Genomic DNA, 274100 nt, shown 5'->3' on the forward strand with positions numbered 1-274100 from the left:
TAGTCACCTTTGACTGGACTTAACTGTCCAGGGGCCCTTTACCTTTTAACCTTTTATGGTACCTAAAACAGGCTTCCTCAACCTCGGCCCTCCAGATGTTTTTGGCCTACAACTCCCATGATCCCTAGCTAGCAGGACCAGTGGTCAGGGATGATGGGAATTGTAGTCTCAAAACATCTGGAGGGCAGAGGTTGAGGAAACCTGACCTAAAACATCTATTTTAGCTGAACACACAATTAAATCTTGCTGTGTAAATTCTACGGGAATAATCTCTTCTTCCCCTTTTACACATAATTTATATTAACATGCATTTTTAAAATTAGTATGTTCTCTCCTTTTTCAGCAGAACAGTTGTCCACCCAAACACCTTTCAGATTACCTAAACAGCCACTTAAAAGGTACCCATCCACCCACCCACTTGTCTGCATTCAGATGTCACCTCCTGCTGACTTTCAAAGGTTCCTTTAACTTCAATAGAAGCTGCTGTCTAGAATCAGTCAGCATTTATTTTGTGGCACCTCTGGAGCACGTTCCATTTTAAAAAGTCATTGCATATGTGAGTTGCCCTACTATACGACAGATAGTGGCAGAGCTGGCTTGCATATTGCAATCTTTTGCATTTTCAGCCAAATCCTCCATGCAGTGACATTACAGGGGATGGTCAATTTGCATAATGGTGTTCAGTATTTAGTAATCAAAATCACACACCCATCCAGATACTTTTCGGGGGGGGGCAGGGCAGGGCGGTGAGGATTCAGGAATTAGTTCACACATTCAGCTGACTACCAGTGTAGCATATTGGTTGGACTGCAACCTGGGAGACCATGATACTCCTTGGGTGAGTTTGGGTCAGTCACTACCTCTCAGCCAAACCCACCTCAAAAGGTTGCCAGGATAAAAAGGGAGGTGCAGAGCTGTGTATGCCACCTTGAATTCTTGGAGGAAAGTGGGACATAAATGTAATAATCATCAAAAATCAATGAGAAGAAAAATACACACACAAACTGGCATGTATTTTACTGTAATGTCGTACTGCCCTGGCTAGATTAGCTTAGTTCTTCCTATGCCTACTGCAAGGGTTGTTATCTACGTGTAGGTGCTCTTCCTGACAACACCCTTAGCCAGGCCCTTATCTAAGAGTACACAAATAAAATGAATTTTAGACCAATGCAGACATAGTGGCTTCTAGATACCAAACCTGTTTTTTCTTACTTTGGTCAAATCCAGCCTGATGAAGAATTTGGTGGACTCAAAAAGACACATCCATTCTTTTTGACATGTTGGTTAGATTTAAAATATGAACTGCCAAAATTTTTTTTTAATGAAAATTGGCAGTGCATGTTTACAGAACTTCTATCATGCTCTGCTTAAGTTATTTGGTAGGCTTCTGACAAAAACTTTTGTGTGCAGAGGATTGGCAAATAGCACCCCAGGAGATACCATTGTCTTTGATGTGACATAATGGTGCTTCCCCCCCTCCCATCCCTGCTCCATCACACTATGACTCTTGCAGCAGTTTGTGTTGTAATTGTGGCAACCTACCCTAGGAGTCAGGACGCGGGTGGCGCTGTGGTCTAAACCACTGAACCTAGGGCTTGCTGATCAGAAGGTCGGCGGTTCGAATCCCCGCAACAGGGTGAGCTCCCGTTGCTCGGTCCCAGCTCCTGCCCACCTAGCAGTTCGAAAGCACGTCAAAGTGCAAGTAGATAAATAGGTACCACTCTGGTGGGAAGGTAAACCGAGTTTTCGTGCACTGTTCTGGTTTCACCAGAAGCAACTTAGTCATGCTGGCCACATGACCTGGAAGCTGTCTGCGGACAAACACCAGCTCCCTCGGCCTACAGAGCAAGATGAGCGCCGCAACCCCTGAGTCGTCCGCGACTGGACCTAACAGTCAGGGGTCCCTTTACCTTTACCCTAGGAGTACAGTAATGATGAAAGGCTGGTAAATGGTAACAGCAACCTTCATCACTACCAACAGCAGCTGGTATTTGGCAGCTTGATAGGTTCAGCCCTAGTCGCCTCTCCTCCCCACCCACATGTGCCCAACCAGTGACTTAATGCCAAAAGAAAGGGTCACACAGCACATAACCCTTCCGGGCTTCTCCTGATGCTCAGGCTCTTTGTTTTCAAAGTCTGGGAATTTGACCAAATCCAGCTGATCTTGAGACATTCTCTATTCCTTTGAAGTGCTATTTACCTTAAATCAGTTCCTTGTTCTTTAGCTAGGCAAATATGCATTCTTCATCTGCATTATAGAAGCTGTTAAGGCAGATCTGTGAGTGTTCGCACTAATCCCTTTACATGGGATTGCTTTGGATAATGACTCCTTGAGGCTCTCTCCACTGTTTGGGACCCAATTTTTAAACATTGACTTCTGAAACAATTAGAGCAGCTTTTTGCCAAGCCATATGTTTGTGTGTAATATGTTTAATATATTAATACTACTTTTATATATTATTATTATTATTATTATTATTATTATTATTATTATTATTATTTCATATTTTTCACCTACCCTTCCTCCCAAAGGAAGGCAAACAAAACAATATTCACATACATATATGCATTTAAAAAATCAAAATACAAACCAAATGTCCTCAGAAATAATAAGTTCAAAGTTGCTAGATCAATATGGAACAAACCTGACAGTTGTTGAAAACATTGTGATACAATAGCATCATATACACAATCAAGTGCTCCTCCTGTTACTCAAGGGTCTGCACCATATAATGACCTGCATTGGTACCCCCAGGCTGGGCTCCCAGACTCTTGAGCTTTCTTTAATACAAAAAACACATATCCAGCCCTCGTGGAAAGTTATGAAGCAAAAAGTGCAGGCACCCTGCTAAGCTATTTCTGTGAAATGAGCCAATCTGGAAGACCTTTTCTATTAAGAAACATGTGATCTTTTATTGAAACTTTAAAAACAAAACAAAAACAGAACTATTACCCTTCCCAAACTTATGAAGAGACAAGACAGAAACAAAATTATTATTTAAAGCATCTGGTAGTTATTACAGTAAGATCTCCTCCATTGCCCAGGGCTTGGTATCTCTTAAGAGCCATACTATAAAAGTGAGATGAAGAGAATAACTTCCTGGTATGAAAAACTGCTCACCAGATTGTACCACAGAAGAAGCTGCCCTCATAACTGCTGTCTTGGCAGATCTCACAACTGATGCCATACTTAGTCAACGCAGCCAGCTAACTCTTGCTGGAATGTGGGGCCTTGCTGAATCAGTTGTTCCAGCAACATCTTGCAAGAGCAAGCTCTGCATTACAGGTTTAATGGGAAACATAGAATTGAGATGACGCGTAACAGTCAGCTGAGCACAAGGGTGTGGGCATAATACCGTATCAGTTTCATGATCATTGACATTGGAAAGGACTCTATAGGAAACATAGCTCAAATTGTTTACCTTGCACAATATGTGTGATTTTAGGGGGTGAAACTTAATTTTTGCAAATTTCTTCAGTGAAGGGGGGGTCTTAAAAATATGTTTTGGGGTGTGAGGAACTCAAACCTGCTATTCTTTAGTGACTGGACTTCATTTAGCTTGGTTAAGTCTACATTTGATGAAGCAGCACCATAAACTGTTTTTGGGGAACCAAAGAATTTTACCTTCTGAAAATGTCAGGTAATGTGCTAAATAACAATAATAAATAAAATAATATTAATATATAACTGCAAGTATTTGGTAATAATTTTTAATGATTTCTATTCAATTTTACAGTCATTTTGTTTACCAAGCACAACGAAATTATATCAATTTAGCCTAAATATCTTTTGAATTCCCAAGTCATGTTACAACTTTTCAGCACCCCTCATTTTTTGAATTTGAAAGTTGAAAAATTCAACATGACCTACTTGCACACCTACCATATACCAAAAACATCCTCAATGGCCTCTCTCAAATTAAGAATTTGATATCTATGGAGAACCATTCCATGGTCTCTCTTAGAAAGCCATCTGCTTCACTGAGCTGCACTTGTATGCACCAGGAATTCTTGCTTGATATTTTAACAATGATAAAAGCACATTTCCTTTTCACCCATTTTTAAAAATGTCTCCTCTGCCTTACACCAGAGCAGATTTCAGGTTAATGTATATATAACACAGATAAATCAACACTACAACCACCACATTTAAGATTTAGTAAGCACTAGGAAATCCCCAGTCCAAATGGCACCTAAATTTAAATCATTCCCTAACTCTAACTCCAAAGTTCAGAGGTCCTAATTTGGGGGAATCCCCAGAAACAGCCCAATGGAGGAATGAATGCACTCGATGGTCAAGAATGCTGTTTGTGGGGGAGAAAATAGGACGGATTATCGGGTGGGGGGAACATGGCTGACTGGAAGAGTGAGCAGGAACACTCCACCAGCGTTTTGTGGCCAATCCCACTTGCTATATATATGTGTGTGTGGCCATATTCCTGACCCTCCCAATCCCTTTTTTCTCTAGGTTTTTAAGTATAGCATGCCCAGCATCAGAGGTCTGATCTGTTTTGCTGAAATGTCATGCCATTTTAAAATGATGCTTTTTTCTATTTTAAGGGTGATGTTTATGTTGCTCATTGACTCTCCTGGTTGTACATTGCCTTCATAGGCTTGCCAGCCAAGTGGTCCAAATATCTTTTTAAAATAAATGAATTCTTTTATATGACTAAACAAAACTGTTTTCTACTGAGTTAAGATTAGTCTGTTTAATTTGGTGCTGCTTGCTCTGACTGGCAAAGCTGGTCAGTTTCAGGCAGGGGTCTTTCCCAGCCCCTCACCTTGTATTACCTTTTCAACTGGGGCTGCCTAGAACTGATATGATACCAAGTATATGCCATACTCTCAACATATGCCCTTCTCCCAAATTTCACAATAGGAACATTTTTTTAAGGATCAAGTAGTACAAGACACCCAAGCTTCTCGTGTAAAGGAGTTTGATCCTTTCCCAATGGCCATTTGGATATTTTTCAGAGAACACAAGCTGTATTTCACAGCTATAAAGGCATAGCCTGCCTTCAAAATTGAATATCCATTCCCAATTACAAAAGGTCTCCTTTTTTTATTCTTCTATGGAACACAAGGAAACATTAAAGGGGCTTTCACTGTCTTCCACACAAGCACTAACACCACAGAGACCTGCTTCGTTTCAGCCACGTTAGTACCCGAGTGAGCAGACTTGTATCTGCTTTTGTTTTCTCCAAGAACCTCTGAGATCCACCAGAATGGCCAGAGCCGTTTCCCTGAAGTCCTGAAAGGAAGCAGCAAGTGTTCCCTACTTTGAGGAACTTTTTTTGGTTTAGTATTTGTTTTATGACCTTACAAGAGAGCAAGTGACTGTTAGCCTCTTTCTATAATAATTATGTTTTCCCTTTTGTTTTGCATTTGAGGAAAATGGTGTCTGGATGTGACTCCACATCATTCCCCAAACAAAGAATATATTCCCCCACATCTCAGATAGAACAGAGGTTGTGATGAACTCTGCAAATGAGTAGAAATGAACAGTTCACATTTTCAGAATTGAGCCATGCATTGCAAATATGTTTTGCTGTGCTCAGAGATGCCCTGGTTCATATGAACTCATCATTTTTGTCTATTGGTTGGAATATTTTGTTCTTTTATAATTTGGAGGAAAAAAGTGTTTTGGGTAAATAATAGTTAAAACTGATTTTTTTTTTTTGCGGGGAGGAAAATGTCATGCAACTAGAGGCAGGTTTTCCTCACTTAAAAAAAATGTGTTTAGATTTTTGGCAATGAAATATGTAGGTGAAAATACATGAATTCAAAAACTTATGTGGCATGGTGTCAATCTTAACTGGAAATCATACTTGGGCACTCTTACGTGGAAACTTTTTTCCCTGTGCATAGATGTGCAGAAAATAATTGAGTGTTTTTTTTAAAAGAGAGGAAAACAATGGCACTCTGCACATGTGTAATGGCACACTTTCCTGAATAGGTTCTGTACGAACCTATTCTGATGGAAACAGCAAGGTTAAAAATTGCAGCCCTACAAAGCCAAAATGCTCCCACAGCTGCCACTGGGACAAGCTCCTACAGTAATGGGAGCCTTCTCCCATACTAAACACAGCATCCTAGGATTAGCATCTCTCCAAGTAGATTACAAACCAGGAAGGAAAGAAAGCCTCATAGCTCTTTGCACTAATATGCTTTTGATAAGCCAATGCCTCTTTTCAATAAGGTAAACATTAGACACCTTTAATTCTGATGCACAGTCCCACATCTGAATACAGATTTGCTAACCACAGTACATGTTCAAAGAGAATCCAGCCCAAATGACTGTATCCAATCACTTTCACACAGAATGTCTCAACTCAAACGTTGCATGCCACCAGATTTCTTCTCTAGCCATGAGATATATTTTTAGCATGGGCACTGGAGCTAAGCAAGGTGCTCAACTGAAGCCTGGTTATTTCTGTACTGCTTTTCAGCAAAAACTTGTCAGATTCTTGATCTCACTATCGTTTTCACAACTGCAGAAAGGACCAGGACTTTGCAGGGATGAAATTTTGGTTCAGTCTCTGGCACCTCCACATAAAAGCATCAGGTGACCTTGCCCCGAGACACTGGAAAGCTGTTGTCAGTCAAGAGGCAATTTGTGGTTAGATAAACCAATAGTCACGACTTGGTATAAATGCAGCTTCTTATGTTCCAGATTATGAATGGTGGCTCTCAGTGCTACCCCATCAAATTTCATGGCTAAGAATTCAAAAACCCCTATTTCCACATACACACAAAAACAGCATATTAGCAAGCATGCCCCATTCTTATAAATTAACAGAAAATTATTTCTTTAGGACATCATAAGGTGTAAAGAAATAATTAAACTTACCTGTTGTCACTTTTTAAAAAAAAAAATGTTGCTTAAAATAATTTCATTTGTATGACGTTAACCCAAGCTGAAAGCAAAAGGTTGTCGAAAATGCATCAACAAGAGATGATTCAATCTCAATACAAATGACATATTCTCAATAAAAGTGCAATTGCCTGGCTAGTTTTGGTTTAAAATGTGCATCCAGGTTCAGCTGAAGAGTCTAGCAGCATTAGCTTAAAAATCACACACTTTCTAGGGCTGAACCGAAATTACTAGTGCTCAATGACATTTTTGCTCTTTAACTTGTGACAATTATGCTATTTAAATTCTAATGGAGTTCACGGCTGCAGGCTTGGAAGTGTCGTTTTGAGTTTGTTGGTATTTGTGGTACTGGCTTGAACGTCTGGAACTCTAAAAGAATAGAGAGCGAAGGGCCCCTGAACCAAATTGGAGATTTCTATAGTTCTGCAAACTATTCTTCCTTCAAGCCCAAAACGCAGGCAGCATTTCTTCAGGAGCATCTCATTTCAGATGACTCTTCTGCTATCAGACCAATATCAATTATGAACCTGAAGGCCAGATCAGCTTTATTTTTAGGTGTACAAATGGTGTACATTCTCTTCCCCTGCCAATCTTTTTCCTGGAACTTGGAAACAGAGCAGGAGGGGGGCTATATGTAAGATGAAACTTCCTGCCGACATGACATTATCACAGCCAGGTTGGAAGGGGAGGAGGAGAAGAAAGAAAAAGGCAGATGCTTCCATCACTTTATCATTTTCTACTTTATTACTTCAAATTAACAACCACGATAAAGCTCAAAAAAGTCCAATATTTACACAGGAAAAAAGTACAAAATCCCCCCCAAAGTTCTTCAAGGTTTTTTGTTTTTGTTTTTTTTAAAAGTAATAAAAAGTTTTGTTTTTTTTACTTTAATTAAAAAAAGGAGAGAGAGAGAGAGAAAGGAAGAAAGACACAGTAAGCAGGGTAAATAAATTAGGGGGGGGAAATAAAAAGAGCTGTGTGTTAAATAGAAAGAATAAAAAGAACCAAATACGCCAAGCCCCACCCCCACTTCCAATGGTTCCACACCGTCCAAAGTAAAAAATAAAATTAAGAAAGTGTGCCAAGCAAGAGGCTGCAGGGCATGGTAACGACTGCGGCGATGCACATCCCAGGATGGATCGGTTTTCTTAAGGAAAGCCTAAAGTCTTTATTTAAAAAAAAAATAGTAATGGGGGGTGAATACAGAGGGTGGGAGACACCTTTTCATGAGGAGAGGTTGTGCGTCTTGAGCTGGGGTTGTCCTTTGGGAAACTGGTGGTACACGAGGCCCAACCCCCTGAAGTAAAAGCAGGGACTCTCCCCCCACTGTTATTTTCACATACCTCTCCCCCTTTGTCCTCAACACCCTCCCCGGCTCCTGAGGAAGTACAAAATAATAATTAAAAAAATATAAACTAAACACACGCAAACAGTTTTGTTTCAATTTTTTTAAAAAAAGAAGAGACGCCCACCCACCCCCACTGCCTGCATATGAGGCAGGCAACATTTCCACGTCCTTCACATTTGCTCCTGCCTTGCGCAGCACATGCCTCCACCCCATATGCACACCCTTCGCACGCAACTGCCGCTGTGCCAGTACTGTTCGCCTCGTTGGTCTGCCCGCGGCATCTCCCAACATGCCCGTGAATGCACAGAGGGGCAGTGGTGTCCCCTATGGAAAGAATGCCTGAATGCTTCTTCCACCATTGCTCCACCCCGGCCCCTGCCACCCACAAAGGCAGCGCCTGCTAGAAACCGCAGTTCACATTTAAATGAATGTTAAAGCCAGCTTTTGACACCACTCTGGCCTGGAATTGTAAAAGTCTGCTGCAAACATCCTCCTCTGCCTCCTCCTCCTCCGCCCCCCGACCCTCCCCTCCCCAAAAACCCCCCACAATCCCAACGGAATTTAAAATTATGCTGGAAACAAATTTCATCTTACACAAACCGAACTTTTAAAAAATATGGAAGTCGGGGGGTTGATTTTTTGTGTTGTGTGGGTTTTTTTTCTTTTCCTTTTTCCAATGATACAAACAGATCAAAAAAAAAGGGAGCGAGAAGCTGGGGGTGGCTGGCCACAGCCTGCTGGCGTGAAATGGGGCAAGGCCTACGGAGATGAAACTGCGCGACAGCAGCAGAGGTGTTTCGGCAAGGCTCCTCCTGCGTCTGTGACTTTGTCCAAGGCAAGTTGGGCTCGGGAACGCAGGCAACGATCTCAGAAAAGACATGGACGCCAGCATAGGGCAGCTCCTCTCCTTGTTGCTGGCAGGGGGGAAAAATTGGGGTTTTTTTCTTTTTTTTTTCTTTTTTTAAATTTGTTTTTGTTATTTTGTTTTTTAAAAGAAAAATACAGTGAAGACACTAGAAAAGGAAAAGGGGGAAAAAGAAGAGAGCATTGTTAAAAACGTTTCCCCCCATCCAACAGTGGAGACCCTACGACAAATCTGACTAATAACTACTACTGGTACTACACACAGCAGCAACTCTTGTGAAAATGTGTCAGCCGATTGTGCCACTGACCCTCTTTGGAAAGGACATTTGTGAAACAGTATACATGGTGCTTCCTGTTCCTTCCCTCAGCTTCACAACGTATCTGCAACGTGGGCGTGCACTGCTTTATCCTGGAAGCAGCCCCAAAATTGAAAAGATGCTCGCCTTAGTTAATGCTGGAAGCATCAGACAAGGATAGTTAGCCTCTTCCCACCTCCCAAAGAAAAGTCAAAATTATACACAGCAAGAAAGGCCGGTTAAATCAGAAGGGTGTTGCAATTCCAGGGGCACCCTCCACGGCCCCTCTCCTTCGATCACAACACCATCAACACTCCTGCAGCTTTGCACAGGTTGGGGGCTGAACTTTTGCAATCAGCAGGCTGCTCTGCTCCACAAGAGGCTCCTGGCACAACTGAGAACCCTGATAGATCAGGGTTCTAGTTACAGGTAGGTAGCCGTGTTCATCTGCCATAGTTGAAAGAAAATTTTAAAAAATTCCTTCCAGTAGCACCTTAGCGACCAACTAAGTTTGTCATTGGTATGAGCTTTCGTGTGCATGCACACTTCTTCAGATCAGGGTTCGTAATCGCAGAGCGAGCCTACAGAAGCAGGGCAGGCTTCCTGATTCAGAATTTCAGCCCCTAAGATGTGGAGGGGAGTGATGGGAAAAGCTACAATGATGTAATTTTGGGGGGTGGGGAGGTGAGGCCAGGGAACATATCGGCACTCTCGGCACTAGAGTGTTAGGACCAAGTCCAGTAAGCTACATAAAGGCCTGCTTTTAAAATCAGCAGTGGCTTATTCCTACATCAACATCTGCATGCTTTTGGGAAGAGGACTCAAGTCACTGCTCTTCCCCCTTAATCTGTTGCCTTTCTTCACCCTCTGCAATAAAGGCAAGTAGCAACCTGCCTCATATTCCTTTCCAACCAAGTAAAGAAGTACAGAGAAAGCTGTTTTTGGAAAAGGCAGTCTAACCAACTGATTTCACCAAAGGGGACAAGAAAGCAAGCTATGGTGTGCTAAAGAATTGTGCACATTGCATCTTTCAAGAGTCCCATGTGAGTGAGACTCAAGGTTGAGGTCTACAACTGTTAGGTAGTAGCTCCTAGCAGTTGAGCTGGTAGGGTGAATGCATTCCTCAACAGTATCTTAATATATGCCTAGAGTTACATGTTTCCACAGCAATAAACTATATGGTTTGCTAATCGTGGCATGTTAGCCAAAGTTTAGCCATGCCCTTTAATGTTCAAAAATGGCCTTGTGATACTGGGTAGGCCTGGAACATTTACCAACCAAGAGACACAGAGAGAATGAATGTTTAGATCTCTCTGTCATAGGTTCTAAACAGCTGGGGCTGTTAAAACATCCCACTTGTTCACAGACTGTGCCCTTTCTATAACCATGGGGCATTATGCTGGGGTTACATGCAGAAAGGAAGCCTATTAAGCCATGAAGATCCACTAACCATGTAGACAAAAGAGAAGGGGTTAGGCAGAGACTCACCTAAGCAAACACTGGTCCGGTGGAATCCTCTCTTCACTTCCCCAGGTGATCAAATGGCACACTTGTCTACAAACAAATAGAGAAGTGAGCAGGCTGCAGAAGAGGACTTTAGCAAGGGTGGGTAAAGAGATGTCATCCAAGTTCTTTCTTCCACCCTTGATGCAACAAGACCCCACCCCCTCCTTCCAAGGAATACATTCAACAACCTACAAACACAGGATAATTTTCATCAAAGTACTGGTAGATGGCTTGCCACTGAATGCACTTCAACCTTATTTCCCAGCTGACTTCTTTTTCAGCAGATTCAAGAATCATTTAACTGATGATTAGTTAATAAAGCTAAAACTAAATCCACAAAAAAGGAGGCAATGATGTCTACTGATGGTTCCTAGATTCCAAGGAGACAGTGTCACACATACATATTATAGCTGTCAACGTTTCCCTTTTTTCAAGGGAAATTCCCTTATTCCGAATAGGATTCCTCGCAAGAAAAGGAAAAAGTTGACAGCTATGATACATATCCTTTGGCTGATCCTGTTCCCAGTTTGGGGAAGCAGGCAGGTGCTGCAGCCATGAGTGCTTTTCTACCAGTTCCAGCTAGTCCAAGAATTTTGTCCTTTTTCCGCTGGTTAAAATAATCCATATTTGTTGTTGAATTGAATAAATCACTGCAATGGGGCTGTGTCTTTGAAAAGAATCGGGAAGTTCAACTAGTATGGAACGCAAGAGCCTGCCTCCTATTGACATCAGCAGACAAGAATGCACATAGGCTGCACTGCAACACTGACTCCCAAGCATAATTCAATGTACTATTATTAATCTACAAAATACCCCATGGGTCTGAGCCATATGTATCTTGGCAGGAGAAAAGCAGATTAGCAGCCGTAATGTATTTTTGCTGTACATATTTGGTGGCTCGTGACTATTCTGATAGCACTTCACACAAGAATTCAGACTAAAGATTCTTTTTTTCACTTCAGCGTATGACAAGCCCTGCAACACAGCTAGCTTAGCTGTTCTGCTTCTCACGCTGGGCTGCCAGAATGTTTAAATTCTCAACAGCTGGAAGGTTGGTAATTTCTCCCCTTTCACACAAGGATGTAATTGCCATCGTTTTCAGAGGAGGAGGCCATTTTTAACGCAGTCCCACAAAGAAGCAGAATAAGGATTTGCACCAACTGGGTAGCTACCAGATTAACATGACCTGGTGATACTCTTAACTCTACTATTTTCTTAATTCTAGCCACAGCCCACAAGCAGATGGAAGCAGTTCTGGCCCCACTCGGCCGCCGGCAGGAACCCACCTGTGACGCTGAAATCCGTGACACCTCTTGCCGCCCTGTGAGGTCAGATGAGGAGATGTTTGCAGGGGCTCCTCGGTGTAACCTCATGCTGACCTTCCGCTCCCTGTCCACCCGTGAAATTGCCCTGGGGGACGTGTTTCCTGGCAAGGGGCAAATTACTAACTTGTAAAATCGATGCTTTTTGCAGAGCAATGTAAGAAAAAGAAGGGTGAGGAAGAGTCTGTTCCGCTTGGAGCTCAAACTCTAAATTTTGAACAGGATAAAGGCAGGGCAGAGACGGGGCAAGAGTCCCACAACCACCACTACTGCCGCCGCTAGAGGGGGGAGGGATGGGAAAGGAAAGGGAAAGGCAAGAGCAAGCAGCAGTGAAGAAGGTGAGCAGCTGTAGTTACACATACGGAGGCTTTACTTTACTTAGGAACGAGCCCATGGCTGTGCAATTCATTGCTATGCAGAGAACAGGCTTGCATGTGACCTTCCCTCTACTCACCAGATTGCTGGATGCGGGAGGTGGGTGTGGAGGCCATGGGCTCAGCGACATTGCGGAGGCGGTTAGCTGTGGCTCCGGCAGGAGGTCCAGGGGGCAGTGCCCGCGTAGCTGAACCCCGGAGCTGCCCCATCCGCTCCTCTCGCTCGTGTTCTCGCCTCTCCCGATCCATGTCCTCAGGATTCCGGGCTGCTCCCTGGAATATCAAACACCGCAGAACACATCCAGATTTTAGTTAGAAAAGGGGGGGTGGGTACAAATCACTTTATTCATATGCAGAATTAGCTGCACATGCAACGAGATAAGAGTTCAGGGGAGGGAGGGAAGGAAAACCGTCATGCTGAATCATACAGGACAGCTTTCATATGCTGGTTTATTTTGCTTTCTTTATTTCTTCTAACCATGACAGGGAGTGTGGGCGGGTGGACAGTGAACCCCCTTAGGCTCCTTCCTTGAATGTTCAGTTTTCCTTTTCTTTCTTTTTTTAAAAAGTGGAATGAGTCTCTACCCTTTTCACGCTGAAAAGAAGTAAAAGTTTAGGCAATGTTCTACCGCTGCTGCTCAGTAAACGGTAACTTGTCCTGTCTTCCAGTGTTCTGGACATAGAGTGCAAAGGAGCTTAGATGAGAGACAAATGCTTGGAATTTATGCTGCAACCATAACTCATGGGGGGCAGTGGTGCGGCTTAGTGGAGTGACGCAGCCAGCGCTGCATCCACAGTCCTGCTGATCATGCCGGGGAGGACAGAAGGTGGTGGTAAATGTCCGTTCGCTGTGCCAGCTCCCAGGCTGTTTGGGCAGATGCATGAGGTTGCTCCTCAGCAGAAGGGCTTTCCTGCTGATGGGTGAAGCTTCCTTTGCAGGAGGGGGCCAGGCAAGGCCAGGCGCAGGTATACAACTGCCCCCTCCAACCTGCTAGATCAGGGGCTTGGTTTGTTCTTATACTGTTATCTAATATCTAATCAACTTAGGTTTGAGGACAGAGACTCATTTCACTTAAGAAAAAAGAAGGCTGAACGTTCAGGGAAGGGGAGCGAGAGGGTACACCACCCACCAGCCCATGCTCCCTCTCATGGTTAGCCAAAATTAAGAACACAGCAACGGAATATTTAAGTTTTTCCATCAATTTACAGTGCCACCTCAGCATATCTTTAGGCCCCATCACAACAAGATTTGGCTATGGTCCAACAAGGAACAGTGCAGAACAAGAAGCCCCATCGTGTGTCTTCTGAGACTGTGGTCACATCCAGATCATATGTTTAAAACACATGGCTTCCCCCAAAGAATCCTGGGAAATGTAGTTTATTAAAGGTACTGGGAATTGTGAGGGGCAAGCTACAGTTCCCAGGATTTGCTGGAAGAAGCTACGCACTTTAAATATTATTTAAATGAATCGTGTGGGTGTGATCTTTATGCACTTGCTTCCAAGCTTAGTTCTACAGCCATGCAGGGGTTTTTAACTTGCTTTTTATTTGAAAAACAAACAACAGCAGTTGAGGTCAGGACACAGAACTCTGCTACTAAGAAGAATTACTAGTATAATGTGTGAACACAAGAATCCCTCAATAAAAAAGAGACCCTCAAGCATGGCCATCCCTACCATTCACCCCACTTGCCTCCACTTGCAGCTCACAAGCACACCCAGACTCCAGGTCACAACAAAAAGGCTCAGAACTGGAATTACTCACAAACTTGAGCATGTTCCAGTCGAACACGTAGTCATAGGAGAAACCCTGGCGGTGGAAGAGGTTGCGGAACAGCTGCCTCAAGTAAGAGTAATCTGGTTTGTCATCGAACCGCAGCGAACGGCAGAAGTTGAGGTATGTTGAGAACTCAGCTGGGAGAAAAGCAGGGAGAGATTATTAGTTGCCATCAAGCACAGCAGTCCCCCCAATGAGGCTCTGCTGTTCTCTTCTTTGCCTTCATAAAGTCTTCATGTTATAGATTACTAGAGGGGCCTTTTCAGAGGTGCCACTGCAGTTGTGGAATGCCTTCCCTTGAGACACTCACCCGGCACTAAGTTGTCAACTTTTAGCACCAGGTGAAGCCTTTTTTGTTTCCCCCAGAAATTTCACCAGCCTTAATATCTTTTAATGTATTTTGAATCTTTAGATACATTATCTGCTGTTAATATTACTCTATTACTCTATTAGTTTGTTATTATGTTTTAGTTTTCCTGTTTGTCTTTCTATTTTATGTACGTTTTAAATTTTTTTAAGTATTTAAATAAACAATGAGAAATTCTCCAACTTCAAAGAGCCAGAGCAGCATGAACGTGTTATATGGTTGTGTTCATTTCATATTTTGGCTATTTCTCACACCAACTTTAGGCAGCAATGAAGGGAAAGGAAAACAAGCCTAGCTAGCACTTAAGATTTTCTTTGTCTATCCTCTTGGGGTCATATTATGGACCCAAGAAAAGACCTTTTCAGCTGTGGTGCTTCTTCTGTCATCAAGCCTAAAGCCCACCTGGTGCAAAAGCCCTTTTTATTTCGTCCATTTGCAGAGGTAACAGGTACATGACTATTCCTATCCCTTTTACTCCAGTTTACTCCCACAGAAACCTGCCAAATACTATGCCCCCAAATTCACCCCCCTTTTCCCAAAACCAGAGAGAAATAACCTACGGGCAGGCTTGCATGCCACCCCTCCCACTTTCCTTCCAGATTTTCAGTCCTTCCTCTCACAAATGCAGGTCCGCCCATCGAGACTCAGGACTTGTATATTGGGAGGGCATGCACCTCTGGTATTGGTGCTGTACAGGGAGAGGCCATGCTTTAAGCAGGAAAGACAGACTGCTGTGCATCTGTTCATAGGCAGTGACATTTGTCCATCACATTCTGCGACTTAACATACTTGAATACACACATTTAAGGCTTTCAATTCCCTCTATAAAGGGGATAGCATATAGACTTAATCCTGCTCTGCGTAAGCCCCAGAGGCCTATATTTGGAGACTCTGAAATGAGCTTGCCCAACATATACCCAGCAGACTGCTTCAGGTACAAGCAAGGCTTTAGGAACATAAGCCGCCACCTCATACCAAGTCAGACTGCTGAGCCATCTAGCTCAGAAGAGTCTACACTGACTGGCAGCAGCTCTTCAAAAGTTTCAGACAGCTCTCTTCTAATCTTAACTGGGGATTGAACCTGGGACCTTCTGTATGCAAAACTGATACTGTACCACTCAGCTATGACCCTTTCCCAGGCTTGTCCCTTACCTCGAGGCAGCCCCTGTAGCTACAGTTATTAGACTACTGGGGGCAGAACTCGTTGAAAGACTCAGATTGTTCACCAAATATTTTGCAATCAGAGGAACAACGTTCATCTCGATCCTAAATAGGTAGCAAGGTCACAGAGCACATGCAAACATGGCAACTAGACAAATTTGAGTATGTTTACGGAGGCACGAATCTCTGAGTGTAGGAGGTGCAAGGGCACGTGCAACTTGGGCATGCAAAGGAAGAACTTACAAGGGTAGCCTTTGCAGAGCACCTCGATGGGCGTCGACATCTTCTTCTCACTGATGCGCTCATATTTCTGGCGCTTTGTAGCAGCCTTCAGGCCTTGCCAAGGCAGTGAGCCAAGGTTGAAGTACATCAGCACATAGCCCAAGCTCTCCAAGTCATCACGGCGACTTTGTTCTGGAAACAGATGCACACACATGCATGAAGCAGAGCTATTCCAGCAATAGCTTGCATTGCGTCAGAAAAGTCAAGGTGATGATATAGACAAGCTACAGAACAGAGAATTTGGCTTATCCTGCCAAGAAATGAAGAATTGTTTATATTTATATTTTAAAAAGCAGGCCCACGCTCATCCCCTCTGACGGAGTCCTGCAAGTATGTGGCAAGACTGAGATCCAGGCAGGGCTATGTGTTGCACAAAACCATGGAAGGGAAAAGAGGTACTGAAACTGGTACACAATTCAAGATCTTTGGAGTTTCAGCTATCTTTCTTTTTTCTTTTGAAAAAGTAGGCACTCAAGACTGCAAAGAAGAGATTCTGAGGAAACTGCTGTAGGCAAAGATTTCTTATAATCAAGGCTTCAATGGTTACCTTTCCCCATGACCAACAGAAGCCAAAGTTAATCACCCAAAGTAAATGTATAATCAGGCTTGTATTTAAGCACTTGCCTAGTAGCCATGGGTGACAAGGAATAGCATGCAGACAACGGATCAGGTTGGTGGTGCCCAGCAGAAAACAAACAGGCGGCCAGAAGAAGAAACCCATCTCAACTCCCATCAAAGCAAGGCAACAGCCTGCTGGAGGAGGGGGACAGAGTCATCTCTCCTCTGCTAGCCTTAACAGGCCCATGTGTCTGTGTGTTTGGGGTGTGTGTGTGTGTGTGTGTGTGTGTGTGTGTGTAGAGAAGGCTTGTAACTTTTCTGGGCTTATTTACAAGGCTCTGTACTAACTGATGATACAATTCTAGATGCTTTTTAGAATTCAACTTATCTTTTGTATATGATTTGTCCTTCCTCAGATGCTAAGAAGGATGGCACTCCCACATTTAGCACTGGTTTCAGGGCAGGGGAAACTGTGTGTTATGTTAACGCATGTGGGTTTGGCCTGTCGTTTTGAAATAGCAGCCGCTGTCTAAATGCAAACTCCCTCCTGATGCAAATAGCATCTTCAAGGAAGTGATTTTCATCAAGACCACAGTGTGTTGATAAAGGGATAACTTCTGTCTGTCTGCCCTATTTTTTATATAAATATAAATATATAAAGAGAGAGAGAAACACACATGACCAAAATGTGTTTTGCCTCTTGTGGATCCTTGTGGCACCAGGTGTCTATCCTTCTGCTTTTTCATGTTTCCTGCTACCTAAAGTTTCAGCTGACCCTGCCTTTTTACCCTACCGTATGCCAGAATAGCTGAAAAATTCTCAGAGAGCACTAGTAATGTAAAAAACAAGAACAGAACAGAAACCTTTCATATTTCAGTGTGCAGCTGAGGAGAAGAAAAATAAAATCTAGTACAGAGGTAAGCACCCCTAAGCTCATTGATATCAAATGGGCTTAAGCATGCTTAACTGTGATGGACTGTGGCCCTGACCTTTATTACTTGGCCTCTAGCGTGCATTTGGCCGAAATATCTTTCTACTGTGGCTGGATTTCTGTTCCCTGTATCTGTGCCATTTCCTTGTTTGGAATCGTATCAGGAACGGGGGGGGGGGGGGTGTTACTACAGAAGAAGCTCCGTCTCTGAAAGATTTGTCCATATAGAAAATAGCTTCCTGTCCAAAAGATATATTTAGTATACAGACTGAGCAATATTCATCGCACTGTCAGTATGAAAAATGATACAGTATTCCCTTTTGCTGTTTTCTTATTGTACTAATTTCTCCAGCATTCCCTAATAACAACTCAGCCAGCTTACAAGGGTTCAAGGCAGGTTCCAATGCATCTTGATCCAATTTTATCCTCAGCACCCGTGCTGCGGCTAAGTAGCAGCAACGACCCAAGTGAATTTTTAATCACTGAGAAAGGATTTCATTGTCTCAAAGTGAAGTACTGTACAGCCATTCTGGTTCTAATCCACCCATAGTCACAAAGCTCACTGGGTGATTTTGGACCAGACACTATCAGCCAATCCTACCTCACAGGGTTACTGTGAGGACAACATACACAGGGAGGGGAATTGTGTGCACTCCCCTGAGCTTCCTAAAAGAAAGGCAGGTTACAAATAAGTAATCAAAACCCAATATTCTAAAACAAACGCTACCATACAAAATGCTATAAGCCACCACAAATTAAACTACTGAAGTTTTACAGATACAGGGGGAAATACAGTAGGAGAAAAGCAGCTTGCAGCTTTTTCTTTTTAAAAAAACAGACCACACAAGCCCCAGAGAAGTACCCATATTTTGCATTTTACATCTTTTGGAACTCATTTGCGTTTCATATAAGGCAGGCATGTCTTCTCTATCACCCTGTCAGTACCCACCAAAGACCTTTCTCCCCAACTACTGGGTATTTTTAAAAATCCAATGGACTTGAAACTTCTTCTTATATTTGTTTTTATTGCTGAAGTGCTTTGGGATGCTTCATGAGAAGCAATTCACAAACGAAATGAACAAGCTAACAAACAAGTTTATCACTGTTAGCTGCCTTAAGCACTATTTGGTGGAGAGGCAGAATAAAAAAATTGTAAACAAAGAAGTGAAAAAGTTGTTAGGTGCAAAGGGAACAGAAATGTGAATCTTGAAAAGCGGGGTTGCCCCAGTCATATATAAAGCAGAGGTATGTTTGTGTGTTTCTACCTATCTATATGCATATATATCTTCTATACACCTTCTAACATAACATAATGTTACCTGGACAGTTTACTCTCTCTCTTTCTCTCTCTCTCTCTGTGTACACATAATATAAAGAAAAATACAACGAACATTTAAACCACACCCCAAGAGGTAAACACATAGTCCAGGTTTCATAAGACTTTTTTAAAGGGCTTGGGTGAACACAAAGGCCTTTACTTTTTGCAAAAGGAGACTAGCAGGATAGTGCCTGGGAATGCTGTCCCCTTGCCAGGATGCTATTCCCCCAAAAAAGGTCCTTCTTCATTTGGCAGGGGCACCCTGAGCCTGTGCCTGCCACAGCCTCTCCCCCACTCACCCCAGCGCTTTTCTTCCAGCTGAGCTCACGACTAGCACCAGAGCTCTCCTCAGAGAAAAGCAACAGACTTCAGGGAGGTGCCTCGAGGGGAAGTTCCAGCACCTGCGCACCCTTTGGGCTCCTGGGTGGAGACTTTGTGTTATCCTGTATTCTAAACACAAGCTTGCCTCCTTTGGTTTGTTTTTGCTACAGCAGAGGACCAAAGTCCTGAGGCACATTAAAGGATGCTAATAAATTTGTTGTGGCACAACTCAAGTCATACAGCTCCTTCAGCTGAACAGACGCGTTCAACTGTCTGTGGAATCCTCTCTGTGAGAACAATGTTAAATTAACACATTAACAGGGAGGAGCAGGCCTTTGTTTTTGTTTTTAATGTAACTTCTGAAAGTTTTATGTTTATTCACATTGACTTGGCCTCAGACACTGTAGGTGGTTTCACCATGGCAGCGGAAAAACCGTGAGAAGCAGGCATGAATCTACTTTTTCACTGCTTCCCGCAAGACCAGAAGCTATTTTGAATCATAAATCAGAATGGAGCTTTGGGGTGCTTGGGGCCCGGGCTCATGATTAACCATTTTGCCACTTGGGGCATTAACAGGAAGTGGCGCCCTGCCCTGCCACAGCCACCTGCGCCACCCACACCCCACTGGAGAAGCAGCGGCAGCATCAGGCAACATCTCGCCAATTTGGGGCTTGGTCCTGCCTGCTGCTGACTGGCATTAAAAATCAGAGAAATCAGTAAATTTTGACTCCCTGACCTGGAGTGTGTGGATAATGCTTTACACTTTGGCATGAAATCAACTATAGATGCTAGAAGGGAGGATCGGCAGGAAGGCTCTGGGGCCCAGCTGGAGCAAGGAGAGGGGAGGAATCACCATTCGGATATTTATGCCCTTCTCCTCCAGCTATTTAGACAAGGTCTGTTACAGGCCATCTCCCTGGGCACTTCTGGGTGTCTGTTTCATATATCTCGAGATCTAAAGGGTGCAGGATATGCTGGAAGACATATTTTGAGCATGTGAAAGTTGACTGGAATGCTTGACTCCATGCTGACTAGAGAGCTGCCTTTCCCGAATTGTTCCTCCTGGTACTATTTCCTGCAAGGTCCAGGTGAAGCGCTCGACTCAGTGTTGAATAGATACACACCCAGCATGTCCTCTGGACACTGTAATCACTGCACTGCACATTCAAATTTAGAATACTGTAGCCAAATTAAGTTCAACAGAATGCATTTCCCCCCTCCTTCCTAAAAAGTCAAACACAAGTATACTACAGAATAAGAATGTACTAGGTTCATTCATTAAAATCGCTGCTAAAGCTGGGCAGCCAAAATGAAGTCAACCAGCCACATTTGCCAATTCAGAAGGTGGTATTTTTAAAGCACAAAATTCTAGACTCTGAATAATGGCAAACTTGTCAAACGTCCATTTAAAAGCTTTGCCGGCTCCAATTATAGCTCCTGCCTAGACTCCTCACAAGACTTCAGACAATCCACTAGGCCTTGCGTACAAGTGCCTGAAGCCCATTTTATTTACGAGGTTTCAGTAGTGCAGAGTTTATGTTAACACGGAGGGTCAGCCTGGGGGCGCGACTATTCAGCCCCAGACCGCCAGCAATCTATGACTGGCATGCTGCATTTGGTCTAGGGGCTTCCAAGTTGGTAGGCCTGCCTCAAAATAGATCACAGTACATAGTACTGCACATAATACTGTGTCATAATCTAACATGACATTCTGGTCACTAAACTTGTTTTTCTTTAAATGAAGAACTCTGACTGTAATTGTGCATTTAAAGTAAAACACAATTCCTGCATAGTAAAGTGGCAATAGTGAAGGTGTTTTACACCCTGCCTTTCAGTACCACAATATCCAAACATAAAAGATAATAAAAAATAAAAGATACATTTCCAAAATCTGCATTCTCAATGTAGCTTACGGATTTACAGCTTCCTGGGTTTGAGTTCCCCCACCGCAGATTTTTTTCTTAATTTAGAGCTTCTGATTACTTAGCCTTGCAAGAATTAGACAAGCCACTCATTTAAATGAAAAACAAAAAAGCAGAATTTTCAGCAGGTTACTATTTAAGGTTGAAATATCTAGATCAGTCAGGTTTATACAGTATGGTTGTTTGCCTTTCTAAGAGGAATGTCAAAACATTCATTACAATACGCAAGTCAGACTGCTGAGTCTTAAGGTCCCTCTAATCAACATGCAAACACACACTTTAGCTGCTTATTTGCCAAGTCCAAAAGATCCATTCATGCAAACAGCAGCTGGGACTGATTTATGCATGGCTACTACATACACAGTCTAGCAGTTAGCGTTGCTGAAAGGACCTTGACTAAGGAACCCCTCAGCCATGAAAAAATTCTTACACGAAAAACACCACGCAGGAAGTTGTACACAACCTGCATGACAATTGTAAACTTCTTAATCTTGCTGCATGTACACATGGCCTGCACAACAGGCACAGATAAATATCAACACACATTTTATCAATCCAGACAACTTAAAACAGGCAAATCTTGCTTTGCACTAACCATAGTTTTGTGGGTGGGTGTGGGTGCCCTTCATCCGCAGATCTCAGGGTGGTTCACAACTATGGTTTGGGCTGCTTATCTGATTTCATTTTCCGTCTATTCAGCATCCCCATTTGCAGGCATAAGGACCTCTGGAGGCAGATCAGAGACCTTAACTACGGTTGGCCAAGGGGGACACAGCATGCCAAAAAACAGCATGAGCCACAATTTCAAACCACGGTTTCAGATTCTAGTTTGCTGACTGATCACAAACCATGGTCTGTCAGCTCTTTTCATAAACTACCACAGACCACAACTCAAGATTATTATTTGTATTCTGCTTTTCTACAGAAGGTACCCAAAATGGTTTACAATGAGAAGGGAAAATTCCAATGTGCAAAGCACAGAACATCTACACAATAAATAAGAGAGGAATATATACAAATAGCAACCATATTCTACCAATACCCCTCAATGCTTTTTTACAAGCATATACAGCATCCCAAACAATACTAATCTACCAACTAGTCTCTCACATTCATGCAACTGATTGGATGACTAATTTATTAGGAAAGTTCTTTATCAGATTCCTGTTTGAATCAGTAATAAGCACTAGTCCTCACAATATAGTTGTGTAAGACTCGCCATACCATTTAAAAAATAATAATTTGCTTTTTGTTTCATGCTGTACTGCTATCTAAAAAAGACCATGCCTTTACAGAGCATGTACACGGCGGTAGCCAACATGGTGCCCTTCAGATGTTGCTGGACTACAACTCCCATCAGCCCCAGCCAGTACAGCCAACGGTCAGTGATGATGCAAGTTAAAGTCCAGCAACATATGAGGGCACCATGTTGGCTACCACTGATGAAGCTCATCACTGCACGATTCTTACAGATGCATCTTTATCAAAAGAACACAGCAACCAACCAAATGACACAAAGACAATTTGCCATGATGACAAAAGCAAATACCTAGTTATGAGATTCCACGTTTTAAGTCTCCATGAGCTAGAATTTCATACAAAAAGCCAAAACTAATATTTCTCTTAAGGGACCAGTGATGGGGATGATAATATTATTTTAAAGCTCTACTCCTGGGAACCCCATTGTTCCCTAGGAGCTTATTAGGATTATTTAAAGCTGAAGAACGGATTGTCCCCCATTACCAGTGGACACTGGTACTAAACACATTCTGTCCAGAATTGGGTCAGTTTTGCTCAGCTGGTAAATATGTTAACAAACACTATAAACAACAACAACCACTTATTCAAGGAAGAAAGAGTGAAGCCCACTCCCCACGCTTCCAATCACCAAAAACAGACTCACTAAAGGAAATGAGAGTACCGTATTTTTCGCCCCATAGGGCGCACCGCCCCATAGGACGCACCTAGGTTTTTTGGGGGGGAAAGAAAGAAAAATTATTTTCCCCCCCCAGGCACGGGGCTGGCGCGGGGGAAGCCCGAGCTTCCCCCGACCCCAGCCCCCAGAACAGCCTGCTATCCGCAAGCCTAGTCTCCCCAGGCTTGCGGTGAGGTGCGCGAAGCCCGGGCGCGCTCTTCAGCGCGTCCCAAGCTTTGGAATGCAGGCAGCTCCACGCAGCCATCGAGAGCCCGGCGCAAGTTCGCACCGGGCTCCGGATGACTGCGCGGAGCTGGGCGAAGCCCAGGGCTGCAGGCAGCTCCGCGCAGCCGTCGGGAGCCCGGCGCGACTTCGCGCCGGGCTAGGGATGGCTGCGCAGAGCTTCCTGAAGCCTGGAGAGCAAGAGGGGTCGGTGCGCACTGACCCCTCTCACTCTCCAGGCTTCAGCGAAAGCTTGCATTCGCCCCATAGGACGCACACACATTTCCCCTTCATTTTTGGAGGGGAAAAAGTACGTCCTATAGGGCAAAAAATACAGTAAATGTATCTCAAAACACAAAGCACGTGAAACATTTCCCTCTTATTGATCTCAATGTGATGCAGAACATATTTACAGTACTGGGATCCTCCAATCTTCCACGCAGCAACACTACTGCTTTGTTGTTTTCAACACAATGGGGAGGAAGATATTCTGCAGGTCAACGGCTTTCCTGCAGCTATAAAAAATTATTTGCATGCCTAAAAATTATTTGCACGTTCCAAGTTCCCGGGGGGGTGGGGCAACAGCAAGTCTTTCTCTCTCTTTCTCTCTCTCTCTTTTGGCAAGGCAGCAAAAGGAAGTCATGGTGGCAGATAAATTTTAAGACTGTTTAACATTTGACATTAAATTATGCGCTGACCAGGTCACTGGCCAATTGTCCAGAAGCTTAAGCTGCCAAAGGGCCCAAAAAACATGTTCTACTGTTACTTCAGTTCTGCTATGCATTCCTTTCTTCTTCAGCAGCACAGTTAAAGGCTAGCAGAGGATGGGAATTTCCCACAACAACTTGCCTTTCTGAGCCACGCTACAGATCCAATGTCCAGCAGAATGCCCCTTGTAAGCTTCCAAGCAGAGCATGATGTTAACAGTTATACCTTGTTGGTAGGAAATACCATTCCATTTTTAGCTTTCATAGCCGATTGCCATTCAAAGACTCCACACGTTTGTCTAATCCTCCCCCCCCCCAAAAAAAGCCATCTGAGCAATTAATCCAAAGTTAATTATTCATTGCATGAACATAATTAACCTTAGGTGGATTTTTAGCAACCTGAAGGACCTGAAAGATATAAATTATCAGTACTCTGAAAGATACAAATTATCAGATTCTTTCGAAATGATTCATGATTTTATATCCTCCCTTATGTCCCCTTAGCCATCCTTTCCCCCTAAACTAAAGGTGAAAAAGTTCTCCAATATTCCAAGTCCCTGGTCATTTCAGTTGTGCTCTCCTTTAGCCTTCCCCAGCTCTCTTAATTCCTTTTTTGAGACAGGGTAACCAGTATAGAACAAAATGTTCTGCCTAACCATTGGACACTGTGACTAAGTTCATTGGATGGGCTGCAAACTTTGATTAATGAGCACAATCAACTAAAACATTAGTTTAAATATTTTCCCTGAATAACTGGGTGTGGCTAGTAAGACCTCTAGAACTCTTGAAGGACCAGCCTACATAGAGTACAGAGATCTGCTAGTCCATTTCCCCTGTGCCACTTTTTTGGGGAGGGGGAGGGGGAGGGAGAAAAATGACATTCTTTCCCTGGCTCTGTCCAAACGCAGGAAGGCATTCAAAATAGTTATTTGGCATTTCAGAAAAGACTGCCTCACATGACGTTTCAAAAAAGCGCATTAGAATTCTTTTCACTGTGTAAAATTTGAGTAATCAATTGCTTGAAAAGCTGAATGGTTTACACCATTTGAAGTTTCAAACACAGACCTCATACTGGATACTAATGCCATGGGCTTCCATTGCTAAGTGTTATTAGTTATTAGGTTGCCAGTAGCATCACAAAGGAGTCTGCAAGGAGCGAAGTAAGAGAATGCCCTCGGCCTGCCGTACAAAAAAAGGTGGCTTCATGTGTCTGGCGCAGAGGTTGGCAAGGTTTACCTCACCTGGGCCGGTTCACTCCAGCAGAGATTCCCCCCCCCCCCCCCCGTGATTTCCAGTGTCTGTGCAGATGTGATTTCCGGTGCCATGGAAGCGAGTCCCTGCGCTGTGCTGGTTTAGCGCAGTGCGGGCGGCTTGGTTTGGGGGCAGCTTGTGGGCCGGTTAAATGACCCCTGGTCTGTGCCATGTCAGAACTTCGAAAAAGTACGCAATTGCAGACTGAGAAAGCTCAGCTTAGTGTTGAGTGGAACCCTGCAGTTATTACACAAGTTTGCAAAATTATAACCACTATGAAATGGATTACTGTTTAACACAAAGGTGGAGACCATGTGGATTCAAGGTTCTCATTATGCCTGCCCACTGGCTATGGAGGCTGATGGGAGCCCAGCAACATATAGAAGGCCACAACAACTTTTCTCCACCTAACCATGTTCTCCATAGTAACACAGGAGTGTAAGACAAGCTTACCAATTCCAAGGTGAGTATTTATAGAGGCATAGCGGGCTGTGCCAGTCAGGTTTTTGTTTTCCCGATAGGGGATGTGTTGGTGAGTGCGGGCATCTCGGTACTTCTTGGCCAGGCCGAAGTCGATGATGTACACAAGGTTGCCCTTCTTGCCAAGCCCCATGAGAAAGTTATCTGGCTTCACATCTCGGTGGATGAAATTCTTGGAATGAATGTATTCGATACGGCTGATCTGAAAATGGGTTGGGAAATGGTGCCAGGAAGGAGAATATACACAGAAACTGGTGAAACCAAGGCCACTAATAGCACTGCAAGCTACACAGCAAACCACATACACACAAGAGGGTTAACCTGAAGTCTCCTCTAACTTGCAATGTTTCTCAAAGAGAAATCAGGGAACCTCAAGCTTTCTTTTAATCCCAACTTTCTGTCCTTCGGTAGCAGGAAAGTGAAAACGTGGGCCTAATCACAGGACCTCTGGAGCTTAATAAGTTTTCAAAAGGAACATTTCAAATGCATTTACTTTGGAGCCAGAAGCAGGATTTTTTTGCTGCTGCTGCCGCCAAAGAGGGTGTGGAAACATGGTACTCAGAGCACCCAGGTCTAAGTGCATCACAAACGACCAACTCTAGCAACACACCCCATTGCCCTCAGCATCTTCCGCACTGGCCAATAGCACATACGCTACACAAACCCCATCTCTCCTACATGAGGATTTATGCTTCTCCAGCTCTTGCAGAACAAGACACCCTTTGTGTAAATTTTCTCCATTCCCCACTCAAGCGTAATAATTTAGGATAATTAAATCTTGAACTACTGCTACAAAGAAGGGAACTGAGAAGAAAGGCACACATGAGCATAAAGAACAGATTATAAGAACTCACCATCTGATCTGCCAAGAGCAGAACAGTCTTGAGGCTGAACTTGCGAGAGCAGAAGTTGAAGAGGTCCTCCAGGCTGGGTCCCAGAAGTTCCATCACCATCACATTATAGTCGCCCTCTGCTCCACACCACTTAATGGAAGGGATGCCCACTAAGAGGGAAGAGAAACACACACACCCCTTATGAGACACCAAGAAGCAGGCACCAAGGTTTAATATCCAAACCCCACTGTACCTCATAGCAACTTGTATTTCATTATTCGCTGAATTTACCTCCTCCCTGCATCATCTTGTAAAATTTGCTTTCGATGTGGAGCTGCGGGTGCTTGGTTTTCACACATTCCAACTTAATGGCTACCTCTTCCCCAGTGGCAATATTGGCACCTGCACGAAAACAAAGCGGGGAGGGGATGATTATTTATTTATTACATTTCTATCTCATCCATCCTGGGGAAATAGCGCCAAATGGGTGGGGTATAAATATCATCACCATCATCATTATCATCCAAGGAGCTTAGGGCAGTTCTTTCCCCTCCCCTGTTTTATGCACACAACAGCCCTGTGAGGTAGATTGAGTGGGTGCTACATGACTGGCCCAACGTCACCCATCAAGCTATGGCTGGGAAGCAATTTGAATTCCATGTCTCCTTGGTCCTATAGACACACTTCTTAATCTCACTCCACACTGGATCTCTATTTCACATGACCTGGGTGAAACACTCTTACTTTCACAAAAAAAGTTTATGGTGCTAGCCTTTTTAACATTGGGTAGCAGATCCACCTTAAGAATTTGAGGCAAATCTTTTTGTTTTATAATTAGTCAAGTTAGGAAGAGATTAAGACTCTAAGGCAAAGCAAGCATTTGATTAAAAAACAATTCAAAACCTCAGGTGATGAACTACTCACCGGATGGAGCCTTCCGAATGTGAAAAGTATAAACAAACAGTTGGCTTTTATTAGCTAAATGTTTGTTTGCACTTTTCAGCCTCAAATGGCATGGAAAGCACAGAGGCTGTCTGATGCAGTGAAAGCTTTAGCACATTCATCATAAGCCATGTATCAGCTGCAATAAATATACCACAGCCATAAGAGACATTTAAAGTGTTGGGATACCATCCATGTAAAGAAGCCATTCCTAAAAGGATGCATCAGAGGCCACAAGCAGAGACAACCATATGTCAGGAGTTCTCTGGTGGTGTTTCCTGCTTGGCAGGGGGTTGGACTCGATGGCCCTTGTGGTCTCTTCCAACTCTATGATTCTATGATTCTATGAATACATGTAAGTGGCTCACCAATTTGCCCACAATTACTAAAAAACCCACAGCACAAGGTGCTAAATTTGGTCAAACAGATAATGCATGAACCTAAATAAATAACTAGATTACAATCTCAATTTAGCCAGGAAATCCTAGGCCAGCACTGGGCAAGGAAATTATCTAACCCTAGCTACACGGGGTAAAAAAACCCTGGAACTTCACACATTGCATTTTATAAGTGTGAAAGAGACACATTCATCATGCCGGGACACTTCTCAGGAAGATGCAACTGGTTGCACACCTTACTGCTGAGTGTCTTATTGAGGGCAAAGCTACACTTGCCGTTGTGCAATGCGCAAAATGGCCTTCAGGGATGAGAGCACACACCAAAAAGAGGGCAAGTGTTTTCACATCAGGAGTGTGGATCAGAATGGGCAGCAATAAGGGCCGAGGACAACATACATAAAAGAGCGAGCCAGCAACATCATGGATCAATGACTGACAAGACTGCAGACACACCATGCTGATGTACCCCAGAAATGAATGGAACACCCCATTTTTCCCCACTGGCAGCAAAAGCACAGTAGCTTTGCAAGCACTGTAAACACCAGAATTCTCCTAGCACCGAGGTATCCTTCTGGCGGAGTAGCTCTTGTTCACACACCCTGTATCCTAGGACTCTTGCCACTGCCATCAAAACAATGTGCATATTATTATTTCTGCAGTGAAACCATTTACAAGCAAGCAAACAATCAACTGGCTTCTTTTTGTTAAGTCCCACAATCAGTCCCACCTGCTCCCTCTCTTCAGGTGCCCTCCTCTTCAACGAAGCATGCAATTATACTTTTGGAAAGATTTTTTAAAATCCCATTTGGTTTATCAATTAAGTCATACACTCTGAATGAAGAAAAAAGATTCACTAGCAAATTAAACCACACAGGGACTACGACACACAGGGTACCATTATATTTCTCATTTAATTAAATGTTGACACGGGTGGAGCTAAATGTAGCTGCCACCAAAACAAGAAATTGCTTTAGTGCTGCACACAACCCTATTTTATATTTTAAATAAATCATTTTTGTTTTGTTCTTTTGGTTGCGAGAGAAGAGGGTGGAGCATGCCATTTCCCCCCCTTATGGGAACAGAGAGGTTCCACCAGCCAAAAATTACAACAGCACGATTTGCACTCAGCCTGCCTGCAACGATTACGCCACAATCTCCTTCCCAATCTCAGACTTGTCATATATGTCGTTAAGAGATGGCTTTTATTTCAGGACACTCCGATTCTGTAGGTCAGAAGCTAACAAAAACGAGAGAGTGAGTGTTGTTGGGCCTCATTGTATGAGGCTCCACAGAATACCTGAATACAGTAGCCTCATATCCTTGGAGAAGTTTTGCTACACCATTTCAAGCTCACCCATGTCACTGTGTCCTGTCACCTCCCAATCACATGTAGCCATTCTGGGCAGTGTTAATTCACAAATTAGGCAAGCAAGTGGCTGTCTCCCCTGTTCAAGAGAGGCCAGTAATACCTAACCCTACCAACTCAAGCATTTGTTTCAACACCCTCAGGCCATCAACTCCAAAACCCACTTCCATCTTACTCTCACATAGCCCTCTCAGAGCACATCAACATTTTTCATCTTCATTATTCCTAATCTGCTCAGAGGCCTACCCAAGTCTTAACCAAATCCAAGGGTGTGCTAAAATACCTGCTTCCATGCAAACATTCCCACGGCTGCTGCTGCTGTGGCCCTAATTTGGATAGGTGGCTAAGCTGTCATCAATAAAGAACAGAACCTTACCAGTGGTCGTGCCTTCCCAATGGAATTTTCTTCCCAATGAGGTCTACCAGACTCACTCTGACCAGGCCTTGAGGGCGCTATGCCAGACCTCAATTTTTCTTAAGAAGGCTTTTTATTCTTTTTTTCTTTTCGTTTTTAAGCACTGCTGCAGAGGCACATTTTTAATCAACTGGTTGGATGGCAGGTTTTAGAATAAAGGTAACATTCGACCCTCTATACTTCTGGTGGAATTTGCTGATCTAGATGCTCTAAACACAGAAAGCTTTTTATTTTCTATTTCTTTCTCCCTCCAACTCTCAAAAAAAATTTTTTTTTAATTCATCTCCCATCACTTCTTCTGCCTTTCACATTTTAATTTCACCCTATTCCTTCTCCCTGCTCTTTTTACATCCACTTTTTCCTCCTACAACAGCTTTCCTCTCTTATCACCTGCCTCTCAATGCACTGTTTATTTTATTTTAAACAATAGTAAATATTAACTGTACCTCTTTCAAAATTCCTTCACTGGCTTTCCTGGCCCTTTTTCCTCCAGAGGCTTCTTTTTCTCTCCCTGCCTACCCATCCTTTTCACCTACTTCCTTTCCCCACACTGGCCTGACCACTCTGACTGTTGCCCAGTTCCTGTCTTGCCTTCTCTTCAACTTTGAAGGCTACAGCCTCTCTTGCCTTGATCTCTAACCAATTCTCCTGGCTCCTAGGCGCTCCTGTGCAGTGCTCATGTAAGGAGCCAGGGGCAGCTGAGGGCCAGAACTGAGGCTTACTTGAATCTGGGCCGAGGCTCTCTGCTGCTCTAAAAATAGTTGTTCCAGTGATTTCCTGTGTAACTCCTTACCATTTCCCATCAACAAAATGCAAAATTTGCCCAGGTGGCAGACCTCCTTTTTTCTTGGTGCTATTTATTTTCAGTTTATATACTAAATTATGTCCAACTATTTAAAAATTAAATGTTAGGACCGTGCTAAATTTGCATTCCCAAAAGTTTGAGGCAAAAGCAGAGCTTTTAGAAGGTGAAAAACATTTTATGAACATTCAGAGGTGGAAATCTAACCCAATAAAGTGGCAATCCCCAGCCAACACAAACTTCCAATTGTCTTTCCTTGTGGGCAATCATTGAGCATAAGAAATCCAAGCTAAGAAATAATGGATGGTATTAAACAAGACTGTACTCAAGAGTAGACCCACTGAAATTAATCAAGTCCATTAATTTAAATGGGTCTAATCTGAGCAAAGCTTAGTCGAATGCCGCCCAAATCAAACATACATATGACAAAACATCTATAGCATTTTGGAAGCTGTTGCAGTAATGGTGTGTGCATATAATCTTTTGATTACAATAAATTGATGAAAGTTAATTCTCTAAGTATTTCAGCTTCCCCCTCCCCTTAAACAAAAGGTTAAACACAAAGACCCTAAGACCAGGACATCCTTTTGGCATGTACAGTGGTACCTCGGATAACAAACACCTCAGGTTACAAACACCTTGGGTTACAGACTCCGCTAACATGGAAGTAGTACCTCAGGTTAAGAACTTTACCTCAGGATGAGAACAGAAATCGCGTGCTGGGGGCGGCGCAGCGGCAGCGGGAGGCACCATTAGCTAAAGTGGTACTTCAGGTTAAGAACGGTTTCAGGTTAAGAACAGACCTCCAGAATGAATTAAGTTCATAACCAGAGGTACCACTGTACCAAGACCCCTCACAATCCACTTATTTGGGTGGAGGGAGCCCACCCCATCACGTAACAAGGCAGGTCGGGCCTACCTAAGTCCCTGACTGAAATGCATGTATATAGTATCTTTCTTGGTACTGTTGGCAACAATTCACAGCTCTCAATTTATTCCTCTGCTGTGGTGCCACTGCAGCTGGGTGGGGTAGAGGGCTCTGCTTTCTTCTTCTGAGTAATCCCAACCAGTTAGGAATCATGTGGGGAACATAACATCATGACGCTATGTACCCATGTCTTGGCTCTGTGACATTGAGGGTAGAAGATAGTCAATGCTTTGCGCCCTCAGCACAGGGAGGGAACATGCCAGTTGTCATGGCAACTGCACTATACTAGTAAGGCAGAGCATTGCCCCAGTTGCTTTGGAAACAGGGATGCTTCCCACCTCGCCACACTGTGCTGTAGTGATTTCACTGCAGCATGATGCAGAATATCATCCCATTCATTTTGGCAACAGGCTCATCGTGCTCGTCAGGAAGAGCAAACAGAGAGAAGGCCCCAATGAAAGAGATTCCAAAAGGAATTGATTTGTCACCTTGTGCAAAACTAGCTCAGTTTCAGTTCATCTGTATTTAAACAAGCAAGATTAGTAATTAAAATTAGCACAGGTCATGCAAAATTGAAACGAAGAAGCAGATTTCTCTAGGACAGGCTTCCTCAACCTTGGCCCTCCAGATGTTTTGAGACTACAAGTCCCAGCATCCCTGACCACTGGTCCCACTAGCTAGGGATCATGGGAGTTGTAGACCAAAAACATCTGGAGGGCCGAGGGTGAGGAATCCTGCTTTAGGATGTGTCATTCAGAAGTCATGGGGATGCGTTCCAGCATTCTTGGGAACCTCAGTATCTGCATTGTTTTAAAAATGTTTTAATGGTGTACGCTGTCCTGACATTTTATGATATAGTAGTATAGAAACACTTTTGTAAGATATAAAAAAAATCTAACCCTGATTTACAGAGAAGCTAGGGAAGGAAGAGGAAGTGAGACTCTGGAATACGCTTTTTATGGCCGGGAAACCATTTTCACTCTTTGCAGGCTCCACTCTCAGTTCCCCTACCTACCACTTATAAAAATTATAATTAAATCACGTTTCTTCTCCCCTTCTGGTCCTGCTTTATTCTGTAATCAGTATTGGTTTACCTAGCTTGAGCGGTTTAGTGCCAGTTAAGCTGTTAGCCTGTCTGTGAATGCTGAGGACAGTGTTATGTCAAAGAAATCAGTTATTGCAAGATCAGAAGCACCACTTACCGTATTTTTCGCTCTATAACACGCACCAGACCATAACACGCACGTAGTTTTTAGAGGAGGAAAACAAGAAAAAAAATATTCTAAATGAAACAGTGGGTGTATGATTTTTGTGGTTCATGCTGTGGCCGCAGACATGTGATCTGACAGTGAGTTTGGAGTAGCCCAATGCAAAAATCCTGAGGATCCATGTGGATCCATGCTTTGTAACCACGTTTTTGCACCATTGCAGCCCCAGGCAACAGTGGGTGCGTGATTTTTTTGGTACAGACTGTAGCCATGGACATGTAATGTGATCTGATGGTGAATTTGGGGTGACCCAATGCAAAAATCCTGAGGATCCATGTGGATCCGTGCTTTGTCACCACGTTTTAAATGGGGAGGGAAGGAAAGCAAAAGCCCCCACCCCACCCACCCACCCAAGCCAGACAGGATATACGAAGTATGATTTCTTTTTTATTTACGGTATTTCTTTTTTGGCCACCTCTGTCACTGCAACCTTTGCTCTGTGCTTGCACACTTTTGGGCAATAGGGCATGTAACACACTTTTTTTCATCTGCCAAGATGTAGAAAATCAATTTTAATGTCCCTATATAAAATGCCTAGTGAAGCAGAAGGGTATTACATCAGCCACTGTATTAAGGCTAAACGTCTGAAGAACAGCTCTCTATGGGGGGGGGGAGACTAAATTCCATTTTCAATCAATTGTTATTGTGGCAGCAATTATCAGTGTATAGCGCACAATGAGGAAAAGAACTTTAAAAAATATATATAAAAAACATTCTCACGTTATACTTCTTCAAAGAATAATGAAGGGGAGAGGAGAGATGCTGTAATCCTCCTGGCTCAGGAGATTCTGATTTACCAGCCGCGTGTAGAAAGTATAGATTAAGATATTTGATATACAGCATATAAATCCAGAGATTTCCATGTCTCACTCTGCAATCCAGCCTGCTGTTACTTACGAGCAGGGAAGCAGGGTTTCTCTTCCAAACAAGCATACTGTCTCCCTCCAGCAGTACATTGCTTGGAGAAGCTGTAATTTGGAGGGGGCCTGGGGGCAGGGCTCTCTGCTTTTGGAAAAGAAATGAGAAACCTACCATTGTAAAGCAAAAGTCCCCCCCCCCCCCCAAGCCAGCCCTCTCTCTGTCTCTCTCTCCCACCTGCATGCTTTTGCTTTTCGGCTGCCTGCGAGTCCCTAGAGCACGGAGAGGAGGAAGTGGTGGGCTGGAGCCTGCACGCAGTGTGACTAGGAAAGAATTAGAAGGGAGGACTCGATCCTTTCCTTAACCCTCTGCTTGCCAGGAGGGCAGGGGATTCCCTGCTCTTTGTTGAGTTTGAGCAAACGCAGCAACAGAAGCCGGTGGGCAGTAAGACCCTGAGGCAGAATGCAGGAAAGCTTCCGCCTTCCCCCTTCCCTCCGCCCGCCCGATCTTATTTTTGCTTGATTTTTGCCTATTTTGCCCCTGCGCTCCGGCAAGTGAGCTCCAGGGACCACACATTCGCTCAATAACACGCACAGACATTTCACCTTACTTTTTAGGAGAAAAAATCTGCGTGTTATAGAGCGAAATTTACGGTATTTTGCTTATAACAAGCTTACACAATTAGGGCTTCCGGGGTTGCAAAATCTTAACTTTATAGTCTTGCCACAAATATGTCAGGCTTGTTACACTTAGCAACGCTCAGCGGCTAAAGAATGCCTATACAAAGGAAGTAGCATTCTAGAAGTTGGATATATTATGCATGTTTTGCATATCTTATTCTGCCCCAAATAAGGCAAGTGAAAGGGGAAGAAGTTCTACAGAGGTCTGAAACTTAGGCCCTCAGCCATAGGAAATTATGCACACAGAGCTTCCTAGACCCCTCTGGTGTCCTATAGCTTTTTTTTTTTAAATCACTCTTAGAATACTGGAATTTGCTCCATTTCCAAATCCCATGTTGGACATAGTCACTGAGAATGCACAGCTTTGACTATTACAATCAAAAGTTACATTTAGATATTGCCAAAGCAAGAGGTTGTATGACACCTTGAAGACTATACAGTGGTACCTCGGGTTAAGTACTTAATTCGTTCCGGAGGTCCGTACTTAACCTGAAACTGTTCTTAACCTGAAGCACCATTTTAGCTAATGGGGCCTCCTGCTGCTGCTGCCTTGCCGATTTCTGTTCTCATCCTGAAGCAAAGTTCTTAACCTGAAGCACTATTTCTGGGTTAGCGGAGTCTGTAACCTGAAGCGTATGTAACCCGAGGTACCACTGTAACAGGTTTTATGGATTAGCGTCCACTTTAGATGCATGAAGTGTTATCAACAGTCAGCAGAGATAATTACACACAAACAAACAATTCTGGTGGGGTGGCCTGGAGCACTTTTTTTGGTAAAAGATCATTAAATGAGTTTCAGATCCTGCAGCCTGAGGACTTGGAGAAGGTACATGGTTAGGTTTGTGCAACTACTTGCATTTTGGACCCTTGTCCCTTTCAGCTTACAAAACCTGACTGGGAGGGGGCAGCTGGCTGGGCCAGAGAGGTTATTAATGCCTGGGCCAGCTGAAGAAGGTGGTGGTGGACTACTCCTAAAGAAACCCCTGGATTCAGAAGTTCAAAATAGTTTCAGAACAGCAGCCGAGGTTCCTTTCTGGGGAAGTTCCTCAAGAGGATGGTTGCCAAGCAGATCCAGGCACTCTTTGGAGAAGACTAATTTTCTACATCCATTTCAATCAGGATTCAGGCCCAGTATGGGTACAGAAATCGTCTCAAGTTGCTCTGGGTTATGACCTGTGTTGAGGGGGGTGGAAACACGAGGAGTGTGACCCTTTTGATGCTCTAGTCTCTCAGCGGCTTTCAATACTATCAACTATGGTATCCTTCTGCGATGACTTGCTGGGCCGGAGGCACAACGATGCAGTGCTTCCACTTCTACTTGGATAGTTGGCTCCAGGTGGTGGCGCTTGGAGAATACAGAACACCCCTGTGGGGTCTCCAGTGTGGGGGTCCAACAGGGCTGGTTCTGTCCTCCATGCTATTTAACATATACACAAAAGCAGGACTCGTACGGAGCTCTGAAGCATGCTGTCTCTAGAAATGGCCTCATTTCTAGTTTGCCTTTTCATCTTCTGCAGGTGAGGCAGTGACATGCTGAATTGCTGCCTGGTTGCAATAACCGACTGGATGAGTGTCAAGAAAGTGAAGCTTAAACCTGATGAGGCTGAGATGCTGCTGGTGGGTGGTTCACCTGTTCAGCTGAGTGGTGTGCAGCATACTGGATATGGGGAGCTCTCTTTGAAAGAGCAGGTTCATAGTTTTTGATCCACTGCTGTTACTTGAAGAGGTAGCTTCAGTGGTGTCAAGATCCACCTTCCAGAAGCTTAGGCTGCTGATCAACTACAACCCTATCTGAACAGGTAACCTGGCTGAACTGTGCTTTACATGAGGCTGCTTTGAAAAACTGTTCAGAAACAGCAGATAGTGCAGAATGCAGCTACCCAATTGCAAACAGACTTGAGGCAAAATGATCATATAAAGCTGATATTAGCTCAGCTGCACTGGTTGCCTCTACATTCCAAGGCCAATTCAAAAAGTTGGTTTTGATCTTTAAAGCCATATACAGATCTAGACCCCAGTATTTTTCAGATATGTCCCAACATGACCCTATAGGGGCTCTTAGATCTGTATCAGAGGCCCTTACCTGGGTGCTTCCTCAGAGAGAGATTTGAAGAGTGGTAACAAGGAAGAGGTCCTCTTTGGTTCTGGTTTCCTGTCTGTGCAAGGGGTCTCTCCCCAGTAAGGTCTGCCTGGCCCAGTCATTAATGTCTTTTTGGCACCAGGAAAGAACTTTTGTCCCAGGCATTTGTCTGATTCTGATTATTTTGCTTGATAGGATATTTTGATGCTGAGGTTATATGCTGCTGCTTTACTGGGTCTATTCTACAAGTTTTTGGATTTTTAAAATTGCAATGTATTGTTGTTATGCTATTAAAATGTTGTAAGGTGCTTAGAGACTATGTAGCAAGCGAAAGGCAAGAAAGCTAGGAGCAGGGAAGGCTGCAAAGGGTAAATATATATTGTTTATATTTTTATCAAATTACACATTATGCATGTTTTTATTTTATACACATATGGGTATAAGAAAAATGCTGTAAACAACGGAGCCTGAGGCCATGGAATGCTATCTGGGACATTTCTATGAAAAGCTCAAAAGTGACCTAGACTCTACACTTCACAGTCCAAAGTAGGATACTGAATGTAGTTGAAGCTTGGTACTGTTTCTTTCAAATACAAATTGGAGTGCTTAATAAAGAATGACCCATGCAAAACAGAGGCTTGGCAAATCAACAGGCCACAGGATAAGTGAACAGTGAGAGCAGCAATATTTGATTTAACCTCCCTTCATGAACAGAAAGGTAAGAGGAGGTGCACTGCTCTGAACACAAATTGAGGTTTTTAGGCTTACCATAAACTGGTCAGCTGCCATTCTATATATTGTAGTGTCGCTGCTTCTTGAACTTTCGAAGTCTGAGTGACCTTCTATGGACAGAATCATGATCATGCAAGGGACATGTTGGGGCAAGTTTCCGAGAAAACAAATCTAGTTTGGGGCTTCAGGAGTGATCCACTTTGCCAGTTAGCCACTCACCCTAAGGTGCAGAAACTCCCACTAGACCTACTCAAAGGAGTAGAGCTTAGTAAGCCTTGGGCTCCCTTCACTGCGTATGTGCAGCAGTTCCCACCATTCTTCTCCGGCCTGATCTTTGCCCTTCTACTTTGAGACAAAGCATCATTTGCATTAGAACCACAGTTTTCACTAAACTTGCAAATCAGGATTGAAATTCAGCATTTGATCCCGATTCCAATATTGCAGGGATATAGAACCCATGACCTTCCAGATGCTGCTGGACTACAACTCCCATCACCCCTGAACCTCGGGCCATGCCGGCTGGGGCTCATGAGTGGATTGCTCTCCGTCATGCAACACATGGTTGTAGGGAAAAAACACACTAAGTACCCAGTGGGCAAAACAAGCTATGGGAAGTGCCACACGAGAAGCAGCATGAGATTCCAAGGCTTCTTTAAGTGCTCTTTCATGTCGGAACAAACCATGGTCTGGCATTATGTGTGAACCACCTCAAAGTCATCTCACGACACTTATGTGCACAGGTATGGCAGCACAGAGCAGTTTGGAACAAGGAAAGCCCCTTAACTTGTGTACAGTTCTGGGAAGTTGGTACTGACAATGTAAAGCAATAAAAAGCACCTCTGTGTATGTGCAGAGTGCAACGGCAGCCTGCTCCTATGCATTTGGGAATAGGGAGCAGGATTTCCCAACAGAGTTGAACCCCATTGGCAAGTGACCTAGTAAAAGACTTCTGTCCTTATCTAGGCTGCAGGAATAGCCAACAAGCACATAGTTCTGCAATTGTGGGGGAAATGGCCAAAGCAAAAAACAACAACAGCCCCTATCTTGCTCTATATACATCAGCAACATTCTCTCTCTAGTGGAAATGAAGAACAAGGCACAACAGGCTGGGGATATAGTATGTTCTGATGTACCAGCCAGAGAAAGGAAGATTTCCATTTTCCACAGGAACATGTGTGAAGCAATCATTTGAACAGGTCTTGGGGGGGGGGGGGAGAAGAGAAGCAAACATCCACAGAGACAAAAGTACTGCCACCACCAACCTGTCAGTGAACTTTGTTTGGCAAAGCAGTTGCACTCCATTTTAGTCATAGCCCTGAGGGCAAGGTGTAAATTCAGGGATGTGATCCACCAACTCAGTTCTTGACTTGAATAGGATAGAGGATGGCACTTGCATAACACATATTTCCGCTTTTAAATTCTCAGCCATTATCTTATCATCATGCCCGGCATTACTCATTAGGAAGATACGTTCCCCCTTAGGACCAGAGTTATACAACCTGCGGTGTCTGCCTCTCTCTCTCTCTCTCTCTCTCTCTCTCTTGCATTTCCTTCTCTGTAGGAACTCCTAGTCCTCTCTCCCCCCCCCCCTTCCCATGGGCTTTATTCTCACTCCATCTGCTAAAATGATCAGCAAACCAAAGTTAATGCTGACATTTAAAGAGTGTTGTCACTAGGCTTTAAAGCTACAACCCCAATGAGATTAGCCGGGAGGAGGGAGGCTGTGGGCGCACAGGAGCTGACATCTGAGTCACAGCTTCAGGTCTGTCCTCTGCAGACTCAGGAAAAATGGCATCCATTTATAACATCAGTGGCCACACGCAAGGTATTTTTGTAAGCTGGTCTAGAATCCTACAAGTGTTAAGGCAGTATTGAGAATGCCATGTGAGAAGTTGTACCAAGATGCCTGTCCTTTAGGCTGGAGGCCTCACACACATCTTGAAGGGGGGGGGGTACCTGTTTTTTTCCAAGCAGCCATTCAGAATAGTCCTCTACCTCGAAAGAGTCTGTAAGCAGAATGTAGAAAGCTGCTCTACCAGGCCAGCTAATTGGCCCATTTTGCCCAGCTTTGTCTACTCTGAAATGGCAGGAAGCTCTCTAGAGACTCAGGCTGAGCTATCTTTCCAATCACCTGCTACCCAAACCTCTTTTTTTCCTCCTGGAGATACCAGTGTGAGCAACTGTACCTTTGCACATACAAAGCATAGTGCTCTGTCCTCATGCCATGGGGGCCTTTCCCCAACACGTTGTATGCAAACTGCTTATTTAGCAATCCTCGCCAACATCTTACTACTACTACATAAGCTGCCTACCTTTTCCTAAAAACTGTATTTTAGGCTGTGACTCACTAATTAGATTTCTTTTTTTTTAGGGCAGCAGAGCATACAGGGAGGATAATATGTTGAATCTCTTTAAAAAGCCTCATGTCAAATCCACAACAGGAGGTGGTGTCATTATCTCACTCATACATTCTACGTATCTACGTAGCATTCATTCTTTGGAGTGGTTTTGTCTCTGGACTGCTCAGTCAAGGAGCCCAGAGGTGTGGACAATACAAAAGGCAGCAGGCATGTGCAAAGACCCAACTTTCTGTGATAGCCAAGTCCAAAATCTTCCTGGTCCCATCCAGCTATGCATGACAGAAGCCCCTGCTGCCTACACCAGAGAACAAGGTAAGAAGAAGACTGAATTTAATCCAGCTCAGAGTACAAGAACTCTACCTATTTGGAGTAGTGGTTAATGTGTTGGACAAGAATCTGGGAGGTCTGGGTTCAAATCCTGAACCCAGCCACGAAATTCACTATTACAGTTTCTCAGTGTAATTCTGCCCCACACGGTTGTTGATAAGGTAACATGGAGAGAAGGGGAAACTTTTGTGTGTCACTTTGATCTTCCTTGCAATAAAGGTGGGATATGAATGTAATGATAAATAACCTCTTGCCTGCTAAAAGTCAGAAATGCTTTCAAAAACAAAGACTACATTAAAAATGAAAATAGCATACTTCTCCCCATTTCATATCCAGGTCTTTAATCATACTTATACCTAAGGCTCATTTATAAAACTTATTTCCATTTAGGTTCCTCCTCAAACCCCAGTTCTTCAGCCAGCCTTTTCCTGAACCCCCAACTGTCTTATTTTACCTGCAACTCCCTCCATTGCTCTCCTGCCTTTCCCCAGCCCAGCCCATAATCCCCGCCTCATTGTTCAAACACAGAAGGAAGAGTCAAGTGAACACCAGGCACCGTCCCCATACGAGATAAATCCCCAGGAAACCATATCCAATCATAATCATGCCTTTGCTATTACAAATAAGATTATGAAGCAGCCAAGACAACAAAGGGTAGTTAGGAACAATCCCGTTCCTTTGCCTCATTCCATATAGATACAAATGCTACCAAGACCTTATGCTTCAGTGATCTGAGAAATCTGGAAATCATCAACAATCCTACGCAGCATCCACCCCCTGTCTCATTCAATTGTGTGGGCCGCATACTTCAAAATCCATTTGTTTCAAACTGCTCAAATGTGGGGGGGTGGGGTGGCATGACGGAGAAGGTCTTACAAAAAGATTGATGCCACCAGCCTAAGTGAAAATGACAGTCTTCACGAGGGACCCTTTTGGGAAATTTAGATGCATGGACTTGTTGGGGCACATAAATACACTCAACACACACCCATTGGCATTCAAGAGCAGAACAACATTTTGCCACCACCTTTCCTCCCTGTCATTTTTTGTTACCGAGCGGCAAAAGAAAAGGATGGAATGGAGCAGATGGGTGAAGCCAGGCAGGGAGAGAGAGAGTTAACTAGCTAGGAAACAAAGGGAACGCACCCCCTCCCTCCGAGGGAGGGGCCTGCCATCAGGAACTGTCCAAGCAGACACCACCAGCTACCCAGCATGCCCTGCTTTGCCAAACAGCCTTCCGTGTCTGATGGAGAAAAATCTCTATTCCAACCTGTAGCAACTCCTGCAGATAAAAGTTCTGCCTCTGGATCCAGTGACAATACACTCCCCCAAGCGGCTACTGTATTCAGGATCACCCACCTCTTCCCCCCCAACACACACACCATTGGTTCACCAGTGTTTCTCAGTTGAGCCTCCCAAACCAAACAGTCTTCACAACAGAAAGCAAAGTCTCCACATTCCAGACGTGTGTTTATAAAAGCCATTGAATTACAGAATCATAGAATGCAAAAGAGGCTTATAGGGTGTCTAGTCCAGGACACCCCAGTCTCTCGGCCTGATCTCCAATGCTCTTTTTTCCAATACCAGGCTTGCCAAGCAACAAGCAACCTCCCTCTGGGGTAAGTCACTCCAGTCTGATTTGCACAACTGGGCTGGCATCCTGAGAGCACAATTTCAATAAATCCACACGGTGGTTGGCATGTGCAGAAGCAGCCAGCCAATTTTTGATTTACCTACTTCGCTTTCAGTTATTTTGTGGTGGGGTAGGAAATACAAGTGCTTGCATTTAATGAAATACACTTCACTTGGCACTTATTGGACGGAGGAATAAAAAAGGTGGAAAGACCAAGAGGAAGGATGCAAGTGGAGAGAAAGAACAGTGGGGGCTGAGCCGACTGAGACGTTTTCAAATCCGCTCATGTTGACATTGAGATGAAACTATAGAAGGGCTACTGGATCTTGGGAAGGATCAAATACACCAGCTCATCAGACATCAATTTTTGAAGCTTTCCAAAACTCATGGTTGGCCAGAGAACTGGTGCCCCCCATCACTTGAGCAGCGCCAAAAAATTCAAAATAGGAGGTATGAAAAAACAAGCCGCCATCACTTAAGAGTCTGTTACTTAACAGAAAAACTATAATGAAATACTCCTAATCAAGAATATGCAGCCTTTATCTTATACTGCAAAATTGCAAAAGCTTCAAGCTAGATATATTCCATCTTTGCCTATGCCCATACTTTCACAACTGCAAGAAAAAGGGATGGACAGTTCTGCCATCTTTATTCCTAGAGGGCACCTTGCTTCATCTCTACGTTCAACATGGCAGTGCCCAAAGTATACTTGCTGACCCCCATCTTAGAAGCAATCATGCATTTGCAGTACAAGCACTATATGTGCAGTGTCAGTGACCACCATCTCTTGCTTGAAGCCTGTCAACCCTGTACCAAAGGCTGAACTTAAAATACAGGCAATAAATATTGTAGCTCCCCACCTGTGCGCCAGTTCTGGAATAGCAGAAAAAGCTAAAAAATATGTAGCTGCCAGTGAAGTGCTACCAAATTACCATAATCAATTGATAACTACAAATTACATATTACTGAACACCATAGCAGCAAGTTCCTAGCTGATGCACAACAGACCATGGAAGTACTTTGTAGCAAGGGCTTGCAAACAAAAATATACAACCAATACAGGGCTGGGAATAAAAGGGATGGATGAACATTTCAGAGGAGATGAAGGAAATCAGCAGGCATTCAAGGTGCAAGCAGAATAGGGCCCAACGGCTCTTGCTGAAGTAGCCTGTTAGGTGGGTGGGGGTCTTCTTTCAGGTTTAAGAAAAAGCTAGTCTAGTTGGATGTAGTTGGAAAAACCTATGGCTTGGACCAGAGGGACCTGGGTTCAAAGTTGTGTTTGTTTATTTAAACCAGTGGCGGAGAACCTGTGGCCCTCCAGATGTTGAACTTAAGTCACATCATCCATGACCACTGGGAGTTAGGAACCTGTGGCTCTCCCAACACAGATGGACTCAGCACCCAATTTAAATGTTCATATCCTGCTTCATTCAAAGGTATTCTGAAAGCAATTTGCATCAATTATTAGGCACACAAACATATAGGGTATTATTATTATTATTATTATTATTATTATTATTAGATACTACTATTGTGGGGGGGACCTGCTTTTAAAAGCCATGTCACTTTATGTCACATCCGTTTCCAGAATCTCATTAAAAGAGTAGCTCAGAAAACCCCACTGCAAGTATGGTCCAAACCAAGGGGGCAGACACAAAGAAAGCTGCATCCTTCCTGAGCCACAAAGCTCACCAGGGCTTAGACAAAATCACTTGCAGACTAGACTACTTCACAGGATAAAAAGGAACAGCTTGAGAAAACTACCCTGAGACCTTGGAAGGAGAGAGAAATACAAGTTTAGTTGCTAAATAGGTATGGCAGATATCCAGTTGGAGCAGAGGGCTTCTGACAAGTGGAAACGAGAATCTTGGAAATAAATAGTCAAAGGAAAAGGTGACAAGATGGGGTACAAGTTAACAGCCCTAAGCATAGAAGGATGCAGCCATGACACCATATCCACCACACCCAATACTGTAACAAATTGGGTTTTAAAAATATTGTTTTTTAAACTTTTGATTTGTTTTTGAGTAAAATGAAAAGGATATAAAATTTTAAAATCAGACAGTCCATTTCCATGGTGTCAGAGAGGAACAGGATTTTCCAGTGGGCAAAGAACACAGGCCCAGTATTATGATCCACCCACAGGAGGACTCAAAACACAGCCAGAAGGATGACAACACAGGCTAATTTGTATTGTTTTAATTTAGTTGTATCTTTAATAACTGCATTGTCACCTGCCACTTTGAGGACTCTTTTAGGTGGAAAAGCAACTTATAAAAATCTGAATATATATAAATATATCAATAAAATAAGCAGAAAATGGAAGGTTTACACTGGAAAACTAAGGCAGGGCAGCTCAGAAGAAAACAACCCAAAGCAACCACACTCAAGAGGAGGAATCTGGGAAACAGTGGGGCTGGCAAATCTTGTGGCAATGCCAGAGTGGAAACTGGAGATGGGAGGTTGCAATGTGACACCCTGCTAGAACCTGGGAAAGCCAGCTACATGCTACACAGAAGCTATGCATGCAGAGGCATCACCTTACAGATCACTCAGAGGATAGCCCTTTCGGATGCAGCCCTGGGAAGGGAAGCCGCACCTAGGACTTTTTATTTACCTCTGGGCACACCATTAAGTGAACACACACACACACACACACAAAAACTCGGCCCCTGCTCCTGCCAACCTAGCAGTTCGAAAGCACATCAAAGTGCAAGTAGATAAATAGGTACCGCTCCGGCGGGAAGCTAAACGGCGTTTCCGTGTGCTGCTCTGGTTCGCCAGAAGCGGCTTAGTCATGCTGGCCACATGACCGGAAGCTGTACGCCGGCTCCCTCGGCCAATAAAGCGAGATGAGCGCCGCAACCCCATAGTCGGTCACGACTGGACCTAATGGTCAGGGGTCCCTTTACCTTTACGGTGCTACTGGACAATTTTTTATTTTTTTAATATATTTACACACACACAAAAAGGTAGGGTCATTCAGAACAAGAGATAGTTTGGACTGATTATGAAAAGAGATCCCTGGGTTGTCAAGAGGAAGACATGCTGCCTGGCAGTATAAAAATGAACCAAAGCACTGACAAACGTAATTAAGTCCACCATTCTCAAAAGTAAAAAAAAAAGAAAAAAGGCAAGCACCCAACCCCCCCCCAACCCATAACCTGATGGGTATCCTAAAAGAATCTCCACCTTCCCAATCAGAGAAATACAGGAGTTGAGCATTTGAATTCTTTTCTCTGGCCCTTGCACGCCCTCAGTGATCAGAACTATATGAGACATACAGTGGTACCTCGGTTTACATACGCTTCAGGTTACAGACTCTACTAACCCAGAAATAGTACCCCGGGTTAAGAACTTTGCTTCAGGATGAGAACAGAAATCATGCTCCGGCGGCGCGGCGGCAGCAGGAGGCTCCATTAGCTAAAGTGGTGGTTCAGGTTAAGAACAGTTTCGGGTTAAGAACGGACCTCCGGAACGAATTAAGTACTTAACCCGAGGTACCACTGTATAGGAGGAGGAATCCTTAAGACCCTTTGTCATAACCTTGCAAGCATACTCTACACCAGGGATGTGCAACACAGCAGTGTGACAAAGCACGTTTTGTCACACAAGCCAGTTTTCCCAAGAGCAGCCAGCTTCATAGCCTAGTTGCCACAAGCTAGCAAAAAGGGCTTCCCAATTAGGGAACAAACGTATGCAACATAGCGTAACACCTACAGTCCTGAACTGGGTGCCCCCACCGTCAAAGGGGACAGGTGAGCTGAGACTAAGGGCAGGGCTCATTTTCTGCAGGAAGACCCACATTTGACACTCGGCCTTCTATTTTTTAGGTGTCAAGTCCCAGTATACTCTCACAACTATTCGGCCACTAACATGCCCTTGATGTTTCTTGCCTGCCTATTTTGCTGCTGCCATTTCCATTGTTGTGTGGTGTGTTTGTTAACCGATTGCTTTGGATTATAAGCTGTCCTGAATACCTTGCAGTAGAAAGGTTACGTGGATATAAAGGTTTTTAAAACAAGGTTACCTGAAAACCACCTGCCCATATACACAGACCTGCTAGATTTCTTTATCTGAGGATTCCTTACCAGTAGCACCATGTCTTATGGACCATCATTTGGTAGCGACAGCACTACCCTGGCACTCTTCCTTCTGCCATATGCGTTGCCTTTTCTTTTCTTTTAGACATCTTTTTAAAGACCTATTTCATTTTCCCTAGCTTTGCTAGACATGGCGCTAACAGCAAGGACTCTGATCTAAGTAATCCATCAGGTTGTTGAAAGCTGAAACCTGTACCAACTATTTTGACTTTACCATTATTACGATAATGTGGGGATTAAAGAAAACATTGTTGCTTTTATAGATCATGTTTTATACACTGCTTGAATACTTTTATATTCAGCTGGTTATAAATGTTCATAAAATAACAAACATGTACTTTATATACAAAATCCAAAAAACAGATACAAGATTTTATAGCACCTTTCCCCAACTAGATGTCCTCTAGATGTTGTTGGACAACCTCAATTATCCCCGATCATTGACAACTCTGACTGACTGATGAAAGTTGAAGTCCACAACATCTGGAAAGCACCAGGTTGGGTCAGACTGTTATACAGTGCTGAACATATTGAGGCTTGAGAACTTCTACCACCATCTTTGTTAATGAATACAGGCGGTGACTATTTTAGGTGTGTCCAATTGTCACAATCGCCAATGCATGGTCCTTTTGGACCCAGAAGAGGGGTAAAGGGGGCACATTTATATGCGCTCCACCAACACAAATGAAGGCCAGGAACAGAAGCCCTGTGAGAAATGCTTGCTGCCTTTACAGTAGTACAGAAATCTTACCACACCTCAATTTTTAAAAAGAGTATGAATTCCAGGCGTCAGATAAAAAGAGTATGTACCCCCCCCCCCGGTCTCTGTCTAAATGAGTTGTTTTTCCTCTGGCCCTTAGCCTCCTTAGTTAAGAGAATATAAGAAACACATAAGAACCAACACACACCAGCTCACTATTCCAAAATGTTCTAAGCTATTAGAAGATGCATTCCTACAGTTAGGACAAACTCACCCAAATAAATATCTCCAAAGGATCCACTACCGATTTTTCTTCCCAGCCGATACTTGTTCCCCACTCGAAGCTCCATGATTCAGTTGCTCTGGGAATAAAACAGAGGACATACAGGGTAAGATTAGAAAGATGACCTAAGTCAACACATTCAGCTACCATATGAGGGGCCCAATATTTATGCCTGGTGTGGGGAACTCCCCATCAACCCTGGCCACTGGCTATGCTTGCTATAAGTGATGAGAGTTCAGCAACATCAGGAGGTTCCTACCCCTGGTTTATTTCTTCTTCAATTAAAGTTTTTGGGTCCAGTTTTGCTGCCTAAACCCTTGGGACACTCTCACTGTCACAGTAAAACCTTCAATTTAGTAAACAGTAGTCTGATATTTCTTAACAGGTTTTTTTCCAGGCTGGGGGGCATTCAGAAGATGTGGTGAAGTAACAGTTCAACCAAACCAGTCACCTAAAGTAACCTTGACTGCAAGGCCAACTTTGGCTGCAACATTACCTAGAAAAAAGCCTCAGTGAGACAGATTTGAACATAAAACACACTTGGAACCAGGATGTGGGTCTCTGGCTAAAACAAAATGTATAGCAAAGAACTTTATGGTGGAGAAAGTGAACCCCTCTCAAGGGTAAGCCAGAACCCTACACCTGGCATGCGTTCCAATGAACTGGGATTTGGGGCTCATAACATTTCTACTCTGCTTCGCTTTCCTTCTGGGCAGTAGCATGGTAGTACAGGACAAATTCCTCAATCGCATGGTTCACAACCAGTTACTGGGCCCAAGGTGCACATCTGCATGCCACATTTGACACTAGGCACTCCATATGTTTCCACACATCACGTTCATGAACAGGAGAGATCCATCGAAACCCCAGCACTACCACCTTCACTTCAGCCATGCATGCCAACTTCTTCCTTTAGGCCTGTGCCAAATGTTGTTCTGGAGACTCCCAGCAATATCCTCTCCCAGAAGACCACCATCTTGTGTTTCTCCTGTCTCCTTCTGCCCGCCCCACCACTGTTCCAGTAACGTGGATCTGTTTGAAAGACTGTGGCTCTTTTTAAAGGATGCTGCTGTATGGTTAATTTATGTAATGCATATTTATTAATGTACTGTATGCAGGCTTTGCTCTCCTGGGTGGGTAGACTGCTTGAAAGAACAGGCAAGGATTAAGCAGACAGGGGGTCCTTTCGCTTGATGGAGTCTACAGCTTCCTTTCTGCTGCACCCCAAGGTCTACAATATGCCAGAATAAGCAAAGTAAAGCGGAGTTCTAGTCATATCCAAACTAATCATGTACTGCAAAAAGAGAAGTGGTGGAGCTTAAAGGCACACATTTCACTGTAAGCTTTAACAGGGCATCATGAACCCTAAATACCCAGTTCCAATTACTCAAAGCACAACAGAAGGCAGAGTCTCCTGCTAAAACATGTACCCAAGCATGCAGGATTGTTAATCTGCAAGGACTACAGAGTTATTCTCTTGTCTTAAAATTCAAGCAGAATACACAGCTCAAGTACAGCCCTGGGGAACAAACAGGAATCAAGAGGTTATATTCGAGCAAGAAGATAGGATTGATCCCTTCCACTACCCCAATTAAACTAGGAATGTAACTGCATATATATTTGACTCATACTCTAACTTGCTCTCCATACAAGATAAGTTTTTTTTATTCCTATAAACACTGGTGACACACGAACCGGAAGGAGCCAGTAGTTTTCAGAAGTTACTCTGGAGATGCTTGATCCCTAAAGGTTAGGAGTTTCCTAGGTTTCTCTGCCAGCTCTCTTCAACACATAACCCAAGAGGACAGACAGAAGTAGGGACCGGCATATCAGCAGCTAGTAACCCATCTCACTCAGGACAACACTGGGCTCAAGCAAGCAGGGGCCCAGCTGCTCACTGTGGTTTGCAGTTAGTTGTGACCTTTTAACTTCCTGCAAGAACATTAGGGCTTAATTCGGAAGTACCCCTCACAGCTTTACAGCTGACTGGCCTTCAAACTCATTTTCTAAAAAAGCAGATGTTGTTCAAGGGGGGGGGCGGAGACAAAGAATGAGATCTCCCAATTTCCCTTTCATAAAGATAATAATGAAGCACACACCTAAGTACCTCCAGTTTTATCAGACTTGCTTCCTAGTAAGCATGCATATGATTGAAACATTAATAAGGCAAGCAATGCTTTGGACAGAGGGTTCGGAGAAGGCAGCAAGACCAGTTCATGCCAAGGGCAACAACAAATCAACCAGTCACCTTAAGAATTGCTTCCAGGTGCTGGGGATGGGAACACTTACCCACCCACCCTGCTGCCACATCAGTTTCTCTCCAAACTCTCAGGCCTTCACCTCCTCCATCCAGAGACACAGAAAGGAATTAAGCCAACTCTATGGCCTTCCTCAGACTAGAGCAACAGCCCTAGGCAGTCAAGATGCCAGCCAAGAATTCCCTCTTCATGAAACTAGAAAGACTCCCACACACTCTAATGCATATACTCTGCATGAGTGGATGCTTATACTATATTAATAGCCACTTCTATCTCTCTCCCTTTCTCTCTCTCTCTCACACACACACACACATTCTAGAAAGCTGTATTCGAATCAGCACCACACACAAACCTACTCTACATTATGTAAATGCAATCATATAATAAAACTATGTGTGCAAACACACAGCAGGCCCCACACATCTGGCATTCAGCACTTTACAGTACAGCATAGGCAACCCCCCAAGCAATTATTGTAAACAAGAGGACTTCCATACCAGCTTTACTTGATTTGCTAGAAATCAAGGATGCATCGAGGACCACAGTAGGCCACACTGTGGGAGAGCTGACCAGATATATTATAATGGATGCTTCTGGGTATGAAGAATTGGGGGGGGGGGGAATATTCCATATCAGCTTCAAAGGATTGGGGGGACAGGAGTGTGCACATAAATATAGCAATACTTTTCTAAAAAGGAATGTGCCACAACAGAGATATTTGCTTCCTCCTCTCTTTCCTCTCCATTTCCCTTCAGAGCAGTTACCAAAAAAGAAAAGGAGCTAAAGAAGGCAGATCAACCACACACAACAAATGCAAGCATTAAAAGGAGATAAAAACTGATAAGATCATCTCATCACTCAGCCACAAGTATAACTTAAAATTAAATCACCCTCTTCCAGCGCCAGAAGCATCTTATAAAATAGGGAGGGGGGAGAATAATGCAGCGAGGAATGAGAATTAGGCAGCAGAAATAGCAGCAAAACTTCTATTTACTATACAATCCTCATTACAAATCCCTGAGCTGGTACAAAGAAGCAACATTTCAGAAAAGATGTGGGGGTGGGTGAGATCTTGCCCCCCTCTTCACCCCCTCCCTGCAATACCGAACCTTCCCAGTGCACAAAAGGACATAGTGATTTACAATAACAGCCACTTCCTCCCCCCCCTCCACCTCACAATACCCACCCTATTTGTCAAATATAACCTTTTTAGAAATTCAACAGTGTTTACTATTAGTGTCCCCCCCACCCCACCCCACAAAAACCCCTCACAAACAGCCAAAGGTTGGAGCCAAGGGGGGGAGAGAGGAGAAATGAGAGATACCCGTTACTCACTACCAATTGTTTGTGAAGCCATACACAGATGTTAAGTATAGGAAACGAAAAGGGAGAAGGGGGGGGGGGAGAAGCAGCAGCAATCACCCCCTCCTCTCAAAAACAAACAAACACACACACACTGACTTGGACATTAGGTTGAGCCTAACACTCAGTAAGTAAAATTTAAATATATATATAAAGTCAGTGGAGCCATTTCTGCATGTAGACAGCAAATGGGGGGGGGGAGAGGAACGGGGGGGGGCGACACAGGAGCCCCTCAATGTGTCCTTCCGAAAGTGAAGCTGGGGAAGGGGGGGGGGAGAAAGATGCCTGCATAATCCTTTGTCTCCGTCAAAAATTAAAACACACACACAGAGAGAAAACGAGCCTTTTGTTGTCGTCCCCCCGTTTCGGTTACAGCTTCCTCCTTCGCCTGTCACCAAATTCCACGGGGGGGGCCCCAGCCCTATGCCAGCCCAGCCTTGTGTGCGCCGTGTTGTGTAAGTGTGCCTTGTGTTGTGTATGTGCGCGTTGTGTGCTGTGTGTGAGCGAGCGAGAGCCTCTTCCCCCTCCCCCCCCGCCGCCTTATCCTCCTCTCTCAGCAGAAAAACAAAGGGACGGAGGGGCCGCCTTTCCCCCCGGATTTGCACCCCAAAACCTGCCCGGATCCCCACAATATTCACCCCGCCTGGAAGGAGCCTGTCTGCCGCTTCTGCTCCCGGGGCTGTCAGGGAGGAAAGGCGCCGGGGAAGGAAGGATGACGGAGGATTGGGAAAGGCGGCCGTAGCCAGCTCTGAGCGCCGCCGCCGCCGCCGCCGCCGCTTCCTCCTTCTCTGCGCTCTGCCTGCTCAGCTGCCTCCCTCCTTCCCCTCCAGCCTCCCTCGGTGTGTGTACAGCCGAGGCTCTCGCTCATTGAGTTTCCATTGAGTCTCAGGGCCAAACCCACTGATGTCATCCTACAAAGCCCTGGGCCCTCCCTCGGAGGTTTAAAGGGGCAGCGGCTTGTTTTTGTTGCTTCTTGCTTTGCGAGGGCTTCCTGGTCGCCCACGCTGGCAACCGCTTTTTTTGAGGGGGGGAATAAACGCGCGGGGGACGGGGGTTCTGAAATGACCCGCTACCCATCCCCAAAAAATATGTACCGGCGCAATTTTGTGAAAGTTGTTAGCAGCTGTCTAGCTCACACCTGCACCGCAGTGCATCGCTATCGCGTTGCGCGGAATCCAGAAGAACGGCCGCCAAATGCCTCTCATCTGGGTAAACGAAAAGGCGCCCATTGCTCGGCTCAGGACAAGAGAGGCTGCAAGCTTCTGCACATATTAAGCTGGAGGGGAAGCTGAGCTCATCCTAACTTTCTGGGTAGGCGTCCAAAGCATCCAGCTCTGTTGCACAGCTCAAAGCTTTTTAGCAAATCCATAATCCACAGACAGATAAACACCTCAAGATCAGAAAAGTTATATTTTGCGCACTCTGGACAAAGGGCTGAGATGTGGGAGCTTATAGTCCTAAAGCCTGGCCCAATGTAGTTAGTGCATTAACAGCCAAAACTTCCACACGTTTTCTTTTTGTAAATCCCATTAAGACTTCCTACCAAGCCAAACATGCACAGGATCCAGCTGGAAGTATCCCTCTGACAACAAAGGGCAGTGTTCCGTAGGATAGCATCTGCACTGCATGCAGAAGGTCCCAGGATCAACCCTCAGCATCTCCAGGGGGTAGGGCTGGGAGAGAGAGACCCATGTCTAAAACCCTGGAGAACTGCTGCCTGTCAGCACAGGCCATTGTGCTGAGCTGCAAAGACCAAAGGCCTCTAACACAGTGTAAAGCAGCCTCCTGTGTTTCCTAAAATCTCAAGATTGTGGCTTGCTTTGCATAACATCCAGCCTGTACAGTGGTACCTCAGGATACATACGATTCAGGTTACAGACTCCGCTAACCCAGAAATAGTGCTTCAGGTTGAGAACTTTGCTTCAGGATGAGAACAGAAATCGTGCTCTGGCGGTGCGGCGGCAGCAGGAGGCCCCATTAGCTAAAGTGGTGCTTCAGGTTAAGAACAGTTTCAGGTTAAGTACGGACCTCCGGAACGAATTAAGTACTTAACCTGAGGTACCACTGTATTCTGGAGAATGTGAGATGTTTCTTTCAAGTCTCCACACCAAAATATTTTTAACACTCTAGACTCATTACAACATTTATTTGCTTTTGTTTACTTATTGGACCCTGAGCCATTTGCAAGTGCTTGTTCTCAGACATGTCTGTGCAGCCATCATGTGCTGCCTGAGGCAGTTGCTTCAATCTGCCTCATGGTGCTTGGTGGAACATCCCAAGAAACTCGCTTAGGAATGGGCTGTATGCTTGTCTTCAAAACTCAGCTTAAAGTCAAACACAAAATCCAAACCATAAACATTTCAGGCTGCATTCTGTCATTTGCATTGCCTGTAAAATGGCTGTTCCTCTCCCTCATATCTTCCAGCCAATAGTTTTATCAAACAACATTTACTTGATTAGAACCATCAGTCTTTGGCTCATTCATATACATACCTGTACTGTATATGAATGTTCTGAAATGGTTCAATTTCTCTGGATGCGTTTGATCAAAGGTCACAAGACAAGCAATGACTACTACTTCCTGAATACTGTGGATCCAGTTCTGTGAAATTCCCCACCCAGGTGATATCAGACAGGCCCTCTCCCTGTTGAACTTCCGGCACTTAATTTCAGCAAGCAATTTAAGTTTTCTAATTTTTGTTGTCTTTAACTGATTTTACAGTATCTTTATTGTATCTTTTGTAACCTTACTATACACCACTTGGAGATTACGGTCACATCCATACCATACATTTCCCAAAGACTCCTGGGAACTGTAGTTTGTTAAAGGTGCTGGGAGTTGTAGCTCTGTGAGGGGCAAGTTGCCCCAGGATTCTTTGGGGGAAAACATGTACTTTAAGTGTGCTTTAAATGTATGGTGTTGATGTGACCTCTCCATTAACAAAAGTAGAGCAGATAAAAAGGTTGGTAGCATCTATCATCAAATAATTGCACAATACGGCAATTGTATGCTCTCATACAGCAATTGCCCTGGTTAGGGCCATAAGACATCCTTGTCTTGCTTAACTGGAGGTGCTGCGTAGCTTCCTAGAACACAGCCTCTCTCAGCTTGGTCACTCCAATTCTAGCTTGGCCATCCTTCCAAATCAAGAGGAGTGCGTATGTATGCTCATGTAATTCAGCTGAGGTGCCGATCCCTTGTTCCCTTTCCCTAAGCATCTGGGAGTGGCTGCAGTGGTAGCCAGAGGAAGCCAATGTGGTAGAGTAGTGTCAGACTAGGACCTGGGATTGGGAGGGGAGCCATATACATCACCTTGCACTCCCTAGAGAAAAAGGTAGGATATAAATGCAATCAATCAATGGCCAGAGTAGGATTCCTACAAAAAAACCAACAACCAGTGAAGACACAAAGCTTGGTCTGGATTCAGCAAGCCCTGTTACCTGTGGCTAATATTTTGTCTGGTGACAAAACTCAACCTGGGTCTCTAATGTGTATGTGTGTTAGCACAGTGAGGCTTCCACAATGGTGTCCTTGTAGCTACACAAAAATGAAATTAGTTAGCAAATTTATAAAACTACACTTGAGGTTCAAAGTGGATAGAGGGAAGTTCTTCCTCTGTCAAGGACCCGCTTCATGTGTTATACATGTGAAAATAGCTTCACACAATGGCTGTAAAGCCACCTGTCAGTGATGCTGCTGCATCGCCCTGTGTTGCGGATCCTGCACTAGACAAGAGGCTGGACTTGCTAGGTAACTTCAAAGGCTAGAATCTATGATTCTAGCTGATTGACAGTGGCTACTGGACAGACAAAGGCTTTACTCACACTGTTTCCCAGTGTTTATTTTGTTTCCCAAATTGTTAATTTCCACAGTATATTTGAGCTCTCCCGCAGTGTAAAAACCACTTGGAGAAATATAGTACTGTAGAAGATTTAGCACCCACCCATTTCCTTGTTATTTACATATGTGGTTTTTTTTCTGGAAGCAAATAACATGGCCACAAATATTAAACGTGCACTATATTCTGCTATATTTCCAGTAGTGGCTTTTATGTGGTGTGACAGTTCAGCTATAACACAAAAATTAACTAGTTAGGGGAACATCAGGCAAATGGAATAAACTGTGGTGTGAATGCAGCCAAAAAAAGGGGGGTTGGTTGTTTTTTTACACACAATTCATAATTAATGCCTTGAAGTCACTGTCACAAGGATGTGGTCACGGCCAGTAGCTTTGATGACTTTAAAGGGGATTGACAAATTCATGGAGGATATGTCAAGGCTGATAGTCAAGCTATATATTTAAATTTGAATGCAGCATTTCCATATAAATATATGCTGAAAGTGACTTACAACAGAACAACAAAAATGCAGATAAGGATATCATTACAGTAACAAAATACTAAGATGACATTCACACCAGACATTTCAAACACAGTCGAGACTCAAGACACATCGCTTTCCCTATGGAATCCTGGGAGCTGTAGTCAAACCTCTTGCAGAGCTTCATTTCCCAGCACCTCTAGGAAACTAAGAGTCCCAGGATTCTCTGGGAAAGCTCTGAGCTTTCAATGTGTGAAGTGGATGTGACCCATATCATTTTGTGACATAACATGACAATCCAACAAATAACTCATGTTAAAGACATCATAAAATCAACTATCCACTAGTGGCTAATATGGGGATATTTTGGTTGCCCTGTTATATCTGGAACAATTCCAGACTTCTTCACAGCGCTTTGCATTAGCTTTCTGGGCAACAGAAAACTGAGGTGACAAGTATGTCATGTGTTGACAAAGCTCTAAGAATCCACTTGGATTTCTTTTACTCAGCTTTTTTTATGCTTTTTAAGCAGAGAAAGAAGATTCTTGAGGAATTTGAAGATATCAACAAGCAGGCTCTGCTATCAGCACCCAGAACCCCTCATGGTTTGGCTCGTATGCAAGCTAAGCTGGCCTCAGACAAAATTAATTACGGCCACACCTACAGGGAAGTAATGCTGCAACAATTTACTCTGTCACCTCCCAATGTTCCTAAGCACCTTTTGCCCATGGGAGCATAGCAGCTCACACAAACTCCAGAAACCCATCTGTTATTAATTTGTGCAACACGTTCATCTAACCGGCAGAGTCTACGGAATTGTGTAAATGTGTCAGGGTTGCTCTAGGCAAAGTTTAGGATATATTGACCAGACCTCAACAAGTTTGCTGACAAACGCTAGCCATTGGCATGACTAGACTGAGAAGGCTATGCATTAGAAGATTTTGGCAGGAAGGGAAGGAAAAGTGCATTTCCACCCACCCATAGATTTCCCCACTCTTTTTTACCGTATGGTTTCATTTTACTTCAAACTTGTGATTTTCAGGTACATGCATTCAGTTTTAGGGACTCACACTGTACCCCAAGATTTGTCACTGTGCTCCACTTATACTTAACACAAAGACTTGCAAAGCATTGAACAAAAGAGGCAAAAGTTAGCAGTCTTGGACTGTCCCTCTAATTGCCTGTTGTCTTGTCCTTGGCCCGGAATAAACAGATATTTTTCTTTTATTTTTTAATGGTAAGTTTGGACACTGTTACTTTTGCCTGCAAATTCCTTTCACAAGAAGCTAAATCTGACTCCTGCACCACCCTGTCTTAAGGTTTCGTGCTCCATGCCTTTTACTTTTTAAAAACTGGATCAATTTATTGAGGGACGTGTGGGGGAAAACACTGGGGAAAAGGATGGGATTTAGCTCAGTGGTAGTTCAACCTGTGCATTGCATGCAGGAGATCACAGCTTCAATGCACAGCATATCCAGGTGGGGCTGAGAGAGACCCTGTTTGAAATCCTGCACCGTCTTATGCAGCTATAAAATTATGCCTTTATGCATCCCTAGGCATGTTTACTCAAGAGTAAGTGTCAATATGTTCAATGAGGCTCACTTTCTAGTATGTGGGTTGCAGTGAACTAAGTTCAGAGTAAACCCACTGAAATTCATGGAGCCAAATGAATTGCGGCCATTAATTTTAATGGGTCTGTGAATATAATTCTCCCAGTGTGTTTAGGTTTTCAGTCTAAGGCTACAATGTTGTGTACACTTCCCAGGGAGTAACTCTCATTGAGCTAAATGGGAATCTGCTTCTGAGTAGACATGTATAAAACTGCACAATAACAAGCCCTAACTCAGAATTATGAGAGAAGGAAGCATGAAAAAATATATTCTTGAGGGACAAAATTAACATGAAATTCAACGTGATAAAAGGGCATTTTGGTGCACCCTTAAAATCTGAAACAGAATTGCAGTCTAACATCACTTTGTAAGCCTGACTTGACTTGTGTGAACTTGTTCTTTACAAGCTCAGCCCCCGTGCTTAGAGCTATTTCACTATATTTTGTATCCCAATATTTCTGCCTGTGTTTACTTGCTGCTGCATGGAATAACACATGAATATGGCCTTTGGAGTTTGTAATTATGTGATTTTAAACTGCTGGGGGCGGTCTCTTGATAGAGAGTATGTTTAGCCTTGTGCTTTAGACCTACGGATCCAGCCAATTGTTTTATTATTTACCCCACACAGGTGATCTATATCTATTTCCACCCCACAATTCCAACATGTGGCCTGCACTTCAGGAGTGGCAGACTGGATGCTGCTAATTTATTAAGGGAATAAGGGTATAAGGAAGCATCTTACGCACCTATAAAATTATGTTTTTATTAATGTGTGCGTGTTTTTATAAACAAAAATAACATTGCAGTCCTAGGCATGTTTACTCAAAAGTAAGTGTCAATATATTCAATGACATCACTTTTTGAAAGACACCATTATATCAATGTACAGAATGTGGAACTGAATAAGAGACTTAGAACAGCAGTCAGGGAGAGAAACTTGGAGACACACAGGGAAGGCACAGGTTAAGGGAACAGCTACCGGAAAGTGATTCAGCACAGAAAGTATAAAGAGAGAGAGCAGGATGTTCAGAGAGAGTTAGGAGTTAAAGAAAGCTTGTTTAAATAAAGTTATTTGTTTCATAGAAGACCTTAAAGATAATTAATACCACAATTCTATGATTCTACGACACAAATTTAACAAAGAAATGCTAAAAATGCAATGCCTTTTCTGAAAGGTAAATTAAAAAGTGTTTTAGTGCCAGATTAGAGGGGAACAATTAACATGATGCTAAACTGGCTCATCTATCTAGTTTGTTATTGTGCACATCAAAACCACATTTCTTCAAAAGGATGGAAAAGGAGCATCAAGGTGATCTACACCTGTAGAGATGTTGGACTACTGTTTTTTTAAGATCTAAAAGATAGAAAGAACATTGGGAGAGAGGGGACACACAAGAGGACAACAATGTGATTATGATGTCATGTTGATACCCCATAAAAAGTGACTGAACAAAGGATGCCTCCAAACCCAGTATTTTGTAGAAGAGATTCAAGTGTATACCAGTAAATTTGTGCAACTGAAGCGAATTAAATCATTCTGTTGCCCCTAGAACAGTAAATCCCCTTTAAAAAAATTAAAATTTACTATTTGTAGTTAGGAAAGTGATGGGCAGTGCACTGAAAAGTGTGCAGAATGAACAAATAATGAAGGGCAAATTGAATAAATGCCCCACAAGCAAATCAGAGTGACTATTCATTGTCATATAACCTCTCTGCAAATATATTGGAACAAATGCTCAGTAAAGACCAGATACAATCTGACATTCACAGAAACTCTGTGCAAGCAAATAAGGGTTAATGCTCAAGACACGGGTTGTCTGGAAGAGCACAATTCTAGTGGGTGGGAGTTCCGCTGTAAACATCTAGTGGGGAAGCACCCCAGCCCAGTGAGGACTGCACTAATAGTGCACTATCCTACCTGAGTTGAAATTATTATTATTATTATTAATATCACCATCATCATTTCTATACTGCTTTTACCCTCTGCCTTGAGGGACATCTTTTGTCTTTTGTGACAGACAGATGCCCACAATGTTACTCTATACAGCTTTATATTTGTAAGGGGGGAAATCTCAAAGCTGCTTACAACTTACATAAACGTAAAAGTTCCACCAAACATAAAAGTTAACATTCCATCTCTTTCCACACCGCCTACAGTTGGCTCATGGCCAAGCTGAGTGAGACTCAACTATCTCAGCTACCCAAGACCAATGACTTCTTGTTCTCATAATCTTTCCATTTTTAAACCCGGCTTCTTAGATACCTTTCTCCAGCCTTTTATCTTCTGCAATGAGGGCTTGGGGATTCAGTGTACTCTAGGTAGTCCTCAGAGGCTAGGAGAAAGCCAAGCTGTCAAGCAACCAGCAATGGACAACATTACCTGCCCAAGTCAACATTAAGTGGTGTCATAGAGGCTGAGTTTACTTCATCAGTAGCTTAGGCCTCACTCACCTGACAAAATGGCTCTTCATTTGTGAGGAATCGGTGAGGTGGCCTCATTTCTGAAGATCTGAGCTCTTCCATCATAACAAAGGCCAAGCCGGGACTGGAACATCCCTAGTTCCTTAGTCAGAGCGAAGTTGTCTATTCCAGACTTTTCATATCATGGAGTCTCCCTGAGATAGAGCTCACAGCCCCCCCCCCTCCAGACTCCAAGTCACAATCACAATCCCTATGGCAACTGTCATACTTGGTGAATTTGTAGACATGAAGGTTAGGCAACAGTCAATAGATCTTTGCCTCATGGTTTGTCTGCGAATTAATGGATTTGGCCTCCACCCCATCTTCCTCTTGTCCTAGGCCCCCTCTTGAGAAATTTACTGAATTGTTTTATAGTTCTAGCCTCCAAAATGTCACTGTGGTGAATCCTAGCACTTCAGTCAGCTATGTGGACCACTGTTTATAACCTGGATCATCCCAAACAATGCTTTACCAAAGTGGAGCAACAAATAAATTGTCCTTCCAGCTGACATGGAATTCAAATATCTTTAAGATCTGGTCACATCAAAATCCCATAATACCGAAATCCCAGTTTCAGCATCTTAGCAATTCTCCTCAGGGCCTACCTGCTGGGTTTTGATGGGTCATATGATCTAGAGACATGCACCTTTTGATTCCATAACATCCGATTTCATATGCTGAATGCTCAAGTAAACTTCTCTTCTGAGTACAGTGGTACCTCGGGTTACATACACTTCAGGTTACATACACTTCAGGTTACAGACTCCATTAACCCAGAAATAGTACCTCGGGTTAAGAACTTTGCTTCAGGATGAGAACAGAAATCATGCGGCGGCGGTGCGGCAGCAGCAGGAGGCCCCATTAGCTAAAGTGGTGCTTCAGGTTAAGAACAGTTGCAGGTTAAGAACGGACCTCCGGAATGAATTAAGTATATAACCAGAGGTACCACTGTATGTGGAATATGTTGTCTCAGCATTGCACAGCTGTGAATCATCAGAAAAAGGGAGTATTGCAGGTCAGGCCAACTTGGAGACTCAGAGGCATCCACAGTGACTGGGAAAATAAGGAGCAATTCACCAGTTTTATTCCACTTAAACTTCTTATTGAAGAAGTCCTTGAAGAAGTCCCTTTATGGAAGACCCGTTGTTCTTAAGGGAGCAAGAGTTTCAGCCTCTGGTCACACCAGGAAGTTAGGATCTGAAACAAAATGGAGACGGCAGTAGTGGAACTAGTCATAAAGTGAGCACTCTCTACCAAGTGTTTGTAGGTACCCCAGTGCTTTTCATCAGACTGTGGGGTACCAGCAGAAGTATGCTGAGGTGTGTTACAGGAAAGGACAATAATTCGGAGGCAGAGCTTCTGTTTGTTTGCAGAAAGTTCTACTTTTAGTACTTGGCATCTCTGAAACCCTGGAGCAAAGGTGGGGAACCTCCAGACCATGGGGCAATACTGGGCTCACATTTGGCCCATGAGGTTCTCTTCCCCAAACCATATCCATCTAGCCCCAGATATGTGATGTAATCACAGGCAGAGGCACAGCTGGTAGAGGCACAGCTGACAGTGCAAAATCTGGAACCTTAAAGTGTGCATTGGCAAGGTGGAGCAGGCGTGGGCTCCAGGGCCCATCACCTTCAAAACAGTGCACAAAGCTCTTTGCAAGCCAATCACCAAGTGTCAAATCACCCACATGCCAAATTTGGCCCCTTGGGCTAGGCTCTGCTAAGGATCTGACCCACAAGAGCCAAACGGTTTCCTCGGCTCTGCCATACACAATATTGAGCTGGGTGGGCCAATGATCTTTCTCAGTACAAGACAGCCTCCTATGAGGGCTGTCCAATAAAACAAAATGGCCCCTCTTGGACAAAGGAATTATAGAGGGATCCTGGAACCTGAAGCTGTTGAATTACAATTCATCAAGAGGTTCAGTTCCAATCACTTAAGGGCTGAACTGAGATAAAGTTTTTATAAATCAGTATTCACATGCTAATTAGCTGCCCAGGATGTCTATGTTATCACCAGCCACTGTTTTGTGAATTGCCATTGTTTAGCGCAATTATCATTGTCTGTACTTTCTGTGTTTCATTTCCCTTTGACCTCGCTATTTACAATGCCACCCCACCAACCTGTGTGTGCATATAGATAAGCTTATATGCCATAATAAATGGGTTAGTCTTTAAGGTGCCTTAAGGCTCTCTGTTGCTTTTGCTGCAACAAACTGGCATGGCAACCCCTTTGGAAAATGTTTCTCCTATTCTGAATATAAGAAGAGCCCTCTTGGATCAGACCAGTGCCTGTCTAGTCCAGTATACTGTTCTAACTAGATGCCTATGGGAAGCCTGCAAGCGAGACATCACTAGCTCTCTCTTACACTTTGTTCCCCAGCAACTAGCATCTCAGTCATAGTGCCTCTGATTCTGGAGATACAGTCATCATCCCAGGAGCAGACAGTATAGTGGGGCAATGGCACTTACCTGACCTCCTGACAGCTGAGTCACTGCTGCTTACTAGGAAGGGACAAGACAAACACAAGGCAGTGGGGAGGCTGGCATGGTGTGAACGCATTGGTGGAGCCAACCTGTTGCTCCTGCTGGTGCATTTGCACTGTGCTGATCTTCCCTGCCACCTTGTTCTTCCTCACCCTGGTAAGCAGTAGCAACTCAACCATCAGAAGGTCAGGCAAGTGTTACTGACCCAGCACACAGTCCACTACTGAGTCATCATGAGTGTAGCCACTGATCACCTTATCCCTCCTGAATTTGTCTAATGCCCTTATAAAGCCATGCAAGTAAGTAGTGATTGTCACAACTTCTTGTGGAATTGAGTTCCATTGTTTAACTATACATTGTGTGAAAAAGTACGTCTGTCCTGAATCTCTCAACATTCAGCTTGGTTGGATGACCCCAAGTTCTAGGATTATGGAAGAGAGAAAAACTTATCCCTATAACTTTCTTCATACCATGAATAATTTTATACACCTCTGCCATGTCCCCCTACTTGTTCACAGTCGATCATACGTGCACCCCTGGATTATTTGAGGGCTCTTGCTCCTAGGAACATGTGAATATAATTTCTGCCATCCTCCTAAATCCTTCCTCTAAAAGAAATGCGCGCAAAATTATGTAACTGGGTCATCACGTCCACTGATAAATAAGCACCTTGGCAATTTCAGAGCTGTATCCCATAACAGGGACTCTTGGGACTCTTCTAGTGAATTTTTACACTTCTACCAACTAATATCAAAAAGTTGTGGGGGGAGGGGATACATCTCATGAATCTTCACTTCTGAAATAAGGTCTAGACAAAAATGGGAAGGGGAAACAGTATACACCAGCCATGATGTTAGACCCTTTAGGACTCTGAAGGGTTTTCAGTTTGCTTTATTGTCTTGATTGTGTCTGGGCTTCAAGGATAAGTGCTGGCAGAATGAAGGTTGAGTGCCTGTCAGCAGTAGTACACCTGTAGGATTAATTAACTGTGCTGGCTCCTGTCTATTGGCCTATTTCACCTGGCAGGTGATGTAACATCCCTCACACTATCCCAATAATGGCTTCTGGAACAGGTGTGAGGCATTTAGGATATCAGGCCAGCCAGCATGTAATCACTAAGGGTCTAATGTCTTGTTATAGATTGGGGGCAAACCCTAGAAATTAATAAATGCCAGGGTTTTAATTAATTGGGATATGGATTTAAGTGCACAAGTGTGCCAGACAGGGAATTCCAGGAATTCCTGGGCTGGTTTATGCAAACCAGCCTGCCCAAGCTAGGACCATTAAGGGAACAATAGAAGGCTGTTGATGATCATTGCCAATGGAAGAGAACTTACCCCTGCCCTGAGGTGTGAAGACAGGGGTTTGAAGGGTTGCCAAGGTGATGGGGTGCATTTTTGAGAAAGGGTTTCTGGGAAGAAGTAGGAGGATGAAAGAGCTGAGATCCATCTTAGAGGGGGAAGGTTGTCGTGCTGTAAGAGCTGGACTTCCTACATGCAGAATGAAGGTGTAAATAGGTGAATACACCATATTTCTTAAAGCACAACAGTCTCAGCCGTGTCTTCTGTTCTCCAAAGGGACACAGACCCTGTGTGTGTGCCTGGGACCCCATGGGCTAGTAACAGTATATAACTCTCCCTGATGGGGTCTCTCACATTCAAGATTTGGTGTAGGCCATGACTTCTTGGGTGCCAGCTGGAGTTTCTCCGTTGTCATTCCTTGGAGCTCCTGATAAAAGAATAGGGAAGTATTTTATCGTCCTTATGCTGTGTTATTCTGGTTTCACCGCCTTTTATTCTGTACTGAAGCCTGGTACTTAATAAAAGCACCAACACTCTCCACTACTGTTACTGCCACTGAATCCAAAACAATTACAACATTGCATTTGGCAAAACAATAATGCATAAGGATATATAAATTTTGTATTTTCTCATTATGAAAATATAATGCCACATTTGGAATGTCACTCATGTTACATTTCAGAATGGCCAGAATGTTATAAGCCAGAAGAAGACTCTACTGCCTTTTCAGCAGCTGGGTCCAATTAAGACAGGCATGTTTTCCTCCCATGTCTTCTTAAGTAAACAAAATGAAGACTTGCTTTTAAAAATAATGATAATGGAAGGTGAGAATTTAGGGAAGGGACTTCAAATATCTGCAAAGTCTACTAATTGTAGCATATGTTTGTTTTTTTGTTGACATGGAGAATGTTCCATAATGTCACTGTGTAGACAGTAGAAGAAAGCCCCATTTTATTCCTACAGTCGCGATGCTGTTATGATTTAAGTGAGACAGTAGTGCAAAACTATATGTGCTGAGAGTGTTTGTTTTGTTTTCTTTTTTTGGTCAGGTTTGGCAAATAGTTCTTGTTTGTTACTCTGAGGTATCAGGAATGTAGAAATGGTCCAGTTACAAAAGAATATAATGGTGGTGGGAAGGGATCAAAAGGTAAAGGGGTAAAGAGACCCCTGACCATTAGGTCAGTCGTGGCCGACTCTGGGGTTGCAGCGCTCATCTCGCTTTATTGGCCAAGGGAGCTGGCGTACAGCCTCCGGGTCATGTGGCCAGCATGACTAAGCCGCTTCTGGCGAACCAGAACAGTACACAGAAACACTGTTTACCTTCCCACCGGAGCGGTACCTATTTATCTACTTGCACTTTGACGTGCTTTCGAACTGCTAGGTTGACAGGAGCAGGGATAGAGCAACGGGAGCTCACCCCGTCACAGGGATTCAAACCACCGACCTTCTGATTGGCAAGCCAAAAGGGAATGTTGATTCACCACTGTGCATCCACAGGGTTGTCCAAAGCAGAGGGGTAAGGGCCTGTAAAATCATGAATTCCAGGGACCAAAGTTACCTCCCTGCAGCACTGTGCCAAGTAGACTTGTGCCACTGGGACCGCAGCCACCAATAATACCTGTCTGTGCACCTTTGCTGTTCAAAAGCAGTGCGCTGATGGGTCTTGGGGACAACAATTCCATTTAGTGCTGCTCTGGGGATTCAAGGCTGGCACCAAGTCTCCTCATGAAATCCTCCTGGGGACGGGAGGGGCCTGCAAAGCCCTTGCTCAAGCGCTGCAGCTGAATTCATGCTTGAATGTGGCAAAGCTGTGATATTACCCCACTCTGCTGTCGCTATCAATTCCCTTGGGATTTAAATTTTGGGGTGGGAGAGCTGCTGTTACAAACCAGCCCCCTCATACAGGGGAAAAAACTAAGTGATTTGTCCGAAATTGTGTAAGTTAGTGGGTGGCAGTAGAAATAACAAGGGGGAGGGAAGCGGGAGGGGGTCCCATCACACCAGACATATAATGGTATTGGTTTCTTAGACTGTTAACATAGAAATCTGAGGGCTCCCTTGGACAAAAAACAAGGACACCAGCCAGGAATACCAGAGCAAAACAGCAGCTAGTAGGCTTGGTCTTTATTGAAGACTGTCGCAACAGGACTCCTACCTGCCACAAGGTGGAAAAAGATGGAAACCTTGAACAAAAGAGCCCCCAAACTTTTATTAGCTGCTAATCCCCATGTTACACCTCCAAACTACATCACTAATACATCATGGTTACATCATGAAAGGGGAGGTCTGGTGGCAGTAATCTGAGCATCCTGGACCCTGCCCCATGGTTCTCCTTGCCCTCCACCAAACACCCATCAAGTGTAAGAAAAGAGATATTTACATTTCCCTGTTTCCCAGCCAAGTTAATCACACCCTTTTGTCTTCATCTGGGTTTGTTATTTCTGGAATGGCTACCTGTCTGGCACTCAGGTATCAGGATGCCAGGAATTGTCACTCAGGCAGAGGGGCTGCTGAGTAGCTGAGCTCACATGTCTATATGAATTTCTGAAGTTTTCCCAGTGAGCCAGTACATAGATACATTTATCAGTGAATTGTTAGATTTGGTATGTGTAGCAAAGGCCCTTTGAATAGATAGGAAGAAACTGATGAAGTGTTTTGTGGGGACAAATCACAAAAGTCACAAAAGTGATTGTGCTGATTTTGGTAGTGGGCTGCATGTGCATGATATCTGCTGGAGGGGCAACCCCCCACCCCACCCTATACATAAATTCCTGCAACAATACCACTTTAAGAGCTGTGGGGAATCCTGGAAACTGTTAAGGGTACTTGGAATTGTTGATTGTTGTTAGCCGCCCTGAGCCCGGCTTCGGCTGGGGAGGGCGGGATATAAATAAAATTTATTATTATTATTATTATTACCTACGAGCCCACTATCTTTAATGAACTACAGTTCCCATGATTCTTTTGGGAAGCCATGACTGTTAAAGTGGAACAGGAGTGATTTAAATGTATTGTGTGAGTGTGACACCGGTGTCTTTTGCATGCTGGGCTGTCATTGTTTCCACCACGGCCTTCCTCTTCCCCCACCTCTCCTTTCCCTTTGCCCTCTGTGGGCAAAGATGATTAAGGCACTAACTCCGTCAGTTTAAGCCTTGATCCACCAGGCTGTGTGTGTTAGCGCCGACTAGAAATAGCAACCAGCCCAGCTGTACCAATGAGCTGGGAGATTTCAAGCGTTTTTCGCATACATGGCAAATCCCTTTGGGCATAATAAGGGTGAGAGGATCAAATCTTGCCCCTCAAAGATGCGGCAAGAAGGCCCCAGTTTCTCCAGGTGTGAGGGGCTGCAGTTCATCATCCCTCCCCCATATCCCGGAGGAACCCTCGCCCACCCCGAGCCATTGATGCTTATTACACCAAAAGGGCATTAAACATCCATTAATCTTAATCAAAATACTTTGGCTTCAGAGGATATTGCAGATATTTTAGCTTCCTGTTTAGCAAGCTGCATTTGCAACAAAATGGTGCCATGTAAAGCCCTTCTGTTAAGGATTTATTCCCCTTCCAGGATATTCTGTTCCAACCCCTGCTTTCCTCCTTTACTTCCAAGGAATCCAGGGAACTGTAGTTTATGGGTGCTGGGAATTGCAGCTGTGTGATGGGTAAGGTCGAAGCAAAGAGGCTTGTAACACCAGCTAAAGAGGCTTCTCCCTTCTGGAAGAGGCAACTACTAAGTGATTTTTACTGCCTTCAGGCATACCTTCCCCTTGGCCAGCCGCACTCTACAGATAGCGTTGTGTATGTGCCAAGAATGAGATTCACTATGTTCTGATGTTATTTTGATAAGCACTTTCTCGTTAGTAGCTCCTTTCAACCAATCTCCAAGCTGCTGTTTAAGAGTTTTAAGAAGCAGTCTGGGGAACCAACGCAAGAAACAACAAAGGGGAAATTTGACTAAGTACGGGCATCACCTCCTCACCCCCTACCCCAGGAGCGCTTCTTTATGGACAGCACATGTGCTGTGTGCCAAATGCTCAGAGTGTCAGCAGCCTTTGGGGGAATCAGCTGACAGATAAAGCATCCTGCAATCACACCAGTGAGTCACACTTTATGTGCCTGAGGTTCACACCCAGCTTTCACGATCAAAAGGCTGGTAAATATTATTGCTAATTGTAAAGCAATTCCATTGGCATTCGTTAGCCGTGGCTGTTATTACTATGTGACTAAATGATGCTAGCAGGCTTCCCACAGGTTGGCCACTGTGAGAACAGAATGCTGGACTAGGTGGGCCATTGGCTTCATCCAGCAGGCTCTCCTTACATTCTTACCAACTGTTTCTGAAATATTTCCTTTGCGGCTTTGATATGTTTCATTACTGCTTTTGCTACTTGGACTGGAATGCTATTCGATGCAGCTGCTGCTGCTGCAAGCTGATTTTGTTGCTGCAAGCTGATTTGGGCACAGAGTAGTTGTTTTTTCCTGCCGGAAAAGTGGCATACAAATATTAAAGCAAATCGTATTGGGAGGACTGTGCATAAAGCCCGACACATTTTACTGCTTCAGTTGAAAGGCGATATGGGGCCTCCCACTCTTTTCCATACACAGAAGCTAATTCCATTGGGAACTGACTCTTAAGTCATACTGCCTGATGAAGAGGACAGTGTCCTCATATGAACATAGGAAGCTGACTCATATTGAGTAAGACCATTGGTCTATCTATTATCTGCACTGGCAGGCAATGGCTCTCCAGGGTTTCAGAAAGGGAGTCTCTCCCAGCCCTACTGAAGATGCAGGGGATTGAACCTAGGGAGTTCTGCATGCGGTGCAGATGCTCAACCTCTGAGCTCCATCTCTTATTCCCCTGCTCCTGGGGCAGCAGGCTAACTTAGGGGCTACAGGGCAGACCATGTGGCACACAGCTCTACGCTTTTCATTCCTTGCTGCCACTCACCACCCTTTGTCATCCACCTCAGCCTAATGGTAGGGCCGTGCGCATCATGTGTCCATGTGCTGAATTCAGAGCAAGCCGCTGCAGCTTTGAAAGGAGTATGGGATGCACATGTGATTCACGTGCACAGCACATTTGTGAAGCGGTGAGCAGGGGGGATGCACGTTTTAACAATGAGCATCTGTGCGAGAATACGGATTTACTGACTAGCGAGCGGCAGCAGCACATGTGTGCTGTGCGTGGGCGGGCAGTGATGCGCAAAGCTTCAGGGTGGTGGCTTGTTTGTTTGTTTCTCATCGGTGAGTAGGCCAGGCGCTGAGCTTTGGGGGACTTCCGTGGGCATGGCTGCCCCCATGTGGATTGGATGGGGCAGCACATGCTGTTATGAAACCAGCCAGTTCAGCGAGGAGACAAGCGCACATTCTTCTGCGGGAAGAGCAGCAGCAGCAGCAGTGATACGCATATAGGCGAGAGGAGAGGGAGAAAGGATGGCTTTGAAGTGTGCCTTCCCAGCATGCTCCAGTGGATTAGCCCAGCATCATTCTCAGCCCAGCTTAGATTTAATTCTTATGCAAGGGGTTTCCGCAGAAGGGACAGCTTGTCCTGGCCAGCTAAACAAACTGGCCGGGCTGGGACGAGGCACCAATTAAACAAAGGGCCTCTCTTCACTGTAGTAGCTGATGTACGTAGGATGGGAGAAGGAAGGAAATTGCTTTCTGCAAGTGGTTTATGACGGATCATTTCCCCCCCCCCCTCCAACCTGCCCAATCCAAAATAAGTAAATAATCATTTAGCTGCATGCAGGCTCCCCATGCTGTCCTTTGGGGTCAAGAGGACAGATCTTGGAGCCTTTCCGTTACCTCCAACCTGAGAACACCTAGAAAGGGTCCAGTTTCATCCTGTGCATAATTAAGCCCCTTTTATATACTGAGGGACGCGGGTGGCGCTGTGGGTTAAACCACAGAGCCTGGGACTTGCCGATCAGAACGTTGGCGGTTTGAGTCCCCATGACGGGGTGAGCTCCCGTTGCTTGGTCCCAGCTCCTTCCAACCTAGCAGTTCAAAAGCACGTCAAAGTGCAAGTAGATAAATAGGTACCACTCCGGTGGGAAGGTAAACAGTGTTTCCGTGCGCTGCTCTGGTTCGCCAGAAGCGGCTTAGTCATGCTGGCCACATGACCCGGAAGCTGTACGCCAGCTCCCTCAGCCAATAAAGCGAGATGAGCGCCGCCACCCCAGAGTCGGCCACGACTGGACCTAATGGTCAGGGGTCCCTTTACTTTACCTACCGTATATACTGAGGCTGCAATCTTAAGGCAGGGGCTACTGAAGGAAGTTTGGCTATCTTACCCCATGCGCTGCTGAGTTTTGCAGCCCTCTTATCTGTTTCCAGGCTGTGCAGAGGGTGATCTGAGTCATGGGGAGGGTGGAGAGTGTGTGTATGAATGTAGTCGTGCTCAGTTTACTTTTTTGGTTGCTGTTTTGTTAGTGTTGTTTTATAGATTATAAATGCTGAATTGATTGGTTAATCATATAATATGACTTCTGCTTTAATTGCGACGTTTAGCTTATTTTTTGTTGTTCCTTTGTTAACAGTGTTTCATAGATTGTAGAGGTAAAGGACGCAGGTGGCGCTGTGGTCTAAACCACTGGGCTTGCTGATCAGAAGGTCGGCGGTTCAAATCTCTGCAACGGGTTGGGCTCCCATTGCTCTGTCTCAGCTCCTGCCAACCTAGCAGTTTGACTCGGAAAGTGGGTGGTGGACAAAAACCTCCCATGCTGCAACCCCAGAGTCACCTTTGACTGGACTTAACCATCCAGTGGTCCTTTACCTTTACTTTTTTAAAAATATATTGTAATCGATCCACAGAATATTTGTTAATTATTCTATACAATTTGAGCTGTATTTGTGATGTTCTATTGTGTTGTTGTTTCTTGGTTGTAAGCTGCTTTGGGATTCATTTGGATGAAAAGCGGAAAAGAAAAAAAATAACCAGGTTGGGGAAGTCTGGTTTAATGGGAGGGGGAGGGGAAGTGTTAGTGGTGAGTCCTGCTGGAGAGGCCAGGAATTGATCCTGGGACCTTTTGCACACAAGGCTCAAGCACTGAGTTATTGCCTTCTTTGTTGTATTTTTGTTTTGTAGTTTGTTTTGAATTTTCCTTAAAAATATATTTTAAAAACCCAAACGTTTGTGACAGCCAGCTTAGCAGCTTTTGTGCTGATAGGTGAGATACAGATACAGATTTTGATTTTGATTTTTAAAGAAATCTGCAGTAAACCAGTCTCAGCAATTCTGTCCCAGGAAGGTTTTTTTGGAACCAACACGGCTTGTGGCATCTTGTGCAAAAAGCATGTGTAGATGCAGTACAGGGCAAGGCTGTTGTACCTTTAATAGTTATGCTCTGCCTGTAGAGATTCTCTCCCCATCCCCCCAAAAACTAAACATCCTGGAGCCCTGGCATTGGTTGCAGCCAGTGATCCTTTATAAAGAATTATGGGCTAAAATCCCTTCTGCTTATTCGGTGTCTGCTTTTAATGTGATGGTCATCCTGCCCAAACCATTCTATCAGAACATTACTTTCCATTTCAGAACACCTTTAAAAGTACAGTTCCTCACATATCCCTTCAAAATATATGCCTCTAGCAGCCCCATACATGGCAATGGTTGAGAATTCTAAGAAGCAAAACTAAAAAAAATAGTGCAGTTTTGATTCAAAATGGCATCTAAACATAGATGAAAACATGCTCCCTGAGGAACCATCACAGAAAATTTGGTTATCTTAAGATGTAAGTTAAGACTTTAATATCTGATGCATTTGGACACCTCTTAAGATATAAAGAACAAAAAACTTTCAAAATATATAGTCTATTCTGATCCCCAAATACTAACAAGGAGCATTTGTGTCTCTCATTCCTCTCTCCCTCTCATATCACTTTTCTTTCCCCATGGGGGAAATAATAATCCTGTTCCAAACATGACACCAACCTTTGCCATCCTGGTGCCCTCTATAGGTTTTGGACTACATCTCCCATCAGCCTCATTCTGTCTGGAGCTGAAAGTGAGTCTTAATCCAATACCTATGGGGGGCAAAGGCTGCATTACATCATCTGGAGTGTGTGCCGTTAATTCTCAACTTATATGTGCAATGCCCCTATTGGCCACTAGGTGGTGCACTTGGGACAATCAAGCAGGCCTGCTTTCCTCTTACCCATAAAACATCACTCTTAGTATTTTGTTCCTTGAGTACAAGGCAGGGAAGCAATGTCCAGTTATAAGGATGATTTGCATCTCATCAACCCAGTACTTCAGGTGTTTGACCTGAGTGGGAGTGAAGGGTGGGTGGGAAAGCTGAGCAATCTTCCTGCTGTCAGCTCAAATTAAACAAACGAACCTGCCATCTACTGAGTCAGAGTCCGTCTCTCATCCGTTATTGGTTGCTCTGACTTGCAGTGGCTCTCCAGGGTCTCGGGGGCAGGCCTTCAGCTCAAGATGCCAGAAACTGAATGTGGGACTTCTGCATGACAGAAAAATAGTGCTTTTCTGCTTCAATGTAGAGCACTGTGGACCTATTTTTACATTTTTCCAGGAACTCCTCTTCAGTCTAAGGGCTCCTCCGGATTACCTGTTTATTGAGGGTTTATTCTGATTTGGCTGCACATAGTTCATGTAGAGGGTTAGACTGTACCTGATCTCTATTCAGCTCCATCTGGTACGCAGGATGAGACCCTACCTGCCCATGGACTGTCTCACCAGAGTGGTGCATGCACTAGTTATCTCCCGCTTGGACTACAGCAATGTGCTCTACTTGGGGCTACCTTTGAAGGTGACCCGGAAACTACAACTAATCCAGAATGCGGCAGGTAGACTGGTGACTGGGAGTGGTCGCCGAGACCATAAAACACAGGTCCTGAAACACTGGGAGCCTTCATTGGCTCCCAGCACATTTCTGTGCACATTTCAAAATGTTGGTGCTGACCTTTAAAGCCCTAAACTGCCTTGTCCCGGTATACCTGAAGGAGCGTCTCCACCCCCATTGTTCTGCCCAGACACTGAGGTCCAGCACCGAGGGCCTTCTGGCGGTTCCCTCGCTGTGAGAAGTGAGGTTACAGAGAACCAGGCAGAGGGCCTTCTCAGTAGTGGTGCCTACCGTGTGGAAGGCCCTCCCGTCAGATGTCAAGGAAATAAACAACTATCTGACTTTTAGAAGACACCTGAAGGCAGCCCTGTTTAGGGAAGTTTTTAATGTTTGATCTTTTATTGTGTTTTTAATATTCTGTCGGGAGCCGTCCAGAGTGGCTGCAGAAACCCAGCCAGGTTGGGGTATAAATAAATTTTTATTTTTATTTTTATTTATTAGTTCTGATTTGTTTACAGGGCATTAATATGAGAGTGAGCGTTCACCCTGATTTGCTTGTGAAGTATTTATGACTATTTGCATTTGTTCATCGCTTACTGCACAAAATGTCTCGAAAAGCATACATCTTTTGATTAAGTTCTGTGTTCAATCTGCCCTTTTCAGTGGATTTCCCTGTCGTTTTCCTAACCACAGAGAAACCTGTTTCTTTTCTTTAAAAGTGGATTTGTTGTGCAAGGGCGACAGAATGCTCTAATTCACGTCAATTGCTCAGACCTAAATTTCACACTATGCGCTTGAATCACTCCAGCAAAAACAGTGGCAGTACGGAGACACCCCAAGCCAGGTTTGTGAAGTCTGCGAACACCATATCCCTTCACCACAGAACTCTTGTGCTGCGTTGCTGCCGCTTACCGAGAGGAGGAGCATGGCAGTGGAAGCTTGTTGCAGTGCGCATGCAGCAGCAGGCGCAGCAGATTCGTTCCGCCACCGTGCCCACACCACACTGAGTTTCCACTGCCTTGCCTCTCTCCCTCTTGTTAAGCAGCAACAATGCAGTCAGAGAAGAAAGCAAAGCACCCACACAACCCCACCAGCCACTCCTGGGTATTTATGTTTTCCCATTAATCACTCCACACTTTCCAATGCATTTTCCAGCCACCTTCCTAATCACAAACAAATAAGTTTTTTGTAAGGTGGGTTTGTTGCACTAGGGCCAGAGAGTCCTTTAATCCACTTTAATTGCACCGAACTTCTCAAAGTTGCTGGCCCCTGTTGTGCCGGATTGGTTCCTTGTGTTCTAACTGGTTGTGTAACCAACGGAAAAGGTACATTTTCTACTTGGTAGAGAGGCAGTGTCGTGTAGTGGTTAGAGACTAGGGACCTGGAGACCAGGGTTCAAATCCCCACTGAGCCATGAAGCTTACTAGCTGACCATGGGCCAGTCACGTCCTCTGAGCCTATCCTACCTCACAGAGTTGTTGTGGAGAATAAACGAGGAGGGGGAGAGCCATGTGTGTCACCTTGAGCTCCTTGGAGGAAAGGCAGGATGCAAATGTAACAATAAATGAAGAAATTAAGTGTGTATTTGGAAAGGGGCAGCACCAAAATGCATCGGCGTGTGAGAGATACCAGCCTCATGACTACCCAAATTCATCTGCACTCAGGTGGAGATCTCTTCCTTCGTTGCCCCCCACCTAGGCCTTCCACAGCTGGTTCCAGTGACACAATGTAAGGCCTTCTAAATAAAATTAAAAAAATTGTCCAGTAGCACCTTAGAGACCAACTAAGTTTGTTCTGGGTATAAGCTTTCATGTGCATGCACCCTTCTTCCGATCTGACCCTGTAAGGCCCTATACACCTCCCAGCAAGATTTGAAGCATCCTAGAAAGGCTTGAAATGTACAAGTTAGCCCTACCGGTATGGGAGAGATCATAGAATTGCAGGGCAGTGGCAGTGTTTGGGTGCTGACGCCAAAGGGACCATGAAAGAGAGGATGCAGATCTTTCTGGAGACCATGGATTCCCTAGGATGTTTCTCAGAGCTTTGAAGAGGCTGAGATGGAGTGACCTGCATCACATAGGTCTCCTGCACCCTGCAGCATTCAGGACAGCCATTGCACTGCTCTCCTCCTGCATTTGAATAGCCTGTATATTTCTGCACATCCAGAATTATTCTCCCATCCCAAGGCCTGCACATCTGCATGCCTGAAGCATTGTCCTCCTTTTCCCTTTGTTTGCACGGGAGATCTTCCTCCATCTGTTTGTGGCATGGGAAGATGGTTAGCATAGTCCTTTGGCACATGATGAACCTCTGCAAATCTCATGACCGTGCAGCCAAAACACATTACCTCTGTATGGTACAGTTGGTGCGCACTGTTATGCAGCTTGCACGTGCAAATCCACCAGGCCTCCTATCCTGATGCCCACCTTCCTGAGTCAGGGTGTTTGCGTATATGTGTCTGATGGGGAGTTGGGGGGGAGAGCAGTAATGTGTCCTGGATTCCCGTGTCCTCGTGTACAGAGCCCTTCCTTCTCAGTCCATTAGTTAACTTTCCAGTACAATGCCCCAGAGACGAGTGCCAGCCTCTGAAAGCTATATTAAAAGCCAAGTCAATACTGGCCCTCTCTCATGCCCTAAGAGAAAAGACTTCATTAATTATCACAGGGGAAGGAAAAGGTTGTGAGGGACGGGGTGGGGTGGGGTCTGGCACGCAAATGGAGCAGCATCAGCGCGTGAGGCTGTGTGTGAGACAAGCAACGGGAAATTCAGAGTAGTAGCACCATTCAATCCCTGTGTGGCTTCCACGGCCAATTAGCCGCAATCAATTGTGAGAGGATCGTTGCTGACGTGTTTATGTGGTATGGGGGACCATCTAGGTCAGATGGTGGCCCTGCAGATGGTGTTGAGCTCCACCTCCTGTAGGCTGCAGCCAATGGCCAGGTATGAAGGGAGTCAGAGGATTAGGATTGTCTCAATATCCCTTTACTATCCCTGTTCTGTCTTGGCCATGTGTGCTCACGTGTGAAATATATTGTTGGTGTTCTTTTCCAAGCTGCCCCATGGTTTTCTGTGTTTTGAGGGTTTGGAGATCGGAGGCGCCTGTGTGCCTCTTATCTAGCTATTCTTTGTCCCGGTGAGCCGTTTGGTGGGTCGCTGGGTGAAACACGAAAATTAAATTTTTATTTTTGAAACTCTCTTTAGCAAGAAATCGGAGTAAACATCCCAATCTTGAGAAAACCTGATTGATGTTTTCTCTGATTCGGTAAAAAAAGACTAGGCTTCCTTGGCCGTTGGGCCAAGTCTAGATGAGCCTTTAGTCTTCCTTGCATATTCCTTGGCCATGCTCAAATCACTCCCATCCCCTTTTCCTTTCCCTAGCTGGCAACAGGATGCCAGGGAGTAGAAAAGCAAGATCAGCCCGTTTAGTACGCGTACTTTACAGTGGTACCTTGGGTTACATACGCTTCAGGTTAAGAGCTTTGCTTCAGGATGAGAACAGAAATCGTGCTCCAGCAGTGTGGCGGCAGCAGGAGGCCCCATTAGCTAAAGTGGTGCTTCATGTTAAGAACAGTTTCAGGTTAAGAACGGACTTCCAGAACGAATTAAGTACTTAACCCGAGGTACCACTGTATAACTCATGAGCAGGAGTTTTGTCATTATTAGTAAAAACGGAAGTATTTAACCAGTGCCGAACAAATTAAGAATGCCTTTGTTATCTCTGTGGACCCGTACTGAAGTCTTTCATCTGCGGGGTTCTCACCAATTCCGATAAGAACATAATAACCTTTATCTGCCAGTGAGCTAACGGAAAAGATACATTTGGTTAATGAGGCGAGGAAGGCCAGGTAATTAAGCAGCTGCATCTTACCAACCTTCTGCTGAGTCCATGCAGGGTGTTCAAGTTACTCAAAGCTCTTTATCAAATGTTGCTTCTTTCTCCTCATAGATGTGAAGCCCACAGTTTACCTTGGAAATATCCAGTGCATCACATTAACTGTCTTCAATTCTCATTTTCATTTCTTATGCTTGTCATATATCTGGCCTTTTCATAACCTGTTATTTTCTTTTTATCCACTCCTGGCCTATGGTGTATGTATGAGTATATAACATACTCCTACCCCTCTTTTACCCTAATTTAAACCCATATGTCAGCATGTCTAGGTTGTAAGCTTTGTGGGGCTTGGCATATTGGTTTGCTTGTGCTGGCTAAGGCTGATGGGAATTGGAGTCCAAAAATATCTGGAAAAATCATGTTGGCTACCCCTGCTGTACAGGCATGTCTATACACTATTAACCATTGTTGGATTTATATCAGTTTAACCATTATCGCTCCCCACCACCACCAAAAAAGAGAGGAAATTATAGTTTAAGGAGGATGCAATGAATTCTGTTTAAACTCCCTTATAAAACCATTCCTCATAATTCCTTAGGGATGAGTGGATCTATTAAACCAGTTTAAGTCTGTGGAGTTGATTTGCACATGGGATTGGTCACCATGCAAATGCTAATAATTGCATAATGCACTGAACCTGGGTTCTCCCTTCTCTTTGTTGTCAGGCTTCCCCTGAAACATTATATTTTATTAAAAAATAAATAGTTACAAAGTCAGTTTTTTTCAGGTGAGAACACGGAATGAGTCGGATGGTGAAGGTGGGTTGAGCATATAGATCCCATTGCTTAGAAGAGACCAGTTACTGGTCATTAGATGCTGGTCCAGTTGGGAATCTTTCCTCTTGCAAATTTCTCTCACTTGCCTCCATTGGAAGGGACCAAAATCTCAAAAGGATCAGAGACAAGTTCATTAACTTACTTAGGAAATCATGGATACCAAGAACCAGGATGAGAAGAGCTGAATCGTTAATGCATGAGAGCAGAGGAAGCTAAAGCTATTCTCTCCTGAGGCAACATTTTAAGTATGCAACAAATAATATACATGCAGATTATATCCCCCCACATCGTATCTTCCCCTGTCCCACGAAACACCAGATTCTCCAGTTTATCCCAGCATGGTTGACATTGCAGCTTTTTTTTGTCCCACAGCAATCACGTCAAACACTTTAGTGATCACTGGTCCCAAAGCTGGCAGCTTAACAAACTATCTCCCATATTACCCTACCCCATAGTAGCTATTGCTGTCTTTTCATAGTTTCGAGCCACACGGAAAAGCTGAACTGTGGAAATGAAGTGGGGAAATGATCTCAGTTCTGTTCTGAATCCAGAATGTCTGAAAACATTGTTTTTCCTAACCCTCATAGCAAGATGCCTGAGAGTCTTTACATTCTCAGGTTTTTAAGAGTCAGTAGAAGAAGCAGTACTGAGGGGCTTTTCCAACCAAGCACTGGTACTAAAGGGAGAAGGAAATGGTGGAGAATAAGGATGGGATGGAAAGTTCAGTGTGGAGATTAGATGGCAGATTCCCTGCGGTATGAGAGGGTATCCAGAGGGATGGAGACCTGCAACCGATCAAGGTCCATGTGGCTCCCAAACTCCATCATAGGTATGACTCCTGCATCTTCCGTGGCGCTTACTCCTAAATCTACTCCTACAGCCAAGTCATCCTCCTCCTCGTCTTCATCCTGGCTGACAAGAGCCAGCTCATTCTCATAGCAGAAGGCACTGGGGGGCGGTGGAGGCGAAGGCAAGATGGTGATCTTGCTCTCCTGTAGTTCCCGAGCAGAGCAGCAAGGGGTTCCAGCCACCTCGTAGGTCTTGTGGAAGCGTGAATAGTCCACTTTGTAATGTTTCTTCTCCTCAAAGACAACAGGCTCAAAACGGTGTCCCCAAAGGATCTCGCTGGCCAGGTAGGAGCTGCGAGCCTGTGTGGTCATGGCTGTAGCTTCCACCATGCCCTCAAGGATGACGACAATCTCGAAGTCCTCCCTCTCCAACTGTTCCTTGCCCATCCCATAGAGTGGGCTTTCCTCATCGATCTCATGAACGATAATAATGGGAGACACTAAGAAGATGCGGTCAAGGCCTATGTCATAGCCCACGTTCAGGTCTCGCTGGTCCACCGGAAGGTACTCGCCTTCTGCTGTCATGTAGGGCTTGATAAGCTGGGCCCGAACGTGAGCTTCCACAATATGGCTCCTCCTCAAGTTTCCCACCCGCCACATGAGGCAGAGCTTGCCGTCCCGTAGAGAGATGACAGCATGATGGCTAAAAAGGAGAGTTTGGGCCCTTTTCTTGGGGCGTGCCATCTTAGCCATGATAGTGCCTATCATGAAAGAGTCAATAACACAGCCCACAATGGATTGTACCACTACCACCATGATGGCTAGGGGACATTCCTCAGTCACGTATCGGAAGCCATAACCGATGGTTGTCTGTGTTTCTACTGAAAAGAGGAAAGCTCCCAAGAACCCAGTGACGTGCTTGATGCAGAATTTTGTTGCTGCGGGAGAGCCGCTTCCTGCACTGGGGGCATCTAAGTCACCGTGAAAGAAAGCAATGATCCAGAAGAGAAGGCCAAAAAACAGCCAGGAGACCAAGAAGGCCGCCGAGAAGATCATGAGCATGTATCGCCAGCGAGTGTCCACACATGTTGTGAAAATGTCAGCCATGTAGCGCTGGGATTTGTTGCTCAGGTTGGCAAAATAGACATTGCACTGGCCGTTCTTCTTGACAAAACGGTTGCGGCGTTTCCGTCGCGGGGCGTGGCCTTTTCCATTCCGACTGTGCCCATTAATGCTGCCAAGGGAAGAAACTTTATGTCCATCCTCTTCAGTGGAGACAATACTGTACCTTTTGAGGGGAGAAAGATCACAGTTAAAAGTGGGAGAAAGGTACCTTTGAGGGAGCATGTGTGGGAGCATGCCCTCTAGAAGTTGTTGGTTTATAATACCCATCACTCCTGACTATAGGCCTATGATGGCTGGGACTGATGGGAGATGAAGTCCATAGGTTCCTCAGCCCTGCCTTAAATCTCTCCACTAACACTCATGCAGAGAGGTCCATTGCCTCATTTGACTCACTGCAGGATCATTGATTTACTGGACTTCTGGTATATGTGTCTGTGGGCACATTGCACCAGATGTGCTGAGTGACCAAGATGAAGTGTGTGTGTGTGTGTGTGTGTGTGTGTGAGGGAGAGAGAGAGAGAGAGAGAGAGAGAGAGAGAGCGATTCAGAAGGGTGAATCATTCTGACTTCAAAATACCTGCAATTAAAATGATGTTCTGTTCTTTGCAGTTTTAAAATATTATATTTTTGTATATGTACATATTGGGAATGAGAGGGGGAAAGCAATTGAAACCATTTTCAAAGTAGAGGGTGTAATGACTTAACCCCATATGAGACTCAGAGTTCCAGGCGTCACAGAGTACATTCAATACAGGGATTCAGAAGGTCCTCTGGATCTCATTGAGCAGATCAGAACTCAAGTCATTGCACAAAGTAGTGGTATGAAGAATATGTATCACAACAGTGCAGCCTTCAGCTAGTACTACCCAAAGCACAGAGATTTATCTGAGTGGCACTCGCATGCATACATCTTCCAACACAAGCGTTCACTATACAGACAACTAGAGTGACCTCCTAGATTTGACAGGGCAGACAAGGGGCTACGTGAATATGGTTTCATAACTACATGTTAACTCTGGATTGCATAAGGCCGGAAGCTTCTATTTTCTGTTCCGTTCTCGTTTGTTGATCTAATTGTGCATCTGTGACAATGTTTATACACTTCCACAGTTTAGACAATTCTGTTGCTACAGCAACAAGCGTGTCTCCCAGCATCCTGGATCTAAAACCAAAGGTGTAATTTAGAGATCAAGAGACAAAGGGTTGGCAGATACCCTGAAAGAAACTCCCTCTCTCCAAGATATGCAACCTGCCTTTGTCTCCTTCTCCCTCAAAATATGTCACCCTCTCTATTTCCATTTTGCCATAACGGGAGGAGAGCTACTCCTGCTGCTGTTGGCTGGCAAGCCTAGTTCAAAATGATCATCTGCAAGTGATTACTGCTAATCCATATTAACTTGTGAGATCGCCAGGACCCCTACCCTTATCCTAAGCTGCAGCAAGAGCTCTAAACCCCCATGACAGGACTTTCTTTCGGATACTTCTTGCCGTGCTTCCTGAACTGATGTCACCATTGCTGCTGGGAACAATATTAAGAGGCATCTTGGATGGTGGATCAAAGTCTAAAATGCAAGATGCTCTTGTATACAAATCAGGTTGTAGCAATGTACATGCCTTGTGTTGTTTGTGCCTTGGGTGTATCAAAGGGAGGGATTTTTATACGCAGCTGTTGGGTTATGTGTGTGGCCAACAGGAAGTTCAGATGGACACAGAACAATAAAGACTGGACAGAACAGCCCCTCACCTGTTTACCCGGATGCTGCCCATGACTCGCTTTATCATGAGGTACTCCTCGTTGTAGAGGTGAGAGGTTTCTGGTGTTGTGTGAGGGAGTGGGTGTCACACACAAGTGTACACGCAAGGTGGTGGTACCTCAGGGCTGGTGGGTAGCAGCGGTGGCAGCCATATTTGGCAGTCGCTGTGGGGTGAATACCTGTTTTAGAGACAAAAGTGTGGAAGAAATATCACAACACCTAAAAAGATTAGTCATAGTCTAGACCAGAGTAGGTAACCTCTAGCATGTGGACCAGTCTTGGCCTGTGTGGCCATTTTGTCCATACCCTAGTCAAAGAAAGCATAGGCTTTTTGTTGTCTGTATTCTATCCCATCTTCCTGCATTACAGAACTCAAGCAGGTGTATATGGCGTTCTCAGGCTGTCTCCTAGCAAGGCACAGGTCAGGAGTAGACTGCTTAGCTTCAGCAAGGTTGCTGCATCTTCAGACTGTACCTTAGAACTAAACAGATTTTCACAAGTGAGGCTTAAAACCACAGTTGGCTCTGGAGGGTGTGAAGGTTGAGCATTTGCCAGGGTCCCCAAACTAGCAATGGACTCACTGTCCTAACAGTGCTATCCTTACTACTTTTCAGAGAGTATTCAAGAAGATTGGAGGCAGCCTAATCACTCCTTTGCCATGGTGAAGGGGCTTGAATAACTCAGAGAAGCTATGAGCTATGACGTGCAGGGCCACCCAAGATGGACAGGTCATAGTGGAGAGTTTTGACCAAACGTGATCCACCTGGAGCAGGAACCGGCAAGCCACTCCAGTATCCCCTGCCAAAAAAACTCCATGGACAAAGACAACAGGCATATAAAAGTTATGACGCTGGAAGATGAGCCCCTCAGGTCAGAAGGTGTCCTACATACTACTGAGGAGGAAATCAGCCCTGAGTGCTCACTGGAAGGACAGATCGTGAAGCTGAGGCTCCAATACTTTGGCCACCTCATGAGAAGAGAAGACTCCCTGGAAAAGACCCTGATGTTGGGAAAGATGCAGGGCACAAGGAGAAGGGGATGACAGATGACGAGATGGTTAGACAGTGTTCTCGAAGCTACCAGCATGAGTTTGGCCAAACTGCAGGAGGCAGTGGAAGACAGGAGTGCCTGGCGTGCTCTGGTCCATGGGGTCATGAAGAGTTGGACACGACTAAATGACTAAACAACAACAAGGGAATCCTCAGTTCGCTTGCCCCACATCTTTCAGGTTAGCCCCACCCCACGAAGGGCACTTTGTCCAAGGGCCTCAGAACCCTAGAACCAGAGTTGCTTAAAATTATTGCCTGCTTCAGTTGCTTTGAAATGCAATTATACTATTTCCTAAATGTTTGGTGATGAGGTGCCATCCAAATAACTGAATTTTGAAGAAGCGCTTGCTTCAGTTCCTTTGCAATGCAAATGCAAAGCTTATGCTGGCTGAAAACTTATTCACATTGCAAATGCCTCCCTTCCCCTTTCTCTTTCACATGAAAAAGAACGCTCAGACTTTTCAAACATGAAGGGCGGGGGGGGGGGGGAAGGCTCAAAGGTGATTTAAGCTCATTGTATGATGCGTTCTATGGCTTCTAAGAATTGGGCTCAGAGTGATGCCAAGGCTTCCACCATAAATTCTGAAAGCGGAGTGCAACTTGTGTGAGAGGGATCTGGAAACAGAAGGCTTGAATCCATAAGGCTTTAAATGATACAGTAGATACATTGAAAACATATTGCTCTGCTTTCCTTTGGACCACAGTAGCGAGGCAGAGAATGGGGTCTTGTAATCTGGGCAGTCCAGGACCTCCAGACACGCTGCCCAGGCTTGTGTCCCAGAAGGTCACTTTGGTGCTGCTTATGCAGCAGCTTCACTTCACCCCTGGAGGCACGCTCCACTGTGTCTCGAGACAGATGCTAACAATTGCTGAATCAGAGCAAACAGCAACTGCATAGAAAACCTGAACTGCATACTCTCCAACATTTCTCTGATGAAAATAGGGACGTCCCATTCCATAATGATAATTTTACTATTTATGCCCCACACTTTTTACTGGGTTGCCCCAGCCACTCTGGGCAGCTTCCAACATATATAAAAACACAATAAAATATTGTAAACATAAAGAAAAAAATTCCTATACAGGATTGCCTTCAGACAGCTCAGGGGTAGGATAACTTCATACCCTTCAGCATTTCTCCAATGAAAATAGGGACATCCTAAGGAAAACGGGGACGCGGGTGGTGCTGTGGGTTAAACCACAGAGCCTAGGACTTGCTGATCAGAAGGTCGGCGGTTCGAATCCCCGCAACGGGGTGAGCTCCTGTTGCTCGGTCCCCGCTCCTGCCAACCTAGCAGTTCTAAAGCACGTCAAAGTGCAAGTAGATAAATAGGTAAGGTAAACGGCGTTTCCGTGCGCTGCTCTGGTTTGCCAGAAGCGGCTTAGTCATGCTGGCCACATGACCCGGAAGCTGTATGCCGGCTCCCTCGGCCAATAAAGTGAGATGAGCGCCGCAACCCCAGAGTCGGCCATGACTGGACCTAATGGTCAGGGGTCCCATTACCTTTACCTAAGGAAAAGTGGGACATTCTGGGATCAAAGCAAAAACTGGGACAGCTTTTCTAAATCAGGAACATCCCTGGAAAATAGGGACACTTGGAGGGTCTGGAATTGCCATTTGTTGTGCTTTAAAGAGCAGGTTTTTGCAAGGAGATATCTGGGTGAAAGAGTGCTCAGACCCAGAACTTTACAACATGGACATGTGCCTGGAAAGTGTAAAACGTAAGTGTGGACAAGCCCTGACTTAAGATGAGATTCGTCAATGCCATAAGGCAGCTTCTTAAAAATGAAAAAGGAGTGTATTTTCTGCACCACACACACTAAAGCAGAGAGGGAAGTTATCTTCTTCTCATTTGGCAACTGCCCCTTTCTGGAAGTTCAGGCTGCATCACCAACATTCCTGGAGATGAGCAAGAAATTGCCTCATTTCAGGTTGGGTTTTTTCCCTTTCTGAAGGAACGTTTCCTGAATTTCTAGTCTGATGCCAAAGAGCAAAACCAATAAAACAGAAGACATTTCCATGAAGGTGCAACCTACCAGTATATTCCACCCTGTTCCAATTTTTCATGAGTGATAATAACTTTTTTCAAGGGAGACCACTCCAGCTCTCAGCACACATTTATCTGGCCGGAAGCAATTGCATTGATTTCCTATACAGTTGTGGTTCCCAGCCCTCATGATTCTGGAAATAAACTTTAAAAGGTCAATGTAATGTCTACTAAGAGCTTTCAGAGTAAAGGCTGTCTGGGAGGAGCGTCAGCTAGGAGAATTGACTAGGAGGATGGGAGGGAGAGGGGGCACAAGTCTGGGACTTTTTTTCCAGAACAGGGCGTCATCTGCTGGAGTTCCAGAGTAATTGAGAGGCACACCTTGCTCTGGCAGCTGAAAGCAGGTGATAAGAAGGCTTTCATGTTTCCCTATGGTTCTAGGGAAGTCAGAGAAGCAGAAAAACAAAGTAGAGGCTAGATATTTACCCCCCCCCCTTTTCTTTGATGGGGTTTCTACTTCACATCAAGCATTTTTAAAGGTAGGGTACAATTGTCTGCTTTTCTTCTTAAAAGCTAAAGGTTGCATTTCAGCTGGCTGAAGATTCTTTGTGAAAGTTCCAGGTTGAGTTTATTCAGTATAAATGTATTCTATGACTGACAGCTGATCCTACTAAATTGGGTATTATGTGATGTACTGCAACTCTTTGGGGCTGTGTGTGTGTGTGTGTGTGTGTGTGTGTGTGTGTCTATGTCTAGTGCTTTTTTTCTTTAAAAATGTTTAGGGATACTCTCATTTTGACTCAAGAAAAATAGTTCAAATCGGGGGGAAATAAATACAGTAAATGGACAAAAGTACAAAGATTCACAAAATGTTTAGGGGTATGTGTACCCCCCCCCCCTGAAAAAAAGCACTGTGTTTGTCTATATGAATCAGCACAGTTGCCTGCATTTGAGGGAGCTTTTCTTGAACTTCCAAATAAATTTATTTAAAGTTGTTTTTATGGTTTTTTAACTAATACTTTTTATTATCTTATTCCCTTTGTAAAGTACTTTGAGGGTTTTCTTTTTTAACAATCAAGTGGCATATAAATTTTATGAAATAAATAAAATAAATAAATTTTGGGCTCTTTTTTGGAAACATGTTTGTTGTGCCTGAGAAAGGAGGACAGCTTCACAGTGTCATTTTTCCATCTTCCTGCACAATACCGCCTACCCATTGATATCCCTTGCTTGAGGTCTATTCTTCAAAGGAAGGGGCCATAGCTTTGTGGCAGAGTATCTGCTTTGAGTGCAGAAGGTTGCAGGTTCAATCCCTGGCATCTCCAGGTGACCTACTGCCTTCTTGTTGCTCTCTGGTTACGCTAGATTTCCTTCCTAGCAATTGAGAATGCTGTCGCAATCTAGATTGCCTGTTATAAATTAAATGAAAATGTATTTCCTGGATTGCACTAAAGCATACAAGTAGCTTACAGTCTTTTACCAGATGCCCCTCTCTTTACGAATAAAGCCAGGGACCAAGACACAAACCACAGTGAACAAGAGCTCTCCCTTCAGATTGAAACTTTTTTTCTGGCTAAGGGCTAATAAGGCCCTTAACAAGCATGGACCTGGCAAAATTTCAACTGGAAAAGCTTTTTCTGTTGCCTTTCATGCTGCAGCTTAAGGTACAGGAGCACTGCCAGAAAAAAAGGTGGCAGATCTGTTTCTCCACCCTCACTCTCCCTGCTGTGCAGATTGGGCCCTACAAGCCAAGGACTGCTGAGGAGAAGTTCTGTCCCTCTGAATTCAAATTGAGCTCAGTCTGCTTGTTTTCCTGACTCACTGATACAACTCCTCCCGTGGGAGAGGGACAGTAAACTTCATTTCCTCATAGGAATAACAGGATGGGTGAGATGTTGGGGACTAATGTAATCAAAAGTGGAAAGTTAGGGCAGGGTGGCCTTCTAGATGTTGCTGAGGTCCAACACCCATAATTCGCATGGTCCTTGTTGGCTGAGACTGATGAGCGATATGGGCCAATCACATCTCATCCCTCTGCTAGTGCATGCTGCATAGATGCCACAAAAACAGGCAACTGAGCTCAAGCTGGGTTTTGGGGTTTTTTTTGCAAATGGCGCTCGGGCTTCCATTGCCTTGCAGGGTGAATATAGATCCAGCATTGCCCAGAATGCTCGTTCACATGACGTGTGGCTCTCCTCCTTTTCTAAGCAACAGAGATCATTTAAAAAACACCTGATCCCTTAAAATTCAACACAGGCAGATGCAAAAGACAGCTGCTGCATCTGACCTTTCAAGAAATGGGTTGTACCTCAGCAGCAGAATATATATGCTTTGTATACAAAAATGCACAGTTTTAGACTCTGGCATCTCCAGGCAGCAATGGGAACGACCCCCATCTGAAACCCAGTGCTGAGCTAGATGAACAGATGGTGTGGCTTGATATGAAGAAGCTTCCTCTGTTCCTTTGCTACCTTTAATGTTGTACAGGGACTTTCAGCAGGTGTAGCTTTCAGGATAAGTCTTGCTAACAGCACATGACAAGCACAGTACCAATGAGGTGTTGTTTTTTTAAAACCACAATGGTGTCACCTGAAAACATGCTTCTGGTTGTATACTCTGAGCCTCAAAATAGCCAATAACCAAATTTATTGGTAAAATAGCCAAAAACCAAGTTGTCCCATGTCTAGCAGGGCGGGTAAGAACAGGTGCAAAAGAGGACAGGGGCCCTACACCTGTTAATAGCTATGTAGCAGAGGGACTTCCCAGCAGCGACACCTGCTGAAACACCACCCCCTTTTCCGCAACTGTTAAGGAAGTGCCTCCGCTTTTGCATCTGTCCACCCTACCTAAATGTGAAGCCTCACATATGAAAGCAGTCTCAGCCACATGGCTTTGAGCAAAATCACTGACCAGCCACTATTGTTGCTTTTGCGTTTCTTGTGTGCAAATCAGCATTTGCACCATTCTGTCTGTAATGCAAATGCAGATTCATAGAATTGTAGAATCTACATTGTAGAGCTGGAAGGACCAATTGTAGAGCTGGAAAGACCCATGAGGATCATCTAGTTTAGCCCCCTGCAATGCAGGAATACTTTGCCCAATGTGTGGCTTGAACCCACGACCCTGAGATTAAGAGTCTCATGCTCTACCAACTGAGCTATCCCACAACTTGCATTAGGCGGCATGTTTATCTGCTTTACAAAGGCTCTTTTCCCATTGCCCTACACCAGCAGGGCTTAGACGTTTACATAAATAACATGACAGTGGCTCCCATCTCATCTGAAAACATCCTTAAGATTGAGGATGTACTCAGAGCTGTGTACAAATAGCAGTCCTGGCTGGTGAGGTGGGGAGGATCTGAATTCTCCTCCCCACCAGGCCACTGTTCCAATCTGAATCATCTCCCCCATTCCGTGTGGCTGCTACAAGCACACAAGCGTCAATCAGGTGTTCCACATTAGCTTGGCTCAAAGCCTGAGTCTTAAAAAAAACTAAACTAAGGTCTGCAGGTGTCCATGGGACCTGAACACTGTTACCTCTTACAAGTTAAGCTTTGAAACAGAGTATTCAAGTCATGAGTATATGAAATTAATTTTCCATTATGTAATAAAAGTACTTCTGGGGGAAAGAGAGAGGTCGCTTATTTGGAGCCATGGAATGCCTCAGCGTTACGAGAGCAAATTCTTTAAGCTTCAAAAGGTACCACAGGAGCACTGCACTTGCAGGCAAGAGAGCTCCCTAAGTTTCTTTTATCACTTCCTCTTCAACTTCAGACATCCTGCCTACAGATTTAAGGAGGTCAGCAACAAGCGCCAACGTCTCAGCTCCAAAGACGAGCTGGTGGATGGTAGCGTGTGCATGGTTGGTGACCCTGAGGAGGTTCTGCAAGGCAATTTCAACATGCTGTTTCACTGCTCCCATGTTGCTAGTTTGGCCTGATCGCAGGTTTTCGTTCTCCACTTTGTAACAGGTCAGCTCAGCCTGGAGGAAGCACATCTCCTGCTTCATCTTCTCAACATCACTCTCTGCCTTCAGGGCTCTTTGAGTCATGCACTGGAGATTTTGTTCTGCCTGTTGCACCAGAGCTTCCAGATCCTGAGCGTCTTTCTCCTCTTTATTCACCGTGGCCTGCAATGTCCTCTCCAGGTTCCTTACCATTTGGGTCTGACTTTCTGAGAAGTTTTGGATCCTTCTGATCTTCCTCCTCAGCATGGAATTTTCCTCCCTAAGCTCTTGGTAGCTCAGCTGCGGAGACACATATTCCATATTTTCTATGGGTTCTTCATGGGCAACATAGCTTTCATCCGTCTTGGTATGAGAAGGGCACCCAATACACGTCTCGTTGTCACTGAACCCCCACGAAGAGAAAGCCTCCATCCCCGAAAGACTAGTTGTGTTGTAATTGTATGGATCACACTGAGCCATGCCGGCAATCCTCGACAGATGCACTTTGTCATAGGCAGATGGCGGGTATCTTTCTCTCCAGTCGTCATCGTCATCTGATAAATGATCAGAAACTGTTGCCTCCTTGTATAATGGCTCTTGAAATTCCAAGTTCAAGCCCAGTGGTTCTGGAGACAAAGACACTACTTCAAGCCCTAGGTTCTGCCTCGCCATTTTCTTTCTGTAATTTCTATTTTTCACTTCATGCTGTCTTCCCGGACCACGGTTCTTGTTTTTACCCATCCCTTTCAAAGAAAATGTGGGTGGGTCATTTGAATTTTTCATCTGATTGTCTCCAGAGCTGATGTGACCCTTGATGTGGTCTGGGGGAGGTGGTATGTGGTGGTGGTAACAGGGCTGGATTTCCTCTTCTTCTTCTTTCAGGCCTCGGGAATGTGAGCAGCCCGCCAGAAGTGGCCGTGGCATGTTTTGGGGGGAGGCCCTATTGGCTTCTATAGAAGTTTCATTCTTCCCAATTAGCACCAGCCCAGGTCCCACTTCTTCTCCAGAGGATTAACCAGCCCTGTCGGCTGTAGTGCCAGTGCTGCTGGCCTCAGCACAATTTAATGGTCTACTGAAGCATCTGAGTCTTTACCTTGTAGGTGTGCATCTCTTTAATAGTGGAGGAAGCAGAAGATGCCTTGATCTATGATGTCACTAGATGACAGTACTTCATTTTGTGACTTCACAGGCTTGGGAGAGACACATAGCTAGAACAGCTTTTACAACTTTTTTTCAGCCAGTGATGTTGAACTATATACTATTGATGCCAGGACTTGACCCTGTCTGGAATCTTCCTAGGTTATCCTGCCATGCCCCAGTTTTAATGCCAGTAACTAGATAGTAAGATGATCAAACCAACTATGGATGGGCAATCCTAACTAGGACCAAGAAGGACTGGGGCAGTGGAGCTGTTGCTGCATTGAAAGCCCTAAAGACTCTTGCTAGTCTTTGTTTTTTTGCTGTGCTAGCTCCAGGGCTGGCACAGCTGAGGAACCCAAAGTTCTGGTCCCTTGTGGGAACTGCAGACCTTTGGATTCTGTAGGTCCTCCAGTGCTCTACCCCAACTCTGTTGGTAGTGGCCTCCTGCCAACCTGAGCATAGCAGACGCCTCAGCTGCAGCAGCAGCACCCCAGCAGCACTCCTCTCCTTTGGCAGAGAGGTTTGAGAGAAATGATTTCTGTTTAAATCCAAGTCTGTGTCTATGAAAGAAACAATATCCTTTGGAGGGTATTAATACTGTGAACCTTTCCATCACAGGCTCAGGTTGTAAATATGTGTAAATAAGCCATATATCACAAAGACGCCACAGCCTCCACTGTGCCTCATTCCAAAGGAAAACGTGAACCCTGGGTAAGAGCCTAGAACCCCTGGAATCTTGCACCACTTGGATATTGGCCTGGCATGCAATAGTATGTGAATAACGCTAATCACATATGTTTTTTGTTTTCAATGATGCTGGTGTTTTGAAATGACACTGGTTAGCATTTAAGCAGCAATGGGAGGGACAAAGGGCTGCAAGGGAGAAGCTTTGTCTGCTAACTTTGTCCGTAGTTTTCCATATGCTAATACAGAATCTATTCCACAATGCAAACATTAAAAAACTGTTATTATTCAAGCTTATATCCACCCTTCCTCCACTGAGTTCAGAACTCAGGGTGGAATACATGGATTCTGACTTACTTCTGTGCAGTGCTTTTTTCTGGGGAGATGCAGGGGTACTCGTACCCCTAAACATTTTGTGAATCTTTGCACTTTTGTCCATTTACTGTATTTATTTTTCCCGGTTTGAGCTATAAAATGGTGATTTTCTTGAGTCAAAATGAGAGTACCCCTAAACATTTTTTAATAGAAAAAAAGCACTGCTTCTGTGTATCCTCACACAACAACTGTGTAAAATAGATTAAGGGTGTGTGTGTGTGTGAGAGAGAGAGAGAGAGAGAAAGAAAGAAAGAAAGCTGACTTTGTAAGGAATTGCACTTTGGAAACTTCTCACTGTAACTGTCCTTTGAGAGTACAACTGAGTTCACTGTCCTGAATTGGCTTACACACACACACACACACACATATATATATATATATAATCATTTTATTAGAATCATTGAGTTGGAAGATACCTTGGAGGTCCTCTGTGTAGGATCTGAAATACAAGACACACAATCCTGGCATCCGCTCAACAACCTCCAGCAAAGGAGAGCCCACCACTTACTGAGGCAGTTTTCAAGCACTTTTCAGGGGGAAAGCCCCACACAGAATGTGATTGAGTAGTTCCAACCTGGATTAACCTGATAACATGAAAGACTGTGACCAGTTCAGATAATCTGTGGGCAGGATTTCATTCATCTGTTTTATTGTTCAGGGGGAGATGGCGAGTTACGAAACCAACCAACAGAAAATGCCAAGCACGCAAGTTAAAACCAGGCCAGTCTCACTTTGCTCTGCCATCATGTGGCATATGAAGGGTATGAAGAGGGGAACGCAATCAAATGTGCTTTAAAAAAATAATAATTATAAATAGACCGAGGAGTATATGCCAGCAGTCCCCATCTGTCCTCCCAATGATTGTTAAATGATGGATTTCTTTAGGCAACCTCATCCCCTGAGGCTTAAATAGCAATTTTATGTCTCTCATTGGGAGCATTTTGGGGTAGGGAGAGGGGCGTGGTGGGTTCTCCCCCCTCCCCATAGCCCAAGGAGCAATACAAAAAAACAACAACCAAAAAATGACCAAAAAACCCCACCCCCAAAACAAAACAAACCGTTGGAAGTGAAACCATCTTCAGAGCGTGACTCAGAGCTATTCATAGCTCCACAAAGCCAGCTGCAGCATCAGAGACAGAAGGGATTCTGCCTGTATTATTATTTCAATTACCATCTGAATTAAAAGTTTGAGCCGTGATCAACCCACATGGTGGAGGGAAGGAAATGCAGCAAAGCAAGGGATGAACACCAAGACCTGCTGGATGACACAGCCAGCGTGAGACATAGGAAAAGGTTACAAGCCCCCTGCCACCTCCAGCTTCTTTCTGTTCCCAGAAGAGCATCAGTCCTTGTCTAGGCCCTTCACTCAGACGGCTAACTAGTTGTTGTTGTTTTTCTGGGGGGCCACTTTGGCAAGCAAGTGAGTTGGGTGGGCACCTCAACCCCTATCCCTAAGATTACCTGGCCTGCGAGTTCTGTTCCCACAGGAGCTATGTTCTCCACACACCGCTTTCGCTTTTGGGAACTATGGGGCAAGAAAGCATCCCTCAGATTGCCATATCTGGGTTAGGGGCCTCAAAGTTCTTACATTTTGGTCTCTCATGTGTTGATATAGGCAAAAAGTGGGAAAGTTACCATACCATCAAGAATCCTGTGGAAGATAAGCTGCGATATAATGATCCTGAACAAAATAGCAAGACATGAGCAGTTATGGGGTGGAGGGGTTCGTTCAGTGAGGATTTTTAGAGGGGGGAGGTTACCATTTTTGTTGTATTGGAACGACTACAAAACAAATGAAGCAGTAATTATGGAGGTATTAACTATGACTAATGACTTAACCGATTTAACTTCTATATGTGTTTGTGTTAGGCAACTGGAAAAGTCAAATAAGAAGACAAAGGAAATGTAAACCCCTTTTTAAAATCTTTGCTCCCGTGTTAAGTGAATAACATTCTCTATAATGGGAACATGGCTCCCCATCATGAGATATGAACACAACTGCTGTCTTCTGAATGGGAAGGAAGTTTAATGGAGTTCAGGATTGTGGGACTTGTAGGCCTTTTCTTTCACAATAAATGTGCAGTTAATTGTCTGTTGGGGAGGGATGTCCTTAAGAACTGGACTTGGTGGGTCAGAGGAGGATAACAGCTTTTCTCAGGCCCAGCGACCACTAGCCATTTTACCAGATCTGAGGGGGGGGAAGTAAGAGGAGCCCTGCTGGACCAGACCAGAGGCTGTTTCCCACACAATGTTTCCCACACTTCCTGTTTCCCACACAATGAGGGGCCATATATCTCTGGGAAGGCCCCACGGAGGCCATGAGGCCATAGTCCTTTTCCTGCTGCTGTTTCCCAGCAGCTGGTATTCAGAGGCATATTGTCTATCACTTTGAAGGTGGTAAACAACCATGATGATGATGACTAGTAGCCATTGGCAGAAAGTTGAGCTGCAATTGCAAGGCGACTGTGGGGATGCTCTCCAGAACCAGCTCAATGGGGAGGAAGATGGCAGTGAATAAAAAAGGGAAGGAGACTGTGCTGCTGTGTATGAGAAAAGGGGAGATTGGACTTCCAGGGTGGCGCCATCGGACTTTCGGGGTGGCGCCATCGGCAATGGCGGACTCCCTCTGATCTGGAGGGACTAGCTCCGCGCGAAACGGGTCTTTTCCGCTACGGCGAAGCGGGGACCCACTTAAAAATCACAGGCGGATGAAGCCTGTGACTATGGGACTCGGCGGCACCCTTAGCGTCCCCCCAACCCGCAAAGGAACCCACTAACGGGCTCCGAAGCGAAGAGGGGGAAGTGGCGCGGTGCTGAGAGTCAACTGCTTTTTCCATGGAGCGAAGCCGCATAGCCGTTGCCGGAGAGCGCTGCCTTTTTCCTGGGACAATTTGGCTTCTAAAATAATCACCCGTGAGTACTTAAATTTTGGACAATTGGACTTTAAATAAGGACTTGCGAGCAGAAAGGAATTGGACTTAAAAATTTACTTCAATTTGGCACTGAAACGGGAAGGTCTAAACAGGAAGTCAGCCCTCCGATTCTTTGTAGACAGAATAAAGCAAAGACAACGTAAACTAGAGCTCAGAAAATCGCTTCTAAAAGATTAACTTTCATCATTTAAAATTGTTGAAGCCCCCTTCGGAAGCAGGAGAAGAAGGGGGATCTTTTTTGGACTGTTTAAACCTGCAGAAGTGAGTTTAAAGTAAAGTAACTTTCCACCCTCCTGATCCTGGAGCGGGGTGTCAGGAATGACGTTTGAAGCTCATTGACCAGAGACAAACGCTTTTGACAGATAGCTAAAAGAAGAGAAACATAGTGATTCCACTGTTCCCTTTCGCATTTTAAAGGAACAAATATTGACAAAATATCTCAAAAAGGAAACTTTGTTGCTAGATTCGTCCTTAAAAGAAAGAACAAATAGAAGTTTTCCCCCTAGAGGGAGACTGTGAAACTGTAACTAATTCCAAGGAGCTTGCAGCTGTTACAGATTACAATCGTGGGAAATAGACTTGTGACCTTGTAGGACAATGTATTCAGAAGCTCTGTTGTGTGCTCTCTGTAAAACAAATGCCCTACTGGAACAGTTAAATGAGAATACGGATTTGATGACTAATGCGGTCAGAATTTTTGAACAGGCAGTGGGAAACTATATGGAGCCCACCCAGGAATTAAACCAGGAGTGTGCCCTGACAGAACAGATGAGAGAAGAGGATGTTGCTGAATCTTGGGCGCCAGAGATGGAGGGAGCTGTGGCCCTGCAGGAACATGAGCTTTTGGATTTGACAAATGAACTTGGAAAAAGCCAGATTTGGAAAGATAAGGTTTGGACTGGTTTGGAAATGGGGGGTTGGATAGACCCCCCTATGCAGGGATGTTTGGACTTTCCAAGTCTGGCAATGGGCCGTGAGATGTTTGGGGCTGTGGGGGCTCTTAATCTTGGAGAGATTCTGAAACATGTTTTTAAATACCACATGGAGTTTAGTCTGGACTTTGGAAAAGGGGCTGATTTGTTGAAAAGGGTCAAAAACATTACCAAGCTGGAGTTCCCATGTGTGAAAGGAGAATATGAAGAAGAGCTGCGGAAGGGACATGGAAGAGACTTAAGGGCCTCGGATATAAGGTTACCAGGTTAATGCGCTAGATCAATGGGATAAAGAGGACTGACAAAACCCGGGACCAGGAGGAAGGGACGCTGGATGAAGAATGGATTGTTTTTATTTCTTTCTTTTTATTACTAGGATTGTTTTATAAAATTGATGAATGTTAGAAAAATGTTGGAACGAAATTACTTGGCTCTAGCAAAAATGTCTAAAGAATTAGGTAAGAATATTATGGTTATGAGAAGTTGGTAAAAATAAGAGTTAAGTTTTAAGTTTTAAGGTTTTCTATAAGATGAAAATAGATTAAGGTAATGTAATGACAGAATATTATGAAATATGGAAAGGATTTGCTGCGATAATTAATAACTAGGATACAAAAAAAGGGAGGAGGAGGAGGTCAAAGAAAGAAGGTAATGAAAGTTGAGGATTCGAGAATGATGGATTTGTTTTTATCTGTTTGTGGTGTATTTTTGTTTTTTTTGAATTTACATTGTTTGATGTGGTTTGTTTTCTCTTTGTTTTTTTTCTTTTCTTTTTCTGCTGTGTTCTTTTTTGTAATTCTAAAAAAATTTCAATAAATATCATTTAAAAAAAAAAGAGAGAGAAAAGGGGAGATTGGAAGGTCACGGCCTGTGGATGGCAAGCAAGGAACACGGAGTAATACTCCTCTCCAGATCTAGTGAAAACCCAAAGCTGGTTTTGTGTGTGTCATAAATATCACAGACACACTGTGAGTATTATTATTATTATTATTATTATTATTATTATTATTCTCTGATGAGTTTAAGGTTTATGAAATACAATCCACTGAGAGACAGACTGAGAAGAGCCATTGAAATTCACCTGTTGTCTCTTTCCCACTTGCGTCTTTCTCCTGCACTTCACCCATGCATTAAAAGCAGGGCCGGTCCTATCGTTAGGTAATGCAGCCACCTCAGACTGCAGATTTTGGGAGTCACGAAAGGTCAGCAAGTTGTAAGTTGCTATTGTCATGTTTTTACTGCCAGGGTGGGAGGAGAAGTGCATGTGGGATTCTCAGCCTCAGGATATGTTCACATCAGTGGCTTGAAATGCAATGAGGTCATTTCCACACATGCTCACACACTGTGTTTCAAAGTTGCATTTGCAGGGAGCTGTTCACATCGGAGAAAGGCAGGGATGTCTTCACCCAATGCGTTTGACCTTTTTCGGTTTCCTTGTCCCTGCACCTCCCTGAAACTCCTATATGTTAAGTTTTTCATCAGCAGTTGCACATCCATCTGTGTGTTTGTGACAGCATGTTCAAATTGCTGCTTACTCCACATACAGTTTTCTAGCTGGATTGAAGCTCATTTGACGAAAAAACAAATCAAACATCAGTTTGATGTGGATTGTGGCTAACGTCATGTAAATGCGACTTCAAAAATTAGCCGTGGGAATGCACTGGTTGTGGAGTAAAGCAGTAATGTGAACATACCCTTAGATGCTAAAATAACTTGGCTGGGTTCAGGCAGAAACATGTCTTTCTTGCACCAGCCCTGACTAAAAGTAATAGTCAACGGGACCAGGCCTGAGGTGGTATATTTTGAAATACCATGGGGCAACAAATAGTCAATTATTTAGTTTTTCATTCTATTACATTTTTACCACCATGGCAGATTTTCTGCCTGAGGCACTAAGACTAGAGTTGTGAGCCCAGTTTTTGAGGGGCATAAGCCCAACTGACTATAGTTTTGTGATCACATGCCTTTTGCTGTTTCTGGAGCCAATGTGCAACATACCCATATTTCTTCAGTATGTCGCATGTGAAGAGGAGGGGGAAGAGACAGTCTACTATGTAAATGGTAGTGCAAGACAGAGGGATCATCTCGTCACCTCACAATATTCTTACCAGTGAAACTCTCTATCTTTTGAAGAGGCACTTCACACAGAGGATTGTTTGTGTGAAATCAACATTATTTATCTGCACTGGTCTTACAAACACCTTCTGCCTGTTTATTCTACACATCAAAAAGGCAGCCACTAGGAGGCTGCAGAGTAGTCGCTCATTTATAAATATTGTAAAAGTTCTTGATGACTTACGTAAGGATATTTATTGATGACTTAGATCAGCCTGCACCAACCTGATGCCAACTATGGTTGCCCTGGCTGGGACTGATGGGAGTCATACTCCAAAACATCTGGAGGGTGCCAGGATAGCAGATGACTTACGTATTGGAAACCTTCTCATGACACAGGCGGGGCAATTCAATAACGTTGATAACATTAACTTGGAATGATCAGAAAATGATTTGCCACCAACCAAGCATTCTGGATAATTTGATGAACTGAAGAGTTTTAAATTCATTGTGCTGAACAAAAACATGCAATCCACAAAGTCCCATAACCTACAATGACCCTCTCTTAATATGCAGCTCTTTCTAGAACACAACATAGCAAACACTTCATTAAAAGGCAACAACATTAATATCTGCCTACCTAGGAGTGCTGGATATTTAAGGCAGAGAGGGGAGACTTCGTGTTTGATCCTTGGTGACAAGAATGCTGTCACCAGAGTATAGCTACTGGCTCCCACATTAGGAACAGGTAGTGATAAAAGCAGGATTTTGGCACCTGCTGTGTGGAAAGAAACCTAGTGCCTTGCTTTTACTGTGCATGCCCTACCAATAATTATGAAAATTTGAAACTGAAATGTCCGCTCATCCCCTTGAGGTGCCTTAGCTCATGGTTTCTTATCACCAGGTTTATCTACATAATCATCTCCACAGTGCTCTCCATTTGCACACATCCCATTCATCAATATTTCCACATCTATGCCCCACAGGGCACACACAAAAATACCTTTCTGTGACAATTATAGTGCCTGTACTGTCACAGTGTAAGAGCAATAAGTGTGATGTCTGCAAGGTGAGAATGCCTGCAATGTAATAAATCATCACGGGATAGCAGTAAAGGGTAATCCTCAATGGTGAGTTAGCTACTAATGGAGGGAGTGCTGGGCATTTAAAAAGTTTAAGAGGGTCATCTTGGGGAAAGGGGGATATGATGTTCGTAAAGGTAAAGGTAAAGGGACCCCTGAACATTAGGTCCAGTCGTGGCCGACTCTGGGGTTGCAGCGATCATCTCGCCTTATTGGCTGAGGGAGCCGGCGTACAGCTTCCGGGTCATGTGGCCAGCATGGCGAACCAGAGCAGCGCACGGAAACGCCGTTTACCTTCCCACTGGGCGGTACCTATTTATCTACTTGCACTTTGACGTGCTTTCGTACTGCTAGGTTGGCAGGAGCAGGGACCGAGCAATGGGATCTCACCCCGTTGCGGGGATTCGAACCGCCAACCCTCTGATCGGCAAGTCCTAGGCTCTGTGGTTTAACCCACAGCGCCACCCTCATCGTATATTATGTTTGTATATAGCATTAAAAGTCCTTGCTAGGTTTAGCAATTGGGGCAACTCTTCATAACATGTTGATGTGCCCACATGCTTCAGGCACCAAAGAAGTGAAAAAGAGATACAGAATAGGTTGTGTGTGTGTGTGTGTGTGTGTGTGTGTGGAACTACACACCTTTACAGCTAACGATGAGAGCACAGACACACACCCAAGCAGTGCTTGAAAGGTGGGTTGCTTGAGAACCAAGCGCAAGACTTTATAAAGTGAATAGGGGAGCTTTATGCAACATGCTATGCAAATGTGAATAGGGGAGTCTGCAACCTTCAAACAATATCTTAACAAATCACAAAATGGTTGGTTTTGTTTAAGAAACAGTGGCATGTTGCCAAAGAGGAGAAGACACTCTGTAACTTATCCGTGGCGAAATCTATGCTCACAAAATGCTGGTAAAATTCTGCAACAATAAATGCATTATCAGAGGAAAGTATCAGAGTTTCCTAGCTATAATATATCTAATACTGCTTTGACTGCTCAAAAAATGCGATGTGCCATAACAACCTGCAAAAGTGCACAGGGCTTCTTTTTTAAAAAAGAAGAAGAAATCTTCTTGACTTCTGCATTACCCGATAAGACCGATTTAACCACTTGTACGTGCAGCTGATTATAGGACATGCGGACAGACTGTGTCAGTCTTTTTAAATACAGCAGTCAGACTAATTTAAATCACATTTCCTAGCTGAAAATTCAGATGGTAGGTTTAACAGTGGTGTGGCCGCCTTTATGGAGATTCTTGCCCTCAGTTTGATTATGATGGTACTATGTTGTAGAACAGAAAGTGACGTGCCATATAATTCGTCTCATTCCTCAAAATAAGGTCAGCATCAGAGGTCATGACATAACCAAACTCTAAACAACTCAATCATTGCCAGACCCAGTTTATCTATGTACTGCTATTGATGGGGAAATATAAACAAAGAAAGCTTCTGCTATTGATCCGTATGCGCGTGCGCATATATGCACATGGGTGCCTTTACTTCTCAAGGGTAGGGATATTGTTGTCCTGCACATGGACAGAGAAGGAGAGGTAAAAATGAGAGTGGAAAAGACAGAGAAAATGTTCTGAAGGGGTAGCAGTGCCTTAAATCTTACAAGGAAAAACAGGAAAGGCAGAAGAAGTCATATGGCAGACCTGCATTCATTCTTTCTTTGTCCCCACAGCGACTTCTTTTTCATTAGTCTTGGCAAAACACCACAGAACCCATTAACTGGACTGTAAATTTGGGGGCTAAGTACCTTCATGTGGAAAAGATTGATTGGGAGGCATTCAGTAGAAGTCACATACTGTTTTTGTTAATAACACAGCTGTCTTTATCTTTTACATGTGCCAGAAATAAAACCACAGCTCAGGTGCACAGGGCCAGATCCTCAGCTGGTATAAAGTCATGCTTGCCTATATCCACTGATGGTCTGGTCCGTGCTTTGCTTTCTCTTTTGCAGCAGCAGAAAACGACGACTTCCCTTAATACCGTATGTGTTTTCTTCTGTGGCATCCATTACTGACTACTGTGAGGAACAGGATAGTGATCTAAAATCCTTAAAAGACATTATGGCCTCATCCTCCACTAGCTGTGTACAAATGCTGAACTGAACACCCTTCAACTTTTATTTTTACCCAATATTTGATCTGTGCTGCGTGCACTGAAAATGTGTGGGTACCTATGTGGGTGTTACACGAAATTGTGTCAGCCTGGAAAGGGACAAGTATTTTCCCTGGCAGATGCTGGTACTATATACATGGTTGAAAGCAGAAGTGGTGGTAAACCTCCCCACTTTTAAACTGCACTGCTTAAAACAGTGCGGGGCGGGGGGGAACTAGGCACACTGAACACTGAGACTGTCACCTCGTGGGATTTCCTTCTACCTTTTCTTTGGTAAGCTGCCCACTTTCTGCATCTCAATTTTCTTTTTAGTGTGTTTGCAGCATTGCACTTTGTTCAATAAGTGCATAATTACTGTGAGAGAATAATAATAACTTGATGAAGGAGGGTAGAAGATAAGTCAATGCCACCCACACTCAGAGGGATAGCCCACATAACCCAGGGAAAGAAACTATATGTTAGAAACAGATGCAGGCTGCCAGGTAGCAGTGCGTTATAAGGCTGTACATGCATTGGCAGAAATGGGCAGGTGCACAGTATGTCAGATGGGCAGTTGAACTGTGTGGTAGTATCCTGAGCAGCTGCCCTGCAATGGCACTATAAAAGATGTGACTGCACCATCAGTGACTGGAACATAAGGATTCCCACCCACCTCCATTTATTTTTCCAGTTTCGGAAAAGAGTACAGGGTGATATTCAACTAAGAGTTGACCTATTCACTAAGCAGACCTATTGAAATTAATATTCATGAATTTCAGTGGGTCTGCTCTGAGTAATACTTAGTTGAATACCACCCACAGTGCATCGTTTGTCTAATGCAGTGTTCTGCAAACTTGGTTCTCCAGCTGTTTTTAGACTACACTTCCTATGATCCCTGACCACTGGGTCTGCTAGCTAGGGATGATGGGATTTGTAGTTAAAAAAAAAAAAAAGCTGGCGAACCAAGTTTTGGAAACCCTGGTCTCAGGTTTCCATTCTTCCCACCACATCAAGGAAGCTTCCTGCTTTATCTTGCAGTTCCATGACAGGGTAGAAATTCAACAGGTGCGTATTATTCTGGCCTGCAGATGCAGTGATGGGGAGAACATTCTTGTTGAATCTAATCATGATTAGACATGGCACGAAACCCTACCTAGCAAATTTTGTATCATTCCTTTGTAAAGACATCCAGCCTCAGTTAGAAAGAAAAAAATAAACAAGCAATAGGATGTCCACCTCCAAGGCCAATTTAGTGTTCTGTGTACAGTTGTACCTTGGTTGTCGAACTTAATCCACTCTGGGAGTCCATTCAACTCCTGGAACTGTTTGAAAACCAAGGCGCAGCTTCCGATTGGCTGCAGGAGTTTCCTGAACTCAATCGAAATCCATGGAACCCGCATCGGACGTTCGGCTTCCAAAAAAACGTTTACAAACCAGAACACTCACTTCTGAGTTTGCAGTGTTCAGGAGCCAAAATGTACAAATACCAAGGCATTTGAGACCCAAGGTACGACTGTACAGTGGTACCTCGGGTTAAGTACTTAATTCGTTCCGGAGGTCTGTTCTTAACCTGAAACTGTTCTTAACCTGAAGCACCACTTTAGCTAATGGGGCCTCCCGCTGCTGCCGCGCCACCAGAGCACGATTTCTGTTCTTACCCTGAAGCAAAGTTCTTAACCTGAAGCACTATTTCTGGGTTAGCGGAGTCTGTAACCTGAAGCATATGTAACCTGAAGCGTATGTAACCCGAGGTACCACTGTATTCATAAACCATGTGAACAAGATGGCAGTCTCATAAACATTATCTCCATAACCCTAAATGGCCATACAAATCACCTGATAAAACTGCCTGGAGCAAATAGCCACTGGTGGTCACCGGTGGAATAGTCTTGGGGCACTTTTGCCTTTGTGAAAGTATTCAGAGTCTGGCACATGCTCTGATGAGCCAATTTATCTTGGTAGACAAATTGCATCTGATTTTTCCATTGTGCTTATCCACCTGCAGTTTAAACCAATTTCAGTTTATTTGTCTGTGACTGTCAGGCATACAGAGGCAAGAGTACATTCGTGTGATATTAGCACAACCTGTTGGCAGATGCTTTTTGCAGGGCTGTGTGCCAACAAACATATTTTCTTTAACAAATCAGCTAAAGTAATAGTCTGGGAAACTGTACATTTATGACTGAGGAACCGATTTCTAAGATGCAAGTGGTCACATACTGCTTTGTTGAACTTAACTAGACTGTCAGTACACCTATTTAGAACATGCTCAGATAGGTGAATATTAACTGGTTAAAAGCTTGCATGAATTTCTTGCCAGTTTAGTGAACAGAATGAACACAGACCCTAGAAAATGGATTCAAAATGCTGCCTGGCTATGAGCTTTCAGGTGAGCTTTGAGCAAGCCTCACAGCCTCAGTGTTCATCTATAAAATGGGAACAAGTATGAATTTTCATAATGAGATTATTACTAAGTACCCAAGCCCTAGCCTATCCTGCCTATATCATCCAACAAGTCATCCTGCAAGTGAAATGAGAGTCAGAAGAGAGACTTTAGATGATGGTATATAAATACTTCTATAATTTATTGTATTTTTTTCCACCTTTCCCTTTGTTGCTTTTACTGCAGTGATGAAGTAAACTGCAGCTGCAAGACAGGGAGATTAAGGCTCACAGTTAATGGTGAACACTTAGTATTCCTCATTGTCATGCTTATGTCATTTGAATAAATTATATATTATATATAAAATAAGATATCTGTTCCTAGGAGATTAGCAGAGGAGTCTGGCTCATTAGGACAAATGGAGGTCTTCTAGTAGTTCAAAAGAGGGTAAACTGTTCCAACTGCACTCCCAAAATATCATTTTTTTTAAAAATTGCCAGCCAATTTCTAGTAATGTCCCCACCCCAGTCTCAGAAAAGAAACAACAGATTGCGCACACACCAATTTTGGCATTAGAAGAGGCAGGAAAAAGAAAGGGGAAGTCTGTGGCCATAGAAGGGGAATCAAGAGGGAAAGTGATCTCCATTGCTGTAGTCTCTCCATCATCTCCCTCTCGACTTCACCCCATCTTCTTCCTTTCACTCACCTCCCTCTTCTTCCATCCCCACCAGAATTGCTCTTTAAAATATTTGTTCTCTGCTGTGTAATTATTACCATTGTCAGAAGCTATATACAGTAGGTCTCATGCTTTGATGACTCACCCATTCTGGAGGCACCATTCTCAACAGAGAGGACTTTTCAAATCCTCATTTGGCACCTAGTTTTTACTTGGCTGAACCTCTCTTATATAAACTGTGCAAAGATTACCAGTAGGTGGTCGCCATCTCATCTGTCAGGAAACAGGCCCCAAATTATATCAAAGGAGCTGCTTAAGGGCCACTGATGGTGTACTCGTTCCCCTGAGATTTAGTGAAGCAAGGGCAAATTTCAATGCTAGGAGAAAGGAAATGGTTCTCAGTAGGAATAAATCCATTCCCTGATTTATTCAAGATGAAATTGCAAAAAAAGCAAAGCTGTTAAGAGACTTTTTATTATTGCTTTTTGTAGCAATGCTGAATGGCTACTTTCAAGGAAAAAAACAGAGTTTGGACCTTAGACATGTATACTTGGAAACCCATTTAACTGTTCAAAATAGTTGTTCAGTGTGTGGAACCTGCAAGTTGTCCAGAAATGCAAATAATCCTAGGAATCCTCATAAGTGATCTGAAATGGTGGGTGGGTGAGTATAATCCTCACTAAATAACACCCACAACCTTACAGAAGCAGCTCAACACTGTTCTGTGGCCCTTCAGAGGGCAAATCAAATTCTCCCTTTCTAGGTTCAATGAAATGACAACAGGCCTCTGTGAAGAACTGGGTCTACCATGAATTATTACAAGGCAGTGTATATGTGTGTGTGCTGATTTAAATAGGGTAGCCATTTATGCATTGCCAAAAAGAGTACATAGCAACACAGATTTGCATAACATGTGCACGTACTAATTTATATCTATAAATGCATTCAGAAAGAATTACTGTAATTTTAATAGAAATTCCGCACATCTCTCCATAGCAGGGAAGACTCAACAGACAACCTGCGTGACAGCCTGCTCATTCTGCTGTCTGGATGCTCACTGCAGATGGGCAACAGCAAAGCCCCTCCCTTCCTTAACACCCTTTGTCTTAAAAACAGGATTGGACCTTCAAAGTCCTTCGGACAGAGGGCTCCTTGAAATAGATGGCTGTCCTCTGTAGAGTCGGGCACCTGGTCACCCTAGATTTAAACACAGCAGTGACAGCAGGTAGGAGAGGGCTAAACCCTTCCTCACATACTCCCCTAAATTCTTTTTAATGCCATTTTAATATGAATGGCACCCCGTCACTGTAAAGTCTACTGGGAAATGTAAAGTTGGAATTAAAGTCCACTGGGAGAAAAATGGACAGCAGCACAACTGTATGGATGTTTATTCAAAAATAAATCCCACTCTATCCTGAGGTATATGTTCATAGGACTGCAGCCTGAAAGCTGATTTTCAGTGGTACAGTGTGGGTGGGGTGGGGTTTGATGCCTGGCTCCAGCCATGCTGGACTTTAATGGTCCTACTCAAAGTCCACACTGAACAGGGAATCGGCTAGTTGGGCTCTGCCACTTTCTGGTCAAACTGAGCCCAAGGATTGCTCATGACCATCCCTGGGATAATAAGAAGGCATATCTGGTGGTATCTTGTAGCACATAAAACTGTTGGCCCCAGTTCTGTCACCTGACTGCATCAGACACTACATTTAATGCTCAGTGGAGGCAGCCATCCACTTTCCATGAATTGCTACCCAATTTGTCAGGGCAATGGCATAATCCATTCTGAGTTCTGTGGCCAAAAGTTAACCAATAGGATTTCAAGACACAGTCTCAAAGTATATGTGCATCCATCTCTCTTACATCTGACGGAGTGCAAACAATTACAAGAAAAAAAACAGCATGGCGCCAGCCCTTTCTGGAACAAGAATGTCTTCACCAGCTGGTGGAAGGATAAAAAGGAGGGAGCCAGGCTAACTTCTCTAGGGAGGGACTTCCAAAGTCTGGGAGCACCTGCCAAGAAGGCCAAATAATTTAATACAAGCAATTGCACTGTCATCATTCCTCTGCTGTCAAATGTGTCCAATGTTTGGCCCCATAAAAAGCCCCAAGGTGTAGCTGATTCCTAAATCGACCTTCGTGATCAATAATTCTGTATTAAAAGGGTTCTGTCTATGAAGCACTCTCTCAGTACAGTCCTATATACGCAAAACCCATTATTTCTAACTAGCACTTCATTGCTAGACTTGCCAGTCGCTGATAGTTCCAAATATATGCCATTACAATCTAGTCCATACATTTCCTTAATGGGAAGGGACATGCATAAAACTTAACCCTGCCACGTCTAACATAGGAGCTTCAGATACACTGAGATTGTAATTAAATTTATTTATGAAATGAGGCACAGCATGGTGGTCATCTGGTCCCTACAAGCTATGTGGAAGCCGACAATTTTCCCTCTCAAGTCCAGAATAGACTCTTATTTGTCTGAAGTGCAAGTTAAGAGTGATCAGGTTGCCAGCCACTAATAGTAGTAGTAGTAGTAACAACAACAACATAGTCTGCAGCAAAATATCAGTAGGGGTTTACACAGAGAATCACCATGCCTCACTGTACCAGCTTTTAGCAAGGCGTGAAAGGTTATTCTCTGAGACCTCACTGAATCCGAAGAATGAGAGGATCCTGTCATTGATCAAGGCTTCCATCACATGCACGCAAAGCAAAATAAATACACACACAATGGTGTGCATGTGGACATGGCTTACACACTCTTTTTCCCCTACATGTAAGTGATATTTATGTAGGAAAATTGTGTATACAAGGGGCCTTTAGTACAGTGGGCCCTAGATGCCATGTCTGGCCTCTCCTGCGCAGGCAGTTATTCTGTTTGCCCAACAATGAAGATGCTGCCCTTGCTGTTTGCAAAAAGGGAAGCCTGAGAGGTGGCTGCTGCTTACAAGGTGTGATTTCCCAGGGGCATAAGCCCAGCACGGCGGAAGTGAGCAATAAGACCTGCAAGTTATCTTGGTGGAACATTAGTTGCGCCCTTCTGCTCACTAAGTTGGAGGCTCTCCAATGGCAGAGAAATCGCCGTGGAGTCGGGAGCAGCGGTGGCATCTACTTGCACTCCTTGCCTTGAACACTCAAGAGCCTGCCTTTCCTTGACATGTTAAAAGTGGTGAATTAAGCAGACAGATACCCCATGTTTTCTCTAACACATACATTCTCCAATCGCCTGCAAATAATTTCATCAGCAGTTAGTTTGAGCTCCTTTACATAACTGCTGTAGTTTGAGGCTACTTTCTGTAGCTGAGATCTGAGATTCAGTTCTACCGCTAAGATCAGCTTAATAGTCAATCAGTGGGTGACCTTGATAGGACACAGCAAGGAGATGAGTGGTATCAATATAAACTGTGTCTGTCTGGCTATGCAATGACGGCATGCGGGGAGATAGAGAGGCGGGGGAGATGCTCGTGGCAGTTATAGTCCCAGGAAAAAACTTTGGCATGCGTTTTCTGAGAAAATTGGGGTTTCTCCTCCACCCCTCCAGAATCCTGAGGGCAGGCTGTGAATCCCCTCAAAGACCTTACTCCAAATTCATCTGATTTGAGAGCCCTCAGAAAAGACCAGTTTGAAAAACAGCTTGAAAGCAACAGTGAATAAGAACTGCCCAAATAGACCACTCACAGGGTAAGAGAGATGGAGAAGTGTTACTCGTGAAGTTAGTTAAGAAAACATGCTCTGAAGCCCAATATACCACAAAAGAGTACCCACGAAGTTATGCAAGCAAATGTTCTAGAGCAAAATGAGTAAATGTTATAAATAAAAACAGTTCAGAGTCTCGTGGCATTTTAAAGACTAGCAGATTTGTTGTAACATGAGCTTTCATAGATTACAACCCACAGGTAAGCCTTCGCTGGGATGAAAGCAGCCTGCACACAGGATTGCAGCCAAAAGTAAATTGTGTATGTGCCTGCATTGACAAAGATACAGATACAGATATCCCCAGTTATATGCAAACACACTGAGGCATAGAAAATGCATTAGCTCCAACCAGAATCGAAAATTGTAATACACAACACCTACTAATGATCTCTTACCCGGTGTATGGTCAGCTTATTCCCATCTGAATTCTGCAAATCCAGTTATCAGGGGAAAGGAAAAAAGAAGGAAATGCCTGCATCCCATCCACTTTGAGTTACATCCCCTGAAACTGTTCCCTCTCTTGGTCCATTTTGTATGGGTATGATTTCCAAGTAGCCCAGTACAGTTTTCTCTTATTTGATCTTTCTCCAACTTTCTTCACTGGTTTGTCAACCTGCTTCTTTGCTCTTCTTTGTTTCTGGACTTTTCTGATTTCAGCATGCTGTTCTGTGCAGTGTTCCCATCCTTAGATCTTCAGCTTAACCACCGGCTCTTGAAACAATACTTCTTTCTAGCTTCGCCTTTGTTTCTTATTTCTCTCGTCTTTTTTACACTCCTGCTGTTCCATTCATTCTTTCCCTCTGGGGTCTCTCTCTCTCTCTCCTCTATTTCTTCTGTTTGAACCGCTTGTTTCTATGTTCTCTGGTCGCTGTGCAGTCTGTAGCTAAGAAGTCAGTAACTCCGCTAGAATCCAACAGCCTTCAACTACTTTAACCCATCCCTGCATGTGATCTCAGAACCATGGATACACGCTGCAGATGCACTGATGGGGAAAGATAGGAGTGCAACCCAAAGCAATGGAAACATTAATAGGAGCACATGTGGCTGGCACTGCAGAGCCCCAGGCATTTTTGCACAAAGTACCGTGGCTTGCAAAGGTTTGCTGTGTGTTCCAGAGCTTCATGCTCTCCCTAAGAGTTGCACCCTGAATCTGTTCCAAAGAAGCACAGATAAGTCCCTCAAATTCTACCACACGTCCAGAACTTCCTCCATAGTTGCCTTGTTGTGACTTCACCATCCAGGACCAAGTCAAGATGATTTGCTTCCTGTGGTGGAAAATCCAAATAGTCCTCCCTCTCCCATAATAAACTTGGGATGTTGTGTCAGCTTACTGTAAGTGTGTAACAGCTGCTCAAGTGCATCTGTTGTTGTTGTTTAGTCATTTAGTCGTGTCCGACTCTTCGTGACCCCATGGACCAGAGCACGCCAGGCACTCCTGTCTTCCACTGCCTCCCACACTTTGGTCAAACTCATGCTGGTAGCTTCGAGAACACTGTCCAACCATCTCGTCCTCTGTCGTCCCCTTCTCCTTGCGCCCTCCATCTTTCCCAACATCAGGGTCTTTTCCAGGGAGTCTTCTCTTCTCATGAGGTGGCCAAAGTACTGGAGCCTTAGCTTCAGAATCTGTCCTTCCAATGAGCACTCAGGGCTGATTTCCTTAAGAATGGATAAGTTTGATCTTCTTGCAGTCCATGGGACTCTCAAGAGTCTCCTCCAGCACCATAATTCAAAAGCATCAATTCTTCGGCGATCAGCCTTCTTTATGGTCCAGCTCTCACTTCCATGCATCTACTGGTGCCTAATTGGCACCCAACCTGAGGGGACCATTTCACTCCATAGGAACATGGGAATCTGCTTTATACTGAGTCACATTACTGGCCCAAGATTGTCTACATTTACTGCCAATGTCTTGCCAGGGTTTCAGACAGGGCCCTCTGCTAACTTTACCTGGAGATGCCAAGGACTGAACCTTTTGCAAGCAGAACATATGCTCTACCAGTGAGGCACAGTCCTTCCCTTAAACCTCATTCCCTGGCTTCCTTAGATAACTTACTGCCAATCTGCAAGTCAGAAATGCAGGGTTTGGTATAGGGTGAGCTGGCCTTGTCGTTGCTTTTGCCACATGCAGAATTGTGACTTTATTTACAGCCCCAGAGCAATGAAAATGGATGGCACAGCTACTACAGTAAATGTGTGTAGATTCACCCAGCCTGCCCATATGCTCAATAAACCAGTTTGTTAATATTATTTATGGATTGCTTCTCATCAAGCATCTCAAAGTGATATGGCATATACAAAAGTTGCATGTATAAAAACAGCTAAAAACACTTGAATGTAATAAATATTTTAAAACAAGAACTACACATATAAAAACAATTTCAAAAAACAACAAACAAATACATAAGGATAATGATTTTAGAAAGCTAGTTGAAAGAGGAATCTCAGGACACTAAAGGATGCCTGTGGATGCCCACAGTGATTAATAGGGGTATGAAGGGTGTGTAGCGATTTCTTAGATATCCTGGTCCCATGTCATTTAGGACTTTGTTCACCAATACCAGCACTTTAAACCAAGCTGGGTGGCAACCAGTGTGATTCCTTCAGCAGCAGCATGATGTGATATTCTGCCCCAATGAGTAGTTGAGCCTCCACGTGTTGCACTAGCTGCAGCTTCCAGATCAGCCTCAAAGTTAGCCCCACATAGAACACATTGCATTAATCCAGTCTGGAGGTTGCCAGCACATGGATGACAGTGGTCAGGTTTTTCCCAAACCAGAAACGACAATAGCTGTCCTACTAAAAATCTGATAAAAGGTCACGTGGGCTTTGAGTGATAGAGATGGGTTCAGGAGCACTCCCAGGCTATGAACCTGCTCCTTCAGAGAGGTCATTACCATGCTGTACGAAAGCATTTACTTACATTAGTGAATTCATGTGGTGGGAACAATGACTGACAGACAAAAATCAGCATCTGAATTTTTACCTTTGCAATTACAACTGAAATTAAAGTAAAGGGCACAATGTGTACATTTTTGCACATGCCCTTAACACTCTTTACCTTTTTCTTCATGCAACCCTTTTTTATTCATTTTTAAACCTTCTTGTTTTAATCTGTAGGTGTTGCCTTTATGTTGGCATTTTATTCTGCTCTGCTGTAACTTTCTTTTAAGTATAATTTAATTGCTTTCCACACTTGAACTTGTAAACAGCTCTAAGCACCTTGACTGAATAGTGACACGTGTGTGTGTGTGTGTGTGTGTGTGTGTGTATACACCCTTCCCCACTAGCTGCAAAATTGAGGCAGAAAACATTCCTCACTTTGCCAGCGGTTCTTAATTAGGAATGGGAAGCTGCTTTAACTATTGATTAAAAACATTTGCACTCCGCCTTTCTATCCATTATCTTCAAGTCTGTGCACAACATTTAAAACTAAGCAAAAGGACTATACCATAGCTGACAAGAGGACAAACTGCAACAGCCAAATCATCAAAGCAACAGCATTAATTTAGCCTGACAAAGGCTTGGCTGCTTGTCAAAAGGAGAGAACTGAGATAGACGTCCAGACCTTGGCAGCCTTGCCAAGATGACCACTATTGACTGGTAGTGAATTGGAGAATTGGAGTCCAACAACATCTGGAGAATACAATCTGGGTGCTTTCTCTAGTCCAGAAGTCTCTGTCTTTCTCCCTTCAAAGAACTGGGAAACCCTTTTCTCTGGAATAGGTGGCAGGACGAGAGTGACAACTTCCTCTCAAAAAACAAATTCTGTTTCCTGCCTCTGCAGAAACAAGTGGCTTTGGCTTGTGGCCTCTCAAGCCAACTTACAGAGAGAATACTGTGTACAGTTCTGGTCTCCTCACCTCATAAAGTATATTGCAAGTTGGAAAAGGTTCAGAAAAGGGCAGCCAAAATGATCAAGGGGACCCTATGAAGAAAGGTTGCAGCATTTGGTACTTTTTATTTTAGAAAAAAGGCAGTTGAGAGGTAACATGATAGAAGTTTATAAAATCATGCATGTCATGGAGAAAAGTTTCTCTCTCTATCTCATAGCACTAGAACTCATGGATATCCAGTGAAGCTAAACATTGGAAGACTCCGGAAAGAGAAAAGCAAGTACTTCTACATGCAGTGCAGAGTTAAACTATGGCACCCACTTCTGCAAGAGGCAATGCGGGCCACAATCTTAAGTTCCAGTTCTGATTTTCAAGGAAAGAAGTAAAAACACACAAACAAAACTCCCCACCTTCCTTTCTTCAGTTACGCCAGGAACATTTGGGGACCTCAGTATCAGAGGTAGTAATCAACATCGGAATACCCATTGTGGTGAATCATCACAAGAAGGGTTCTATTGTGTTCACGTCCTGCTTGTGGGCTTCCCATGGGCATCTGGTTGGCTGATGTGAGAATAGGATGTTGACTAGGTAGGCCCTTGATCTGATCTTATGTCATGGGCCAGGAGTCGCCTTCACCTGCTGAGCAGCAGCCTGAAGGAGCAGAGGACAAAGCGACTCCACCTGCTGCTGATCAGCCTTCTTGCTGCTGAGAACCAGCTGGCTCCCTAAAGCAGGGTTTCCAGCCTCAGTCAGTTGCTGGAAACAACATATGTCGATCCTGGCCAGACCTTGCTGCTTCTCATGACCTTGGACCCTCAGCTTTCTTGACCCCCGGATCGTCTGACTACATGAACCAAGATATTTCTGACCTTAGGACTGGACTGAACCTTGTATACAGGCTCTGCTTCCAGGCAAGTACCCCCCTGAGACCCGGCTGGTTGGCTGGCTTCTTCCTTCACTGAGCTCTGCTGACAGCACAGGACTATGACATCTTATGATCAAAACAAAAAACAACACCACAATTTCTACTGACCAAACTTTCCTTAGGTTGTGTACTTATACCTTTACGGAAGTGGCATGCATGTTCTCCATACGATGTCTGGCCTGTGGTTACCCATTCATACATGGCAGCCATCATTGGTGTTACAGTCCATACAGTGGTACCTTGGTCCTTGAACTTAATCCATTCTGGAAGTCTGTTTGACTCCTGAAACCATTTGAAAACCAAGGCATGGCTTCCAATTGGCTGCAGGAGCTTCCTGCACTCAAGCGGAAGCTGTGTCAGACGTTTGGCTCCTGAAAAACATTCATAAACTGGAACACTTCCAGGTTTGTGGCGTTTAGGAGCCAATTTCTTTGACAACTAAGCCATTCAAGAACCAAGGTACCACTTTGTGCGCAGAAACCTGCAGGTGTAAAAAAAAGTACTTAAACTATACATCTATGGAAGTAATTATAGAGAAGAGAGAGAGAAGTTGGGTGGGTGAGGTAAAGTTGGCTTTGAACCTCCACCCCAGTGTATCATCTTAGCTTTGATTCCCACTGTGACTGGGCTCACAGCCATCAGTTTTTCCTTCATATTGCGATGGTTGAGCAGAACATTCATTAACTCATAGTCAGCAGGTCACCTAATTCATTAACTATGAACCAAAACATCCAGTTTTGGAATCTTTCAATGTGGGTTTGTGGTAGTAAGCAAATATAGCAAACCCTGTCTGTGCTAAAAGCAAAATAAAGACAAGCCACATGCCATAAGAACAGAACTAACACAAGCCCAGCAGCCACATGTGAATCAATTATTTCATGGAAATTCAGATCAAAAACAAAGTGTAAAAAGGATGGTGGCAACCCATGTCTAACTCAACTGATGCAAACAATACACTTCTTTCTTTACTCATTCGGTTGTGCAGATTAATGCTTCCAGATGCTTGTGTCTAGCCTGTCCTGGTGAGAATGATCCCATGTAGAAGAAAAAGGAACAGGCCAGAGGTGGTAGCAAAACCAAGGGACCAACAGACAGAGACTGCACAGCACTTTTGCAGAGTTGGTTCAGAACCTTGGACAGGACCCAGAAAAGAAAGGACTTGTCCCAAGAAGGGCAGCCTGCTGCTAGGCCTGATTATCACCACCCTCCACCCTCTAGGCTCCACCTCCTTGCTGAAGAATGGAGGTCCTTAAAGGGGCAGCTCTAAAACCTTCCATGGTCACCTCTCTGCTCACTTTTGACATGCACAGTGCTTGTGGTCACACACAGACTGAATGGTATGTGAGGAAGTTGGCCTCTCGGTGGGGTCTGATTGAGGGGCACATTCACTAGTTTTGGAAAGTCCCTGGTTGATGGGGTCCCCTCTTCCTCCAAGCCAGTGCCAAGTCGCTGTTGGTCATGATGACACACACTCTCCTGAATGTAATTCCAAGTTACACAATTTGGAGGGGGCAGTGATGGACCACTTACACATAGAGATTTATCATTGTATTTTTTAGCCTTTTCCACTGTAAATAAGCAACTAAAAACAAAGGCAACTCACATAGTCAGCACCATCATGTGACCAGAAAGCTGTCCTCAGTTCACCAGTAAGTTTTACACTGAGCAACAGCAGTATACAAACAAAAGACAGTTTAGAGTTTATGCGGGAGACCAGACCTCAATGCAATATCAATAAGGGGGGAGGGGAGTTGTAAACACTTCTGTATTCCTCCTCCTGCTGCCCAAATCAATGGCAAACCAACATAAAGAGAAGAAGCCAGCATCTGATGGGTTCATCATATACATATGTCCTCCAACTTGCACAGATCAGCTTTTCCACCATTTGGAAAAGGACCAGAAGCATGGGGCACCAAAGTCCTCAATAGCTGAATAACTCTTGAACATGATTATATTGGCCTTTACAGCATTCTTCTGCAAACTTGGAGAAGAAAAGTTTCATATTTCTACCTCAACAGCTCAGCTTGTTAACAGAGAAGCTATCATGTGTATCAGGTGTGGGTTCATTTTGGCCCTCCAGATGTCTCAGGACGGAAGCTTTTCACCTCTAAGAGACTTGCTTCTTGATTAAGACCTTAATGGATGGAGCTAAAGTCAAAGTGCACTTCATCTTAAAGACATCATTTGCTTTGTTCTTCTTTCAAGCCCTATGAATCCCAGTCCGCTGGGCAAAGCAGACTGGGTGGACAACCCTTCCTACATCCAACCTTGCTTTGCCAGCTGCTTTCTTTATTAAGAAGCATCGAATATTTTAGCACCTATGGATAAACCACCACAGACGGTGGCAGCAGCCGTTGCTAGGGAAACGTTCCCAAAAATAGCCCCATTCCGCCAACCTTTCCTGCTGCTAACGTTGTGGGGATGGGGGAAGTGAAGGAATGGAGGAGAACTAGTAGCTCCTCAGAACATGTAGAAGAAGAATATCTCCATCAAGCTGTCCTATGCTGGAGTTGGAAGCTACCTTCCAACTTCTGACATGAGGAGACTTGCTTAGAGATGGGAAGCAGATGTTAATGGCAGTTTTAAGAGCTCAGGTTTTCTGCAAATGAGGCTACTTGAGTATTGCTTAGGTAGGACATCTAAAACACTAGTTATACACTTACAGATTAATTTTTTCCCTTGAGAATCTCTTTGTGATTATCAACTTTTCCCTTGAGAATCTATTTACAATCCTCAGTAACTCCCTGACTGGGAAGGTGTTTCAATTTTTGGTTTTCTCTCTGTCTCCTGGCTTTCCACAGTTCCTCTTCAGTTATAGTAATCAATAGAATTGGAAGGGACTAAGGGTTCATACACACAATCATCTGAGCACCTGGTAGTCATGTTTTTAATTACAACTCTTGCTGACTTGAAATGAGCTATGGTGGTGACTGTCAGATGCTGTTGCCCACTGCACATTTTAGTGTAGTGTTTGGAAGTTAATCACAACCACAGCTTGCCAACACACTTTTTTGTGATCAGCTGCAAAAAGCTACTGCGTTTGGTTCAGTTCATAATAAAGCAAGGAACAATGGTTGGTAATCACACGACCATCTTCCTTCTTGACAGCACAGGTGAAGTCAGTATATGGACTACTAAAAACTGCAGCTGCTTTGTGTTAGACATTCATGTTATTGAATTCTTAGAATTTTTAAGAGGGTTCTGGTCATTTTGGAGAACTACCATCCCTGGAATTCCCTACCTGGCATCCATGGCAATTAAACAGGTTTAAAACTAATTTGGGTATGTAGAGTAGGTGGACTAGTGCTTACAAGAGGGGAAAAGTCTCCTAATAATTCTCAGCATCCTTAACAAACTACAGTTCTCAGGATTCTTTGGGGGAAGTCATGGCTGTTTAAAGTGGTGTGATGCTTTAAATGTATAGTGCAGCTGGATCCCTAGTCCTAGACCAGCCTTCCACAACCTGTGGTGCTAGCTAGAGCTGATGTGAGTTGCAGTACAAAACATCTGGAGAGCACCAGGTGGGAAGGGCTGCCCTAAGCAGTTTAGGACCAAAAGACCAACTTTTCTCAGATGAACTTAAGATATGCTGAGAAGCTCACATCTGCATCCCAGCAACAGAGGTACATCTGACTACCATGTGGAAGACACCATTTTCAGTGGTCTAGCTCATGGAGCTTCCTTCCTAGAGAGTCACTGATGGTTAAGAACATCAGAAGAGCTCACCAGATGAGACCAATGACCCATCTAGTCCAGCATCCTGTTTTCACAGTGGCAAAATATTTCATGTTTCATTTTAGGGTTTTATTTTTTTGCCACGTCATAGAATCATAGAGTTGGAAGAGACCACAAGGGCCATCAAGTCCAACCCCCTACCTCATGAAGACCTTTTGTATTTCAGCAGGTATCCAGCCATCTGGGTTGCTAGTTTTGTTGTTGTTTTTTTAAAAAAAAAAGTTCTTGTGCCTGTAAGCCATTTGGATTTTCATCTGATGTATTTGTTTTTCATTGTAATTTATTTTAATGGTTTTGTCTTCTTAATTGTTAGCTGATTGATATACTGAACTGTTGTAAGCTGCCTTACATGAGATTAAAAAGCACAGAGTATAAAACTCTTAACTAGCTTGCTGTTTAGCTAGTAGATAGTATAGGGGAACAATAGTATCTATCTGTCTACTGGATTGACCAACATATTGACTGACTGGCACTTGGTCTGATCCACCAGGGCTCTTATGTTCTCACAGGGACACTAGTAAGAATTCAGGAACACTTGTTACATATGTTGGTAGACATCCTATTGATTTACGGCATAGGTTTTTGGCTAAAGTTTCACATGTCTCTGTCAGTTAAAAAATATTATCTATTTGGTACTGAAAAACAAGAATGGGCCTAAAAAAACCTATGTGTGGAATTGAATTTACAGCTTGTCAAAAACCATTCTGTAATAGAGGATTGGACATCAGTTGTTCAATACAATTCAGCTGAACCCTCTATTTAATATGCAGGTTGTGAGTATTTATCTTGGTTTCGACTAGAAAAGTTTTTAAAGTTATTTTCTGGAAGAATGATGTCTTTAATTGTGAAAAGCTTGTAAGATAGATGATTAATAGCAGATGTCAGTGGATATCCAGGGAGATAAAGTATTACCTTTTTTCCCCTTTTCAAATTCTGGTGCATAAGATAAAAGCCTCTTCCCTCTTCTTTCAGTTTTTGAGATTTCTGCTGATGCCTGGCTTGAAACACTTTACCAGAATAGTGGTGATGTTTTATGTATTTACTTAGCACAATAATACATCTCCTTTCTTCTACCAATCTCAAGGTGGCATATACAATTTACCCAGGCTGACTCCCATCCAAGCACTGCCCAGACCTTGCAAGGTGGCTGGCTGCATCTTGTGTTAGGCAAACCCCTATTTGTCTCACAGAGCTACAATATCCAGATCAATCTCTCTTCCTAGGAAACTCTGAAATTTGTAGCTCTGTGAGGGGAATAAGGGTCTCCTAACTATTATTTGCACCCTTAGCAAACTACAGTTCCCAGGATTCTTTGGGGGAAGCCAAGGCTGTTTAAGTGGTATGATACTGCTTTAAATGTATAGTGCAGCAAAACCTCTCTGGACTCTGGAAAGTATTCAGGTTGATACTGCAAACTAGAGGGCACCCTTGATCCACAGAGACCAACCAGCCCTTTTGATTGAACGCAAGAATCTGCCTTATACGGGGTCATAACTTTGGTCCATGATCTAATTCAGTATTGTCTCTACACATAGGAGAGACCACTTCACTTTTGGATTAGGATTGGATTAGGATTGGCTGAGTGGTGCAGACGCCTGCCTAGTCAAAGAACAGTAGATTGGCATAAATGTTTGCAGAACTTCTCTGAGTTCAAACAGAAGTATAAAATGTGTGTAGGGAAAGAGTGTGTGGCTTTCAGATTTGGCAGGGGCAGTAATTGCTTGTCATTCTCTCTGGGAAGGCTGTGCCCCAGTAGGATCAGGGAACCAGCCTCCACTGACCTCATAAGAGGGAAGGCACCAGAGACAGACAGCTGGAGGTCTTTGTTCCAAATCTGCTCTGGCATCTTACAGTTCTGGATTTTCACAGATGCATGCCAAAGAGGCTCAAATGCACTTCAAGTGTGAAACTGACCTACACATAACTAATAAAGGGGAAAGTAAAAGAGGGAGCACCGTGGTGGTGGTGGTGGTAGAGTCCTCCTATGGGGCCTGCCCTACCATTGCTGAGGAGAGACCAGTATCCTCCTTTCTTTCTTGCCCTCACCTCAGTCTCATCAAAGCACTGGTGGTGGAAAGGAGACCTGAAGGGACAACATTTTATGAAAATGATGAGGTCCCAACTTGGGGGCAGGAGGGAGAGAATAAACAACTCTCTCAACTTGGAAAAAATAAAAAATATAACCCCACAGAACAACAGATAATCAAGAACCCCTTCTATTTTTAAAAAAACATTTCTCTTCCTTGTCACCCTAGCGACATTGCTTGCAGTCACCATGGAAACCCAAGGCACTAGTGGGGTGGCGGGTTGGGTGGGGGCATCACAGGGAGAGAGACAGTAGAAGCATCTTGGATTATTTTAGGAGGCAGGGAGACACCTGGAGCGAGGCTTTTCAAGCTTATTTTGCAGCAAAGAAGGAGGTGGGGGGATGAGGTTTATTTTTACTTGTTCCCACTTCATGTGCCAACTTTTTCTTTTTCAGTTATTCCAGATTTGGAAGCCTCTTCCCCCTTCTTTCAAGCCTCTCCTCACCCACATCCTCCCTCGACCATTTTGATGGCACATGGATGTCACATTCTGAGCATTCTCATTGCTCATTCCCCAGCTACTTCCTCTGCATAAGGCCTCTCAGCCTGACGAAAAGGGCTGTGAAAGAGAAGCTCTCCTGAGGGGATTGTTTGCATGGTGTGCTTCAAAGGCACGTATATGTGTGTGCCCTTTCACCTCATGCTGTTCTGCTGCACACTTGTCTGGATCAAATTGCAGCTAGCAGCTGCAGGACTCTGTAGCATGTATTGCCAGATTTACGTATAGCTTAGGGTCCCACTCTCTTGCGGGCCCCCAAAAAATTTAAAGGAAAAACAACAACTGGATGTACATTTCCAAAATATAAGATAAAAAACAAATAAAATAAAACCTACATGCAGCAACAGTGTTTTGTGTTGTGTAGCCTCCTGTGATGTAAGTAATAGGCCCCACCCATTTCACTATTAATATACTTCTTCTTAATTGAATTTCAGTTCAACAATTACTTTGATAAAATACATATTTTGTTATGTGCAAATGCCTTTAGATACCTATTAGGTCCATACATTACTATATAGCATATATTCAACACAAAAAACAGTGACAATTTGTTGTTGACAAAGGACAGCTGTATATAAAGGGCCCCATGACCTTCAGTAGCTTAGGGCCTCATCAAACGTAAATCTGGCCCTGGTAGCATGCAGTTACTCAGGTTTGTCCAACCACCACCACCCCAGCACAGATCACATTGTATGTCCATCAGGAGCATGACAAGTAAAGTTTGGCCTGACATGGAGATGTGGTGATGGAGGAAGTGTAATCGGCTGAGTGTTTGCTTGAGGAACTTGAGGAAGCAATAATGGTGTGTGGAGCCATGAAGTCTGCCAAAGGAGAAGCCAAAGATAAAGCAGGATTGAAACATAAACATGAAACATGGCCTAAGGTTGCAGCGGGGAGCGTGTGACCCTCCAGGTATTGTTGGACTACAATTCCCATCATTCCCGTTTGATTGACTGTGCTGGATGGGACTCATGGGAGTTAGACTCCAGCAATGAGCGGAGAACCACAAGTTCCCCATCCTGACTTAAGATATGCCTCCATAACTTGTAATCCACCAAGCCAAACTGCCTACCTATGACGCCCTGTGGCCTACAGGTGCTACAGAAAGTTACCTTGTACTAAGTCAGTCCATAGGCTCATCTAGTTTAGTACTTTCGGTGCAGATTGGCAGCAGTTCTTCAGGGTTACAGACAGGGGTCTCTCTCAGCCTTTTTGAATTCTCTCTTCTTTTTTTCACATCCGTTATTGCCTGCTTGCATTTCTTTAGCAAAAACTGTGTTCTGTTTTTGTTTTTCCTCATACGGATGAGACTTCAATTTTCTGAAGGAAGCCTTTTTGTCCCTAATAACTCTGCTTTTAAACCACACTGGTATCCTCTTAGTCTTGGTTTGTGATTTCTGATTTGTGGTATATATTCTTAGGTGAACTTCTATTACTGTGGTTTTGAATAACCCCCAAGCAGAGATTTGACCCATTTCACAGTTACATATGACACCAGGTCTTAGGAACTAATGCACAGGGACCACCAGGGCAGCAGGACCCATCACCACAGGTATAGGGATCCTGTGTCCAAGAACATGACGGGCTCTGAGGCGTAGGGAGCAGCAGGGGGTGCGCTGTAAGAGGCTGAGGCAGGCAAGGGCCCACAGCCCAGCTCCCTAGCTGGCCAGGTCGGGTTCGCTAGCTCTAGGAGGAGGTGTGTGTTTCCTCAGCCGGAGAAGGCTTAGAGCAGGTGAGCGTCAAGCCCAGATGCTGCAATCAGCATGCAAAGTACAAAAGGGAAGCAGAGCTGAGGGGCTGTGCCTCCTCAACTGCCCAGGTTGGTGGACCTTGACTTGGATGCTCCTGGAACTCTATGGGACTGTGCTTCCGTTTTGACTCTGGACTGTATCCTGACTGCTGGACTTCAGACTTGGCCTACTTGGATTGACCCTGGGTTGTAATTCCTGACCTTTGGACCTTTGGACTTTGTTTGTGTGGAGTGGCCCCTGGTCTTTGAACTTTTGACTTGTCGCCAGGTAGGCCAGGAGTTCAGGACACTTAGACTGAAACAAATCCGCCATTTGAATGCCTGCTCATCCAATGAGCATTTGTTCTGAATCTTTTACAACCCAGAATTCACTGGATGATCCTGGGTTCAAACATGTGGGACAGAATCAATATGAATTCTAGAATTGACAGTTTTACTTATAAAAACCATGTGTTTCCCCTTCTTCATTTTTTAAAAGTCTATCCAAGGTGCAGAAACATCTAGTTATGACATTGTAAAGAGTACATACACATTGACAGTTTAATGGTTCCTTTTTGGAGCTTGGTAAGGGTTCCTTGACCCCCGTTTAAAACTGGGAACTGTTTTAAACTCCCCTTCAGTTTCCTAGTTTAGTTGTGTGTGTGTGTGTGTTTGACTGCCCACATGGTTCCAGCACTTTCAAGAGGCTCTGTGGTTGTGTGTCATACTCCTTCACACTCATTTGTGCTCCTGGAAAAGCTGTGGGGGTGGGAGGAGGAATACATGTGCAGGCTGCAAAACAGGGGGAAGGTATATGAGTCCTAATAATGGACTCACCCTAGGAGGCAGCTCAGAAGGGAACTTTGGCTGTCACAGAGTCAGACTCTATTGTGTTGCCATGACGCCAGTGTGGCTTAACTCATCTCATGGAGCCAGTAGGACATCTCTTATTGACGAGGCCCAAGTCATGATGACCACGGGCACCTCAGTTAAAGCTACCAAGCTTGACTGGCCCTGTTCTAGAAGGTTCTACCTATTTACTCAGTCATAGAAAATGCCTGGAAGTAAGGCCTAGTGCTAGCATTCCAAATGAGATTTATTTCCCCATCTTTGGGTGGTGGAGAGGAGGGCGATATTAATGTACATACGTGAATGTGTGCGCATGCCAATAGGCGAACAAACGTGAAGCAGGCAGTGAGAGACTGAGAGAACTCATGTTCAGGTTTCCCCAGAGCTAAGAATAAAGTGGGTGACACACCCGTCCTATTTGAAGGCTCGGTTCACTGGTGTGATAACACATGTGAAGGAGTGGGGCGGAGGGGTCGTGGCAAGTCCCTCACACTCTGGAACATCCCATTTCCCTTCCATAGACAAGTTGAAGGGCAGACATCTGAAGCGAAGAGCCTCAGCGAGTGCAAGTTGCTTGTTAAGGAACCTCATGTTCTTGTGGGGGGCTCCATGCGCAGTTTAGAGCCCTGGTCATTGCTCCACAAGAATAGGAGGGAAGCTTCCAGTTTGATAACCTTGCCCTTTAACTTGGAAGAGGGCTGTAAAAGACAGAAGGGGACACATTTCAGCAAGGTGGGAGCTGCACTGTGGACAAGCCATGACATTGGCCATCCTGAAACAAAGGCTCACTGAGGAGAAACTCACAAGTGAAACTGCTGAATAGAAACTTAGCAAAAAGGTCTGCTCTTTAAATTTGGGTTGGAATAGAAACAATGGATTCCACTATAGGTGTTAATTTATAATTTTGTTCTCACCAATTACTGCTGCTGTGGTAATTTTCCATATATTTTTATTCTAACTCAATTGCCAGAGGCTGTTTACTTTCTGCATTCCATTTCCATTTAACTCTTTTACATTTGGTTACATTTCCCCGCTTTGCATGTGTGTGTCTGACAACCGAGGTTCATACTCCATGCATCTGGGCTCTAGTCAGTGAAAGTTGATGCCATTATAAACAAGTTGCCGGTTTATAAGGTGCCACAAAACTCTTTTACGTCCCCAAAGCGACTTGAGCAAGGGGGAAAGGCCTGGCAGAAATACTTCCTGACAACAAAAACTGGAACATAGTGAAGGAAAGCCAATTAAAATGAAGAAAGCAACCTGTGACCCTGGTCCTACAAATCTCTTTGCAGACTAAATAGGTCTGCAAAAGAACACTGAGGGTTTGGCGACACTACTTTGCGTTGGGGCCCTGAGTAAGAAATACATATTTTAATGGAATCTGGAGCAAGTCACATTAATTTCCCCCTCAAGCTGGCAAAGGGGTGTCTTCCCCTCTTAACTGTCTTTTCCTCTTTAACGACATTCTAGGTTGTAACTTGAGAAGTTGGAAGGATGCAGGAGAAAGTTTAACTCGGCCTAGTTGCCCCCGCCTCCTTCTCCACCCTCAGTACAAACAGCATCCACGCCACGTCACCCAGTGCCTGTGCTGGGACTGCAAAGCTTTGGCTGTGATGTTCTTCCACTCCTCTGTCAGAGGGAGCAGAACGACTTAGGAGGAGAGCCAGCGAACCAAAGACTTCCCTACAGACAAAGTGATCAAGAGGGAAAAGCAGAAGCGCACCAAAAGTTCAAATTCTAAGCTCATTGCAGAATCCTGGTGAAGACAAAGATAGGCAGTGTGAGTGTAATCCTTCCAAGAGAGGGAAAGGCTTAGCAGAATATTCAGTTGGAACAGAAAGGAATCATTTGGCTGTTGAAGAAAAAGGAAGAGAAACACCCTTTATCCAAGTGAGGAACCAGAAAGCATCTACTAAGAAAAGCAAAGAGGCCTGCTGTAGGGCCACAATCCTTATCGGGATATTAAACTAGCTGGTTTTCCTTCAGGACTCTCTGGGACATTCTTTGGCCAGCATGAACATATTTCGGATCCTGGGTGATGTCTCTCACCTGTTAGCCATGATCATGTTGCTGGGGAAGATCTGGAGATCAAAGTCATGCGCTGGTAAGTTCTTGTTCTCCTTCCCTCTTCATCCCGTTGACAAGGTGCTGGTGCAGAAACAATGCAGAAGGAAAAGAAGGGAGCAGACAAAGCTTCTGGGAGTTACTTGTCACCAGAGCACAAACTGCCCCAGAGACTGAGGATTTGGGTTTGGCCTCAGCCTGCGTGGATCACGCATCTTTTCCTAAGGTGTGTTCACATTATCATTTTCAAGCACAGTGAATTTGTTATCTCACCCCTGCATTTCACAACTCTTTCCCCTCTAGCTGTTCACATCAGCACGACTTCAATAGTGTCAGATTTGTTGGTGTACACACCAGGGAGCACGGATGGGGCACCCTATGCAAAGGTGCTCACACATTTGCTAGAGATAAATTAGGAATGGCTTAAGGACTCAAATTGGACTGAGTAATAGCACATCCAACGGTAGTATTTGCAAGGAAGTATAGAATGCATATGCATTTTGGGGAACTGCTGTGTGAACACAGATTTAAAAAACAGCACTGGAAACACTGTGAGTGCACAGTAAGTGGGAGTATGACCACTTGCCTAAGAAGCTGGATGTTTTAAGTCTTTCCCAGTAGTTTTGTAGGACAATGCAGCATAAATGAATTAACATGGAATATTGATAGGAAATAAGAGAACCAGCTATTAAAGCAAATAGCACTTGATAACTCACTGAGGTCAACACTTTCCCCATGTCTCATGCTAGACACCTGTCCATTGTATTGACAGGCAACCCTGCCTAGATGAGGTCATTTCAATGTCACGTAGAGATGCTCCTACAATATCTCTTTATGCAATTTTCAGTCACCATTGTTTTCTGCAAATTTTGAGATTTGTAGCCACTTGTGTGGGTTCCTTCTGGGCCTTCTCACCAACTAAAACACGTTTCGTAAACCTGAGCAAACTAAATGCCTTGGGGTGTGTGTTTGTGAATAAGACAGGAATCCTTCCGCATTTCAGACAGAACATTTCCCCAGGGCAGAAGGGTGGGGGTGAGGGCTGGGAAGCACAATACAGCTGGGGAAACCTCTGCCAAGGATTTAAGTAAACTGGTAAAGAACAAAGGAACCTGATCGACAGGGAACAGAGAAATGGATTGCCCAGGACAATGACTAGTCCTTTCACTCCCACACAGCACTCTTAAGTAAGTCTGCAATCCTATGGATATTTACTTCGAGGTAAGCATAGGATACTTTTGAAAAAACGTATATAGGACTGTGCTGTGCGGAACTGAAAATGTGAGCACTGCATGAAATGCAGAAAAACCAAAAGTGCCGTTTAGGAGGTGCATTTATGAACCCTCACCCATGTCTCCTATATAGCTAATCTCCCAGGTTTTGGTGTTAAAAAGCAGCCACAACAAATGGTCTTCATATACACTGCTTGTTCTCAATTTAATCTTGATTGTGAACTACAGCGGGCCTTTTAATCTTCTTCCCCACCACCTCAAAGCCTGACTGTGTTCATAGAGAAAGCTTTTGAGTCCCAGAGTGTATGCTGCTAACTCCTTTTACTTTCTTGATTTCCCCTCTCCCCACTCCTCTTCTGCAGCAGTATTTCCATGGCCTCTTGTTAAAACTTCTCCTTCCATTCCTAGTTTCCTCCTTTCAAGCCCTTCCCACTCCATTAAACTCCCCCTCCCCCTTACGCTCTTTGTGGGTGGAATCAAGTTTTGTTTAAGAAGGAGTGGTGTTGTGATGTGGCAGTTGAAGTGGTATAGGCATATCACAGTCCCTGGTGTGGTGTATGTCTCCATTGACATATCTCCTAGGGTATAGAGACTGTTTAAGTTTGTAGCAGGAGGAGGAATGAACTTGTGGAATCGAGTTTCGTTCTGTATGTTCAGCATAATTTCTGTGCTTCCTGCCTTTTTGCACTATCCCGTTGAGGCTGAAAAACAAGACGTATAGGAGCATCACTGTAAAAGGAAACTGCAGGGCCACGTCTTGCGTTGCTGATTAAACAGTGAGACAGGAATACTTGTCTTTGGTCTCTTTCACCTGAAGATGCCGATGACTGTTAAATGTTTGCAACTGCCCACAATATTTATCCAATAAACGGCATAATTTTACTTTCTCATTTTACTTCGTCGAAAGAAATAATGACAGAGGAGTGGAAAACTTTTGCTGAGTAGAGGGGAATTAACTGTGCACAGTTGAAAACGCTGGCAGCATTAAGATAAATTCAACAGTTTAATATTTGAGTGATGTAAGGATGGGAGAACTGACTTAAAATGGTTATAGTAAAATACGCATAGACAACTAAAATGAACCATGGAAGGGGAAGGAGGGAAGTCATTGATTATATGATATTGTGCAAAATGTTTATTTTGAGATGTTAAACTATTCAAAAAAGAAAAGGAAAGAATTATAGGCAGCTCTTTTGTGTTGCAAAAAACAATGAAGAGTCTTCAGCACCTCAAAGCAGGGATGGGTAGCCTTTTTTCTACTAAAGTCCACCTTACCTCAGGACCCTTTAAGCCGGCATCTTTTTCGTTGGATATTCATGCTGATTTGTGTTCATGATGGTATTGGGGCATTTATACACAGCTGTACTTTGAATACTGTTTGTGTCTTCCAAAGTTTTGGGGTGGACATAGTACTTCATTTCCAATCAGTGCATCACCCATACATAGACAGCTTCACACCATGGCAGTTGTGTCTGGCTTTCGTTGTGCTATAGTGCAAGATGGCAATAATGCCACCAACCTGTAAACCAACGATGGCTCCCTAATCTACTTTTCTAGCTTTGATCTTCCAATCTGTTTAATCTCGTTTCTCTGCATTCGGGAACTTGTTGCACTCTCAACACAGAAGAGGCTGCCCCAGTGAATATTGTCATTTGAACTGTTCAAGGTCAATCAGTATGGAAAGTGTTGAGGGCAGCAAAATGACTGAGCAAGGATTGAGAATGGTCTCTTAGTTTGGCAAGATACATTGATGGGAGCAGTTTGAATAAATCCAAATTTTTGTGGGGGGGGGGGGGAGACAGCCATGCTGGCCCAAATTGCAAATACCCCTACCTCAAGTGACATGCCACATGTGTAGCATGGAAAAACCAAGCACTTACAATTGCACACAATGCAATATTTGTCTTTTTGGCTGGGTGGGAAGAGGGTGATCTGAAAGCATGGGATATTGACATCAGTCCCTTGTCATGGTCAGAGGACTTTTTGTTGAGCTTTAGGCTTTCAGGACCTTTCCCCCTCTGCAGAGAAGGGGAGACCTTTTAGGATGGTCTGCCCTTGGAGGTTGATGGATCCAAGTGGATTCCAGATGGTGGGGGGCAGGTTGGCTGTTATGACTAGCGCTCCTGTTAAATATCTGGATGGCTTGGGCCATTGACACAATAGCTCCCGAGTGCTTCGTGGAGCCTGTTTGGCTCTGTGGTATACTACTGAACATAGGGCAAAGAAGCAATCTGGGAGATGGCTTGAACACAAGTGGAGGGAAACTCCAGACAAAGACAACTGAACACTGGTCAGTGCACATTTTTTTAGCTTACTCAGTGGCAGAGAAGGCAGGTAATAAGACATACTTGCTACCTCCACTTCATCCTCACTATGCTATCAGGCAGAGCTTTTCTGGTTACTGTGGGGCCTTTTGCAGACTGGCGCCAAAGAGGCAGTAGAACCTATGGTAGCTCGCTGTGACTTGTTTGCCAAGCATTTTGAGGATAAAACTACTTGCCTCCGTCGGCACCTTAACTCTGCTGCTATAGCAGAATCTTGAGAGATGTCCAAAACATTGTCGAAAACATTCCTCTTTATCCAGGCCTTTGACCATTAAGTAATCTATGGCTTGTTAAAGGTGTGGGAGGGGACTGTTGTTGCTGTGCATTGTGGTTTTTATTGTACTGCACAAATTATGTTCTTAATGTCATACACTGCCCTAGGATCTTTGGCTAAAGGGTGGTATATATGGTAAATTTAATAAATAATACTAGTGTGTTTGCTAGCAGTGCTAGGGCTGAGAGGGTTAGCAACAGCAGTCTGTGAATCTTGCTCTGGCTTCATCACTTTCCTCCCTGCTGCCCCCCCTCCCACTTTGCTGCCTTTCTTTGAGCTCTACGTAAGGGAATATTGTAGAGAAAAACCTACAAAGAAAATCCAGATGGTAGCCATGTTAGTCCCTTACAGAAAAAAAGAGTCTTGTGGCATCTTAAACGCTAACAGGCTTCTTGTGGCCTCCAGCTGTACAATAAATCTGTTAGTTTTCAAAGTACCATAAGGATATTTTTGTGTTTCCATGAACAAAAACTGCTGCCACGCCCCCTTGTTTTCTTTCATTACCATTTATTTTCTACACTCATTTTGTATATTTGCCTGAAGTTTCCAGACAATATACTGTAGGTCAACTTGTCTTTCAGAAAAGAGAGGCAACACTGCTCACATCCACACCACACATTTAAAGCACATGGCTTCCCCCAAAGAACCCTGTAGTCTACCCCTATAATTGTTAACATCCTTAACAAACCACTGTGTTTATGCTGCTTTTCTGTGTTGGGCATCAATACAATGATGGTGTGTGGGTTATCTTTCTTCCCACCCTGGATCCTGGGAAGTCATCCACAAGTTCTCCAGTTCACTTGGCAGTGGAGCTGGCTTGAGTGTTGAAGCTGAAACAGCACCCTTTCGTTCTCTGACTGTGCCTCTTCACTTGGCAGAAGGGTGATCCTCTGCAGGCTGTGTTTGTGCTGCCAGAGGATTCAAGTCCGCCTCTGTGGGGAACTCTGAAGTTTGTGGCTTGTGGGGTTAGTTGCTACCTTCCTTACCCAACTAAGGACTTTGCTTATTTATTATGCCAGTGCCAAAGGCCCAGGCATTTCTCCCGGCTTATTTATTTTCATCATCTGCTCATTTAATTTCCTTTTTTGGCCCTCAGGTATCTCGGGAAAGAGCCAGATCCTTTTTGCACTTGTCTTCACAAGCCGTTACCTTGACCTGGTCACAAACTTCATCTCCATCTATAATACTGTCATGAAGGTAAGGGCAAGAGTTCAAGTGCTCTCCATCTAGTCAGTCTGAGATAGGAACAATTCTGGTATGTTCAGACCCTGATTTATAACTTTTAAAAAGGGCCATTTTCAGTGGAGGTAGAGGGTTTTCTATTAACATTTTTCTGAAAGAATTTCAATTACAGTGGTACCTCGGGTTAAGAACTTAATTCATTCCGGAGGTCTGTTCTTAACCTGAAGCACCACTTTAGCTAATGGGGCCTCTTGCTGCTGCCGCGCCGCCGGAGCACGATTTCTGTTCTTATCCTGAAGCAAAGTTCTTAACCCAAGGTAATATTTCTGGGTTGGCAGAGTCTGTAACCTGAAGCGTATGTAACCCGAGGTACCACTGTATAAAGAAAAAAAGTGATACAATCACTCAGCACCTTGCTTCATTGAGATTGAACAAGGCAGTCCATTCCCATCCCAAAGCCACAATGAACTGGTTTACGAACACAGAGCAACAGTGCTCAGGGCTTTAACAGAATAGTGCCAGTGCACACTAGGTTTTTGTTGTACTGGGGAGGGAAAGCAGACTGTGTCAGAGAAAGACGACATTTTAAATATGTGCAGTGCAGCCAAGCCTCTTCCCTGTTTCCCCATTGCTTAATCTAGAGCAGAGTGGTAATGACCCAGTGAGTCTGATTGGAACAAGGTGCACCAATTCTGAGGCTTGTAAAGCCACTCTTACAGCAGGTTAAGCAAGGGTGGCTAGGGAAGAACAAGAGATGTAGTTATGGGCTTCGTGTGTGTGTGTGTGTGTGTGTGTGTACGTACGTACGTACATGCATAAAAAATACATGCTGCTGCTTATCATCTTAAGAGTGCATTAAAGGTGCCAAACCAGAGTACCTTAGGCGAAATACAAGGTAATGACAACAAATTGAATCTTGTCTGCAATCAGCCAAAGAACAGCCAGCAAACACTTAGGTTAGTGGGTTCTAGCAAAGACATGGCTCTAAAAGTTTGAGCAGACCAATCAGATTTCCACTATGAGAAAGTAAGTTGATTTTTGTATTCCTCTGCAGGTTGTTTTCTTAAGTTGTGCCTACTTTACCGTGTACCTGATCTATGGGAAATTCCGGAAAACCTTTGATAGTGAGAATGACTCTTTCCGCCTCGAATTCCTTTTAGTTCCAGTTACAGGCCTGTCATTTTTAGAAAACCACAGTTTCACCCCATTAGAGGTAAGAAAGCCATTCATATTAAGTGGAAGAAGGTAGTAATTGCATCAAGTTTCCTTGAACCTTTGGTGTCTGGAACTGAACTTTCTTTTGCCCAATGATGAAAGGTAAAGGTGGCCAAAAATAAAATTGTCATGTTTTTCTCTGGACTGATTCATGCATTACTAACATTTAACGTGGACTTCCCTTTATTCTTTCCTTAGATTCTCTGGACTTTCTCAATTTACCTGGAATCAGTGGCTATCCTCCCACAACTTTTCATGATTAGCAAAACAGGTGAAGCTGAAACTATCACGACACACTACCTTTTCTTCTTGGGCCTCTATCGCGCTCTCTACCTTGCAAACTGGATCTGGCGCTACCACACAGAGAACTTCTACGATCAAATTGCTGTGGTGTCTGGAGTAGTACAGACCATCTTCTACTGCGACTTTTTTTACCTCTATGTCACGAAAGGTAAGGATCACATAATGCTGGCTAGTCAGTGGCTGAAACCGACCACAGTTGTGGCAGAGATTAGGCAGGTCAGCTATAGCTCTGCTCTCCCCACACCCCCCTTTCCACAGAACCTGTTGGCTTTTCTTTTCCACCCCAAACATTTAACAGTGGTTATCTGAAAGACCACCTGATCCTGTACAGATGGGAAAGAGCACCCAGGTCATATAGGAAAATTCTGATTGCGGTACTGCTGCTTGCAGAGTATCATGGGACAGTGAGCTGAAAATTGGCGTTCAAAAACGCAGCTTTGCACATTCTCCAGCAGGAGGGCCCCCAGCAGTAAAAAACTCTCAGAATTAAGCAGCAGTGTATGCCATTTGTAAAGCATCAGCCATCGGCTACTTTCCAAAATCTTGAAAAGACTTCCCTCCATGACCCATAAGAGAGGGCCATTTTATGTGTTTGAAGCCTCTGAATTTTTTTTACATGTTTTTTTTCTGCTTTCTGTGTATTGAGTTATTTTTTAAAAATACTATTTTTATATTGTATACTGCTTAAGAGATTTTTAAAACGTTGAGTGGCTGATCAATGCTTTTAAATAAATAAATTACATGAAATATTAAACACTTAAACCCAACTCAGAAGCTACCAAGCATATAAGACAATTTCTACACTGCTATAGTAGCAGCATGCTCTGTGTGTTAAAGCAGTGCGAGGAAGCCTCTTGAGGGTGGGGAGTCATCTCAGATTACCAATACTGTAAACTATGCAAAACACTCCAAAAATTATTGAGTATTTTAACGTAGGACTGTTTTAATTATCATTCAGCCTGTTATTAACTGCTTCACAGGTCATGAAATTCTAAGGCACTGTGACTGTAACATGTGCAGGGTTTCTTGCTGCTATTAGTAACAAAGATTTGTTGTACACAGGTGACAAGAGTTTATGGAATCTCATCTTAAAGGGGTTGCCTGCAAAACGCTTATTGCTATGTTGGGGGGTTTTGTAATTCACGAGCTTAAAGCACCATCAAAAATGGCAGTATGAATGCATTTGGTAGAGGCAAGGTGGCATTCCTTTCTGTCAGAACAAACAGTTTAAGTCTTAATTCATTTTCCCCATTTAGTATTAAAAGGCAAGAAGCTGAGCCTCCCAATGCCTATCTGAAGACACACACAAGCGAAGCAAGTTCCTGAAGACCCTGCTCCAGGACTGGAGGATGTCCTCTTCCGCTTTTTTCCCATATGGCTCAGCTCGCATTCAGAGAACTTACCTGCTTCTCTACACTGTGACTAGCAGACTGTGCCCGAGAGATTTGAGGTCCAGGTGGCTAACACTTTAGGCTTAACACTTTCTAATTTAGTGTTGGAACAGTATCTACGTTTTCTTTTGTATGGGGATGTTTGTTGGTGTTTGAACTGTGCCTATAACAAATAAAATAGTGTGAAGTATATCTCTTGGTATATTTTTCTCACAATTATCTCTATTTATCTCTCAAATATGACTATCAAATCTCTTTTCCAGGCTAAACATTCCCAACTTACTTAACCATTCCTCATAAGGCTCTGCTTCCAGACCCTTGATAATCTTGGATACCCTCCTCTGCACACATTCAGCTTGTCAACAACCCTTTTACATTGTGGAACCCAGAGGTGGACACAGTACTCCAGGTGGGGTCTGACCAAGGCAAGGTAGAGTGGAACTATTACTTCCCTTGATCTGAACACTATACTTTTGCTGATGCAGCCTAGAATAGCATTAGCCTTTTTGGCTGCTGCATCACATTGTTGACCCATGTCAAGCTTACGGTCCACTAAGACCCCAAGACCTTTTTCACATGTACTAGTAAAGCCAGGTGTCCCCCATCTTCTATTTGTGAAGCTTGCTCTTCCTGCCTAAGTGCAGAATCTTATTTGTCCCTCTTGAAATTCATTTTGTTAGTTTGGGCCCAGTTCTCCAATCTGTTACGATCATCCTGAATCCAAATTTTGTCTTCAGTAGCATTAGCTGTCCCTCCCAGTTTGGTCTATCCAGGTCAGTTATAAAGACCTTGAGCAACAATGTGGACCCAGGAGAGAACCCTGTGGCACCCCACTTGTTTTTTCCACAACGCTGAGGAACCATTAGTGAGCACCCTTTGGGTTCAGCCAGTCAATCAGCTACAAATCCAACGCAGCCTACTATGGACATTAAAACGTTCATTCCTATACTTGTTGTATAGAGAAATTAGATATTTCTTACTGGAAAAAGAGCATATGAGGTTCTACCTTTTAAATGAGAGAGAGGTCAATCTTTATTGACAAGTATTTTTATTCATACCTACAAAAGAAAACAAGATGGTATCAAAAGGACAATTTACAAACTAATAGTAACATAGCTTTTTAGTATGCTGTGCCTGAATACCACAGAGCTATGAATCCTTCCATTCAAGTCTTTGTTAATACAACAGGAATGTGTTCAAATACCAGTAAGGGTTGAAACAGAGCACTGATCCGACCCAAAAAGCCTCTAAAGTTTAGAGTTTAAATCTTTCAACTTAAAGCCCACACAGTAATTTATTTGGAAGGGAAGAAGATGCTGGACTGGCATTTTGAAAGACGTTTACTGGAGAAACGCTTTGTCAACGGGGCTCTTTAGCTGGTAAGTGGAACCAAGCAGCACCAAGTGGGACATGGCCAGAACATACCAGAGCATTCAATGGTTGTTAATATTCTGCATGTGCTAACAAGATATTCCATGATACGTTTCTAAAATGAACGTTCATTTCTGATCTTTTTAGCATTGAAGCTTACTACTAGACTTCTCATTTCTCCAGTGTACAATTACAGAAGTCAAATGAAGCATGAGCTATTTGAACTGGCAAATTTCCCTCTCACAGTCTGTGCCAAGAACCTACCTGTATGTTGCGTGCAGACAAAGTTTTATCGAACCCCGGGCTGTTCTCTACTGAGGAATACAAATGTAACAGCCCCTTTTTAAAAAATAAACGAGCCCCACATTGCAATAAAGTAACTGGGCTGTTGTACTTATTTGAACTATGCATTTCCCAAAACAGAAAACACTGTAGCACATACATTATGCCTCTCAATCAGTACAGTACACAAGTGATCTCCTGCCATGTTGTCCAAACATAGCCGGTGATGCACTAAAAAAGCCAACTACTTGTCAACCCTTCTGCTAATAGTCACAGGACATAAGCCTTAGTACTTGAAGAATTCTATCCCACTCTCCCCACTCACTAACCTACAACCTTGCTCAGCCTGGGGAAAAAAATCAACAAGATTGAATGGAACGGTTTACTAAAGTTCCATCCTTTCCTAAAATTTCCTAGAATGCTACCTACCTGTAAAAGCTGAGTGTAAAAGACAGTTGAAGAAACTCACTCAAAAAGCCAAGGAAAGCCCTATTCAGATCAGGATGTGAATGCAGCTCCAAGACTTACTAGCCATCTCTTCCTCCTCCCCACTAAAGAGGGGGTTAGATTCCATTTGGCCTAAAGTAAATCTTCAAAATTTGAAACAGAAAAACTGAACCATTTTACACAGCACAGTGGGATCCTGAAATCTGCCCAATAAGAGATGTTATATTAAGGACATATACACCAAGTAAATGGTGACTGCTTAATTTTCCTCAGTATTTTCTGCTGAAGTGCAATTTGGAACTTGAGGTGGGGAGGCATAAGGTTTTATTATTATTGGTTGAAAAATCTAGCTGGTAGTAATTTGAGTACCACAGAGAAATCCAATTAACTTTTAAGAATGAAATGATTTAGTTATGAAAACAGGGGAGTACAGATAAGAAATCTCTTTTTCTAACACACTTTCTTTAAATCCCTTACACAAAGGGTTGATAAGACATCCAGGTGCTGCAAAAATGCTAACCAAAATTAAATGTTTTTGTTTTTTTCTGTCTGTAAAGTGGAGAGGTTTGGAACAACTGTAAGACGAGTCAAAACAATTATTATATTTTCAAAATCCACCTATGTCAAATTCAAGGACTCGGGTTCAACTGTCCTTGTGGAAAGTCTCAATTTTAATAAGCAAAAATTACACCATCTCAAATATTCTGTTAAGGAGTATTACACAACATCTTTCTTGTGGTCTATGTGATGGATAAGTTGTTCCTCTCTGCAGCAAGTTTTCATACACAAGCCTCAGACACAATGACAACTGGGCTGGGACATATCTGCCTTGTAGGTGTTTTTTGGAGGGGGGGGTGAGAAAAAAAATCATTTCAGGTTTCTTAACATGCAAGGCCAAAACATGTGAAGAGAAGTTAGTTTTCCAGTCAACTCTAATTTTAAAAACAAAATTGGAAATGTAGACCGGGGCCAATGTTTATGGACAGTATCTGATAGTGAACTCTACATCTAACCTGCATTAGGGGAAAACACCACAATGGGGATGGAAGGGTGGTGAGGGAAAGGGGAGAAGAGAAGGTTCTTATTTGCAAGTCTTGACTGGTCACCTATAAACCAAATGGTCTCACTTGCGTGCAGGGGGAGGGGGTGGTGGAGGTGGTGGATACTGGTAGTTGGCAGTCTGTCCCATATAGCCCATCACGTTAGTGCCTGGAGGCTGAGGAAACTGTTGCGACATGAGAGGCTGAGGCTGCTGGCCGGAACGGCCCATTCCTGCATACTGCTGCTGGCCTGTGCTCTGCGAGTTTCTCCCGGCATTGGCAGCATTTGCTCCGCCATAGCCAGCGGCACCATATTCTGCCCCATAGCCACTTGCACCGTAAGCAGCAGCTCCATAGGCTCCCTGGGCATAGCCATACTGGCCCTGCTGCGACCCAAACGCAGAATTTGCACTCCCATATGCACCACCGTAGGCCTTGTTGGCTCCGTTTGCAAAGCTCTCTCCGCGTTCACGGTCTCGGAAGCTGCCCGAGTCTCTCCGGCCATCTTTAACACCCCGGAGCCGCCGTTCACACTCCTCCTGGTACATCAGATTGGGATTGTTGGAGGTGTTGCTGGTACGGTAACGAGAGCGGCCGCCTGGTAGTACAGATGAATGAATATGGTGTCAAGCTCACTTAAACGCCCTCTAGATCAGGGGTAGGCAACCTAAGGACCGTGGGCTGGATGTGGCCCAATCGCTTTCTCAATCCGGCCCACGGATGGTCTGGGAATCAGCGTGTTTTTACATGAGTAGAATGTGTGCTTTTATTTAAAATGCATCTCTGGGTTATTTGTGGGGCCTGCCTGGTGTATTTACATGAGTAGAATGTGTGCTTTTATTTAAAATGCATCTCTGGGTAATTTGTGGGGCACAGGAATTTGTTCATTTTTCCCTCCAAAACATAGTCCGGTCCACCAATGGTCTGAGGGACGGTGGACTGGCCCACGGCTGAAAAAGGTTGCTGACCCCTGCTCTAGATCAACTGAGCTTACACTATACACTTAACCTTATGCATGAGTTTTTTGCATTTGCATGTAGGGGCAATGCCACACTTTCCCGCTCGCCTCACACTGACCGTGCATTGAGTGTGGTTGTCTGCCAGGATAGCCCTATGAGGCAATTGGTTGCTCATGCACAGCGGCTCCTTGCAGATAACCACATCTTGGGAGGTCAGAGCTAGCACACCAGTGTGATGCCAGGCACAGGGCAGTAGACAAGGCACTGGGTACAGTGCTTGGTAGCATTCTATTAAATGTAGCTGGCAAGCTAAAGGCAACCAATATGGAAACTGCAAAAAAACAAAACACACACATGCAGAAAGAAGCTTCTTACCTCCTCCTCCACCACCTCCTCTATGGTCCACAAGCTGCATCAGTTTGGGATTGATAGCCTGATTGGCTTCCTCTAGGACTTTTATTAGCTCTCTAGCCTGCTTCAAATTCCCTGGTGTGAAGAATGTATAGGCAGTGCCTTTGTTGGTGCTACGGGCAGTACGGCCGATTCTGTGCACATAATCCTCCGAGCTGTTTGGATAGTCGTAGTTTATCACAAACTTTACGTCTTCCACATCTTTGTGAAGCAACCAAAGCACAGTGAGGGGTTGAGGACAGGATATGGTGGAAGGATGTGCCAACAGAAGGTGGGGAGCACAAATGCAGGTGACAGTAACAAGAAAAAAGAAAAAAGTTAATAGTTGTAAAGAATAAAGACAGTACAGACTCTTCCCAACAGAGCGAAAGGCTAAATGGAGAGATATGCCCATGGACATAAATAATTTATTTTCAGAAAGTCAAGTCAAAGCAGTTCATTCTTCCGCTAAAATTCATCCATCCTTTGCTGCATGCATGCTACGAACACACACACAAATAATATTAATCTCCAAACATTTCATTTGTGGAATTCAGGCAACTTTACACCAGCATGTCATCAAACAAATGTGCCATTCTTTTTATGGACACAGCAACTGGACTGGATGTAGGAGAGAACTGCCACATGCCTTTAACTCTGTTAGGAGAAGTCTACAAAGTCCAGCAACACTGAAACCACTTACCTTCCAATCGTTACAAAAATGGGGGGGAAATGCTTTCCCCCCAAAAAATGATAGCTTAGATATTTTATTCCCCCTCTTCCTGGTATCTATAAATTACCCCAATTCTAAATTTGAAGTACAGTTTGGCCAATGGACATTCAGATCATTTTAATTCTCCTTTAAAAAGGTATATCACACTAACATTTGATATCACCAAGACTATCTTGGTGAGATTTCTAGCATAAACTGCTTGCAGCTAACTTGAACAATGGGAATAACCCAATATTTAAACATTCAAAACCTTTGAGGAAACATTTTAAAGTTCACAGGTGCAAAAGGCAGAGAATAAGTAAATGTTAGTGTAATGCTTTAAAAAAAATTGCAATACATTTTAAACAGCAATTTTACATTAAAATTTAACAGCTCTTACAAAAAAAATCTGCATTTTACAGAGAATATTCAGATTATATCCAAGATAAAACACAGATTGACTTTTCTCGTAAAAATTAGAAACATTCCCTGTTTTGTTACCAGACCGATGCACACTCCCTCCTCCTGTGGGAAATCGCTGCAGACGATCCCGTCTCTTTGCCTTTTATTTTTGGCGGCCTCCTTTCGAAAACTCCGCCCTCTGACACGGGACCACTGGAGCGCGGGGAGCATGCATCAAGGGTCCATGGCAGCGAGAAGTCCCCACACACGCTCGCTCTGTGAACTGGCATGGATGCTTCTCTGTAGCCCCATTTGGCTGTCAAGCGCCTGAGAACCTGGGTTCACGTAAAGGTTTCAGGTCCTCCAACGCTTGTTGTCCCCTCACAGGGCTTAAAGGGGGCAACTGTCAAAAATGCAGATGCTAAAAATTACATCCAAAAGGTCAGGCTGCATCTATTGCCCAGACTGCATCAATTTCAAATAAAGGGATGGGGAGAGGGGCAAAAATAAAAGTGGGTTGTAGTGGTGGCAAAGGGGTATTACGTCTGTTTCTTATTACACCAAGGGGGGGCTCCTCAATCTTTCCAGACTCCAAAGTCCTGAATCACACCAAAAAGTGAGAAGGCAAGATTTCACAGGGGCAGCGCGAGTCTCCAGCTAGGGTCCTTGGTGCAAAGATCTCAAAGGGCAAGAGTTGGGTAAGGGCAGGGTAACACACCAAGTAGTGCATTCGCATCTTCATAGCTAGGATTTAACTGGAGTCTGACAAACAGCAGGCTATGGGACCTCAGCCAATCCCATTCTGTACATCCATTAGTTAGGTAGCCATAATGAATACCAGGAAGCATATCCTTGTTAGAAAGCACAGAGACTGCCAGTTAACAATGAAGGTCTCAATGACTGGATTTTGGTGGAAATCCATGGAAGGGCAACAAGGAAGAGAAAAGAGGTGGGGTCAATTTCTACCTTAAAAAGGTGTGTATCAGATCCACATTATCTGAGTGGGGGAGGGGAGGTAACATGCAGTAAAATGATTTCTTACTATTCTATCTTGCACTGATGTAAAATTGTGCTCATCACAGTATTTCTTCCAAGGAATTCTAGAGATTCCGTTCTTGATCATTCTAGAAAGGAATATGGCTACCTGGGGATGCATTCACACTGAGATGCCCCCGGAAAATGACTGGGCATTTAATTGGGAGGGGCAGAAACTAGCAAACACGCTTCATCTAGAGAGCTGCTTCGACCACCAATGTAGATATGTCCCCAGACCTGCACTGAGTGATCGGCAGCTGATAAAGTTTCTGTTAAAGAAAACAAACAAAAAGAAATTTAATGATTTGACTTTAACAGAGTGAAGTGTTTAATGAAAAACAGTGCAGAGGGAAGTCTTCTCTCCTGGGGGTTATTCATAAAGAAGCCATTATGGGGGACTCAACTTACCTGGAAGGAGTTTTCTGAGACCAATGTTCCTTTGAGTAGAAGGAAAAACCCTGGTGACTCAGCCAAAAAGTGCGCGCCCCTGTTCTATGTTTTAGGTAGAAGCCTTCACTTTCCAGGAACTTGGAGGAATTCGTCCAGAGGTTTGCCAGCTACGTATTATTAAGCAGCAAACTCTGGGCCCCAAAACAAGCCAAGATGTTCTTTAGTAACAAGAAACAGACTCTGGTACCTTTTCCCCCCAGCCTCGGTGAAGTGGAGAAGGCAGAACGGGGAGACTGTTTTCCTTAAATAGTATCCAAATGAGTTGTTTTGGGGAAATATATATATATGAGAAGGGCTGATTTTAAGTGTCTAGGCAAGATGCACAAAGAAGCTACCAGCACACAGCAAGCCTGTTTAAAAACCACTGCCAAAAAAATCTGGCCTCACCCCTTCTCCTAACAGGCCCAAGTTCTACCTGCACAGGTCCAGACATGACCCCAGAGGACAGAGACTGAAATCCATATGAACACCTCTAGAGAAGTGTTTCCAATTTAGGGGATGGCATGTGAGAAGGAAGGTTATGTGATTAAAGGCTACCAACGTTTTTAGTATGTTTATCACATTTGGGAACTAAGCATTTCAAGTGACAAAATTCTCTGTTTAAACAAAGTCACTCTGAACAACCTGAGGGATTGTTTTCATTGATTGGGTACAAGATCTGCCACTGTGGGCCAGTCCACCAAATTCAACACTAACAGCTCCCAGGAGTGGCCTCTTCCAGATTTCCAAAATATCTACAATATGGAGAATCTGACATTTCTGGCCAATTGAGATGCAGAGCTTAATCACAATACAGATATTAAAGCGGGACTGTTTACCCAAGCATCCGGAAGCAGCCATTTTTACAGCACTGAAGAAAACTGAGATACATCACACTACAAGAAACCCCTTGTAGCTTTTACTATATAACCTCAGCAATCCAGTCTAGGTGGGAAAATGAGGGATAATGCTTGTGTGTTAAAATACAAGTTACATTCATGTATGTGAAACAGTGCTCCATAGTAGTGGTGAGTCTCTAAGGTGCAATTACATTAGTAATGCATCTGGACAGAGAGGGATTTTTAAAAAGATGTTTGCTCTACCGTCTGGTAATTCTGAACAACTTAGTGGGTGCAGTCCAATCCTAGTCATCCAGCAACAAAGCTGAAGCTGGAAATGAGAGGGTGTGTGGAACAATTGGGCTTGAGTAATTGGACGTCTCTTCTCCCCACTGGCGATCGATTAGTCATGCCTAGGCCTTGCTGCAGACCAAAGCCTGTTGTTAGGAGCAGGAAGAGATTTTGAATATGAAAGAAAAAAAAAGATCAATGTTAAAAAAGGCATTTCACATGTGGGGGAAAGTCACGCTTTAAAATTCTTTGGAATAAGTTTCAAATCTAAAGAAACGACCTGAGAAGCAGGCAGAGAAGCCCATGTGTACAAACCTAGCCCACGAGATGCAACATCCGTAGCAATGAGGATAGGAGCCTTTCCAGAACGGAACTCTGAAAGGAAAAAAGCCACAAGTCACAAAAACCACACATAATAGAGATCTTTCTCTCTCATGGTTCCAGAATTAGACTTGAAACCTTTACATCGACTCACACTAGGACTGCATGCACTTAATTTTCTGTTTTGTTGCATTTCAATTAGGAAAGCATGTAAAAATACTGAAATCAACAAATAGCTAAAAATAAGCATGTTCAGCATATAGATGAGATCAATAAGCTTATGATTTTGTATTGTATATCACTTATGCGCAAAATCAAATATTATCTGGGAAGCCAGGAAAGCTTTTCCTGCTACTCACCATTAAGCACCCAATCTCGTTCTGGTTGACTCTTGTCTCCATGAATACACATAGCTGGCCATCTACAAAGACAAAAGGTTTTCAACAGTTTTAAGCTGCCACATGCACCTTTGGGGGACAATGTGCCCCTACAAAAGCTAGAGACTGCACCAGCAAATGTTCCAAGTGAGGGTGGCAACAATATACATTAGGGAACAACAGCATGTTCTTCAATATTATTTTACTTGCATCACTCAATTACTGTGTGTGTATTTCCAAACGAAGAAGCTAATTGTCATACTTAAAGTGCTAGTGGTTAATTACTATCTCATTGCCTGGAGCTGCCTCAACAACCTACCTATCCCCTCAGATGCTGGAAGAGTAGTTTTCCCTTTTTATCTTATTGACAATTGTTTTGATGAACATCTTTAAAACATGTACACTGGATTCTCTAATACAGTACTACATCCATTAAGTTTCCAAGTAGGCAGCCACATCATTCCTTCTGCAACCTGGATTTCATTGCAAGCTAAACATAGGAACATCTTTGCAGCAACAAAATTAAGCCCTAAGCATCTTTAAAGCTTTTCATCTGCAACATTATCAGTTCAAAGAAAGAGCAGAAGGCCTACCCATCTCTACGCATCCTTCGAGTTAGGTCATCACAACGTCTTTTTGTCTCCACAAATATAATTGTCTTATTCTCTTTTTCAGCCATGATTTCTTCCATCAGTTGGATTAGTCTTCGAATAAAAACACACACAACAAATTATAAACATAAAATAAGCTAATTTCATATGATTATTTGAGGCAAGTCATTTACAGCAATATTCAATCCACTCAAAATTAATTATACACAGCATTTAAATGACAAGCAAAGACTCGCTTAGCTCAGTGGGTGTTTTATGGATAAAACTATAGGTTTTTGGCCTTAATCACATGAACTATAACAAGGAGCACTGTTTTAACTGCTCTGAAAGTCCAAGATCCAAAAGGCAGGATAAAAACAAAAAAAAATCATTAAATAGTTACACGTCCGGGGTCTGCCTGAATAACTAACTGCCATAGGCATACTTAAATAATGCTACTTTAAAGGGGAGAGGGGAAGTCTAATTTACAAGAAAATGTAGGAATTACAGCAGCATCCATACTTATGATCTTTTTCGCTCTCCATGCACACGTCCACTATTTGCAGGATATTATGATTGGCACTCAGCTCCAGGTTGCCCACATTGATCTGGACATAGTCATGCAAGAAATCCTCAGCAAGCTGGCGCACCTCCTTTGGCCAAGTGGCACTCCACATTAGAGTTTGCCTGTCAGGCTGAAAGAATATATGTTAAGCTGGTTGGTATTCTTTAAAGGGGGGATTTAAGGAAAGCTAATACAGTGAAGGTTTACATACCCGTATCTGATCAACAATTTTACGAATCTGAGGTTCAAAACCCATATCCAGCATTCTGTCAGCTTCATCTAGCACAAGGTATGTACATCGGCGGAGATTAGTTTTCCCTGCTTCCAAGAAATCAATTAGACGTCCGGGTGTAGCAATGCAAATTTCAACACCTTCAGGGAATGAAGTTGGGATGGGGATGAAAGTTAGCATAAAAGGAACTTAATATTAACCAAGGATTCAAATACTAAATTCAAAGACACAACGGTTATGTACACAGCCAACACTTTTATGTGCATCAAGTTGAAGCCCTTTTAGCCTACGATTCTTAAAGAAGTTTAGATAGAAATACCGCATACATTAAATTTGCAATCAACATTCTTAGCCAACAGTCTACATACAGTCTATGCATACAACTCTTTGTTTTTTTAATGAAGGCAGACAGAAATCTTCCAATTCAGGTCAATATTTAAAAGTCTGCATGGTAAAGAAAAGCCTCACTAGTACAGCTCACAAGCTGTTCATGTAAGACTTATCCGAAGGCTTCAAATTTCTACTTCCTCAGCCTTTATAAATATTTCAGTTGATTTTTTAAATACAGTAAGCCCACAACTTAAGCAGGGCTCATGTTCTGGGGACCAGGCCTAAAGCCAAAATCACTTATCATCAAAACACATTGTGGTCAATGGTGGATGGAACCACCAAAGTCTTTTTTCCAGGACGCCCACCCCATTTCCATTTAGTTTTTCTTTTTTTGTCAAGCACATAAAGCTGAATGCGCACAAGTTAAATGTATGTAAGTTGTACACTTACTGTAACAAATTTAGTAAAGAAGAAACAGAGCAAAGAAAGTGAAAGGGGGAAAAACCCATCAACTTTCATTAAAAATACATTCACCTATGAGACAGCCAACATAATTTAAATATATTAATTGAAATACGCTACCAAGAAGGTACAAAGTTTTAATCACATATTGGGGTTGCACAATTAGTATGTTACAACCATCCTGCGTAAAGCGAGCCCACTGTTAATTACCTCTCTCCAAGTCTCTGATCTGAGGACCTTTGGGTGCTCCTCCGTATATACAGGTACTCTTCAACCTTGAACATTTACCATAATCATCGGCTACCTGCTGGACTTGCTGGGCCAGCTCTCGGGTAGGAGCTAAAACCAAACACTGCAAAAGAAGGCATCAAAGAATACTGTGAGAATACTGTTTTATGTAAATTGCTTAAACATCAGAGGCAAAGCCCACAGCTCTCTTTGATTTACTGAAATGTAATATGAGAAAGCATAAAATGTATGTAAAAAAAAGCATTAAAAATATTTACTCACAATTGGACCATCCCCTCTTTCCAAGTATGGCTGGTGGTTGATATGAACAATTGCAGGCAGCAAGTACTGAAACAGGGATAAATCAAGATATTAAGGGACATGAAAATAAAAGTCACTTCTCAAATCTTACCTATATACTGCTTAAAGACACAAAGTGGATATACCAGCTGTCCAATTCACAAACGCATTTTAAGTTAAAAGTGAGATATACAGCTTTCACCTCTTCATGTATCTGAGAACAGCCAACCTGGAGGTGAAAGGAGCAGTACACCAATACTGCAATGGGTCAACATGGTTCCCATAATCAGGCATCCACGGGTGCTGTACTCTCAAGTTTTAGTCACTGAACCAAGTGCATAGAGGCAAGGATCAGCAGCATTAGATGCTTCTGCCAGTAAGACAGTAATCATAGAAAGCCAAATACAGAAAGCTGAAAGTACTCCATCAGCTAAGCGAAGGATGCTTAGCGTAAGCTACAGCCCAACTGAATAAAAGGCTCATGAGCTATGACAATATTCCCCTCAGTGTGATGCTAGTCAACATTACACGGCTGACTTCTTACAACCCCTCCAAGAACATACACCACAAAAGCCTAAATCTACTTCCATGATATCAGCTTCAATTAACAACAATGGACCATGCCCAAATAAGCATTTAGTATTGATGCTTCAGACTGATAACTTCCAGATAAGTGCAGATAGCATTATGTTAAGTCTCAAAGGACAAAGTGAGACTTGCATTGAAGGGGGTTGGACTAGATGATCCACAGGCTCCCTCACAACTCTATGATACTTCTGAGCAAACATGCACAGGCTCAGGTGTCATGATATAAAATGTGAAAAAGTTAATAAAATATCACACCTTTACCTTGTCCTTGTTTAATTTTAGATATCTATCTTTACAAGATGTTCACAGTTTGCTACAAAAGGAAAAATATGCCCAAATTCTGCACTTAGCCTTGGTGTACTGCTGAAGTAACTTGCAGAAGTAACAGGAGAGGAGCAGCTTTGTTCTATTCTTTTCGCATGAAAGATGCATAATGTCACTGTGATTGAAAGTAAGTGCTTTCCTCCCAAGGAATTTTGAGACAAAAACAATTCAACAAAAACTTAAAAATACATACTGCCAATGTCTTTCCAGAGCCAGTCTGTGCAATGCCCACCATATCATGACCACTAAGGGCCAATGGAAAGCCCTGGCACTGAATTGGAGTTGGTTCTGTAAAATGCTGGTCAATCAAGACATCCATTACATACTCTGAAAGTTAAAAACATAGATATAATCATACATTAAAAACAGCACAGCATATATTCTGCATGAATTATATTTTCACAGTGTGCCATTTAACCAATGCTACATGTTAGTATCACATTCTGGGGCCAAGTACTGAAGATTTATTGATTTTTATACTACCTTTCAGGGCTAAGGTAGTACCCAACTTAAAAATTATTTAAATAAAAGGTTGTCATATACAAAATTCACAATAAAAGTACTAAAAGCAATTCATTTAGAAATAGAACTGATTGTTAAAATTACAACTAAGAACATAGAACAGCATCATTATCACTTAAAAGCAGATTTAAAGGACCAAGTCTTGAGAGGCTGCTTAAAACCAGTCAATAAGGGACCCAGATTTTGCTTCCTGGGAAAGACTTCAATAACAACAACAACGTGTATGCCAATGGATGGGGGGTGCCAAACTAGGTCTTAGACCTGAGTGAAATAAAGCTTAGTTTCGCCCCTGAGCACTGGGAATCAATGTAACTGATAAAGAATCAGTGTTATATGCTCATACTGCTTTCCCCCCAAAGCCACTGAAGCTTCTGAACTGTTTCAAAGGTAGTCCCAGAAAGAGTGCATGACAGTAATTTAGTCTTGAGGTAATCAGCTCATCAATGACTATGGCAAATAGGGGTGCAGCGAGCAAATGGCAAATCAGCTAGTTGTCTGGGAGAAACTCCAAGTTGTATACCTGGTCATTCAACCTCACCCAACACATCCAGTTCAGCAGATTTCCCACCCTGTCAATGAGGTTTCAGATTCTTCACCCTCTTTCATCCCAAAACTGATGTCATCCAAGATCTCCCATTAGTCACAGCTGCAAAGCAGAATACTTACGTGGAAAGTTACACTGGTGGAAGGCAAACACAGGCTTGGGGCAAACATCTGATCCTCTAACTGTAATCTCTTTCTTTCTTCTTAGCTCATCGACCTCATACTGTTTAGAGTAAAAAAATGCACATAAACCTTGTGAAAATAAATTTTTATATAACCTTCCATTGTTATGAAAAACATTACAGGCTGTCACGAAGAAGATAATCCCTTCATTTCTATCAATGCATCATCATCCATTTGCACTTAAAGTAAAATGCTCTGTAGCTTTAGCTTTATGTTCCAACAATCCTACCTGATAGACAACGCATCTTTTAAACTCCGAAAGGTGGAATAAGAATTTTTTTTATAAAATATTTCTCTCCATATTAGTTCCATTATCAAGAAAATATTGAAAGTACAGCTAAGTAGGTACTAGAATTCATGTCCAAAACTGCATCCACCTCAGGGGATCGCAAATCCCGTGTAGTAAAAACAACACACAAACCACAAAAAAACCTCTAGAGCTGCATTCCTGAATACATTTATCAGGAAGCAAATCCCACTGAATTCACCATCCAGAGTCTTATAGTAACAAAGTTTTCTCAGGTGAATTCTTTGCCCAAACTGCAAGATGTTCAATATGCTACTAATCCAAAAATGAAACACTAGTAAGTCACATATAGCTCCTCATCTGCATCAATATTTCAATTTAGGTTTGATAAAGAATCTAGCAAGTTATTTTCCCCACTTGCTTTGCATCTTATTGATAGTTTCCTTTAAAATGCTTTATTTGCATACTGGTGCAACTTGAAGAGTTGTGAATAATTTCAACGAGCACGTGAGAAACTTAATTTCAGAACATTTCCAAGTGATTTTCTTCCAAGGTGACTTGCATATTAGAAATTAAGACATACAGTCTCAACAAAAAATAGTCAATTTGAGCGCATCCAATTCATAATACATAACTAATTCCACAGAACCAGCATCTGACAGAGAACAAGTAAAGAAGAAAAATATTTCCTACCCAAAAGGGCACTGCCTATGTAAAACTGACCTTTAATAACTAAGTCTTCAGGGCCTACAAAGATTGGAGCACAACAGTCTTCTGTGCTTGGATTGAAACAAGCCAGAAAAATTGATATGCACTTAACTCTTGAAACCAAATTTATTCCAGAAGTTCATTTTTAACAAAATACACTGCAACTCAAAAAACATCCAGGCCACAGTTTTAAGGTGAAATCACCTATATAAACATATATTACAAGTTAGACTTGCATAGGCAAAACTGGCACCCAGGTAATTACGAAGGGCAGATATTATAAAATAGATGTTTGTTCTCGCTACCGTTTAGGCCATTTGATATGCTACAAATTACTAACTTAAATATTTCTGGGCAAGTAGCTTAAAATACTTTTGTAGGCTTTTTTACAAGCCTTGTGTAATCACAGAAAAGATAGATTAGAAGTAACTTTATAAACTGCAGTAAGTGAATGAAAAGATTACCACTGCAATGTGCAGGCTGACAAAGCTATTGGCAGAAATAATTCTAGTTATTTTCATATCTGCGTTAGCACTCTATATGGGAAGCATTAAAGCTGGCAAAGTTTCCAAGTATACCAAGCACAAAAGGAAGAACAAAGGAAACTTACTGGAGTAAGTCTGGCCACTTCTGGGTGTTCAGCGTAGAAATTTTTTTCAAACTTAGGCAATTCATTCAAGTCCCATTTCTTTTTACGGAGACGTTCACCCGGGTTTCCAAATTTTTTAGGAGGAAGTGGACCGCCAAACCTGGAGAGGAGGGGGATTCCAGTTGAAGTTATTTTTCAAAGTATTTGACAAACATATGCTTGCGTCTTTATTATTAAGCTAAGAAAACATTTCTGTAATGGGGGAAAGTGTCACCTATTTCATCTTATTGATGCCACTACAAGAAGGCCCTCTGCCTGGTTCCCTGTAATCTGAATCTCAGTGAAGTTATATTAAAGCAACATTCCCCCCCCCCCCTGACTATTTGCTATACTATATCCTTAACCAACAAATAAACAAAATGAGACCTTGGGGCAATAGAAGTATTGTTGCTTATCAATAACATAACAACAACAGTTCAGCTTCTGGAAATACTGAAGACAGCAAGAATTGGTAAAATGTTTATTCCAGGGATTGTCTTTATTCTGGATGGCGACCCCTGGCTTATTCTATGTAATTTGTTTACTGTTGCAGGAAAGCAGCAAAAAATATTCAAAGCAATTACTTTAATCTAAATGTTTTAGAAAGTATTATCAGCAAACACTGAAAAAATTCTAAACATACCTTTAAATATTTTTGCAAGTTTTTTTAACTTTACTTTGTAACAAAACAGAGCATAACTTTGAAAGATCAAATTCCACACATGAAAACAAAATGAAAAACAAGGTAACTTTATAATCAAACCATTTATGCACAATTTAGCAACAAGCTATGGGAAACATGCATATGTACTAGGATACAGTTTTAACTGCAACAGTTCATTTATGACACTAACAGTGCAACTCTAAGCACATTTACACATAAACTAGTCCTATCAAGTTCAGGGAAGTTTACTCCAAAGTGTGCAAAGGTTTGCAACCAATACTTATATGGGAGTAAACCTAACTGAACAAATCTTACTTTTAAGCACCTATGGACTGTGCTGTAGGCTGCCTAAAGATAGCTTATCAGCTGTATGAGCAATGGAACGCTCAAAAATTACTTTATTCCAGATTTTCTCACTTACTGGGAAGTAAGTCCTATTTAACATAGTGGGCCTTACTTCTGAGTAAACAGGATTAGGACTGCAAAGCCAGGGTGCTTCCAGGCAGAGGTGTTTGGAACCTCAGTATCAGTGACACTGAATCAGCAAGTCACACATCTATAAACTGTGGTAAAATTGTGCAAATCCCCATGCAGTTCAATCAGACTAGCACAATGACAGCAGCACCAATGCTTCTACCACAGGTAATGCTCACATTAGTGTTTACAGTGGTTGGAGAAGCAACACCTGGGGTAGTTATCATTTTCAGTATCACCACAAGCTGTGTCAGCTGATCCCAATTCTTTCAAACTGAATGCTGATCCAAAGCATATTTACTTGCAAGTTGTCTCCTTGATTTGGACAGGGCTTATAACAAGTAAATGTGCTTGGGACCACGGCATATACTCCTCAAGTTAACAACATAAGAAAATAATACTGATACCAATAATGATACATATACAATCTGTTTATGCACTCTATAATTAGGCTCGCGCTTAAATATCCCAAGTAAGAACATGACAAGGCACTGAACAACAGCATTATACAGTCACAAGGAAATTCTCACAACTGAGTTAAAATGAGCTTAGGTTGCAATCACTTTATTATAGCGCACCCTGTCAGATTTGAACAAATTCACCCTGGGGTAAGGATTGCACTATGCCTCTGCAGCTGTACTTTAGAATTTACAATACTTTACTACCACTGTAAAAGTGACACTGAAGTCAGAGGAAATACCGTGTCCCACCTTAACCCAGAGGAAGAGGAGGAACGCAATGCTGGGGATCAAATAAAGTGATCAACAAGTATAAAATCTGCGGGAGTTGGGATTGGTGCAAGATGTGTTCAGAGGCCTGCTGCCCTCCGATCAGTTAAGGGAAGAGAGGAGGAACACAAACGAACTTTGTCCAGGGAGCCTCTAGTTCCCGCCTCCTACGGCCTCGCATTTCCTACCCCAAATCTCCACCCCTCATGGGCCCACATTAAGCACCTCCCTGTCCCCACCTTGGACTCCATATTGCAACGCCATTTTCCATCCGCTTAGTTACATTCAGCAACCATATTGCAACCTTTAATTCCTGGCAAGAGAGAAGCCAGGAGTAGGTGAAGCTTTCCTCCCCCAGTTGCGGTGGTGCAGAAAGCTTCACCTGTTGGATTACAGGTGCAGCTGTGTGAAAAACCAGTAGGCTTTGCTACAAAACGCATACACACACACACACACACACACACACACACACGTATGTATGTATGTATGTATGTAGCAGCTTTTAACGCACTGTAGCCCCTTAAGTTTACTCAGGATTACCATCCGAGATCAAATAAACTTATTCCCCGAAGAAGCGTGTTCATGAAATCCTCTAGCTCGCTTCCCCACCCGCAGGGGCCGAGGGCCCTCCAGCCTCTCGCCTCTCCTGGCGGGTTTCCTGTGCGTCAGGGACGAGGCAGGCAGAGGCCCAGCAGGGAACGAGCATTTCCCAGCGCAGGAGCATCGCCACAGGGAAACGGCTCCTGGCGGCTTTCTGTCTGCCTGTGGCGAAGCCCAGTAGACTCGGGTTCCCCGGAGGAGGCCGCCCCGCTCCCTTCCCCGCCCCGGCCTTCCTTACCCGCCGCGGTCGCGGTCTCGGCCTCGGTCTCCAAAGCCTCGCATCCTCACAGGCCGAAGGAGTCCTCTGGCGCCAGGCTACGTGGGCGAGCAAAGCGACGACCGGAGTCCCGGCGCTGAGAAGACCCGAGCGCGGTTGTTATTGTCCTGCTATATCCCTTCTTTCTCCCGCTAGGGCTCGATTCCCGCAGGCTCCAGGCAGGCCGAATGGAAGCAGGAACCGCTCGGCGCGAAAGAACGCCGTCTTTCTTCTCCGACCTCCCGACACAAAATGGCCGCCGCCAACCTAGCTTGCCGCCTCTTACGTTGTCGGTCTGGCCGACTGTTGCGTAGACTACGGCCCTGAATAGTCGGGAGGAACAGAGAGGGAACGAGCGCCTGCGCTTATTCTCGAAAAACGCAACGTCGGTCCTGTTGTAAAGGGCCGGTTCAAAAGGATCCTGGTACCGTGCGCGGTACAGAAAATACGTAGGCGTAGCCTGCATTCGTTTAGCTCCTTGCGTCGGGGAGCCAACTTCTGCCCATTCTTGAAAGTCATTTGCGCAAATATCCTGTCCTACGAGCCGAAAGAAAGCTCTAATGGAGGCAATATAAAACTGCCTCCGTAATTTACGTAACTGGTGCCAGTGCTGCTACATTGCGGGACTGTATGTGAGGAAGCTACGTACCCATCTTTCGTAGAAACTACTGGGGTAGTATAGCAGAGCTACGCACACTCTGTAACGTATAGGCTTCAGAGAATATCGCCTATCGACTATAGAGAAGCGAACCGCGCTTGTGAGACAATGAACTTCGTATGCCGCAACACGGATCCGGTTTTGCCAGCAACTTTCGCTCCTAAAGCTCCAAGAACGCGGAATGCTCTCCGAAATTTCAGTTCGCTTCGCTGCTAGAAACCTAATACTACACTACACGCCACGCCAATGTACACGAGCAGTGCGAGATTGCCGGGGTTGCAGGCGAGCCTTAACCCAGGGCAGTTTTGTTTTGTTATTGGGATTAGTATTTACTTTTTTTTGGCTTGTGCACCACTTTGAGGTCCTCAGGGCTGTGAAGCAGTTTATAAACTTGCAAGCAACCGAAGTACAACGAAACCGCAGAAATCGTTTAGTTGCGTGATAAGCTTGAGACCAGGGACTTTTGTAAGCACCTTGGGAGCCTTTGTGTCTAAAAGAACAGCTTATAAGAACATTTTAAAATGGTCTGCAGAATCAGACAAAATGTCCACTAGTGTAGCATTCTGTTCTCACAGCGGATAGCTAGATGCCATAGGAATAGTTACAATAATAATTATATTATTTATACCCCACCCACTCTGGGCGGCTTCTAGCACATATTAAAACATAATAAAACGTCAAACATTAGAAACTTCCTGATACAAGATATAGCTACAGTCACCAATTTAGCTTGAAAAGAGGATTAGAAACATTGGCTGTCAGTGGCTACTAGTTATGATGGACATTTCCACTATCAGGCAGCATTCCTCTGAATGCAAGTTGCTGGACAACATGAGAGTACAGTACCACCAAATTCATGACCTGTTTGTCAGCTTCCATTTTTTCAGGGTTGTGAGAACAAGTTGCAGTTGTCTGGTGCCAGCATAAACACTGAGATTACTCAAGGTACAGTCTGCTTTATTATTACTGTATGTGTCCTAGGCCCAAATCCTTGAGTTAAAAGCAGCACAGGGTGCTAAACCTTGATTTATCTGAAGGACGCAGCATCAGAAACCATGGTTTGATCTTGACTTGTTTGGATAAACCACAGGCAGTTTGCATGAATTAACAAATTGCAGTTAGTTTTAAAAGGAAGCGAATGTTTCTGATCTCATAGTGATTGAGCCCGAGGAAGAGAAGAAAGGCAGGAAGCCCACAAGCCTAAGGTTCAAAAATGTAATGCTATCAGCCCTCCCCACATTGTGTTCAGGGATGTTCAAAATCACCTTTTGATTATGTTTGGCATTGCTGGATGCAGAGAGTTCCTTGACACATATGCTGTCAGTGGCACAGATTGCATAGGAAGAATAAGACAATTAGAATAAACTTATTGGGAGGCAGCTTCCACTTGTTACCCACATAACAAATGGAAAAAAAGTAGTTTAATGCATTTCATGGATGAAAAAGCTAGCAACTGCTACATTTTATTAAAAATGCAAGTATAAACAATTTAGTTTCAGTTAAATAGAGCTGTCAAGACTCATAAAAACAACATTATAAACAATTCTTCTATTCTTCTAGCAAAAACAATTTCCATTTTTCTACACCAGCTTATTCTTTATCTGGAGGCTCCAGTGACAAGCATACTTTTTAAAATGCTGGGCAGTTAATAAATACTATTTTATTCTCAATAGCATTCCATGCTATTATATTCCATTCTACATGCAAATATTGTAGGACTTCAAGGACATAGTTAGGCAGCCCTTGGCAGTGAAAACAATGCTGGGTGTTATGTCCTTGAGGTGGAATGTGATTTTTTTGCAACAGAGACATCAGTTTTAAAAAGGGCAACAAACAATTAACAACATCTCTTTAAAATAATTTCTAAGCATTCTGTAAGCCTTAATTCTCATACCCACTGGGTTCCTCTCAGCCTATTGAAATTGCTTTGTATTGACACCTAAGTTGTAGCAAGCCAGTTGCCACCTTGCACAAAATCTGTGTCGGCATGCAAAAAGCTCAGCCATACAGGTTTCAGAGGTTGACCGTGACCAGTTTACTACCTTCATAGAGCCAACCTGCTCTACAATTACAAAAGATCACAACATTCCCAGTGATAATGTCAACAAGTGTTTAGAAATTAAAACACTCTGGATTTGGAACAAAAGTAACCAGGAATTAACTAATTTTAGACACGATTTAGCTTGTGGGTGTGCCTTCCTTTGTCCACCACCAAGTTCTGCCTATTCTTTGGCATCTCCAATTCCTCCAGCAGTTATTGCAAATGTGGCTTCATTCTCAGGCATTTCTGGGCTGAGAAAACACAGAATTTGAGTCCATTTTTAATAACTGAACATGCAGGCATTGATATGTAGAAGGGGGGGGGGGGAATCCAGTGCATACATTACTTTTATGGGGGTTTGGATACAATTTATTTTGACTTTCTCATTGAATTGATTTCTTTTTTTTTACATGGTAGAAGCAATAGCCTTGATCATACATGGTTTTCAAGCATATTTTTTCTGATTTACTTGAATTCTGACTCAGATAATCATAACTGAATCAATATAAATACTCAGACTTGGTTACCATCCTCCTTAATATCAAACAGACACCCATAGGCCTAGGCTAATTAGCAAGAACTGTTAATTACACATTTGGTTCTTTTGAAGGTGCCAAGGAGGAGAGAAGTTTAGTTCAGATTAGTAAGGGCAGTTTTCCCTCTTATTTGGAACCTGAATCTTAATTTGAAGATAAGAGTGCCTCCTTCATTCACACTTCCCTTTTTTATAAACATCCATTCAGAAACAAAGTTACCTAACTTGAAGCCAAATAAACCATAATAAGTCATTGGAACTATAGCATGCACTGTACCACACAACTTCAATATTACCTATCATATATCTTGGCAATACGCAACTCTCCTCTTCCTTTACGCAAACTAATCCTAGTTGTAGAAGCATGAGCGAGGATGTGGCCCCCAATGGGCTTTTTGGGATCAGCCTGAAAGCTAAAGCAAACAAACAAAAAGAGAACGATTGGATGAGAGTTATAGGATAATTTAGTCAAAATAAAAAAAAATCCTTCCAGTAGCACCTTTAAGACCAACTAAGTTAGTTCTTGGTATGAGCTTTCGTGTGCAAGCACACTTCTTCAGATACACTGAAACAGAAGTTGCCAGATCCTTCTATATAGTGAGAAGGTGGGGAGGGGTATTACTCAGAAGGGTGGTGGGAATGGGAGATTGGCAGATAGCTGAGATGAGCCTGCTGACGATTCTTAACGACTGTAATAGGTCTTACAGGAAAAGGCAAGGGGTGAGAAGGTGAGAAATGGCTTAGTCATGTATAATGGGATAAGAATCCAATGTCTTTGTTCAAACCAGGTTTCTCCATGGTTTTAAGTTTGGTAATGAGTTGCAATTCAGCAGCTTCTCTTTCCAGTCTATTTCTGAAATTCCTTTGTAGTAAAACAGCTACTTTGAGATCTTGTATAGAATGTCCTGGGAGATTGAAGTGTTCTCCTACTGGTTTCTCTGTTTTGTGATTCTTGATGTCAGATTTATGTCCATTTATTCTTTGGCGTAAGGTTTGGCCTGTTTGTCCAATATAGAGAGCTGAAGGACACTGTTGGCATTTGATGCCATACACAATGTTAGATGATGAGCAATTGAATAGTCCCGAGATGGTATGGTTGATGGACTTCCATTTCATGCGGCTCAATGTGGTGCCTTCCATGGTTCCAGTTACAGATAGGTAGCCGTGTTGTGGTTGATTTAGGGTTGATTTAGGGTTGATTTAGGGTTGCCATATTTCAAAAAGTAGAAATCCAGACACAAAAGTTGTTGAGATTTGATTTCATTTGATTTTAGGCCAGAGTTGTTGAGTTTTTTTTTAGTTTTGCCCAAATAAAAAATGAAGTGTTAAGAAAAATCACTATGTCCGGGAAATTTTGGACGTATGGCTACCCTAGAATAATTGTGATGGCCAACACCCTTCCATACATTGCAGAGCAATGATCACCAGCTGCTTCAGATAGGGAATTTTTAAGGGATACATAAAAGGTACATCACTTCTGGTTACAAACACATAAAGATAATTGTAGTAAAGAATAGCTGTGGATGTTATTTTGTTTAATTTCTATATTTTCTCTACTACTACAACCTTGAATGTGGTCCTTCAATGCTACCTTGAAATTGCTTAGGGCTTGTCCACAAATGACAGCCCTAAGCAGAGCAAAAAAGAAAAGAAAAGTGCTCCAACAAAAAAGCATGAAGCAAAGGTACCACTAAGTGGCAGGACTCATCCACACTTAACTTTGCTCCACATTTCTAGGCACAGGTCCAGGGTTTCCAGCTCTGTGTCTGAGTGCTTTTTTTCTTTTTGCCCCTGGGCTTTCCCCATGAAAACCCACTCTGTGGGTAATCTGTGGGAAGCCCAAATTGCTGTTTGCTCTGATTCAGCGGTAAACACCAGGTTTTTCTGGGGGGTGGGTGAGAGAGCTCAGACACGGACTGGGAGTGTGGACCTGTGCCTAGAAAGCATAGGGCAATAGTTAAGTGTGGATAACCCCATAGTGTTCCAAGAAACACAAGGGGCTATGAAGGAAATTACTCCCCATGTTCCTCCACTGTCTGTTAGGCATTGTCAGAACCATCCCTACTCAGCTGATGCTATATGCATTTTTTTTTTTTAATGCAAAGACACTTAACACCATGTCAGGTTTCCAAGCTGAAAAGTGCCGACACTCAGATGAGAAGCTCCCCAGAACTATTTATATCTGAAAGTGAAACTCTAGTGATCTCCATCCTTCTCCTTATGAACTTCAACTGGCATATTCTGGAAATGTGGATTTTTTAAGGGGCCACATTCTGAGACTGATGTTGATGGAAAGGGGCATGAGTTGCACCAATGGCTAACTGGTCCTTCTTTACCCATAATTGCAGTGCACTCTCAGAGAAGTAAGAACATAGAAAAACCTGTTTAACATTCTTCATATCCTAGCCCTTTCCCTATACTATCTTACTTCCTATTTCTGTGGTTTATGAAAAATTGCAGTAAATTGCTAATAAATTGCTTACGTCATTGTTGCTCCCGGGTCAGCAGTCATCTGGTTAGTTACAAACACAGCCACGTTATATTCTGCAGTGAAAACAAGGTCCAAGGGAAGATGATAAATATAAAGAGAAAATTCATTATGTTTCCTCCCAGAATGCTTTTAAGCATTTCTAGTAATAAATGGTGAACTATGCTTATTAAAGTTCCCATAATATTGAAAAATATTAACTGTGTTTTAAACAACTAGCACATTTTTGTTACATTTTATGGTGGAGTGGAGGTGTGAAATACATTTCCCACAACCAAACTTGACACTCATCTACTACACTATACTTGCTCTCCTGGCAGTATATTATATGGTGAAAATGCCGGTGCTTAAAGAAGAAGAAGAAAAAAGATAATAGCCTTGGGCTACACTAACAGTTATTTTTCAGTCATCTAAAAGCATGGTATTCTGCCTTACATGCTTCTCATACCTTCTGATATTTTTTGAAGCCTTGACAGCATCTGAGCAAGCTTCTGTTGCCTTTCAGCCAGTTCCCCCCGACCACTGAAGTCCACGCGGAATAGCGCCATAATGGAATCGATTACCTGCAAAGAAATAATAGAGAGGGAGAGGATGTGAAAGGAGAAAAATTTACTTGGAAAATATTCAAGATATATAAATGAACAGCACAATCTTATACATGTCTACTCAGAATTGAGTCCCATTGGGTCCCATGCTGGGTTTTCTGTGGGGTTGTTTTTTGTTTTTTGTTTTTTTTTGGAGCTGTTAAGTTGTGTTCTTTTATAGTACAGCAATGGATTTTAAATTTGGACTTCTATTTTTATTTTTCTGTGTTTTACATGTTAGCTGCTTTGAACTACTCCTTTGGGAGGGAGGAAATTAGGTATACATTTTAGAATAAATGTAACATAAATTGAGTTCTGTGGGGTTTATGTTAGTGGATACAGGGGTGTAGCTTATTATTTATATTTCTTTTTTAATTAAATTTGTATACCACCCTATACTCATAGATCTCGGGGTGGTTCACAACATAAAATTACAATATAAAAACTACAAAGTACATACGGAATAAAAATAAGGAAAGCAGAGCAGATCACTAACATAAACATATGAGTTATACCAATAGTTTGAAAATGCCTGGCTCCTCATGGAATTTGGCAGCAACATAGTCAAGCAATTCCATCTGATGTTCACCTTGAAGCACCATGGAAGAATGATAAAAACAGGAAAAGCAGTTAGAAACCAATATGAAAGGGGGGAAGAAGTAGGTAGCTTGCTTAGAAAGTAGAAACTTGTGTTCCAGAGGATTTGGTGGAAGCATATTTTCCACCAACAAAAATATATTGTATCTTTCATCTCATGTAATAATATCATGGATAAGGTTCCATCCACAAAACGTTTAAGATTTTTTAAAAGATTATGCTATACTGAAGGACTTGAAGTGGCTTTTGCACATCCAAAAAGAGCTTTTGACATAATTGTTTGTTGAAGAAGCAGTGGAAATCAACCCCACATTTACAGCTTTAGTTGACTTTGAGCAATGCTACTATGGACTGTCTTCTGCATTTTTTTCTTGAGATAACTGCTACGTTTTCTGCTTTAGGCAAAGGTAACTATCTAAAGGTAAGGGAGCATATAATTATACCAGTTGTTATCATTGCTGTTTGCTCTGAATCAGCAGTAAAGCACAGGTTTTTGCAGGGAGAGCTCCAGAGCAAAAAAAAAAAAAAGATTACTTGGATCACAGACCTTAAAGCATGGACTGTGCATGGAAAACACAGAGGAAAGGTACATGTGGATAAGCCCGGGGGGTTCATCCCAATGCAGGTAAGCTTTATACCCCAGACTTAAATTTGTTCTGCTGAAACCTACTTTTACCCAATGCAAATTAAGTAAAATAATCATATACCCTACAGGAATGCATAAGGACCACAACAACAAAAATATAGAGTTCATATTTTAAAATGGTAGTTCATAATATTCCTGATGGCCCCTTGGTACTGAGCTGAAAATTGTTTAATCTTAAAGTGGGGAGGATTTCCATGCAATCTTCAGTTGCAATCTTACTTGTATATGCCCGTGCATATAATACATTGTCAAGAACTGCATCATGGTCTGCATTGAAGCGATCAGCAATATCACGAAGACGGTCTGGACGGCTGGGGTGTTTCCTTGTTAAGGTATCTAGTTTCTAATCCAGTTTCTGAGAAGTGGTAGCTGAATTCCCATACAAGCAAAAATTCTTCTCAGCTGTTCTTCATGCACTACAGTTAATTAAATAAATGGTATTCTCTACACACCCACCCATAAAACTCAAGTTTCATATAAATGGCTCTTCAAATCTTAACACCACAAAACATTTTTTTTATTGTCACCATTAGGAAAATCTTCCAATTTATTCTGTTAAAACTGTAATATCTCAAAAGAAAGGATACAAGGTGTTTTCTGTGTCAATGAAAATAATCTTCCCACCAGTATAGCCATCCGTTCCAGGAAGCTGGGCAGTTACTATAAAACACACAATAAGGAGTGAACAAATTTAAGCCCTACTACATGCCATTTTAATACCTGGAATTTTTCATTATTGATAATCACTATCAACTTTATAGTAAGGCCAGTGTAAATCCTCAAGACTACTTAGAAGTATCCCAAGTAATTTCTGTTCTTGACCAGCCCCCAAAGGCATGATCAAAAGCTCACAACGTGGAAGGAAGTTCCAAGAAAGTGGAGGAACTTCCCTTTCCATAGAGCATAGCAGAGTTCACTGGTTAATGACTCCGCCATTGGGGCTGCCATACACCCAGATTTTCCTGGACATTCCTGGTGCTTTGTCCTGGGTCTTGTGTAAAAAAAACTCAACAACTTTTGGGGTGTCTTGGCTTTTACTCCTTGAAATATGGCAACCCTATCCTACATTAGCTGGAGCAGAGAGCCTTTTGACCCTAGAAAACTGGGAAAAGGTCAATTTTGTTCTAGCTGTTGAGGAATGAGATTGAGGGTGTTGTTTTCTCTTCACTGTCCCGTCCCCCTGCTGTACTAGCTGAGGAACCCAATGATATGATCCCTTGGGGGATCTGCAGACCTTTGAGTCCTGCAGGTCCTAAGCCTCCATCACTCTACCCCAACTCTGTTGGTAGTAGCCTCCTGCCTGCTTGGGCATACCAGAAGCCTCAGCTGTGGCATATTCCTCCCCATCTCAGCAGCACTCCTTTCCTTTGGCAGGGAAGTGAATATACACCATCCTAACCTCTCCCAGGCAACAACATTGGAGGGGTTTTAGGATTGTACCCTAAGTTAAGTTAGATCTGGAAATTATAAATAACATTAAAATAGTAATCAGAATTAGTGGCAGTTTTTTTATTTGTAAAACTAATATACTTTTAGGTCTTTGTCCTTAAGATAGATAATCTCGATGCAGAAATATTTATATTAGTTATTATTTTAAAAGCAAATTACAAGTTTTTGGAAACAGAACATACAGTTCTCAGGATGGGTGTCATATACATACCACAAAGAGTGTGGGAAAGCTGAGTTTTGCCGGTTCGGAATTCTAATTAAAAATATAAAGAATTAAATTTGCTAGTCATATGAAACAATATAGTCAGTATTATCCCCCCCGCCCCGCTGCCCAAAACACACACACACAAATTATTTGGGCTGCTTTCTGCAGAAAGCAGAATTGAACTCCCCATGCATCAGCTGATGTTTCAGCAAGTTTGCCTGAACACTGCACAAAGCTGGATTAAGTTGAAGAAATTTAGGGCATAACTTAAACTGATCTTGAAATAAATATTTCTTTTAAATTACCCATTCACCCTTTTTACTCATTTATATGGCCCCACCAAAAACACTAATGGCAGACATCACCAGCAAATACATGCACTACAAGAAATAGGAGTATGCCCCCTAAATATTTCTACAAACAAGCCAGAGTATCGTATCACCCAAACACACACTTATAATAGCTTAGGGAAGTGAACATGTTCCATGATATACTTTCACTCACCCCCAAAGGCTTCAGTAATTGCCATGCTTTCAATTCCACCACCCAAGAGTTTACTAGAAGTGCAGATAAGGGGAAGAAGTTATGCAAAACAGGTCACAAAGCCAAGAAAGCAATATGAAATAAACTTTTTGCTGTAAGGAAAGTGTGCCCATGTTGAAAGACCCTGTATGTGATTTTCACAGCCTGTAGGGACAACATGGGTTGCTAATAGCTGGCTTCTAGCTTACAGGAAATTGCTATTCCTTTAGATCTCGAATATACATTATAGGTTCCAGTTACAGATAGGTAGCCGTGTTGGTCTGCCATAGTCAAAATAAAAAAAATCCTTCCAGTAGCACCTTTAAGACCAACTAAGTTAGTTCTTGGTATGAGCTTTCGTGTGCAAGCACAGAGTGCTTCTGAAGAAGTGTGCTTGCACACGAAAGCTCATACCAAGAACTAACTTAGTTGGTCTTAAAGGTGCTACTGGAAGGATTTTTTTTATACATTATAGGGTTACTGTTGTGACATCAAATGACAACATTTGTACAGTCATTAAAACAAGATATGAACAAGCCTGTTGGCCACAGATGCAGCCCCTTTGCACAAACAAATAAACCAGAAAATCTTCCATTAACTCTTGTTTCCCATTTTATCTGAATCAGGAAGCTATAATTAACATCTTCAGAACAAGCCACAATATTAAGCTATGATTTGAGGTTGGCTTAATAAACTTGCTTGTTCTGAAGAAGCAGTAGAAGAGGAAGATATAAATAACTGGTTGATAGAGTTTCTGATATTTAAATATTTTGGCCACAATCCAACATGGAGTTTGCTACACTTGTTCATTGAAACAAATGGGCTTAAACTTGCCAAACTGTGTTGGACTCTAACCTTTTAATGTATATTGATCTTTAGCCCACTTATTTGTACACTATTTTTTTAAAAAGGAAGTTTGTGCTTTAAATGTGGTTTGTACATATTTTCCCCTATCTACTAAATTGCCACCCATTTTGCCTAATAATATAATTGCCAACTGCTCCATCTTTCTTAAAGGATGGGGAGTAACTAACATGGCTTGTACTGTTATTTGACTTCATTCATCTGGGAAAGAGGACATCACTTGGGGAACCATTGCTCCTCCACCCCCACTACCATGCCAAGAATATGGACACCTGCCCAAGTCATCTCTTGTGCTGTATGTAGGAGGCACTTCTGACAGAAAAGGGCAATGGCCTTTCAAAAGAACAGACAGCTCTTCACAGTGCTGATAGGCAGTTCAATCAGAAGACTCAGAAGGCTTCCGCATAGTACTGAGGCAACAGCTCTCCCTAGCCACCACTGGGTACTCTGAATTCTCCAGGAGATGAAAAGCTGCCTTGTGTTTCCTGGCTTCCTGGTTAGGTTTTGACAACTGCTCCAGATTTACAGAATGTGCAATCCTCCTGATGTTGCTAGAATACAACACCAACTTCCCTGCTCATTATCCAAGCTAGCTAGAGCTGATGGGAACTGTGGTCCAACAACACCTAGAGGGACACAGGTTTCCCATCCCTAGTCTACCCTTACTGGATTGTCAGTTTTGACTCAATTACTTGACTGGACTTCCTTTGTCTTGACCCTGCTCTTGGGATTGCATCCTCTGTCCTATAAGGAGTGTCAGGACATCAGCTTGGACTTCCCTAGGACCTTAAGTTGGGAGAAGACAGGATAATGGCCCTAGCATCATTAGGCTTCAGTCCTATATACACACTTGCCTGGGAGTAAGGTCCATTGAATTTAACAGGACTTGTTTCAGAGCAGCCATGCATAGTGTGACACTGTTAGCTGTTAAATTGGGTCTGGATATAGAACTTGTTAGCAAACAAACAAACAACAAAACAAGCAGCAACAACAAAAGCTTCCTGAAATACTGAGTTAAATAAAAAGCAGTGTTGGCTGTTTACTAACTCAAATTCTTGACTTCCAGTGGTGATATGGAATACCATCCTACGTTTCTCACTGTACTCAAAAGCTGTCAAAAATCCTGGTTCCTGTAAGAAGCACAAAGCAGTTGAAACCTTTATCAGCATAAACAATGATCAAGGATGATGGGAGCTCTAGTCCCACAACATCTAGATGGCCACACATTCCCCAACCCTTGTCTACACTAACTGGCAGCTGAAATCCTAGATTTCAGACAGGGGATGTCTTCCATCCCTATCAGGACATACTGAAGATTGAACCTGGAACCTTTGGCATGCTAAGCATGCGCTGTAGCCACGACCCTTCCCTACTTAATAGAGAAGAGTCCTCTACTGCAGGGCTGTCTGGTCCATTAAAAAAATAATAATGTGTCGGCTGGCTGTAAGGTTGTGTTCAGTGGAATGAAGAGAGAAGCAATTTTTCATGATTCCCTGCCTCCCCCAAACTTCCAGTTCTACCCCAGAGTGTTAGGAGAACCCCCTAGAGCAGAGGACACAGTGGGGAGGGGAAATAGCTGGAAATTGCTTCCCACCCAGTCCTGCTGATAGAAGTCAATCAACTGATCAATACCATTGGATACATACAACACATTCTTTCTAAATTTGCACATATGAAGTAGCATATGCAGGTATGTGCCATATTTTGTCCTTTTTGTGATGCATTTCCTCTGTTTCTGTGATCGTTGACATCTGATTAGAAGGCAATTTCCAACTACTGAACTAGTGAATTAATGTTTACTGCATGTTTTGACAATGATCTCTAAAACATGGGAAGCAGCTACACATTTATTTCATTATGTGTTTACCATGAGTACAAATTGCAGAAAGCCATGGTTCTCTTGCCACATGCTTTCAAAGTTAATGTCGTGAAACAAATGCATTGAACTGCCTCACAATGGCTCATCATAGAAAAACACAGCTTCCATAATATGTGAAATTGACCTCTAAGATAAGTGTTTTGACCAAGAAAGTACTTAGCTAGGAATATACCAACAGTTACTCCTAGATAGATAGATAGATAGATAGATAGATAGATATGTACTGGATTGCCAACCATTCCTGGGTGAAGTTATGATGGCTTGCCAGGCACATTAACTGGTACAAATATTTAATATGAGGGTTTCAATAAAGCAGTCATGCTTATATTCCATCTTATGCTATCAGTGTGAAATGACCCAAGGATGGAGCGCTAGAGTTTGCTTACTATAAGTTTGTTGGCTGCCTCTTTTATCTTCTCCACTTTGGCCTCTGAGAGTCCCTTAACATTGCATAGTGCCCGCCTAGTTGTCATCTGAATTCCTTTGATTGTACAAATTCCCACTGTTTTCAGCTTTTTAATATCAGCCACATTCTGTGAAGGATATAAAAAGGATTAGAACTCTTGATGTTCATGAGATGTTACATATATCAAGGAGGTTAATAAACCAAAATCTTGTTCCTCATTAAAATTAGGAGGGCTTAAAAATGGTGTTTGCTGCAGGTTTCCTAATTACATTTATTTTTATCTCATTTTAATCAATAAATGCAAGTGATTTCTACTCTATGGTGTGTGTTTTTAGTCAGGTCCTTTTCAGAAAGAAAGGCTGGATCAACATTATGAAAATAAATTAACAGAATGAATGTGGCGCCTATATATTGTTTGGGTCTCCTTGTTTTCCTAAGCAGCTGGAAATCAAAGGCAAAATTGCAGAACAGGAAAGAATGATGTATAGCACAAATGGGGAACCTATAATCCTCCAAATGTTGCTGAACTACAACTCCTATCACCCCTATCAATTGGCCATGCTGGCAGCAATGGATGGGAACTGAAGTCCAACAACATCTGGAGAGTCTCAGGTTCCCCCCATCCCTGATTTCTAAGAATATTAAGCTGTACCATTTCTATATAATTTTCTGGTGCTATCCAGATAGGAGTACTTATACCCTGTAGTTCTCTAAGCATTCATTGTATTTTTTCTGAATGTAGTGGACATTTAATAATTTCTCTGTGAAGGTAATAAAATCAGTTCCAGTGCAGTAGCCTATCAATGACACGAACAATGGAACAGCTGAGTATCTTTTTGGGTACAGGCTGCATTTATGTTAGTCATTACCTTTAGGATGGCCGGGTAAAAATAAAAAAAGACAGAGTTCTTGCAGCTTTGTAAGTTGTGTAGAAGAAGGAATTTCAGCAGACACAATGGTCTTTTTCACCTGGCCACCACAGCTTATCTCAGTTTAACAGTAGTGTACACATAGTCCAAGTAATCTTGATTACTATAAAAGACTGAAAATTTTATGTTTTCTTGCTTGAAATTAAGGATGTGACGCCCGCTTCATAATAGCAGTCAGAGCTCAAACAGAGAGTAGAAAGGCAAATAAGGATACAGATGCATTTTTAAAGTGTGCTTACAATTCCATGCTTCTGTAGCAGGTCGATGTCCTGGAAAAAGGACTCCTAAAGGGATGCAAAAACAACAGCAACTACGAGAATCTTCGTTATTTTGATATTTATGCACATATCTCTCACTTTGGTCAACCAACTATATGTTATCCCAGAGCAGGGATTACTTTTAGAGGGTTTTCTCCATGCTCGAGGGTACGCAGTATAAGGACCACTTTTTTTGGTTAAAAAGTATGGCACTTACTGTAACAACTTTATGGTGAGTACCGGCACCTATTTTTCTAGAAAAAAAGCACTGGGGTTTCTTAATAGTTGCAATTAATTAATTGTAATGAATTAATTTGATTTTTTTTTTAACCCAACCTTCACCATACGGTCCCAGAAAATATAAAAATACAACATTAAAATCAGTTAAAACAATTTACAATCAAAAGAAGAGGATGGGTCCTAAAACATGCATCTCAGGTGCTAAAGGCCAGGATAAAGAGAGGCGCATTTCAGCTTATGATGAAAGCTATACTATAAAGGTGCCAGATGTGCCTCTGTGGGCAGCTTAGGGGCTGCCCTTGGAGAATGCCCCCTTTCAAGTTGCCACCCAGCAAAATTATATGAGTATGCACATCTTCTAAGTTTACTCAAAAATGAACCATTTTGTTTACTAAAAAAATGAATGTTTTATTCTATTTTGTATAATTTTCTTGAGGATTCCAGACAAAACAAACTTTGCATCTATACCTCATCATCCTGGAATCCTGGTTCTTCCTGCACAACTTGATCCTCCATGGACTTCATTGTAATATAAGATATAGTAAGATTTCAATCAGTGCTGCAGGAAGCAATTGGAGAGTGTAAAAGCATATAAAGCAATAAGATATGCAACACTTTTATGGATCTGGTGTGTGCACTTCATATAAGACGGCAGCCTTTGTCACTTATATAGCCTGACCAAGAAGGGACTAAGTGTACTGAATAGTTTTATCATAGATTTTAGAGAGAGTTGTTTGATTCCAACATGCTTGAAGACTTCCATCACACTGAGGTAGCAATGGCTAATTTATTCAGCCTGGGTTGTGAGACTCACATCCGTTATGGAGCACCGGAGCATTTGATATTAAATGAAAGCTATGGTGTAAGAGAGTTCCCACATAAAAAATCTCCAAGTTTACCATATAAAAGAAAATACAGATTTTGAAAGCTTTTTGTTTTTCTTTTCTGTTGTGATAATTTTGAAAATGTTCACGTGAGCCTCCTGTAAAGAGCTCCTCACATGAAAATGAGGCCATCAAGTCACCATACATAGACCTCAATGCCTCAAAAATATGGATTGGTCTTCAGTCTATGTTCTTCTCTCATGCTAAAACTGTGGAATGCTCTCAACTTGAAGAAAAGAATGGCATCTGCCATCCAATCACTCAGTTTCAATTCAACAATATGCTATTGAAGTGACAAGTGATTTAACAGTGAGAAAGCGAAAAACCACTAATTCGTAATCGTCATGTTTCAAAATAACTTTAAGAAAAGGTAAAAATATTTTCCTGAGGTAACATAACCACCCGCTCCTTGGTAATGACAAGATGGGAAGCATCCAATTAAAAAGATGAAGGGCATGTTTTAACTCCTTTGTAAATCTTGCCTATTTACTGAAGATCACATCATCCTTGCACATTGTTTTCTCATTGTTCCCAGCTTTCTTGACCATGATACCGGTTTAAATAAATATATATATTTATAAATTATACAACTGTGTCCATTCCCATTTTTGGACAGTGGCGCTACATATCAGGAAGAAGTGAGGCTATAAGTATGTTCTCTACCTCAGGTTCCAGTGCCGCAAAGTGAAAATGGAACAGAGGCCAGGAGACTACTCAGGTGACTGTTTTACAAATTGTGAGGTATTTTTTTTTTAGGTATGTGAGGTGAGAGCACTCGCCATGACTCACCAGTGTATCACTGAAACCATTCCAGTGCCATACAGTTCTCATCACATTACTAAAAGAAATCTCCTGATGCTGAAAGAAACAGTAATGTGAATCCACCCATACTAGTATCTTTTTTGAGGTAAAATCTAGTGGCACTCTTCTAATATATCCAGTGCAAGGTCATGACCCTCTTTCTCATGCGTTTTCAGTATTTTTTTATTGTTTCTGACCCTCCAGCACTTTGACAGATAGTAAATATATACTAAAACTAGAAGAATGTGCCAGAAAAAGGAGGGCAGTTTAAGCGTTCAAGTGGCAGAGAAGGCTAAGAATAATGTATGGTGGGAAAGAGCGTTTTTTCCCCTGTGCTTCTAACTTTTTACCATGACATTTACTTCTTCCTGGATGCCCTGAAAAGCAAACTAAAACCCTGAGACTTTGGGTCACATTTAGGATCAGATGTTACAAAGGAGAGATGATGTATTATTTCAGATTGTGATAGGGTTAGGGTTAGTTTTTGAAAATGTTCAGATGTATCAATTTTTATGTTCAGCCTTTTACCTCCCCCTCACCTCTCCTGCCCAATAAATCAAACCCTCCCCCAGCCTCTGTGGTAACATATGACTGAGGCTGACTTGGTTTAAACAAGCAAGTCTGCTTCTGCTACACGCTCTGGGATTCACATTCCAGCGTTGGATGAAAAAAGGTGTAAAAGCTGCTAGACAGAGCTGCCAGATCTGAGGAGAAAAATGAAGCCAAAATGGCTTCCAGGTATACTCTGGGTAGCTGGGGAATGTGTATTAAAAAAACCACCACCCCCTCAAAGTTGACAAATGCTTCAATCCTATCCACATTTACACCAGAAGAAGAATATAGATGTTGTATCTCTAGGGGTTGCTAGATCTCCTGAGGGTACCTTGGAGCAAAGTTGCAGGCATTTTGACAGATCAAGAGCACAGCCTGGTGGTGCTTAGAGGGGCCATGCGATGTCAATGGAAGAGACCTAGACACCATCCTGTCTCTCACAGTGACTAAACCTGATGCTTTTGGGAAGTTTGGCATATACCCATTGTGACTTGCAGCCATTGAGAACATATCCTCCATGTCACCTACTAGGGCAGTGTGCAGATGGGTTTGGAGCCACAGTCTGAAGGATGTGGCGCTAGCAGTAAAATAGCTCACAAGACAGAAAACAGCCTGTCCCATTGGCCTCAGTTTTTATGTATTTTCTCCAGAGAACCCGAGGAGGCAGATATCCAGAAAACTACCAGATATCCTGTCCAACTACACAGAGCCTCCTTCCCACTATGCATCAAGTACCCAGGCCACCCCTCAGTCTCACCCAAGAACAGGCTGTAGTAGCTGGAAGTCTAACTATGGGTTTAAATCAGGCATAGGCAAACTCGGCCCTCCAGATGTTTTGGGACTACAACTCCCATCATCCCTAGCTAACAGGACCAGTGGTCAGGGATGATGGGAGTTGTAGTCCCAAAACATCTGGAGGGCCAGGTTTGCCTATGCCTGGTTTAAATCATGTTCAGTGCAGCCGTCAGCCACAGTCCAAAGGGGGGGGGGGAGATATCTGAAAATAAAAATGGCCTGTAATGTTGAGATCCTGACTGGTTCACAGCCCAGAAATGAGTAGGGACATTAAAGAGTGAGGGAGCTGGGTGGAGGGAGAGCAATCAGGAAGGCCAACAAAGATTAGCAGGTTTTTTTTATTGCAATCTTTAACTGTACATGGGTTAGGAGAAGCAAACAAAGCAAACACATTCTCAGGAAACAAAGCAAACCTATGTAAGAACGTATCAAAGAGACAAATGTATGAATGCACCAGTTGGTTGTGCTATTGGGCCATGCTTTGGGAACATGTTCACACCTGCAGGCTTCTGTCTGGCTATACCAGAGTAATAAGAATTTGACCTCTACCATCTGCAAGGAGGATCAGGCCCATGAATTCTTATCTTACATTTTGAATTTGGTATGAATTTGGTACACGGCATGTCTGGAGAGAGAGAGAGAGAGAGAGAGAGAGAGAGAGAGAGAAAGAAAGAAATTCTGCTACATATCCTTTAAAATTCTTAAAATTCTTAGAAAGGGAAAAAGCAGCACAGAAAGGATTTGACTGCTTAGAATCATATAAACACAGAATCTGAAAGCATTTTATTTACTTTCAACATTTATATGATACCTTTTGGGAACAGGGCAGCAAACTATAAGTTAAAACAGTAACTAAAATATGATCAAAACAAAGCACACATCAAAACTACCAGTAAAATACACCATCAGCGCAAACAACTTCAGCATCATGTTAATAAAAATCATACTTTTAAAAGCCTGCCAACTGAGAGTGTTGGCCAGTAGTCAGAAAATGAGCAGTAATTGGGCCAGGCTAACTGGTTGAGAAATGTTGTCTACTATCTAGACACCACTACAGAAAAGGGTCCATTCATTGTATCCTTCTGTCACACCTCAGACTGAAAGGGGATATGGAGCAGCAGCTTCATAAGTGATGTCAAAGGACGAACAGATTCATAGTACTTCTTATAGGACATGCACAAGACATTTAATGTGTTTGCTCACATATGGGAGCCATATATGCCCACTGTCACCATTCGCACTCCCACTGGAAACTTTATTATGGGACAGAACAATACTTATTTACTAAAAATAGTGGGGCCAACTCTTTGCCCAAATTCATTGGGATTGATGGGATGTGATTCTTTTCAGTGATGAGGGAAAAGTATTCTGTACATACTTAGAGACACAATTAAAAAACTATTTCATATGCACCTTGACTATATCCCAGTACTTAAATCTATGGTTCAGAAATGCAGGAGCACAAACATAGCCTTACTCTCCAGTTCGCACTGTTGAACGTAGCTATTGCAAGAGGATTGGCAGTTGTAACTTCAAATATTTGGGGGATGGGCACCTTCTTCTCAGTCCATGCAAAACAGCATGAAATCTGGCAAACTGGATCAGACCAGTATCTACTTCTCTGGTACAGAACTAAAAGAAATTGTGTCAGAATGTCTGTAAGAAATGGCTCATTGCCAGGATTTCTCAGCTTGACCATAATTGCCTTTTTTGGTTCAGAATTAAGAAGTTGGCAGGTGATGTTTTTATGGACATTGCTACATGTCTGGGTATTTTATGTAAGACCACTACACCAAAAGATTTCTTCTTCCAAGGACAGAAAATGTTACCTTGGGCATGTTTTTTGCAAACTAATTGTAAAAAAAAAAGAAAGAAAAAAGAATTCTAGTAGGATTGCTCATGTAATCCTCTAACTCCTCCTTTTATTGCTGGGATTATAAAATGTGAAAAGGTAAACTTGGGCTAGATAGAACTGATGTCCTGTTACAATTTTTTTCCTAAATCACTATGTCTCAGGGAAATTAAATTTGATATATTCTTCATAGATTTGTAATAATGAAACACAGGTACTCCATAGATTTATCACAGTACTTTTATGGGCATAAAATACTAAATGCTGCATCCCTGAGACCACCAACACTGAAGACCAGCACATTCAGTTCACTGGGCTGCAGGGTAAGATGTGAAGTAGAGAAAGAACATACTGCCTTGTGTCACAGCACTGATTAAGGAGCCTTTGAAATCATTGAAAAAGGTAGTCAATTATGATTTTAAACAAATATTGTCAAACACAAGTTCAGACCTTCGAAGTGTACTAAATTAGTGTTTCTCTGCACTGTGTTCAGAATAACTGCATGAAATAAGTACTGACAGTTGTAATGCACTGTTGAAATAATGTAAACGACCGAGTTGTGTTAAATATATAGATATTGCAAAAAGCCATTATTTCAGTACATAATGGTAGATTTTCAAAAGCAATGTAGGTTGGGATTTTTAACATTTCAAAATGCTGCCCCTTAAAGGTAAATATTACAATTTGATTTTCATGAAAACAGAAAATAAGGTGAAGAGAAAACACATATGCTTAAATATAGCTTTCCAAGTAAGGTATGCTAAGATCTAGAAGATGTATAGAGATCTAGGTAGCAAAAATAAAATTTCTAAAGACAGCTTCCAGGTGCCTCTAAACCAGGCATGGGTAACCTGTGATTCTTCAGAGGTTGCTGGATTCCAGTTTCCATAAACCCCATCTGGTGTGGCTAATGATCAGAGATGATGACAGTTGTAATCTAGCAAAATATGGAGAGTCCCAAAATCCCCACCCCTGCTTTATACTTAGTCTGTCTAGCCTAGGATATATCTGAGCCCTGTTTTTAAGTCCCGTTCATAGTCAATATATTATTGAAATGGACACGGCCAAACAGTGGTATGAAAATGAGAACCCCCTCTTAAAAGAATTCAACATAAATGACATGCCTGAATTAATGAAGGAAACTCCCTCTCAACCAGTGCTCACCTTACTCCTGTAATGCAGTAATACACAATTGCTTCTAATCAGAAATGCTTTTGTACGTCTCTTTGCACCAAATCTAGGTTAATTTCCTTTAAACATTCTTTTTATAAAGCAGATAGTAACAATGTTTATAGAACAGCTTCTTCCAAATAGATTCAATTTGAACTTAAGTCTCATTCATTTCAAAAAGAGAAAACTAAATTTATTGCTAGGGCCACGTGTAAGTTAACAAGTCAGTTAGTTGAACGTGACTTTTGGGGTGCGGCATATAAACTTGTCTGAAGAACTCAGTCCCTCTGGGCAAGAAAACAACTCTTTCTGCTTCTGGGCCTGCTTTTTCATCTCTTCCAGCATCTCTTGCCTATGGTGACAAGGGAAAAAGTGTAATTAATTATGCTTGAAATTAATTTAAAGAAAAAGCCATTAAATTTAAGGAAGGTGAAGAGAAACCTTGCAATACATTGCAGAAAATTAGGGCTACTTTCACAATGGTCATTTACTGTGAAATAGCCACACTCTGATTACTCATTTTTTATAAGGCATCTGCACATCATGAATAAAACACAAGGACAGACATCCACGCTGAGAGGGACATAGTCTTGCTGAAGTTTATCCTTAAATATGCCTAAATGAGCCCTCCATCATAAACAGGGAAAGCACACAACTTCAATTTTTTTAAAAAATTAATGCAATTGTGCAGACAATGTGCAGGGAGAGTTGTTCTGCTCACGAGGGATTATCACAAGTAAAACATTTAATTTTAAATGCTGGGAAAATGACAAGTCCATGCAATAGAAGTACAAAACTGAGAGGCAGTATGTGGACTGGTACAATAAATGCACAAGTTTAACTGTACACTACAGTATAAGGCAACATAGCAAAAATACAAGGATGTCTAAAACAAGAAAGGAGTTTCTGATTAAACAGCAGGAAGAACTTTCTGACAATAAGAGCTGTTCAACATTGGAATGATTTCCCCCGGGAAGCCGTGGACTATCCTTAACTGGAGGTTTTTAAGCAGAGGTTTAATGGCCATCTATCATGGATAATTTAGCTGAGATTTCTGCATTGCAGGGAGTTGGACTAGATGACCCTTCAGGTCCCTTCCAATGCTACAATTCTAAGCTATCTGAACTGTCATGATAGTTCTTAGTGTTAGCAAACAGCAACCATGCATTGGCTATGCATACAGCTGGTCGTGGAAAGGCCCTTAGACAGTCCAGTCTCCTTCATGTTGAGATTGTAATGTATAAAGCTGTACTTAACAAGCTCTTTAAATACCTGAAAACCAACAGGTTATACTTGCTCAGTTGATCAAATTTCCTCATTTCTCTCCGGTGTCTCCGATAAGTCTTCATGAAATCTTTGTGCCTCTGGCGGAGGCTCTGAAAACTTTGCTTGATCACTTCTGCATATGTCTGGGCAGAATCCGTGATTTCAGAAGTAAAGGAAAATTTTTAATCCAATTGCTTACCTCAAACATACCAAAGAGAACATGTACTGAGCTTTGGGGTGGGCGGGGTGGGGTGAGGGGAAGCATATTCTGTAATTATCTGGGAATAAAACTCAGTCAATGGCAACTCTATGGATAATGCAAAACTATTTTTCGGAAATCTGTTACACCAGTTGAGATGGACATCAGTAGCAGCTTGGGGGAGGAAGCACCAATCTGCAAAGGACCCTTAACATCTGGCTACTTAAGCAGCCATTTACAGGCCAGGGTTATTTCCTCCAAGACCTGTTGTGCGATGCAGAAATTCATCCGCTTTGGGGCATCCAAAGACTGGAAGGTGAGGGAGGCCTTTGCCTCACCTGTAATTCTTGCATCTACCACCAGGAGCCAAGGAACTAAGTAGATATCAAAATCAGCCAGGGTGAGAAAGCCCTGCCCCGTGAGTGGGACTCTAATATCCAAATTGTTTTTGTACAGCATTTTAGCAATATTGTACACTCTCCCAAGGACTTTGGTTAGTAGGCAGGGTATAAGTATTTCAGCTACACAGATGTAAATATATTGAAATAAATGGGCTTAAGCATGCATAACTGCGCTGGATAGGGGCCATTATCTTTAAATATGGGTCTAAAGTAGACTGAAGGTTCAGAGTAGGATTTTATAAGAGCCCAAGACCACTAATACCAAGTCAAGAACTGCATGCCCTCCTACCTTCTGCATTACAGTGGTAGAAACAGCCCCATGTGTGTTTCTGGGAATGCAATTTGGCTTGAGTGGACCATGAAATGGCCAATGAAAGTCAATGGCTGCAATCCAGTGAAACTAAAAGGTATACACATGTGTTCCTTTTGTGCTCTTTATAACCCAGAAGTCCTCAGCCCTAGTAAATGATAAACTGCTTTATAATTCAGAATTTAAAACTTAAGTTTGATCCTTCTGCAGCACAGGCTGGTTATTTAATCATAAAAGACAAAAAAATATTGGGAGTGTGAACATGTCTTCCATACAGGGAACTAGTTTGCAGACAGAGATGTTGCATCTTTAACTATAACATATTAAAATCAGCTCCTAAATCATTCTCTAGCTGTGCTTTTTTTGTCTCTGCTGACTAAATTGTTGCCCTCTACTCTAAGAAGCGGAACTTTTTTATGTCTGCTTTAATTACATTTTAATGGTTGACTTTTCTATATTTTTAATTTGTTCTATTTTATCTATATAAGTCCCCTTGAGTGGGGACTTCTTCCCAGACTGGGAAAAACTATTACTGCTACTACTACTACTACTACTACTACTACTACTACTACTACCACCACTAACAACAACAACGTGTTTTTTAAACATCCTACTTTCAGGGAACCCTTTCTATACTGAACTGTCTCCCAAGGAGGAATAGGAGAGAAATTTGATTCAGGTTTGCATTTAAAAGTGACTCTTATCAAATTTGCACTTTTTTAAACACTATGAGAACAAGAACACAGCCATCTTTCAGAATTAGCATTTATCCAATTTTACAAAGCAGTTCTCCAACCAAGTCACCTGTTTATGAAAATGCATATATTAGGTCAAAATGTGGATTAAAATGAACATATTTGTGAAAATAACACAAAAATGCTTTAGGAGAAATTGCTTGCAAAAATGTGCACAATAGTCAAAATTACATGGAAAAGGTATTTATTAGGACAAATTCACAATAAATTGCCAAATAATTCTCATACGGATTTTTTTTTTTTATAAAAAAAACACAAATTCCTGCAGAAATGCTGGGAACTGAATTTAAGGTTGGAAAAATGAGAAACTGAGAGATCCAAAATTGACAGATACTTCCCTGCATCTAAGAATTGATTTAGGGCACACGGTTTCGGCTAGGCTTATCTGGCCTAACCCATCAGATACTGAGAGCACATCCAATACTTCGCTACTGTTCTGCATTATTTCACAGAAAGATCAGGAACAATGAGCAAACTGCTATTCAAGTTTGTCTTCCTTCATGATCATCTCACTCAAGAATTCCTGACGGAGGTTCAGAGGAACTGCATGGTTCCCAGAACATTGTCAAAAATTACTTTGTATATTTACACCCCTTGATACCTGGGACTCTTTGATGTGGCTTAGTTTGAATTGTTAAGTGTGGACATTTTTTAAAACAACAACAACCTTAATGCTCTATTGTCCTAAATATAAGCTATGAACTGATCAACAGACTGCATAATGCACTGTTCATAAGTAATTCTGAATTGGTGAATCATGAACAAAAACGTAGCTATATAAAAGAATTTCCCATCCTCATTTCCCTTGAACAGTTCATAAGGATATGGTATTGGCTTGCAAATTGCCCTCCTGCTTAAAAATATGTCACATCCTGCCTTTGATACAGCATTCCGCTTCTGAAGAAAGTGCTGAATTAGTGGACAGTGACCATGAATATTCAGGTGGTGCCAGGTGTACTCAGGACCAGAACTGGCTGGATGTGACTAGAAGATAAATGAGGACAGTGGTTACTTCTTTTACACTCAGATTTGTGGATGTAGTAGCATCTTACAACTGTAATTGTTTCCATCCAGAGTAAATGCTCACAGAACTTTGATAATACATTCAAACTGTCCGCAACAACCACTGCTAACACTTTGTTAGCTTCTCAAATATAAAAATATAAAAAATAGCTTCTCAAAGTCTTCCTGAATTTTGATGGAGAACATTCTCCAAACATTCCCCAGCTACCATTTGATATTCAATCATTTTGAATCCAATAATTTGACACCCAATAATTTTGCAGCAGCAGTTAACGTTTGATGGCAAAAGGCATGTAGTATTCAACATTTGGTAATAGCTGGCAGCTATTCATTCTATTTCACTTTACGCGCAACAGAATTCAGTATACTTTGATGCATTTGTTCTTTTAACCTATCAGGGGAAGTAACAAATCAAAAGCAGTAAAATTTTACGTTTATGTTGCATTTCAGGTCAGAAACCTTGAACTGTTGCATCCAATTTTCACAACAAAAACCAAAGGGAAAGATTTGAAATATCTTTTGAATGTCAATTGTTTTACAAATATACATCATTCTTCTAGATCTAGAAGATACATTATTGTATCCCTGATCTTTGATTTCCTACAGATTGTTCATTGCCACAATAATGCAGCAACCTCACCTTTACAGCTTGCTATATTTAATATCCTAATGTGAGCCCCTCAATAACGGGAAGGGTTGTCTCATGGCTGAGCAGGGCTCACAGATGCTTTTTGCATGAATGGCATGTATGTGCATGGATTCACGTTTTCTGTGGTTCCATTAGCAATTTTTAAACTCGCCCTTCTGGAGGTTACACAGTCTTTCTGCATGAGTGATGCCTTGTGGTCAGCCTGGCTGTGGCCCCTTATACTTCCATGTGGGTAGTTTTCAAGTGTGAATCAGCTCACAGATAATCTGGGATTGCTCTCTGATTGACATAACTGCTCATTCAAGATGCTTCTTTTCTGTTTCACTCCTGATTTTTGTGTCTCTCAAAATAATCATCCTCATTAAGCTTGTATCCTTTAAGGTGCTGGTTTTAACCTTCAAAACTCTATACGGCCTAGGACCCTCGTACTTACGGGACCGCCTCTCCTAGTATGCCCCGCGGAGGACCTTATGTAAATAATAACACCTTGGAGGTCCCAGGCCTTAAGGAGGTTAGACTGCCTTCGACCAGAGCCACGGCCTTTTTGGCACTGGCCCCAGCCTGGTGGAATGCTCTGTCACAAGAGACCAGGGCCCTGCAGGATCTGACATCTTTCCGCAGGGCCTGTAAGATGGAGCTATTCCGCCATGCCTTTGGTCAGGGCCCAGTCTGACCCCCTCTACTTCTATAAGATCCTTTTATAAGACCCTGCATGTAAGTGGTCTCCGAAACTCTTCCCTATGTCCCACCCAGTAAGGCCAGCACAAATAGCACTTAATGTTCCCAACCCTTATAGTTATAATTCGTGGGTTGCCATCTGATTTTATTCTGACCTTAGCTTGATTCTAAGTTGTATTTTAATTGATTGTTTGATTCTATATTTTTAATGTATTATATATTCTGATGTTAGCCACCCTGAGCCAGGTCCTGACTGGGGAGGGCAGGGTATAAATAAAATTATTATTATTATTATTATCCTAGCTGAATAAACTTTCTTTTCTGTATTGAATTCAAAGGACATCTGTATAAGCAGTAGGGATATGTTACTATCTTATCCTCAAGTAATTGTGCTATTTTAAAATGTCCCCTCCACATGAATTACATTACCTCTCGAGGAAGCAAAGCAATCTTCAGTTTCTTTTTTGATGAGCGTTGATACTTCTGTGATGAATGCTGCTCATCATCCTCTGTAGTCCTCAAAGAGTGAAAATATAGACTCATTTTTTCTAGGGGTTGGGGGAGGGAGAAAAGGCTTCTCAGTTGTTATGTAAGCTGTCTCTTAATTTAAAAAGAATGACTAACAACAAAAACAACTTTTTATTTATACCCCCGCCCTCCCTGGCCAAGACTCAGACTCAGGGTGGTTAACACTAAATATAAAATACAATAAAAACATTTTTAAAAAACCAGTTGATTAAAATACAGCTTAAAATGCAGCCTCGTTTTACTGGGAGCCCATACACTTAATATATGAAGAAATGAGAGAACATACCATGCTTTACCCAAAGGAGAGATTAATAATAATAATAATAATAATAATAATAATTTATACCCCGCCCATCTGGCTGGGTTTCCCCAGCCACTCTGGGCAGCTTCCACCAGAATATTAAAATACAATAACCTATTAAACATTAAAAACTTCCCTAAACAGGGCTGCCTTCAGATGTCTTCTAAAAGTCTGGTACAGTGGTACCTTGGGTTACAGTCACTTCAGGTTACAGACTCCGCTAACCCAGAAATAGTACCTCGGGTTAAGAACTTTGCTTCAGGATGAGAACAGAAATTGCGCAGCGGCGGTGCAGTAGCAGTGGGAGGCCCCATCAGCTAAAGTGGTACCTCAGGTTAAGAACAGTTTCAGGTTAAGAACGGACCTCCAGAACGAATTAAGTTCTTAACCCAAGGTACCACTGTAGTTGTTTTTCTCTTTGACATCTGGTGGGAGGGCGTTCCACAGGGCGGGTGCCACTACCGAGAAGGCCCCCTGCCTGGTTCTCTGTAATTTGGCTTCTCGCCGAGTCTGTAACCTGAAGCATATGTAACCTGAGGTACCACTGTAATTCATCTACATCTCTTACTTATGAGTCATGACAACACACGCTTCCATACACTCACTTGGAAAAAGCATGCCACATCAATGCTGTTAGCGCAATGGAGGACTCTAATGTTTACAACAGATCTTACATACATTTATCAAATTTTTCACTGTATTACCTTCCAAAGGAAACTGCTTTTGAATTTTTTTCCTGGAGACAGACTTCTTGACTTTTTTAATGGCTGTATGCTTCTAGATCACAAGAGATGAAGAAAAAATTCATACCACATTTATGTTTTTACATATTAAATTTGGGTGGGGAGGAGTAAGTTTGAAGATTTTAAAAAGGAGGAAAGGACTTTAAACATTATTCAGGTAGCATTTTTCATTTCTTTTTACTAGATCAGCGCTCACTCTTATTTACCAAATGCAACACAGCATTGGGAAGAGTTACTGGTACTATTTTCTTAAAATCATTGTACCATGGGGCTTATAGACCTTAAGTCATATGAGCAAATGCCTCGATCGATAGGAGCACCAGACTCTTAATCTCAAGGTTGTGGGTTCAAGCCCCAAGTAGGGCAAGATTCCTGTTGGACTAGATGATCCTTGTAGTCACTTCCAGCTGTACAATTCTATGATTCTATGAGTTGATCCTCCACCTGCTCTGGTATAATCTTTCGTCTATCTTTAGAACACTTTGCCCATATTAACAGCCCCTATACTGATGCTTGCAAATGAAATAACCTATTACCTTTCGGAGTGTCAATGGGTGCTTCCGTGTAGTACCAGGTAACGCATAGTTGCTAAAGGAAATATCACAGCCTGTGGAAATCAAAGTTGCTTATTATAAATTATTTCCTTATTACCTATGATTGGGTGAATAGGGAATTTTCTCTCTGCCTGGGACACAGAACACACTGTCCACAACGCATACTTTATACTTCTTACATATGCAGTTTGGTCCTTTGGGGGATTTCTCAGAATCCTATTGAAATGATGAGGGTTCCACCTATGGAAGGCTATCCTCTACCCTAGCAGTACATAGCCATCTTCCTTCCTACACCATCAGTTACGAGGCTCACATGGAAGCTGACCCCAAATGGTTCTAAACTAGCCAGGTACGAGCCGAACAATCATGAACACTTGAATATTTTGCTGATCCAAGGGGGTAAATCCCATCAAAACAGGGAAGTGAATAAAGGCAGTGCTCCCTTCACAGCTGGATGCCAACTCTAGGAAAGACTGATCTATTGTACCTGGAACTGAATATCCTCCTACACCACAAATATACTATATCAGACCTCCTGGAAGCAGACATGTTGATTACACAGGGCTGTATCCAATACTACAGCTCTACTCAAGTAGCAGAGTTACATGCACACAATGGAACTTTTTCTCCTGTGCCCTCCAGCCCGCCCTGCTCAAAATCAGCTCCCGAACATTGCGAGACCCTCCAAAGCAGATCTGCAGAATGCACAGGTGAAACAAAATTCCCACTGTGCAAGTGGTATTCTGCTTGCCCAGTACTGGAATACAACCCACAATAATGAACCTTAAGGAGAGGAAAATCCTCTTAAAAGCAATTTGCAAATACTGCCTCCAACAGAAAAAACCCAAGAAAGATTCTTTACAAAACTACGCTTACCCACTATAGTGAGTCCATGGCACCACAATCTGTGCTGGTGCAGAAATGGTTAAGAGATTGGAAATGCACAATAGGATCACATACATGTGCAAATATATGCATTCAAACTGCCTTCTCCAAGTATGAAACTGCAGAATTTTATCCTTTGCAAATGCTCCATTTTGAATCCAACCCGTTTTTCCCAACTAGAGAAAGGAAGTTCCCAAATTGGCAGGCACTTCCTAATTAGGACCATAAGCCAGACATTCCCTACCACTGGCTTAGCGTGTTGGACTAGGATGACCCAGAGTCAAATCTTCACTCAGGCATAAGAAAAACTTTGGACCATTGACTGCTTCTCTGCCGAACCTAGTTCACAGGATTGATGTGAGAAAATAAGAGGGAGTAGAAAAACCCTGTGTGCTGCCTTGAATTCCTTGGAGAAATAGCAGGATATCATCATCATCATCATCAACAACAACAACAACGAAACACATTCCAGCAACATCTGTAAAAGACGCCAAATATTAAGAGGCACACTGGGCATTGTTACAAGTCTTTCTTACAGCTTCCAGTAATTCTACATCACTTATCAATTTCTCCCAATTGTCAATACATTAAAAAACAAGCAACCAAAAGGCACCCTTCCCCCCCACCCAAAATGCCCATTTTTAAAGCATCCTTAAACTGAAAGTTGAAACTAACTAAATAAAATTGCATACAAAAATGTAAATATAAGGAGAAAGCGACATACTTTCTGATGACTTTTCATGCGATTTTTTTAAAAAAATTGCAAACTGATGTGGAATTGCAGAGAACTAAACTTAATATCTGAAAAATGCGAAACTGAAATTAAAAGATTTGCTCATCTTGACTTACCAGTCCCTAATTTTCCTTTTCCAGACAGCAAATCTTCTCTTCTGGATCGCTCTGGCTCCAACTGGGAATAATCCCATTTAGTATAACTCCCTGGTGCATTCAAGCTACCTATATGGGGCGAGGGGGAGGACAGATAGTGAGAAGCAAAAGAATGCACTCATTATTATCATCTATACACAGTAAATCGTAACTTATTGGACAGTGTTATGTATGACTGGGACGCGGGTGGCGCTGTGGGTTAAACCACAGAGCCTAGGACTTGCCGATGAGAAGGTTGGCAGTTCGAATCCCCGCAACAGGGTGAGCTCCTGTTGCTCGGTCCCTGCTCCTGCCAACCTAGCAGTTTGAAAGCACGTCAAAGTGCAAGTAGATAAATAGGTACCGCTCCAATGGGAAGGTAAACGGCATTTCCATGCTCTGCTCTGGTTCGCCAGAAGCGGCTTAGTCATGCTGGCCACATGACCTGGAAGCTGTACACTGGCTCCCTCGGCCAATAAAGCGAGATGAGCGCCGCAACCCCAGAGTCGATCATGACTGGACCTAAGTCAGAGGTCCCTTTACCTTTACTATGTATGATTATGTTTTATGTTGGAAAAAGACAGCCTCCACCCAAGAACTGAAGCATGCCCAATGGGTTCTTCACTTTTTAATGCCTTCATGCCATATTGCAAACTGCTTCTGAAAGATGCCTCACTTTCCAAAACCATTTCCTAAGTGGCACGGAGAACGGCTGTTTAACAAATACAACTGCAAATTCCCCCTTGGGCACATATAAGTAGCTTAAACAACACAGAGTTTTATAGCACCTTAAAGACTAACTGGTTTATTGTGGCATAAACTTTGATCATCTGATGAACTGCATCCTTATCCACAAAAGTATATTCCTTAATAAATGTGTTAATTCTTTTAAGGTACTACAGGACTGCTAGGTGCTTTTGTTACAGCAAACTAACATGGCTCTTCTCTGGAACTTATAACTAGTCAAGTGATTATTTGGATTCGACTGTAGGGTAAGAGAAAAAAGCCTAAGGACAGCTCAAAAATGTCAAGATGAGACACATTTCTTGACTGAATGTGACTCAAAGAGGGGAAGGGGGTGGCAGCTAACTGTTGGTTATGTTATGTTGAAGGATTGCTAAAACAGTACTTTTTTCCTTTAAAAAATGTTTAAGGGTACTCTCATTTTGACTCAAGAAAATCACCATTTTATAGTTCAAATCGGGGGGGAAATAAATACAGTAAATGGACAAAAGTACAAAGATTCATAAAACGTTTAGGGGTATGCGTACCCCTGTGTCCCCCCCAGAAAAAAGCACTGCCATAAACATTACTGCATTGTGTGAAACATGGATCTCCAATCAAAGTCTATACAGCTCCCTTCATAAGCAAGGAGAACAGGCCATCTCACCTCGCAGCCACTCGGAGAATATATCACAGAGCCCAGCCTTGAATTCATGTGTATTGAACCAGGACCTTGAGAAACAGTAGCAGAAGCAGGTGTACACAGCTTGACTCAGCAGTGAAGGGAAAAGCTAAATCAAGGCAGGGGAAATCAAAGCTCAAATAAATTGGTTAACTGCAACTGTTAACATGTTAAGTTAATGATGTGATCCACAATCATGCTGTGGGTTTTGAAATACTAAATACCAGGTCAGGTGAGTGGTTGTCACTGTCACCACAGTACAGTGGTACCTCTAGTTACGAACTTAATGCGTTCCAGAGGTCTGTTCTTAACCTGAAACCGTTCTTAACCTGAGGTACCACTTAAGCTAATGGGGTCTCCTGCTGCCGCCACACCGCGGGAGCACAATTTCTGTTCTCATCCTGGGGCAAAGTTCTTAACCCGAGGTACTACTTCCAAGTTAGTGGAGTTTGTAACCTGAAGTGTTTGTAACCTGAGGTGTTTGTAACCCGAGGTGCCACTGTACAAGGATAGGGGAAAGTTAAGCCTTCCCAGCACAATAACAGTAAGCAATATCAGGGTGAAAATTAGTATTCGGAAAATATCTCTCATTGGCACAAATGGGAGTTTCCCTGCTTGAAACCTGTTATCTCTTCATTGATTTTTTTCATACTTACTGTAAGGATGTGTTCCTGATTGGCAACCTTGTGACAGCCCAACAGAATGCGAGAATAATTTTCTGAAATGCGTTCGAACAAACATCCCTGAATCTCTTGATTTGGCTATTGGGAAAGAAATAAAGGCGAGGCGTTTGCAATGAGGCTTCAGAAAGGTAGGATAAACTACAAACATACACATAGTGAAATGAAAGCTACTTATACATGAGACTGCCTTTGAAAAGCATACAGAAACTTCACCTTGTTCAAAATACAGCTGCCAGACCATTAGCTGGAGTTCACAGTAGTGAATTGGCTTCTGATTTGATATTGGGCACAATACTACGGGCTACTGCAGACATATAGTGTTAATTTGTCTGAGACCGAGGTATCTCTGATAAGCGAAACATCAACTCTAAAAGCATTAGCTTTTATCATGATTTGATAATGCTATTATACTGGTTTCTGTGTTAAACTGTTTCCTTTGCTAATGTTTTAAAGGTTTCATTGTGATTTTTTTACTTTTATTTGTTGGCTGCTTTGTGAATTCCTGTGATTATAAATAATACTATTATAAAAAATGATAAATAACTTAAAAGAAAGAACTGGCTACATAACGAAGAAAAGCAGGACAGGCGTTGGACCGAAGGATGCTATGTGGCAGTTGTCTAAATATAAGGGCCCCTCCCTCCAGACTGGTTTGTGTGGGTGGGTAGGCTGGTGTATTCTGCAAAATGCCATTGATTCAATGCATTTGTGCATTAGTGATGGATTTATACTGGATCATCTACACACCAGTCTGCTTTATTAGCTGTTTGCCAATGCATCTCCAATGCTATTGCATGATGGCCATCTTGAAGGGCGTTCTTGCACTGAAGTGCAACAAAAGCAGGACCAAAAAAACAAACAAAAAAAAACAAAAACCCCAGACTAGAAAAGTTACAGGATTCCAGCAGGAAGTTATGAGACATGCACTGACTGGAAACAGTATGTCTACCCTGAAACTTATCCAGGCACAAACTGCATTGAAAGCAGGACTGTGTATAACTGCCCCGACACAAAACATCAGGAATGCACAATAAAGAGGATGTCTAAAGCATCCCTGAAAGATGATGCAAGACAGTCAGTTCTTATTTAATGACTTAACGGGTGGGCCATCCCTGTGTGGCACTGAAAGTGAGGCTAGCAAGCAGGTCCAAAGCAGAAGTTACAGGTTTTTTGTCCCTCTGCAATGCAATAAAAAAAATCTGGAATGTTCATTTGCAATTGCTGGGCTGGCACTGGGACTAGCATTAAAAGAGAAATGCACTGTCGCTAAAGAAACTGAGCACCTGCAAATCAGAAACGAAAAATCAGGAGGAAAAATATCTTCCAAGCCCCCAATATTCAGCCTTTATTCTTACATGATACAAGTGCAGAAACTGCCACCAGAAACTGTCCAGCAAAATAGCTTGGATACATGGCGCATCGAGAAACTTTTGCAGCATCTTTGAAGCCCAGCGTGTCTTTAAAGAAATTAAACAGGAATATAATGGTCTTAAATCAAGATTATGGATTTTGATCATACTGCATGTGTTAATTAGCTGAACAATAAATGTATCACCATGGCCTTGTTAATTGTAACTCTTTTGCTTTTGTGTAATTATTACTGTTGCTTACTTTTACATTTTCATTTCCTCTGACCTCACTCCTCTTCAGTCCTGGCTCCATACTATTGGTACATCCAAACTAGTGTTTATTATGGGATGAGTGCTCCTCATCCTTGCAAGCTTTTTTTTGTAATGCCCACATAATTCATAGTCATCAAAAGGCAGGTCTACCCCTGTTCCCAATTTAATCCAAATTTACGCTTTCTATAGAAAATCCAGTAAGTTTTTTTTTTTAAAAAAGCTGTTGCCAACAATCTGTTTGCAATATCTCAATGACACATTTACATTATTTAACTCCTGTCTGGAAAACCCACATGGTGTGTATGTATGCCTGCCAATTTAGGATTAAATTTCATGCATCTGATGAACTGAATTCCAGTCCATGAAGTCTTATGCTATAATAAATCTGTTAAGCTTTAAGGTGCCAAAAGACTCTTCATGGTCTAAGGAGCATGGTCTAAGGAGCCTGAACCTTTGATTTTTTTGTACTGGATTCTGGCTCTCCTGTATCTTCTCCCCCCCCCCCCTTTTTAAATTGTTACTTTGCTTACAGGGTGGCTTTCCTGCTGAAGGTCAGCTCAAATATGAATCCATAATGACTATCAGTACATGCAAATTTTATGCAAATATGTGTGATTGGCTGCGCCCCAAGTCTTTCAAAGGCCTAGCAATGCTCCTGATGGTCTAGAACAGAGCTTTCCAAACTTTTCATGTTGGTGACACACTTTTGGGACATGCATCATTTCATGACACAGTAATTCAGTTTTACTAGCAAACCAGAGGTTAAACTAACCCCTCTCCATCCCTGGGAGGGGCGCAGGAAGTGTTCGCGTGACACACCAACACACTGCACTCGACACACAAATGTGTCGCGACTCACAGTTTGGAAAGCTCTGGTCTAGACGTTTCAGACCCTGATTTCACATCCTGGTTTGTTGTCCAATATTAACCAGAGTTTTCCAGTTGAGATATAATGGGGAAATGAGGTATAAGAAACACTGGATGTTTCAACTCTGCCTTGAGAGAGAATGAAGAACGGAAGGAAGAAGGCAGGAACAATGTTCATTCTCAGGCCAATTAACCATGGCTATTATAGCAAGATCATAACTCCTGTACCAGATTATACACTTGGGTCAACTCCAGGTTTAAGGGAGCCCTGGTTAAAGTGTCCTTTAGTGAGCTCTGTCCTCTGTTAGTGGCCCTAACTTACCAAGCCACAGTCACAGCATTCCAAGCGGTCATAAGCAACTGGGTCTAACCACAGTTTTAACTGCCCACAATGCCGCAAGGGTGATACTAGGTTGAGCCACCTGGGGCTGTTCAGAGTGATAGACCAGGAAAACCAACAAAGGGGAGGGCGAGGGAAGTCATCAGATGTGACCCCTGCCAGGATGCTGTGGCCCTAGCAACTGCCTGAAGGTGCCTGGTGCTGACATTGCTCCAGCTATACTATCTTGCGCCACGTAAATACACATCAAAAAAGCATGTATGGCCCTACATTATCAATTCACCCCTACTACCTCCCTCATCCAGCCTGCTATCAACTTCTGAATGTTTGAAATATGCAGCGTACCTTACCAACTGGTGTTTTACCCTGGGCACGAATCACCTTCTCCAAAATTTCACTCAGCTCTATTCCATTTGGCAATGGTGTAGGTTTCTCCTTACAGTATCCTGGGTATTGATATAATTCCACAAGTTTATCCTTTTCTGTTACCATCTAGGGGTTAAAAAAACAATTAATACATGAGAAATCAAGAAGACACTCAGCCCACAATTCAACCCAGTGAGCACTCTAAGGACAGTCTGTTGACATTCCACAGTTTCTGGGACTCACCAGAGTCCTGACAAAAATCACCTTCATACACAGCAATGGTTAACTATTAACAAATCTAGTGCCATATTCAGCCTTAGCTCCCCCTCTAGAATTAGGTACTAATAATATCTTAGCTTGTTTTCAGGACTGTGGCGAGTAAAAGGATGTGGAAAAAAACCTTTGAACATTCAAAAGCACTGTACTGTACAAATACTAACGACTAGTGTTATATAAATGAAACAATTATTATAGGAGTGTATAATGGATTAAAAACTATCTGATTCATCATGAGACCTTCCTAGGCACTTGTGTCACAATTCATCTCATACTTCCTGAGCATCTAGGATTCTGCATCTTTCTAATATGCACAGGAATCAATGACTCCTGATCCCTCACATGCCATCATACCTTTTTCTGAGCTATTTTCTCTGTAGCATGCTTCCCAAACTTCTGTGTCACCTTCTGGTCTCTCTCTACAGCATAAGGGAAAAAAATGGCCACCCTTAGCATCTGAAGAGCATTTTAGGATAAAATGGACAACCTTTTCGCACGAATTGGTTAAATAAGAGCACTGGATTTGGGGTTGTGGTTTGCAAATATTTTTGCTCCACCAGAAAAATGAAGTAGCATATTTTCCCCTTTCCACTGCACTCCACCACATGCCTGTGCCAGTTTTTAATGGTACTATAATGGTACTATAAAAGGTTAAGGGACCTCTGCCCATTAGGTCCAGTTGTGACCGACTCTGGGGTTGCGGCACTCATCCCGCTTTATTAGTCGAGGGAGCCGGCCAATGGTACTATAGTAGGTAGCAAATGGATTCCAAGCAAAGGGAGGTTTGTTATTTGTCAGTGGTTTGTGTGGGTACTGTGGCCACCCAGAACGAAGTGAGCCCATACTGATGACCAGGAGCCAGAGTGGTATAGTGGACAGCATGCTGAAACAATGCTTGCTTAAACTGGAACTCTAAACAGGCCTTGAGACCAAGTATATTCGCTAGGGTTTTGCTCTGAGCAAAGAGCATAACACTAACATAAGTAATCAGAGAAAACTCAAATTGAATTAATTATCATTTATTGAGGGGGGTTCCCAAAGCTTCCCACCGAAGTTCCCCAAGTGGCCTACCATAAAGGGGAATTTCCCTGCAGTGACCAGTATTATGCTTGTATTTGCTTAATGAAATCCCCAGTGCCTAGTTCAAAGCCCTGATTTGACCATAAATTATCCTCTGCAAGTAATAGCTTCCCTCCAGTAAGCATCCTCTTCCCTAATTAAATTCAGCACCTTCGTTTGTATTTTCCAATATATCTAAGCTCAGTCCATGCCAGGAAAACAGTTACTTTCTTAAATGTACTTTGACTGGCTAAGATGCTCAACTGATTCTACTGCAACTCTGCACTGGGAAACCTAATTGTTGCGACTCATGACATCTCATGACCTGTTTTTGTTATTACTAAATCTTATCCATGTCTGTCCCTGGACATCAGGGGAAAAAACCCTTTACAAATTCAGGCTAACGCTCACTGATAATTTTTTCCTTTATAACCAGATTCTTCTCACACTCCCAAGTTGTTCAGTATTTTGGGACACAAAAAGAGAATAAAATGGTGATGGCAGTGTGGAGCCAAATAGCCATGTATTCCAACCTCAGTGCCTTGGAGAAAGAGTAAGACAAAATGGTAATATTTATCTCCCTCTCTAATCCTTCCTTAGGGCAGAGATTATGGGAGGTCCCTATTTATCCACGCAACAACTTGGTGGACGGTGATTTATTGCCAAGAGTTCTAACCGCAGTTAGCACAAATCATGGTTTGGCATGTCTGAACTACAGGACAAAATACCAATTTACTCGAATAAATATGTTCTAACAATAACATCATTTTTAAGGGTTTAGAGCCTCCATTTCATATTTGGTAGTATTAATGCATACCTTTTGCCCTAACTGATCTCGATACTTTTCTGGATGTCTTGCGTCTCTTGAGCCCCATTTCCCCAATCACCTTCAATGAGAAAAATAATGGAAAAGGGTGGTTAGGCACTAACTTCCTACAAGGTCCTGGAATTTACCTTCTTTGTATTCAATAAGAGAGGCATTAATAATTCCCTCACTATCTTGTAATTCTTTTAACACTGAGTTTCAGTTAAAACCTGAACATTCTTCAGGAACCTAAGAAATGTATTTGAAATTAGGATTAGAAATGTGAGTAAAATAAAATATTTGACAACTAGAAGATCTTGTCAATAAATATACGTGCATGAAAAATATGGGGATTCAAAAACTTGCAACATTTAGACCTAGCTGGTGCGATAGCATCATTGTACCTGATGTCTCCTATTCTCTGGTTCAACACAGTTATATTAGTGCTGATCTAGGACTTCACCTCCACTTTAAAAAAACAACAGCAGCAGCAACTGATTTTCAGTTTGTCATCAAAAAGGCTAAGAAATATACTTTGACCAAGCATCTATTATTTAGAAGTAGCATCAGAAAAACACAGTGGGATTCCTTGTATAAAGTGCTGATAAGATTTCTTTACTCACTCCTTCACTACTGTCATATCTTTTCAGACCCAGTTCTAAGTGAGAAATTTTCTGGTTCACTTGTCCGATGCTGCCAATGACGTACACTACCAGATATTTGTTAAGGAATATTTTGAAAACCTTCAAAGCATAAGCAAAATTCTTCCTCCTTCTTTTTGTTAAACCTCCTATTGCCATCACTTAAATGCTATATTTATTTTATAAACTGCTACACACCACCCCGATCTCCCTGAATGGTATGAAATTCCAGGGGTTGCAGACATGCCTACTAGGGTCTGTATTACCTTTTGAGGCACAACAGAGACTGTGGTGTCTTTATGATATATGGTTTTATTACACATATACAACCTGGACCTAGATGGAGCGATTGCAGGGCATTCACATCCTATGAGGGTCTGACTTCCCCCTTACGTGCAGCATTGGTTTCAAAGGACAGCCACCTTCTGTGATTCTTAGTTCCAGCTTGTTATCCCCAACTCACATGGAGTTCTGCCCCTCCTTCTCCTTCTTGCTGCTAATTGACTCAAAGGACCTCCCCACAGTCTACATCATTCAAAGTTGAAACCCTAATTCTAGCCCACTAGCACTCAACAAAGAATACCCACTCCTCCTTGCCTGGCAGTCTTGACCTCTGATGGTTTCCTTGATGGTCCATGACTGATCTGTGTCCTCTGCTAATGGCCCATCTAGCTAGCTCTGCAAAGCTGGCTTGGCTCCTTAGCATAGCTAAATCCAGGAGATTTCTATGTTTGGCAAAATTTAATCAAATCTTGATTAATTCTGACTTTTACTACATCCAGGAATTATTGGGAGGATTTGGCACACCGGAATTTAGGGGAATCTAGCCCCCCCACAAACCAGCCACTCTTGGGGCTTCCAGCATATATAAAAACATAACAAAACATGAAACATTAATAAACTTCCCTATACAGGGCTACCTTCAGATGTCTTCTAAAGGAATGTTGCTACTGCTTGGCAGAGTGTGAAGGTGGAGCCCAACTTTTTTAGCAATGTGTTATGTGTATGTTGGCGGGACGCAGGTGGCGCTGTGGGTAAAACCTCAGCGCCTAGGACCTGCCGATCGCATGGTCGGCGGTTCGAATCCCCGCGGCAGGGTGCGCTCCCGTCGTTCGGTCCCAGCACCTGCCAACCTAGCAGTTCGAAAGCACCCCCCGGTGCAAGTAGATAAATAAGGACCGCTTACCAGCAGGAAGGTAAACGGCGTTCCGTGTGCTGTGCTGGCTCGCCAGATGCAGCTTGTCACGCTGGCCACGTGACCCGGAAGTGTCTGCGGACAGCGCTGGCTCCTGGCCTATAGAGTGAGATGAGCGCACAACCCTAGAGTCTGTCAAGACTGGCCTGTACAGGCAGGGGTACCTTTACCTTTTTATGTGTATGTTGAGTCAACAAGTGTTCAACTGACTGCCTGATTTTGACCACATGCTGCTTGCTGCCCCACTAGATGCAAGACAAATAATAGTATTTCCTTATTTCAACTCACACAACTATCATGTAAGACTGATTGCAATTATATTTCTTTTTTTCATGACAAAGCATCTAGGTTTGGGGATGATGACCAAGTTTGTCATACATCAGGAAAATTCCTGACATGTCCTGGTTTTTAGGGTGTAAAAATGGCGTCGGGGGTGAATTTTGTTGAATGTCAGGGAAAACCCAGATGTATGGCAACATGATGGAAAAAGCAATGGAAACAGCTCAAAAAGCTTAAAATAACTGTTTTTGGTTTAGGTTTCCCCAAAAAAGCTCAACAATGTAGGTTTGTTTTCCAAAAAAGTTCCACAACTTTGTGGGTGTCAGGAATTTTACTCTTTGAAATATGGCAACCCCAATGATGACTCAAGATTTCTCCAAACCTCAAAAAAATGAGGTTCAAGTACCAAATAAGTATTACCCAAACACTTTAAAGCAAAAGTAAAACAGATATATATGATACAAGCTATATATTTATTTACACATACATTGTTAACTATAGGAACAAAGGATACATCGTGGTTTGTCATCTAATGTGCAAGTGATGGCGTCTCTTTTTTTTTCTTGGGTTGCTGATGGCAATATCAAGAATCCCTTTAAAGGGCTCACAAATGATTTAATAGTTACAAATTGCATCTTGAAATTACTAAATCCTAAAAAATAAAGTGGAGACAACACATTTATATTAAACACACATTTCCCCACAAACTTGCTTGCTATTTTGTTCCCAAAGCATGATCACACTTAAATTAACTTTTCCAATTATTGGCTTGAGCTGATTTAACCTAGAGTGCTATTTTAGGGTTCCTCATGTGGATACCAAAAGGGTTACTTTATAAATATAACACTTCTGTCCCACTCCCCTCCACCAAATATAGCTTAGTAAGAAAGGGTCCCATGGGGAAAATTATTCTAATTTGTCTTCCTTAATTTGTAGTAATTACAGCTGCCAACTCAGAGGCAGCAATTTGGAATTCTAGCTGTAGTTAGGTATTCCTAGAAGAAATTTCAAGCCTGAAAATCACAACTATTAACTGCATTGTTCTCCACTGCACGGAGGGATAGCAAAGTATCAGGATTTTATGAAGCTACCAGAATTTTGTTTCTTGTTCTGTCACACACATTAGTTTTCTTGCTAGTGTTACTTTTTCATTCAAACTGTGAAGAGACACATAAAATTGTATTACCTTTGATTATAATTTTTTCAAATATAAAAAAATGTGTATTTTAGCATTCTGAGGCTACATTATATACACTTCCTTCCGAGTAAAAATGTGCAAATTCTAATCAGCCTAAAAGTATCATTACATTGCACAGGTGTATTCTCTACACAATTTGGCAACTTTATTTCCAAGAAAACGTGTCCAGTACTGGAGTGCTTTGCATATCAATGTGCAGCCCGATCCTGTGCATGTTTATCCACAGGTGAAATGGGTCAGGATAGGGTGGGAGGAAGAGGTTTGTTATGTTTTAATCACTTCTGCACACTCTTAGAAAAACAAACTGTAAATTCCATGATGGTGATCACCAGGAAATTAAAACATGAAACTGAAATACCTTAATGAACTTCTATATATGCCAATGCTGCAGCTAATGCATGGTATAAAATTGATTGCCCCATCTCAAAAAGAACAATGTAGAACTGGGAAAGGGGCAGACAAAATAACCAAGGGCTTGGGAGAACCTCTCCTGCAAGGAACTGTACGACTATTTCAAAATTAATCAGTAGCAACATAAAACCGTCGATAAGAAAACTACCAGTTTACACCACATCTGCACCAGGCATTTAAAGCACAATACTACTTTTAACAGTCATGGGTGTTGAAATGGCGTAGGCTGAATTAAGGGAAGAACTGTCCACCAGGCAAGCAGAGTTTTGCCGATGCAGATCTCCTAGATTGGTCGCCAGATTAAGACTGTGAAGAAAATGCCAGCAAAATGAGAGCAACAAAGTGAACAATAATAGTCCATGTATGATGATCTCCCCCGCCTTTCCTTTGGGAAGCTTATAGAGGCTCATCAGAAAAAAAGACGTTGAAAAAACGACGTTCCCAACTTATTCGGGTGTTACATAGCATCGCAGTAACAAGGGCGCCCATACGCACCGGACTGAAAGGGCAGGAAGAGGCACCTCCTTGCCCACACAGCTGTGGGACCCTGTTTGTTTCTTCTGGACCCTAATAGGGCCGATATCAGAAGCACTCCTTACCACTCCAATCACGCCGGAGTCTCTGCCGACCACGCCCACAATAGGCCCTTTTATGTCCTCCTCCCTGAGCGTTCTTCCGTCACCGTGGCAACTACTCGGAGCAAACCATTTATTTCTTGACCCTTTATGCATCTCTAACAGATAGCATTAGATGCCGACTATGTCTGGCGAATCTGCGTGTGAGATGCAATTCGCTCACGAGCTCTGTTCCCGAGGGATAACACTGTTAACGTAATTTTACAACTCGGCCAAAACTCTTTTCTCTCCCCCCTCGCCTTTTATAAACAATGGTACGGTCCCGTCCGCGAGGCTGCCCTTCGATCCGCCTTTCCCGGCGGTTTGGGATACAACCATGACACGAAAAGAGGAGGGGTGCATTTTCTGATATTTTCACAAGCTTCCTCCAGACACAGGGCATTTTACTTATTTTGAGCCATTTAAAAAAAAATTCCGTCACTCTATGTATTTAAAATGAAATGCGTGTGCCCCCTCCTCTGTCCTGTGGAATTTTCGATTTCTTTCCTGGGGTGGTTCCGCCCGCTGTGCGTTTCTCGGCTACCGCAAGTCGCGAAGCTCCAAAGAGTGCGCATGCGCAATTGACCTCGGAGGATACAACCGGGGTGCGGAGGTGTGTTGTGCATCTGTTGGGTGAGGAGCTCCACGGTTGTGGGTGCGCGATGCTGGGGTGAAGCCACTTGGCGGGTTTAGGACGGCAGCGACTCTCGACTCCCCCCCCCCCGCTGCTTTATCTGCTGCGGTTTCGATCTGCCCCCTGAACAATGGGATTCAGAGTATTAAGCTCCCACTATAACCAGAGTCAGGATTTTGTTGGGGTTAGTTAGGGGTCTCGGCACTTAAGGTGCCGCTAAGGTTGCCACTTGCCAGCCCGAGAGAGCTTTTAAACCAAGCTGTAGTTCAGGCAGATATTCAACAGGTGCAGCTTTCCTAAAGATGGAGCTGCAGTGATGAGCTGCACCTGTTGATTTTTTGTATAGCGGTGCATCTGCTAAAGTTGTGTGAGTGTGTGTAAGAGGCGGGTGGAAAATACTTGTATTCCCAGCTACGTGGTGATAGATTTCCACACTCTCCTTAGATGAATCCAGTAATGCTAGGCATGGCTTCAAAGGGTCTCTCACATATTTACATAAATATGAAAACCACCTTTTACAAGATTCAGTTTAAGATATTGTGCCTGATCACACTCATTGTGCAGCTAAACCTCCAAGTCTGACTTTGGTGAATAAGAAGCAATGACAACAGATTTCATTGTTTCAATATTAGTTCCAACATGGAGATAATTTTGAGGAATAGATTATGGCACTTTGCAGGCTTGTTGTTAAGGGCAGTGATGAGCAGAGAAAGGAATAGGATATGATAACCCTTTTTAATTTTTCAAGTATTCTGATCTTTTGCTACAACTGATATTTCCCAAACCATGCACACACAAAAGCAGATTGAATGACCTGACCTGATGATTTCAAATATGTGAAAGATGGTGATGGATTAGTCTAATTTTGGGTTTGCAGATAGTATTTGTTATTCTGTCACTTTCTGCTCTCTTAAATGGGATGTTTCCCCTCAGCCCAATAAAACTAAGTTAAAACTAAACAGATAAAACTAAACAGACAGATTAGTGCTAAGATCCACCAGACCTGTGGAGAGTGTGCAACCATTCTGCCTCCCCTATTCCCCTTGCAATTTTTTTATTTTTTTTGGTGATTGGAATAAAGGGAGGATTACATATGGATGACAACACTGTTTGTAATTCCTCCTAAAAATATGAGTGCATAAGGTATTATTATTATTTATTAAATTCATTACCCACCTTTCATAATTAGATCCCAGGACTGGTTACAACCATTTAAAATTCATTATTAAAAACAGTTAAAACAAATTACAATATGGAATAGGGTGGCAATTCCACACAAAATACTTAGTGTATTTAGTAGCCTAACATGAAGCCCAGAGTAGAAATGTTCTTTTAAAAAAAATATTACCAACCATTTTTCTTTAAAAAAGGTTAGGCTGGGGGAGCTGTAAATGTTTTAACTGTCTCCAGATCCACGCGAACTAGAAACTTGTTTCTGGAAAATGACAGTTATTGTTCTATTTTGATGACACTAAGTAGGCCAATCTGCTCTGACTCACAGCCTCTTAATGTTGTACACAGTGATGAGGTCATGAGGTAATGGTCTTTTGTTTGTTTTGCTTCCTTCTTATTTCAGGCAACCAGAACAATTCTAACAAGCTTTTAAGCGAGGAAGCCATGCCGCTCTTTGGAAACACATTCAGTCCAAAGAAAACCCCACCCAGGAAATCAGCCTCACTTTCCAATTTGCACATGGTAAGTTCTGGAACCTAAAACAGGTTTCTGGGACCTAATTCTCCCCTTTTTTAAAATAGAGTCCCAGGGTCCCCCAGCTACAGTCAGTCACAAAATAGTGCCTTGGAAACTAGAGAGGCAGAGCCAGTCACAGCCATATGCTGCGCACAGAATGTATCATAGACTGGAGTGTGCTGCCCATAGAAATCCATAAATACTACAGACCATGGGTTTTATACAGTCGTGCTCAGTGTAGATTTGAAATTAAGTTAGTCATTGCCATTCACTTCAAAAGGTCTGTTTTGAGCAGGACTGGCATAGGATACAACCCCATCAATTCTGACACAAAACTCTTAAGCAGCTACACAACAGGAACAACTACACAGGCAACTTATTAAGACCTCTAATTTACAAGCAAGGAGTACCAACACTTAGAATAGCTCATCCACTCCTAGAAAGAAAAAGGGTTATGTTTCAGATTCTTGCTCTGATTTTTTTGAGTGGAAGGTCTGAATCATAACTATTGCAATTGTCTTTTAAAAACAAATAAACCATGCATCTTTGTTACACAGTGTGTCTGTCCCCCGTACCACTGTTTTAGCAGGTAAAATCTTGGATTAACAAAACCAGGGATGGGGAATATTATTCAACCCAAGGGCCCCTGTGGGGAACCTTTTGAGGGCCACATGCCAGTTTTGGGCAAGATCAGAGTCAAAGTGGACAGAACAATGAATATGACTCTTATCTTTTGTATAGTTGAGTTGAGGAGAATGAAAACAAAACGTTGTGTCCATTTTCCTCCTACAGCTGGATAGATCAAGCCGGGAGATTGAGCTAGGCCTGGAGTATGGCACTCCTGTCATGACCCTTACTGGACAGAGTATGAGGTTTGAGAATGGCCAGTGGATAGCAGGTGAGAGAGAACACTAATCCTGTTGGCCATAATCCAAAGGCAATCCTTATCAGGTTCTCAGCGGCCTCATCCTGTCCCTCAGAAGATACAACCCTTGTAATAACCCCCAGCCATCCTGAGTCTGTACTCCCATTGTCCTGATTCAGCTTGCGAGAGGAGGCTTATCCCATATTTCTGGTAGTTTTTAAGGAGTTCATCTACATGTGCTGTGAAGTCTGAATCCTGGACCCTTTCAGATAGGTGTGTTTTCGGGATCTCTGAAGGGCTTTCCTCCTTACCCCCTTATTTGATGTACTCTGGCAAATAGTAGTAGTGTTGATGCTCGTTCTGGTTTCCGGCCTTGGGTCAGGAGTGGTATTTGTGTTGTAGTCTGGGTCTGACTAGGTGCAGATGCTAGCTTGAGTGGGTGCCTGTGCATGGTTCACCAATGGTCATTCATCTCACAAGGCTACTGACACTCTTCTTGGGGAGGACATTTAATAGGGTGTCTTAAAGGTACACCAAGATGTCAGCACATTGACCGTGTTGGATTTCATCTAGCTAATGCAGTTGCTTCTCAGAGCTGCCAGAGGCCATAGTTGTGTAGTTTTTGACACTTTTCTGTGAGTGCAAGGTGATTCTAGTACTGACCACTTTCTCTCTCCTAGAATCATTTGGGGACACTGGGGACCGCAGGGAGGCAAACCGCCTTCGGAAACGGATCCAGCAGCTGGAGGAAGAGAACAATCTCCTACAGCTGAAAATTGACATTTTGTTGGATATGGTGAGAATGAGGTGATTCACTCACCTCTGTGCATCAATATGTCTTTGATACCTGCATTAATTTCTCTACTTGATACAAAACCAGGGGAATGACAATGGTGACACAGTGAGTCAATGTCTCGTGCGATTCAAACCAGGCCCCAGAACACTTGATGATCTTATTGAGAACCACAGCTGTCAACTTTTCCCTTTTCTTGGGAGGAATCCTATTTGGAATAAGGAAATTTCTTTTTTAAAAAGGGAAACGTTGACAGCTTTGTTGAGAACCCTGGGTTCCTTTTATGAGAAGATAGGCAGTGGCAGCATGGCTGCCCAGAAAAGAGCTTTTCCAATATTATTCTATTGATTTCCCCCACAAAGCCCAGGTTCATAAGGAATATGAAATGCATTCCAGAGGACTAGTGCTGGCCATTCATTGTGAATGTGCCTCATAACAAGTCCCAGAATCATCTGCAATAGGCAGAAGTTAATGGAAGATGCTATGATGTAGAAGGAATTCCCTGTGGATTTGTAGTTTGAAATCCCCTGCTTTAGAGAGAAACAAACAAACGTACTTGTTTTTAAGGGTTACCAGCACTAAAACAACATGGGAAAACAAATGCCATTTCTTCCTTTTATTTGTAGCTCTCTGAGACGACTGCAGAGTCTCACCTCATGCAGAAAGAGATGGAGGAACTGAAAAATTATAGCCGAAAGAGGAAGTGAACTGGATGTGAGGGCCTCTAAGAGGTGGAAGAGGGAAGAGCAAGAGGATATGGTTAAAACCATCCACTGCAAGGAACTTAGGAAGCCACACCTGCCTTGGAAGACATTTGTTGTTGTGACCTTACGTTGCTGGATATCCAGCCAGGACTCCAAATGTGAAATACTACACGTTCTACAGTGCTGTCAGAAAGCAGCTATCCTACTTTTCTTCTTCCCTAATGGAGCTTCTATCCAAGTGCTCTTAACATATTTCCGCAATATACATTTAATTTAATCAGTAGCAGGTAGTGGTTTGTAGTTAATAAGCATCTCTTCCCACCCACCCAAGAAGGCAATCAAGATCATGGGGTGTGCGGAGAGCAAAAGGAAATGGGAGAAACTGCTTGCAACATATAGCTACATACTCTTGCTGTCTCTCTCTTAACATGTTTCAGAAATGCTTTTCAATTGACTGTTTCGTATCTTTGGGACGCATAATTCTCTGGAAAAGTAAGGTCCTGAACCTGAGCCAGTGAGCTGATACAGACACCACTGGGGATAGGCACATCCTGGGCCCTTACCCTTATAGTCCTGCAATATATGTTAGTGAGGGAAACCTATGATAATCGGAGATGGCAGTGAACAATTTGGGAAGTTACATGTTTCAGTCGGCTCACAGTCATTCTGAATAGCAGTGGCCTAAACTCTAAAGCTGACTGACACACCACGGGGGGGGGGGGGGGAGGGACCTTTTCAGCATAGTGGGCCAGATCCTTAGTTCACCCAAATGTCAATCATCTGATGTCACTGTGTTTTGAGGTGACCTATTTTTCCTTTGCAGAGCAGCTTGAGTTCACAGCCACAGTACAGTGATGTACCGGGAAGCATGAGACCTCTGTCCTATATGTTCTTTCATCTCTTCCTTTCCCACGCCAGCCCAGTGATGTGCTGTATTGCCTTATTAGTATGACAAAACTCCACATTGAACAACTGGTTCTCTTCCATTTTTATCCCTCTCCTTCATGATGTATCAGAGTTCTATAACACTCCATGAATTCTGTGTGCTTTCTGCCTTCTTCCTTATCTTGGTAAAAAACAATTCTTCAGGCAATTCTTTGTACAGCCACCAGTTCCATTCAGGCCACTGTAAGTTAAATGTTGAGTTAAATTGTTGTATAAATCTATTTTTATACTTTAAAAATAAAGTCATTACAGTGTTTCTATTGCTGCAGTGTTGACTTGTGTATTTGTTTTATTACATAGCCCATTACTCTACTCTGGGTGGTGTTTTAAGGGACATCGTCCTAGTTCAAAAGAAATCTGGCCCTCCTCAAGATTAACTCCCCAGAAAAGTATTAATCCTATATATATATATATATATATATATATATTAAAAAGCACCCTGAAAACATGGATGCTATATATATTTACATCCACACACACATTTACCTACCATATTATTTACCCCTTCGGAAGTGCAAAAGCCCCATTCTTCAGGATATACTCTCTTTAGAATAAATCTTCGTTTGCCTTCTGGAATTTTGAGTCCTGTGTGTGAATAAAAGGGCCTGCTTTGTTGGTGGGCGGACGGGAGCTCTTCAACTTAAAAAGCACCAGAGCCTCAGAGGTCAGAAAAACAAACATATCTGCCCAAGAAGACTGAGCTCAGTAGCCATGGGATCCTGAATGTCATTGGAAAAATGAAAGAGAGATGGAGTCGGACTGTCGGAAAGAGGGAAATCCCCTGCCGGATCTCTTTGCATCCTGTTGCAGAGGCGGCCATTGTGGTGGCCTCCAGATGTTGCTGGACTCAGCCCAGCCAACACTGGCCCATAGTCAGGGATGATGGGAGTTGCAGTGCATCAACATCTGCAGGGGGCCACCACATCTTACAATGTCCCTGCCTTATAATTTCCCGTCGGGGGGAGTGGGCTGGCTGACCAGCACCATAAGCAGAACCACTCTGGTCGTAAGGCGAGAATACGCTGCAACATCCCACAAATAAATCCAATTCAGCTCAGAGAAGAAAGAGCAGCCGTGTCTGCAGCTGGGGGCTGCCTTTGCGCGACGACAACGAGCGAGCCCTGCGTTGCCTTTTCAAACTCTTCCTCCCGGCCGCTGGGTGTCGCTGCACAGCGGCAGAGCCCAGCCCGCGCGCTTCCGCTCTCCATCTCCTTCCGCTTCCGGCGACGCTCGCTCTCTCCGCCGCCGGCCGCCTGCCTCGTCGTTGCCTGCCCTCCCCTCGTTGCAGTCATGGCCGCCGCGATGCCCCTTTCCCCGGAGGACGTGCTGCTGCCCAAGTCCGCGGCGGGCAAGGCCGAAGAGCTGGAGGAGGAGGTGGAGGACGACGACGACGAGGTAATGCCAGCCCCTGCTGCCGCGAAAGCGCGGAGCTTGGCCGGGCGGCCATGTGCGAGGTGACCCCTCTCTGGAGTCGGCCCTGCCTTGGGCCCAGGTGGGGAGCTCGAGTGAGCTGAAGCCCCGGCCAAGAGACGCTGGAGGAGGAGCAGCACGGGAAGCATCTCCTCTGTGTGTTTTCTGCAGGGGGCCTTGCACGAGCCGGGAGGGGGAGGGGCCTCGACGGAGGGGCGGTGCCTGCTGAGGTTTCTCCTTGCAGGAGTTGTTATTATTATTATTATTATTATTATTATTATTATTATTATTATTATTGGCATCTGGCTGGCGGCTGCTGAGAACGAAGCTCCGGACTAGATCGGCCTTTGCTCCCATGCAGCAGGGCTCTTTCAGTGTTAACGGGGTCCGGGTTTAGGGGGCAGGTCTTGTTTTGTGGGGCTCCCGCCCTCATCTCTCCTTTCCCCGTTTGCAGCTGGACGAGACGCTGGCAGAGAGGCTCTGGGGCTTGACAGAGATGTTCCCGGAAAGCGTCCGATCGGCGGCTGGAGCTACGTTCGGCGTGTCTCTTTCTGTAGCCCAGAAAATGTACAGGTGAGGAGGGGGAAATGGGAGGTGAGGACCCAAGCCCCTTGTTCCCTGGTCCTCAGATACCATGTGCAGGTTTGTGGGTGGTTAAGGTAGCCCTTCTCAGGGAAGTGGCTGGCTCCTTCAGCCACCAAGGGATGGAGAATTGTTAGGGAGTTGGTGGTGTTTTGCGTTTCTTAAGTTGGACAGACAGCCATAGAGAACGCTTAGACGCCTTAACTCAGAACTCTAGATGTGTGTGTGTTTTTAGTGTGAGGATAGAAATGACCCGTTGTAAGCTGTTTGGATAATGATGGTCAAGCAGTTGAGAATGTACCATGCATATTCAAGCTTTAATGAAGAAAAGGCTGATAAATGAATGCAAATTAAATATAAAAAACCCGTTGCCTGCAAGGAGCCATTGACATGGAATTGATCATAAATAATTGAGATCATTGTGATATCTGTAGTTGGGGAGAAAAGGGGTTCTATATTTACTTGTGAGAGTGAAGTTCTAGAGAACTATTTTGAGTATGCTCAGAAATATAGCACTCATAAGTTCAACTTAGTTCAACTAAGATGAGACCTTGTAAAGGGCTTGGGCCCTTTATTCCCTGAAATTGTAATTTTCCTTTTGTTCGCTCTTTAAACTCTTTTATTACACACACATACTCCATATAGACATGAATAATAAATGCAAGGCTGTACTACACCAATCAATTTGTCATCAAATATAAATATAAATTTCTCAGGTTGTGGACACAAAATAACCCTGTTAAATAGAATTTATATTCTCATTTTGTTCTTTTTTTTAATGTAGTCATGATCATTTTTCTTAATCATTCTGAAACAGAATACATACTAAGAAGTTTCCATTCAGAAGAAACCAAAATTATTGCTTCTAACAAAAGATTGTGAATCAGTGATTTGCTTGAAATATAATTATATTCTTTTAAGACCTCCAGTAAAATAATTTCCAGAAGAATATCCTTGTAAGTCTTTTGCAGCAAAAACAAAAAATCCTATGATTCTTTTAAAAATGACAAGCTTTTTATAGCCAAAACTTTCATGGATTAAAGTTCATTTTGTCAGATGTATGAAGTATTATCCTGAGATAGGTATATATGACGAACCACTGTTGGCTGCTAATGATTAAAATTAAAATGTTGCTCTTCCAGGTGTTTCAAATTTTGTGAGGGTTGGAAAGCATAGCTTTGGTCTCTTGTTTAATTTCTAAGCTTTCATGACACAGTATCCTAATGTTCCCACAAAGATCAATCCATCTATTTAACTCCCCTCCCCCCTAAAAACCATTATTAGTGAGTTGAGGAGGAAAGGTTTTTCTTTTGAACAGATATCCAGTTATGTCCACTCATGAACAAACTTCTGTGCGCAGAAGAGGATTTCCCCTTCCCATTGTAGTCTCTGCATGCTCAAGTTTGCTCTGGAGGGTTGGGGAGCTTTTCAGAACAGATTTGGGATCTAAAGTGTGCTGTGGATGACAGAAAGCTGCATCACATGAGTAGAAGGCTGTTTGTTTGATGTTGGATATCACTCAGGTTGCCTATGATCTTTAAGGAAACTTCATTATGGTATAAAACCAAACTTTATACACTATTTATGCATTTAGTTCCTTCCTTTGCTAATTCTTTGTGTTTGAATGGAATCTTGGTAGTTTTAAGGGAGAAATCCTGGAGGTATTTCAGATTGTGATGGATATTGATAGGGAGAGTATTTATATTTGGAAGCAAAAAATATGATTGTGATGAGACATGTTGTAAGGTTCACATACACTAATGTTGCCATAGGAAGGGGATTTAAGGCTGCAATCCCATAACCGTTTACCAGGGAGTATAAGTTTAGATAAGTGGAGCTTACCTTGGAGTATATATGAATAGGATTGTACTGAAACTGGAATAATAGTCTAATGCAATCTAACAGTGAGATCTTTAGGATAAGTCATTTCCGTTGTAGTGAAGTTGGAAACATTAGCTTATTACCTTCTCTCCCCTTCTCCCACCCCAAAAAAAGATTCTCCAGGGCAGCTTTGTGGATTGGGACCACTTCCTTCATGATCCTAGTTCTTCCTGTTGTTTTTGAAACTGAGAAACTGCAAATGGAGCAGCAACAGCAGATGCAACAGCGACAGGTGAGAACTGAATTACAGCATTTTTTGGCCTATTAAGTCTGTGATTCTCATCCTTTTCAGAATGTTCCTCCTTTTATCTGTGAATCTTCCTCCACCACGCAGTACATTTAATTCCTGAATCTTTGCATAATTACCTGTCTCAAAGCATCTAGTGGATCGGTTTCACTGTATTTGATTCCTTTCTTCATCTATATCTTTTTGTGCACGTTTGCTCATGTAGCATATACCTTTGCTATATGATGAAATAATAGCCCCCCTCATTTACTGCATGACCTCTTTCACTTTTTTTCTCCTGATGAATCACTTCCCGCAGTGTCTTTTACAGGCATTCCATCATCAGAACACTTTCCAGTCACCCCAGCTGCTGATGAAAGATGGGGTAGATTTCTGCAGTCTCTTCCTTTCTATGTTAATTCTAGCTTTTGTACTTCCCATAATTGCACCGAACCAGCTGAAAGAGTACAAAACACCACATTCCCAGATTTGGCTGGGGTATTGCCTATTTTGTGACTTCAGAAGCACGTTGGCAGATGGTTATGTCTGCTCACAGCAAAACTTCTGAGTGATGACATTTGACTGGCCTTATTAGTAACAATGTGTTCCTTTATTTACAAATAACACATGCCCTACTTTTCTTATTGGCATGAAATTATGACTGGTTAGTTTTCTTCCTTTACTATGGCTGCAAAAGTTACACTTTTTAAAGCTGCATATCACCCTTGATATAAGAGAACCTCTTTGGTCACCTGACCGGGGGGGGGGAATATTGAAATATTAGAATTGCAAAATACCTGACACTTCTCACACCGCCTGGATGCCCACCACTATTGTACCATGACAGACGTAACTAATACTGTGTTTTCAAGTACTTTACACTTCATTCACTTAGTTTTATCAGGGCAGTTTTTTGCACTTATATGAAAGTAGAAATCTATTACAGTGGTACCTCTGGTTGCGGAAACGATCCGTTCCAGGGTGCTGTTTGCACCCCGAAAAGTCTGCAACTAGAGCGCCTCTTCCGCACATGTGCACAGCGCGATCGAGCACTTCTGCGCATGTCCAAGCACAATCGCTTCTGCGCGTGCACGCACGGCGAAACCCGGAAGTATACACTTCCGGGTTTGCAAGCTGAAAAGAGGCAACATGAACGTAACGCAACACGAGGTATGACTGTATTGTAATGCAGCCTTGTATTTAAGTACTGGAATTCCACACCAGCAACAGCATGGTTTTAAGAAGAGACTGTTAATATTCCAGAATGGTAGGAAATGCTGTGTTCCCTTTTTAAAAAAGTTTTACAAAAGATCTGGAGGGTTATTCATCCTTCCTCGAGTAGGCTGCTAAGTAGTTAAAATGCTGCTCTTGCTTTTCAAGCATTTGTAAACTTTTTCACATTTCTTAACAGATTTTATTAGGACCAAACACAGGATTGTCTGGAGGGATGCCAGGTGCTCTGCCGTCTCTTCCTGGAAAGATTTAATGAAGCTACACTGGACCCATATCGAGGAATGAAATATTGAAATCATTTGTTTGAACTGTTTGATTAGGCCAGCGTTTTTTTCTCATAACCTTGGGATATTAACTATTCTTAATGAAGGCAGAACCCCTATCTGGATCTCCTGCAATCTTTAGGCAGTCATGACTTTTCCATCCATTCAAGCAACATTATAGGTAACTATGGAGACTTTGGAAGCTTCTGTTTTGGTAGCCTTACCTCCAGGAAACCACCTCAGGACATGTCATATTTGGTCAACTTTAACCTGTAATTGTCAGTGTAAATAGCCCTGCGTTCTTCTCCAACTGTATTTCAGAGCAGTAACAGCAAGAAATGGAGTAAATATGCCAGAATGTGCAGCATATAGAAGAACCTAGAATGCACTTGACTCTATGCAGTGAGCTCTTACTTGAAGAAAGATATTTGCCCTACAATGTTACATATTTGAAAAATAAGGGAAGCAGGAAAAGTCATTTTTGCCAAGTCTTATCTGTGCTGAATCTATTAGTATCAAAGTTAGCTAGAGCACTTTTGTATTAAAGTTTCAGTGCAAACATGGAAGTATTTTCTTTATTATCTCAGGCTTTACATACATTATGCTTGCTAACAGCAGGATACTAAAACTTACCAATTGCGTGTCAACCCATAGCTTTACATGCTTGTGTTCGGTAGTAATGGCAGGGAGGGACCCTCTCTTAACTCCCATGGAGAGTAGCTGGGCAATAAGTTCTTCTTAGGCTATACAGCTTCATACCAACATGTTTATTTTTTTCCTTTATATACATTATTACAATACAATTCAGTTCAACACACAGAAGTGACAGGACACAGGAAGGCTTTTTCATTTTTAATATTTGGTTAAACAAAATACATCTCTGTAAACAAACCCAAGACAAGGCTATAACAAAACCAAACAAGCAGGAAAACAATTAAGGGCTTCTTCATTCCCAAGCAATGGGAATGGGCTGATTCCTTTCCTCTGCTGCCATAACTCTGGTCCAGAGGGGTGGGTGATCACATGTTCCCTTTTCCTGAGCTGCTGAATCACACCACTTTTTCCCTAAGGACAGAACAATGACATAAATACACACAGACGGAAAGAAACAGCTGTATGCTTTAAAAGATATTTGCATATTGTGCACTGGTCCATTGGCTTCCATGCAAACGGGGTCTCTCCAAAGTGCTATTATTTAGCCAGCAGACAAAATAATGTCTTTGAGATTTTTTTGGGGGGGGGGGGAATGGCTTCAAGTCAGAAGCAGAACTGCAAGCCTGATGTTCTGCTTGTGAAGTGTGTGCATGTGTGTACAAATTCTGCTAGCTGGCTTTGGTTATTGGAATGTGTAGTCCAGAAGAAAGGGGAGGGCTTTTGTAAAAATAGAAGTTATTAGGCTAGGACTGTAATACATGCAGAGAATAGCCAACACAAGTTCCCAGTATATTGCCTGCAAGGTGTCCAGAGGTCAATAAACAAGATGTTGATACTGCATTCAACTGTGAAGGGCTTGGAATGCTGGCTTAGAAAGCATGTATCTTGCTCATGCTTAGAATGGACAGATCAAATTCCAAGGATGTAAAGGGTTTCAGCCCTCCTTAACCATTACATTTTCCTATAGAATGAAACTAAAAAAGTGGGTTCTACTTCCACTGTTCCAGTACTACTGAAAATGAAGCTGGCAAAAAGCATTAATAATGAAAAATGCAACAATAGAATAAACGGGGTTCAAGGAGAAGTCAATCGAGTGAAAGGCCACCTTCTCCATTTCACCTACTAACTAGCACAAAGAAGTGATGTGAAACACCTGAATCAGATCAGAAGGAAAACTATTTCAGTCTCCTGCCAGGGTCTTTAGCTTGTTCACTTAGTTGGTGAGGAGAGAAGAGTTAAATTCAGGAGGGTCACCTGCCAATCAGTGGAAGAATGTGGCTCAGCCTACCTGTTGTAAACAGTCTTCCCTCATCCCCAGCAAACTTGCTTAAACATTCTCAACCCCAACAACTGACAGTTGCTATAGAAGAGCAACAGAAATCTAGCCCTTTGATCTTGTTTCCCATAATTCCACTTGGAAATCAACATTTGCTCCATTTCCAGCTTCCTACCTTGCTGAAACTTGGCTACTCTTCCCTTTTGTTTCATGATTTCATCCTCAAACAGCCTGTAGTTTTATTCCCTGCTCAGTGAATATTTCCCTGAATTACAGGACAGATAAGAAAAATAAACACAGGCTACATGTGGACCACCTAACAAAAATACTTGAGGCTTTTAAATAAGCATCAATTTAGCTACCACTTTTCCAAACTATTCAGTCTTTCATTTTCAGACCACACGTAAAAAGAGCATGAGACAGGAAAACTCCTGTAAGGAGTTCCATTATTATGGTCCCATTTTGTCTACATCTCCCCTAACTCTTGGCACAATTACTATTACAAAAGGGGAATCCACAAGCACCATACCTTTGCTAAGAGTATCTAGAGTTTCCTGAGAGACCCAAATGGTTTGCAAATTTCTTCAACATAAAGTTTGGTGTTGGAGACAAAGGACACACATAATGAAGAGTATGGAGGCAGGAAAAGCCCAAAACTCCTGTAGGGAGTTCCACAATGAGGGTTGGAGGGAAGCAGGATTGGCTTTGGGGGGTAGAATATGCCTGGCCCAAGCCCTACCCTGAAGGAGACACATACTAGCCAAACAGGAGCTATAGGAACTCCTGGAGACAGTTGTGTGTAACCCAGTATGAAGTCCTAAGACTGGGGTGGGGTGGGGGGGAGCAGGAAATTAAAGGGGAGAATTTCAACACCCATTTCTAAATGAAAGTATGCATTATAATTAAAGAGCACAGATCTGGTTCTGTTACGTCCACCTCCTTCTCTTCTCCTACTACATGTCCAGCTTCTGTTCTTCATGTTGGCTCCGACAATACCTTGTGGTTGCCTTATGGCCTCATAATGGGGGGGGGGGGGGAATGCCAAAGTTCCAGGGAAGAGGAGAAGAGTGCTCATTATCCACATCACAGGACATTAGAAACTGGTGGAGGGAGAAGGACCAGTACTGTAGTGCGAGGACAGGGTAGTTGCAGGTCATGCATCCGCTTTCCAACTCTGATGTGCTTCCACCTCTTCAGGCACCACTAGAAGTAGTTCACAGTTCTTGCCTCGCAGCTGGTGTCTCAAAAACTTCCTGTGGCAGTTAAAGGTGGGTAGGGGGAAAAAAAACACGGTTCAAATGCAATCTTTTTGTTGAGTGTAATTTTTGGTATGCACCTGCATTCTGACATTTGAATAGCTATAAGAGCTTGCAGGTCAGTTATGATTTGATCTTATTGGTATTCTTCAGCTGGAACTGCAGAGGTCTTAGAACTTTTGGGAAAAAAATCTTACTGTTCAAAAGACAGTAACACCCTTTAACAAACTTTGTTTTAAAAGTCTATGAAGAAAATGGAAGGTGAGCCTTGAGCCTTACTATGAATTAAATATTAAATAAACTAAAAAGAGAAAAAACGAGTGTGTGTGTGTATGGTTCTGGTTGCACCTGCCAGTTGAATGCAGCCCCCAACAACATTCCACCAGGGTAATGTTGCCCTTGCCCTGAAAATGGGTTCCTATTACTAAATAACGTCAAATGCCTACTTTTGAATCTGCGCTAATTCTGTTGCAAAAAAGTGAAGGATAAGGAGAAAGTCTAGGCTTTTGTTTTCATTCTTCACCATTGTTGGTACACTTTACTCCTTTCATCTCTGGGAGATTAAAACCAATCTACACTGTACGGATTATGCACTTCAATTTACAATATGTTCAGAGGATGGGCACCTAGGTTATACTGGCTAGGATGGAAGAAAACCTACCTGAGCTCACTTTCACCTCCAATGGATTCAGGCACCTTGAGTTTAGAATCAAGGTTATAGTAGATACCTCCTACTTCCCGGACACAAATCCAATGTTGCCGTTTAAGAGGAAGTTTCAATGGACCCCAGCAGAGGCTTGATGGCAGATTCATAATGAAGCCCATCACATTGGAGAGGGCAATTACACTGACATCCCTGAACAGAGAATAATAGAAGAAAGAAACTGTTAGGCTCTTACAGTTATTTATAAACCCAACTAGGAAGAAGTCAGTTCCAATGATGGCAAGTCTCTCTTGACAGTCTGGTTCTCTTTACCTGCGCTTATCCCACCAAACTGCTTCATAACCTTTGGTCTGAAGAGCTGCCATGATGACGTTCACATCATAGTTCCCGTTTCCCAGCATGCTTTTCTTGTGGGGTGTCACCATGGTGTTGGGAGACAACCTGAACATGAAAACACATTGTAGAAACATGAAGATAGCATTGGTCCCAAGCGGATGATGAAGCAAGGCTGACCATTTGGGGAAAGATGGACAAAAAGGTTAATAAATTAAGTCCACTACTCTGTGCATTTGTAGGAAGAGATAGGTGCTGGGATGGACAGGGAGTGGGGAAGTGCCTTAAGTGTTCTCAAAGTAAACCTATTGTTTTTCTGTCACTGGATTTATATCCCTCAAAAAAGAAAATGAAAGTCATTGCTAACATATAGAAGATTACAATGAACCATTATAGAACTTACAATAAAAGACAGCAAAGTTTCAAAGAGTGGCAAGAATAAACTTTCACAACACTAAACATGACTGGGCCCTGATAGAGTCTTCAACCAAAACAGAAGAATTACAGTACAATGATTTCTACACTTTTGAAAAACTGGTAAAATTCTTGATTTCACAGTGGCAGATACCTCTCTGTGTTGAAAGAGCATGACACTCCTGTAAGTAAGATCAACTATTGTCTGAACAAAGCCAAGTAGGTCATGCTGGTTTCAATCACATGAACAAGCTATATGTGGTATTCCAACAAGCTCAATCTGTAATTATGACTGGCATCTGGAAATGAGCAATCCTCAGACATTTACCATGAAATGATCTCTCCACAGCCAAATGACATTTGTTCATCCATAATTGCTCTGGAGGAACGAAGGGCACCTTGTCCTTTCCCCTAAAGGTTAACAACAGACAGTGCCACTTTTTAAATAGGCAAGGAAGATCTGCTTTGATCCATTTCACATGCTCATGGTAACCAATACAACAGTCTATGATCTAAGACAGTAAAGAAAGCAGGCAAAGGTGTATTTAACAAATTAGGACTGCATAGGGCCACTTTGCTCTGGGGTGTAATAGGCAAGTTTTGTGGGTTCGTTAAGTACAGCCATAATCCTTCAACAATTACATTTGTAAAGACCTAAGCCACGGAATCCTTCGTCAGGAACCTAGATGTTAAGAACTTTTCTAAATGTTCCTGAACATTTACACAAACTTCACTTTTCAGTTCCAATAAGTTCAAGATAGAAACTCAAGGGAATCCACTTAAATGTACCGTGTCTTAAATTAAGCCTCCCAAGAGTCTCAAGGAATATGGAGAACTCCCAGAAGAACAAGAAAACACTACATAAACAACACAGGAACTATTGCCTTGACTATATTACCTATTTTAATTTTCAACAAAAACTTCAGACTACCAGCTTTAAAATATATGCATTATCCTAGGCATTTTTACTCAAAAGAGTAAGCCCCTCTGTTATATTTACTCATTATTAAGGGTGCACAAGACTATCCATAAAGAGAGATTGGGAGAATTCCAGTTTGCAAATGGCTGAGTAGCACATTTCTCAAAATATTTGTAGTAAATAAAGGTTCAAGCATACACGCAAGGACTACCACCTATTTTTTCAGTTCCAAGCACTGTTTTCAAGCTAGTTACTAACACACATGATACAGTAATGGGACCATATCAGCTACTGTTTAGTTGGATAACAAAAAGAGGAAGCATGGAGAGCCTGATGTGTAAATCAAAGGAGCAGAAGCAACTTGGGTAGTTGAATGGTATGGTGCATGGAAGAGTTAAGAGAAGGAGGACTTGCAGAAGACACTGGTTCCCAGAGAGCAGACAGAGAGATATGATGAAAGACTGGCAGATGTAGCCTGAGGGATGATGGTCCACCATACCCAGGACAGCAAGAATTGTATTTAACATCCGGAAATAAGTGTTCTCATGAGATCCCCTGGCTACATTTTGCCTGTGTGTCTTCTTTTTAATTACACATTAAAAAACCTATGCAAAGCGCAGCTCTAAGAGGATTTTGTTTCTGCTTCAAAAGCTGGTACAGAGAGGCAGAACCCTGGACAAAAAGGCAAACTGTATTGGTGGTCTTCTTAGTAAAATGTGTGGTGACTGATGAAACAAGAAACCATTCAGAATCAGTGTTAAAATTCTGGAAACTCTTCTTTTCCTCACCCAACTCATGAAGTGTTTCTGAAGCACTAAATACAACTATAGAAGTGAATGCATGTACAGAAAACAAAACACCCCCCCCCTTAACATAATGCTGGCAAACCAAGTTCTTCTTACCTTTGAAAAATCTCCTGTAATGTGTCTCGGGTAAAGGCATTGCCGTCCTGGAAGACATTATTGAGGGCATGGAGAGCACATAACTCCCTGCGCTGTTTTTCATGATAAATACGCACTGGCATCGGCTGTGGTGTTTCAGATGATTCCGATTTTATTTTGTCACCTTTCCATGGCACACAACTCATTTTTTTTGTAGTGTAGGACGTGAAGATAGGAGATGACAAAGTTTATGAAGTTTCTCCCCACCACACAAAAAGCAGAGCAAGCAGCCTTTCGTTTCTAGACAACTCCAGCCCACACAAGTGGAACACCTGCTGTTACTTTAATAGTTGTCTTCACTGGATGGCTGCAGAAATAACTTAAAGATTTTAATCATTTTTCTCCCACCCTCCCACCTCCTTTAGCCTGCAAGGAACCTTCCTTAGTATATTTGCATCTTTTTCTCGGCCTCCCCTTGAAAAATGTTTTATATGGCCTTAACATCAGAGTGTCAGATAGAATGTATCACATCGCTCTTTTTCCTCCATTTCCTTTGGTCAATGATGCGTCCAAGACAAAGATCCACAGCCTAACTCTTAAAATATGCTCAATCTAACAACAATAACAAAAAAGGGATGGGGGAAGACAAATATCATGTAATTAAGCAAGGCCAAGTTGGTGCTGTCCAGAAGGAATACAGGGCCCCAAGAGAGGCATCAACTGCATTTTTGCAATCTTGTCAGAGAGGCTGCATCCCCAAAACACAGATGCAGAGAGACAGGGAAACAGACTGTTTCTTCCAGGTGGGGGGTGGGGGTCCTCCAACTTTGCCAGGTACAAAATTCCTTGCCCAAGGCTTCTTGTGTTCCTGATGGGAGAAGAGAAGAGATCCAATGAAGCACAGAATTATCAGTGCCCGGTTACCGACTTTTTAAAACAGCACCCCAGAAAAGGATTTCCAGAACTGCTCTGCATAAACAAAACAAAAAAGCCACGAAGGTGCAAGGAAGGCCTGCCTTATGAGATCCGGGGTTCCCCCACATCCGGAAAGAAGGGTTTTCCTTTGCCTCACACGCACCCCCCAGCCCTCCTTGTCGTCTCGGAGGGTGCCAATATCCCGCCGTTAAGTGCGGGCAGGAGAAGCGCGTGCAGGAACTGCGGGGGGTGGGGAAGAGTAGGGAACGGGAGTTTGTGCTTGCAATCACAGCAATTCTGGCCTGTCCTGGGGAACCGCAGTCATGCAGTCAGCAGGCCCCTGTGCCCGCTCGGGGGGGGGGGCAGCTCCTTCTCTGGACTGTGGGGCGCGGAGAGAGGGGGGAAGCGTTGAACTCGCCAACTCGGGAGAAGGGGGAACCGGAGAGTCTTTTGAAGGGGGGGCAGGAAGAAGAAGAAGGAGAGACTGTCCAGGGGTGACGTGTGGGAGAAAAGAGCTCTACTCAGGTGGGGGGGCAACCTCGCATTCTTGTTTTTTGGGGGGGGTGGGGGGGACACAGAACGCGTCTCTCCCTTCGCGACCCCTCGCCCCGTCCCCCCGTCACGCTGCTACTCACCCGTTAGCGGCCCCAACCTGCTGAAGCCCAACAACCACCCATGAGCCAGCGCATGCGCAACCATAACAGAGCCCTTCCCCGTCGCGCGCGCGTGTGTGTGAGCGCGCTGAGCCCGCCCCCGGCGCGGGCCAATGGGGCAGGGTTCCACGTGACGTCAGAGAAGGCGGCCCTCGCGCTCTTTCCCTCCTCCCTTTCAGACGGCGCCGGAGACGTTTGCCTTTGCAATCTCTTCTGAAATCTAAACCCTCGGCTGTGCGTGCGGCTTGAGCTGTGCCTTATTATAGGCAGTGCGGAGTTGTGTGGCTCAGGGTTGGGCATGACGAGCCAGGAGGAGGACCGCGTGTTCACAATTCCTCCTCATGCGTATGAATCCCGGCGCGGACGGAATTCTCTGCCAGGCGTCATCTGAGCCCCGACCCACTTCACAGGGGTGTTGTTAAGGACATAAAAGGCGGGTGTAGGCATTCCTAAGCCGCGTGGCGGGTGAGATAAAAATATAATTAACGATATGCATGCCTTTGAGTCAGAGAGTCATGGTTTTAAATCACCGCGCCTTACCCGCTCCGTTTGGGTGCCTGACATTTCAATCGGTGCATACATCGTATACTGAATAGTTCATAAACAGGGCTGTTCTTAAACCGAGGTACCACTGTATTTCAGGCAGCTTGCATGCATGACAGCCGCTGCCCGTTTGTGCTGGAGCAGCAAAGATCCTCCCCTACCCGACTGCAGTGATTCCCAAAATATTTTTTCCCCCCGCCCCCCACAACGCAGGACCACAGTTTGGGAGCCTTTGCGCTGCTGAATGTACCTTTTCTCAGGGATGAAGCTGAAGTAGCCTTGATTTTTTTGATAAGCTAGAGTTATTTATTCAGTGTGTTGATGCGATTGTGCAGTATTTCAAATTAGAACTGGGGGCCAGTAACCAATGTTAGCCTCCTGCCTCTTGGTGCAGCCCCACCCCACATAATTGATCACACGACACGGTGCATGTACACTATTTGAATGACAATGCCCATCAACTGGGGGGGGCGACCCCCTCAAATATTTTATTGGGAGGCTGAAGACCCCAAGGGCCCCTAGGAGTTGGCTCCGATGGCTAGGACTGATTAGCATGTTAGTCCAACATCACATGGGGGACGCCCAGTTGGGGAAGACCAACATACTTCCTCAACTATATGGGCTGTCTTTAAGATTTAAGGACCATAAAGAAGGCAAGCTTATATAGGTTAGGTTACATATGCTGAATTTATGTATCACTATCTACTAAAATAAATGTGCCAAAATGATTTACAGCTAAATACTGTAAAAAAAAACACACACACATTAATAAAGCAACAGAAATATATCAAAAACAGATTTAGTAATAATATGTTGCCCAAATGCCCATGAAAATAAATACATATTTGCCTGGTGCTAAAATGACATGGTTGGCACCCTGTGGACAGCATTCTATGAATGAGGTGACTATAAATGGTTTTTCTCTCTTTGCCACCCTCCTTAACCCTCAGAGGGGGCACACAAAGGAGGACTGCAGATAACCATCTTGGGTTCGGGACAGATTCATATGAAGACAGTCTTTTAGGTAAAGATATTTTCAAGGTCAAAGCAGCACTTTGAACTGGGTACAGAAACAAACTGGCAGCCAATTTGTACTGGCCAGGTCCCATGCTTTGTATTCACGCCTTCTTGTTCCAGTTAACAATTTAATAGCTACATTCTGTATTAGCTGTAGTTTCCAAACAGTCTTCAAAGTTTAAACTGGAGGTTACTAGAAAATAGACAAGCAAGGTCAGGCTATCCCTATCCAGACAGGGTTGTACCTGGGCTACCAGCCAAAGCTGGTAGAAGGCACTCTGTGCCATACTGAGGCTCCTTGTGCCAAATGACTGGATTGAATCCAAGTGTACCCAACAGCACACTTGTTTCTTCAAGCGACACATCAAGGGAAGTGTAACCTCATTCAGAGAGACGAACCACCCAGTAACGGGGTCACAGTGTTACGCTGACTGAGCTCCAGTTTGATGGCTCTCACCCAGTCCATTACGAAAACCAGGCACTGATCCAGCACATCCACCTCACACCTGCTTTAGCTGTAACAAAGAATTCAAGTTGCATGTTGTCAACATATTGATGGCAGCACAGTCTGAGACTCCAGATCATTCCACTATAATGTTAAACAGCATATAAAACGACAGGGCTATCTGTTGCCTGGCCAATATCTTTCCACTTCCATCTGTCAGTCACATCTGTCCTTACCAATTCAAAATGGGAACAAATTCAACAGCTAACATAGGCAATTCAATCATCATTTCACAGGATAACTCATCAACCAAATTAATATTATACAAGAGACAGAGTATAGGTAGGCTAAAAGCTAATAAATTCAGCCATTCCAAATGTCATGAAAATCCAAGTCTTCATCAATACTTTTAATATTTTCTGAGTTTTTTTTCACCCATGGAAATAAGTGGCCCTCAGCTCCCTATAGCTTTATATTGTGTGTACTGTATAAATGAATGGGGATTTCCTCTAGTCTCTCACACTGAGATTTAAAAGTCTGGGTTGGGTCAATCCTTAGACAATGCTTATTACACAAGTCTGAAACACAATAATTCTCAACTGTTGTAATCTTATGCAACTGATCAGTCACCACTTTGACCTGTGATTTATTGTATTTCCTCATGTCATCAGTGAGAAGAAAAACCCTAGTGTTCACAATATCACTAATTTTACCTTGCTCTTTTTATTAAGAACTGGCCACTAATTGTCAGATTTCGACAACGCCCATACTGACTGAATTGAATTTCATTATTGAGTGCTGAATAGTACAGTAACACACAGCTCTCTTGCAGTGCTTGAGATATTGTGACTCCATGCTACAAAGATACAGCATTTCCCTCTCTTCCTTATGTATTCCAGATATATACATGTCTACATAGTATGTGCATTTTTTTAGTGGAAGAATTTTGTATTTTGAGAATATAGGTGATTCTTCCACCTTGCTTATTGGCACATCCTACAGACCCAGGAAAGCTTATGCTACAAAACATGTTAATCTTTAAAATGCCAAAAAGCTTTCTTACTTTTCCTAAAGGCGCAGGCTAGATGGAACACAAATATAAAATATTTGTCCATCTAAAGAAACTTAAAATAACTAGATAAAAAAACCCTCAAAAGAAATTTAGGCTTTGAGTGCTTGTACAGGTCAGCCTTCTAAGATGTGTGTTAAGAAAGGCACACATTTTTTCTACAAATGTCATGTAGTTTAAGTGATTTTTAAATTTGAACTTTAGATTGTCCTAACCTGGCCTGGGACCTACTGGTGAAGAACAGGTAATAACAATAGCAGTAGTATTATTATTATTGCTTGTCTGCTGGCTTCTCAAAACACTGAAGTCCGCGGGGGCCGTTCAATTTATTCCTAATGGGTAAGAAATGCGAAAACAAGAATACCAGTGCCAAAACAAAAGCGCTTGGGCTGAGTGAGGCTTCACCGATTTACACGAAGGCTTTGAGCATTTGGAGATTAGTCCAGACACGTTTCAGTGCCACCTCCTCGCTCTCAAAATGAGGCTGAAAAACAAGGAAATAAAACGTTATTGGCCTTGGGCGAAAGTCACGGAACGCAAGTATGACTGCTCGATTGCATAAGATTATCACCACTCAAAGCGATTTATTTCAACCCCGTTTCATCAGCTTTTGCCAGGGATTATCCCGGGCGAGACAATCTGTCTCAGAGACAGAAGTAAATAGAGGCAATCCCCATTCAATCACAAAATGGGTTGGGGTATTTGTTGGCTTTGGCATATGTACACTCCTTCTTATTGGCCGTCACGATCAAATTCCCACCTTCTTTTCTCACCTACTCACCTCGGCCGTAATCTTGCTCTCTGATTGGCGGAGGCTCCACTTCCGCCTATTACTTAAATATTTGCCACGATTGGCGAGGAACTTTGTTTATCATGCATTCTTCCCTCCCATTGGCCGCGAAAACACCGCCCCGCTCCCAGCCGGAGTTTCCAGAATAGAGATAAATAAAAATCCGAGTGGCACTGCTGCCGCTGCTTTTATTTTCTGAACCGGAGGAACCGCAAAAAGGGTCTTCGAAGGAGGCATGGCTCATCCATATTAATAAGCTCTAGCTGCGGGTTGTCATAGCAATACAGCAATTTACTGTATTAACAGCGCTGCTCCCCGATTGGTCAGCAGGGTACTAAATTATTAAGCAGGCCCGCTCGGGGGGCGGAGCTCGGCGGGCTCCTCCGGCTCGGTCGACGCGAGGGGTGGGCGGGGCCTATGCTAATGAGGCCGGAGAAGGAGGCCGGGGCTGCCAAGATGGCGACGGAGCGCAGTCGCTCCCCGATGGGGGGCTCGCCGGTGCCGGCCTCGATGTTCGCCCCGGAGCCCGCCTCTCACGGCGGGGCAGTGGCGGCCTCTTCCAGGTTCCACCGCGGCGTCGCGGACTCGGACTGCAGCGAGGACGGCGAGGTGCTCAACGGGGAGCCCGAGCTCGACCTCACCAGCAAGGTAGGCCCGGCGGCCGGGGGGCAGCGGAGAGCCAGGGCCCCGCCAGCCCAGACCCCGGTACCTGGCGCCTCCGGTACCCCTCACGCGCCCGGAGGCAGCTCCGGCACTTCCCTCTCTCTCCGTTCGGTCTGGCGGCGGTGCCTCCCCTTGTCCTTCCGGGCACTTCGTCCAGCCCCCTTTAAGGAGCGCGGAGCAGGTACCCCGGGCCCCTTGCCGACGCTCCCTCCTCAGGCGGCGAGAGGGCGGCTGCCCCCCTCCGAGTCCTGAGGCACAAGGAGGGCGAAGGTGTCGCCAAGGGGCGGCGGCGGCAGCGGCGGCGGCAGCTTCAAGGGTACGGGCTGGTGTACGTGGCACGCGAGAATGGATTCAGACGGGGACGAGAAGGGGGGGGGGCGTAAACAGGCTTACTCGCAAGTAAGGCCCTCCGTTTTCGGTGGGGCTTACTCCACGTTTAGGCAGTTTAGGATTGCAGCCCGGCAGCCCAGCCCTGTAAATAATGCCTGCTCAGAAATAAGTTCCATTCATTTCCGCGAAGCTTACTCCCGGTTTAAGCGTAGGTAGGGTTTCAGCTGTAGTTGTTTCCCCGTTTGTAGTTTCCTTAACAACAACAACAACAACAACAACACCCTCGTGCTGTGTTAATACAGCCCTTCAAGTACAAAGTTCAAGCTCCTCGCTTATCTTTTTAGTGCTTTGCTTTAAAAAAAAGGTTAAAGTTGAAATTGTTAAACAGGTGCTGTGGGTGAAGTATTGTCAAGGGATAGCCTTTGTTTTGTAGTACTACCCTGAAGTGGAATAAGGAGTGATGTTTAAACAAAAGAATGGGCAGCGATACCTGCATGACTGTTAGTTAACCTGCTGGGTGGGAATCATGTGATGTGCTCAAAAGGGACAAAATCTCAGAGCAGAGTATCCATGAAAAGTGATGATGGGCCACTTTGTAAGTTCAGGCATCTGGGGCTCTGGTGCTTTACATTTTTTGTGTGATCTCTGCAGTTGTGAGTAAATGGAAGTCATAGGGGAAAGTGGAGTGGCTTTTCATGTGATCTAACTCATGAATAAAATAGGAGTACCTTGAGTTTATTTTTTGTTTTTAAGCCATCACAAAGCAGCAGAATATTTTTTACATTACTAAGGATTTGTTTGATCTACAGTGATTTTATAATGAACATTATATATATATATATATATATATATATATATATATATCACATACACATACATATACACTTCAGCCTTCTTCACACTGCTTTTGCTAAGCTTTCTGAATTTCCCTTTACACTTTGTGGCCCCTTGGTGTCATATTAACCCTTTTTTATTTCCTCTGTCATAACCCGCCCCCCAAAAAGGACTAGACTACGTATCTTTTGCGTATAAGCTGAATCTCATAATTATGAACTCCTTGAAAAACAGTTCATAAACAATTTGAGAGAATGTGGCCTCTAGAAAATCATCTACTAGTTAGTGCCAGTGATTTTGGCCCCCTCCCCCATATCAGGATGTTTAACTCAGATACCTGGTTTATTTTCAGCTAGTAATGGTGAGCCCAACATCAGAGCAGTATGATAGCTTGCTGCGGCAGATGTGGGAGAGGATGGATGAAGGATGCGGGGAGACCATCTATGTCATTGGACAAGGATCAGGTGAGCATGGTTTCCTCCTTCAATACCACAAGCCAAGCTAAAGATGCTATAGTGGTTTCAACAGAAACAGCTATTGCTTGAAGTATAGTGTTTGTGGGATGGGACAGTTAGTATACTAGATCTCAAGAGTTAAAAGCCTTTCTTCCATAACACAAATAAATTCATTGGATTTTTCCTGCATGCAGCTAATGCTGTGTTGCATGTTGGCCACATATGCCTAGTAGTAACGATTTGCTTTCAGTAAACAATGCTGACCTGCGTTTTGAATAAGTATATCCCATTCAAATGATATGTGGGGTAAAGAAGGGATGTGTTTTAGCTTGTCTGCTATTAAACCATAATTTGAATGATCTGTTCCAAACCATATGCTCAAGAGCACCACTTTACCAGAGAGGCTGGCCCTTTGTTACTGTGTGCTGCCGATGTGTACTATTCTCACAATCCCAGGGTGGACTCAGTACAGTTATGGCTCAATTCAACCATGAATGATCTGAGCATAATTCTAGCAGATAGTGAATTGTTTGTTTTCCCCAAACAAACTGTGAATGGTAAACCAAGAGCAAATCTTGATTACAATAAGTTCACCGTTTGTTGAGAGCGAGGAAAACCTCAATATTGGGTTTGCATGTAACACTAAGCCAAATGGTTTGGCTCTGAGTAGTGAAACAGCAGCAGGACCAGTGGAGGAGCAAAGCCGCCACGGTTTTCACTCTGGATAGCTGCGTGTTTGGTTGTTGTTGCTAATCCCTGGTTTAGCTTAGCATTGCATGCAGTCATGGGGTTTTTTTTCCGTGAAGCAAGTTGAAAATGTTTAGGGCAGTTAATGTTTTTCCTCTAATTGGGGTTTTGGTTTTTTTGGTAGTGCTACATATTTACTTTTCTCTACTCTGACTACCCAATGTAAAATGTTAAAGGGTGTTTGCTGCCTTTGAAGTGACTGGTGGTTTTGGCTTTGGTGTTCTTGGCTCAGGTGATGTCAGTCTGCTTAGTCTTCAAAGAAACAGGGGTGGGGGGAGGGGGGGAAGTGTAGCAAGTGTAAGATTTGCACCAGCATAAGTTTCTCAACTGTTATCAGCATTTAATGGGTTAGGGTAGGAGGAGTCGACTACATCTTGTGTACTACAGCTTCCATCATCCCTGACCATTGGCTATGCTGGCTGAGTCTGATGGCAACAGTGGTCCAAAACATCTGGAGGGCATCTTGGCTACCTCTAGAGTAGGGTGTGGGATTAAGTAATGACCTTCTTGCTGTGTCTTCAACTAATGGAGCCAAGGTTTTGAAGAGGGTAGCACAATTGACTCTCGTACATCCCACCTTTCCTTCCAAACTTTTGAGATGGACACTGTTTAGCCTGGAGAAATAGGGCTAAATGAACAGTTAAATGCATTGCGTTGCATAAGCATTTGAAATTATAATGGATTCTTCATTTCCTTGCCCGGCCCATCTGTGGCAAGACCCTGGTGAGGTTATATTAATGACAAAGTAACACCTGGTCTGACAAAACATTTGAAGCAGCTGTTCCTCATTTCTTCCCCGTGCCTACATTAGATGGGACTGAGTACGGGCTCAGTGATGCAGATATGGAAGCATCCTACGCCACCGTGAAGAGCATGGCTGAGCAAATAGATGCAGATGTGATCCTCTTGCGGGAGCACCAAGAGGCAGGAGGCAAAGTGCGTGACTACCTGGTGCGGAAGCGGGTGGGTGACAACGATTTCCTGGAGGTCAGGTAAGGAGATAGGTAGGAGGAGTGTTCGTCAGCATGAAGCTCACTCCTGTAGCCTGCACACGTAGTGGTGAGAAGCTGGAAACTCTGGTTTGGCTATGGGAGTGACTCTGCCTCTCCTTACTAATTAACTTTCCTTTCGTCTGTGCTTTGTATACAAGCCAGTGGTTAGGATCTTGTGCACATACTTGGCTGATCAAGCAGTATCTGAATGAAAGGATTGCTGTTGTAGGTTTTTGCTCTCTATGTGCTATGTGTAAGCCTGGATAGCTCAGCTGGTTAGAGCATGGTGCTGATAATGCCAAGGTGGCAAGTTTGATCCCTGTACGGGAAAGCTTCCTACTCCTGCATTGCAGGGGGTTGGACTAGATGACCCTCAGGGTCCCTTCCAGCTCTTAATTCTATGAAACCCCATAGGTCCTGTCTTTTACTCATTTTAAAAGGGCTTTAGCCTTATTCAGAGATTGCACATGACCGCTGACGTTCTGATGGCTTCCTTTTGCCTTCCTACAGGGTAGCCGTGGTTGGCAATGTGGACGCAGGAAAGAGCACGCTGCTGGGTGTCCTCACCCATGGTGAGCTGGACAATGGACGTGGCTTTGCCCGGCAAAAGCTTTTCCGCCACAAGCACGAGATCGAATCAGGCCGTACTAGCAGCGTGGGCAATGACATATTGGGCTTTGACAGTGAGGGCAATGTAGTGAACAAGCCTGATAGCCACGGTGGAAGTCTGGAGTGGACTAAGATTTGTGAGAAGTCAACAAAGGTCATAACCTTCATTGACCTGGCTGGGCACGAGAAGTACCTGAAGACTACAGTCTTTGGCATGACTGGGCACCTACCTGACTTCTGCATGCTAATGGTAAGCTGTGCCGTGGTGGTGGGATGTCAGTAGCAGCAAGGGGCTCTTAACATCCACAGCACTTTCCCATCTTTTTTGTTGGAGAGTTAAGGAATTAATGAAAACAATATAGGCTAGAACTCTCACTGTTATTGTGAACAGGGGCTCAGAAATTAGTTGGGGCCGTGGGCCATGTCACTCTCAGTAAGTGGTGATTTCCTGCCGTAGAATGCTGGAGGCTTCAAGGTTGGGAACAAACTGCTTGGAGGACTGTTTCTTGTGGTTCACCATGTTCCTCTTTCCCTATCTGAGGGTGATTTATGGCCTATGTTAAGGATTGAACTGAGTTCTCCATTCATGCTCATGCGTCAGATACGGGTGCGAGCTTCTACATGAGTAAATGCTCTAAGCAAAAACACCGTGAAGTTCAGAAAAGCTCTTTCTGAAGTGCCCCCTGCCCATGTGTCAGGGTGTCAAAGATATTGTCATGTGTGCAAAGCATTCAAGGTTCGGTACCTGTTTCCAGAACTTAATTTGACATTTGTCCTTGCTGGTCTCCCCCTGCTCTCCCAGCAGCAGCAGCAGCAACAGCAACAACAAAGATTTTTTCTGCACTGTGAGGACACCTAATTCTGCCATAGTGGCTTAACACAACTTGTCTCAGGTTCTATCTGTATCAGTGGATTTCTTTCCGCAACCATGAGAGGCAAACTATTCCTCCCTCCGTGGCACATTCCTGTGTTGGTTTTGGAGTATGTGTGCTTCAGTCAAATAAACAAAGAATTCTCAGATTTATTGGCATGTAGTCTAAACTGCAGACAGGTGCTTCCTTGTGAGGAGATGGCGGTATAGAAATTCTTTAGCTTAGTTTTCTGTTCATGGGTCAGTATCCCATATCAACCTTTCTTATCAGTAAGAGCCACAGCCTGCCACTTGATGACATGCTTGCAGAATGACATTAAGGGGTAGCTGATACACTCTGAGATAGTGGCTCAGTTGGGACATTGTTCCCAGCTTCATCAACCATGGTATATGTCAAGAAAAGGAAAACGTGTGGCCCTCCAGATGTTGTTAGATTCCCAAGTCCATTCGCCCCAGCCAACAAGGTTGGTGGGTGGTGATTAGTGAGCTGAGGTGAGAATATTCTCCAGAGAATATCCTCAAGAATGAGAATATTTTTGACAATATTCTCTGCTAGAAAATTCTCTGGAGAATATTTTCCATGAACTATAAATTCTAATGTAAGAACCAGTTTTACAACCCACATTAAAAAAATCTAGTAAATAAGTCAAGCTGTGATCTTGTCAATGTAAATAATGAATAATGATTTTTTTTGATCCAGTTACATTACTGGGCATTGTGTCATTCACCATTGGCAGTTCTGAAATGTGAGCTACAGAAAACCTTTTTTTTTTAGTTTTAAAAATGCTATTCATTTAATTTGATGAACATTTGAATTCGTATGTATTTCAACTATTTGTAATAGCTTTTTTTCTATTTTGGTGTGACCTTATTCTCAGCAATTCTATACCCTTGGCCATAAGGGTGATTTTTTAATTTTTTTACAGAAAGTAGTTTTAATGCTTTCTACACTTAAAGTACCTAGGCCTATACAGTTATGTGTAACAGCATGTGAGGTGGCCTTGATTTAAACAGTTGACTTTTCTATATTTTTATTCAGTGCCAACAACTGGTTTTTGCAGTGACATTCAATGGTACAATATTCTTATTAATCAAGAATATTCTCGAGAATATTCTCCAAAAGATTATTCTCAAGAATTTAACATCACCAGTGGTGATGATGAGAGTTTGAGTTCAAGAGCATCTGGAAGGTCCCCAAAATGGGGGAGGGCACAGGGCGGGCAGAGCAGGGTGCTTCCAGTGCATGTGATTTCATGCAAGCGTGCAATGACCCGGAACATAACCCCCCCCCCCACACAAATCGGAGGTTGGCTGTAATTGAGAATTCTGGCTTGATACAAGCCAGGAGCTTTGTGGTGAAGCTGACGGGTGATGTGAGGAAAAAGAGTTAGGGAGGAGTGCTTGGCCCCAATGCTAGTCCCTGACTTCATAAGCCAGGGAGGCTGGGAACATCATCTGAACAGTGTCACTGGCTTCCCTGCAGCAAAACAGAGAAGTAGAGCTCCAGTTATGACACTTATTTTGGAGCAGACTGTACTAGCCATTCTTTGCAATGCTAGGAGAAGGAGGTAGTGGGCATGCACCCACAAGAAGGCTAGCTCTGACGCAGTGTCACCTGCAAATGCAATGGTTTCTCAAAGTGATTTTGTGATTGACGTGAACTGGGAAAAGTTTAGTTGATAACCTATTCCACCGTGGCTTTTCCTGAGAGGATTCTGGGAATAGGACCCAGGATTCCTCTTCCATCTGTTCTTGACATTGTCCTGGTGAAGCAGTAGGAAATAAGCCTTTCTAGTTTACTTTACACACCATGGAACATACCAGAAATGTTATTCCAAGAGTGGCAAGTGCTAATGTCTGAAGAGCGCTGGGTTTCTGTCCAATGCTGTGTGAGCAGAACTCCCGCAACCGTCTGGAGTAGGTTTTGAAGCTGTACAAGGGGGCTGAATTGGGAGGAGAGGAAAGAGAAGCTCTGTTGCACAAATAGAAGGCTGTTGCGCTAGTGGGACAACAGTATTAGATAGAACCATTGCTCTCATAATTTATTAAAATTTGACCTCTTGCCTTTCTCTTCTGGCGTGTCTGCATTACACTGCCCAGCAAAGTCGCAGCCGTGTATCTAGACAGAGACTTAAAATTCTGCCTGCCTCTCCTATTCCCCACTTCATTGTGCTTTTCCTTGATACAGGTTGGCAGCAATGCAGGAATTGTTGGGATGACCAAGGAGCACCTGGGCCTTGCATTGGCGCTCAACGTCCCAGTCTTTGTGGTGGTGACCAAGATTGACATGTGTCCTGCCAACATTCTCCAAGGTATTTGCCTGTAAACTGCCCTGGGATTGTGGGGTGAAGGGTGGTATATAAATAAAATAAACTGAAGATGGCGCAAACAGTTTCTCTCTCCTATGAAGTGTTTGCCTTCTGTTTTGGTAGTGTGTCTTCAGACTCTACTAAGGAGCCGTTTAAGCAAACCTTTCTTTCTCACCATCTCCAATTCCTGGCCTGCATTGCTTCTTACTCGTTGAGACTTATTTGGTGTACAGTTTTTTCTCTGTAGCTGGTCTCTTAAAACTGTCATATCAGCAGTTCTAAAACAATTGTTTTGCAACAGTGAAGCTGCTCAAAAGCAATGTTTTGACTTGTGTTCTTCCCCAACTGCTGTAAATAAGATTATGGGAAAGAGAAGGTAGCTGAGAGTTAGACTTTTTGCATCTGTTCACTTCCTGGTTCTTAGGGTCATGAAAGAACCAACTAGTTAGCCTGTTCCCCACAGGGCCCAACATGGTGCTTCCTGAAACAAAAGCAGCAACTCTTTCCTGCTGTTTCTCCTCCCGCAACTGATGTTCAGTTACACGATATCCCTGAACACTGAGAAACCGTTTAGCTATTGTCACCAATAGCCGTAACTGTGCAACCAAAATGAGTGCTTAGGAAATATTATTGCCTTTTCCCTTGTATGTAATTATGCACTTCCAAAAAAAGAGGTCCACAAAGATGATCACTAGTGGCAGATGCTGGGCATCAGATAGAAAAGGAATGCACTTTGGGACTACACAGTGGAAAGCGAGAGAGCAAATGTTTTGCTACCAAGCTCATTCAAAATGTGTGGGCTCCTGTTCAGGAGACCCCTGGTCTTCTGGTGCTGCAGTTATTGGCTTTTCTGTTACTTGCTGCATAAGATGACCGAGGAACCTCTGCAATGTGCAGCTAGCACTGCGGTAGAAAATGGAAATTTGAGAATTGGTCAGGTGGACCTAGCATTCAGTGTGCTTCAAAGCGGGCGCTTTTAAAATGTGTACGTGATGTTGCATACATCTTGGCACCCATCTTTCATGTGCACATCTTGTTTTTCACTCCTCATCATAACAGTAAGCATTTGTGGGAAAATCGGTTTATTCTGGCAAAGACAAGTTCTTGTCTTAGAGGAGCATCTAGCACAACATGCAATTAGACATGGAATCCACCGCCAGGGGCAAATTTTGAGACAAGGGTTTGGCTAGAATTGGACATATTTTCAAAGCTCTGGTAGCACTGCTAGCTTTGTAAGCAAACAAAATGAAACCACCAATTCTCAAGCAAAAAACACATCCTAGTCTTTCTTGTGAAAACGATAGCCTTCCAGTCATAAGATTCCATGGTCTCCCTGCAGGCTTCCTGAAATTGAAACAGGATGCGTAGTACAGAAAAGCCTATGCAAAATTCTGGATTGTATGTAATGTTTTGATAGCTTCTTAGTAGCAATACTGAACTTATTTCTCTCTGAGGCTTAGCTTGACAACTTCTACAATTAGAATAGCAGTGGAAATTCAGTACATACTAGCTGTAATAGCTGGCTTGTTTTTCAGATCAATATCCTGGTGCCCACCAGATGCATTTACTATGACTCCCATCATCCTTGGTTGATATGGCCAATGGTCCATAATGGGGGGGATGGTAATTCAGAATCTGGAGGTGTCAGACTGGGGAAGGTTTGTCAGTGTGGTCAACACCCAGACATGGAGAGAGAAAAGATCTGTTAAGAACACAAGAAGCCCCATACTACAACCTCTAAAGCCCCATTTCACTAACCCTTTGGTATCAAAGACTCCTGCATGTTCTCTTATATGTTCCTGATACTTAAATAGCTTTCTTTTTAAATTTAAAATCCTAGGAAAGCTGACATCTGTAACAGCTTGCTCATGCGTACATACAATCATGGGGAAAAGAAAGTACACCCTCTTTGAATTCTGTGGTTTTACATATGAGGACATAATAACAACCACCTGTTTCTTAGAAGGTCTTAAAATTAGGTAAATACAACTAAGGCAATAAAGCTGAATGCAAGAAAGGGATATTGATCTAATCCTCTCCATTTTATTCATCAAGAAACCCTGAAGCTGTTGCAACGACTTCTGAAGTCGCCGGGATGCAGAAAGATCCCTGTCCTGGTCCAGAGCAAAGATGATGTCATCGTTACTGCCTCCAACTTCAGCTCAGAAAGGTGACAGAAATGAAAACAAAGTGGACCACTCTTTGTCTGCTTAGAACATGGCCTTCGAACTTTGACCCCAAGACTCTTCTGGGATGATAATTGGTTGGGAGCACAAACAGGTCTTTTTCCAGTTGCAGTATAAGGAATTTGCAACAGAGATGTGGAATATGTTTACAAGCTTAAATAGTAAGGATCCTGAATTGGTGGGATCTGCGCCTTTAGTTCTGTTGGGCAGGTTCAAAACAGATTATCCAGGTTTCTGGGCAAGAAATGCATGCGAAGAGGTGAAGATGGATGGTAGAAATGGCCAGGACTGGAGTTAAAGTGGACTTCAGGAATCATCTTTCTTTTTGCCACATATATTAGTTTGTTTTTCTTGCCAGTGAGCGGGAAATGCCAAGGTCAAATTCTAATGAAACCATGTGGAGTTGCCTCTGTTGCTTTGAATCCATTTCTGGCATCCACAGTTGGTGCAAGGATGAAAGCAAGCAGAGGACTTGGGAGGATGGGGGGGGTGATGGCTAGGAGCAGAAAATGAATGGCCCTGCTTTTGTGTAGAGGCTGAAGCAAATGGCCTTGCAAGAAGTATGGCCAGGAGTCTGCTGCTGATCTGTTGCATGAGACACCCTCCCCGCCATTGCCGCAAAATGTGGATGCCATATGTATGGAACAGAAGATAAGCCATACTGGAAAGCTGGGATAAATGAAGGAAGTGAACAGTTGCGTGAGATTGGCAGCTAGCATTGTGTTAGGTCTGTCCTCTTCTTGAAATATCCTGGACAACTGATGATGGTTGGCATGTCTGCTGGACTGTTCTCTTAATGGCTTGGTCCCAACTGCTGATGAGAGGGGGAAAGAGAGTAAAATTGTAGGAGCTAAAAATGTAAATATTACATCTGATGTAACTACAGCGTGTGATCTGAAAGGAAGCTGACCATGCAAGATGACTCTCCAGTTGAGTGGGCACTTTTGCTGCCATCCCAGAAAAAACAGAAGTAGATATAAAGTTATTTAGCTGAATGTCGCTAGTGTTAAGAGTACTACCGCTAGTACTTTCCTGTAGGGAATTTTCCTTCCGATACTGAACATGCCAACCAGCACATGTGACGTCTTGCAAGTATTAAGATCAACCTAACTTAGAACTGTGAATAACTCATATGTTCTCATTCTCTCTTTCTCTCTCTGTTCCAATTAGGATGTGCCCAATATTCCAGATTTCCAATGTCACCGGTGAGAACCTGGAATTGCTTAAGATGTTTCTCAATCTCCTGTCTCCAAGGACCAGTTACAGGGAAGAGGAACCTGCAGAATTCCAGATAGATGACACTTACTCTGTTCCAGTAAGGAGAGTGGTGCTGAGAGTCTCACTTCAGTCTAATTTTTTTCCAAGAGGAGGAAGGAATGGGGATGTTGGCTTGATTCTGCTGTTGCTCTACCATTGTGACTAATTCATTTGCCTTTTGCACTTCTCCCTGATGCAGGGTGTAGGGACAGTGGTGTCTGGGACAACACTAAGAGGCCTGATCAAGTTAAATGACACCTTGCTGCTCGGCCCAGACCCTCTGGGTAACTTCTTGCCCATTGCTGTGAAGTCCATCCACCGCAAGCGCATGCCCGTCAAAGAGGTTCGAGGAGGACAGACTGCCTCCTTTGCTCTGAAGAAGGTGAGTGTGGACTTCATTGGCCAAGGGTATTCCATTACTTTTCTGTTGGGAGAAAATGAGGGTTTTTTGGGAAACTGCCAGTGCAGTTAGGAGAATGTTTACTCTGAGACTGCACAAAAAGTAAAGCTAGTTGCGTTGGCCCATAAGAAAAAAAAATCCAAAATCCACATGAGGGCAATCCCTAATGCTATAAAATAACGTGCAAGCTTTTAAGTTCTGTAGAAATCTTCATCAGACTAGATGGTAAATAAAATAGGGTTGTGGGGAAAGAGAATATTAGTGCTGGTTTTTGAGCTGCCTTAATGGTGTCATTTCATCACAGTTTGAAGGTAGAATGTGGGAGGAGATAGCGGAAATTCAGATGGGGTTCTGTTAGGTGCTTGGTTGGTTTCCTGTTGCACCCAGAACTGCTGAGGAGAAACATACGGTGGCCGATTCTTCACGTTTGGGACATATGAAATCCAGCTGTTAATCACATCTGTCTTCTTCCTTGGGCAATGGAACCAAGTCCTCCTGCATTCAGATGTGGTTTTCCCTAGTCATTGTTTTTAGGATTGCAACTTGTCAGGCTTACTATATGGGGCTGAGAGCAGGTTTTATTTGCAGGGTCTAATATTGCAAAGGCATGCTAGGACTAAACTTGTCTAAAGGTAGCAGTGGACATTGTGCTTTTAAGTGAGTCATTTGTTTAGCAGAGAGAAAGCCAAAGGAATACTTTCACTATTGCATCCCAACTTCTCTACATCCATGAAGAATGGACATTTGTAATTTCTCCAACTTAAAGCTGGCATTCAAATTGCATCATTTAGGCAACCTAGGTTGTCTGCAACTTAAGTTTGTCCTCATAGGGGATGAAGGAAGGACAGCTTGTAAGAAAATCTGATAACATCCCTAAAGGATAGCAATTTTGTGCTGACCAAAACCATCCCTTGAAGTTTTTTGCTTTTGAAATTATTTCATTCTCATGTTTCTCCCAACACCTTTGTAAAACTCATGCTCAGCACTGTTCGGCTGGATGGGCACCCCATTCCATCCCAAAAGAGGCTTATGTAGTCTTTCATCTGTAAAATGCTAGGAAAAGATATACCGTATTTTTCGCTCTATAGGACGCACTTTTCCCCCTCCAAAAATGAAGGGGAAATGTGTGTGCGTCCTATGGAGCGAATGCAGGCTCCTCGGCTTCGCGGCGAGGCGCCTGACCTGGAAGCCGGAGGAGGAACAGAAGGGACTCCTGTTCCTTCTCCCGCTTCGCAGCGACGCGCCTTTCCAGCGAAGCCCGAGGAGGAACAGAAGGGTCTCCTTCTGTTCCTTCTCCAGCTTCGCTGAAGGGCGCTGCGCCTTCTCCCTCTCTGCGCGGCCCCTCTCCTGTGAAGGAGAGGCGCTGCGCAGAGAGGGAGAAGGCGCAGCGCCCCTTGAGCGGCGCGCCTGTCCAGCGAAGCCCGAGGAGGAACAGAAGGGACTCCTTCTGTTCCTTCTCCCGCTTCGCAGTGACGCGCCTTTCCAGCGAAGCCGGAGGAGGAACAGAAGGGTCTCCTGTTCCTTCCCCAGCTTCGCTGAAGGGCGCTGCGCCTTCTCCCTCTCTGCGCGGCACCTCTCCTGTGAAGGAGAGGCGCTGCGCAGAGAGGGAGAAGGCGCAGCGCCCCTTGAGCGGTGTGCCTGTCCAGCGAAGCCCGAGGAGGAACAGAAGGGTCTCCTTCTGTTCCTTCCCCAGCTTCGCTGAAGGGCGCTACGCCTTCTCCCTCTCTGCGCAGCGCCTCTCCTGTGAAGGAGAGGCGCTGCGCGGAGAGAGAGAAGGCACAGCGCCCCTTCAGCAACGTGCCTGTCATGCGAAGCCGGAGGAGGAACAGAAGGGTCTCCTTCTGTTCCTTCTCCAGCTTCGCTGAAGGGCGCTGCGCCTTCTCCCTCCCTGCGCGGCACCTCTCCTGTGAAGGAGAGGCGCTGCGCAGAGAGAGAGAAGGCGCAGCACCCCTTGAGCGGCGCGCCTGTCCAGCGAAGCCTGAGGAGGAACAGAAGGTCTCCTTCTGTTCCTTCTCCTGCTTCGCAGCGATGCACCTGTCCAGCGAAGCCGGAGGAGGAACAGAAGGGTCTCCTTCTGTTCCTTCTCCAGCTTCGCTGAAGGGCGCTGCGCCTTCTCCCTCTCTGCGCAGAGAGAGAAGGCGCAGCTCCCCTTCAGCGATGCGCCTGTCCTGGCTTCTGCTTTAGCCCTGCGCAGCCTCTTCGGGCAGGGGGAGCCTTCATCCCGCTGCCCTGAAGAGGCTTGGCGCGGTTATCCCAGAAGCCAGAACAGCCACACGGTATCCCAGAAGCCAGATCCCTCTTGCTGTTCTGGCTTCTGGGGTTCAGAATGAGTTTTTCTTGTTTTCCGCCTCCCAAAACTAGGTGCGCCCTATGGTCCGGTGCGCCCTATGGAGCGAAAAATACGGTAGATTTCTTTTTTTAAAAAAATCAGCCTAAGTGAATTTACTGCTAAATTATTCTTTAAAATTGTTGCACTTCCAGATCAAGCGCTCCTCTATCCGGAAAGGCATGGTGATGGTGTCTCCCCGATTAAATCCTCAAGCGTCTTGGGAATTTGAAGCTGAGATTCTGGTTCTGCATCATCCTACCACCATCAGTCCACGTTATCAGGCGATGGGTATGTGTAGGGTTTTTTTGTGTCCCTTACACACCCCTCCTGCCTTGGCCCTGGGTATTGAATTAATTTGTGGTTGCGTCATTTAAGTTCTGATACTGACAAATTTATGAGGAGCAGCAACCACAAGAGAATGGCTGAAATAGAAAGTGATTCCTTGTGGATCAAATTTGGGAAGTTATAGAAGGCTCTTATGGGAACTGTCACTAGGGGTGCTTGACTTGCACCTTCATCAAAATCCCACTTGAGCTATGGGTTCAGTGGATGGCTATAGGAGACTTGCACTTGGCCTCTGTAGCCTTCCCTATAGAAGTTATGAGGCATGGTGGTAGGGCTGGCTTGCTGAGCAGATTAGTGCTATGTACGTAGATTATCTTCTGACGTTGCCTCTTCGCTGGAAATTGAATATACCTGCTGACAAACATGGATTCGTAAGGTGCTTGTATTGTGAATTTAGCAGCATCTGCATGCAGCAGCATAGCTGGTGGCAGTTCAGGGTATCCTGTGCTACTGAGATTTGTCCGCTTGTTGCAGTTTGAGTGCCAGTGAGAATCTTACTGTTCACAGTGCATTGTGGCAGCATCCGCCAGACAGCCACTATCCTCAGTATGGACAAAGACTGTCTACGCACAGGAGACAAGGCGACCGTGCACTTCCGCTTCATCAAGACCCCGGAGTACCTGCACATAGACCAGCGGCTGGTTTTCCGTGAAGGGCGTACCAAAGCTGTGGGTACCATCACCAAGGTAACAGAGCTTTTGGGGTAAAATAGGACATGGGTTCTCAAAGTTTGTGCATGCCTTAGGTACAGTACTACAGACACCTCCCTTCCCTCTAGTTAGTTACTGAAAACTCGAGCTTCTTGATAGATGATGATGATGGGGAAGTTGCTTGGCTTCTCAGAATTTCCATACCTTCCTTGAAACCATGTCATATGGCTCTGTTCTCCTTTTCCTTTTGATTTTTCTCTGTCTTTAGGATAGGAGTGAGCATTGCTAGTTGATTTTTTAAAAACCCCACAACAACCTTAAACCCAGACTTGCATATAACCCTGCTAGACAGAACAAGCTTTCTTTCTCTTCCACTAATTCCTGTATTCCCTTGCTGAAGGGGGAATTCTTGTCCATCTATGCCCCGCCCTTTAAACCATATGTTGCTCAAATGGCTAAGTTTTTTTAATACTTGCCAAACTTTTTTGCCAGCCCAGCCACCTAGTCTGTGCTGTGAGGGCCTTGCTTCCTTTCTGGGTGAAGGGCAAGTTGCTTGGCTTTCAAGTGCTTTCTTCCCATCTCTATAAATTACTTTTTTTAAAGATCTTGGGAACTTTGTGGGACCTGGTTGTTGACAGAAGGCAGTTTCATGCATGACCTGGGTTAAAAATAATAATGAAAGGAGACTATTTTCATCCTGACTTGGCGTATGGCCCAGCGAGGCTTAGCTGTTGCTATCACACCTCTGCTTTACCTACCTGCCCTACTGCAGGGAATAAGAGACATGAAACAGAAAGTGCTTAAAGAACAGAGAGGAAATTGTTTGTCACTTCCCTTTCCACTGCAGGGGAAGTGGGAGATAAGAGAGCTGTGCAGGTGTGAATGAGATTTGGTGTGTTGCTGTGCACGCACACCATTCCCAGTCCTTTTATTTTATTTATTAAATTTAAACCGCCCTTCATCTTGGGATCACAGGGCAGTTTACAATACAAAAACACAAAGATACACAACATTGTAACAAACAAAACAATACATACACACAAACCAGTTCAAAAGGCCATAGAATGTTTAATTAGCCAAAGGCCTGGGAGAAGAGGAATGGTTTTCCCTAGCGCCTAAATATATGTAATGAAGGCGCCAGGCGAGCCTCCCTGGGGAAGAGCATTTTCTTTCAACATATTGAGGTCCTGTTGAATGTCAAAGGTGAACTTTGCTTAAACCAACTCTGTGCTTAAAATGAAAGCAACAACACTGGCACAATTCTGTTTTTTGCCTCTACCATCCTTTCGACTGGCAGTTACTCCAGACCACAAATAACTCTCCAATGAACTCCAAGCCTCAGCAGATCAAGATGCAGTCCACGAAAAAGGGGCCCCTGACCAAGCGAGAGGAAGGGGGAGCGCAGGCTGGCATGGCAACGGCGAGTCCCATAGTGGCAGATGATGCAGTTTCGCTGGGAGCAGCCCCCTCAGCACCTTCGAGTGCCCAGCAGCCTCAGGTATGCAGAGCCGCCTGTGCCAAAGTCATCTTTCATGGCTTCTTAAGCTTTTTGTAGTAAACATGCCTACCTTTTAAGGTGAGCCAGATTTTACCTGCTACCTCCTAGTCCTGTGCCTGAATACTAGTGAGTGGCTGGCTGTGAAGTGGCTCTAGGAAGGGAGGGGGTGAGAGCCTTGCCAAGTGGGCAGAAACAGCAGGCCTGGCCTGGCGTGAGGCCCTGAGCAGTTGCCCCTGCTTGCCCGTAACTGTATTGTTAACTTTCCCCATCGGAGCCCTGCTGCTGTTCTGCAGCTTATCGGTTGGGCTTTCCTTGTGCATGTCTTTGCTGTGTGTGGTAAGGGCATGCAGAGCTCAGAGAAGGACCTCTTGCGCAGTTGTGCACAGGCTGTAGAAGGACCTCCTTGACCAATGACGGAGCTCTCAGCCTTCTGTTTCATGGGGCATCTGGCTGCTCAACCTTTGAAATGAAGTTCTTTCTGCTGAAGTGAAAACTTAGTCTCAGTTCCTTTGCTCTTTTGTTTTTCCCTTTGCTGTATTTTAAGTGTGTGTTGGCATTATTCTGAGACTCCTGAAACCGGAGGGATGAGGTTTAAATGCTGCAATTGCAAGCATCAGCTACGATAATTGTAGCAAAGAAATGCACTTTTATACATATGTTACAGGGTGCTCTCTAAGAATAGGACTGAAAGAATCTGAGCTGCTTTCTTGCTTTGCATCTTGGGTGTAAATGTGGCTTCCTGGTGCCCTTGCTGTACTCTCTTCTCCTCCAGAGTTTGTCTTGGGGGGGGGGGGCAAAGTCTGTCACAGCCTCTGTCTATATCACTGGTGCTTTGTTTCCTCTCTTGCTGTGCTCACTTGGTGGCAGTTTTTAAGGGACTGCTCTCCCCTCTGCTGATCTTTGTCCAACATCTTGGATGTCTGCTGCCTTCTGCTCACCTATGCTTCTCTTTCCTTGCTGCTTTCCTTCAGCCTGCCCTGGATGAAGAGCCCCACAACCGAGAGGGCAGCAAGGTACTTCTGCATCCTCTGTTGCTTTGACTTGATTGCCTTGGGGAGAAAAGGCCACCCTTGCAAAGGGCCCTCCCCTCCAAAGTCTTACAATTTTCCTTTTAGAATGCCTGCTTGCTTTGGTAGAAGCTTGGCCTATTGCAAAGGTGCTCATAGGTCCTGAAAGGATAAAGACAACTTCAGTTCTTTCCTTCCCCCAGGGATGGGAGACCAGTGGCACTCCAGATGTTGGACTATAACTTCCAACATCCTTTGCCATGAGTCAAACATCATCTGGGGGACCACGGGTTCCCCACCCTTGCCTTTCACTTCTGGATACGGTTGGTTGACACTGTCCATTCCCGCTCCTCTTGTTCAGTTTAGGGCTGAGAGGTTCAGATCCTGTCTTCCCCACCTTGCCCTTACCTGAGCGCTCTTCTTCTCTACCCCCAGGTGAAGACTGGAGGAGGTGGCCGTCGACGTGGAGGGCAGCGCCATAAAGTGAAGTCTCAAGGGGCTATTGTGACTCCTGCTGGTGGCTGCTGAACATCGTTTTTAATCACTGCGGAATTCGCACCCTCCCCTTCTTCAACCCAAAACCCTGGAGCAGCCTAACCAAAATCCATCCCAGCTGATCTGCTACTGTGGAACTTCTCCTCCTCCTCCTCGCCTCCTGGAGAGGAGCCACTGGGGGGGACGCAGGGTTTACAGTTTAAGCTAACGAAGGTGACAAAAGCACACGTGGGACTGACCAGCTGCCGCCTTCTCCCTTTTTACCCCCCCCCCGCCCAAACATTTTGTACATCGTGAGCTCTTAGTCATGATTTTTTATTAGTTTTTATTATGGTGGATGTTTGTGTGTGGTATGCGTGCGGATGAAGAATCGGGAGGATCTAGGTATACAGAGTAAGGTAACTGCCTCCTCTTCTCTTCCCCACCCTGTCATATATATATTTTTGAAACTGACCCTGTGTCTGTGGGCTACAATCAAGAATTCCTGAAATCCCATTCATACAAGTATGAATATGCTAGTTGGTTCGGAAGAGGTAGGAATTCCCCCCCTTTCACACCAGTCAAACTGCGTGAGCCCTGGGCGGCCTCCTCTAGTTTAAAGTACCAATGCCTGCAATTGGTAATCGACATGAAGGAACACACACACACTCCAGCAGCATCCCAAAAGCTGGATTGATATGAGATCCTAGATCTCATAATTATGCACTTGTAAGCTTACTTTAAAAGCGAGACTTTTGGGAGGAGGTGGAGCAGGCCACAAAAGCACTGGTGGCTTTGGAATTGTTGGTGTAAAGTCAACAAATTGATTTCACACAATCCTTTTTGGGCCTTGTGTTCAAAACCTACTATTTTTCTTGCAGTCAGTCATGGGTGCCTGCATATTCTGAATCCTGCCATATCTGGTTTTCTAACCAGCTACGTCAGATTGGGGAAAGGGAGAGACATTACAAGTTGGCTTCTTGTGACCCACCCATTTCTTCCCCGTGGTATCCAAGTGTATCTTTAAAGGCAGTGTTTCCTTCCCCTCCTCGAGAACTGACACTGTCAGTGGGCGACTTCTCCCTGCATATTTGTGTAATGCAAGAATTCATTTCTCCTCATTAGGGAAATGGGTGTTGCTGCCTGTAAGTGGGCATGGGCTTCTTAGTGTCTAGAAGCCGGCTTGCACCCCTCATTTCAGCCTCTCCTCAGAATCATAACTTGGGTTTAGACACACTCACTGTGTAAAAGCAGGAAGAGGTTTACTGGAGCCAGCTCTGAGCTGTGCTTTTAAATTTGGACACATGTTCAAGATTTTATAACTTTGATACACATTTGCTGCTTCTTTTTGAGGCACTTATTCTGAATTGACTTTTAACTGGCATCATGTTTTTGTTTAAAAACAAAAACCAGGTTTGTAGTTCACTGGTTTGTAGCTTTTAAAGTCTCTCCCCATGTCTCTCATATTGCTGTCTGCAACATCATCCTAACATTTTTGAATGGCTGGAGTTTCCCGGAAGCTAAGAGTGAACACTGATGAGTAGGTAGGCACGGCTTATGGTCTACTTTCTTGCCTGAAACTTTGTGGGCAGCATCCCAAGCAGTGACAGTATTAATAGCACCCTTGGGGAGAGAATGGAGCGTGCTGTGGCTAAAGGAAGACGGCAGCCTGTATCACTTGGTGCCTTGGGTGCCCGGTAGCGACATCCGCCTCATGGCCTTCTGTTTCCAAGGGAAGTGGAGACCTTGGTGTGGTGTCCTTTTTATTTTTTCTTCTCCTTTCATTCCTTAGTTCTGAAAGAGGAATGTGCAGTGCTGAAGTTTTCATTTAAAAAAAAAAAAAAGCAAAAAGCCACATGGTGCTGTGTTCTGTTTTGTGACCAGCATTTAAAGACTACTGAGGCTGGCATGATGTAATAATAATAATAATAAAAAGAAAGGTTTGTTTAACGTTTTAAAATTAAATGGCTTTGTTGTTTGTCAGTTCTTCCAACTGTAGAGGGAATGAAGCAGTGACTGTGTTGGTACCTCTGAATCTGCATGTGTCAGAGGGGAGGCTTAGATGTTTTCAAGCAGGCATCATGCAAAGCTGAAGCTACTCCTTGAGATCAGGGCTGGCTGCTCTCCAGGGCTAGGAACACACCTTGGTTTTCGTGCCTAGTCAGGGGTGTTAGTAGTGCTGACCACAAGAGAAGGGTCATTTTGCTCACTGTATGCAAAATGAGCCCCTACTTTCGTTTTGCTTATTTATTTTTTGCTATTATTGACAAGAGTACAAAACTTTAAGGAGGGAGGTAGTTTATCAGGAAGACTACAATGGGCCACAGTGTAATATTCAGGTGAACAGCATCCACATATTCCAGTGCACATGAACTTTGTACCCTCTTGTGTTGGCAATAGGTATTTTACATTTTCCCCTCATTTTTTCTCCTAGCAGCTCAAGGTTGGGGAGCAGTGTACACTATGACACTATGAAGTAGGTGAGGTGCAGAGACCAAAGGTCACTCGGTAAGCTTTATATGGCAGTGTGGGGGTTTGAACCAGTGTCTTCCCCAGTCCTAGTCCTTATCTGATATTCTAACCACTGCATTTCAATCATGCTAGCTCCTGTCTGCTGAATTCGCACAGCTGTTAAAGGCAAAGGAATAAAAGTTGGCAACTGGGCAGTATACCAGTGAACTTCAGCACCTAAGCAGAAGCCGAAAGTCAAAAGGTATAAGGTATTGCCAAACTTTTAACAGGAGGAAAGGACTTCTCTTTTAATAGTGACACATGGGGAAACGTCATTAGTTGTGGCATCTGCCCTCCTTGTGAGAAGGTGCATCTGCTGGAGAAATGCTGCTGATCTGTTAAGCCCATCAAACACATGGAAAATGATTTAAGTATTGCCAAACCTTGGTGGTGATCTTTCAGATGATAGGAACTGGAGAGAATGAACTTAACATTTAGTAAATATGTTGGAATGGTAGGTTTTAATTTTTTACACGTCTGTTTTCAGTACTTGTACCCTGCTCTTATAAGTGGAGCGGTTTTCAGAGTGGCTTAAATTGTACTTTAAACTTAAATAGCAAAATATATTGAATGGTAGTTTGCCGTGGACCAGGAGGCAATGCAGTTGGAACTCAGCTGTCCCACTTGCTTATTTATGGCATTTTTATAGTGTTTAAATTACCAAAGTCTCCCAAGTTAGTGGTCTGCAGTAGTTGCAAAATACAACTATGTTGGAAAGGGGCTAGAACCTGCAAACGTCTCTGCAGTCATGAACCCTGTTCTGTTTCCCATCTAGGCACAGATAAGAGCCAGGCTTTTGTTCGGTTCATCAAAATTGCTGCAATTAAAAATAAGGGCATTGGCTGAATTTTACAAGAGTATTTGTATCCATTCTTCAGTCAAAAAGGCTCCCAGAGCAGCTTACATACAATCAATTAAACAGGACAGTTTCTGCCTGCAAGCTTAGAATGTAAACAACACACAAGGGGGATTTCTCCTTGCCCACCCTCCTTTCCCCCCTCTCCCATTGGCTTCATAATGTTGAGTTTGAATGTGTGTGTCCTGCACTGACTGAGGGCTCATCCACACTTCTGTACCTCCTGTCTGAGAGGTTTTTCTTCAGTCCCACTGCTTTCCCTGGGAAAACCTGCTGTGTATCACTGAATTGGAACAAGCATCAAACAGTGGGTGTTCCCGGGGAAAGCAGTGGACTAAAGAAAAACCTCAGGCAGAAGGAACAGAAATGTGGACGACAGTGACAGCAGCTCCAATGCAACTTATTTACAGCATAGTCTCTTCCCGCTAATGCTTCTAGCCTTCACCCTGGTCAAAAAGTGTCCCCTCTTCACCAATGGTCAGCTTCACCCTTTTTAAAAAAATTGTTTATTGTCTTGAGTTTCTTTTGCATAGGCATAAATTACAATCCAGAGATAGAAAATAAGGAACGGAACAGTGCAGCATTTGCAACAGGCTACATACAGTCTTAGATACAAATCCAAGCACACTTTGTACATAACTGTTTTCATAGGAGAAGCATTATTATTAATACAGCACCATCAGTGTGCATGGTGCTTTACAGAGTACAACAGGCCAGGTCAAAAGTACAGGGAGCGGGCAGAGAAGTCATGCTTTGGAAGGTGCCTCCTACTTGCTGTCGCCTTGCAAATGCCATATGAGCACCTTGCTACTGGTCAGGGAGCTGACACAAGCATGAAATGCCTACAGTTGTCATGAAGCCATTATGTGCATGACTCACCAGCATTCTTTAACTCTTGACTCTTTGCTTGCTGTGGCTTTGAGTAGACCCTAGGACCAGGAAAGTTTCATGCTTTTCCAAACGCATTCATTCGTAAGCTCACTGAATGTTCATTTGGTCACTCTAGATTTTTAATCACTTTGTTGCACTTAGGGTCTGTTAAACACATCTTTTCTTTCCATGCAACTAATAGAGCAGAGAAGCCTATCCACATAAATTATTGTATGGAGCCCAGCTGCGGGAAACTACCCCACAATGATCAACATAGGATTTATACACCCCTAAACAGACTTCTCTCCATTCTCTCCCAAGTACAACCTAGCCATCAACCTCTTTTATGGGGAGTAGAGAACAGGTAATAATCAGTGCTTATTACACCCCCCATCTTTTGGAGAGTACAAAGAGAAGAGTAAGACCTATATTTTCTTTTGCCTACAAAAAACACAAGTTTTTATTAGAAATTCCCCACCCCCACCCCAAAAGTTGACCTAGTGCTTTGTAGAAGCACAACAGGTTGCCTACCAAGCATGGTGAGCTGAAGCAAGCCTCTAAATTGCCTAATTTCAAAATCAGCTGGGGTCCTTCAGGCTACCTCGCCCAACATTGCCCCATCACTGCAGAGAATCTGGAGCTGTATCACTCCCAGCAAGTAGCTATCTGCTCAAAGACATCCAGTAAGCAAAAGCCCAGCACCCCTCAAGGCAATTGTTTCCACTGTCAGATTGCTCTTACCTTTAAAGAAGTTTCTCCTAAGGTTTAACTGCAATCCCTCCTGTAACAGCCTGGTTTTTTCCTAGCCCTTATTCTGTATTTCAGATGAAAAAAGCAGGGAAACCTGGCCAATGTATTTTTGTAATGCAAACCGCACACACACGCCTTCCAGAATGCTGCTATGTTTGCATGTCAGATTATGTAATTCCTGTCTGATACAAAGCAAGAGTTGCTTTTGACCATGTGGTCCTTCTACTTGCTTTCTAGGAAAAAACTGTTGGAACTGGCCTTTATTCTCTTGTTGCATGCAAGGGCATCAAAACACTTCACAAGGATTCTGCTATAGACCAAAGAGCATAGCAGTTATCACTGGACCCTGATAGAATGATGTGTCTCCTCTAATAGTGCAGGTCATCTTAACTGATCCTGCAAACCGCATGGCTGTGTTAGCTGGAGCAGCTAACAGCACCAGACTGGGGAAGCTGTGAAATGCTTAGCAGATAAACTGTGTTGATGTACTTCCACAGTAGCTTAGCAAGAATGCATAGATAGATAGATATGTGTTTAGTTAGCAATGCTAGGCCCTTTAGTTATAATCAGGATTGTGTTACCAGAAGCATCCAGGCAAAAGCTGTTGTTGGGGTGGAGGTGAGTGTATGCTAAATCTCACTACCACTCATGGTTTCAGGTTTTAAACAGAAAAGCTGTCCTCTTGTCATTTGAGCTACCTTCATCAATCCTTATGACTTTTTTAACACTGAAGCTGTGAGACCCACATAATACTGTTATTTCCTTATGGATATGTTCTGTTTCTTAGAATCGCACAGAAGCTTGTCTTCTGTTCAACCCCTTATCTACTTGATGTGTGTCATTATGTAATTAATTTATGTACTGCCAAAGTGGCTTCTACACATAACTAAGGCCACTTTCCTATCATAGCATCCTCAAAAGGTGTGCAACTGTGCCCTTGATCATATTTACTCAGAGTCTACTTGGCCCTTCGATATAGTTGAGAAACCACCTGTATTTCATATAGCTTGGGGAACTGCTCAAGCTGAACACAGCATTAGCCCACTCCTCTTGGGATTTAGGATGAAGACAAATGCTTCTCCCTCCAGGAGTGAGAGTGGGTTTTTCTGCTATGGGACAAACCCTGTTTTTCCTCCTACCACACTGACTTCTCCACTGACATACAAATCTGCGGCCAGTATGAATTTTTGCAGCTTCTCGCTCCCCTTTTCGGGCACAACTTAGCTTTTGCCAGTTCCCCAAATGCCTGTATGTCTTATATTTCTAAATGTTTATTTGGTTCCATCCTTAAATGGACATTATTGCTATGGCCAAGCCCAAATGAAAAGCGATGGGCCAGCGGTTGTGGCAATCAGCACTCTCCACAGATAGCTGGAAGGGAGGTGGGAAGGACACAGCTTCCTGCTTATGTTAAGTACTAGCTTATCGGAACTCTGCACAGCCAGCTTGCCCTGAAAATAAAAGGCAGGTAGGAAAGAAACCCTGATTGCTCCTACATTAATTTCAGTTTAGAAATTTTCATTACTCAGCACTCTGCCCATGTGTTTTCAGCCTGAAGTTTGGTAAAAGCCTAGATGAAGGCACTATTTTATGAGATACTGTATCCATACCAGGAAGGCTGTCCCTCCAGAGTACAACTGTTACTGCTGGCAACTACAGATACCTATTTACTGTAAATAACTAGTCAGCAAATATTAATGTTAAGCAAATGTAACAAATTCTGACCTCTATTACCTTACCCAAGTAGTCATGATATTTCCTGTATGGGCTAGTCTATATATTGCAGTAGAATGAGGCAATCACATAGAACGTTCCACTTCAGAGTAAAGATGGGTATGTATGCCATTTTAAAAAATACCCTTTGCAAATTAAAATAAAAACTGGCATAGCAGGGAGAGAAATCCCACCTTTATTCCTCTGCTAGTTTTCTACTAACAATATGGACGGGAAAATGCAAGCCTGTCCATTGTACCATCTCAGAACTTGAGCTGCTTATACTACCTTGTCTTACTGCACGTGGGGATCAGGTGCAGAAACGTGGAAAGATTTTCCTCGCCCTTTTTGACCATATTAACCCACTGGGCATTGCAGCAGCATGTGAGTTAAAACCTGCAGAACAAGAGCCAAGCACCCCTTGTTTGCTTTACAATGGAAGAAAATGAAGTTTATTTGAAGCAGGGCTCATCAAGGCCCTGTAAGCTCTATTTCAAGATTGGGGCACATTCTCTGAGACAATGGGTGTCTCTGAACATGTACAGAATGCTTTCCCTTGCCACTTAACAAGCAGCCCTGCCACACCTGGGAGTTCGGCTAAGCAAGCACGACCGTGCTGGCCAGACAATATTCATTCCCTCTAGAAAATTAAGTGTTGTAGAATGGGAATGAGTTCCAACAGTGATACATACTAGCAGAGCTAAGCAGTTCCATTAGAAAACCAACTCTGAGCACTGTAAAGTAGACTCTTCTCCCATCTTTCAACACGGCAGCCTTTGTTGTTAAATACTTAACCTGACAGGGCAAGCCCATGCATGTTCACGCTGAAGTAATTCCCACTAAGCAAAAGGGGGCTTACTTGCTAGTAAGCTTGGTTAGGATTGCAGCCTCTCATTTAAATAAACATCAATTTCCCCCTCTGTCTTTTTCTACTGCACAGGCTCCTTTTGCAGCCAACGCCAAACCACTTTTTACAGTGTGATAAACGAAAAATTAAACCTTCCCAACCCAGGAAAGGGAAAAACAACAGCATGGGGTCTCCTACTACCCTTATCAAAGAAAGAATCCATAGATACACTCCCCCCCCCTCAAATATAATATAATTACATAAACACTGATAGAACTATGACAGTATCATGGCACAGCTTTCTAAAGGAACACCCAGAAACTATTTTTCCTTGATGGTGGAGGGGGAAGAGATGAACTGCATAGGCTTTTGTTTTTTTCCAAAAAGCTGAATATAAAATACCAAAAGTCAAGAAGCCCTCTTTCTCCCTCTGCATACTGAAAGGTACCCCCACCCCTGCCCTCAGGAGAGAACCAATTGACCAGGATAGGAATTTTGAAGTCTCCATGCTTCCCCTCGTAACAAAAAGAAGCGTCACTCATCCCAAGTTGCTCTCCTTTCCAACACTGCTTTTCTCCGTCTGCCTTTTGTCAGTCTGAGGCGCAGAACTTGAGGTAGCCAGTGAGCAAGGCTGCGGCATGCAGGAGGGGTTAAGGGACCGGCTCCCCATGCACGCGGAAACGGTAAATACAGGTGTACTCCGGGTGGCCCCAGTTGCTGAGAACTCTAAGCTCAATAAGCTGGAAAGCTGCAATCCTGCCTTCATCCTGAGGATGTAAAAAAAGGGGAAGCAGGGAGGGGAAAGGGAAGAGAGAAAGGCAAAATATTGAGGGCCAGAGAAGCATCAAGCTTGTTTCTTTGGAGACAGAGGGCTGCCATGCCACCGCCTCTACCACCACCCTCTTCTGTGAGATGCTCTGGCACTGCTCACAATCCCAGGTACCACCTTCCCACTCTTAACAAGATGTACAGCCCTGAGCTGAGTTGTTGATGGGTATTGCAATAACCCCACTTTATTCCTGCCGCCACCACAGGTAATATTTATCTGACTACTCCACGCCTAGCATCACCAAATATTAGGCATGTGCTGCAATACAATTTATTCAATTTAAATAACAAACAAGAGTCCTATGATGACTTGAGGTACAAAAATGAAGTCCCTCTTGATCCTATTTGTTGCACATACAACTATGGCTAGTGTAATGCTGATCCTATTCTACTGCTTCATTTCTAACCAGCACATGTTGCATTGCTTCCTACTAATATCCTGTAACTTTTTATACATAATTTTATACAATAATTTTGGGGGGGGGGGTTTGTCCTGCTGGACTAGAACTCCAACCATCCCTGCCCACTGGCCTTCCTGATGCAGCAGCTGATAGGAGTTGGAGTTCAGGAGCAACTGGAGGGCTGCAGCTTCTCCATCCCTGGCTTAAAACCCAACCAAAGCTTCCCTTTCCCCAAAGAGTTATAGCATTTGCATGCATGAGGTCCCAGGCTCAATCTCTGGCATCTTCAGGTGAGGGGGGGCCCCTGCCCTACCTGAAACCCTGGAGACCAGCTGCCCATCAGTGTAGACAATACTGAACTAGATGGACCAAGTCACCTGATTCAGTCTGAGGTAGCTTCCTAAAAGCTACCACACTCTCCAGTTCTACCATGGCTAGGGTTTCGACCCACCACCACCCTTCAAACCTTGCACCTTTTCCTTCCTTACCTGCAAGTGGAATGTTTGGATGGGATCCCCATCCTGGCTGTAAGTGAACTGGCCAAGGAGAGTGCCCTCTTGCTGCCCTTCTTCTGTTAAGCCCTGTGGAAACAAAAACAGGTTGGGGAGGAGGGAAGGGGGTGAGAGAATGGGGAGGGGAGGGCCGTGGGGAGATCAGAGCAACCGCAGGATTAGAGAGGGGGGAGGGACACAAGTGCGGTTAAAGGCCAGTCTTGTGGCTGCATGCCAAAATGAAACACACAGGGCTATGAGGAGGTAAGGGACAAATGGGAGCAGTAGAGGGATGGGGAAAGAAGGCTGATGGTAGTTATGAACGTCAATGCCTCTTCCTCCTTTCCCAAAGAGAGGTGCAATTTTGGAATCTCACACCTGGGACCCGTCATTTGTTAAGGGTGCTGAGAGTGGGGTAACTACGATCCCCAGGATTTTTGAGAAAAGCCATGTGCTGTAAAAGAGTGATGTGAATGCAGTGCCTTATACTGTCTCAATTCATTCTTTCCCTCTTGAATACCCTGGGAATTGCAGTTCTGCAGGATGGTTCTCGGGCTCCAAATGAAATTTCAAGACATTCATACTACAGTTCCCAGGATTCTTAGGGAGGTGGGGGAGCTGCAGCAGTGTAAGTTGAACAAAGACTAACATCAGTGTGCATCATACATATGCCTGCAGTCTTGGTTGTACCAACCCAAACTTCATCATTAATGATCCCAAGGTTTCTAACAAATGGCTCCTTTCACCCCAGATTCTTGGGTTGCCTGGTGCATGTGTATTCACACTGCACATCAGCCTTGGCCAACATGGGGCTCTTTGGACTACAACTCCCATCAGCCTCAGCCAGCACAACTGACGGCAGTTGTGGTCCAAAACACTTGGAGGACACCAGGTGGGTGAAAGCTGATGTATATGATTGAACTGAGAGCCAGTGTGGTGTAGCGTCAGACTAGGACGTGGGAAACCAGGGTTCAAATCCCCCAGGCCATGAAGCTTACTGGGAAGTACCGTTTGCTAAAGATACTGAGCAACAATCAGTCCCTTTTCCCAGGGAAATCTGTCAACAGTAGCTCTGTAAGGTTAGTAGGGGCCTCCTCTCAGCACACTTCACAAACTACAGTTCCCAGGAGTCTTTGGGGGGAAGCCATGACTGTGTAAAGTGGAATAATATTGGTTTAAATGTATATTGTGCATATGGGGCCTTAAATAGCTGTGCATCTGACGACCCAGTTGGGCAAATTTATGAAGGGCATCTTGCTGTACTTTTGAGAGAGAGAGAGAGAGAGAAATCTGAGAAAACTCTTCTGGTGGAAAAGCCCTGGATGCTATTGGAACCCCTGCTAGCAAATTGTGGGAGAAGTTTCCCACTTCTGACTGAGAATGGGAAATTATCTCCAGTGTGCCTCTTTCAAGCTTGCCCAATCTACGACATCTCCTCCCCCCCCCCCCCAGTCCCAAACAAAGAGTGACTTACATAGACCGCAAAGTCCTTGGGGGCGCTGGGAATGGTCCCTTTGGGAGAGAGGGCTTTGGAGATGTGTTCTAGCGTCACAGCTGTGGGACGGATGTTGCTCGAAAGGCGAATGACAGCAAAGCCTTGGGAGCCTTGGAATGCCCAGCAGTTCCCAGGGTGGACATCTGGCTGAAATTAAATCAAACACACAGAGTTTTAGGTAAGAGGCTGCCATATGTTAGACTTAACCATTCTGAAAGCAGAGATGATGCTCCAATATGCAAAGACCAAGAGGGAAAAAACAATGATCTCTGGGTTGGTACTTGTACACAAATTTAACACAGCCCTTGGCACCTTGTGGTACTGTTATCGTATTCCATATAAAACAGGGCAAAGGGACTTTTAAACATTTGTTAATAAGTATTTAACAAATCACCTGGCAGGTGACTAGGAATTCCATGCAGGTCAGGGAGCAGATTGCTCCATCTGTAATATACATTTCGCCTTCATTTCCAAGGAGTTCAAGGTGGAAAGACATGCTGTAATTGACACGGGAATGCGGCTGAATATGGCAATCAGTTCTGTCACGTGCTTTCTCTCTTCCCCTTATAATGTAGAATATGGCGCATCCTTGTGATGAAGTCATGTGGACCCCTGTTCCTTACTGCACTCACTAACTCTCTGCTTCCTACAAGGTGGTTTTATTTTTACTGCCACAGTTCTGTTTAATTTTTTACATCAATATCCTGCTTTCCTTCCATCTTGGAACCCAAAGTGCCATACATGTAGTTTCTGGGCAGACAGCCATCCAGGTATAGATCAGAGCCAGATCTGCTTAGCTTTAGCAAGGTGCCTTCAGACCACACACCGGGGCAATAGTTGCAAAAGAACCCAAGGCAAAAAGCAAGAGTTTCTCAGGAAGGTAAACTGCCAGGTTCCAGATTCTGTCTAGTGGGGAGTTTATGCAAAGGCTTGATACTCTTTGTCTGAGCATGTAATAGCACACACAGCATATTTTCTCCAGCTCAACATTTGAGACCGCTATATTGATACCTACTTGCATATGAAGTTTACTGGGCCAGTCACACACACTCTCTGTCCCAGCTTACTTTATAGAGTAGTTGTGGATATTGTCAATACACACCAACCTTCTAGGATGAATGTCTAAATAAAAAGGTAATCTGCTGGGTGAGGTATTGTGGATTTGAACCAGACACTTTGGGGAGAATTGGATAACGAAGAAAAGGTAGGGCAGGGCCATTGTACCTTTAAGAAAACCTTCCTACCTGCAGAATGACTCGTGGAGACTGGGAGTGGTACCACAGGGGGATCCCAAAGAGACTAAGCAATGCAGTCTTGGTCTCGTAGGTTTCTGAGCACCGGGTGCTGATAACACTGGCCCCTGCAGTTAAAAAGATATGGGTGAAGGAGAGACACATTGTTTTGTCCTCTGCTCAAAGCAGTAAGAGAGCTCATGCAGACAGCTGATAAATCTAAGAGATTTGAACGCTCCCTTTAACATTCCCCACTCCAACAATAAGATATTCCCAAACTGCAGCTGGGTTATTCAGTGCATATTTGCATGCATTATTCTGAATAGGCAATTTGGGGTTTAGGGACTTTTCTTGGGAGAGGGCAGAAGCTGAATCTTGTGGGAGAGACTGAAGAGACAAAAATTGCTGAAATTTGAGAAACAAATAGGTGTGGATATGCAGAAAAACCTTTCTGGTTTTTCAGTTAATAACAGAAACTGGCAACAAAGTTTTGGGTTATTCTTTGCCACCATGAGGGCAAGAAGCATGATTGTTGTTGTTGTTGTTTTTAATGTGAAATAGAATATTCTCAGACAATTCCTTCGTGCAGCAGTTTGACCAGTAATCAACAACATGCCAATTCTAGCTCACGGGCCACCTTTCTTGACAGCTATCAGGACAGAAAGACCAGCCTAGCCAGAGTTTGCATACCTGCAGATTCAAGAGCATAATCAACCATTCCAATGCGATCGTCGCTGTAGCGCTTCAGGGCCCGGTTGACAATGTGGTGAACTTGCTGAAACAAGACAAAGGGAATGAATGTAAGGCGGGAACTCAGGATTCCAAAACTTATTTTCTAGTTTTGTTCTATTCTGTTAGGCTAGAGGTAAACCGTGCAAATGGCAAGGCTACCTGAGGAATTAAGGTATAGCTCTGCTGGTGCAAATCCTGAGACCGGCTGCATATCAGTGGTGCATCAACAGACCACTAAGACATGAGACCTGCACTGTATGGACTGGTGGGACTGCTGTGCCAAAAATTTGCCTGGGAACATCATGCCACATTTTTACTCGGTTGAAGAGGCATAGGGTGATATTAAAAGTTAGTGTCCTTAATTTCAGTGAGTAGACCCACTGAAATTAATGGACACAACTTAAGTCATATTTATTAGTTTCAGTGGGTCTATTCTGAGTGAACTTAGTTGCATATTACCCATAAATTGTGACTTAACCATTCCTTCCTGCCTTACACACTACATTGTTAGTGACATCCTGAAAAATAAGGAACTGTCAAACCCTGCAGAGCAGATCGCTATTTTGCCAATAATTGATACTGCCTAGGATAAGAGTTGAGGCTTAATATCCAGCAGGCAAATATATTAGCAAAGTTAAGAGTTATTACTGTGTCAGGGAGCAAAGGGATGGCTGAGGGTGCCACCTAATGGATGGCTGCTGATATGCCACTCAAAATATTGCTTGCACTGTTGTCAAAGGTATAGAATCAATCGTAGAGCTGGAACAGATCGCAAGGGACATCAAGTCCAGCTCCCGGCAATGCAGGAATCTCAACTAAAGCATCCATGACAATTGGCCATCCAACCTCTGCTTAAAAACCTCCAAGGAAGAAGAGTCCACCACCTTCTGAAGGAGACCATTTCACTGTCGAATAGCTCTCACTGTTAGAAAGTTTTTCTGTACGTTTAGTTGGATTCTCCTTTCTTGTAACTTTAAGCCATTGGTTTGAGTCCTACCCTCCAGAGCAGGAGAAAACAAGCTTGTTCCCTCTTCCATGTGACAGCCCTTGAGATATTTGAAGGTGGCTATTGTATCTCCTCTCAGTCTCTTCTTTTCCAAGGTAAACATACACAGCTCCTTCAACCACTCCTCATAAGGCTTCGTTTCCAGACCCTTGATCATCTTGGTTGCCCTCCTCTGCACACCTTCCAGCTTGTCAACATCCTACTTAAATTGTGGTGCCCAGAATTGGACACAGTATTCCAGGTGTGGTCTGATCAAGGCAGAATAGTACTAGAACTTCCCTTGATCTGGACACTATACTTCTGTTGATGTAGCCTGGAATAGCATTAGCTATTAATTCTCACAGACTGAGAATTAAGAACAGGATGCCACTGAGCACGTGTTCAGTCTAGGACAAAAATTCACTCCTAGTTTCCCACAAAGCTTTCTTCATTTCTTCAGCCAAATTTAGTGGGGGTGAGGTACCCTTTTCATTGTTGCTCCTCAATATTACTTTCACATTCCAGACCTCTAAATACACACACACAAAAGTAACATTCTACATCACCATCTTAGCATCATTCTTGGAAATGCCTTTGTGAGGAACCACTTCAGCCAATTGGTAAGCGAATTCTCACCTCTTCCGTTACTCCTATGACGCCCTCCCTTTGGAGTACCACCCCGACATCTCGCGCAGAGAGCCGCTGGTCCTCAGAGACTTTGGCAAGGATCTTCTGCTCCAGGTTGAGGAGCTGTTCCTCTAATTCTTCACGATGGAGAAACAGACTGCCTGTCCCGTCCCTTTTAGCCTGGGATAGGAATCGGCTGAGCCACATTGGAAACTGTATTTCCACCTGAAAGCCAACAAAGAGAAGAACAGGTTTCATAAACACTTTTCCTCCTGTGAATTGCAGACCTTCTATGGAGAGAACGTAAATAGATTACTGAGAACAAGCAACAGCTGCCCTGGGCTCCCTTGGGAGGAAAGAGGGGTATACATTTGTTAAATAACAGCAACAGCAGTGCTTCCACCTTGGAAGATTTGATCTAAGGGGCATGATGGGTGGGGCAGAGATACTTAACAAAAATGTTTGTAGCTTTTCATCTTTTGACATCTTTTAATTTTGACATTTTGCTGATCCGTGGGCTGGACACTGACCTTTCCCACCCCCTGCAGGCCACTTTGTCAGATATGTGGGGCTGCCTACCTGTCATTTACCTGATGTCATTGTGACAACAGGCGACAAATTTAAAAAATATTTGGAATGCATTTGTCGAAACCATAGTGACACATGAATCAACATATACTTGAGGGAAACAATAAGCTTATATAGTTTTGTAATCTTAATTATATTGTATGCTTATTTTGTTTCTGCTGCTTTCCTCTGCTTTTAAAAATGTTTCTGATGTATCCTCTCCTTTTTCTATTCTTTTTTAATTGTTTATTTACTTTAATTTACTATAATAATATCAATAAAATATAAATAAATTTATTTATATCAGCGTCCATCAGTAATGCACTTTAATCTCCAGACTGTTCCTTTGCAGCCATGTTCTTACCTGCCACACATATGACACACCTCAGATGTCAGGGGAGGTTAAGTGTGGTTTGGGGAAAACAGCCTTGCAGGAAAAATTAGGACGTCCGACAGACTTAATTTGGCCCTGAGGCTCTCCATGCCTGGCTCATGTCTACTCCTACATAGAAAGGAGCAGACCTCCAGTTCCCTGGCTATACTACACTAGAAATAAAAGCTTTCCAAGAAAGGCTTAGCTATGAAGGTCACTGGGAGACCTTGGACTGGAATAACAGGTTTATTGCAAGACTTAAAATGCAGAGATGAGAAACCATGTATATCAGCCTGAGCTGGAGGAAAGGTGTTAAATAAATGATATATAAAATAAAATGAACTTACATCTTCCCGCATTTCCTTGATCTGTCCTGGCAAAGAATCCACGTGTTTTGACAACCTTTTCTGATCCGAGGCCAAGACCACAAATTCTTTTTTCAGGCCTGTCAGTTGCGCTTCCAGCCTTTCCATCTCCTTTTGGAAATTACCCATCAGACCTTCTTGTGTAGAGCTTCAAAAGCAAAATGAAAATTCAGGTGCTTCAGAGTCAGTGGTATCTTTAATTACCTCCACTAAAAATGTTCTACAAAAACTATGTTTGGCTGTGAAGATCAGTCAACAGCCACCCCATGAAAATTAACCCATACCAGACAGCCTAATCCAAGCTATGTACCACACCATACATTTAAAGCACATTCAATGTATATTTAAAGCACATGCATTTCATCAAAGAAGCCTGGGAACTGTAGCTTAAGGGTGCTGCGAACTGTAGCTCTACAAGGTGGTGAAACTTTTGGACTTTTGGAGAAAGTTGTGCTTTAAATGTGTGTGAATGTGATTTAAATGGTGTGGATCTGCTCTGATTTCCAATATGTCTTGTTTGCTGTTGAGCTCCTGGATGTCTCTTTGTGAGACTGTGGCTGCAGAGAGGGATAGAAAAAATCAAATGAATAGGTAAGATGTTCTGAATGTAGGTAATAGGGCAGCAAGTGACTATGCCTCTTTTTAAGTACTTGCCATCAAAAAATAGCACATAGTTCCTACTTGATCTTTGACTGCAACAGGACTTAAGAAAAAGCACTTTCTTAAAAGCACAATGGTGCAAACTGCAAATGAATTAAAAACAATGATGTGCAACCCCCCCTCCAATCTCCTAAAACCATATTTCAGCCACTAATTACAGGTTTCTGGGCCAAACAATCAGGTTTGACTTGTAATATAAGCAAGTATTACAAGCACTGAACATGCATCTTACCAGCTCATTATATGTCAGCATCACTACTTAAAAGGTGATAAATTGTATGAACAGCATTGACAGAAATTCTCAGGTTATTCATGCACCCTGTTATTCCAAGAATACATAAGTTTCACTTTCAAGTTAAGAACAATGTCACTTTAAACACAATTCTCTCAGGTTACATGCATTCCCGGCCCTCCTGCTATTGTAAGACAGAAACTGCCATAGCAGACAACTCTTTCTTGAGGATGCTCAAATTACCTTTGCCACTGTGAAGTCATTTGGAGCATCCGAGTTTCTGTCTCCTGTGGGAGAAACAGGACACAGGTCAGGAAATAGAAACAAAGCAGAATAAAATCCATTGCTTGTGCAGCACCGTGTGTGTATCTAGAACTGGAGGAGCACAACATGCAACAGCAAGGGATGGATGGATGAATCATAACAGAATTTGGACCATTCACTACTACTTTTTCCACTTCTCAGTAGGTGAGCAGGGGTTAAAGCCATCTGCAAAAGTGCTCTTTGAAGAAGCGCCACGCTTCTCATTTGAGTGAGTGAGCAGGCAGGCAGTAGGATAGAGCAGAAAGGAGCCTCCTCTCTCCAACTCACCACCGGCTACATAGGGGAGAAGCAAGAGGCTGCTTCAAAGACTGCTTTTGCAAAGTGCTTCAAGACAGACCTTCCTCACCCCCTGCACTTCTGTTTCAGCCTCTGGAGAGAACAGGATGTACAGCCAATGCAGGACTAAGCCTTGTCCTTCTGCCCATCAGCTGACTTCATGCTCCCCCACTGAGTTAGGGCCCCCCCCCAGAAGTTTGGCTTGCATGTCTCATTTAATTAAATAGAGCTAAGCACATGCTTAAACCTCCCCCCCCTTAAATTAGTGGGAGATGTGCTTAAGATCAGCTGCATCACACCTAGTAATGTTTCAAGATGCAGTGAAACAGAATTGAAATAATCAATGTAAAGGTTATACATATTTTACTCAAAAGTGAAAACTGTAAATATTCTATTTGGATTAAAAATGGGAAAACCACATTACAACTACAAGAGCTGTTAAGACAGTGGTTTCAGCTACATGTAACAAGAAACCATGGTTTAGCGCAACATGAAAAAGTTCCAGGAAGTTCAAGCACAGGTTCAGGCACTTCCTCCTCCTGTGCAGTCAGGAGGACGACTTCTGGGAAGGACCACAGCTCAGACACAGAGCAGCTGCTTAGCATGAAGAGGATCCCAGCTTCAGTCTCTATCATCCCCCAATAGGGATGGAAGAGACCCCTTGTCTGAAACTCTGGAGAGCTACTGCTAGTGTTGACAGCACTGAGCTAGATTGGGCAACTGTCTGACTTGGTATGGGCAGCCACCTGTTATTCTGCAGAGTAATTTCAATTTCAAAGAAATGTCATCTTGTTGTGTTGTATGAGCAAGGATTCTTGGCTTACACCAAACTCTAGTGAATGTCACAAGAAACTATCAAGAAGCTTCAAACCATGGTTTTTGAAGCTGGCTTGTTTAACCAACCAGGAATTGTGTTAACCCAGGATCCTTGCTTCTTATGATACAACAAGCCAATATTCTTTGAAAGTGAATGCAGGTGGTATGACAACCTTCCCTACACACTGCATCCTTAAAATATGAAATCAAGTTTTACCTCTGAAGCCTGGGATACTTTCTTCAAGAGACTGTCAAAATCCTTCCGTAGCTGGGATCGAAAAGCATCCAACTCATTCTGTAGGGAGACAAGAGAAGTAGTATATAGCTTTAAAAACAAGCACAAGTTTGATAACTGATTAATAGTTTGGTTTTGAACTGGTTAATCGAACAAACCAATGAACCAAAATATTGACATTGCAAAACTGCAATTAAAGCTCCAGCAAGTAATTTTTGTGCCATTACTTACAGATAAATTGCGTAACAATCTGTTTTTTCAAGCATTTGCCCTCTATGTTGTTGTTCTGCTAGAAAGCTCCCCTTAAGATCCCACTTGTTGATGCTGTTTGCTGCAAACAGCAGCTTCAGGAGATCATTTTTAGGTGGAAAAAATGGTGCAGAGGAAAGGCTTGACCCTTCTCCCATCCCATGATCCAGATCAAGACTGAGCAAACTGCAACTGCTATTTTAAAGCAAGGGTAGGGAGCAACATGCAGAAGGAAGACATGTTTAATGTCAATGTCAGGGTTGCCCCTGAGTGAGTGCCCTAGAGCCATTTCTCAGAAACCTCTGAAAAACAAGGATTGCAGACAAGTTAAATGGTTTCCTGAAGCAAGAGCGTTGCAGGGTTTCATCAGGAAGCTACAGGACATGCACTGATTGGAAACAAAGTAGTATGTCCACTCCAAAACTTTTGCAGGCCCAAGCAACATAGAAAGTGAGATTGTGTATAACCACCCCGATACCATGAGCACAAATCGTCATGAATGCAAAAAGGGGATCCAGACTCTGCTCATACCCAAATTTGAGGAGTGTTCACAACTGGAAATTAAGCAATTATGTGCACAAGTCAACATGCTTGCAGCCCTACAGTCAATTCTCCCCCTTGATTCCAAAATGTCACCTTCATTCTCTGCTGCTGCCCTACCTGGAGGTGAAGGTCTGACTCTGCACGGAACTCCTCTCTCAAGATGGTTTCTCGTCGTCTCACCAGCCCATCCAGAAGTGACAGGGTATCGTCATGAGACAGAGCTGCCCCTTCCACTGTCTTTTCCCCTCTTTGCAGTTCCAGCACTGAAACTGCACCTTCCAGGCTCTCAAGATGTCTCTCCAGTGCCTGAAGCCGAGACAAAACCTGCTGCTGTCCCTTTTAAATCCAGGGCAGGGGGAGAGAGAGAGAGAGAGAGAGAGAGAGAGAGAGAGAGACAGCTATATAAGGATACTATCACCATAATTTATTAGAAAGAATCTAAAACGAATCATGTAAAATGCTCTCTGCACCCCTGACAAACTGCAGCTCCCAGAATTATTTCCTTTAAATGTATGCTGAAAATGTATCCTAGGCTTCAGATACAACAAGGCTCTTTCTTTGTTCCTGGAATAATACAGTTGGAAGGGACCATAAGCATCATCTCTTCCAACCCCCTGCAATGTGGGAATCTTTTGCCCAAAGTTTGGCTTGAACCCACAACCATGAGATTAAGAGTCTCATGCTCTACTGACTGAGCTACCCCTTGGATTCTTAACCCACCATAAAAAAGATAAAGTACCCCTGACAGTTAAGTGCAGTTAACGACTCTGGGGTTGTGGTGCTCATCTCACTTTACTGGCCAAGGGAACAGACGTTTATCCGCAGACAGTTTTTCTGGGTCATGTGGCCAGCATGACTAAGCTGCTTCTGGTGAAACCAGAGCAGCGCATGGAAACACCATTTACCTTCCTGCCAGAGAAGGTATTTATCTACTTTCACTTTTTTGGCATGCTTTTGAACTGCTAGGTTGGCAGGAGCTAGGACCAAACAACAGGAGCTCACCCCGTCATGGGGATTCGAACCGCGACCTTCCGGTTGGCAAGCCCTAGGCTTAGTGGTTTAGACCACAGCGCCACCCACCATAGTTCCCATTAGAATTTTATGACCATCTTAACCCCAGGTTACAGCTCAGAAGCAGCTAACAGCAAAGTATATGGCTCTGCATGAATCCACCTATGTTTACAAGAATATAATTATATCCCTGTGAAGCAAAGAGGGAACTCCCTAGCTCAGCTGAGCCTGAGGGGTGAGCAGAAATGTTGCAGGGTGTCTCCTACTCATGAACCTCTGAGATCCACATAGTACTCACCTCTGAGAATGCAACAAAATCTCTTGCTTCATCTCCCTTTTTGGTAACAGGAGAAGACAGCTTCATAGATCCCCAAGAAAACACAGATGGGTGGAGTCCGAAGGGGTAAAAATACCAGGCACCTAAATGTGATTAGTGAGGAGAGTTCAGTTACACCTGGGTTTATCCGATGGGTCTTTACCCGGCTATTCTGTCAAAGCAGATGTCCAGTCTGACTTACAAAAATCTAGTTAAATATAAACTTCAGCGTATACACCAATATTCAAATGAGGGTTTACATGGGTAGGCTGATTTATACAACTCAACCTCATAACACCAGAATATACGGCCACTCAATGAAACGGATTGGCACCACAGTCAGCTCAGGATGGACAGAAGGAAGAACTTCACACAAATTAATTTGGGGAATTCACCATAAGATGTGGGAATGGACACCAGTTTTGGAAGCAGTCATGGTTCTTCTAGCTCAACGCTGCCTCCCATGGCAAACCAGTCCTTGCCAGCCCCAGCCAGCATGGCCAATGCTCAGGGATGGGGGAAGTTATAGTTCAGTAGCATCTAGAGAGCCCTAACTCTGGCCTTCCCCCACCTGTCCTGGAGATGCCGGTGGCTGAACCTGAGACCTTCTGAATGCAAAACATGTGGACCTCTACTGAGCTACAGCCTCTCCCCAGAAGGGGAATTTTAAAAAAATTAAGAGATCAGACAGAATTTTGGAGGATATTACTAACAAGAACTACCAGCAGAGGTAGCAAAATTGGAACCTCAGTGTTCAGATGCAGGCAGATAAAACACAGGGACTAATAACTGCCATCTGCTAACTTCCAGAGGCATCTGGTTGGCTGCTTCAGGAGGAGGAATGGTGGGTGGTCTGATCCTGCAAAGCAGTCCTTATTACACTACAGTTCTCCCCTTCCTGAAAGGAAGTTGGTGAATAACTAATCATTAAGCAGCACTTATTGATGGGCAGGAGGACCTTGACAGCAATATGGAACTCACCATAGCCAATGGCAGTCAGGAGCAGCAACAGGAGCAGCAGCAACAGGAGTTTCTTCAGGATTGGATAGCTCCTGGGCACCAAAGAGCAAGAGAGAAAGGGCGTGGATAAGATGCACTGGAATTCCACAAAGGCAAAACTTGACAAAGAAGCGGAGCAGCCACTGTCTGTGGTCAATTTGCCCTTCCTCATAATGTCTACCATAAGGGTGGGAAAATCTTTTTGCAGCCTGAGAGCCACATTTCATTCTGGGCAACCTTCTGGGGGCCCCACATGCCAGTGGTGGACAGGGCAAAAGGCAAAAGCAGGGAAAACAATAGATTTACCTTTGTACAATGTGCTAAGTTTCTACATACGTACTGCCACAACCCTCTCTAACCTCCATCCAGGGAAGCAAGAGGCATTATCCAAGTACCGGGGTGCAAAGTAGAGAGAGTGAGGGGTGTGGCCTGGGAGAGCTCTGAGGGCCACACAGTGAAGCACAGAGGGGCACATTCAGACCCCAGGCCTGTGGTCCCCCACCCTTGGTCTACCACAATGCAACATGTAGCAAGTAATTATTGTACTGCCCCTCTCTGAGACTGAGATTACTAACCTCTGGACTACCACAACACAATGTGTCAGCCATCAGACTGTGGGCTTTCCCACTCCACAATGCAAAAGGAGACGGGGAAATGTGCAACATGACATCTTCGCACAACACTTTGTGCTATGGTTGCCATTAGTGAGAAGAGGAACCAAAGAGAGCTAGATGGTCAGCAGCAGTTGCAAGTCTCTTGCAACCTGTAGCTCCAATCTCAGCCCCAGATACTGGGTTGCATATGGTGACCCCTTAGTTCACCTGTCCCCAACCTGTTGTCATTGTCCTCCCAATGCTGTTGGGACTCCAAACTCCCATCAGCCCCAGCCAGCATGGCCGACAGTCAGGGATGATAGGATTTGTAGTCCAGCATCAACCATGGGAGAGGCCATTCCAGCAAATAAGGGGCAGGCTGTATGACATCAGAAAGACTGCACATATTTATTTTGTTTATTTTTCAAATGGCTAGCCCCCCTAATTTTCAAAAGAAGCTCAAGGCAGCTAACAAAGTCATCATTCCAACCACACAACATACACACTATTTATTGTTTATTAAATGAATGAATGAATGAATGAATGAATGTATATACACAGACTGGCTATAAAGTGTCATTCCAAGCTGAATAACAAAATTAAAATGGTAGCGCCACTGCAACCACATCAAAGTTAAAACATCAGATACAAACCAGAAAAAGAAAGAAAAATAGTCCAGCATGGCCAATTTTCAGGGAGTCAGAGTCTATCAACTCCTGGAGAGCAAGAGGCTCCCACTCCCTCCTCTAGGGCAAGCTTTGGAAACCCTGTCGGCATTTGCACTACTCAGCTCCCACCCAATTGCTTCCTCTCAACCAGTTCAGAAATTGCTGCCAGCCACATTCCTGAGCGTTCCAAATTCTCTGCCACACTGACCGTGTTAAGACGAAGACATCCAGCAGGGAGGCTGCAGTGGTCAGGCGGTACCACGCGGTCCCCATCCACCAGTATAGCAATCCAAAGACCCGACCTGCAAAGTCACCAGAGCAGCATGAAAAATAGCAACAGGCCATGTCAACAGTTCAGCTTGTTTCAAGATCTAAGACTTCATTTCCTGCTCTGGCAAAGTGGTATAATACCAGCTTCCCTTCACGCACTTCCCATCTCCCCAACGTAGCTCATCGGAAACAGGTCTTGGCATGCAACTTCCTTTATTCACTTGCCATGTAGGCAGATCTGGCAACAGTCAGAGAAACCAGAACATCTAAATCTTCTGCAATGCTCCCACTGCTGTCCTAAAAAACTGCCCTTCTGTTACAGGAAATTCAGGAGGAGACTCCATCGTGAAAGGGTTGAATTATATCAAGAGATTTGATTCCAGCTCTTTAGGCACGAAGAAGACATTTGTGATGTGACAGGGAGCCAATTTGCTTAGCAATGCTAAGACAATAATGTTATCACTAACTACTGTTGTCACAAATAGTCATGTAATTGTATTGGCACAAAAAGATCTTCAAGAGACGTATGGAAGCCCAAAGGGAGGGTGTCTGCTGCATCTCTGCTGGCAGAGTGTTCCACAGCACTGGACCAGAAACACTAAATGCCTGATTTGTAGTTGAGGCCAGCCAGGCCTCTGTAATATGATGGACAACTAGTAGTGTGATCTCAGTGGGGATAGAAGGGCTCAGGCTGTCTTTTCATTTCCATTTGCTAACTTGCATAATGAAAATCACTCCTGTAAATAAAAACACTTATTGGCTTTTAGATTTACCTGGTGATGTAAGCACAAGCCACAGAAAAGAGCCTGCTTTGGAGATTGCATTCCTCAGCACGGAACCAGAAGTGTTCTGGTCTAAGTAGGTGTGACCTGAAGGAAACAGAGTATAGGTTTGTCAGCAAACAGGACAACACTTCTTCCTCCCGCCCTCACACACTTTGACTGTAAGGAAAAGACACTATTTCTTTATGATTCTATTTCCTTGGTTCCCAAAGTAGAAGAAACCTGTCCAAGGAAACAGAGGGGACTGATAAAGCATTTACCAACCTGCCTGAGTTTTAAGAAGTGCAAGGGAAGCTTTGGTGCTCGTCCCTACACCTAGTGAGGAAGGGGGCACATGGGAGGGTCTTCCCTGTGCTGGCCTCACACCTTTGAAACAACCTCCCTTCTCAGGCCCATCCAATCACAACACTGTTGTCATTTTTTCAGCAGATGAAAACTCACCTTTTTGCCCTGATATGGGGTGAGGTGTCTTGGGCATCCAGTAGCATAGTGGCAAATTCAGAAGAGCAGGGTTCCTTCATTATAGTCATACCCATGCCCCCCCCCCCACAGTCTCACCCCTTCAAATATTGTACAACCTTCTAAGATAGTAATAGTAATAAAAATTAGGGATGCCTTGCAACTCTCAGCGCAGACCTCCATGTGCTGCCCTTCAGCTAGAACTACTGTTTCCTGTGCACATAGCTCTCTCCTTTGGAGTGACTTAAGTTGTGGTTCCTGTGAAGTTCCATTGTGAATAACAGAACTTGCACACCATTCTCTTCAAAATGAAGCAAAAATGTGCTTTCAGTGTTCCTTCAGTGTTCCTTTAGCATACAGCAACTAAAAAGCTTCCCTTTCATGCCGATTGGTCAGCTCTAGGATGCTGGAGAGGCAGATCTGCTGCAGAAATAGCAACTGGTCTTGCCCCACCCCCACAGAACCCTAGAACACAAGACCAGTATGGGCATCTAAATTCTTGTCGCTGCAGCTCGCTTAATTGTAACTGGATTATTGCATTATGTTTCATGTCGTTCTTATTTTATTGTTTCTTTTTTTACAAAAGTGAGCAGCCTTCCTGCAGCATGAGGGAATAGCGGGTGGGTGGGAGACTGATGCCAGAACCAAAGGTTTGCCGGGGTATGAGAGGAGCTGCAAATCTAGGATGACACTACAGGCAAAGGGCCCATTGTGAAAGGGTTATCTCTGTTATCACCACAAGAGACCTCAAAGCAGTCTATGCTGCGGGACAGGGCTTGGTGCAAGAAGATTTTTTTTACAGGAGTTTTCTCCCCTGGGAGGTTTCTCATTACAGAGCATCATTGCTACTGCCTTGGGACAAAGAGCACTTCTGTACCTGCATAGTCATCCTCAGAGGAGTAGCCAGATGATGAGGCGTAGGTGTCGTAGGTTTTCCTTTCAACCAGCCCATTGATTTTTTTACTGGACTCCGAGCCTCCAGTACCTCTCCTCCTCCTCGCTGACAACTCCTCACCTGGCCAGGAAAGAGGAACTTCTTTAGGAACACAGGAAGCTGCCTTATCATACTGGATCAGACCATCAATCTCAGTATTGTCCACACCAGGGGTGGAGAACCAATGGCTCTTGGACCCAATCTGGCTTGCTAGACCTCCTGATTTGACCCATGAGACAGATTTGGGCAAGCTACGCCCACCAGATGTCAAATTAGCCATTACCTCCCTTAACTATAACCTGTAGCCAAGGTTTGTCCTACAACTACGGGCTGTGATTAAAGAGAAGAAACCTTAACCACAAACCTCAACTAAACTGTGGCTTGGCTGCCATTCTGCACAACTTAAAATACCTGGGGAAGAGCAAAGCGGATGCAAGCTCTTCTCCAGATGTTTTGGACTCCAACTCCCAGCAGCCTCAGCCAGCGCAGCCAATGGACAGGAATGCTGGGATGCCCTAAACATCTGGAGGGCACCAGGTTGAGGAAGGCTGGTGTATTTAAATTCTTTTCCTACTTTGAAGGCCTTTGTTCTTCAAGCTAACAACATCACACACAACAATACCATGAAATTCACAGCATAACCATTTAGTATACCTAGAATCATAGAACTGTAGAGTTCAAAGGGACCACAAAGCTCACACAGTTCAACTCCCTGGAATGCAGGAATCTTCTGCCCAATGTGGGGCTTGAACCCACAACCCTGATTCTTATCAATATAAATAGAGCAGTCATAATATTATATAATTCTAACAGAAAAAGATACATATGATCTGCAGAGCAAGCAGATATAAATATTTCAGAATAAGTAAGAAGTAGCTGGGGAGGGTGCTAAGCAGCCATATAGAACCTCTCTACAGCTTATACTAGGTGGGAGACTGGTATCCCCCCCCCCCCATGTTGTTTGACTCCAACTCCCTTTAGCCTGGATGGCCAACGCCCAGGAATGGTGGGAGTTGGAGTCCACCAACATCTGGAGGGCAACAGATTCCCCAACCTCGGCTTAAGCAGAAAAGAAATACTCACTCCAGTAAGAATTGCGGTCTAGTGGATCATCCAAGAGGGCGCTGCTTCTGCCAGAAAGTCCCCTGCCATCTCCCAGGTAAGATTCGCTGACCACAGATTCGCTATAATAGGAGGTGGTATGGGCAGCAGGGTTGCTTCCCAGGCTAGGAGCCGGAGATGGCCGCTTCACACTGCTCGATTTCCTTCTCAGGCTCCGGCTGCAGGAGTAAAAAAAGGAACACATTGTCATGCCGATGTGTGTCAGTGTGATCGTGGTTAGAATGGTGGACTAAGAAATGGAAGAACCAGGTTCATGTGGGAGTGGTGCATCTAAAATGCTACGGAAATAGTTAATGTAGCATAGAATTCTATGATGTCACCGCGGTGAGCAGTTTTTTCAGTTACGTCTGTTATCAACTGTAGAGCGTTAGTGAGTTTGTTGTATGCTGCTATGTGCCTCAGAAGAAGTCTGTAAAGTCTCATACGTCTGTCAGTCCCAGATATATAAATAAATGCATGTAAATATGTTTTAGTATGCCAGGTAAAATAATGTGTTATGTTTAAACTCTAAACAGAGTGTCTTGTGCAGTCTTTTCTAAGACAGAAAAAGAGAACTAGGTATATATTTAAAGGGTCAAATGACCTGGGGCAGCTTTCGTGCATATAAATCCCCACTATGTCATGAAACAAACTGGTTGATTGAGACGTTTGTGAATCCAACCATTTCTCATTCTTCCAGTCTTAAGTTCAGTTCTCCACACTTCCATGTCAGTTTGGAATTTTTATTTTAAATTCATCAGCATTGTAGTGCTAATTTCTCCTAATGTACACGTTTTTGTATCCAGTTCTGTTCAATAAGCACATTTTTGCAAAGCAATTTTCTCTGATATATGCATTTTTGTATGCTATTTTCACAGTTATGTATATATTCCTCTAATATTTGCAATTTTTGACATATTACTTGGCTGTAGAACTATACTGAAGAATCCAGGGAACTGCAAATTTTGAAGGATGGCTGTGTTTGATTCTTGCATTTCGGAAAGTGTGAATTCAGCAGGTCAGCCCTTAAATGCAAACTATCTATTTTCTCTCCCATTCCTACCTACCTCACAGGGTTGCCATGAGGATAAAATGAGAGCTGGGAATAAACCCACAAACACTGCCCCGGGTTCATCAGAGGAAAGACAAGATACAAATTTAATCAATCAATGTGTGGGAAAGGCAAAGCTCACACACATGAAGCTGGTAGTATGTAATGACTAAACTCTCACCACTTAACAGACATATCCATGCATCTGGGGGCTGAACTTAACAGGACAGAAAGAGAAAAAGGGAAATGATGCGTGTTCAAGGTTAGTGTGGATCTGAAAGGGATTAGAACTGGCTTTTGAATGTCCATTATGTGGCGATAATTGTGCACTGCAGGTGGGTGAGATACTCTGAAAGGGGAGTAAGCTGTAAACTGTAAACTTGGTCCAGAGAGGGACTGGTTCAAATCCCTGCCTAGCTGTGAAGCTCAATGGCTACTAGTAATCATGGTGGCTGGCTATGCATTACCTGCAGTATCAGAGACAGTATGCATCTGGAGACCAGTTGCTGGGGAACATGTGTGGCAGGTGCTGTTATGCTCAAGCCCTGCTTGTGGGCTTCCCAGGAGCATTTGGGCAGCCACCATGACAACAGGGACTCTTCCTACTAGGCGACCTTGGGCCAGTCACACATTCTCAGTCTTAGCTGCCACATGACATTTTTGTGAGGATAAAATGGGAAGGTGGACCTATGTGCACTGGAGAAAGGGTGAGATAAAGATGAAAGCAACAAGTCACCAGCTATCATTTGTGTATGACATTTGGCTTGCTTTTGTTTTTATTAAAAAGAATCTCTGCAGAAGAATGCAAATAAGATCATGCACAGATAAACTGCAAGCCCCAAGTTAAAGCTATTTAGAAACTCAAAACTTTGAAAGGCAGGCATGCAATAGCCACTGCAAAATGCACAGACTACCTTTTGCATATCTTTAAAACATCTGCTGAAACATTCCCCCTTCTGCTTTGATCTTGCAGCGGAAGGAGCTGCAGTTGTACAGTTTGCATAAGCCTGAAGCCCTTTCTCCTCTTTGTTGAATAGATGATGGAACCCAAAGAGGGCTGGGTGAAATCAGGTTGGGGGCTCCCTTGGGGAACCCATGCTCTATACTGTACACCCCAAAATATTCTCGGATTATGGGGCATGCTTGACGCTCCAAGTGGGGAAAGGATCCTAGAACAAGTTTCTCTGTGGGTGGCTTTGTTTTATTCCTTTTCTTATGCCAGCACTGGAGCAATGTCTCAATCCAGGCACTTGTACACACTATACATGTTTTGAACCATATAACTGATGGACTGCAGATGAACTGGGGCAACCCAGAAGTTTAAAAGTGTGTTACGAGGCCTGAAGCTTTAAACAGGGCCAGACAGCCTTTTTTGTGCAAGGGACACATTTCCTCAGGGACAATCTGTTGAGGGGCTGCCTACCACTGGTCATCAAAACTACTGGAGGTTAGCTCTCTCAATCCCATGCAGGTCTACTCAGAAGCAAACCCCACTGGGTTTGACAGGGTTACTCTCAAGTAAGGATACAAGGGAGCTTTATACAACAGAAGAATACAGCTAATGTTCTGGAAAGCAAGCGAAAGCAACTCCTTTCTGACTTTAGTGTCCTATAAACACATTCTCAGATCCTTCCAATTGTTCTGAAATTACATAGAAAGAGGGGAGACACACTTTAAGAAGTCAGGCCAAAATAAAAAAATAAAAGGAAACAAAGAGGAAAGGAATAACCCCTGACAATATAGAAGAATGAGGCAATTTCAGGAGCCACAAAATTGATATTGAGGCCACAGGTTGCCCACCCGCACTTTAAAATTTCAATAATAACCTCACCAAACCAGTGGCTCATATTTGCTGTGGTATGATAGATACTTCCAGTCTCACCTCTCTGTCTGTAGATTAGGTGTGACGGCTCAGGAAATAGCCACTGAGGGATCAACAATGTGTTTCCATTACAGGAAGAAACCAGAACATGGTTTTTTCATGCAGAATTAGGAGAAATGCCCAGGGTAATACAGAGATATACAACTTTGCTGCTGAGTGCATTTTTAAATAGCACAAGCAGCTATTTCTGCCTGGCCTATTTAAAAAATGATTTTTAAAAGTTGGGGGGGGAGCAGAGGCAGATGACAACATTTCTTAGCTGCCTACGGATCTTCTGCAAAGCGAGAGAAGATGTGCTCAGCACACAAATAGACTGCTCTGGTTGCTCTTTCTCCCACCTCTTACTTCCTGCCTGCTTCCTCTGCAGCAGCTGCGGTTTTCCTGGATGGCTTAGCGTCTAGCAGCTGCTCGTGGTGGAACAGGAAGGAAAGAGGAATGGAAGAGCCCTGCTGGACTAGGCCAAAGCCCCACCTAGTCCAGCATCCTTTCCCCACAATGGCCAACTAGATGCCTCTGGGAAGCTCACAAGCAGCACATGAATGCATTACCCCCCCCCCGCCTCAGGAGTCAGGCAATAGCTACTCCTAGATGGAAAATGGGGTTGCCAACTGACTGGGCCAGGGGTGAGGGGGAAGAGAAAAATCCTGACAAGCCATTTGCCTGAAAAACAAGGAGCACAGCTTCCCCTCACCCTCAGCCTTTTTTGTAAACTGAACTTCTTTGGCCATGGGGAACCTGTGGCCCTGACCTTTTTTTGGACTCAAACTTCAAGAGAGAGAGCGCAGGATGTGTCATTGCATATGTCAGTCAGTTATTTCACCTTTCCTCCTCCTCCTAAGTACAGAGGACCAGTAAAAATGTTACAACCAGCAAATAGAGGCCACTTCACATGGTGACAGGTGTGGTGCAGTGGTGAGAGTGTGGGACTAGGCTCTGGTTCAAATCCTCCCTCAGCCGTGAGCCTTCTCTGGGTGACCTTGGAAACCTAACCTACCTCACAGGGTTGTTGTAAGGATAACATGGAGAGGAGGAGAGCAATGTATACCACCTTGACCTTCATGAAGGAAAGGTGGATAAATAAATGCAATTACAGTGGGCACTTGTAGTGGCCAGCCCATGTGACATCAGTAATGGCTGACAAGCGACTGAACTCCCTAGCTGTAACAAGCAATAACTTTTTTCCATTTTAAAGAGGATAGGTTTCTCTTTTTTTCATGGTGCATTTTGTGGATGTTTTCTGTGGCTCTTGCTTTTAACTAAGCCACCTTGAGTCCTATCAAGGAAAAAAGGCAGGGTATGTTTGTTTGTATGTATGTATGCATGTATAAATAAATAAATAAATAAATAAATAAATATTTTCCCCATGCTGTGCCATTGTAGTGCTAAGCTACTGCTACTTTCTAAAAGTGAAACATATAAAGCAGGTTTTGAAAATGGGCCCTGTCAAGTTTTATTTTCTTTCAAAGCAACGTAAGTTTCCCACAGCATAACCACCTATTTGTGCCAACTGACTGCTGCACCGTACATTCTTTAAAAGGCTAGGATGAACTCTAGTGCTACACTTATTTTTTAATAACACATTGAAGGGCCTTAAGACCTCTGTAATAAATACGATTTGTAACTTTGGAAATGTCACATCCAGCAAAGCTGAAGAACTAGAAAAATTACTTCTCCTCTACTGCAACACTTCCTTTCTCCTCTAATCAAGTAATGTGCTGTGCATCAGACAAGGTGTGGCTATATTGCTGCTTGGGAAAAAAACTGTGGAAACAGGGAGGGTTATCACAAGTCAGATGTGGGAGAATGTGGCAAGAATTATACTGGAATTCTGCGTAGGAAGAGAATCAAGTTGAGAGTCTTCTAAGAACCACTTTGAAGGATGCAGAGTCAGAGCTCCAGGCAATATAGCTATGATTAATATTGCAGTTAAACCTGTTTGGGCCCTGCTTGATATTAACAATAAAATTCCTAAAAATACAGCAGTGCTCAGATTTGAAATTCAACCATGCTTCAGCTCTATAAATCTGAATTCCAGTTTGAGGTCCGAATACAATTTTCAGTGCTGAAAATTCTCAACCAAATGTCTAAAAGCAAAATGTGATTTTTCAAAATGCAATATCTATCTATCTAATTTGTGAATTTGGATTGCACTATGCAAGATGCTGTGAGTTTCTCCCACAACACAAAATGCCTCTTCCTATCCCCAGCTCATGCCAGTTACATATCACTTGCAACCCTTGGATGTGAAAGGCAGCAATAACAAGCTAATGTTTTATAATGAGCTGCAGAGAAACTTGGCAGTGTATCAACATTTAGGAGGGAGGGAAAGGTGTGGGTTCCCTTTTGCTTTGTTCTGACTTACCTATCGGAGCCGTCTTTAAATAAGATGTGCTGACTACCCAGCAATGAACTCCCTCCACTATTACTGCTGTTGTCATCATCTTCATTTTGGTAATAACGAACAGTTCCAAGGCGCTGGCTTCGTCGGGACATGGTCAAAGGAAAACCACCAGACCTTTGTCAAGATACCTGGGGAAGCAATAGAGAGAAGAGAGCATAAGGTCCACAAACTCAGCAGCTGGGACAGCCACAGTGACATTTCGCCCTGTGCAATTAAAACACACAGCTTCCCCCAAATAAACTTGGGAAATGCAGTTAAGCCTTACAGAGCTACAATTCCCAGCACTCCTGAAAATATACAGATCCCAGGGTCAGGCTCATGCAGAGCTAGTCTGGGGTCCAGGGCAGGAGTCTTGTCCTTGGCATGACAGCGTAAGTTTTAGAGGTATAGCAAGAATATAACAGCCACCCTGATGGATCACAGGGTTGGAAAGACCTTGGGGTCATCTAGATCAGGGATGGGAAAGCTTTTCAGGCCAAGGGCCACTTTTCCTTCTGGGCAACCTTCCAAGGACCATATGCCAGTGGTGGGTGGGGCCAGAGGCAAAAGCGGGCTGAATAACTAAATGAAAAATTTATGTTCGGACAGTAGGCTAGTTTCTACACACTCAGAGAACCCTCTCTAGCTTCCACTCTGTTGAGCAAGTGGCAATATCAGAGTTCATGGCCACATTCCAGACAAAAACATTTGGGATTCAATCACATACTAACAAGTTTAGGCTGGTATGTGTGGGAGGTTTCGCACAACAAACCCATTTCCTCCCCCAAATCAGACCTTTTGTGATAAGGAAAGCAATGGAAAAATGCACTGGGCTAACACTTGCTTTGACAAAATGTCATCTGACCGCCATCCAAGCAGATCAGAATGAATGCTCCACAAACAGCTCATCTGAAAACACTCGTAAAAGGGTAACTGATGCAGATCTACTAATTCTACTTGAAACAGGAGGATTAGGGGCATTGCTACTTGTCCAGCAGGAGGAACTGCGACCTGAGATTTAGAAGTTCCTGCTACCTTACAGGCCCCTTCACTAGAGCCTCCGTCTGGCTGGCCTGAGCACGTGAGCTCAACTTTCTAACCAGCAGACATATGAATCACATGCTCCTTTTCAGAGCACCAGGAGCCAAAACTTGGCAGGGAGCTGCAGAGCTCTTGGCCAAGAAAAGAACACATGTCCCAGGCCAGCCAAGGAGAGAGCCATCTCAGACTTAAGTCAGGCTCATTTAGGTGACCCTCTGGCAGCGGCTGTATTTATACACCACCAGGCAGCCGCCCTGCAGATTTGCCTGCCAAGATGCAAAACAGTCCGAACAGCAGAAACCTAGCCTGACTCTGCTCAAATATCCACCCCTTATACGGTTATAAAGTCTGCCTCCCTGGCTCTCTACAATCACAGCAACAAGCAAGCAGTCACCAGGCTGTTCATAGGCAACCACTTATGAAACTTCAATAACAAAACCAGTCAAATCTTGATCATGTTATGCCAGCCTGTGTTTGTAATCCTGCACCACAGCTATTCTGGGAGATGCGGCCAATTCTCTTCAGGGCTACACTGGCAAAACGGCGTCCTGACAGTTCACATGCTTGCCTGCAGAAGATCCCTTTCCCTGGATCCTTGTAAAAAAATTAAAAATAAATCCCTTCCCTCCACAGAAGCAGGATGCTCAAGCTGTTCCTGTACTTGCCTAGAACTATACTGCAAACAGGGCTTATTACGCTCCACACACCCCTTTCCATCATTTTACAGCAGCCCACAAGAGACTTCTCCCCACTCCATGTGGGCGCAAAGTAAAGAGGCATTTACATCAAATCCCAAAGAGCAAAAGAAAAGTACAAAGGCATCTGTTCAGTGCTATTAGGAAACAGCACTTATCCCTGGGGGGATACAATAGAAAGCATGTATGCTAACTCCAGGGATGAGTTTTGGCCTCCTTTCAGAACAGGAAGGGGGAAAGCAGCAGATTATAAGGGACCTCTGTCAAGTTACTTCCTATGCATGTGCCAAATTGCCTTGCTCCTTCCTTTCTTACCAAGTTTCACCCCCACCCTCCCCAGTAAGGAGAATGACTGAGACATCTGGGGGAAAGGGAGTCCTTTCAGGGCCCAGTTCAGGTTTTTGCAAGGGCAAGAAGAAAGAACAAGTCCTGAAACTTGCTCCCAATGTAAAGGCTGACTCTCTAACCTTGGAACATGTGCAGAAGCCACTGAACAAAGTATAATAGCAAAGGCTGTCAGTACAGTAAAGCAGTGAGCGTGTCAGACAAGGACCTGGGAGATCAGGGTTCAAACCCCCACTAGGCCATGAAGCTCACTGGGTGACCTTGGGCCCATCACTGCCTCTCAGCCTAATCTACTTCTCAGCCTAGTTTGACCCTGTAACCACTACAACACACTGGCTGTCTTGACAGGAACTGAAGTCCAAAAATGTCCATTGTCATCCGCTTCCCCATCATGGTTGGACAAGGACTAGTGGTAGCGGCCGGGATTGTGTTCAAATCCTGTCATGAAGTTACCTGGGTGGCCTTGGGCCAGTCACTTCACTCTTCCAGTCCAACCTACCACAACGGAACTCAGGGTGCCATTTTACCCTCACAAGTTCTGTATGGGGAAGGGGTGGAGTAGCAAATATAATGAATAAAAACACTCTTCAAAAAAGTCCCGTTCCCCCCCCCCCCACTAATAATGAGCCATCACTGAAGTCAGGCTTTCAAGGGGGTATGAACCTCCCTCTCCACCCCCTTTAAAATTCATCACTAGCAACAACTCTCTCGCTTGTGGACTGAGTGCCCTCGGACGCCCTCCCATCAGATGTCAAGAAAATAAACAACTATCAACTTTTAGAAGACATCTAAAGGCAGCTCTGTTTAGGGAAGTTTTTAATGATTGATGTTTTATCGCTTTATTGTTATTAATATTAATAGTCTGTTGGGAGCCACCCAGAGTGGCTGGGGAAACTCAGACAGATGAGCGGAGAATAAATTATAAAATTATTATTATTACTCCCTTCAGCCCCTGCCAGCACGGCCAATAGTCAGGGGCGATAGGAGTTGTAGTCCTGAACTTTATGGAGGGCGGGCACCAGGTTGGCAAGGGCTGCCTTTGCAAGTTACCGGTCGCAGGGCTAACGGTTTCTGAAGGGACCACTCAAAGCCAATTACAAACAGTAAAAGAAAGAGCGAGCGGGACCCGGGAGCAGATCTGAGGGGGGAAATAAAAACAGTCGAATGAAGCGTCCTGAGTTACCCGCTGCCGGCGGCCACGCGGGGAGGGCGGAGGGAGCGCGTCCTCAGGAAGTCCCACCCTGCTCCCTATTTCCCTACCCGCTTCGCGTTGCTCCCTGCAACACCCTCCTCCGGCGGCGGCCCCTGTCTTCCAAGAAAAAGTCCCAGCGAACTCGAGGAGCGTTACACCCAAGCAAAACATTCCCGGGATGGGGCCGCTCCCCTCTTTCCCCCTCCTCAACGCGTCTCCCCGCCAAGGAAAAGTCCCTCCGATCTGCCGCAGCTGCCAGTGCCTCGCGAGGACAACAACAAAAGCAGCATGCGCGAGGCGGGTCGTCGCTGCTCCTTGCAAGGACGGGGCGGGGGGGGGGGGGATAAGCCGAGAGATAAACGGAGAGACAATTCGGAGCGTCTTTTCATATTGTTGTTTAAACGGGGGACATTAAAAGAGGCGGCAGAGAAGGAGAAGTGGTGGCGCTTTGTTCCGGGCCAGGGAAAGAAATCAAGGCAGGGCGGCTGAGCGCGAGGGGGGCTCGCCTGGGGTGACTTCTGGGGAATGGGGCGGGGAGGACTCGGGGCAGCAGCACAAGGGGAGCCTGACTCTGGGGCAGAGGAAAAAACAAGACGAAACAAAAGGGCGCCACCTTTTTTCTTCTCCGCTCTCCTCTTGTCCTCTGCCTCTCCAAGCCGGGATTCCTCCTGAAGCGCACAAACTTATCCCGCAAAGCGCCCGAGATGCCGACAACAATAAGGATGGGAAATAAACCCCAAGCCCTCAAGAGCCCTTTTGCCTCGCGGGGATGTGCGCGAGGTCAGCTTGCTGGATCCTTTTTTGCAATTAATTAAGTTAATCCTCAGGAGCTGCTGCCGCCGCCGGTCCCGCCTGCTCCGAGCGCTAAAGAGAAGCCGCACGGCGACAATATGGCCCGGGTTTTGTGTGCGTGCGTCTGTCAAATCCCAGCAGCGGGAGCTTATTGGCAAGAGCCGCACCTGACCCGCGCCGTCAATCTCTCCCGACGGCCTGCGCCCATTGGAGGGTTTAAACAAAAAGCACGCGTCGGGCCCGCCTCCTCGCCATCTCCCTTTCCTGGCTTCAGCTGCCCGGTTGCGTAAGAGGAGGTCGGCCCCGGCGGCGGGTTAAGCTGCGACAGGCCGTGGCTCCGCCCCTCTCCTCCGCCCCGCCCCTTGGAGGCTGAGACGTATTAGGAAGGCCGCCGCGGGGAAAGCGCCTCTAGCGGGCAGAATTTACAATAAAACACAGTACTGTACAGTAACAGTAATATTTTTTAAAATTGCTCGAAGCAGTTGTGGGGAGTATCGCAAAAAAAGTCCAGCAGGAAAAGTGAAAGCGTATTTATTTTTTATTGCAATGCTGTTCGGTAGTAGACTTCTCTGGACGGGGATTAAAACAATAAAATGAAACAGCTGAGATACTCTTCCTCGTTTACCATGATGAATAGTTCTGACGAAACTCGAAACCGGACGCTTTTTTATTTTTTAGAAAAGCATGTTGGCCCTAATGAAAGTATTGCTCTAATGTGGAGCCCATGCAGCATCCTGTCAATAAAACATGTTAAAAGTGGAGGGGGATGTAAGATATAAATACTGGTCCCCCAGGACTTAAATCCTAGGATCCCTTCTGAAATAAAGTCTGGGCAGAGTTGAAGCAGCAGCAGTATTTTATTGAAAATACACATTTGAAGGTGGATGACCTGAAAAAGCAGGCACACACCAAAACATGAATATATATATATATATTCATGAATATATATAAACTCCTTTTCCTGAGCGCAAGTCCCTCCTTCGCCGCCCACTAAGAAAGGGGCGTGCGAAGTTTACACCTATCACGTCCGCCTCTTGCATTGCAATGTCAATCAAAACCTTTATTGCATTAGCATACAGCCATAGCAAAATAAGACAAAAATACTAGAGACAAGCAACCAAACAAAATTCAAAGCGATATTACTGGCGTAATGACATTTAAATTACCCTAAGACAATAATGTAAGGATTTAGTTGCCAGCGCCAAGAATCCAAAATGCGGATGTATATAAAACATAAAATGGCCCCAAAATAGGCTCGGCACATTGGGTTGAAAAAGTAATAAAAAGAATTAAAACAGGTCCAGGTCTAGGACACACTACCCAGTCAGAGTAGCCCTGAGTTTCAGAGCCTGCACTATAAAGATTGCCACCCCACGTGAAATTTGGGGATTTGCGTCCACAAGAAGCGATTTCAAACAGTCTTCCTTAGATGTAATGGTGGACGGGATCAAGAGGAGGAGCTTAGGTCTTATTGGCTCATAAATAGGGCAGTAGAAAAAGAAATGTATGAAGTCCTCTACTTCATTCATTGTGCATGGACATAAACGCTGAGTAATAGGGGTCTTAGAGTAAATCCCCTGCAGGAAGGCCGTGGGTATAGAATGGAAACGGGCCATAGTAAACGCTCTTCTCAAATTGGGCTCCGTCAGGTCTATCAAGTAGTTGGCAAGTGATCTTACCACTTTCACTTTAGGGAGCCACATGGAGAGGCGAGCTGTAATGGACTGTGCCCGGTCCATGGCCTCGTCTCTTGTAAGAATCCAGGCCCGGATTTTATGTTGGTCCCAAGATGACAGCGTGTCGAGATCTGGGAGGGAGTAGCGTGTAGTAATAGTCTCCATGGCCTTGGACCATTTGTTGGTATGAGAACAAGTTAAAAAGGCTTGCCTAGCTAGTAGGGAACCTGGGGCATTGATTAATTTACAGTAAAAACTAATGATTCTAATGTGGGCTCTCGCAACAATGGAGGGGAGGCCCAGTTCTGTTCTTAACTGTGCAGCAACTGAGCCCTTGGGGAGGCCCAGTATCTTTCGTGCAAAAGAGTTTTGCAGAATCTCCAGCCATTGTAGTGTTTTTAAATTCCACCCCCAGATTTCAACCCCATACAGTAACATCGGGAGGACTTTGCTGATAAATGCTTTTCTGATTGGTGGAACCAACTGGCCGCCTTTTGCATAGAAGAATTTCTCCAAGGCTTTGATGGTTCTACGGGCAGCCAGGATGGTCATATTTAGGTGAGCTGACCAGCTAAGCCCATGCTGAAAAGTGATACCCAAATACTTGAATGCTGAACAATATTCAATAGAGTGGCCCTCAAAATTCCAGAAAGGCTTCCGAGTTTTCGTGCCAAAAGTAAGAATTTTGGTTTTGGCGAAATTGATTTTGAGGGAGTTGGTATCACAATATGTCATGAGCCCTCTGAGCATGTTGTTTAAGCCCTGCTTGGTTAAAGACAGTATCACCATGTCGTCCGCATAGAGTAATATGGGGATCTTGAGCTGTTGTAAAGAGGGGGCAGATTGATTTAGGGCCTTCATGGTTGTAACGATGTCATTGATGTAGAAATTGAATAGAAAAGGGGCCAAGAGGCAGCCCTGTTTGACCCCTTTATTCAGAGGGAAAGGATCAGATAGAGCTCCCAGAGGGCCGAATTTTACTCTGGCCGATATGTCATTATGAATTTCCATAAGAAGGTGGAGGAGTCTCTTATCTATGTTAGTGTAACTAAGCTTCTGCCATAGCCTATCTCTGGGGATGGAGTCAAAAGCGGAGGTCAGGTCCACAAAAGCCGCGTGTAGTTTGCAGTTGAACCTGTTTAGGTATTTATCAATCAGGGTAAATAGAACAAGACATTGGCCAGATGTGCTGTGACCTTTACGGAAGCCAGCCTGTTCCGGGTGGAATAGCTTTGTTTCTTCTGCCCACTCGATTAATTTCTCTAGCAAGAATCTAGAGTAGACCTTGTATGATATGTCCAGCAGGCTGATAGGTCGATAGTTACGCGGATCTTGTGGATCCCCCTTTTTATGTATTGGGATGACTATGCTCTGTTTCCAATTAGGTGGAATCTTAAGAGTAGCATTAATAGTGGTAAAGAGAGATGCTAAAATAGGGGCCCACCATGTCTGGTTCGACAAGAATACCTCAGGTGGTATCATATCCTCCCCCGGGGATTTATCCCCTGAAAGCGTACTGATTAGTTGTATACATCTCTCTGGGGAGACTGGCTCCCAGGTGGGCAAGGCAGATGCTGGAAAAGTGGAGACAACATTTACTTCGGGATCTGGGGCGGAATACAGCTGAGCAAAGTGAGAGTGCCAACTGGCTGCTGTGATGTTATTAGCGATGAATGAGGGGGGTCTTAAACCTGCATTAATTAAATTCCAGAATTTCTTGTCGTCACGGGTTTTAATGGCCACTGACAGTGCCGTCCAGCGTTCTTTCGCAAAGAGCAATTTCTTATGTTGGAGCAACTTCTTGTAGTAAGAACGGAATTGGGCTAACTCCCTGATTTTGCTCTGGGTGCTGTCTGATTTCATATCAGACTGAAGAAATCTAAGCCTACTTCTGCACTGTTTGCATTCTTGGTCGAACCAAGTTTGATTCTTCCAGGTTAGAATCGCACGGGAAGGTTTTGTAAGTGAAGGAAGCAAGAAGGCTAGAATTTGCTGGAAAGTTGAGAAATGATTCACATTCATTGTTAACAGCTGAGCTTTCAGGGCTAGGATCTCAGGGGAATTTAGGAGGACTTTTATGTCTTGCTCCAGATAGAAATCCCACTTCTTACGTCCAGGAGCTAAGATCAGTGGATCCTGGGGGTGGAGTGAGCTGGGAAGCCCCAGCTGTGTGTGGAGGAAGGAGATGGCGATTGGCAGGTGGTCACTTTCGGTTCTGTTGAACACATTGAAACAATATGCCTTATCATTAAATGCCGAGGAGGACCAGATGTAGTCTATAACGCTTGCCCCTCTAGATCCTAGAAAAGTATAGAATCCCCCGGACCAGTCTTTGGGTGTGCCATGCAAGCTGTGCAGCCCGCAGTTTATGGTAAACTCCAGCAGTATGATGCCAGCCCTATTAGTGGTCTTATCATGTGAATTCCACGTAGGAAACCACTCCTCTTCTATGAATAATTGCGACTTATCGGTGAATGAGCTTATATCTGCTCCGATTCTGGCATTAAAGTCCCCCATTATAAGGATCTCTGACTTTGGAAATTCAGCCACAGATTTATCGAGGATAAATCTTAAATCCTCCCAAAGCTGATTTGAATGAGAAGAGGAGTAGGTAGATGGATTGTACAAGTTTACACATATGAAGTCCCCAACCGGGCTGTTAGTGATATGTAAAGTTTGAATGCAATTACTCTCTAACCAAAAGAGAGGAGAGATATTAAGTTGAAGCTCCTGCAAAACAAATGTTACCAGGCCTCCACTAGGGCGCCCAAACAAATGTGTTTTGGTCGCAGGAATCACAAAGGCGTCATAGCCCAGTAGGGAAGGGGGGGGTGACGATTCTAAGCACCAGGTCTCTTGTATACCCATAATCTGGAATTTCGCTAAAAACTCTTTCATATCCCCGCCATCCTGTTTGGACGTCCATCCCGCCACGTTCCAGGATAGCACATTGAAGCAGTTTGAAGAGGGACTATGTGCTAGTCAGTTACTCTGGTTGCTGGTGGGAGAAGCATTGCCAAGGGTCTGAGACAGCGCCAGGCGTGATACAGCCGAAGGTATCGAAGGGGTGGTAATTTGATTGATGTGGCCAGCAGGGTCTTCAATAAAGCCTGAGCTGTCTCTTTGCGCAGTGGCTTCCTTAACGTTTATATATTGGCTTGAAGAGGTTGCGGCTACATGAGGTTCTACCAAAAGAGGTTGACTGGCAAAGGACGAGGATATACGGTCATCTGCCTGGACCACACTGAATGAGGACTCCAGGTCAGGCATAGAAGAATAGGACATTGACAGATTACCAGGATGAGGGGTGTTTGGCGCATTGCTCTTTAAGGCGGAGGACGAGGTAGCTGATTGCAGATCTATTAGTAGAGGTGAAGGGGGTCTGCGTTGCGACGGTGTATGAGGAGCTTCTGCCAGGCAGACTGCCATATCATCCGTTATTGGAGTCCCAGTGATTGGCAGGGGTTTCTGGGGTGTTAGCCCCTTCATGACTGCGTTCCTTTGATTTAATAGGTTGCTATGACCAGGTTTTGAGGAGATTTTCTCTTGAAGTACATGTGTAAGTTGCTGCTTGAGTGTATCGAGCCTGTTTATAACTTCCTGCTGTTCTACTAATGGCAACTCGCCATAGGATGAAATAAGGTCCCTCTCCTCTGAGGCAGCCAGATGGCTGGGCCCGCTTTGGTCATGCTTCTCTGTAGCTGGAGTAGATAAACCAGGAGGCTTGGGCTGAGAGGGAGGGTGAGGTTCCCGGGTGGACAGCTTGAGTTTCAAGACTATGTCGCGCCTGTCTGGCGAGCGGATACCTTTTTGTACGATGCTACGGAAAAGAGGTTTAATCCTGGTGTCATTAAAGACTCTCGTTGGGAAGATGCCCCAGGTGGCCAAAAACGCTTTATGCCTAACCAGTATGGAGGGAATTTTTGGTGACTGGAAGGAGAGCAGTACTTTTTGGAACCGATGGTGGTAGTATAAGAGTTTCACTGTACTGAGATCTATTAGCGGAGGCCAAATCTGAAGGAGTTGCCTTAGATGATCTTTGACATCTCTCGGATTATTCCACCTTGGGGACCTGGGGTCACTGCTGCGTATAGTTAGACATATTTTGTTTGGTTGTAAGATCAGAGATTGAGAGTCCAATTGAGTTTTTAAGAGGTGACCACCAGTACCACTTTCATGTCTAACAGGGGAGGTACACCTCTGTCCCTTTAAATCCCTCGGAGGCAGAGTGAGGTTGTGCTGCAGCTCCAGCAAATGGGCCTCAAGCTTTTGGTGGAGATTATTCACCTGCATGGAGATCCCATTTATGCTCTTAAAGATGCAGCGCAGGGTCCTGATTATTAATTGGAAATGATTGAATCCCATGCCATCGCCCAGGGCCAACTCGGACTCCCCCTTCGAGGTGACTCTCACTTCTTTGTCATTATCATTAGCATTATTCGTTGCCTTCGAGTTCACCCCCTCCACTTCTATATCGGCTGCGAGGTCAATTAAAGGATTAAAACGATTGTGGGTTTCAACCGTGTAGCTATCTTCCTCGTTATTTCTGCTACAGTTAAGAAAGAAAGAATCAATCTTGGACTGTTTGGGCCTCGGGGGAGGCATTGCCTCATCCAGGTCCCTTGGCCGCTTGCCATGGCCCATAGTGGAGATTAGGAGAAATATCCGCAATAATTGGAAATATCTTAATGCACCTTAGAGAGTATTGCAGGAGGCAGGGGAGTGGTGAGCGAAGAAAAGTAAGGTAAAGTTCGTTGCTTACTTACAATTCTCAGTCATTTGTCCGAGTGTCCCCCAGAAGAGAAAATCATTTAGCAATAAGAAACCTTAAACAGGGGAGTTTCTCTTCGTGCCGGCGGTGCAGGTCTGAAGGATCGTTGTTCTATGAAGCACACAAGTTTGGCACCACCCAGATCAATCCAAAGCAATCCTCCTTCGTCAAACTTAATTAAAATCTGGCATCACACCAGTGGAGAGTCCAGCAATTACTTGTCTAGCAAAAGGCAAAACTAAAGTAAATAGCTTACTCCAGCGGTTGTAAAATCCAAGTCAGGAGAAGAGGTCGGAGAGAACTGGAAGGAGGAAACTTACACGGTGGCCATCTTGAATCGCATTGCAATGTCAAATCCAACCCCCATTCCCTTTCCCTTTCCCCAAAGCCCCTTATACTGTATACTGTTTTTAGCAATACAGTAAAGTCATGTTCCTTTATTTCACTGAAGCATGTCAATATCTTGTTTTCTTGGTGTTCTTCTTAACCACAATTTCTGCAAAAGCATATAACACCTGTTCTTTCTGCTAGCATCTTTAACCACAATTTGTTCCACAAGCTATATTAGAAAGTCCCCAGATAAAAATCCCCTCACCATTATAACCATATGGCCTTATGACTTTTATTAAAAAAGCAATTACATAATAAGAGCAACATTTGTTTTTAAAAGGCAGTAAAAAAGCAACATAAATTATTTCTCTCAGGGGAGAAGAGATTTTTGTTCACCTTTGGTGCCTCAAGCTTCCGGACAGATTAAAAGAAAGGACTTCTTCGTGCAGTGGATATGAAACTCGCTTCCACATGAGGCAGTGATGGCCACCAACCTAGACAGCTAATTAGACAAATTAATGGAGGAACAGACTAACAGTGGCTACTGCCACAATGGAGGCAGTAAGCTTTTGATAGCAGTTGCTGGAAGCCACCAGAGGGGAGAGTGGTCTTGTGCTCAAGTCCTGCTTGTGGGTTTCCTCCAGGCCCCTGTGGTTGGCCACTGTGAGAACTGAAGCCTTAAATGCCACCAGTGCATGGAACACTGTTTTCACTTAAGCACAACTAAATGAATGGAATTGTTTTATTTAATTTATGATGTTTGCAAGTCCATCAGCGATTCCTGTTATCCCTAAAGCACACGTTTGTGTGGCCAAAAGAGCAGGGGAAGAAAATAAAAAGTATAATCAATAACCAGCTTGCAACCAATAATGTATAATTTGCTCAGAGACTAGGCATGGATTCCCTGTGGCAGCCCATCTTATAGAAATACCCAGGTACCAAACCTTGATGACTTCTAGGAAGAACAGAGGGAGAAACCAGGAATGTTATCTGGGTTGTCTGCAGGCTATTGTGGTATTATCACAGCTGGCCCACCCATTATGTGGAGGCCTCAGGTGGCAGAAGCACAAGAGGCAGCATCCCATTCACCCCACCGCTTCGGGAGCACTGGATTTCAGTGAAAGGGGGACGTTCCAGTGGTGGGCTGGGCCAGGTGGCCATAGATGTGGCATGGTAGGAGTGGGATAGGCAGTAGGCAGTATATTCCTGTTTCGTCTCAGTTAGTGAAAGGGATGGGCACCCTGCAGTATCATAAATAAATAATTACACCCCTTTTCTGACTCCTGCTTGCATGACTTCTTTCCTTAGAAAAGCAGCTGCTGCAGCATGTATATGCAGATTCCTTGTGTATCATTAGTGGGCTCCTCCAGAGGACCTCTTTAGTAAGCAATTGGCCTGATTTGCTTGAACAAAGCTTACACAGAGTAGAGACTATGCCCAGTCCTTACTGAGCATTTGTTCCAATTTGTTTGTGGGGCAGTTATACAGCAATGAGCATTCATCCTGATTTGCTTGCAGGATGACAAAGCACTTTAATCCACTTTTACTACACAAACTTACATTTCTGTTATGTGCTGAAATCCCTCCTGGAAAATAGTGACAGTCTGGAGGCACCCAGGATATAGTCTGATAGGACTATTTTATACATACATACATACATACATACATACATACATAATTTTATTTCTATTTCACCTTTCCATAGTTAAAACCGTGCGCTGCCAAAGGAGAGAGGTGGGCAGGAATGACATTATGTTCAGTAACTAGGCTTTTCCCCAAACTATTAAAATGTTGCAGGTGTTGTACAAAGAGTTTTAAAATGATACAGGAGCTGCCTCTGGATTTACAACCAAAAACACATGGCACAAAAGGAAAGGGGGAGGGGAGAGAAAGAAAATGAAAACAAGGAAACTTGAGCACCAAAAAAATCTTCCCAGTAGCACAATGACCAAGTAGAACGGCCGCTAAAAACAGTTTCATTAGGAGGCACAAAACAGTAGGTGATTGCGGCCTCACCACTTCCTCAGCTACAGCCAGATGGAAATACGTATTTGTTATAACAACCTCAATTCTCTCTTTCGTTAGAGCAGGATGAGATGAAAGGGCCAAGACAGGAAATGCAAGTTGCTTAGTATGCCCTTCATGTGTGAAGGAACTCCTGTAAAGATCTGTTCTGCATTCAGTGCTGAGGAATGAACAGGTTGAAGAAATCAGAAGGACCCTTTTGTGTGCTGGGTACTTCCCAGTACAAGTAAAATCCTGGAACGATCAACTGGATTACTACACTAGTGCACTCATTACTAGCGCTCTCTCCTGTCTATTCCTTCTACTGGTGTACCTGGATAAGTGCAGCCTCGGTCACCTTTCCTTCCTGTTTAGAATCCAAAATTATAGCCATTAATCCTCAACGAGCAAGGCAGATTTATTTAGTTCTTTTAATCTGGCAGTGTGACAATCTATTCCATTCCTACAAGGAGGAGAGAGAACACCTAAGCACAGGCCCGAAGTTAACAGAATCTAAGAATAACAGCCCAAACCCACATCAGTTTTAAGCAGTACTTTGTTCTCCCCACTCCAGCTACACTCTTGGTATGAAATGATGCTAGAGATTAGAATCTAACTCCCTCTAGTGGAACTAAGAGAGAATTTATTGTGCTGAGCCTTGAATAATAGAATTGTAGAGTTGGAAGAGAACGTGAGGTTAATTCAATTCTCTGCAAAGCAGGAATATGCAGCTTTCCCATACAGGGATCAAACCTGCAACCTTGCCATTATCAGCACCACATTCTAACCAACTGAGCCATCCAGGCATACTAATATGATGCAGGTGGATAAATAGGATTTCCATTTAAACTGTATGTAATTTAATTTTTAAATGTATTATTTGGTGGAATGAAATGGTAAAAGATTGAGGGAAATCACCCTAGGCATGTGATGGGCATGTCCTCTCTGTTTTCTACAAATGGTATCAGAATGGTGTTGGAAATGTGTCCTCTCTGCCCTTTTCCCCTTTAATTCTCCCCATGCCAAAAGCTTAATGATCCTTAGTGCAAAGTCCTATTATCCCTGGCTAATTAACACAAGGGAGTCCTTTGTTGCAGGAGTGGGGGAGGGAAGACAGGGGCAGAATAAACATAAAAATAAAAGAACTAAATGGAAATGTACATTTCCTGCACACACACACACACACACACACACACACTAGCTTCCATTTGGGCCATTGTGAATATACCGGTATATATTAAGGTGTGCATGTACAGGAACAGAATATCTGTGCACATGTCCAAAACAGAAGACAGAGGAAGAATATTTGAGGGGAGGGACAGAAAAGCAGCCCACCACATATATTGTGT

At 43.5% G+C, this 274100-nt stretch overlaps 12 protein-coding genes and 1 long non-coding RNA gene across 36 annotated transcripts; 4 read left to right on the forward strand and 9 right to left on the reverse strand.

Moving 5' to 3' along the window:
• Window positions 1-8805: 8805 nt before the first annotated feature.
• Window positions 8806-58673, reverse strand: CSNK1E (casein kinase 1 epsilon). Of its 5 annotated transcripts, none has more exons than XM_081024201.1 (11): window positions 58505-58673; window positions 46495-46582; window positions 26920-27030; window positions 26650-26798; window positions 25769-25997; window positions 16132-16302; window positions 14349-14497; window positions 12665-12857; window positions 12175-12314; window positions 10871-10936; window positions 8806-9136 (listed from the first exon to the last, which is right to left on the reverse strand). In XM_081024201.1, the coding sequence occupies exons 2-10, from the start codon at window positions 46568-46570 to the stop codon at window positions 10904-10906; spliced, it is 1251 nt and encodes a 416-aa protein (XP_080880327.1). In that variant the 5' UTR covers window positions 46571-46582; window positions 58505-58673; the 3' UTR covers window positions 8806-9136; window positions 10871-10903. The 5 variants fall into 5 exon arrangements, with proteins under 5 accessions (XP_080880327.1, XP_080880323.1, XP_080880325.1 ...); XM_081024197.1 differs by having other exon boundaries at window positions 8806-9235; XM_081024199.1 differs by lacking the exon at window positions 58505-58673 and adding an exon at window positions 58317-58451 and having other exon boundaries at window positions 8806-9235.
• LOC308486969 lies at window positions 31506-34463 on the reverse strand. Its single transcript, XR_013991417.1, has 2 exons — window positions 34258-34463; window positions 31506-32676 (listed from the first exon to the last, which is right to left on the reverse strand). It is a non-coding gene; the product is annotated as an uncharacterized lncRNA (long non-coding RNA).
• Window positions 58674-75718: 17045 nt separating the features above from the next.
• On the reverse strand, window positions 75719-105452 carry KCNJ4 (potassium inwardly rectifying channel subfamily J member 4). The gene is made up of 3 exons (XM_081024121.1): window positions 104884-105452; window positions 79430-79618; window positions 75719-77848 (listed from the first exon to the last, which is right to left on the reverse strand). Exons 2-3 carry the CDS (start codon window positions 79465-79467, stop codon window positions 76507-76509), a joined length of 1380 nt encoding a protein of 459 aa, XP_080880247.1. The 5' UTR covers window positions 79468-79618; window positions 104884-105452; the 3' UTR covers window positions 75719-76506.
• Window positions 86060-87546, reverse strand: LOC308457371 (endosome-associated-trafficking regulator 1-like). Its single transcript, XM_080971131.1, has one exon. The coding sequence runs from the start codon at window positions 87343-87345 to the stop codon at window positions 86215-86217; it is 1131 nt and encodes a 376-aa protein (XP_080827257.1). The 5' UTR covers window positions 87346-87546; the 3' UTR covers window positions 86060-86214.
• A 14664-nt stretch (window positions 105453-120116) lies between the features above and the next one.
• Window positions 120117-128320, forward strand: KDELR3 (KDEL endoplasmic reticulum protein retention receptor 3). Its single transcript, XM_080971143.1, has 5 exons — window positions 120117-120249; window positions 125136-125236; window positions 126276-126434; window positions 126635-126887; window positions 127996-128320. Exons 1-5 carry the CDS (start codon window positions 120159-120161, stop codon window positions 128034-128036), a joined length of 645 nt encoding a protein of 214 aa, XP_080827269.1. The 5' UTR covers window positions 120117-120158; the 3' UTR covers window positions 128037-128320.
• An 841-nt stretch (window positions 128321-129161) lies between these two features.
• On the reverse strand, window positions 129162-146432 carry DDX17 (DEAD-box helicase 17). The gene is made up of 13 exons (XM_080971132.1): window positions 146180-146432; window positions 143458-143596; window positions 141833-141932; window positions 140838-140971; window positions 139715-139780; window positions 139415-139556; window positions 138392-138552; window positions 138138-138310; window positions 137619-137729; window positions 137008-137069; window positions 136643-136702; window positions 132605-132841; window positions 129162-131868 (listed from the first exon to the last, which is right to left on the reverse strand). Exons 1-13 carry the CDS (start codon window positions 146221-146223, stop codon window positions 131354-131356), a joined length of 1944 nt encoding a protein of 647 aa, XP_080827258.1. The 5' UTR covers window positions 146224-146432; the 3' UTR covers window positions 129162-131353.
• A 1863-nt stretch (window positions 146433-148295) lies between these two features.
• On the reverse strand, window positions 148296-163510 carry DMC1 (DNA meiotic recombinase 1). Of its 6 annotated transcripts, none has more exons than XM_080971139.1 (14): window positions 163492-163510; window positions 160966-161016; window positions 160240-160284; window positions 159052-159198; window positions 157834-157916; window positions 155905-155957; window positions 155407-155448; window positions 154334-154406; window positions 153966-154057; window positions 153019-153092; window positions 152368-152482; window positions 151915-151975; window positions 149728-149844; window positions 148296-149147 (listed from the first exon to the last, which is right to left on the reverse strand). In XM_080971139.1, the coding sequence occupies exons 2-14, from the start codon at window positions 161011-161013 to the stop codon at window positions 149078-149080; spliced, it is 1020 nt and encodes a 339-aa protein (XP_080827265.1). In that variant the 5' UTR covers window positions 161014-161016; window positions 163492-163510; the 3' UTR covers window positions 148296-149077. The 6 variants fall into 6 exon arrangements, with proteins under 6 accessions (XP_080827265.1, XP_080827262.1, XP_080827266.1 ...); XM_080971136.1 differs by lacking the exon at window positions 163492-163510 and adding an exon at window positions 163263-163477; XM_080971140.1 differs by lacking the exon at window positions 163492-163510 and adding an exon at window positions 163066-163118.
• Window positions 163511-166718: 3208 nt separating this feature from the next.
• Window positions 166719-187506, reverse strand: FAM227A (family with sequence similarity 227 member A). 2 transcript variants are annotated; one of them, XM_080971134.1, is made up of 17 exons: window positions 187353-187484; window positions 186340-186405; window positions 185763-185900; window positions 183757-183842; window positions 183146-183215; window positions 181624-181688; window positions 180973-181119; window positions 179154-179255; window positions 177772-177876; window positions 177101-177224; window positions 175693-175800; window positions 173941-174011; window positions 173366-173438; window positions 172262-172380; window positions 170309-170466; window positions 167824-167973; window positions 166719-166903 (listed from the first exon to the last, which is right to left on the reverse strand). In XM_080971134.1, the coding sequence occupies exons 3-17, from the start codon at window positions 185881-185883 to the stop codon at window positions 166780-166782; spliced, it is 1623 nt and encodes a 540-aa protein (XP_080827260.1). In that variant the 5' UTR covers window positions 185884-185900; window positions 186340-186405; window positions 187353-187484; the 3' UTR covers window positions 166719-166779. The 2 variants fall into 2 exon arrangements, with proteins under 2 accessions (XP_080827260.1, XP_080827259.1); XM_080971133.1 differs by lacking the exon at window positions 186340-186405 and having other exon boundaries at window positions 187353-187506.
• Window positions 187507-187846: 340 nt separating this feature from the next.
• CBY1 (chibby 1, beta catenin antagonist) lies at window positions 187847-193363 on the forward strand. 5 transcript variants are annotated; one of them, XM_080971150.1, is made up of 5 exons: window positions 187847-188104; window positions 189682-189800; window positions 190587-190692; window positions 191340-191466; window positions 192079-193363. In XM_080971150.1, the coding sequence occupies exons 1-5, from the start codon at window positions 187933-187935 to the stop codon at window positions 192131-192133; spliced, it is 579 nt and encodes a 192-aa protein (XP_080827276.1). In that variant the 5' UTR covers window positions 187847-187932; the 3' UTR covers window positions 192134-193363. The 5 variants fall into 5 exon arrangements, with proteins under 5 accessions (XP_080827276.1, XP_080827275.1, XP_080827277.1 ...); XM_080971149.1 differs by having other exon boundaries at window positions 187849-188104; window positions 191340-191455; XM_080971151.1 differs by having other exon boundaries at window positions 187945-188084; window positions 191340-191455.
• A 972-nt stretch (window positions 193364-194335) lies between these two features.
• Window positions 194336-199262, forward strand: TOMM22 (translocase of outer mitochondrial membrane 22). Its single transcript, XM_080971416.1, has 4 exons — window positions 194336-194496; window positions 194966-195084; window positions 197089-197206; window positions 198612-199262. The coding sequence occupies exons 1-4, from the start codon at window positions 194392-194394 to the stop codon at window positions 198684-198686; spliced, it is 417 nt and encodes a 138-aa protein (XP_080827542.1). The 5' UTR covers window positions 194336-194391; the 3' UTR covers window positions 198687-199262.
• A 273-nt stretch (window positions 199263-199535) lies between these two features.
• Window positions 199536-206775, reverse strand: JOSD1 (Josephin domain containing 1). Of its 8 annotated transcripts, none has more exons than XR_013976947.1 (7): window positions 206644-206775; window positions 205115-205961; window positions 202859-202987; window positions 202544-202738; window positions 201752-201879; window positions 200802-200891; window positions 199536-199761 (listed from the first exon to the last, which is right to left on the reverse strand). XR_013976947.1 is itself a non-coding variant. In XM_080971414.1 (6 exons), exons 2-5 carry the CDS (start codon window positions 205297-205299, stop codon window positions 201780-201782), a joined length of 609 nt encoding a protein of 202 aa, XP_080827540.1. In that variant the 5' UTR covers window positions 205300-205961; window positions 206644-206775; the 3' UTR covers window positions 199536-200891; window positions 201752-201779. The 8 variants fall into 8 exon arrangements, 2 of the variants coding, with proteins under 2 accessions (XP_080827540.1, XP_080827539.1); XR_013976948.1 differs by having other exon boundaries at window positions 201623-201879; XR_013976950.1 differs by having other exon boundaries at window positions 201156-201879.
• A 4170-nt stretch (window positions 206776-210945) lies between these two features.
• Window positions 210946-230446, forward strand: GTPBP1 (GTP binding protein 1). Of its 2 annotated transcripts, XM_080971383.1 has the most exons (13): window positions 210946-211173; window positions 212705-212816; window positions 214366-214546; window positions 215057-215405; window positions 218215-218338; window positions 220391-220505; window positions 221692-221836; window positions 221978-222160; window positions 224660-224795; window positions 225360-225538; window positions 226800-227000; window positions 227972-228013; window positions 228443-230446. In XM_080971383.1, exons 1-13 carry the CDS (start codon window positions 210949-210951, stop codon window positions 228533-228535), a joined length of 2085 nt encoding a protein of 694 aa, XP_080827509.1. In that variant the 5' UTR covers window positions 210946-210948; the 3' UTR covers window positions 228536-230446. The 2 variants fall into 2 exon arrangements, with proteins under 2 accessions (XP_080827509.1, XP_080827510.1); XM_080971384.1 differs by lacking the exon at window positions 227972-228013 and having other exon boundaries at window positions 210947-211173.
• A 1892-nt stretch (window positions 230447-232338) lies between these two features.
• SUN2 (Sad1 and UNC84 domain containing 2) lies at window positions 232339-264249 on the reverse strand. Of its 2 annotated transcripts, none has more exons than XM_080971381.1 (18): window positions 263792-264249; window positions 259888-260054; window positions 254575-254771; window positions 253435-253572; window positions 252090-252185; window positions 251255-251348; window positions 249768-249838; window positions 248769-248890; window positions 247577-247795; window positions 246650-246727; window positions 245260-245303; window positions 244107-244272; window positions 242829-243044; window positions 241166-241250; window positions 240488-240603; window positions 239223-239390; window positions 237746-237838; window positions 232339-236795 (listed from the first exon to the last, which is right to left on the reverse strand). In XM_080971381.1, exons 2-18 carry the CDS (start codon window positions 260016-260018, stop codon window positions 236679-236681), a joined length of 2151 nt encoding a protein of 716 aa, XP_080827507.1. In that variant the 5' UTR covers window positions 260019-260054; window positions 263792-264249; the 3' UTR covers window positions 232339-236678. The 2 variants fall into 2 exon arrangements, with proteins under 2 accessions (XP_080827507.1, XP_080827508.1); XM_080971382.1 differs by lacking the exon at window positions 263792-264249 and adding an exon at window positions 263247-263450.
• Window positions 264250-274100: the final 9851 nt, after the last annotated feature.

This window comes from Podarcis pityusensis (assembly GCF_964106645.2).
Source record: "Podarcis pityusensis genome assembly, chromosome: 10".
Classification (NCBI taxonomy): Eukaryota; Metazoa; Chordata; class Lepidosauria; order Squamata; family Lacertidae; genus Podarcis; species Podarcis pityusensis.

Coding starts and splice junctions, on each gene's coding strand:
- CSNK1E (XM_081024201.1), bottom strand. CDS start 46,570: ATGGAGCTTCGAGTGGGGAACAAGTATCGGCTGGGAAGAAAAATCGGT. Junction 25,998..26,649: donor TGCTCTTGGCAGATCAGATG/GTGAGTTCTTAT, acceptor ACCCATTTTCAG/ATCAGCCGTATCGAATACAT. Junction 10,937..12,174: donor CACGGATTTCAGCGTCACAG/GTGGGTTCCTGC, acceptor ATTTGTTTGTAG/ACAAGTGTGCCATTTGATCA.
- KCNJ4 (XM_081024121.1), bottom strand. CDS start 79,467: ATGATAAAGCGAGTCATGGGCAGCATCCGGGTAAACAG. Junction 77,849..79,429: donor GGCAGCATCCGGGTAAACAG/GTGAGGGGCTGT, acceptor TCCCCTCAAAAG/GTACAGTATTGTCTCCACTG.
- LOC308457371 (XM_080971131.1), bottom strand. CDS start 87,345: ATGCCACGGCCACTTCTGGCGGGCTGCTCACATTCCCGAGGCCTGAAA.
- KDELR3 (XM_080971143.1), top strand. CDS start 120,159: ATGAACATATTTCGGATCCTGGGTGATGTCTCTCACCTGTTAGCCATG. Junction 125,237..126,275: donor TCTATAATACTGTCATGAAG/GTAAGGGCAAGA, acceptor ATTCCTCTGCAG/GTTGTTTTCTTAAGTTGTGC. Junction 126,435..126,634: donor ACAGTTTCACCCCATTAGAG/GTAAGAAAGCCA, acceptor TTCTTTCCTTAG/ATTCTCTGGACTTTCTCAAT.
- DDX17 (XM_080971132.1), bottom strand. CDS start 146,223: ATGCGAGGCTTTGGAGACCGAGGCCGAGACCGCGACCGCGGCGG. Junction 140,972..141,832: donor CCACCAGTGTAACTTTCCAC/GTAAGTATTCTG, acceptor TTTAACTTTCAG/AGTATGTAATGGATGTCTTG. Junction 138,311..138,391: donor AAATTGTTGATCAGATACGG/GTATGTAAACCT, acceptor ATATTCTTTCAG/CCTGACAGGCAAACTCTAAT.
- DMC1 (XM_080971135.1), bottom strand. CDS start 161,528: ATGTATGGTGACTTGATGGCCTCATTTTCATGTGAGGAGCTCTTTACA. Junction 157,917..159,051: donor AGGCAGCCAACAAACTTATA/GTAAGCAAACTC, acceptor TGCTTCTTACAG/GAACCAGGATTTTTGACAGC. Junction 155,449..155,904: donor AATTACTGAAGCCTTTGGGG/GTGAGTGAAAGT, acceptor ATTTTTAATTAG/AATTCCGAACCGGCAAAACT.
- FAM227A (XM_080971133.1), bottom strand. CDS start 185,883: ATGCAATTTGTAACTATTAAATCATTTGTGAGCCCTTTAAAGGGATTC. Junction 177,877..179,153: donor AGTTTCTGCACTTGTATCAT/GTAAGAATAAAG, acceptor CTTTCCCAATAG/CCAAATCAAGAGATTCAGGG. Junction 174,012..175,692: donor AAAAGGAAAATTAGGGACTG/GTAAGTCAAGAT, acceptor TGATTTCCACAG/GCTGTGATATTTCCTTTAGC.
- CBY1 (XM_080971149.1), top strand. CDS start 187,933: ATGCGTGTGCCCCCTCCTCTGTCCTGTGGAATTTTCGATTTCTTTCCT. Junction 189,801..190,586: donor CACTTTCCAATTTGCACATG/GTAAGTTCTGGA, acceptor TTCCTCCTACAG/CTGGATAGATCAAGCCGGGA. Junction 191,456..192,078: donor TTGACATTTTGTTGGATATG/GTGAGAATGAGG, acceptor TTTTATTTGTAG/CTCTCTGAGACGACTGCAGA.
- TOMM22 (XM_080971416.1), top strand. CDS start 194,392: ATGGCCGCCGCGATGCCCCTTTCCCCGGAGGACGTGCTGCTGCCCAAG. Junction 195,085..197,088: donor GTAGCCCAGAAAATGTACAG/GTGAGGAGGGGG, acceptor CCCCAAAAAAAG/ATTCTCCAGGGCAGCTTTGT. Junction 197,207..198,611: donor AGCAGATGCAACAGCGACAG/GTGAGAACTGAA, acceptor ATTTCTTAACAG/ATTTTATTAGGACCAAACAC.
- JOSD1 (XM_080971414.1), bottom strand. CDS start 205,299: ATGAGTTGTGTGCCATGGAAAGGTGACAAAATAAAATCGGAATCATCT. Junction 202,739..202,858: donor GTTTGGTGGGATAAGCGCAG/GTAAAGAGAACC, acceptor TTCTCTGTTCAG/GGATGTCAGTGTAATTGCCC. Junction 201,880..202,543: donor GGAGGTGAAAGTGAGCTCAG/GTAGGTTTTCTT, acceptor TAACTGCCACAG/GAAGTTTTTGAGACACCAGC.
- GTPBP1 (XM_080971383.1), top strand. CDS start 210,949: ATGAGGCCGGAGAAGGAGGCCGGGGCTGCCAAGATGGCGACGGAGCGC. Junction 222,161..224,659: donor CCTCCTTTGCTCTGAAGAAG/GTGAGTGTGGAC, acceptor TTGCACTTCCAG/ATCAAGCGCTCCTCTATCCG. Junction 228,014..228,442: donor ACAACCGAGAGGGCAGCAAG/GTACTTCTGCAT, acceptor CTCTACCCCCAG/GTGAAGACTGGAGGAGGTGG.
- SUN2 (XM_080971381.1), bottom strand. CDS start 260,018: ATGTCCCGACGAAGCCAGCGCCTTGGAACTGTTCGTTATTACCAAAAT. Junction 248,891..249,767: donor CCTGACTGCCATTGGCTATG/GTGAGTTCCATA, acceptor AATCACATTTAG/GTGCCTGGTATTTTTACCCC. Junction 246,728..247,576: donor AGTCAGACCTTCACCTCCAG/GTAGGGCAGCAG, acceptor GTCTCCCTACAG/AATGAGTTGGATGCTTTTCG.